General features: G+C 38.9%; 1 protein-coding gene across 4 annotated transcripts; it reads right to left on the reverse strand.

Annotated features, from left to right (window-relative positions):
- Window positions 1-15,383: 15,383 nt before the first annotated feature.
- MAPK10 (mitogen-activated protein kinase 10) lies at window positions 15,384-177,959 on the reverse strand. Of its 4 annotated transcripts, none has more exons than XM_086746328.1 (15): window positions 177,654-177,959; window positions 172,876-172,995; window positions 120,552-120,708; window positions 100,434-100,505; window positions 88,249-88,418; window positions 71,747-71,876; window positions 67,090-67,148; window positions 65,359-65,497; window positions 63,977-64,142; window positions 60,732-60,803; window positions 40,468-40,650; window positions 38,155-38,279; window positions 23,535-23,598; window positions 22,858-22,935; window positions 15,384-16,856 (listed from the first exon to the last, which is right to left on the reverse strand). In XM_086746328.1, exons 4-15 carry the CDS (start codon window positions 100,497-100,499, stop codon window positions 16,714-16,716), a joined length of 1,395 nt encoding a protein of 464 aa, XP_086602454.1. In that variant the 5' UTR covers window positions 100,500-100,505; window positions 120,552-120,708; window positions 172,876-172,995; window positions 177,654-177,959; the 3' UTR covers window positions 15,384-16,713. The 4 variants fall into 4 exon arrangements, with proteins under 4 accessions (XP_086602454.1, XP_086602452.1, XP_086602453.1 ...); XM_086746326.1 differs by having other exon boundaries at window positions 100,407-100,505; XM_086746329.1 differs by having other exon boundaries at window positions 16,718-16,861; window positions 100,407-100,505.
- Window positions 177,960-213,415: the final 35,456 nt, after the last annotated feature.

Below are 213,415 nucleotides of genomic sequence, written 5' to 3' on the forward strand. Positions count from 1 at the left end.
AAAACCTGTAGAGACGTCTTCATAATTTAAAAAAGTACCATATACATGAGCCGTCAACAAATCAGCAGTCATCTGAGTTGTACACATTGGCTGCCTCTTGACCCACTCCAATCCAGAGCAGGGATTTTCTGTTTTCTGTTATATCACTGCACCTGCAATCTTCTTCCCTTGTGTAAACTGACATGGTACAGGAGACTTCACTGTAGATAACTATGTCCCACACAGAGTCCCACATAAGTCCCACACAGAGTGACAATGTGGTCTGCTTTTGGAACTTAAACACTTAAGAAAACAAACTTATCCCTTGCAGTAGCACATGGTAGTTTCCTGTCTTGCCTGTGTGATGCTACCCTGCACTTAGACTCTGTCCTGACAGTCTTGTACCCACACTCCTTTCTTGCAGCTTTCATAAGAATTTCCAGATTCCAGGAGGTTAGAATTCTGTGACACAACCACACTCTCGCTCCAGGAGTGGGGATGATATTACCTCATTCTTGGTTGACTTCTTCACCATTTCCGTGCCCAACTAAAACTTGCTGCTCACTTGTTTGTAATTCTCTAAGGACTTTGACTTGAAACATCCTGTATGTTTCACCCACTGATTCATCTCTTTCCATCACTTTTATGTTCTGCTGTAGCTGGGAGTTGCTTTCACCAACGGTGCACCATCCACTTTATTTCATACCTAGAAAATCTAATTTTAAAAGTTTTTGTTTGTTTTAAGTGCATTAGTCTACTCCAATACCAGTGTCATTCATCTGTGTTCCTAACTGATACTTCCAATGTTCAAATATGGTATGAAGGGTAGGAAGTGTAACAAGAATTATTCCATTTTAGAAAATGGAATGCAATGTGTTTTTTCTCTGAAGGGAGGCATTGCAAGTAAGATCATTTACTGATATTGCCATAAATACACTGAAGTCAATGGAGCTGCACTGATTAACTATGCCTACTAAAGCTCAGAGTAAAGTCCTTGTTACCATTAGTTTTGCAATTATTACCCAAGAAAGGGTTCAGAGGATACTTTTTATGACACTGCTGGAGTGCTTTCTATTACAGAATACTAGCAGAACAATAATCCAAAAGCATATATTTTAGTGTACTGCCCGCTTGTAACTGGCTTAACACTGTAGATACTCTTTTCTGTCTCAGAAACACCCTTTGCTGCCAACCATAGACTGTTCCACAGATGCTTTAAGTCAAGTGACTTAAACATTCAAGAAAAAAAATCTGAAACTCAGTCTTAACTCTGTGCGGCTGCGGCATCCGTGACTGAGATGAGGAGGAGACTAATGCACGACACTTGGTGAAGTCTGCTCTTGCAACATTTTTGTCCTGAAGGGGAAGATAAGATTTAAGTATGTCAAGAATGTGGAGGGAAAGGGTTAAAGGGTACTTGAAAGGATAAAAATACACCACCCATGTTTTTATCACCATTACCTTAGTTCTTTTAATTGGTATTGTAAGTCCTGCTCAGCTGAAGAACAGTAATTGTCTTTCCCAGCCTTAGGAGATGCCTGCTTGAGTTTTTTAAGTTCGAAACTATCTGAATGGGTAGGTCAGAGCCATGTGAATCAGTTAGAAGAGGCCTCCCACGGGCAAACCAAAGACTAGTTCTTAGCCTGTGTGACAATAAACATTCCAGTTCACATTACTGAACCTCAGGGAAAACATCATGCACCAACTGAAGCAAACCATACAAGTCGAATTATTTGACATCAAAGGTCACAACCACCAAACCAGCAATTTCTTTCAGAACACTGTGCAGAAACTGAGAAGTTCTCGTGGCACAGAGAGGAATGATGGGGAATCCACTGCTTCTCTGCAGTGCAAAACCAGCACGCCTGTATTCACACGATGGGACAATGTGCTGACCATCCCCAGCTCTCCATTCTTCCCTACCCTGATGCACATGCAGGTGGGTGGGTGTTTCAGGGGTAATCTTACGTAAGGTTACAAAAGCCTGATGCTCCAACAGCATATGTGGTATTGAACAGACTTCTGACCTGGGCTGAAGGTGAAGTTCTGCTTTGGTATTATTTACAACCATTTGCCTTCAGGGAGACTGTTTCCAATTAGCAGGTATTGCTCTGTTCTATTGTGCTCATTAAACTTGGTATTTCCTAAAACAGTGATGACTGTAACCAGCATGGCTCTCAGGAGTTCATTCATCGGTTCAAAATGCTGAACATAGCGTCAGCAACCGGATTGCCTATAGCGTCAGAGCTGTTCCAGCCAGCTGCTCAGCAGTTCGGCAGCGTATCAGTTCATTAGTGTTGGTTACTCGCACAGCTTGGCTGAAAGGATTGTCCCACATTCTTAACAACCTGCTTTATTTTCCTTCAACATGAAAACTCCTAAAAATATCCAATGCATTCTCACATGAAGACTTGAGTAAATGCAAAAAAAGCCAGTACAGTAGATTAATTTGTCACTACTACAGAGACAACTGTACTCCTCAGTAGTTAAAAGAATGAAAGGAAGAGAACATAAAATATCCTCTGCGTTGCAGTGACCAGTGGCCAAGTCTATTGCCATGTTTCAGTGTTGTGTTTTAAAAAAAAAAAAAAAAAAAAAACCTACTGTTTCAAAATCTTTCTACTGATATTTTCCCAAAACACCACACTAATTTAAATCAACTGCTGCCTTTAATACAATGTCGCACACAATGTCATTTACTTTCCTAACTAGCCTTTGAACATATTAAGCATTGTGATATGACTTACACGCACACAGAACACATAGTAGGTAATTCACAGTTGAAGAAACACCTGACAATAACTCATTGCCTGAGTTACTGAATTCTGTTAAAAAAAAAATTGGTAAGGAAATATTTTTCATTTAGCTTGGTGAATTAATTGCAATTTTTCAGTTAAGTTGTTATGTTGTTATTGCTGTGACTGCTCTTCTGCTTAATGCTCTTTTGTGAAGAAAAAAAAAAATGCTCTTGTAGGCACTTAATGTATTGTGTAGCTGCTCCCTGCGGGTTAACTGTACATCACTTACACCATCAAATCAGTGAAAATATTAATTCTCTGCATGCACTTAACTGTGAAGTGCAAAGTCATTAGGTCCTCACAGCAAGACTGCAATGTTGATGCAATAACATTTTTTTCTTTACTTGTAATACACTTCTTACAGGCAATGTAGCAGGAATCATCATTTTAAGCGGCTTCTCTGACACGGTGAAATGAGAGATGTGATAATTACTGAATGCTATTATCTTTAAGAGAGCTCATATCCTGAGCTGGTGGAGTAGACCCTAATAAATAAGTGCACTAGTGCTTAAAAACAGAAGATACAAACTGTATCACTTGGCAAGATTAATGTTTTTTAAAATGTCATAATGTTTGCTCTGTGTGAGCGCATCAGGTTCGACTGTATAGATCTAAAGGAAAGTTTAACCTAAAGCAGTATTACAGTAGTCATGTGTGATTTCTTTCAGCTTCAGTCTGCCACTCCTGACTACTTCTACTGCTAAAGAAGTTGTTATAGAGGTAAGGACTAATTAATATTATGACAAGGTTGATCTCTCTATAGTTCAGTGGTACTGCTGAGACCCCACCTGAAGTACTGCATCTAGCTCTGGAGCCCCCAACATAAGAAGAACATGGACCTGTTGGAGCAAGACCAGAGGGGGACCACAAAGATGATGAGAGGGCTGGAGCACCTTTCCTATGAGGACAGGCTGAGAGAGTTGGGGCTATTCAGCCTGGAGAACCTTATGGGGGCCTTCACTTTGGGGCCTATAGGAAAGATGGGGACAAAATTTTTAGTAGGGTCTGTTGTGATAGGACAAGAGGTAATGGTTTTAAACTAAAAGAGCGTATATTTAGACTAGATAGAAAAAATAGAAGGAATTTTTTACAATGAGGGTGGTAGAACACTGGAACAGGTTGCCCAGAGAGGTGGTAGATGCCCCATCCCTAGAAAAGTTCAAGGCCAGGTTGGATGGGGCTCTGAGCAACCTGATCTGGTTGGAGATGTCCCTGCTCCTTGCAGGGGTGTTGGACCAGATGACCTTTGAAGGTCCCCTCCAACCCAAACTATTCTATGATTGTTCCTGGATAACAAGGTAGATGTGACTACATTACACACCGCACTGGACATAAGACATGTCAGTCTCCTAAGCAGGAAACACAGGAAACAGAGCCAGTAACAGATTCAGATACCATGGCAATCTTTTTTTTTTTTTTTAAGAAACAGTTACCATTACAGATGTGTAATTACTTTTTCTCCAGTTTTACTACGTGCCTTTCTTTTGTTACTCTATACTACCACAGTGAGTGTAGGTGGAATGGCTGGAGAGACCCCATATACCATCAGGGCAGAGTCCACCGAAGCGGAGTCCTTAGACACCATGAAAGAGGGATTGGCAACGTCTTCCTGCTTGAGAGTTGCTTTGTGTTAAATATAGTCATTTAACCAGAAAAAAAAGTTACGTGCAGATTTCAAAAGGTACTGTGGTAAGTCAGAAAGCTCCATCTTGTTTTTAATATTACCAGAAATTGAAGGAAGGCATATTTAAGGTATGGTTCAGAGAATGTCCTTCTGTTCAAATGGACATAAAAAGAAAACAATTAGAGCAGAGATTTGCAGAGAAAAGAACTTGACACAAAGCAATTTCCTAGCATTATAGCGTTCAATTGTACTTCTGTCTGATGGCTGAGAAATCTGCTTACACAGCATGTCTATTTGGACATATCTTTGCATGCTCTGTTGGAAGATGTTTTCACTATGTAGTTTCAAGTTGGACACAGACCAGGCAGTGAAAAATTTGTAAAAGGTAATTGCTAAATTCTTTGTGGCCTTTTATTTCCAGGACTCCAAATAGTTTTTAAGAGATTGATGGTGGCCGCATCTACCCAACACCCGAAATCAGTTTAGCACCACCATCATCTATCTCTCAATTCTGCTCACTTGACCATCTTTCTTGTCATCCCCTGTGCTTCAGGGAGGGATTTACACACAATTTACGCACAAATACACAAAATTTATTGGAAAACAAAGAAAAATTCGTGAAAACTTACTGAAAATGTAGTATTGTGCTTTGTCCAAGAAATGCTCCAGGCCATCAAGTAGAGGATGAACTGTCCAGGGTCAGTCTGGCTGGAGAAGAAATGCAACAAGCAGACGATTTACAGGCTGAAGGGTTGGCTCAATTTTGCTCTTACTGGAGCCTTCAGCACATTTTTGCCTTTAGGTGGCACTCTTCACCTGTATCGTGCGTCTTCCTTGCTGAAGGAGCTGTGTCTGTACAGCTCGGCAACACTGCGTTCAGAGGAGTAAGTTGAGCGCAACATTAACCTGAGATAAGGGATTTGATTTAACGCAGAGCAGAAGCTGGAATAACCACGGTTGCCTTCTTCCAACAACTTTAAAAAAAAAACTCTTTGCACTGCAAACTCTGGTGTTTTTTTTTTTAATTTCCTCCCCGATACGCCCCCCTGTTTGTTGGATGGTCCCAGGAACTGGTCGCAAGACAGTGCAAATTTGATGTGGAATCACAGTCCCTCTGGATTCGGTGCTACATAACAGTGGCAGTGAATTTTTGCAGTACATGTGAGTGTTTACCTTTTTCTCTGTGTTAACTGCTTAAAAACCTAACGCTAAAATTGATGAACAGCTTGGTTATCCTGTCAGTTTGCTCATGCTAGTAATGATGGCCAAAATGGGAAATTGAAACTTACTTCATGTATTTCAGAAATCGCACAACACTGTTGGCAACATGAATTACTTTAGAAATACATGCTGTAATTTTATTGCCATGTCCACTAACCCTGTTGTGTGCTTGTGACAAAACAGAGTTAGAAAGCTAAAATTGAGTACAAGTGTTCTGAAACCTGGCCAGCATCCTCCCACTGACCTACCTGCAGTCAGCAGCATGGTATTGTGTCGCAGTGTTGTTCAAGATGTTGCTTTTCTTTTTTTCTGGTGAAAAAAAAGATGAGATCTGCACATTGCCAAAACCTAGTGTTTTCCTGTATAGAGAATCACAATAATCCTTCAACTAATTGACATTTCAGAAAGACATACACTAAAAATCTCAGAGGACTCCTGCTCTGAGAATACAGCTATTGTGTGCTGATCTGTTACATGGCATTAGGCTTTTGAAGAAGTTGGACCATGTTCTGGCTGCTTGGAACTCTGAAATTCTGTGGTATTCAGCCATGAGGTTTGATTCCTGGACTATTTCTAATAATGTTCATTGATTTTAAAACCAGAGCTTCATCATTCAGTCCACCCAGTTACGTACTGGGCCCTAGAGTACTTCCAATTTTACTGGAGAGAGCTTTTCTACATACTCCGTGTTCATTTATCTGTGTTCAAACCCTGTTAATTCTGGGTTGAAGCTAATATTAAGCAAGAGTCTCCATTCCTCCATGAACACCTACATCCACAAATCTTTCCCTGAAAGGCAGACTGCTCTCTGGAAAACAGGTGTGGGTTGGGCACATTTAACAGCACCCTGTGGTGACATACCTTCAGGAATTTCATTTTTTACTATTAACATACTTAGGGTAGCTATTCATATAAAAAAGAAGGGAACCAAAAAGTGAACATTTATTCTAGCTGTGATCTAGCACTCTAATGAGAATACTTAAAACATATCCTTTGTTTTCTAAGATGATGCAACTGAACTTGAAAATGTAAGACTGCTCCAAGAGTAGGAATATAATCTAGATAATGCTGAGGACAAATCCAGCAAAGCATGGGCATAAACATATCTTCCAGGACAAAAAATTCCAGAGGTGATCTTTCTGAACATTTGTTGATGACAAATAAAGACTTAAAGATGTTTTCATAGTATCTGCCATCCATTTCCTAAGCACTAACTCAGCTTAATCGTATAACATGAAATATGTCTGTACCTAACTAGGGTTAACAGCAGGAAGGGGTCGTTGTACAGCTTTTTACCTCACCCACACATTAAACCATTAATTATTCTGGAAAATGGAAAGGGTATTTTTGCAGTGGCTACTTCTTTGTAATTTCTGCCTCATGAGTTTGTAGAAATCAAAGGTAATTCCCCTTATTCTCCAATGTTAGATGTGAAGTAGAGGTGGGAATAATTTCACACATTTCAGATTTAGCCTAGATAAGCATTAAATGCTCCCATTGTTAGTTCTGGGCTTATGATGCAAGAAAGGCTAAAATCTTACAGACAGCAACAGTCAGCCACTCTCCATAATGGGACTTACTTAACAAAAGCCCCAGTCTGTCCATTAAATAGACAGATTCAGAAAGAGAGCTATTTTCTCCAGCACCCTAATTACTGTTCCACATATAAGTGCTCCGGGAATGTGGACAGAACATGGTACAGAAACATCAGGAGACAAACAACACTTACTCCTTCCCAGCAGTCAATTTCAAAATAAGACAAATACATTAGGAAATCAGCATTAGTTTAAGGAGCTAAACTTCCTCTCTGCCTCCTTACACTATACTGATAATCATGTTTTCTTGGAGGCATGGCAGATTTACAATTCAGGCTCCGAGCTATACTACTAACAGAGGGTTTGGGAGAGCATGTTGAAAAGCCAGAAAATCCCGGTCTTTACGTATTTGAAGAAAGTCCCAGCCACAGGGCACCAGATGGAGCCTGCAGAATAGTTGCTTTCTAAGCATCAGCGCACACATAGAAACAGAGCCAAAACTGAGCACCCTCCAGCAGAGGGTTCCACAGGAGAAGTGAAACTTCAACTGTGCCATCAACTAGAAGGTGACCCCCACATCCAGATCACAAGAGCCATACATACTGTCAGGGGACTGTGAACTGGTCTCAGTGTGTTTAAGTGGGCCTCACAACACCATAGCAAATGTGCATTGGCTTGAGCACAAAGGTTGTTCACTGACCTTCATCCCATCCGTTTGTCTCAAGTGGAGAGGGAGGGGGAGTTTTGCAGAGGCGCTCTGATCTCCTTCCTTCAACTCTTCTTCATCACAGATGAGTCCATTGATCTGCTACAGCTCATCAGCGTGCAATACATACTCCACCTTACCAAACGAGATGTTTCAGCCATCATGCAAGCTGACTGCAGAAGAATTCCAAGGCTGGTCTGTTGCTACAAAAGGTATTTCCATTGAATACCAAGGAACATTATAGGAGATAGACCCATCCTGTTCAAATACAACTTCAGATTTTCTGGAATTTAGGACTCTGGGTTATTTGAAACTAAATTACAGTTACGGCTTCAGACCTGGATTCAATGATGTGTAAATCACTGAAAGACAGTCATAAAAATTCTGACTCCTGAAAAGAGCAAACCTCTCAAAAAAGATGAATCTTCAATTGTCTCAAAAGGTACTCAGTAAAACAAAAAAGCTGGTCCCTATCCTTCCCATTTTGCAGTAAAAATCACAAAGCCAAAATTCCCTAGCCACTGCGAATCAGAGGTTTGTATTCTATGTTGTAGCTTAGCCAATCTCTGCATATACAAACTGGGAGAAGAATAGACCTTGATCTTTGTCCTGTCAGAGTAAGAGTACCAGCTCTGCACAGTATGTTTGAAATGGCATTTAAGTACCAACAACTGTAAGAATTTTTTTCTTTACAGTGCTTACAAGGTGTTTTCACAGAATCATCGAAAGGTTTGGGTTGTAAGAGACCTTAAAGATCATCTAGTTCCAACTCCCCTGCCATCTTCCACCAGACCAGGTCACCCAAAGCCCCATCCAACCTGGCCTTGAACACTTCCAGTGCGGGGGCATCCCTAACTTCTCTGGGAAACCTGTTCCAGTGCCTCACCACCCTCCCAGTAAACTCATTCACCCTCACTTCAATTCATTCTTTTCTATAGCTCCTCCTCTTCAAATTGTTTCAACAGAAGGTTGTTTGTGGTTTTCCTTTCCATCTCTGCACATGATAAATCCAAACATTAAAATGTCCTTTGTGTATTATGGTTTAACTTGCTTGGAAATATAATGGGCACAGATAGCTTGTGCAGGAACTGAGAAAGACAGCAATGTTTTCCAAAAGGCAGTACCTCTCCCCTTTTTGTTCTTTTTTCACTTGGAGTGAAGTGTGTTCAACTTTGTGAAAAATCAGTCCCCAAGTAGTGACTGCAGTTGATGTGGTGGTTTGGGATGGTTTTGGTTTGTTTTGGGTTTTTTTTTTTTGTTGTTGGCTTGAATTTGTTTTACCGCTTTCAATGGGGGAAGAGATGGGAGAGGGACTAGCTTTTACTTAGAAATTTTTCTTCATTTTGTCCAGTCATGTGGTCATTTTTTCCCCAATATTTTTTTACACAAGCTACCAGAAGAATAACTCTTAAGCTACTTAAAGGCAAAAAGTCTGAGTCTCATATACATTAAGATCCCTTTACATTTCTGTAGTGCTGTAAATACTTCTTAAATGAATGGTGGTTTACAGGATTAAGGCTATGAAGCATGTCAGAAGGAGCACTAAATGGATTTTGTAATCCTGGGAACTTCCACATATTTACAGCTTTATCTGTGTCCCGTAGTGTGGGCTGAGGGAAAAGAAATAAGAAGCCAGGAGAGCTGTACAAGCATACTTTGTATCTTCTTCATTGATACTCTTCATGCCATTCAAATAGGACTCCAGAATACACTATTTTAATTAGCAAAGCTTGTTTTAAAGTAAACAACACAAACACTCCTTATAGAACAGTCACAGTCTCCCCTGCTAGACATACAGACTTTTTGGCAAGATCACATTCAAACAGCATGAAATTCACCCCTGTGCACGGCCACCCAAAAGGCCCTCGCACCGCTTCAACTTCCACTTAGCTGCTCTGGATGGGAGCGAGTGGTTTGTGGGATAAGAACCGAGGTTCACTACAACGTTCCTCCAAGAAAAATATGGTCCAAATCCACATCTGTAAAGATCAGCAGTTTTACCACTATAAGGTCATAAAGGTGTAATATAGGCGTCATGCATAGAGTACATACCATATTTCAGTTGAGTCCTGTCCCTGTGTGACTTTGAGCCCCTGTGAAAGTCCAGATGCACAACACACATGTAATGAAGCCCTCAATCAATACAGTTTGCTGCATTGTGCTGTTTATTGGGAACACTGCAAAGTCATTCAACCGACAGGAGTCAAGACAGCAGTGAGAAGAGTATCCTCATGAGGAAGCTCTGACAGGATTCCTTTTGACACATGGGAGAACATGAGATTCCCATCTTAGTTCAGTAATTGCTAAGCAAACAGAAATCAGAAATCATTGATGCAAACATTGACCCATAAAACACTGATGACTGAGGCTCTGTCCTCCCCTGTACTACACACAGGGAACAACAGACACTCAAAGCAAAACAGGGTAAAAACAGAAATGGAAATAAGATCGGTTCCTTAACGAATGTCACTACTGCAGTCCATTTACACTGACTGACACTGGTTGTTCTTTTCAGCTATAACTGTGCAACAAAATCAGACATGTCTCATCTTCCAGTCTTGACACTGAACTGTTGCTGTTGTTGATTTTCTTTTGTTGGTCAAGTTTTTTCTTTTTTCTTTTTTTTTTTTTTTTTGTACATCTATATTTATCAACACCGATACATTACAGATCTTGTTAGTTATACTTTGAAGTCTGATCATGCAGAACTACAGGCAGGTGCAACTTAGATCTTATTACAGGATGGACATGGCAAGGTGAACAGTTGTTTTTGCTAGTTAAGATCTGGAGCTTTGTTACTGTTGTGGCTTAATGTATACTGGCCTTAAGTCCCACTTACTCAATTTACTAAATATACATGATTCTATATGTACACTGAAACCTCCAGCACCCTCCTTTTCAGCATGTGACTGACTTAGGAAAAGGTCAGAGGTCAACCATATTTAGGCATGCAGCGGCCTTATTGTAAAAGATTTAACAGAAATAGTGTGTTGGATTATTACATACTAGTTACAGAGGAAGGAAAAAAAAATCAATACAACTATTTACATTATAAAGATCTTGCTTTCCAGAAGACAAGAATGGCCCTGTTCAGTGAAAATTAGCAAAAGAGACAGGCTTACCTGTCTGAAATGATAAGCATGGTAGGAACACATTTATTTTCTGAATTGACTGTGTCTTCCTTCAATATGTGCTTTTCAGCTTTTCGCTCTCAGGTAAAAAGGCACCATTAGCCTCAGTTGAAGTTTTTCAACATTCTTTTGTCGAATCAAACCCTCTTTAAAACTCAAACTTGCCATGGGTCAATGAGCCTGAACAGAAATTAAGTTAAACAGTTCACTTCTTGCAATCAATAGTTAATTTTAAAAAAAAAACAAAATAATAATAGTAATAATTAAAAAAAATCAGGCCACACTGGCAAGTTCCATAGACACTAAGCAGATTCCACTAAATTCCACTGGACAGGCCTGTTTTCCAGCTCATCAGAGAAGATGACACATTCGCCATTCCCCCATTTTCCCCAAGCATCTTACTGATTAAGATATTGTAAGTTTGTGGAATATTCAAACCTACTGCACAGTGGTTTTCTTTGTGTGTGTGTGTGTGTGTGAAAGAGATCACCTCGAGCTTGCAGTTAGTTAACTGTGTCCTTTGTAAGGTGGTGGAAGTTCAAATAAGCACAGCCATCAGATTCTTGAAGATGTGCAATTATGTTACACCTACGCTCTTTAGCCACACTAAGAATTTGGATCAAAGAGGAACAGAACACAGGTTCTAAAAATCACATCCATAAGCACACTCTCTCTTTCCTACACACTTATACGGAAGCAAAGAAAAACAAAAGCCTAAAGTTAAAGTGAACCACTAACTCAGACTCTTGCCAGACTATTAAAAGAAAAGTCTAATTCTTCCCTACAGGTTTTCTTTCCTACTGCTCTCCCTGGAAGCACACAGTTGCAAAATACCTTTTTTGCATGTTTGAATTCACATTAAATGTTAAAATCTCAATAAGCATAAAGAAATATCGATAGATCAGAAACTAAAATAAGATTTGATCCTTTGAAATACTGCGAAGTTTGTAATATAAATAAGCTAATATTGGCTATTAAAAGTTACTTTGAATTAAAATATCCCAGTTACATTTTACAATGATTTCAGGATACTCAAAATACATTTTTCCTTTTCTTTTTTTTTTAATAAAAAAAATTGAGAGATTTGCTGAAACTGACTCTCTCAGGCAGTTCTAAAATTTACTATTAGCATATTTTTCATGAGCAAGTATGTTGGTGGAAAAGAAATCACTAGTGCTCACTGACAAACATTAGAATGCAATCCAAATTGGTTAAGTAGCAATACTTTGCAAAACTTCCTAAAGGCATTGCAACAAGTCTAATTTCTGCAGTATCATTAGCCCAAAGCTTGAAGGTAAAGCAATGTATATGAAGATAAAACCATATGTTTTAATCTATTCTTGGTTATAAGCTTAGGAGAGTGATACAGTGACATGATCATCTGTCTTGTGTGATTTTTTGAGGCCAATATTGTGCAGGAACTGGTGATTTCCACAGGAAAACCATCAGTGCATTAAGGAAGTACCCCATCAGGCTTTCTGCAGCTTTTTTTTTTTTGTTTTTTTGACGTGTTACCATACTTGCACTCCAATTTAAGCTCTGCTTTATAAACTGCAAGCTTGCTAAGATTCCCGAACCTATCTGTGCCATGGAATTCTAGATATTATGGGAGGATTATCAACCACAATGCGATTTGCGTAAATCAGTGTGTGACCAACACAAATATCTGAACTCTCTGAAGACCTATGACATTTTAATGGAATATAGCCAAGTCAGTATCTGAAGACTGATTTCAAAAATTACACAACTTTTTTGACTGAAAACGTGCATAACCTTGCATCAACTTGAAGTAAATCAATACCTCATCTTCATTTAAACTCACCGGTGAGATGGCAAATGTAGGAGGGGTCATTTAAGAGCAATTCTGACTTTGTTTTTTCTTTTTTTAGTTTCTCTTACTATCCAGAAGTACTCCATCTGAAAATGAAGCAGGGACTTTCCTCTCTACCTTCTCAATGCTATTTTTTGCAGCTAGTGCTCTGAGCAGCTACTGATAGTTAAGATGCTTTTGCCGTTTTCACCCTCCTGATGGCTACCCACACGACTTAAGTAAGCCTCTTGGGACAGAATTTCTTCAAGTATCCAGGCACTTAAGGTGCCAGTAGGCTCTTAGGCGTATTTTCAAAAATGCTGAGGTGTCCAGCTGTCATTCATGCTGATGGAAGATATGCCACTTCTGGCACAGGTGCTCTGATTGCACCTTTACTGCCTAAATATCTTGGAACATCTACCTTGGCTTCCCAATTTCCTACATCTCTGCAGGGATGGCAATTATGCTTATAACTGCAAACCTCAGAGAATGAGGTGAAGAATGTTACTCAAGTACTATTTAGTAATATTTTAAACAAAGGTAAATTTAAAAGATCACTGGCAAGAAAAATAAGAAAAGCATCTGTCATTATCAAACTGAACAGAACACTGGAATAAAGGGGAAAAGACTTGGAGAGAAGCGTATCAAAACTTTTAGAATCTGAAAGAAAAATTGTATTTACCTTAAGACAGCTACAGAACATCATCACTGCAATCTTTTACTCAGGAGTACTTGAGTATTCCTGCACGGTATCAGCCGACAGCACCAACTTCCTGACACAAAGCAAAACAAAGGATACTCCTGTTCGATGGTCGCTATTTCATTTTGGATATACCAGGACCAGAATTGTAAAGAACTATTGCTTTTCTTCATTGATGGCTTTTTTTCTAGTGTCCAATGTGGACAGCCCCAGGTCTCCTCCCACAGAGCTTCTCATAAAGGAGACTGACGAATTTGAGGACAAAAAGAGATGCAGTAATTCTTTTAGGCCTCATTTCAGCAAGGCACTTAAGCGCATGCTGATGTCGATCGCTGCTGAGCAAAGGACAAAAGGACATGCTAGTTAAAATCATGTATGCATCCCTATAGTCTCCATCAAATGTTTAACCACGCACTGGTGCTTAGCGGAATCAGGGCTCCTGGGAATAAAGCTATATAACTTCTATGTTGGGGGTTTGTTTAGCGCCGATCACTAGGACACCTTCTACTGTGACTGGTTCTCTGTCCAGCACTCACTAAACCAAACAAGACTGAATTATACCATGGCACTAAGAGCACGTTTTTTGGCTTCAATAGATGAAACGTGGGAGATCGGTAAGCATCCATCTGCTATAAATGGCTTCTCTGCTATTGCCTATGCCACATCTCTGTATCACTGGCAATGAACTGTGATTATTCCAAGTTTCTGTGGTCTACATTTGTGGTATTTTTGCAGTTTCTGTTACATACAGCTTTGCCTCTTTGAGACACTTTTTGTTGTTGTTTTGCTTAAATAACACACCAAATGGTGCACACTAAGGAATGTAAAACAGATACTAGTTACCTGAATATTGTTATTGTATATCTATGGTGAATTAAATCTGGAGGTGATACATTTCATTATTGCTAAGAAGTCACCCTTGGTGTTATTGCCTTCATACCTACAGAGCATTGCTGTTTACCTTTCAATACTTTAATGATCATTGGCTTTGAAGTGAGAGTTACATCACTCAACAATGACTTGATGTTTCATGGCTTAAGAGAGAATATTGCTAAATATTTTTAGCAGTAGTAAATTATTGCTTGTACAATTACTCTTCTGAGTTTTTAGAACATTACTGACATAATTTTATTCTCAAAAAAATTTCCATAAAAATTTACCAAAAATATACCTAGGGAAAAAAAAAAATTCCTACAGCAATTTTGAGACAGCTCATACCTACCAAGTCTGAAATTATTTTATATCCACTTCATTTTTATTTATCTCCCCTCTTCCCCACCCTGAAGAGAAGTTTTTTTCTTTGCCTTCTTCCCTTTGAATAAAATCTGACTTGATACTCCATTTTTCTTTCCTACCACAGAATGGCAGGCTTGTAAGCCATCCAGTAGAACAGTCTTATTTCAGTCAAATTTTAAATACATAAGAATTAGTGAATTTAAAATATCTAGTAATATATTCTGAACAGTTTCTCTCTTTGACATTTGAAAAATCATTAGATTTAGTTCATTTCAGTTTACATGGTACACTTTGGTGAGAGAAGAGATGACTCAGATCTAGTAATGATGTCCATGCAGTGGGAAAAAACTCACTTGTTCTGAAATTGGAGTGGAGTTTTGCCATTGTCTGATAAAAACACTTGCTGTTACTTACCACTGGGAATCCTACATATTATTACCTGGTAAAATCAATCTGATATTCAGTCACTGTTGGGTTCTTTGGACTTGTCAAAACCGCCCCAGACCCCTGACTTGCAACCCTTCCAGCCCAGCGCGCTAGCTGATTGATATCCTCTACTGTTACTTAGAATACAGGAATACTGGACGCATGCACACTGTGGTTCTTTTCCATGTAACACAGCTGATAAAACTTCCTGGGGAGTCAGATGATTTGTCATGAGCAACTGAACAGCCAAAAGCACCTAGAGGATGCCCATTCTCTTAGTAGTGGAGGTCCCCACAAGGAAATGACTTAAAGGGAAAACAATTTCTAAGCCGCAAACATACACCGAGGGGGAGTGGGCCACAAATATACTTTCTCTATAGAACCTAGTAAAGAACCAGATGTAAAATAAAAACAAGTTGTTGCACATCCTTTTGATCATAATCTGCCCGTTCTCCAACCCTGTCATACCCCCTAACAGACAAGCATACGTGTAATTCATAATAGCGAGCCTATCTATGAACTAAGATGATAACTCACTTAACATGGACAGGAAAAGTTGCTTACTGAGAGATATCTTTCTGGGCTTAAACATGCATAAAAAACCTTCATTCTTCTTCCCTGTAGCTTGCAGAGATATATGTGCTTCTTTCTAACCTGATCATAGCTTGGCATATCTGCTCTAAAAATCAGAACAAGTCTCAACATTCACAAACATTTTTCTATGAAGCTCTGTGGCTTCTTCTTTCAATACAAACTGGTTATTATTTCAAAATATATATACAACTCTCAGGAGAAATTTTGGTGCTACATCTTCAAGTGTCTGAGGGAGCCACAGTTCAATGTGATTATTTACACTTCCACAAATCCTCGTACATGATACGCAACCTCATCAATGAAAAAAGAAATAGAATATATACTGGTAACATCACATGTGTAGTTATGCAGTTCACCTGAAATGGGCCATTTAGTTGTGGAGTGCACACTAAGGATGTATGGAGATGCGCCTGTTCCTATAGGCACACAGCTACACACGCTGCCAGAATTCTATTGGCAGGTGTGTGTATGTGCTATTCATAGATGAAGAAAAATGCATGTATATCCCTATCTGCCTCACTGGGCAGAAGACAACAGAACAGAGAGTGAAGGCAGATACACACTCGTATGTTTGAGAGTGGCTACTGCACACCTTGTCATGCCAGTGTGAAAATGACAGTTGCAAGTTGCTGGTTTTGCAGCCATTAATTTTACATCTTATGGGGAGGGGGTAAAAAAAAGGATTTTTCAGTTCCTTTTTTTTTTTTTTCCCCAGTAAGCATCATTGGAAGAAGACCAAAGCAGAGCAACTATAATTTAAATATACACTTGAGCTTAGCTGCATTACATAACTCTGTAGGAGAAGCAGGCTGAAAAGATTTTTTTGTTTGTTTGTTTCATTTAAATCTTTGTGGTTTATTTCTCTTCCTTCTAATCTGTTAACTCCTGTTAATTATTTCTCCTAAATTACATCATCCTCTGAAGAACGCTGGGTTTCGCAGGCAGGCGGCTAGTCACCTGCAACAACCGAGGGGTCCCGCAGAGGCTTCCAGGCTGCTGTCCGTGTCAGACGCCAGTGTTTGATCCGTGGACATGGATGAGATGTCATTGACAGATGAGGATGGAGGAAGGCTTTCACTGCTGTTCACTGCTGCACCTGTGCTACGAAAACGAACACCAACGTGATTAAACCTGAAACCCCAGGACTTTTCAGAGTTTAAAAAGCAAAAGATACTTACCCTGTGGCAACAGGCATGTGAGTACACAGACCATTTTAAACAACGGCAAACATTAGCAGAAAATGGGCCATACAAACTTTAGGCATTGGATAATATTAATTATTTTACCAGGAAATTCTGTCCCTCAAAAGCCTATTTTGAAAAGGTATAGCTCACGTTGTGTCTATCACTCTACTTCTTTCTAGCTGCCTTAAGAGTTACAAAACACTCAACAATCAGATGCCTGCTAGGATCACACAGGCACCAAGATGATTAAAAAACAAACCCAGTCCTCCATACTTTCTCCTAAAATCCCAGTTTTCTTGTAGGTAGTTTAGTAGAATGGGTGGCATCAAATCAGCTAGTGGCAGCGCAGAGAAGATGGCTGTGAGGTAAGGCTGATTTCCTCCTGGTTAAGGACCAGGTGACTAAGCCCATGATTTCAATTGTGACAGTATTTTTGTGTATCCAAGTTTACCTGTCCTCTGTAAAATGACAGTAGTACTCCGTATTGTTTAAAAAAAAAAAAAATACATCACTTCGACTTTGTGATGCAATCTCAAGGATGTCTCATTGGTGACTGCAGACAGCAAACATCCATCTTTTCTGATGATGAAGATTTGTTTTTCTAAGAGTTATTTACACGTACCTCATTCATATCAATCAGTAATCACCCAGTACAATACTGTTACTTCATGTTTACATGTTACTAAACCATGTGGCATTTTATGAAAATACTAATCAGTCAAGACAAATGTATTTAGATATAGTCAAAATCTGACTGAATTTAATTATATTAATGACTAAAAAATATATTAGCTTTCTAAATGTTTACAGTGCTGGACAGAAGCCTGCCATTTAGTCACAGATTCTGTCCCAGAAGTAAAACGGAAAGAATTCCAGTAGGTTCAATCAGCTTTTGACCAAATTGTTGCTGTGCAGCTTTCTTTGATGAATATGCAATCAACTTAGCTAGGCAAAATAACTGAAGAAATAGCTGCAAAAATTGTATAGGCAACGATTTTGTTACACTCTGTCTGATTCAGCATCACTGAATTCAATAAACCCTGCTATGTTCCTTTCAGCAAGTATCACCTCAGCCCATAAGTTTCTGGAAAGTGCATTTTTATGGTTATTCCTAGCTCTCAGCACAATTCCACATGACATGACACACAGACCTGATAGTCACTGTTGCAGCCCCAAAGCACCCAGACTCACAAAATACCCACAAAACCAAAAGAAACCACACCAAACCTAAATGACAGAATTAAAGCAGCACTTATGCAGCAACACTGAGAAACCCAACCAAAAGGTGTCCAAGTCAATAAGTAATGCTTCATTTGCTGTGCTCAGCACCTGCCTGGTGCTACAAAGCAGCTTGTTCCTGAAGGGATGGGTGCCAGGTGAAACAGTGCAGAAATTACAGACGTGCATTCAAAAGAGAAAAAGAGCCCCATTTATGAATTTACTGTTTGGCAGGAAGCCTCTCGCTGGCTGCAGGGTCGAGGAAAAGAGCAAAAGGTTAGAGCAGGTGAGAAACAGCTCCTGGGATCTGTTCCTGGCTCTGCCATTGACTCGACAGATACTCTCTTAAGCCACACACCAGCTTCCCTGCTGTAAAGCAGGGATTCCTTCCTCAGAGGGCTCCTGAGAAGGCCTATTTAATTAGCACCTATGGAGGTGTCTTTAAAACTTCAGTTGCAAAGGGGGGCATATGTGGGGGGAAAAAACCTGAAAGAACTGCAGCTTTTGCTGTTTCCACGGGATTTGCTCAGCTTCTTATAAATTGTGTAATTAGTAGTTGTTGATATAGAATCATAGAATCATAGAATGGTTAGGGTTGGAAGGGACCTTCAAAGGCCATCTAGTCCAACCCTCCTGCAAGGAGCAGGGACATCCCATACTAGGTCAGGTTGCTCAGAGCCTCATCCAGCCTGGCCTTGAACGTTTCCAGGGATGGGGCCTCCACCACCTCTCTGGGCAACCTGTTCCAGTGTTCTATAACTCGCATCGTAAAAATTTTTTTCCTAATTTCTAATCTAAATCTACCCCCCTCTATTTTAAAACCATTACCTCTCGTCCTATCGCAACAGGCCCTACTAAACAGCCTTTCCCCATCTTTCTTGTAGGCCCCCTTGAGGTACTGGAAGACCACTATCAGGTCTCCCCGGAGCCTCCTCTTCTGCAGGCTGAACAGCCCCAACTCTCTCAGCCTGTCCTCATAGGAGAGGTGCTCCAGCCCTTTTATCATCTTCGTGGCCCTCCTCTGGACTTTCTCCAACTGGTCCATGTCCTTCTTGTGTTGGGGGCTCCAGAACTGGACACAGTACTCCAGGTGGGGTCTCACCAGGGCAGAGTAGAGGGGGAATATCCAGTGTTGCAATGCTTGGCAAGTCCATCAGCTGCTTATTTCGGGCTCTGCACACGACAGAAGAGGGGTACTAAAGGTATCCAGTAGCTCTTGGGTGACAGCAACAGAACTGACCAAATCAAACAGCAAACAAAGGGTGAGAAGGGAAGAATAAAAGAGCAATTTTCAGCAAGAAAAGGAACTGCTAAGAATAAGCTGCACTAAGATGAGTGCTATTTAGTATCTTCAGTATCCGGAAATGAGAAGACAGTTGCAAATGCTAGGGATGCTGGGTAGTGAAGACTAGGGGAGCTTGTGAGAGGAGGTTAGGTAGCATATAGTGTCAGAGCAGAGGAAATCTGCAAATAGCAGCAAGGTTATTTATTTTGTACAGAACTTAAGTTTAATTCTAAATGATCTACAGCCTTGTATTATTTTTTTTTTATTTAATGGAAATACCTGCGGTTTGATAATACCAGTCAGAAACACTTCTATTAATGCATTAACCAAATAGAAAACAGTATTGGTAAATTCCTCCCGTATCTTTGCTTCTCTGCTTTAGAAATGACAGCAGAAGAGTCCTGAGACTACTAGTGAAATGTTCTACTGCACTTCTTGGTAAAGCGAGTAATTTAAAATAAATAATACATCTATGGAACCCAGAAAGAGACCTCAAAAGAAAATGCACATATTCATGACTGATTGCCTCATATATATATATATATGTATTTTGGAGAGGATCTAGGTGTATAAAAGGTATGTATCTTTAGGTTATAAGGGTGTAGATTAGTCAACAGTCCTGAAGGTTGATTAAATTTAGTGGCTATTTCTCACGTGCATTGTTGTGACTGAGTTCCACTGTGAAAACATTTTATTCTAATCACTTTTATTCTCCCAGCTGAGTAATGATATGGCATAGACCCTTTGAATAGTGAGCATGCCAGTAGGGGGTACTTATGAATATAAGGCATTTTAAATAAAACAGAACCGTTTAGCAATTCTGTGACATAAAAAAGAACAGAAAAGCAAAAATCTACCATCTAAGATTAAATTCAATGTTGTTTGCACATGTTGCTTACATATTTATGTAACCCATATATATACACACCTACACACCAATCTTTCCACTCAGTTCAGCACTACTGGTGCCTTAAGCAGATAAATTTGGTCACTGTGATCTATGAAAGATAGAAGTCAACTAGATAAAATGTAAAGAAAAGCAGTAAGTTTGAAAGATTGAAAGATGCAAGTAGTAGGTTCAAAGAAAGGAAGACTGATTAGGGATGCGATAATGGAATTTACATGAGCTAAAAGCTGCCAGGAAAAAGGTGGAGGAAGCTGTTCTCCATGAGGGTTCCTGAAACTACAAACACATGAACAACAAGTCTCTTGTCTCTGTCATCATAGGTAGCCCCAAATAAAGTGCAAGTGCTGTTGCCTCTGAGCTTTGTTGGTGACAAAATGTGGATCTCTGTTTAATGGCAGCTGAGTGCTAGGATGCTCGCCTGTCTTTGCTGTTAGGACACCTTCTCCCAGTCACATAAAAACGAGCTAGAGCTGTCTTGGTTGTCACTAACAACCTGATCTAGTCGGGGATGTCCCTGCTCCTTGCAGGGGAGTTGGACCAGATGACCTTTAAAGGTCCCTTCCAACACAAACCATTCTATGATTCTATGCTGTCTGGAGACAGGACAAGAATTAACAGAGTTAAACTGCAGCAAAAAAAAAAATATTTAGACAACACAATACAAAAAGCTTTTTGAAAATAAACAAGGTAGCTTACAGAGGTTTTTTTTGGTATAGGCAGCAGAAGTATCTGTTGGGAACAGTTTTAGACAGTTGATTTTGTTTGTCGGACATGAGCACGAGGGGCATTTGATGTTTCCCCCACACTCCACATTTCAAGCTTCTATGTTCTATTAACTAATTCTTCAGAGGACAAGAGGAAGCACTAAGCAAGTGACACCCTAATACACATGCACTCTAAGTAGCCGGCACTGTCAATGGGCAACTATTATCCTTGGTGCTGTCAACTTCAGCTGTCTCCCCAAAAGCCCTGATCTTGTAATCACAGAAACTCATCTGCAGCTCACTTGCAGCAAATCTTAGCCTTCTGAATTCTTGTCAAGAACACCAACCAACAAGTAATGTGTGCGTAGAATCTCCCACATTTCCCTTATGCTCAGAACTGGTGACTTGTTTTACCTCATTTTTTCAGTATTTCAGTCAACTGAAAAAAAATTAAGTCTGGTGCACAAAGTGATGAAAACCAGAAAATCCACTGTTTCATAAAACAGCCTCATCTCAGAGCAATTTTTAAATAGCTGCTATATTTGTTGGTGCCTAACAATCCAGAAACAGTCACAGGGGAACAGCAAAAGAAAGATGACTAAGAAATAGCAATTTGAAAAGTTTGGAAATGTTTTACATAAAGAATAAGAACAGAACATGGAATGCATAATGAAATCACTGGGTAGTTAATTCCTGAAACCAGTAACTACAATGTTGCTCGATTGTAAATCAGACTGCAACCACCATTCTGCAGAGGAGAGAGTTTAAGAATGAGGATTTATCAGATACTTGTCAGGACCTCAGATTTCTTTTCAGGAGTGGTACAGTAGTTTGGTAAATTAAATCTGCAAGTCCTATACTTTGTTTGCTACTCAGCAAGAATGCAATGGATTGCTTTTGATATCTTACTTCATCGATGTCAAAATCCAGGTGCAGTGCTAGAGCTCTAATGTTACCATCCAGCCCTCTATTAACTTCACCCACTGTTGCCATGTTTCCCCTTGTCCTGTCATTTACTAATGATGCATTCTTTTTCTAACATTAGACTAGCTCAGCAGGGAAAAAAAAATCTCTCTGAAAATATGCAGAGAACACTGAATTAATTTATTTTACTTTGAGGAAAGGCTCTGCAGAAGGTAGAGCACACTGTGCTCAAAATCTGGGCAGTTCAAGTCTGCCAGTGAAAGCGTACCTTCACAAACAGTATTTTTGCGTGCTGGCAGTCACTGTTTGCATTTCTGTGAAAAGACTGCCAATATGAATTTTCCTCAGATAGAATTTAGTTGTGTTTTCCTTTGTGACAGGACTTTAAGAATCTGTGTGGAAGACAACTTTCCCTTCTCTTCAAAGTGTCAACCAAGCTTGTCAGCAAGCTGTTCTAAAGTTATCAGACATCTGAAAGGATAAACTACCAGAGTAGGTACCAGATACTTACATGGTGGGGTGCAGTGTCGCGTGTCCAACAGATGGATAGGTCCTAACCACCAGTTTTGCTTATATTGACTAGCAGATATCTAATTGATATCTGTCTGTCTATTCACCCACAGGAATATCATCTGTAACCTTTCTGTAGAAAACACCAGAATGACTACATCTCAAATAGCAAGCAGGCCAATTTTTAAGTATCAACATGACACTGGAGCACAATTAATCAAGGTTAACCCATTAGAAGCACTGGATTCCATAAAAATTTCTTAAGTAGTCTACATAATTACAAGTGTAGCCCCAGTGCTTCAACTAGCTCCATTCTTTTTGTCAGTTCAGAAAATACGTAAAAGTTATTAAATGGGGCTGAGTACCTGAAGGAGAAGGCTGTCCTTTTACTACGCCATTTTTAGTCTTTTCTTCAGAATTCATTACTTCTTTGTAGATGAGTTCTGGAAGAGAGAATTGCAACAGTTACAGAAAGGAACCAGTGCCTGTGATCAGGAACAAAATAAATATCATGAAACACAGTGTCATAGCCCTCCCATGAGCTCCCTAGGTCTGCCCTACCTTGTCTTCATGAGTCTGACAGCCATACTTGCCTAAGATCTCTCTCTTCCACTCCCCTCCTCTCCTATCATCTATTTTCAGAGCTGAACTGAGACAAATGGGGTTAAACTAGAATATATGATTTTTTTTTTTTAAAGGTGCACTATCTAGAAATGAAGCAGCATAGTAATACTGAGCTTTTAACTCTGGATAAAATTCTGATGCATGGTCCTGCTGAACAGTATTCTGTTCTCCAGATATCCTTAAATTTCAATGAACCTTTGGAATCTGCACCTCCTGTGTTAACATTAACCTGTGTAGATAATGATAGTCCTCAGAACATTTTGTATATTTTCACTACTAAAGCACCAGTTTGTAGGGCTAGTGTCAATTCTTCATGTCAAAGGAATTATGTTAGTTTTACACATATGTACCTGGCGGTGGGACATGGCCATTTTGCCACCAAAATGTCCCTTCCCGTATAATCCTAAACTGCAATTACCTTTCCATTCCTCAATTGTATGTTCCCTTTCATCCAGCTGTTTATCATATATCTGAGGAGGAGGCTGCAGGAGAGAAACAAAGCTATTTAGTCAATTGTTTGTTATACTGTAAAAAACTGAGTAATTATTTAAGTAAAGATAAATCCTCTTCTCCCTCTTTGTTATCTGTTCTGTACGTGCAAAAACCAAAAACCCATGAAACACATTTGAATATTAAAGGAATTAACACTTCTGGAATTCAACTCCTTTTGTAGAAGAAATCAATATACTTCCCCCTTTTTCTTCTTCTAAACAAGAGGCATAGCTGCAGTTCATATAGAACCCAGGTCAACAACACCATTGTGCTTATACTGAACCCAGAAACTCCACACACAGATTGTTTGCACTGGCAGAGAAAGTACTGTCGAAACACCAGACAAATACCAATCCTGATTAATTAGTAGTAATTTTACTATATTGCCCTTTCGACATCATACTGCCATACAAGCATCTCAGAGTAACTCTAATTTTGAAGTAAATCTCCCTGCCAGAATTTCTGATCCATGTTCCAAATTCTCAAGCTTGCCAGTATGCATATTTTTCAGTAACTTTGCTTTGACTAGAAAGGTTTTATTTTTTTTTTAATTGTATTTTTAGTTGATGAGAATGTCACAGAAGTAACAGATCCTGGAATTTACTGAGACAAAGGCAACTAGAGTTTTCAAGAGCCTGAATATCTGCTTTCATTGGGCAACTAAGCCATGTGTTCGTTGTCTCTTCTGATGTTTGCTGCCAAATACAGCAACCAAGTAAGGCAGAGGATCCTCTCCTCCTTTCTTCTACCAAAAAGCTTTAGTATCTGAGGTAAGAGTGTCTAATGAAGATGGAAACAAGATCTACAATACTTTTTTCACTTATAAGTATTTCCTCTAACTTTCATCTTGGGCACTTAGCCATTGTGCCCCTTTCAAAACATCCTACCACTAAATGCATATTTACCAAGCTATTTTCTGATTCACTAAGAAGTTGAGAATTTGCTCTCAGGACTCTTAACATCATCAGTCCATTAAGCTGTTTGCATACTACAGATAAAACTGAGAAAGTAATAGCTCAGTGATGTAATATGGCCCAGGAAAATTATATGATAGCTGGACAAATCCACTGAAAACAAGAGAAGTTCCTGCAGGTTGAGATTTGTATCAGGGCTAAAGACAAGGGAATTAGGTGAGGTCCTGGATTGCCAAGTCTCATACCTGAGAAGATGCTGAGAGGGAACCTGAAACAAATGCCATGAGTTAAAGTGAGTGCCAGGCCTCAGCAGGGAGAGCTGAGGTTTCACTATGTCAGCAAGGTAAGACACAGCCACATAAGAAGTCAGTTCAAAACCAATGCAGCTGTTCTCTTTTTCAGCATAACAACCCTTCTCGGTCCCTTCCAGTCAGTCTTGAAGCTTAAGACAGATTCAACCAAAATCGATGCAGTCTCTGTGAGAACTCCAGGTTTCTGCTGATTGTGGTATCAGGGAGCTGAACGCTACAAAAGAGTGCAGGTGAGCCTCACCACTGACCAGTGGCATGTAGTAAGTAAGCTCTGCTCCTCCAGCTGAGCCTGCTCGACTACTGCTCAGCCAGCCCTACAGCATGTATTTCTTACCAGGGGAAAGCAGGGAAAGCTGGCAAAGAAAAGGAAACCCTGGGTGGGTAGGAATTTACAGGAGACTTGCAGGGGCTGTCAGCTCCACTCTACATAACTGGCTCTTGGCTTTTACGGTAGCAGTAGGGGAGGCATTTGGCTGAACTGTAGTCTGAATCACAGTGACAGACCCACTGCTTCTCTGTCAGGTGGAAGAAAAGCAGGTAAATGAAGCTGGACAAGAATATCCTGCAAGTACCTTTCTTTCTAAAAGCCTCAGGGAGGGGCTTACAAAAAGCACTGGCTGTGGGTAAAATTGCTGCTACCAAGTGTAAACACTCTTTTTACACCTTCCATAGAAAAACAGGGATATTTCTCTCCAAGACAGAAATCAGAGGATAGATTCCTTCACTACTTCAATTCCCAAACACAAATTACAGAATCCAAAGGAACAAGTGATCAGATGCACATTTCTGTCAGTTCATACAAGCACAAAATCTTACAAGAGCTTACGTCTTTTCTAATTTATTTCAGCTATGTCTTAAGCAGGCATAATTGGCTAATAGGCAACAAGAAAAGCAGCAGTAATTATTTCCTAGATTAACACATTCTGGAAACGAAGACATTTTCCAGGGAGAGAACCCAGAATAATCTCATTTGTTACCAAACTCCTATTTTGCTAAGAAGACTATCGAGGGAGGGCAACCAAACTATACTTCACCCACTGGAGGATGCCAGAAACTGCACCTGCACAGCATTGTGCTACTGCAGACCTGAACATGTGAGTTAGCAGAACCCACAGCTATAAAACATGGCTCTCAGCAGGAATGTGAGAGCCAAGGGCAACAAACATTCAGCGTGATAATGACAGGAATAAATCCCTCCTCTTCACACAGGCAGGACCTGTAACCTCGAAAGCCTGTGCAGAACATAGGTGAGTGGGTCTCCGCTGAGAGGCCGGGCTAGTGCTCTCGCACTGGGGGAAGTGAAGCTTTCCCATCTGAATTCGTTGATACAAGGAAATGAACCCTTGCGACGTATTTTCATTGATTCAAGGCACAGAGCTGAGCTGTGCCACAACCGTTTCACGAATTAATTTTTTTCCCCCATGATCCTCATTAATCTTCATGAGAACCACAAAGCTTAATACATTGTTATCAACCTAGGTAATCTCGTCTAGGCTGACCATGCATTTTCTGCTAACTTGTTTGTGTTTGCTTCTTTTTTTAAAAAAACTGGTTTCTAAAGTTAGAGGGAGGAAGAGAGGTTTTTAACAGTACTATTGTCAGAGCAATGGAGCAGACAGAGCAGCTGCCGTGCCTGGGTGCTCCTGGGCACCTGAGTTCAGTCTTGGTGCAAAGGTTAGCTTAAAAATAACTTTGCTGCCTAACTTAGAAAATCACTGAGTTCATCATTATTAATCTTCTATGTGGATGCAGCTGCAGTATTATACACATTCATATAAATCCTTCACACAGCACATCCCAACTGAGAGATATATGGTGTAGTTTGCACAGATTTCAGAAAAAGTGTAGTTAAACTAGCATTAAATCAAAGCAGAGTGTGGATCAAGCCTATGGGTGGCAGCATCTAGCTTCAGTTTAAGGTAGCCATTTTCTCCTCAAATTAGATTGATTTGTAAGCAATTGCATTGGCAACAATAACAAAGAATAGAATCTATTTTTGGATGCATAAGAGAAGGAATGAATTCTATCCTTCTTGCAGATACTAAAATAATACTTTATTGTTTCAGTCGTTCTTGGCTTTTACATTTTACAAATGGATTTTAAAAATGTTTTTGCATTAATGTTAGCATTCATTGAATATAATAAAAATTACCAAAAAAACCCCCAGAAAATATCCATATGGACATTTTTAAAAAAAAACCCCAAACAAAGAAAAAAAAATGACCCTAAAACAACACAAAACCCAAAACCCACAAAAGAGTTTTTTTTTCATGTGGTCAGATAAACAACAGGAGACTACTGGATTTGTTAAATACCTTTCTTATATCCAGGGAGGAAAAAATCTTTTCACTAGGGAAAAAGCAAAACATATGTTGAGGCTCATTTAGTCTCTCTTTCCCAGAGCAACATGGATTGGTTTGAATACCACTGCTAGAAAGCAAAGGGAATGGGCTGGAGCTCACACTTGAGTAAGTCCTGCCATCTCTGCCCCTGCCTTTGCAGAGTTAGTGCCAGCATGGTGAAGACCTTGGGATGAGATGTTTTTTGAAACCTTGGCAGGAGCAGGGCCTGATTCTGCATCTGTTCGAAGGATCTGTAGCAGGAGTTGTGCAGCAGCATACAAGGCAATGATAGAATTAGCAATATGGAAGTAACAGGGGCAATAGAGACTGTAAAAATTAATAGTGTGAGGTTAAAAATGTATTAAATGGCTTAGATCCTTATAACAGGTGAATATAAAAATTCCTTTGTGTTTTTCTGTTACTGATACAATTTATATATTTATTTTTGCAGTGCAAGCCAAAGTACATCAGTGTGCTGTCACCAGAGACCTGCAGTCTCTTTATAGCTAGAGAGGATAAGTGTCAAGGGCCTTGGGTTTCACCCTGTATTGCCCAGGGACTCCACAATGGGCTGGACATGATGTCAACTATGGATATGGAAGAAGAGGTGCCTCCGTACCCATTTGTTCCTTGGACTCTGCAGAGCCTTTTGGAAAACTCCAAGCATAGTACACAACACAGAAGCTGTGGTCTGAGCTGTTTCTGAACAGCTGGACTGTAAGGATAGCATGCAGCAGGAGTCAAGATTACTTGGCTACACACTGATGACTGAACAGCTTGCAGAAATGTACAACAGCAAGCTGGAAAAAAACTTTAGTTTGGTTTGGAAAAAAAAAAGTAGAAAAGAAATGCCTCTTTCTTCTCTAACTACTACTTCTCACTGACATTAACAAAGATTGCCGCAGAAGCTGTGTTCAGCTTCCATAATTAATCAGCTATAAGTGGATAGATGTCGCTGACTAGAGGAAATATTCATGCTTGTGTACAAAGCAAAGCTGCAAACTCCTTTTGTGAGACAATAGATGTGCACCATCGACCTCTAAGCAGAAAACCAAACCCTGTAATTGATTGCTAAAAAAAAACCCCTGTGGCAGATCACCAAAGAGTTTAGATAGAACATCTATACGCACAGGGCTGAGCAATAGAAAAGAACACCAGAAAAGATGCACAACCTGACAGCCTTGATTTTGCCATGAAGTGTCACATGTGGTGAAGGTGACACCTTCTTCAAAGCAGTTTGCCAAGGCCACAGAGCTCTCCAGAAACACTTCTCAATCATCATAGATGCTCAGAACTCACAGGTAAAATGAGATATGAGTGATTTTTATATTTTCCTTATGAAAAACTGTGAAACTTGAAATTAATTTCAACAGCTGGTCATAGATAGTTTATATAGGGCTAAGACAATACAGCAGCAGTTTCTGTCCTGGACAGGACATCAGACTGCGAACCGCAAACCAAGCTCCCTTCATAATGTCGTAGTTCAGCCCCGATCGGACCGGACTATGCAGTCTCTCTCTCACTCCCCCCACACTCCGAGAGAACAGGGAGAGAAAATATAAGGAAAAACGGCTCGAGGTTTGAGATAAGGACAGGGAGAAATCCTTAAAGTTACCGTCACGGGCCAAACAGACTCGACTTGGGGAAAACTATTCATTTATTACTACAAACAGCAGGATAATGAGACAGAGAACAAGATAACCTCCCCCCACCCCTCCCTCTTCCCGAGCTTAACATTATCTCTACTACCTTCCCCTCCCGAGCGGCACAGGGGGGAAGAGGGAATGGGGGTTGTGGTCAGTTCATCACATGTTGTTTCACGCCGCTGCTTCATGGTCGGGGGAAGAAGTCCTCGCATTCCTCCCCTGCTCCGTTGTGGGGTCCCACCCCTACGCCACAGTCCTTCGTGGAACTGCTCCGGTGTGGGTCATCTCTTCCACGGGTGCAGTCCCTTCAGAACAGCTGTCCCAGCGGGCCCTCCATGGGCCACAGCTGCCTTCAGGCATCCACCTCCCCCGGTACGGGGTCCTTCACGGGCTCCAAGAGGATCTCTGCTCCTCCGTGGACCTCCATGGGCTGCAGGGGGACAACCTGCTCCACCATGGTCGTCACCACAGGCTGCAGGGGAATCTTGGCCAGGAGCCGCATTACTCCTCCCCCTCCTTCTGAACTGACCTTGGTGTCTGCAGCCGTTCCTCACAACAGGCTGGTAGATGTCTCTCAGGATCTTTTTTACATCTTATTCACTTCTCATCTCCTCTCCACTTCTTGCAGCCGGGCTGGACCGAGTCGGGCCCAGTCGGCTGCCTGGCGAGAGGCCAGAGGGTGAGGCCTGCAAGGCCCATGAGGCCTGCGCCTCCCCCTCTGCGCCTCTGCCCCCTCTCAGCTTCTTCACATCTTCTCTCCTCTCTCTCTTTTTTTCTGCTTTCCCATTCTTAAACACGTTATCGCAGAGGCATTATCACGAGACATTCTGCTACCAATTGGCTCGGCCTTGGCCAGCAGTGGGTCCGCCCTAGGCCCAGCCGAGTCCCCTGAACAAAGGGGAGCGACTTCTAGCAGTTTCCTACAGAAGCTACCACCTTAGGCCCCCCCTCACTAAACAAAACCACGACATTGGTAGGAAACAGCATCACATTAACAAAAGGTAACACATAGGTTGGCATGCACTGAAAAATGAATGATGATTTACAACTCAGCCACTCGTGGGTGGTCCTAGATGCAGAGATACCCCAGTGAAATACAATCGTCTGAAAATTAACCCAGTAATAAAAGCAGTGCGAGTTACAGTGAATAAAACCCCATAAAATCTATCACTGCTGTAAAATTCTGTCAGCATAGAGAAATGCTTAAAAGGAATATTTTTAACATCTGATCTTTCTCTTTTCTAACAAATCTCTCTTCTAATGGATGGCATATGTCAGATAACAATAACTACAGTACAGTAAAATCTAAGATGAATTTTAAAACCAGTTAACAGAAAACATCAGAAAATAATCTATGGCAAATTTTGCTACTAGGTTTGTTCCCATGGAATGGAACAATACCATTCCCAAGTAGGAACCAATATGAGATCACACGGATATTCAAAAGGTTCCAAATCAAACTCATTTATAGGTGAAGAAAAAATGTGCAATATTAAGTTCTAAACAATTGCCCCTAAACAGAAAAAATTCTTCTAAGATAGCATCTTCCAGAAATGTGCAAGCAAATCTTTTAAGCCAAAAAATATTTGGTTAACTTTTTATGAAATAACATAATAATTGAAAAATTAAGGGGAGGAATAGAAAGCAGCCACAGTCTTGCATAAGAATGTGACTTGGATACCGATAAGTAGGTATCTCTTCCATTCAAAATTACTTCTAATGCCAACAATATGGAAGGAATTAGACTAGAAACCAGGCAGTTAAAGCCAACACAGTTCCAGAAAACAATCGGCACAAGTGTTCTGAAATTCGATTTCCGAGCCACTCAGGTAGCAATGCTAAAGCTATTCTAATGCATGAGTCTAGGAATCCATTCTGTTCACAAACAATTTAAACATTTTGGGATAAAAACAGTGACATGCATATAGGCAGCATCACATAAATATTAGGGGAGACATGAAAAATAAAATATCAGAATTAGGATTTATTCACAGATCATCTCAATGAAGGATAGGAATGTATAGGAAATTCAAAATAAGGCAGCTGTGTAAATGAAAACAAAGTCTCAAGCACAGCATTTTCAGACAAGAAAACAGAGAAGCTAATATGTCACCAGGGAGATATTGAGATTATCTACAATAAATAGGATAGTCTATATGTGGAGGCAAGAGATATTAGAAATGTCTTCCTTCCTAAAAATAGAACAAGAGCACTTTGAGGGAGAAAAGATATTGTGCATCTCATTTATTCATGATAATAGTCCAGATGCTGTCATGCAGATAAAGTAAATATCATATCATGAGAGTAATAAACATAATATTTGTTTAAAAGTGGAACCGAGACAGTTTCTGCATATAACATAGAGGAAGAAGGACTGAAATTGACTGAAATATAAAACAGAGAAGTAAGGTCTGATTTTACCATTACACAGATTTCCTGTGTAATATTAGTAAATAATGCTTTTCCCCTTTGAACTCTGGTTTTCCTACATATTAATTAGGTGTGAAGACTGATAACAGATTTCAGCAGTTCCTAAAATCTTGAGAATTCCACACAATCATAAACACACATTATCTGTATGTTTTCTTGCTTATATTTTAGTTATAATTGAATATAGAATCTTAACTGTGAGTAAAACTATTCAAATTAATTTCTGAGCAATGACGTATGCTCTGGAGAATCTAACACTGTGACTTTATTATCAAGATCCTGTGGCAAGCTGAGTGTGCTCAAAAGAAGCTGGCTAACTAGGTTAGTATGTTAAGACATAAGAATATCCACTAAATCAAAAATCTAGCTTACCCACTCACTCCAGAGGTAAGCTCAAAAACTGTGCAAGGCCTTTTTCTAAACGTAAATGTGATGACTGTTTCAGAGCTATTGGAGGCTTTGGAGGTGGTTTGGTTTTATGCAGAAGTCTGTGGGAGAGTCGTAGCACTGTTTGTGACACCTCCTGCTGTTAGTGAATAGCAAGTACCACATCTAATAACATATCCTCTTCCTCTCTGTATCAGGGAATCACAACATGGCATTTAAGGATGGCCAGAAGAGTTTAATGCTGCTACATATCAGGGGGGAAAGGGTATTGCATTCCTACCACTTCCCATTTGTGTTACAGTCTTTGCCCATCAGAATGAGACATAATAGTTTTATTACCCCATACAGCCTGTGAAAAACCATAAACTTTCAACAGACTTATAAAAAGAGACTGTAACTGTCTCACTGGTCTGCTTTTTAACTGGACAGGGATGTTTTATTTGTTCCCCTCACATTCATAGTACTGTAAATCTGGGCAGATCTAGAGGGTTGTTACCACCAGGTTAAACTTTGACACCAAATTCTCTTATTCTCTTCACTTATTCCCTGAACTGTCTTCAGTGCTCTTCAAGGTCTACTCCAGCACACACTGACACTTCACGATACTGCAACAGCTCACTTCAAAATTCCTGTCACAGTAAATGCTGCCCTCCTAGGCCTCTGAACCAACTGAATACTGTACAACAGATGCCTAGCTGCTTTTGATGAAGCCATTTACTGGGGAGAAGGAGTGATCTAAGCAGACAGCTAAGTTAACTAAATCCCCCCCCCATGCTATACTGGTTGAAAACACCACCTTGTTTAATACCTCTGTATCCTAATTTCTGTATTATCCCTACTGTGCAGGGTTATTGATAGCTGAAGTAATCCTGCCTCATGTTACACGCTATGGGAGGAAGACAAAAAAAAAAAATCCCCCAAAACACCCCACTACTAAACCTTTAGTCACATGATGAAAGACTTCACTCTGTGGAAAAGTGCTTATCAAGTACTACAAAAGGGACTGTCCAGTGAATGTGGGCAGACACAATACAGTGCAGGCTGCTAAGTCCCAGTGGGACACTCAGGAAAAATAACAAGAAGTTAAGCACAATGCAAGTGACCAAAAGCATCTCCATCACTCATTTCTCTGTTGCTCTCTTGTCAGTTTTCCTGTACCCACATTTGCAGGGCAGTCTGTGAAAAAGCAGGGTTGCTTCATAAGCTGCAAATCCTAAAGGAGAATTAATTAAGATGCCAGCTAGTCCTCTGCAAACTTTCCCTAAGGAAACAGCAGAATATATGTCTTTGCTAGTCCATCCTTTCTCCCTCCACTCCATCCTTGCCTGCCCACTTTGCATTCAATAGCTAAGGCTCCTGTTGCACCTCTGGCACTTAGCCCAGAAAATAGACACCAGTCTCTGAAGCTGTGAGCTAGTGGGGTGAAGTGCTCATCTGGGAAGAGACAAGGCCCACTTGCAGAAGGCAAAGCAGAAACTGCGGTTAGTACATGTTGTCTGCAATACAGAAAGACAGAATGTAAAATCTGGCTTATGACTTCTCCTTTTGCAGGAATCAGCAGAGATATTACTTGAACTCTAATAGACAAGTACATGCCCAAATACAATGTACTTCCGTGTGTAAAGGAAAAGGAAGAGAAGAAAAGATGAAGAACACCACAGTACCTAGTAAGCTTCTGTGAAGTGCTCCTGATCCCTCTGCCTGTCCATCGTACCCAGCGTGATGTAATTCAGCTCGGGTCAGAATCCAGACAACAGAGAATTGAAGTGTTGAGCCTTTATTGAGACAAAGATGACCAGGTTTTTCTTAAATTTCTGCCTCTAAAGCTTTCTTCTCACACAGGAGAAAGAAATTTATGCACCTTGGATGAGACTAGTTGGACAAGCCAGATTCTGGCACAAGAGAAGACTCACCGAATGCAATTGTACAAAAAAAAAAAAAAAAAAAAAAAAAAAAAATTCACAGGCTCCAAACCAGCATGTTTGTAAATTGCAGGAGGAAGCAATTGCAAACTAGTAAGGCTCATTATTACCTCAAAGAAAATCCACAAAAAGAAGGTGAAAGAAAGGACCAATCTGATGCTGACTAACTGCAGCATTTCTAGTGAAATACAAAACACAAATGCCCACCTAAAACCTGTCTTAACAAAAGATCATCTTGGGGTAAAGATACGAGGGGACAAATGATTCAAAAATAGACAACACAGTAAAAACAGCACTTCTGAATTTCAGCATGAACTAAGTGAAGAGAATAGAAAACAAGAGTAAAACTAAATACTCAGAGAGCACAAATGCAAAATCCATTAACTAGTTTATCAGCTGAAGCAGCAAAGCATTAGAATGGTCCAGTCTTGTGATAACAAAAATATGAGCCAATACCTTTAAGAGACAGAGAAAAGTTGAACAAATGTTGCAAAGGGCATTTGTCTGAATAAGACTGGCTGCTGTGCTCCGCATTGGCTCAATCTCTTTCCATTACTTTACTGTTATGTAAGTTTGCAAGACTGTCATGGAAGTAAGAAATATCACCACTATCTTCCTTAGGTTGGAAATATTCCAGACAGGGAACACAAACAATTTCATGGAACTCACTACACACTGAGAACAGAAACTTTGTAGTAGCAGGCTCACCGTAGGCTGATACACATTTGTGTAAACCTTTTGTCAACCTGTTCCAGTCATGAGCACAGATCCTAAATCTGTCCCTGAATAATGGAAAAATGAGATTAAATGGTTTCAAAAAACTATTTAGACTGTGGTCTTTCATTTGCTTTTGTCCTTCATTTATAAAAGCTGCCTCCCAAGCACAGCTAAGATAGGTAGGCACAGGAAGCTGAGAACACACTGGGACAAACTCTTAACAGCATTCAGTGAACAGTTAATGATCAGTACACATTTCTCTACCTTTCCCATGAGGCATAGTTTGTGAACAAAAAGGACCTAAACTAGCAGCGTGAGGATTTCAACACACCTCAACAGTGCTTTGATCTAGAATTGTCTTCTGGTTTACATCTAGAAACAGGTTCAGCTGCAGAACAGAGGTCCAGTGGCTGATGTAAATACTGTTTCCACTTTCCAAAACATTTCCTAATGCCATTAGGGTCAGAGTCAGATTATTAAATGAATCAACAGAAGTACCTACCTCTCAAAGAGCTCATTTGTTGGACATTTTTTGTTTACTATTAGCTCCTACCCTGCTACAAAGTTGGCAAGATCTAACAAAAATACGTAAGATAACAGTCATTGCCCCATTGCCCTTGACATGCTTAATGTACAGCATTAGGAAATGTTTACTGAATTAGATGCTAACTCTTCAGCAACTCTAACAAGGCTCATACTTCAGTGAAGTATTTATTTGAGACAGATGCAAACACTCTTGTGATAGTAATTCACTTCTTTATCCAAAACCCTTAATAACACAAAATTGCAAAACCAAGTAACACAGTAGAACAAGGGAATCAGCATGATGCAGAGCCTGGGGCTCGTGGCACAATATAAACTACTGCACAAAACTGTAATCATTTAAGACATCAGATGTCAGCCCAGTGTTACAAGATACTCCAAAAAGTATTCTGGGTGTTACACTAGGTTCCCATGGTCTATGTCTGAGGTCTCAGACAGGCAGACACAACCTGTTGTGCACACCAACACAGCTTTTTCCGAAAGGAAACAAGTTACTTCGTGCTTGAAGCACTGAATCACTTGTGTTACCAACAAACAAGGTGATTACATACAGGTACCTTTCTGTCTTATAAAGAGCTAATGGCTGATCAGACACCAAGGGTTCAGCCGGAAGTGGCAAGTTGTAACACAGATGCACAATTAAAACTTCCTCTCCAGTGTAGGAACAATTACTCCTCATAGAGGCACTGCCAGTTAGTAGCAGTCCCAGAGCCTCAGGATACTCTTTTGAGAAAGAAGAGAAAGCCACCAATCTCCCATGAACCTGTTTGAGAAACTTATTCCATGATCAAGACAATGCTGATAAAAAACACAGATTGACTGCACATCAGCAGCTGAATCAAGAGGCAAAGAATATCCAACTGAGTGAAGTTTTCTCCAGAAAATAATTAGTAAATGATTCACAGCTAGCCACTGAAGGTGTATCAGCATGAACAGATGGAAATTTAGAATTTAATAAACTGTTAATTGAAAAAAGAAAGTACTCCAGTTTAACTTTCCCTCTGAAAATGAGATTGGAAAAATAATGAGTGTTAAGTGAAGCCAGGTTCTGTCCAGAATTCCTATCACTCTAACAAAATACAATTAATATTTATTAATCTCATGTTATTCTATTTCACTGCACACAACCTGAACATTCCTGGTTTTTAACCTACTGTGATCCCAAGAGAAGAAGGGTCCAGAGAGCGATTGCTGTCAAAGCCATTCAATAACATTTCATTGTCAAAGCACACATGACAAAAGCGTTAGTATGATTCTGTAGTGTATTATTGACAAGAAGATAAAACTTTGAAGCTAAGAGAGAGAAAGCAGCTAGGGATGCTGATGTTCAGTCCATGTTAACGACCCAATAACTGTGCAAAGAACTAGGTAGGTGAAGAGAACAGAGGGTTGTTTAAAAAAATGCAATTCAGTCAAAGATACAAACTACAAATAACTGCCACAACAGCGAGCATTTGAAGTTGAACATTTAAAGCTCCTATTCCTCCCTCACAGGGTGTCCTCTGTTCTTTGAGGTGTTATGGGAGCAATGACAGTTGGGTTTGCTTAACATCTTCTGTAGTCATTTACTGAGCAATGAAATGCAGCCAACAGTGAAAATGCAAGGAATGTGATTTGACAGCGTGTGGCACCACGTTTGTACAGGTATCTATGGTGACAGGAGGTGCGTGTGAGGGGCTAATGTCTCAATGAACCAGAACGTAATTACTGCAGGCTTCTGAGAGCTGATGGGCTCATTATATTCCAGACAATTCACCTGACATGCAAAAGGAATAATTACTATTCCGGTTTTACAGTCACGATCCAAAGAAAGAATGTGGTTTGCTCTAGATCACGTGAGGACTCTATGGTACAATCAGAAATTAAACCATTGTCTCTTCAGCCATAGATGTACCCCTGCTCTCTGCCTGAGTAATATGAGGTTCAATATCAGCTCTAATTCTAGGCCTGTGTGGCAAGTTTTTCCTTCTAAAGGGGCAATCGTATTATGACAAAAATTCAATCTCCGCTTCAATCCAAAATACAACTAAGAGCATATATTTGGAAACTGAGGAAATCGTTACATCGAAATATCCACTGTACCAAATTCCCTTCCTGCATCAGAAGTGGCTCTCCGTGGTTAAATTCAGAGGAGGAGCACATCTAAAGACAGACCCAAATCTGAGTTCTAATCTCAGAGCAGTTCCGTAAAACGGAGTTAAGAAATGCACAGAAATACAACAAAAGTGTCTGACAATGGAATGAGATCTTCAAGAGGGATGTGAAACTAAAATGTACATGCCAGGGGGTAAAATACTGCAGAGTATCAAATGTTTACACTTCAGACTGATAAACTTTATTGAAGAACACTAAACAGGACACAAAAACTAAAGGCTCTCTAGATAGCAGAACCATCCCCTATAAACCTCAGTAACTCTGCAAAAATCATACACATATTTGTGCATTCCGTTTACTTTTGAAGTTTACTGCACTTTCAAGCACACACACTGAATTGCAGCATATTGCTAAACAGCAGTGATTTAATTTTGAAAGGTTCAGGGTCTTAGTTTCCTATTGTGGGTAAGTAAGATTTCTAAACCTGTTGAAATACTGCGCTCTGTTGGCATACATTTCATACACAGCATTACAGAGAACACATCAGAATTTATACCTGTACCAATTATATCATGTCACTGAAGTGTCTACAGATTGCACTCATTCCTGTTAACACCAGCCTCATCAAGGTATACAGAGAGGTGCCTAGAGCATGCCAGGATTATAAGAAAAATTCCATTTCTGTTTGCGCACAGTGGACATGACACTGAACATTGACACTGGCCCAGGAAAACACATGAGCTCCTGCTTCATTTTAAGGAATAATTTATGTCCTGCTAAGATTTTTCTGAATCCCGACTACATGATTTTCTATTGTTTTGTTTAATTCTGCTGCCCTTCACAAATATCATTGAACACATAGATATGATGTGATGTTTGCTGTTTTCCACAAGGAAAGGTTTGGAGATAAAGATAGTATCTTTTGCCAGACACTCTTACATAGCTAGAAAAAACAGGTGAGCTACTGGGTTCAAAACCCTTTCTTCATGTTGCCTAGAAGAAAGCAGACAATGGCTTCATATGCTTGAAGTGTTTTTGCTTCTCCTGTCTATTGTCAGTTAATCTGACGACGAGATATATCCTGTCCCTACAGATACAGTTTCACGTAAATCCAAAACCACCACAGTCACAACATTGCTTCTTTATAGCATGCTCATTATCGAGCTGCTGTAAAGCAGCAGAAGTCTATGAATCATATCTGTGTTTAGCAGTCTGAAGTAAGGAATCACACCTCACTTACCGCCTCCACTTCTGCTGGGTCGTACCAGACATTAATGTATGGATGCTGTAAGGCTTCATCTACTGATATTCGCTTGGCTGGATCAATGACTAGCATCTTTGATAAAAGGTCCCTGGCTTGGCTGGCTAGAACAATGAAATCAGATAAACATAGTATTAGTACAAAACAATCACTGCCTCCACAGGAGGGTTAATTGGGTAGGAGAGTAACAATGACACAACTCTTTTAGAGATTGTTTGTGTGTGCTTCTGCCCCTTGCCTTGTTCTTCAGCAGCCATTTTTGGTCAGATTCATTAGGAAGGTGCCAACCTCATGGCTGCATACCATCAGTCTCCTAGCAAGCTTCAAGTGAGATTTTACACGTTGGATGCAGATTCCATGTAGAAGACTGAATAATATACCCAAGAAAAATGTGCTTGAGGTATCTGTATTATTGCTAGGATTAGAAAACAAAAGCTTGCGTGATGAAGTCTAAAATCACGGCATTACTAAAACAAAGCCTGAAACTTGCAAGTACTCTTATGGTGACTGAGAAAAACAGCCCAACTTTTCTGTATGTTTTAAAGTTTTTCACCCACCCTACTGGGATGCATTAAATATTTTAGTGAGGCATAGGTACCAGGCTTATTTTAGGGCATCCCATTAGAAGCAATAACATCAAATCTGTAGCCTGGGATCAACACATAATGGTACGGAAGTACCCTGGAACTGCTTAAGCCTTGTTTGTCTCAGATCACAAAGTCTAAATTAGTGGGACACATCATCCTCCACTACAAAAATGCACAGCCTTATATATACACATTGAGTTTTATGTTGCAACATTGATTTATTTTACCTGTTAATATAGCCCATTGTGCCGATCAGGCCACAAACTCATCCTTCTATTATCTAAACTGTTTTTACTCTTTAGTGTTAGTAACAAATATAATACCATCTAAACCCATGTAAAAAATTGAAAACAACACACATTTCTAGTATTACTATCAATGCGGCGTTCTAAGCTCTTCCATATGCTCAAAAGTATTTCCTGTGTAAATTAAAAAGAAAATGAAAGGAAAAAGAATGTAAGGAGATGTAAGTGCAAAAATATTATTAGGTATCTGATCAGATATGGGTGAGTAAAAGTAATATCTAATTAAACCATGAACATTACATTATGATGAAATATTTAAGCAGGGCATGGGGTGATACAATGACACACAAGTAGATTTTTTTTTAATGCACGATTTCTCTTCTGTGACTATATCTTCAAAACTGGCATTCAGTGTGCTCAAATGCATGTGCTGCCTGTTTCCATAAGATAACAGCACCGCCTGACAATAATTTCTATTTATTAGTTCCAAATCCAAGAAAATTCCATTATTGAATTTTATTATAATACAAGTATAAAATTCCATGTATCCAAAGGCATCTGCTCAGACCTTTCACTTTGCTCCCAGAGCTGAGACAGCAGCCTTGCTATGAAAGAGTTGTTAATTAGAAAGTATTCTGGATAATGTAATGACATGCAAATTGCAAGCCATTGAAAATGATTTCATGCCTCCATCGTAAGCGGCTCCAAGTACTCAAGTGGTGCAGAACTGATATACAATACAAGTTTGCGGGGGTTCCAGAGCTGTGATGAGAAATCCTTTCCACATTAAACACATATTAATCACTCTTTCTAGCTGAAGGTCAATGTCCTGTTTAAGTAAAACAAGACTTCAACACATGATTAAAGTCATTGCAACTTATACTTTACAGGGGTATATCTAGTCACACCATAGTTAAGTTAGTGCACTACTTCACATTTCCAAATTGACCCACAGCATTTTACAAAAGAAGAAATCCACTCTTAGCAGATACTAAACCTCAGCTACTTCATGACCATTTTGGCTGACTTTGCTAGTACCTTCCCGTTGTCCAGTAAATGTAGAGCTAGGAGGCAGGCGTCTGGCTGAACTGGTATTTTTCACCCAGAACAACACAGTGCAAGTGCTGAGATCTCCCAATGGAAGTTCTACTGTTCCTTTGTGTTACAAGTTTAAGAATGAGAGTAAAGGAGCACCTCAGACCCTTGTGGTACAGAAACAGCACACAGAACACCACGGGGATACACTTAACGCATCAGTGATAATGTGTGTTCCCTTGGCAGCCCAAGCACCAGGGTCTCCAAAAATCTCCAAAAGCTGCCTCATGTGTGCACAAAACCCACACAGTCATTCATCTCTGCAATGAACTGCATTAAAAGGGAGTGCAACTAGAGATAAGAAAAACTGGAAAAAAAGGTAATTGAATTGCAGTTGTTGAACCACGTCCCTTTGTCAGACATACCTTTCAGTTTGTTGTGTTCCGAGTCAGCTGGGAAGAGAGAGTCTGGAAAAAGTTTGGGGAAAGTGAGGCCAGCGTACTTGGGTCTGTTCTCAACGTAGTTCCGTACCGTCGGTTGCAGCTTCTTCATGAATTCTGGACAGGGTGTTCCCAGCTGCTCAATAACTTTATTCCACTGATCAATATCTGAACATCAGTAGTTAAGGAAAACAAAACACAAACCCCAGTGTAGTCTCCTGATGTATCTATTTGAGTGTTCTCTGGGAATCCTCAGAGGTGTTCAACTTCACAACATCTTTACAGTCACTATCTTTTTTCATCATTATGCCTCCAGGTCCTACAGCCTGCAAAGGGCAAAGCTCTCTCTCACAACCATACCTGAGGGCATTGTGCAAGCCTAAACCCACCGCTACCACGGGAAAATACCCAGCTCCCTCTCTTTGGGTCAACTCTTGTTATCATTTTTAGTTTTGACTTGCACTCCCTTTTTTACGTGCAGGTAATGGCCTCTGTGTCACCTTGGCTACACAGGCAGAGCAGGGGAGAACAACGTGCTCACTTGCCCCTCCATGCAGCCTGTGGAGATGCAGCTGGCTCAAAGGAGTTCTGCATGGGACAGAAGTCAGCTTCAACTCATCTACTTTGCGCTTGTATGTCTGCTCTCTCCACTAACTTTATTGGTGCTAATTTTGCTAAAACAACACAACCAGCAACCCCTCAAATGCAATTTGTTTGATTATAAGAATGCACTGGGACCCATTTTCTGTAGACAACCGATGCCTCAGGTACAGACAGATGTTTCTCTTTAAGCGCAAATCTGATGGCTACATTGCTAAACTGTTACTGACTAATAAAAACAGGCTCTCATGCTTAAAAAGAAATTGTATTAAGGCAATTTGTACTGAGCTTTTTTATTTTTTTTTGTTTTGGTGTTGATTTTTTCAGTTTTCTTGAGATAACAATTAGGCACCTGGTAGGTGTTATGTAGCTCTTCCAGGCATGTTCAGAACAAGCCTTACAGTGCCAAGAGAAAAAAAATCCTTAAGCAAATGTCTATAAAAGCAGTACCATCTCTAAATCACACGGTCTAATTCACAGTGCTAAGTATCTGATGACAATATTAAAAAAAAAAAAGGAAGAGTACATGCAGCCATGGGTACATTGATGCTAAGAAATGTGATTAAGAGTTTCACTAAGAACATATTGGAAATAAAAAGCTTTTACAAGACAAACATTCAAAGCATTTCAGCACAGAGATATTTTTAAAAATTATTCTTCTGAGTTATTATTGTCATGAGTGTCATAAGTGTGGAGGAGTTTCCTAAATAACAAAGAGAGTTCCTCACAATCTAGGAGAGAAGTTAGGTCAACGGGATTAAGGAAACAAGAAAAAAAATAAAGTCAGGCAAAAACCAGCTCTTTGGTGCAGTAGCAATTTCAGATTTTAAAAAAAGTGTTTTAGTTTAGGAAAATGGAAACTTAGTATTTTCACATACCTTAAAATTCAAGACAGACCTAATTTGAGTTCACCTCAACTGTCTTATTTGAACAAAAATCAAATAATTCATTTTTAAAATGCAGCTTTACTAATCAAAAATGTTTAAAGGACCGAAAACATTTTAAACATACGCTTTAAGAATGGTGAAACAGTATTTTGAATGGTTTTAATTTCAACTGAAAAAGGTTCCTAAAGAGAGCAGTGGTCTGGGAAAGATTTTTCTGAATAACTTTCATTTTTTAAACTAAATAAAAGATTTATGTAGAACAACCCCTCCCACATACACACTCCATAGGTTGTATGTATCTTGTGTTGTCCATGAAAAATATATTTTCTCAACAGGAAACTGAAGAATTGCAACAACAATAAAGTTATCCAAGACTATAGCTGATCAAAGAGTAGCCCAAATATTTCATTAAACATTTTATTATAAAATAAAGTGTTTTGACATTTTAAACTTATATTTGAGTTAACACACCTCACTGTTTGCTGGCTGGACTATTTCAGAAACAGCTCTTTCTGAGGAACTTGAAAATACAGTGTGTGCAAATGCTTTGCAGAGAAGAACAGCAAATACAGAAATGAAAGTGCTGTTAGTTGTGCCAAGAGAAGCTAAATGGGTGAGAAAGCCAAGCTATAAAAGCATCACTGGAAGCATTACCTGTGCAGATTGAGTGAAGGCCATGTGATAAACAGGGAGGGCCAAGCACAGAACTTGCTTCAAAGCAGACGTCAGAAGCTTCTGCTTGTACAGAGCGGGTTAACCATCTCTCAGGCATTTAATGAAGGCCGAAAAGAGAGAGATCTTGGGGATTACAGAATGTTGTGGGACTTAGACATCTTGAGAGGAAGGATGTAGTAAGACGCTCTGGATGTGTGTGATAAGGGAAGAAGAGTAAAAAAAGATCCCAGAATAGGGCCTACATGGTGGGAACCAGTGTCAATGGTGACGGAGAGGGGAGAAGGAGGCTCCTCAGACAACGGGCCAGTGCCCACTGCACACATTTCTTCTAAGCTGACAGAAAGGCTCTCACTAAGAGACAACAGACAAGAGGGCTACCACCCATGACCAGAAGATTTTAAGTGATGGAAGAAGCTTCAGAGTCATCTGTGCAAAGACAACAAACAAAGCCAAGGGAGCTGGCAGAACCACCATGTTCCACTCTTTGACTAACCTTGATTTGCAGGAGGACAGCACTGGAGCTTTTGCAGCCCCGGCTTGCACCAAGGGCCAAAAACGTCAGGCTTTACATCACAGCAACTTCAGGGACTGGTTTTCAGTAACTGAATTATCTGAACGGATAATCGTGATTCTTTCCTGTATTATTGCTGACTTATGTTGCTCAAATACTGCCAAAACCCTTGAATAAAATATATTCATTTGCTCTTCATGTATATCTACACACACACACACACACAAATTGACGTGACGGAGCACTCAGGACCTCTTTCTGTCCTAATAATAGCAATAGCAAAACCATGCCCAGCAATAGCAGGTGGAGACGGACCATTTTTCAGTCAAATGGACTCATACATTTTTTGTCTAGTATTGTTTCTCCACTTACCTAGGCCTTGCTAGCCCTGGATTACATTCTGAGATCCAATACATGAAAACATGCAAGAATGTAAAAACGTTCTTGTTGAATACTGGTCTGGCTCCATTTCATTGTTACATTTTATACAGTCACCAGCTGTAATGCATCTGTGGTGCAACTGATGATGAGATGTATCCGTCACGGTACAAGACTAAAAAAAAAATTTTGAAAAAAATCTACAGTCTACTTTTTGAAGCAAAGAGAAGCAGCTTTCCGTAGCTGGCAGTCAGAATTAACTTCAGCAATTCTGCAGAAAACAAATGTTATTACGGAACAGTCCTAATGTGAATCAAAATCTACTGTAGGTTACATTTACCAATGAGTGATGGTAACTAAGGATGATATTTGCACACCAAGTGAAAAAATGGTTCTATGAGTTAATGGATCACATAACTGACAGAAATTTCTCAGTCCAAAAAAGATTGACCTGCATTTTGTGAAAAAAAAAAACCAACCTTAAAGAACAAGAACTTCTGGTAACAAAAGACCCTGTTTTTCCCCCTTGAAATTAAGCAAGTGTTGGACAGACTGGAAGTTGGAAAGAATTACAAACCACAACTCTGGAAGATGATTAAATGTCTGCTTTAAAGCTGTCCCTTGCCCTGAATAGGATCAAGGAAAATATGTCAACTATACACAATAGCATCTGTATGATCTAAGACAAAAGAAGGGATCTAACCTGGATTTATTAGTTTGTCCCTGGCACTAACACTGTGGCACTTTTACTAATTTTAAGATTGCCAAAGTTACAGCAAAGAAACTTATCTAAGAAAATAGTTCTAAAATGTGTATCTTTTGAATGAAGGTTTATCATTGAGTAAGGCCTCAGGTTGCCTCAACCTTCCCAACTCCCTTTTCTCATTGCACTCTAATTCTCTCCTAAGGATTGTTCTCCTTCGCTTTCTAAATACTTGGTTATTTCCTTGGAAAATGATCAGGATCTGAACTGCAGATTAAGAAATGGGTTTTTTTTCTAAAGCAAATGCACAAAATTTCTAATGGGAAAATAATATTTTGAATGCACAATAAAGTATTTATATTGGAAAAATCAGACTTCACAGTGAAGTCATATATTTAGAGGTACAGGCTGAAAGTTTACCATTACTTTTGTTCCTGTTCCCATTGATGCAAAGTGTGCATTGATGCAACATATTTCAGAAGCATGAATTAAGGACCACAGGTTTGTTCCTTCAGTTGCAGTCCTGCAGACTTTGGTTTAATTACATGTCTGCAAATATTCAGACAAATAAGGAAACAGAGCTTGGCTATAAGGGGAAACTTAACAATACTTCTTTGTCTCAATCAGAAAATATTAAAAGCATTTCTACAGTTGCACAAATTAATAGCTTGTAATTAATTAATCACCAGAGACCAAACATTGCTTTTCCACACTACTCCAAAGTGTGGCTGTGCTAGAAAAGCCTCGTCCCAAAATTCACCTCAAGCAGTATCTGTGGACTGTGATGTGGAAAAAAATCAGTAATTTTGCTCAAATGCCTGTTTATAACAGGTTTTGGAATTGTGCTGGATGGTGGTGGTGATGGTGGGGAGTCACGCTTCCTTGCCCAGCGTACTGGACTCCGTTTCCTTCACCTGTTCAGCAGCACATCTACACCAGCTTTACTGTACCGGAACAGGATTTGCTCTTTCTGGCTAAATGTGCTGCTTCTGGAGATGATTAGGAGCAGGGCATGTCAAATCTTGCTTTTGTTAAGGTAGGCACAACAAAAACAAAATGGACACTGAGCTCTTCCTTTGGCAAGTTCATCTCTTTTCAATCTCAAAATCTTAAGGGAGCCAACTTCCTGATAGTTTTCTCCTTAAATGTGCATGTTCCACCAAGGAAAACTAACTGCATTGCTTCAGGTACAAATTTTTCAAGCTCCTGAAATCAGAATAATTACCATGAGCAGCTCTGTATTTCCCTCCTCAACACCAAATTGTCGCAGAAACTGTAAAGCTGATAGCTCAATTCATTTTCATTTCTTTAAACTGGACCTTTTTAAAAAAATAAATCTGTTAATAAAAACCAAACTAATCAACTTCACTGTGACAGACATCAGTGTCAGTATTTTTTCCACAGTCTCAGAATTCACATACTAATGTCAGTACAGCTTAAAAAAAAAAACCAAAAAAAAAAAAAACCACAGAGAAGAAATTGAAAACACTAGCATCTGACAAGAGAGCAAGTGTAGTGTTTTTTGTGCCAAGGTGAATGCTTTGAGAAGCACGTGGCATTTGTAAAAACTAGACTGAAACAGAAAATATTTTGCAAGTTTAAGAACAGTAGTTGCTGTTTATATGCTATAATAGAATATATGGTAATAACAAAAATAACATGTAGCACATATATAAATTACTTCAAAAGATTACCACTGATCATTGGGAAGTTAGGAGACAGCAGTGTTGCTCGTGTAGCTGTCATTAACCCTTTGGCTGCATATCTATGATGAGACTTTGACTAAAATTTTCAACTGTTTTTTTTTTTGTTTTAGCTAGCACTTCATTCAGTTGCTGAGCATCTTTGCTCACACGGCAGCAAGCAAATCAGTTCTTAGTGGATGGTCCAGATATTGCAGCGCAGGATTGCAATCTTGCCCTTGGCTCACCGTTTCCCTTGTGGATGTCTCCTCATCATTGCAGTTTGTAGTGCTCCAGGTTGTTTTTAGGCTTCTAGAACTTTTTGTCATGGTACACTTCTGTCTTTGTAATGTGTACAGCTGGATGCATGATGATCATGTACCTAGCCTAGGAGGCAGCCTATAAACATTAGCATTATTAAATAGCTTCTAAATGAACTGTAAAATGGTGCATAAAACCCCTATACCCCAATCGCTGTGACACACATAATGTGATTGCTGTTGTAGAATAAGGCTTTGTAAGTGATAGCTTGTATGGCCATATGTGATTTATACTAAGAGAAGGTGACATCTCACTAACCTTACATCTCTCTACTGAATATACACTTGTTTCCTTAAGCATTCCCAACGACAGGATCTAAAAGCACATTCTTCCTTGCCTGCCCAAAATGCATTCAGCAGTTTAAAAAAAAAATCCATGTATATCTACCACTTTCACAGCTCATCAGAGGACTAAGGCACCTTCTTAATTCCTTCAGATAATTTACGCAGTGGTGAGAAAAGAGTTCCAGTGTCCCTCACAAAATTTTGAGAAGAACCCATGGAACAAGGGTCAACTCATATGAACAGTCAGCTTTCCAAGTTGCTCCTGAGGCAACACAGCTAACCATGTTGCAGTTTCCTCCTTGCTCAAGGCACAGGTGTATCCACGCTTCAGTATAATAATTTCTCTGTAAGTAGAACTACTGCTCTCAATTTTGAAAATAAGTTTCATATAACACCAAAAAAAAAAAAAAGCTTTAGCTCACAATTAACTGCATCATACGCATACACCAAAAATGGTACAGAAATAGTAAAATTTCAAGGATCAGTAAAGATCATGGGGATTCTGGACAATGCAAAGCATTCACTCACAATTGGAGTTTAAAAAAGAATAGAGGTGGATTCTGTTCTTAGCTCCACCCAAGAAATTTCAGTGAATTAAAATGGGTTAATGGAACAGAGCTGCAGCCTAGGTCTGCACTCCACTCTGGAGTTACTCAAAGGCCTTTCCTATTTTTCTGCTTGTGAATTTTCCACAACCATGTAAGATCGCTTTGTTTTGCTACAGAAGCTGTTTCAGCTAGCCAAATGGACCACCTGGTTCTGTGAACAGAAACAGTAACGAACGACCTATATTCCTTAACCGCTGGAAAATGGGAAACAGTAAATGTTGCAGTCAAATACATGACTGACAGTGCATTTCTAATGAATATTCAATCTTTCTGTTTCAAAACTGCATTTCAGAGTTATTTATGCATAAAAATTGACACAAATTAGTATTAAATACTCTTCAGATTACAGTGTGGTTGTGAAATGAAGCACTGCCTGTGAAGAAAAAATTGCTGATAACAAATTCTGGTACACTGCCAGTCTTAATCCGTTTTACATTCATTTTATGTCGAAGAGGAAGCTTTTTTGTTTGGTAAAGAAACAGATTTCTAATTACTCCTGCCCCTTTTACACTTAAATGCATCCTTAAATATGCTGCCCTCAAGCTCCTAGGACCCATAGTCCCTGCTGATGGAATTATATAGCAGCACATCTCCGTCACACGTCTGAAGAAATAATCTTTTTTTTTTTACAGAAGTGCCAAGCATTTTCTATGTAGATTTAAGGAAGAAGATGCCACGAGGTTATCAATCTCAGCAGGCTGGGTCTGCCCTTGCAACTTTCTCACTGGTTTTCAGCTGCAGAGGGGCACAGGAGCCAGAAGTGCCGAACCCCTGCCAGCGGCTGCTCAGCAGCAGGGAGGAGGTGGAAGGGGATGGATTTGGAGAAGAGGTGGCTTTCACGGGGTGCTCAGAAGCCTGGAAGAAAGCAACAGCATCTTTCTGTGTTCACAGAACAGATCCTCATGGAACAGCAGAAGAAAAGCAGAGCGGTACAGAAAACATAGTGCAAATTTAGTAACATATTATAAATATAAATGAAGAATGTGAACTCAATTACAGAACGATCCCAAACAAATCAGCAGCTGGTAATGCCAATTTCTGTGGGGTTATTGCAATAATAAACAGCACATAGTGGTTTAATTATAGAAGCTTTGCATGATTTCTTTTTAACAAGTATGCAGCTGTGTCAAAAAAAAAAAAAACCCACCAGATTTTGAATCATTATATAAGACATGCAATTCTTTTTGTACTTACTTGGGGATTTCTTTAAATGATATCTTACAAAATGTAAGCCTATTAACGTAAAAACCATTCCAACTACAACACTGAACTATGCCAACCTCCACACTTAAATTTCTTACTCCACATTCACAGATAACACAAGCACAGCCTGGGTCAAATCATGGAGCACAAAGAGGTGCTAACGATTTACATTAACAAATAGAAGAGAAAGGTTTAGTTTCGCATATGCAGATGAGATGTGCTCCAGACATATGAAAACACATGGGAACTTCAGCGTTCATTTCAGTACGCATATGCTCATCCAACATTTTGGACAAAACAGAAACCAGAATCTTACTAGACAAGGCCGTGAAAAATTAATGACACCGTTGTCTACTCTAATTTCTTTAATGCTCTTCAGATATTACTTTTTTCCACATTTTGATTACAACATTGAACCCTTTAAAGTGTGAATGAGGCCAAAAGGGAAATGCTAAACTGAATTAGTAAGGGAAATGTTAAACTGAATTAGTAAGTATGTATACATACACACACATATACATAACTGTACATGCACGCACATTCAGAGAGTTACATAAAAATGAATAATGCCTGGAAACTCCTCTGTCATCTAAGTTCAGAGTTTAAACTAGAAGGAAAACTTGTACACAGGTCATCTCCATTTCTTCTTTGTGTAATCCTACGGATCATGAATCACTGGAGTTTGATCAAGCATGCACGGAGCTCAGTTGCAGCTATGCACAAGAGGAAACCACTTTCACAATCTGATAAATGATAGAAGTATATATCAAAGCTTTAAAAAAGTATCAAATAAAGTAGCAATTATGGTTGCCTCAGTCCCGAATGCAGAATGGTTTCTAAGGAAAATGTACATATACCTAGTCTGCTTGGACCGCTTGTCCACTGATTTAATCCATTTATCTATAAATCACTTCTTGTTGGTGTCAAAAATACATTCTGCTCTCACACAATAGCTACCCGGACTTAAATAAAAGATGACAGACTCAAGTCTACTCCAACATTTTCCAAGGAAATTCCCAGCCTTTTGAGTCATCCAATTGCTACAAAGTTAAGTGATAATTTTAGTCTTGGGAAGCAGAAGCTGTCCCCAAACTGAAGGCATTTAATATGTCCCCACTTCAATACCACTTGCAGAGTAAACAAGCAAAGAAATAAGCATTTCTAAAAGTCATGTCTGAGTAAATCATACCTTCTGTCAAAAAGGCAGAACCTTTTACAAACCACCCTGAGGTAAACAGTGACTTGTGCCTACCAAGCTACAACCTGAAGTTAAAAACCCTGCCATTCATGAAATGCTCCCCGCCCACTGCCTCGCCAAATTAATAGAGAGACATTTGTATCAACAAAACTAAAAACAAGTGGTCACTGGCTGCAGAAAGCGATTCTGATGAACCGCATAGAACATTGCTTTTCATCTCCTTACACAATACTCACTGCGGTTTCCGCCTAAGGCCTTTACTGAGAGGCAGTAATGGTTTCTTGACATTTTGGTTTGCAAGGATTTTGCAGCAGGACTCAACCCAGCTCGTTAGGTACAGCACAAACATCATGTCAGCACTAGTCTAGCGGGAAGGGGCTGGAGGGGAAAGGGTTGGAAGTACCTACTGAGGCCAAAGCGGCTGCTGGGAAGGATACGATCAGTGCCAGGAAACAACACAGCACCTTTAATCATTTCTCCCATGATGCACCCTACTGACCACATGTCAACTGAAAACAAAAATGAAATGAAGGTAAACAAGAAAACAGGAACAGAACAACAAATAAATGAGAAGACTTATCCAATCATGCTATAGGAGAGAGCCTGCAGCCCACACTGCAGACACAGACCTGCCTTTTGCTCTCTGCAGATGTTTCTCTGCTTGAGCGTACAAGTTTCATGACAACACAGCAGGTCTGAGAAAAATCGACTCCAACAGTTTTCTTTACCCCAGTGTGGATGAAAGACAACACAATTAAATACAGAAAACCAAGTGGGACCCACAGCTGGCTACTGTGTCATAATACAACTTTGTAATTAAAATTTACCAATTAATTTTGTCTTTTTAAAGTTTTCATTTGCATTCATTACCTAGGTTTATGCTGCTTTGTATTGTAAATGAATGCTGGTCTCTGTATTCAATGAGAATATGCAAATTGCTTTTCCTTTATCCTTTCAGTTACCAGAGATCCATGCATATTTTTACAAGCTGAACTGCCAGAAGCCACAAAAGGAACTTGGGTCCTTGTGAAGACATATCCACCTCTTATTCAGGGCTCTGAATGGAATTTGTTGAGATAACTCGACTCCAATAATGCTTGCTTTAGAGTCTGTTGGCTCACTTCCATGGAATCTCAGTGAAGCCAGCAGACCATAATAGAGGTCCTGAGAAACTCATAAGATTTCTATTTGCGGAGATAGGAAATGGTGATTTCTAAACAGGACAGCTGAGACACAGAAGCACTAAGCTGTACCTTCTGCATTGAAGTTCAGAGTGAACTGGGGGACTATTTGCCTTGTGCAGAGAAGAGCAGTTCAGCTGGGTCAAACAGAGCTAACCAGAATTTACACTGGCACACGAGATGAAAATCAGACTCCTTATATCCAGTATGGAATTAAGGCGACGTTTTCCCCCATACCAATACCATGAAACCACATTACCTCTGCTGTCCTTGCTCTATGAAAGTCATAGGGCATGGAAGCAAGAAAAGGGACAGACTGGCCTCTCAGGGCCAGAAACTGTGGGAAAAAAATGAAAGCATCATGCTGCTTGGTTAAATTTACTCTTACAATTTCATATTGAGCAACAGTTTAAAGTGGATTTGACTTTGAAGGCAAATGTTCTATCTGTGGAAATCTTTACATGCCTGGGTCTAAGGTTCCTTGTTGCTTTATTTAGCATATGAAAAGCTTTATCACTATACAATAAATAAATCAATAAACAAACTGAGAAATAAATAAAAGGCTACTTGTTTGGAAGCAATAAGCAAACCTAGAGATGCAAATTATTGCTGCTTTCATCACAAGCTAAATGGCATGCAAAATATCAGGAAAAGATAGAGCAAGCAGTTGTTTGTTCATCTGTTATTAATTCCTTTTTATTTTCAGAGGCTGCTTTCTGACATTACTATTCTGTGCTGTGCTCAAAAGCACACACAGAAGTTGAACTAGTGACTTATTAAACTGTAAACTGTGTAAAGCAGAGATGATTACTCTCCTCTACTCCTGAGGTTTTGGGAAGGAAGCTCTTTGCTGCTTCTGATTTGGAAATTCTCAAAGATGAATATCTGAATATAACAAATGTCTGAAGAGAAAAAACACTTGTTCCTTCTTGACTGCTGTCTCTTTTTCCTTTCCTGAGCCAATTAGAAATAAGTCAAACTGGAACCCAGAGTTTCGCTGTGTGTTTAAGAAAAGTAGTTAGTTGGAGGTTAGGAGTTTCAGCACATAGAGCAGCAGCTGTCAGAAGCCCCAGTTAAGGCACTGAAACTCATGCAAAGCTCCATAAGGGACTGCAGTACCGAGACCTAAGCCTCAATCTGCAGTTTCATTTAGTCCAACATCTGCCCAGATGTAGTCTGAGTCATTTCGGTCATACAAGCATCAGAAAAACAAACAAACCTCAATCTCTAAACACTTGCACTCAACTCCAAAGCACTGAAAATTTATGTTTCGTTCAAGACTTTTTCCAAATGCAAGATATTCACAAAGACTGGCAATGCTCCACCAACATGTGGAATATCCCTAAGCTTTAATCGAATGCAGGCTAACTTACAGTCACAGAGACCTCTGCGTTACTCTAGGTAAAACTGAAGTTTAGCAGCTATTTGCCTGGATGTTTTAGGATCACATGAAACAGTGTTAAAGAATTAAACCTACAACTTTTCATGAGACTCTGAAGTGAAATTGCTGAGGTTTGGGTAGCCCTTGATGAGAAGCCCCCTCTCCATTAGAATACCCGTGTCCTGTATTACTAAGAGTAGGGGATTTTAAAATTTGTTCAAAATCTCTTCAAACCAGATTACTGCACAGAGCTGCTCTGAAATGCATGCTTGAGTGGGTACGTATACCTCAAAATATGAATAAGTTTTCCAAGAACACCAAATATCTCCCTGGCACAGCCACCTGGAATAAATGCCCACCACAAACCACATGCAAGTGTTTTCCTCAGCAAAGGAAATATTTCACTTATACAGCAAATCTTAACTTCTGGGCCACCTCTTGGTTCTGATTCCATGCCAAACAGTTATGAAATACCCTCTACAATTATTGTGTCAGGGCTGTCTTGCAAAACATTTGGGGAATGAATCCACACGTTCCTGCACAGGAACCTCCAAAATGTCCCCAGGGGCTTGAACAGAGTTTGAGGAGGCTGAAGAGAAGCTGCTCTGTTGCCACACATGCATGCCCTCCGTGTCCCATAACTTCCTGTGTCCTGGGAAGCAGTCTCGTCTGACTGCTGACAGACCCCTTCACAGGGAAGGTGACCAGAAGAGATGGTGAGGAGGGAAGAGAAAGTTGGGATGGAAGAACATTAATAAGACATCGTTGTGCTCTTTGTGCTTTAGTCTCACACACTTCCTGAGCCAAATGAGTGCTTGCTTGTCCTTCCAGGTTTCATATTTCTTTCCGCTAAGGTGCAGAAGGATCAGGAATTGTAAAACTAGCCAAAGATATTTCTGTATGGAAAGGATCCAAGCTAACTTTCCATGGACATCTCCCTTGTAACTTGGCTGTGGATGCAATTTCCTTTTCTGTTTCTGCAGAAGGCTGTTCCTACCATGCTAGATGAATTGGAGAAAGCATGGGTGTCATGCTGATACTGAAGACATCATAGCTCTTTCCTTCCTCATTCATAGAATCATAGAATAGAATAATTCCCTGGTAATGGTCCTGCATTCTCCTCCTGCAACTGTAGGTTCTCTGGGACTTGACAAAAAAACAATGAAAGGAAACCCATAAGGAGAATCTGCAACTACCTCTGCTAAAACTCCTTCTGAGGTTGCTCTTCACACCTGCACTCAGTAAGCTCCAGTTTTCATTCAATAAAAGTCATGACATTCAAATTAAAATTCATTAAATGCATGCGACAGGAAACTCTGGAGACCAGAGATGCAGGCGCAGCTGAATGAGCTTTGCTTTCTTTTCCAAACTCATGGGCTAGTTCACACTTTCTCTCTCTGCCCAGAGCATTAGGAAGAATGCCAAACATCCACGTTTGTAACAGCTCCTGTTTTAGTGATGCAGAAATTGCCCCTCTGCAAGCTGAAGAGAGATGATTATGTCCTCAAAACTGACTTGGGAAGACTGTGATAGACATACTTATGAAGCAAGTCATGATACCTGATTTTATTTGTATAACTGTAGGCCAAAACATTTAGCACACTAGGCTGTTTCCCAATGGCTGAGGTGCAAACTCTAGTAAAATTTCAAGGCAACTGAGCATCCCTGTCACAACACAGTGAGCAAATCCTCCTAAAATGGAAAGACACCTTGCTGAGTAGGACCCCTCTTTACCTCCATCTCTGTTGCTGAGTATTCCTGGAGATCTGCACTGAGGTCTGCTCTGACGAATCATTTCTAGGGCCTTACTTGAATTTTCAGAAAGAAAAATACAGCAGTCCATATTGGACACCGTATCTTATTTTTACAAGTCTTTCTGTTGTTTCTACTCAATAAAAAAGGACATATTTTAGAAAAATACTTGGTAATTCTTGGTAATACATGGGCCAAGGTGCTTCTTTTCACAAGGTCCAGATAGCACAGCTACAAAGGCTTCAGATTGCCAATGCCAAGGAAGGTTTGCAATGCACAGCATTCCTAATGACAATTGTGAAGATGGCTCAAACACTTGAAAAAAGATTAAAAGCCTCCCAAACCCACCAAACCCTTCCCTCCCTCAAAATCTGTCTAAATCATGCCAAACTCCCAGGCTTTGTGACACTGCAATCTCAGGACCTTGCTGAGATACCAAAGACCTTCCCTTCATGCTTGTGTTTGTTATATGCATGAATTTCAACATGTTTTAACAAGTGCTCAGCACAGTATCAGCTCAATCCATTAAGATCTCCTGAGAAAGTCTTTCCTTTCTAATTTGAAACACCACTTTCCACATCATGTATTAAAACCTTAACATTTCTCACTAACAATAATAGATTTGAAAGTGTTTGAATATTGCATTATTGACTTCTGATTTACTACCTGCAACTGAAGCAGCAAAACACTGTAGAGTACAGCTATTCTCCTGACAGATGCTAGATGGAACCAAAAGGGAATTGCCACAATTTTACAAGTGTTATGCTTCCAATCAATGTATGAATTTCTCTCTTTTTTATTTTAAACTTTCTGTGAGTTCCAAATGGATACCCATCGTGCCTTCTTATGGCACAGCTGAGTTGCCACTCCCTGCAATTCAGACTAGCAGATGCTCACCTTCACTTGGCATAGACATAATTGGTCTGCAGTACACAGGCAGGTGCCAGAGCCTGACTCACCTGGAAAAATGCAGAAGGAGGTACAAATCACATCCAAATCTGTGCTCTTCTTCAGAGGTTGGCTCTTAGGTGGCAGTGCCAACCAAGTGCTGAAAAACTATTGTTTTTCCTTGGGAACTTGTACTCCGCTGCAGCTTTCAGAACAGCAGAGCTTGCAGAGGGACGAGAAGGGACATCACAGTATATTGAGGCACATATATATCAAGAAAAAGCCAAGGGAATCCTGACATGCAAGCTCAAGAATGAATGGATGCACAAGGAATGACTAATGCCCTTCCCTGTCTCCCATTTTCTTTTGAATATAACTATATTTAAAAAAAAATCATCACAGTAAGAGAGAGACACCTACGGAGAATCTTGCCAAGGAATGTGAAACACACTATGCTGCATCTAAGAGGCAATAACATTTACAACACGTTTTGCAGATCCTGCAAGTTGCTAGCTTCAGACTTTTTAGCTTAATTTAAATTTTGACTTTGAAGTATCTCTTGCCAAGTCTCAAAGAGTATTCAAGTACACTTGTTTTACCTCATAGAATCATAGAATCGAATCATAGAATCCATAGAATCATTGCAGTTGGAAAAGACCTCTAAGATCATCAATCCAACTGTTAACCCAACACCACCATGCCTACTAAGCCATGTCCCGAAGTATTGTGTCTACACTTTTTTTTAATACCTCCAGGGATGGTGACTCGACCGCTTCCCTGGACAGCCTGTTCCAATGCTTGACCACTCTTTCTGTGAATAAATTTTTCCTAATATCCAATCTAAACCTCCCCTGATGTAACTTGAGGCCATTTCCTCTCGTTCTATCACTTGCTACTTGGGAGAAGAGACCAACACCCACCTCACTACAACCTCCTTTCAGGTAGTTGTAGAGAGCAATAAGGGGTCTCCCCTTAAGGGAGACCTTAGGTAAGGACCTTAGATAAGGAATCCTACAGGTTTCTCTTGTTACAATACAAACAGATTAGCATATCATTTAAGTATACTTAAATATTTTCATATCTGATAAATGATATGTGATTTTGAATATTCCAGTCCTCTACTTTGATCCTGACCAAATACCTACATGCTCTTGACAAAAGACACTTCAGTACTCTCTGTTTTGTCTACAAGTTTTAAATTCTCCGCTCAACTGTACCAACGAAACTCAGCTCAGATTAGTACAGTTGCCATCAAGCTAGGCTGATTAGTGGCACAGAAGAAAATAATAATTTTAAAAAGACATTTGAGACCATCCAGTATTTGTAAGTGCCTGAAAATCCAACTAGTCTTGGCTGAAATTCATATGAGGCAGCAGCAGGTGTAGCAGATACCTACACCTCAGCACTTGGCTGCTTCTGAAACTGCATGTTCAGACTCATGCTGAAAATCTTTAAGGTGAGTGTTGGGAAAGGAGCGATGGATCATCATCACTGTAGCAACTGGCATCCAATCCAAATGCCATGCAGATCACAGACAGCATGGGGCTCTTAGTGTAAGTGCAAATTGCACTATAAACTGTTAGAGTATATATATCTGAATTAAAAATAAAGAGAAAATGGCAATAGCCAAATCGTCTTCACAGCTAAGCTGAGGTCTCTTTGAGACAGACCTCATATCTCATATGACCAAACTTCCCCCAATAAAATAATCATCATTCAAACTCTTGCTATATTCTTGCTATATCCTGAGTCCCAAACCAAATACCATGTACCCAGGGAGGACTCATCCAGCTGAACAAAGTCCAAACTTAGCCATCAATACCATCATAGCTAACAATCACTTAAGTAGCACACTGAAGTGTGCCAGCTGATCCAACCTGGAGAGTCAGGCCAGTCATCCTTCATAGTTTCTTTCAAATAATCCTGATGCTAACTGCTGATTTTTATTTTGTTTTTGTTTTTTTTTTTCCAAAAGAGAAAACAAGCCATAAGAAAATACTACTGGGAACATTAAAAACAACGGACTGCAGTAAGCAAAAGTGCAAATGTTTTGTTATACCAAAGTTTAAGAACACACCCAATATGCCCTCGAAACACTAGGATTATGCCCACTAACAAATGCAGATCATATTTCAAATGCAAAGGCGAATTTTGCTAATGAGTGGTGGAAAGGCAACATCTTTTCCTAAAAGACTGACTTTCTTGATTCAAAACTTTTTACCCAAGGCAAGCAATTTTTTTTTCCATATAAATTCCTGGGAAAATATGATAGAATACTCTCTGTCAGATGGCAGAGAGCACCTCTTAATTCCACCACTCTGAAAGATTGCTGGCGGACAAAAGAGGTTTTTTTAAATCTGGCTACAAACAACATTAACTTCATCTGTTATTGCTGACTTCTCTTCACAAACCATTTTGGATATTCATAGCTACATAGAATAAGTTTGGATTTTTTTCTCTCTTGCTATCTTAATCTTACTTTCTCTTTTGACTCCGTTAGACTCTAAGCTATTTGCAGTAGGAATTCTGATTTCCATATTCACCACTGTAATCCAGGCCTAGCCAAACTTAAGACACTTGGCTATTATCACAATGTATTTCTGTGACTGAATCACTGTTTCCCCTTTGATCTGCTGAAGTAGTCACATGAACTTGCTAGGGTACCATCCTTTACATGCCTCCCTGGTACTGAAAAGAAATGCTCTTTTATTGCTTTATTTCCCCACTAAGTCATGTACACCTGTGATGCGGGACATCACTGTGGCCTCAGCAGCTCAGATCTTAATAAATCTATCTATCTCACTTGAAAGCATTCAGACCATTTAAAATTTTCCTTTCCCTCTCAAAAAAACCCCTAAAACCCAACATAGAAATGCATTTCCAATCCTTAAATTGAAATCTTATGAGATTTTGAAGACATTATTAGCTGGAGATGAACACAGCTTTGAGCTGTTGGAGTTTTCCAACAGCATCCAAAAGTTTGGGCAGTTTTTAGTTGTTCTGATTTAACTGAGACAAGAGTGGAATTAAGCATCAAAGAAACGCTGAACGAGCAGCTCAGAACTGGAGTCCAAAGTTTACCAGAACTTGCCAGGAATATTTTAGTCTGGAAGTCAATCAAAAGGTGGATTTCTTCTCATGAGGGTCTGACTTCTGAACAAGAAGTCTCCCTGATATAGAGCTTTCTTATAGTAACTTAAGTTTCTTACTTATGTAGATGAGATTGTCTGAAATTAACCTTCTCCATGTTTTAATTTCCATAAAGACTTTAAAAATGAAACTTCATTTAAAGTCAGGAGCACATAAGTGCCATGCCACCATCAGTGTGATGGTTTAGTTAATCTCAACTTTTAAAAATTTTTCTTTCCATAAAACTTAGCAGCAGCTGTGAAATTTTTCTTAGATGTATACTGTGCCACACATGAATGTTCTTACTCCAGGCTACAAACGAGTAAACTCCTTATATTGATAGCAAGTGCACACAGTAGAAATTCTTCTGAACGATTAAAAAGAACTGAAATTTTAGGTTCTATACAGACTTGCTTCTTTCAGCTAGAAAACCCACTGCTGGAAGGCCTTAAGTAGGCCAAGGGAAGTGTTAGTGTAATGTCATTCTGTTAACTTTACCTGCAACTGCATTAAATGCTTCTCCAGCTCTTCCTGTATTTAGGAAGCCAACTAGATCTGCTCATCAACACCCACAGCAGAAGGGGAAATAATGTGGACCCATACTCAAACCAGTCCCTCTAACATTGAAAAATCTTATTCATGGGGTCAAACGGGTTAACAAATGAGTATTGACTTGGAAATGCATGTACAGATTAAATTTTTTTTCTTTTTCTTTTCTTTTTAAATAAATCCACCATTAAAGTGCAGCAGCAGTTCTGAGCTGTCCCACATACATTGCATTTCAGGGTATGGCATTTCCAATGATTTAAAAAGTAGGATTATCCCACAATTTACACAATGTTTTCTGCATTTGTTGAAAAAATTCAGTTGTTATTTTTAACTGATACTGAAATGTTAAAACATATTTTAAAAATATTTTGTTGCTGTCCCCGAGTAAGACACTGTCATAAGATATTGTTGTCACAGACAAAAACAAAGTAATTCTCATGTTTGAATTCTATTTTTTAAAAGCTATGTTGTTTAAATGATAGAGCATTTCTTTTTTTCTGGAACTAGGAAGAAGAACATGACTCTTAAATGTAATTTGTTGTTCAAAAAGGTGAGTAAACCACTAACCACAGTACTACGTTTTTACACTGAAATAGTTTTTTTTTTTTTTCTGTATTCTAGTTGCTTATCAAGTAAAAACTCAATCAGATTTCTTTCCAAATAGATTAAATGGAAATATCCTCAGTATTTAGAGCTGAACCTTAAGCATATTATAGATTGTTTAGCTTTCCTTTGTACATTAAAAAAAAAAAGAAGAAAAGAGCACAATATTTGGAGGAAGAGCTATGATGGTGTTTCTGAGGTGTTGCTACCACTGAAGCACGGCATAACTATTGCACTGAATTACAGGTCTCATGAATGCTGGGAGCTGCTCTGCCCATTAGGATTACAGCAGAAGGTGGATGCGCAGCCTGCTCCACATGTTGCAGGAAAAGCTCAGCATCTATGGAGGGAGTTCTCAAAGCTATCCACTAATAAAAAACCCCACCATTCTTATTCCACTAATATTAAAAACTATCAGTCTTACTTCATTGTCATGTTCTGCATCCTATAACTTTCCAGTTCGTATTCCTCGAAGACTGGAAGCCAGTACAACGTTGCTGTCTCCTCCTCAGCGAACAGGAGGTACCTGCGGTTTCCCCATCTACCTGTTAGCAAAGTTTAACTACAGCTTCACCTGGCTACTGGGCAAAGCTCCGTTTTCAGAGAAAGTCAACAGAGCTGTGAAAATAGGACAGGCAGGACCTAACTCTGACAAAAACTACAGGAACCACACAAGAGCCAGCAAAAAAATAACTACTTCGATGACTACATGTCTGTAAAAGCAGGGGTTTTCTCCGCATCAACTGCCAGTGTCTGCTGATGCCAGGCTTTCATGGTGTCTTTCTGCCAACTTGCTCAAAATAATATGCCTTTTTGTTTCTTAATGTGGAAAACACATTATGTTGCTGCACTTTATTCCAATGGGCAAAATATGCACTTCCCAGCCATTGTGGACAGGTTGATTGGCTTAGCCTGTGACAAACTGAAGGCTAAGCAGACAACTCCTCTTTTGTTTTCATTTTCTAATATTGCTTTCACCACCTTGGAAGTGGTAAAAATAATATCACCCAAGACAAGAACAAGATGGGAGGGAAATACAGTTTAATTAACAACACAGACCTCATGCAAGTAAAGGAAAGTCCGTTTTTAAATCAAGAGACTCTGATTTCAGGTCAATTTGGAAAACATGGCAGAAATTGTTGCCTTAAACTGGGCGAGTCAAATTCTTCATTTTGTTTTAAAGAAAAAAAAAAAAAAGTTGTATTGACCCAATTCTGAGCCCATACAGCATTGAGATAAATCCAAATCCATGATGCATTAGCAAGAAAAAGATTATGATGTCACCACAAATATTATGAAGTCACTTTTTCCAAAACATAAAAGCAGAAAAACAGATTTACAGGAACCAGATGGGCTGAGTTACAATTCTTTTTTTTTCTTATTTTTCTTTTGAAGAATATTAAGGAAAGCTATCCAATTTGCAATCATAATGCCTGTTTTCTATATTGCTTTTTAGTATGATGGAAAGACTACATAAAATGGAACGATTACAGGTTTTAAAGTAACTTATTTGACTGAAATAATTATGCACATCTGTTTTTCATTTTCAATTTTGTTCATATCAGTAGTGCACTGTTTTCATTTACTCATACCTCTGGGATTCAACTTTTTGCTTCTATCTTTACAGTCCTGGTATAGTCCTTACATGGCAAAAGGGATGGGGTGCAGGAGAGGAACAAATAATAGGTGAAGCTGCAGCAAATGGCACAAGGATACAGTCCCTTCCTGGAAAGAGGATTTTGTGGCGAACCATTTCTCCCATAATGCATCCCACAGACCATATATCCACTAGAACAGCAGAGACAGGGAAGTGAAGAAGGAGGGAAAAAAAGCAAAGTTAACTATGACATTTCACTCCTAAAGGAGGGGAAAAAGAGCAGGTTGATCAGAACAGTACAGTTTGTTTTGTGGTTTTGTTGGGGTTTTTTTCATGTCTCACCAAAAGCTAAAATAAATAAGTAAAAGCTGTCCCAGTCAGCTCAACAGTAGTTAGTAACAATGATGGAAAAAGTTTAAAATCAACATTTTTGGGAAAAGACCCACAGCTAGCAAGTGAAGGTCAAGTAACAACTGCACAGACCCATGGTATATACTGAGTTTATGGTGAAAAAAAAAACCAAAAGGAAAAAAAAAGCACCCACCAAATTCAAACAATGATCATCTGGAATAAATCCTACTTGCAGCCAGGCAGTTTTCTAGGCTTTGTCCTGCAGGACTGAGTCTCTATACAGCAGTATACAAGAGGTTCCAAATGTAACTGCTCACACCAGTAAAGGCCCTATGGACATGTACCACCCTTAAGGGTTATTTAAAACTCCTGCTTCAGGATCTGTACCTATCTGTACCTTTCTATAGGTATCTGCCTGTACCTACATACCACCTGGAAAGAACTGTAGAATGTGACCTGTGTGGACTCTGCTTTTTACTGCTTAGGTACGCAAAACAAATGCTAAAACAAAAGCTTTGCAGGACAAGTACCAACAAGACTAAGAGCATTTCTTATATTCCTGACCCTGCCTTCAGCTTTTAGATGCGATATACATCATCACATTATCTGCCTGACTTGGGTGGGGTTTTTTTTTTGCCCTTAAGTCTTACAAGAAAAAAGGCTAGATAGATAATGACACAGTGCATATGGAAAGAAAAGACCTGTATTCCATGGGAAGGGAAAAAAACTACTTTAAGTTGCTGTAAAAGACTATGTTGTTTCTCAGCTTTGAATCCTCACTTTGTGGTCACTGTTGACCTACACAACTGGTTTCTCCTCTTTTTCTTCCCCCCTTTTATCCTTCAAAAGCAATCCAAAACAAACCAAAGAAACAAACAAACAACTCATTTCTTGGTAAAACAAAATAAAGGTGAGATGTTCCATTTGGGAAAAGGAGGGTAGAGGTATCAGGGGCATGGGACAGCAAGAGCATGCCTGAGGCAGTGGCAGAGTTTTCTTCATAGTGACAGTTTTGGGACCTTCCAGAGAAGTGCAGCAAACTGGTGATAATTATGCATCTTTAGCCAACCAAGTGCAGAAAGAAAATGAAAGCAGTGAACAGTCCTTATACAGGCAGTGTATGTAGTAAGAGGGAAAAAAAGTAGGGAGTCTCAGTAATGTGGCAGCATAGGCCAGAGCAGGGAAGCAAAGAATAACCCTTTCTGTTGACTTCCTTGGGAGCTGCATCAGAGCCTCCAAGCTGACCGGCTCCTCAGAGAGCCAATCTTCATTTTCAAATATTATGTATTCTTTTTCCATTTACTTTATTTTTACTTTGTACAAGTAAGACGAGATCATTCATCTTTAGCCAGATTCATTGCCCAGGGAAGTCAAAAGAAGTCTACGTTAACTTCAGTGGGCATTTGATCAGGACCTTTGGATGTGGCAAACATTCTTAGTACCTTCCCAGCTGTGTACTTCATCGCAAAAGTGTGTCTAACTTTTTCTTGGTGCGATTTTAGTAATGTGAAAAGCAAGTGCTTTCTCTGTCCTTTCAGGGACAATAACAACAACAGTAATCATCTACTAAATGTCAGGGAAAAAAAAAAAAACCCACAAAGAATTCATTTCACAATAGAAAGAACTCTGGATATTGACTAAGGAACTATCTAAAGCATGCTGAGCCTAGTTCAATTTTCTAATGGCACTTATCAAAAACATCAATTACAAGATACTTTAAGGAAGATTATTCGTTTTTCAGAAATTTTTCTGTATGCCTAGACTTTTCTTAATAATTCTTTATTTTTTAGACTTTTGTATTAAAATTTGTGCTGTAAATTCATTAACATTAAAAATAATTCATGCAGAGACTTGCTAATTTTGGAAGAGGTTGTGTAAGCATGCCTTTATTCTTGCTTAAGTCATGGAATCAGCTCCCAAAATAAGTTTCATTGCTCTTTACAGAATGCAGTGTCTGTTAGTAAAAGTTCTCCTGCAGGTTAGCTAATATCTTAAACATAAATTAAGCAGAAGACTTTTAAATAAATTTCTGGCTTTGACATTTGCTGTATTTGTCATCGAAAAGTCTCCTTATTAAACAGACAAGTGGCAGCTTTTGACAGCAGAATCTGATTCACAGCAGATTTTTCTACACTGTATGTTGTATCCCCCACTTTCCTGCTGGTCTACCTGGCACCCAGATGCAATTCTCAGTTTTGTTACAAAATGAGAATCACATATACTTTTCCCTTCATCCTTTGCAAAATGTGAAATCTTCCTTACCAGCTTCTCTATAGTGAGCACTCCCTATCTGCTTTTCACAGTCTTTCCAGGGACCAAGAGGTATCCAGATCCCTCATAGACTGTTCAGAGCAAAATCCTATTTACATCTAGGGAGATTACATACATATTAGATGCATGTTTTTCTAGCTTTAGTTTTTTCCTCTTCTCTCTAACTTTACTTTCTATTAGAAAAAGACTCAAGTTGCAAAATTTATACCTACATCTTGACCACATGAAGTCTGTCAGCAAAATCTGGGACTTTACTTAAACCTATCATAAAGACAGAAACCATTCCTGAAATTCAGATCTAGCTCTAGATTTGGAGAAATTCTGGAAGGGCTAGGATTCCCTATTTCAGTTTGTACCTCTTCTTCTTCCCTCAAACAATTCAGAGATCCAGACTCTAATTTAGAACACATCACTCGCTCAGCAATTCCAGTGGTTCTCACACTGTTTCTGACATTCTAGTCAGAAAGAGCTAGTTGTATTTGTTAAGTTCAGCTGTAACTGGGAACAAGTTTCTCATTACTCTGCAGTGTCACACTGATAAATTCACCAGCACTGCATCCCAAATACATTCTGTAGCTGCAGTACACAACAGTGAGAAACCCCTTTAAATGACCTGCCTTTTAAATTCAAGATATCTTTTCCCATCATGTTTTCTTTTTCTCCTCCTGGTGCCCCTTACAATTGTAGAGGCACATCTTACACTTTAGGTTGCACTGTGCTCGCTATGAAATTGCAGCCGTACCGTTCTCCTTGTAGCCCATTCCCAAGATGACCTCTGGTGCTCTGTAGTAACGTGTCACCACATATGGAGTCATCATGAAGCTAGTTCCTGCAGTTCTGGCCAGTCCAAAATCCAAAATCTTCAATGTGCAGTCAGATTTTACCACAATATTACTTGGTTTCAAATCCTGCAAGAGATAGTGAAAAGACATGACTGTGCTTCATAAAGCCAGTCACCCTTCAAATACTCTTTTACTCTTCTGACATTTACAGTTACTGTCAGAAATACTTGTAAATACACAGCAAAACTTGGCATATTGTGGGGCTTCACCTGGATAGCAGGAGTCTACTGGTATTAAATTAATTGCATTTATCAATTCAAGAAACTAGGATTAGTATTAGAGTACCACTTTGAGTATATATTTTTTTTGACATTGTGGGCTCAATAGAGACATTCCAACTCTATGTGTGGAGATACTTTAATGCTTCATTTGTAACAATTGAACTAATCCTTTGCTGGATGACTATGTGGAAGCCAAATCTATCATTCTTTCCCAAACATAGAACATGCCAAGAAAGGAGACCTTTCTATATTGTAAAGCAACATCCACTTTGCAATCCATTTTATCGGCCCTTCTCTTCTTCCTTTTGTAATGGAAGGGAAAAATTTTTGAATTTGATTTTTCAGCTGGAAATCTCAAATTAGTAAAAGCACATTTCAACAAAGAAGTTAATTCAGGATACTTTCAATCCATTCAGAATTGCCTCCAGCTCACAGTTACATGAACCATTCCTTCTGTTATCAACAATCACACATGGTGCTACCTCTGGCATTCACAGCCAGGTACTGCATCCTTACCAGACACAGCACTCTGACATGGAAAAGTAAAATGAGAGGATACATTTAATATAGGCTTAGGAGTCTTGTAATTTGTTTTAGCACATGTAAATGATGGCAAATGCCAATTCCATATACTCTGACCTCTGTAGATTCTGGTCAAGGAATATTTGGATCATGCTACAACATCAGTTCAAAGTAGTGTGTGACTGAATGTCATGCGTAGTAGATGTAGACAGCTGCATTTTCAGGAGAAATAACATTTTTTTTCCTACACATTTCAGAGATCATAATCACTTTGATGATTTCCAGTGCTTATTATTTGGTTATTACTTATTTTTAATAATCATACTACCTTTTTGTCTGATTAAACTCACAAATAATCTCATTCCTAACACAAGCATGAAGCTACTCTGCTAAGCAGATGGAGTCTGACTCCTAAGTTTAATGTAATTTTACTGGGAGACAGGGTTTTGATCCACAGCACACAAGAAACTCAAGTGGTTTCTAAAGTATTCACGATGATGTCATATGCTGCCTTAAGTTTTAAACCAAAGACTCCTTACCCTGTGAATAATTCCTGCAGAGTGAAGATGCTTGATACCACAGAGCATTTGGTACAGGAGGTAAGACATTCGCTCATGGTCTAGCTCCATCTGAATGACCTGGCACAGGTTGGCATCCATTAACTCCATTACCAGGTAACTAAATGAAAAAACAAAGTCATAGGGTTATTGTCTGTGTTGAAGAGGAAGCACAGCATCATCTCCTGATAAGAATAAGTAACAATGTCTTTTCTGGCTTCAAAATTCACTTTATTTCTGATGACTGGGAGTAACACAGCTGGAGACTAGGCCCACTCACAACAGTACCACGGTGGTGTTTGTTTCTCAGTGCACCATCTCACTGCAGAGACGCTATTCTTTTAGCACCACAGCAAAATAGGTGGATTGCTAGCTTTTTCTTGGTGCGTTCCCCATGACAGAGACTGTACATTGGCAAACAGGCAGCACAACATTGAAACATGCAGAAAATATACGAGAAACAGGCACCAAATGACACAACTGCTTGGCCTTTGACCATTATGAGGAATGGCCACCACAGTACATGTAGGAGTTGGAGAGTAGTAAGGATGTCTGAGAGGCTAAAATATGCATCCCCGTGCAAAATGTCTCCAAAAATCCTCTAAGATTGCATGACTTCACACAATTCTCATTACAACTAATTGGTCTTGTGCTTCTGATAAATACACTTCACTGACAACCTCACCAAGACCTTAAGCCAATCTCCTTTAGCGATAAGTTAATACTTTAAACACATCAGCTCATTTCTTACGAGACATCTCACAAGCATATTCAATTCATAACTGTAAGATTACATTAAATCACTCTCAAACTTTGGGGAAGACACTAGCTCTCCATTTCAAAGTGAGCTGCATGCCTTGTCTTCTCTCCAGCACTAGTTACCTCCTCTGCTCTGCACAAGTCTGCAGTGACAATACGATGTGGAAATTCCGTATACTAAAACCAGAATGGTAGTTGCCTGACTTCAGCCCTTGCTATCTATCTGTTATTACTACTGATATTAGAGTACAGAATGGGAATACATTTCCGTACAATGTATACAGAATATGGGAAAGACTGAAAAAGGAGTACAACTATATAAAACATTGAATAATTAAAATTTCATTCAGGGCAGCATGAACCTTCATACTATGCACAGTAGTGTTTGTGCACCAGGACAATGTTCAGCAGAGATGCTAGTTGATCTCTACACCTAGCATGAGTTTCCCAGGCAAGTAATTTTACGCAGTCAAAGGTTACATCAAAACAAATATGAAATGAGAAAACATTTAACATCAGTCTCTTTTATAGGAAATTATTTCAGAATTATGTGCCACATTTCAAAACCTCACACACATCAGGGAGCCACATAACAACCATAATTTCCCAAGCAAACTAATAACACAAAAGCAGGCCCATTTAACTACTCATACCTCTTCCTCTGCGCATGAAGGCAAATGCAAACACACTAACCCTCTCAAGAAAAGCCACTAGCAGGCTTTGCACACTATTACAGTGCTTAGTAAACCCATTATTTGGCACCTTCTAAGTGCTGAAAGTGCTCTCAAGATGGGAATGCAGAATATCTGTCTACCCACAGTGTAGACTATGCATGATCTTTTTTTTAGAGGTGCTTATAACCTTTGTATTTTGCTGAGTTATTGCATTCAAGGTACATTATAATGTCCTACACATTTCTAAAGCTTTTGTTTAATTACTGCCTGTGTTACTTACACATCCTGGAACTCCTCCAGAGATTTCTGTGGTGTGAAGACATTTAATAAACTGATAATCTGAAAAGCAAAGTAAGACAAAAGAATGAAGAGAAGTGACAAACATAAGCAGTTGAACCCATTTTGAGGTGTTTGTTAAAGGATAAACTGTGTTTTTTCACTGCTCAATTTATACTAACACTCCTCACATTATGGATCAGCAAAAAGTTGGCAACAGTCAAAACAAAATACTGCAGATCTCTAAGGTTTCTTCTAGGTGTACTTGAAATGGTTTTTGAAAGAAGGATTAGTGATGATCAGGGTGAGGCTAACGGTGAGGCAGTCCTCTGCATTTTGAAGTTACAGGTTCAAAGACCAAATTCAACTCAATCTATCATAGCAGCTTTGTGCTACAGCCAGGAATTTCATATATATAAAGAATGCTTACCTGAGGGCACAAATAATCAAGGACCATCTTTCTAAAAATAAATAGGAGACCTTCCTTCTCTCTGACATGGCCTCAATTCCTTTGAGGGCACATACACACACACTGATACAAATTCCATCATGAGAGGTATCACTTTTTACTAGAAGCACTTTAAAATGGTAGACACATTCTGGGCAAAGACATTTTGCCTACCGCAATTCCTTTTTAACTTGTGAGTTTTTCTCTTTAAATGGACTGAGCTGTTGAAAGACATTGATAAGAATGTGCGAAAGAGCACAGAGGAAAAATTTGACCTCAGGGATCTGAATGTCCCGTGCTTTCCTTCTGTATGGGCAACAGAAGTAGAAGAAATCACCACAACCACCATGAAGTCAACATCTGAATGTCTCCCTCCTTGCCTCCATCATGTTCTGGTTTTATTTAGTGAGGGGGGTGTTACGGTGGCAGCTTCTGTAGGAAGCTGCTGGAAGTTGTTCCCCTTTGTTCAGTGGACTCGGCCGGGCCTAGGGCAGACCTACTGCTGGCCAAGGCCGAGCCAATTGGTAGCAGAATGTTCCATGATAACGCCTCTGCGGTAATGTATTTAAGAAAGGGAAAACAGGAAAGAAAAAACCCAAAGAAAAGAAGTCGTGAAGAAGCTGAAGCGGGGGCAGAGAGGGGGAGGTGCGAGTCTTGTGGGCCTTGCAGGCCTCACCCTCTGGCCTCCTGCTGGGCAGCCGACTGGGCCTAACTCGGCCCAGTCTGGCTGCAAGAAGTGGAGAGGAGATGAGATGTGAAGAGAACCTGAGAGGCGTCTGCCAGCCTGTTGTGAAGAATTTCTTGTGAGGAATGGCTGTAGACGCCAAGGTCAGCGAAGAAGGAGGGGGAGGAGTAATGCAGCAGTATTACTGGCAGAGATTCCCGTGCAGCCTGTGGTGCAGCCCATGCTGAAGCTGGCTGTCCCCCTGCAGTCCATTGACGTCCACGGAGGAGCAGAGATCCACCTGCAGCCCATGCAGGACCCCACACTGGGGCAGGTGGGTGCCTGAAGGAGGCTGTGGCTCATGGAGGGCCCACTGGGGCAGGAGGTTCCTGAGGGACTTGACCCTGTGGAAAAACAACCCACACTGGAGCAGTTCATGAAAGACTGTAGCCCTTGGGAGGGACCCCACGATGGAGTAGGGGAGGAATGTGAGGAATTCTTCCTCTGAGGAGGAAGGAGCGGTGTAAAGCAACAAGTGATGAACTGACCCCAACCCCCATTCCCTATTACCCCCTGTGCTGCTCAAGGAGGGGAATGATGTAGAGATAGTTGAAATTAAGTTAAGCCCGAGAAGAGGGAGAGGTGGAGGGAAGTTATCTTGTTCTCTTTCTCATTATCCTGCTTTGGTTTTAATAATAAATAGTTTTCCCCAAGTCAAGTCTGTTTTGCCCGTAACGGTAACTTTAAGGTTCTCTCCCTGTCCTTATCTCAAATCTCAAGCCTTTTTCTTATATTTTCTCTCCCTATTCCCTTGGAGGGTGTGGAGAGAGAGAGAGAGAGACTGCGTAGTTTGGTCCTGAGTGGGGCTAAACCACGACGCATCACCTCTTTAGGCTTTCTAACAGGAATGATTCAATATTCTTTCTGTCTGCTCCACACATTCTGACTGATTCTTGCATCCACACAGATGCCTTTACAATCCTCTCCTTCCTTTGCACTTTTCTGTACAGACAGATTAAAACTCTGACCCAATCAATGTGCGGCTGTTATCAGCTCTTACGCAGTATTTTAAAAATAATGTATTTAAAACTAATACCGCTCCTGCTGCCCTCTGCTCTTTCCAGTCCATTAGAAACATGAAGTGGGAATGCATCATTCTCCCACCTACAGGGAGAACTAGTCACTCATCCCTGCATTTCCAAAGCCATGTGCATTGGTCTGACTGAGAGTAGTTTCCATCCAAGTGTCGTGGTTTTGTTAGTGAGGGGGGGCCTAAGGTGGTAGCTTCTGTAGGAACCTGCTAGAAGTCGATCCCCTTTGTTCAGTGGACTCGGCTGGGCCTAGGGCCAACCTGCTGCTGGCCAAGGCCGAGCCGATTGGTAGCAGAATGTTCCGTGATAACGCCTCTGCGATAACGTATTTAAGAAGGGGAAAACAGAAAAAAAAAAAAGAGAAGATGTGAAGAAGCTGAGCGGGGGCAGAGGTGCAGAGGGGGAGGCACAGGCCTCATGGGCCTTGCAGGCCTCACCCTCTGGCCTCTCGCCAGGCGGCTGACTGGGCCCAACTTGGTCCGGCCCGGCTGCAAGAAGTGGAGAGGAGATGAGAAGTGAATAAGATGTAAAAAAAGATCCTGAAAGACATTTACCAGCCTGTTGTGAGGAACGGCTGCAGACGCCAAGGTCAGTTCAGAAGGAGGGGGAGGAGTAATGCGGCTCCTGGCCAAGATTCTCCTGCAGCCTGTGGTGACGACCATGGTGGAGCAGGTTGTCCCCCTGCAGCCCATGGAGGTCCACGGAGGAGCAGAGATCCACTTGGAGCCCGTGAAGGACCCCGTACCAGGGGAGGTGGATGCCTGAAGGCAGCTGTGGCCCGTGGAGGGCCTGCTGGGGCAGCTGTTCTAGAGGGACTGCACCCGTGGAAGAGATGACCCATGCCGGAGCAGTTCCACGAAGGACTGTGACCCGTGGGAGGGACCCCACGATGGAGCAGGGGAGGAATGTGAGGAGTTCTTCCCCCGACCATGAAGCAGCGGCGTGAAACAACGTATGATGAAGTGACCGCAACCCCCATTCCCTCTTCCCCCCTGTGCCGCTCGGGGTGGGGGGAAGGTAGTAGAGATAATGTTAAGCTTGGGAAGAGGGAGGGATAGATGGAGGTTATCTTGTTCTCTGTCTCATTATCCTACTGTTTGTAGTAATAAATGAATAGTTTTCCCCAAGTCAAGTCTGTTTTGCCCGTGACGGTAACTTTAAGGATTTCTCCCTGTCCTTATCTCAAACCTCGAGCCATTTTCCTTATATTTTCTCTCCCTGTACTCTTGGAGGGTGGGGGGAGTGAGAGAGAGAGACTGCGTAGTCTGGTCCTGATCAAGGCTGAACTACAACACCAATTCAACAGGGAAAAGTACAGTCGTGACAACACAGTAGAAATATGAGGACAAGTCAATCTCAAAAGTGGGACAGAGGACACTGTAGGTGACAAGTCCTGCCATTTTAGGGTCAGTTCTTTTTCTTTCCATGTGAGTTTATGATTGAGAACAAGTGTCAAATCTCACCTCACATCATGCTTTTCAAGGTCATTTATGCTTTGCATAAGGAGAAAGAGTCACTGCAGGATCTGAGGCAAGAGTAAACATGTAGAAAACTGAAAAATTCACTCCTAATGAAAAGGAAGGGGCATACAGATATGGCACCAAGCCATAGCAGAAATTGAGGAATTGTAGGAAAATTAAACCCTTGAGAGATCCCTTGACAATGCAATGGGGCAATCCTACATATGTCACTACAAAAAGGCAAGCTTATATAGTGTCAGGCAGATAGTTCTAACCAATAGATAGATAGTTAAAATTAACATATAGCCCTGGAATAATTATTTTGCTGCAGTGTAGGAATATTTTCATTTATTATGGATACTAAATGTTATACAATAGGTAGTGGGTGTAAGCACCAGGAGAGTCTAGAGCCTGCTAGAGCTCTTTATTTAAGAAGAACACTATTATTAGAAGGAATGGCACAATGCAATGAGGCTTCAGAGTCTCTGGCTTCACAACATTAACTTACACACGAATACATGGGAATGGAAAAGTGCTTTTGGTTCTTAATTTTCTTTGGCAGTTTTGCAACAATCTTTACCATGATGACCCCTTGTCTTGTACAATCTATACAATGCATCTATATGACTTGGTTTCAGATGAAGTCCAGAACAAGGAGCGATGCATGTGCAAACTCCCACTCAAGAGATACTGCTCTTGAGTCACAAATCCCAGTGACCAGGGGATGGAGACAGGACTCCAACAACCACTTATGCATTTCTGGATAAGGAGTTGACAAGAACATGTTCTGCTGTCTCGCCTTCTGTCATCCCAACCCGTTAAATAAGCACAGAGAAGATCCTCACTCTGTCCTGTGGGCATGTAGTACCAGAAAGACTATAGCCCTTGAGCGTAATTTACTTTAATTTCTTCTATTTTAAAAGGCACTCAAAAAACCAATTTTCTTTATAACAAACCAGTATACATACCACTTCTCCAGTTATCTGCTGAAGACTTACATTTTTATGATTCACACATTTCATGAGGACCAGCTCCCTATAAGCTCGCTTGGCATGAGTTTGGTTCTGAAATGGTCTGCTGAGCTTCTTAATGGCCACATTTCTGTCAAGGACGGCATCATATGCAGCACTGCAGTAATTACAAACACAGGGGTTATGCATCTTAGAGGATATCCTGCATTTCTCCTGTCAAATTCCTGAGTCTCGAGTCTACTATTGCCTTTTTTTTTCCACTGAGAATAATACTGGGACAAAAGGAGAGAGTTTTGAGTGAGAAAAAAGACACCAAAAGGAAACATGTACCACCACATCAGCAGAAGACAGCATGCACCACTACTTCTGACCTCCAGTTCCATAGGAAATTAACACTTACTTTCAAGGTGTGAAAAAAAAATTAAGTAACTTCAAATAAAAATACAATAAAAACTGAATGAGACAAAAAGTTATTTCATAAAGCAACTCTCTGTGCATTGGGTACAGCGGAGAGGCTTTTTCTTTTTCTGTCGTGATTAAGGACACCTTCACCAAGTGGCTCAATGAAAAATTGCCCACTTTTATCTAGAATGAAGTTTGTATTTTCGTTACAATATTTCTAATGGAATCAAGCTATTTAATCATTCTTCAAGACCATATAATCCAATTCCAATAACATACCTAGAAACAGAACCATTTCGCAAAATTTCTTTACCATTTCTCTCCGATAATGAAAAAAATCTTATATACGCTTAGTTAAAACTGTTGAAAACATGAAGAAATACAGGCTCTGGTTTACAAAGTGGGCTTTTAAAACCGGGCTCCTAAAATTCTCCTTAAACTTCTAAATATTTTGTACAACCTTAAGTTATTTTGGCAATCTTTGCCTTCTATGAATTTGAACCACTTATTTTGGTGGTTCAAATATGACTACACAAATTTTGACACCTACATTTCACAAAGCACACTAATTCTTAAAAATGTTTGCAAATGGACAGTCCTCAGACCCTCTTCCTGATTTTCCCTTTTACCAGGAATGAGGAAAGGTGTGACACAGGTTTTCTGCTACTCCATGAAGAGCAACAGTGTATTTTCCGAAAGATAAATCGACCAAAACACTAGCTGTTCTAAAAATAATTACTTTTTTAAGCATCAAAGTAAATTTTCAAAATTCTCTATTTTTTTTCTTATTAATTCCTGCTTATTATAGGCATTCACTTACACTCACTTGCAAACTCTTACTGACCAAGTACACAGCAGAATGCATGCAAGCATCAAAAGCTTAGTTACAAAGCCAACAAAAACATACAAGTGCTCTAAATAAGTAAAAAAGTGTTGGCAATGTATGTCTTGGAAAACACACAGGTGAAGAAGAGTAAGAATATTTCAATTACATTACCCCTGCATAAATAACACACCAAATACATCCCACAAATAAGAATAACTGCTTGATAAAAGTGATGAGGAATTTTGTGAAGAATGCTTTAATTCACTCTTGACATTTGGGGCAGGATGGTGGGATCTCCCCTAAAAATATGTTTAGAGGGACAAAAAAAAAAAAATTCTCATCACTGCTTTTGCAGGTATTCTGAAACAGTTCGTTTTTAACATTTTCATAGTGAAACTACTTCATATAAAAAAAATGTCAATTAACAGGAAAAAAAAAAGTAAAAATAAATACTGAATTTCCCCAGATTATCAACACTGTGAAATCCCAAGTACTGAATCTGGGGAGGAATAACCCCAGGCACCATTACACACTTGCGGCTGACAGTCTGGAAAGCAGCTTTGCAGAGAAGCACTCAGGCGTCCTGGTGGACAAGCTGAACATGAGCCAGCAATGTGCCCTCACAGCAAAGAAGGACAACAGCATCCCGGGCTGCATGTAGGCAGACTGTTGCTAGCAGATCAAGGGAAGTGATTCTTCCACTGTACTCAGTGCTAAAGCCATATCTGGAGTGCTGGCTCCAGTTTCGGGCTCTCCAGTATAAGAAAGGTAGAGATGTACTGGAGCAATTTCACTGATGAGCCATGAAGATTATTAGGGACTGCAACCTCTGTGATATGATGAGGCTGAGTGAGCTGGAGTTCTTTAGTCTGGAGAAGAGAAGGCTCGGGGGGAATCTTTCCACTATTCTTAAATATCTGCTTGGAGGAGTAAAGAACATGGAGCCAGACTCTTCCAGTGGTCCTGAGCAACCTGCTTTAGTTGACTCTGCTTTAAACATGTGAGTTGGACGAGGCACTCTCCAACATCATCTGTTGTGTCATATAGTAACAATTCTTTCTTCTTTTATTCATTAATAAGGCATATAACTTTTACGACCCAGCTAATATAATGCTAGGCACATGCAGAAACAAAGATATTGCACTCACTAGTTAAAGCACATATATAGCAGCTTAGGTGATAAGGCTATCAAAGATCCAGTCTGACTTGACTTCAACTAAACCTTATGTCAGGAGAAACAAAATGTGTGATTATAGCCTAATAGTGTGTAGCAGAAAGCAAACCTCCCATAGTAACTGTCAGAATTGTGTCTTTCATTCTCATTTAGTTCAGTGACAACAGGCCATAATATCATAGAGGCCACAACTAAAATATCCCTTAATTCCATTAAGGAAGTATTAAACACATAAAATGCAAAACCAAAGGATTTTAAAAACAGGACCTTTCAACAGTTAAATGTTTTGTCTTTATCCTTTATGGACATGTATTGCAAATATACTTCCGAGACAAATCTCTCAGCTAATCCATATTACTTGATCACCCAGCTTCTAAGAAGAAAAGCCTACATGAGACTCATCTAAGCTATGTAAAAGTACTTTGAATTATTTTAATAATCTTTTATCTTGTCACATTTTATCCTCATTAGTTACATTGTAAAATCATTGACTATAAGTTAGAAAACAATAAAATTGAAAGTTTGTCTGGGCAAAAATTTTCTCCAATTTCTGATCTCCATTTACTTTTCTGACTTTTCTCTCTTCATCAAAGCAAGAGATAAAAAACCATCAATCTAAAACCAGGAAACTGAAGGCAGCGTAAGCCTTTGGCTTTTATGATCTATTCCCTGTCCTTTACATACCATGGAGGAAAATAAAACAACTGAAGTAATTCTTTGTACAGGGATATTTACTTTGAGATCCAAGTACCTTGACTGCAGTTCTATCATTGTCTTCTATCAAATGGAAGGTGTCCAGCTACTTCAGGAAGTCAATACGTAAATTCATTGCACTGAGTGAATTAATAGCACTGATGTTTCTTCCTATTCACCAGAGAGAAGCTTTTGTTTACAGACAGCCAACTATGCATTTTACTACAATGAAATTACAGATACCACATGTAGGTCCTCTCTCTGGTGCTTGCTACACAAAATCCTTACCTTGGAACACCAAGGTTAGTATTGATGATATATCAGCCTTCTTAAGACAAACTTCAGTCACTGGCAGAAGAGTGGCTGTATAAACAGGTGACTCAAGGGAGCAGGAATAAGAGAGAGAGAGTAATGAGTGTCTGCAAACTCCTAGGAAAAGGCTGAGCGTGAAAGTCAATTTCAAGATCTCCAACAAGAGACTGGGCTTGCTTCTAAAAGCCTGTGCTTCTTTTTCTGGAAACTCTATCATAACATCTCATGCTTAACTATGAATTTATTATTTTTAATGTATACACTTGCCCCATTTTTATAACAAAGACTATAATTCACCTCTGATCTTGTAATAAAATTATAGTTCTACTGCAACATGAGCTCAGAAAAATCCTCCAAGTTTACTACTATATCTCTGGCATTGTACAGCCAGAAAATGCAGTAAATAAACTCTTTCCCTATAAATTCTGTTTATGGCTAGTTTGGCAAAGTAAATGTTAGTGTTAAAAATGTCTTTTTAAACTGTAAATAATTTGAAACAAATCTATCATCAGACCTATTTAGCAGAGATAAAAAATTTTAGCTAGATGCAAATATAAATTCATGATTAACAAGAAATAGATGTAATTATAGCTATTTAACAAGCCTCTTTGCTGACATAGATTAAAATAATTCTAGTCAGGTTTACACAAACCCAGATCATCATTTACCACTAATATTGCATGTGACTGCAATGATCAATGAACAATGCTCTGTTATCATAGACTTGAAGGACCAGGCATTCATTCTTACACGTATTTCAAAAAGCAAAGAAAAGCATTCTAGTTTCATGTCCAAGTTTCTATTTCAATAGACACTTACCAAGTAAATACTTTAAATTATTCTTCTTGTGCAGGAGTAACTCTTTCAGTCAACAATTAAACTTAACATTTATCACTTGCATTATATTCTACCCCAGAAACCACAGAAAACATATATTTTTAAAATTGACTCTTAGAGGTGGGTTCCTAGGATAACAAATGGCTATTTTTTATAGTCTTTAGTTTCAAGATTCTTTGGATGGGGCACACACGTTCTTTTCAAGGTGATTCCCCTTTCTCAAGCCACTACTTCATTAAAGTACTCTTCTTAGCTCTCAGATGACGGAATGGAAACCTGACACAGGAAGAGAAGCTCCCAGCCTCCTGGGGCAGGCTGTGAAATGGAGACTCTCGGCAACCTCAGCAAACAGCTTTCTATATTAAGAAAGTCTCTCCACTGCATATTGTAGAAATCCAAGGGACACTAAATGTTTCACTAGCCTGTGACTATATATATAAATATAGTGACAAATACAGTATTAAAATCTTTCTGAAAAGCGACTTAACATTACACCTACTTTCTAACGTGACAAACTTCAGTCATCTTTGCCTTCCTCCAGAAATACTCCAGCTGCAACTCTGTTTATTACTAATCACTGCTATTTATATCTGCATTACTTGATCCTTCTAAGTAAGGTAGCTTTGCCACTGATATTAGCATTTTGCCTCATTTCCTTCATCCCAGCACAACAAGAGGGAAGAAAGCTGAAACTGATCTTGTTAAACAAAGCACCGATCTATGTAGTTGAAATACCCTGGTTATTTAGTGCTGAGATCTCCACCAGTGGAGAGAACTGGTGACCTTGAAAATGATGTTTAACAAGAACGCTAACAATAGCCCATCCTCAACAATTACCACTGATATATGGAGCAGAACATGTTCTATATATACACATAGATACACATCTAAATGTATATACATATATACATAAAAAGAAAAGCACAGATGGATGTGTGTAAAAGGCCTTTTCACAGTAATTTCTCTGACTTCAAACTCCCTCCCCTTGGTTACAGATAACTATAACCATTGCACTTTCTGAAGAAGTCATTTTTAGGAATGACAAGAATCAAATCTTTTTCCTAAGTCAAGCAAAATTTCTGTAAAAGTGGTTATGAAACTTTAACCATAAAATATTTTAAGTGCTTTTTTTTTCTTCTTTCTATTAAGGTTCCATTTCAGGGAAGCACTCTAACAAAAAAAAAAAAAAAGAGTGAAAAAGTTCTTTTACTTTAAATAAATTTTAAAATGTATTCTGGTAGGAGTTTTTTTGTGGTTTTTGTTTGTTTGTTTCTTACGTTGATCTCACTTATCAGCCCAAATTTTACAATGAAATTAGACCTTCTCATTCTTACTTTTTATTTTTCCTTTTGACATGTAACTTCTGAGTTTCTAAAGGCAAACATTGATACATTTCTATTTACAAACAGTGCATATTCCTCTCTTCAATAATTACTTTTAAAGAGAAAAAAACTCCACTATTTTTAGAGAGAAAACTTCTCTGCAGAAAGCATCTTTAAAAATAGAGAATGTTTTCCATGAAAATGATCTAAAACAAAAGGATTCCATACATGGGCCAACATGCAGAAACAGTTTCCCCCAAACAGTGCAAATAAAAGGCCGCTGTAGTGAACAAGAGGCTTTTGATGTTCTTATTAGGTTTGGAACCGAGCCTGTGTGCTGAAAACCCAGAAAGGAACTAATGTGATCCTAATTAAGAGTTACAGATCTGTTCTCAGGCTGCTCTACACTCCAGATCAGGTCTATTTCTCCTCAAAATGTAGAGAAATCTGTGGTCTCTGAGACAATATTCAGAACTGATGCTTAAGGAGGCCAATACAGTTTCATAATGGATGACTGCTGCACTTTTCCTGTTGCCATACACGATTCCAGCTATTTGTTCTGAGTTTCCATCAGCTCACAGCTTCTTGCAATCAGCTGGTAACAGTTGGATTAGGAAATACAATCAAGCTGCCTCCCCAACTGCAACTCAAGTAATAATTTACTTTTTTACTATCGCCATGGGTGTTTCACAGAATAAATAAATCAGTCTCCAAGACCTTCTGTGAGCTTCTCCCTCACAGCAGAGATTATCGATTCAGCTCAAAACGTTCCTTTCCTTCATTGCATGGAGCACCAAAGACTGCATGTGCTGAAGTGCAGCAGAGGAGTCAAACATGGGCATCCTGCCACAGCAAATATCTTGCCAGCAAGGTGCCCTTTGGAGCCCTTTCACATGCCAAGATGACATGAAACCTTAGCAGCAAAGAGAAAGAAAGGTCAAACTAAGCTGTCACCTCAGTGCATTTTAAATGGGAGCAGGTCTTGTCTTTGAGCCTTTGGGAACATTGCAGCCAAAGCAAGGTAACTCTCCTACCAAATATTCAACACGTAGTATCTTATCGCATGTTGGAATGAAGTAAAATGAGAGGAGAGCAGTGCTTGAATCATTTGGGATTATCATCCTAGTTCTTGAATAAGAGTTTAACATTGCTGTCAAGATCATATAGTGAATTCTGTAGCACTTAATTTCAAAGGTGTACCATTAAAAGTGGATGATTTTAAGACAAAAGTTCAAAATGTGTGGCTCTATTTGACATTTCAGTGTTTAATCAGGAAAGACAGGTTTCTTTTCAAAGAAAACTCGTAGAAAATCAGGCCCACCTTTTAGTGTGCACATACTTTCATATATTTAATAAATTCATAGCAAGCAAAATCCAGTTCTGTATATTGATGCAAAATAAACTCATTTTACATAGCCATTCTCACTCACAAAGACGGTGCAGGGATATGGTGGGAAAGGCAGTGTGGAAACAGCTACTCTGTTCATACACTGCCTGGCATGCCTCTCATAATGAGTGCCATGTTAATTTGCCTGGGAACTAAAATATTCTTGAGGATACTGAATATAAAGTATGTTGACATACTTCTCATCAGTGTATACTCTGCTAATTCTTTATACTTGGCTCTGAAAGTGACTTTGTTGTAGAATTCTTTTCTGAACAGAACTGTAAAACCAGTACTTTCTGGTTCTGCACATTTCTCTTGTCACTAACTCTGTATTCTGCCAGCTGACAATAATTTTTGTTAACTGCAAGCCTAGGAAATTCAACCTGGTTAGTGAAAGAAGTCATGTGGGTTTTTTTTCATTCTGCCTTAAAAGAGCTCAAGAGCAAAATGCTTTCCCTTGTGTGTGTGACATCTAAGAAATGACAGTCTTCCAAAGTATGCTATACTACTCACTCTTTGTATGCTCAAGGATTTATTGAAGCCAGAACAAGGTAAAATTTGAAAAACAGATTAGAGCTAGGGCTGCCTATCAATATTCAGCAGCAGAAAGTACATGGGCAAAGGAAGTTAAAGCGTGATTTTTAATTAAACCACACTGAGTAAATATTTACCCAGCATTTGGAGAATGGTCATACAACACTGAATCTGGCAAAGAGATCTCACATTGAGCTCTCTGAACTGTCAGCAGGGTATATAAACTTTGGACAGTTTCAAGTTGTGTTAAGCAGCAAAGCCAGAAAAAGTCCACTTTCCTCGTTTAACAGCAATGTGCAAAACTAGGGAGATATGGACACCGAGGCAGAGTCTGTGCACCTGGCAGAAGTTGAGTACCTAGCACATTCAAACTGTTAGTCACATGATAAATCTGTTGGTTTTGGATTTACAAACCAAAATAGAACGGAGCTACTATCTTCCATAGCCACCTCACAGTCATAATTTAAAAAGACTTGCTAGCTTGCCTGACAAACAGAACAAAAGCTGTCAGTTTGGAGAAAAAGAAACATTATTTCAGAACCTTTCTTGCTGCAGTTTTCAACTGATTAAAAAATCAAAATTCCACCAAACACTAAAAATGTATTGTCAGCAAGTCATCATTTGCAATGTGATAATCATGAAAGGAATAAAAAGTCAACGTAAAAAGGTTAACCCTGAAAGGCTGTAGACCACATTAATATCAGAGAATAAATATCAACAATACATGCTGATAAAGAAAACTGAATTATCTGAGCTGCATTTCCTTCCAAACTGGCTCTAGTTTTTCTATTTCTGATTCCATTGTTTCTTTGTTTTGATACCTGCCCTTTTTTTCGGACGTTCCGTCCTACAGCCCTACCTCTCTGATTCCATATGGTCACAGCTATTCTCCCATCACAGGAAAAACCCCTTGTCCCTAAGAGGGAACAGAAGTGTTTAGTGCAATTCCTCTCATGTTAAACACATTGTAATCAGTTATGATAATGCAACAGCCTTCATTTCAGCAGTGACAGGACTTCAAGTGTATGAAATAAAAGGAAAAGTCTGAACTCAGTTAAGGAATGGCTACAATGCACTGACAGTAGTGAATTCCAACCCTGATTTCCTCCTTGAACTGGAGTTTGCCTGTGACTGAATTCCAGGCAGACAACCTGAAAACAGGAGAAGCAAGGAGAGTCTTGAAGAAAATCTGTCCAGTGTGTCACAGCATAGGAGTGAGACAGAATATGTGAGCAAAGGGAAATCTGACAGTGACCAAAGGAAATTTTTTGACAGGACAGGAGCAGATAGGTGCCTGACATCTGTAAAGGGAGTTACAAAATGTTCCTGCCTGACAGCAAAAAGTGTAAATTAAATTAAGTTTTTAATCAGCCAACACAGAAAGAGCCTAGGTTAACAAACATCAGTTACTTCTCTGCAGCCACAGAATTTACAAATAGCTGATAAATTTTTGAATGGCTCTAACAGGATCAGAGATGCTTATCCAGTCATGACTATGAACAACCTTCCTCTATACCTGGGAGCTGTACTGATCCAACTGAAAATCCTGGGCATCCATGCTCTCAAAGGAGCCTGGCAGTGCCTTTACAGTACTGTAGTTAATGACCAAGTAAAGTGAGTATTGCTGTCAGGGTTCACAAAAGCAGGTTGCCCAGAGATATTTTTTACACCAACTTACTTACATTTTTTTTTCCATTAACTTGCAAATAGAAATTTTGGAATAGATTGTAGTCATGGAAACTATACAGGTTCTTCAAGAAGAAAAGAAGAAAAAAGTACAGTCAAAAATACAGGCAGTCCGAGTATTTTACAGACAGAGACTCTGATGTCTTTGCTAAGAAAGCATACTGTGGCATGTTTTATTACATATCATTTGTGACTACCGGAATCTAATTTACATTTTAGATTTCTGTGTAGTAGCAAAGAGAAATGAAACATAAGATGACAAACATTAGATAGGTGGTGACTTCCTGCCTACCAGGAATCTCTGCAGTTATGCAGAAAAATAACATTACAAAAAAAAAAAATTGTAAAGTTATTACATGTCAGACTTACAAAACCAAAGATACAACAATAATTCTTGCTCAAACATTACATGTCAGGTACCCTGGTCATATAAAAATGAGTCTTCATCTTGCCTCAGGTGCCTCATGCAGTGCTACTTGCTATATATTAATTTTTTTCTTCTTTCCCACTTCCATTAATGATACGTACATAGAAGAAGTTGTAAGAATCAAAGCAAATGTGGAATAGAAGCTGCTTACTCTTAAAGACAATTAACTCATCTCATTTTTCAGATGTGTTATGTGTAGTTTGACATATGGCAGCTGTTCTCTATGATCCTGATGGCAGTTTCCTCCACATCCAAGCTAAGTTCTTTGTTGAGTCATTAGCAAGAGATTGCAAGACATTACCTCCTCCTCTCACCCCATATCCAAGCAAACTATCTCTGAATATGTGTTGCAAATTCTAATAACATCACCTTAAGAAACAAAAATCTGACCAACTTAAATAACCACCTTCACTCAGTATTCTGGAGCTCAAATCCACAGAGATACTGGCTTTGCTGTTCCCACTGGGAGTCTCTCAGTACCTTAAAATTCACATGCTGGTGGTCCAGATTCCAAATACAATTGGGAAATTTGCTATATTTCTGAAGAATGAAGGCATAGATATATCAGAACAACAAACCAGAATGTGCTGTTCCAGATGTACATCAGAGAGTGATCAATGGCTAACTGAATACATGCAATTAATTTTTTGGCATTTCAACACACTAGGAAATCCAAAGAATGCCACAATGTGAATGCAAATTGGTAGTTGGAGAAAAATCCTGCAATGTGCAAATGAATGAGTGAGGCTTGGGGCTTGCTGTGTGTTTACTTACAGTATTTCAACATGTAACAACTTCCCAAAGTGAAAAAAATATTCTGGCAATAGTTTAAACCACTTCTAAGGAGGGAAAAAAAAAAAATCTCATTATGTGTTGCCATCTATGAGATTTACATTAGCACTAGGAAACATCAGACAATTTTTTAAAATTGACATGCTTTTTTTTCATTAACAGTACAGTAATAGTTCACAGTACAAACTGACAGCTATTTTCTACATTACTCTCACACAAAACCCCTGTAAAACTTTCTAAAGGTTGTCATCAAAAACCTCCTCAGGAGCAGAGTGACGAAGCACATCAGCAAAGCACACAACAGCACGAGAAAGAGAACACAAGCTGAACTAATGGATACAATTTGGAGAATCTTTCACAAAACAGGATAAATCTGCAATGCCAGCCAGCAGAATGTTAAGCACAAGAAGTCTGCGAGATGTGACTGTGTAACTGAAATGCAAGTAACTGAACTCACGACATATGCTCAGTACTGATTTACGGGAGAGACTGGGACTGACAAAATTAACATTGCCACACCCTTCAGGGCTACTGAAATTTTAGGCATATCTGGGTAGTACATGGTTCACTTAATTTTTCCTCTGAATAACATGTATTCTTTGTTCTCGTCTTCCAAGAAAAATCAGTGATCTGTCCTGTGGTCAGAACACCAATGGAACTATGCCAGTTTATACAAGCAGAAACATTGACCTCTATCAAGGAATACAGTATTTCAGTTCAGTGGCACAAAGAAACCAAAATAATATTACTGGGATACTAGAGTCACGATGGAGAAATATATTGATCTCTCAAGAACTTTAATACATCAATGTCCAGCTAACCAATACAAAAAAAGGTTATGCATTAACTGTAAGACTCCGAAAGGTCCCCCGTTTTCTGTTTCTTTTTCATTGCACCATAGCAAAAGCATAGACTATTCTTCTTCTTTGATCAGTATGGGGTCAGAATTGATTATGCTCAGAAGTGTCAGCTCCTCTTTTCAATGGCTTTTAGCATTATTCTCGTTGCAATACCACTTCAGAACCTTACACTCAACATAGCAAGCTATTAGTTGACTTGCTGACTCTACCCGTTTACAGGGAACACAAAAAGACTCTATGATCTCCTTCATATTTAGGCTCAAAGGTATTATGAAATCACTAATTCCAAGAAAAAAAAAACACAACAAATTCCCAAAATTACTACTTCAAGAATACATTTATAATCTCCTCTATATTTGCAGATGAGATACTTTTCTAAATTTATAATGCATTTACTGAAGAGATACCAGAAGTCTTCAAAACTACCCTCAAACCATCAATCCTGCCCCCATACTCCTCTCCCCAAATACTACTCCAGGAAACAAAAACCTCTTTCATAAATTAGATAGCATAAAGCACTTCCCAGGTAACACTGCCTTGGTCCAGTTGACATGTCATTAGACCACATCCCAACATCATACAGTATGAAAGCCTGTCTTCACTCTTCAGGAAAGAGCAAGATATACATTCAGGATTTCAGCTGAAAGTCGTCATCAGACTCATCTATTTGATACTCATGCAGAAAACTTTGTCTTCAAAGCTAACATTTTCTCCTGATAATGCACACAAGTATATGCACCAATGTGGTCATAAACCAGGCCAAATGTCTTCATAAGCTGCTTCTAAGATTTTAACTACTTGTATCTTCAAGCCTGTAAGTGATGTCTTCACTACCTGCCATGGAAAACTGGACTTCACCCTTGCTTCCATCATAAATTCAAAACCTATTGCAGCGCCTTCAAATTGCTTTTGAAATATTCCCATACCACATCATTCTTCTAGACATCACAGGCAGTATCAAAAATATCACAGGCAATATAAAAAATGATAGCTTGCAAACCGCAGCAGAAAACCTACAGATCAATTGCCTTGCTTCCAGGCAAAAATCATTCATTTAAAACACAAAGAAACACCCACTCCAACATCAGCATATTTCTGTTGATTTTATGGAACATGAGAATTTTTCTCCCTCCATCCTCATCTAAATCATCCATACCCGCAGGCTGAAAGTGACCTGTCTCTCTCTTTCCCCCTTGTAAAATAAGGTAGTTGTCAACTCTATTCTAACATCTAACACCTCTTCTCTCAGCAATTTAAGTGGCATGTGTCTAATTAAACTCATAAAACTATTCTCAACTCATTTTACCATTGATGTTTTCTGTTTCTATCACAGACTTGAAGACCAACTAGTGTGGTTAAAAGCCTGTGTAGATTTAAAAACTGCAGCTTGGTCTAATAAATCACAAGCTCTGTTTCAGCTATGTCCTCTTGTCATCATGCCTATAACAACAGGATAATTTTATGCAAACACACCCTGTATAGTCTCTCTCACAGATGTCAGTGAGATGTACAATGAGCAAATGCCCTACACTTAAATTAAGAGTAGTTTTTGCAGAATGAATGGGAATTTCACTACTCAAGAGATTCCTGGCAGGTTTTTCTTTCTTCCTGCTGGCAAAAATAATTTTGTGAACATAGTTAACACAAATCCCATTGAAAGCTCCCACAATTAATTTCTGAAGATACTGAATGCACTACGTCTACAGCCAATATCCCTTTTTCACTGAGTTTATAATTATTTCACGTGGGCACAATGACAATTATAACTAACACTCACACCATATGGCTTTCTCTTTTTCACATAAATTAATAAATTATCATCCCCCAAAGAGCTTAATATCTTTATTTTAATGCTTCCATATCAAGAAAACAATTTTGTCTTTGATGTAATTTTCAGAATAATCAAGTGAAATAAAGTCCCAACTTCTTTCATAACCATAATCCCTGCTTTCCATGCCTGCTTCTGTTCCACTGAAATTCTCCTGCTTATGTTGATATCTATTTATAGAAAGATTGCAGTACTCTGTGGTTTTGCCTAGGAACCCTGCAACACCAGCTTCCAGAGCAGTCTGAAAAACATCACGTCTCTTCTCCATCTCCCTCTGCCTCTAGAATCACCTCTTGGGCTGCAGACAGTTTGCCTGTCCAAGTATATCTGGCAAGGTGGTCAGGCAGCCAGTATGCTGGGCACGCAGGATCCCACATCCAAGTTAAGAGGGAAGCTGTTGCTAGCAAGTGGAGTTTGGTCCTGAAGTTAGTGCTGAGGCAGTCCTTGGCATGGAGAATCTTGCACCTGATCGGTACTGAGAGATTTGATGTCATATTATTGAAAAATCTATTATTAAATAGGCCCCTTTTTCTCAAGACGTGGGAATTACAGTTGTATGGCCAAGTAGTAGACAAAGCAGAAAAGTCAGCAGCAGCTCAGCTCTTCCATTGTGGGGAAGACAGCATGGACTCTACTTGCAAAGCTGTAGAAATCTAAACTATTCAAGAAGCAGGCCACTGGCTGCAACTGCTGGCAGCAGCTCAGTCCTGAAAGCGTAGTTAGCATTTACCAATTATATTCTACCTTTATCACTCCATAAAACCAGATGTCACCAGGAAATAGTGCTGTCTTTAGTAGCTGGGTAGCCACTCACTCCAGCAAGACAACAGGTAGTAAGTATCCTTTTACCTACAATTATTCGGAAGGAAAATCCAGAAATCGCACATTCTATGAGAAGTCTGAGCCTAAATCCCTCTGAGCTATCCTACCTGTGTCTGCCCTTCCTAGAGGGAACAATCAGAAATCATGCAGCTTCCTACACTGCTCCTTCTGGCACTAAGAGACAGAATTGCATCCCAGATCTGTTATGCTTCTGGAACAACAAGTCATTAAGCATAAACAGAGCCACAGGTTCTAAAAGAAAGTGTGACCTAGGTTTTTCTCACTTTTTTCACAGGGGCACTCCTCATGGCTATTCTTTGCAAAAGAACAAGATGAGCAGGGCAAAATGCCTCCCCCGCCAGAGCCAGCAGCACTCCACAAATAGGCAGTTTTTCAGTATATTTTTGTCCCTTAAATTAATCTGCTTTTTCTACATGTAACTGAATTTCCATCAATATACCTATAGTTTCTAAATACTGTAATTTTCTACAGTAGAAACTATGCAAACTTCTTACTATTACTACATAATTACTATTATGCAAGTAGAAACTTAAACAACTGAAGGGTTTTTTAAACATGCGTTGTCTTCCCTTAGGCTAAACTATATATATATACATATATATAATTTTGTTCATTAATTTATCACTTCACCATTGATTCTTCGTGGTTTGCTCATAGTTTGTTAATGTGCTTCTAGTAAATTATGCCTTATGACAGGCAGATTACAATGTAACATGTACTAAGCAAAAATACTCATTATCCTCCCCATCTACCACGTAATACTTCTACATCCGTATCATCAAAATGTAAAAGCCCTTTTATAGCCTCTCCATGTTGCTCAGCCATTTCAGGGGATTTGTGTTAACTTTCACTTGACCTTACTTGATTCTGACTAGATTTTCTTTCCTAAGGCATTCTAAATTTTTGCCTGTCAACCCTTAGTATGAAAGACAAATTCAGAGGATGTTACTGATTTTATTTAGCTTAACTTCTATGTTTTTTCGCTGCTCATAATTGATCACTACAGTAATTCAGTTGCAGAGAGATTCAACAAAATCCAATTTTCCTCTAAAAAAAAGAGAAGATAGTAAGTAGGAAGAAAAAACATTTGTTGCTATATATGGAATTGGACAAATAATACAAAACAAACATTAATAGTACTTAACAGAAAGTATGTTTTGTTCCCAAAGCTGATTTTAAACTAACCTTTAGCCCTCTTGTGTTTAAGATATGAAAGTACTTGGTCATTTAGATCAATCTTTGGACTTGTGTGGCCTCAAAGTATACTGAACACTGGAAGTGACAGACTGAGACCTAAGGATGCACTGCTAATTGTTGTTACACTGTCAACTGCCAATGTCAATGACCCATGGAAGCCTACTTGCCCCCAGATTAAAGGAACATGTTGCTCTACCACTACCTCCAACTGTAAGGTAACACACACTACATCAAAGTCAGAAAAGAGCAGTGATAAAGATGACAGATGGAATTAGACTTCATCTCTGATCAAGTTATAGATATGAAATTGTGTTAGCTACCCTAATGCCCTATAATCAAACAAGTGACAAATGCCTGCACAGAGACATTTAAATACAAGCCACTGAAATTTAAGAGCCATCTCTAAAAATGTAGAGGCAAAAGCCTCTTCGAACATAATAATTTCAAATTCCATAACCCTTTTATATTATTTAGGAGAGCTACTGAATTTGTGTCTTTTGTTCACGTTATTCACATTATCCTCTCCTGTGAGGACAGGCTGAGAGAGTTGGGGGTGTTCAGCCTGGAGAAGAGGAGTCTCCAGGGAGACCTGATAGCGGTCTTCCAGTACCTCAAGGGGGCCTACAAGAAAGATGGGGAAAGGCTGTTTAGTAGGGCCTGTTGCAATAGGACGAGGGGTAATGGTTTTAAAATAGAGGGGGGTAGATTTAGATTGGAAATTAGGAAAATTTTTTTTACGATGCGAGTTATAGAACACTGGAACAGGTTGCCCAGAAAGGTGGTGGAGGCCCCATCCCTGGAAATGTTCAAGGCCAGGTTGGATGAGGCTCTGAGCAACCTGATCTGGCTGGAGATGTCCCTGCTTCTTGCAGGGGGGTTGGACTAGATGACCTTTGAAGGTCCCTTCCAACCCTAACCATTCTATGATTCTATGATTCTATGATTCACATCGCTGCAATGTCTTTTTTTTTTTAAGAAATAAAGGTAACATTAGCAGTTACCTTGATTTGAAAGGCTTCCTTTCTGAATACTTGAGAATGCTATGGGATGTGACAAGTTTCTATATTGCTCTCAGTGACTTTTACTGTACAAAGACTAAAATGACAGAGTTTACTTGGGATATTATTTGCACCGCCTCTGGAAATAGTGCCACAGTTGTCAATTATAATAAGGTCTTTCTCCCACTTTCCTGCTAGTTACATTTTGCTATGTGGAAAAACAAATCTAGTGCTATCATTCTCACCAGCAGAAGAATTTATTAGCAAACCACTAGACTCCTTCTGCCTCAGGATGTCTGTTGCCTGACTGTTATTTTTGCAATTTTAGACAATGTCTGTGGCTAGCAAACTGTGAAGAAATGCAAAAGGCAAATCCTATTTAAAAGCATAAGAGAAACTGCTGATACTTACCAAACTATTCCCTGAGCCCCAGAGCCAATAGGTTTCAAGTTCTGGTAGCGTTTGAGAACTGTGAAGGTCGAGTCACCTACTTCCACGCTGTAGAACTGGTTGTCAACTTTGCTTTTGCTCATGTTGTAATGTTTGGCAATATATGACACATCCACTTGTTTCCCAAATCCCTGTTGTACAGAAGAAGGGAAGGGGGAAGGGAGTGGAAAAAAAACACAGAAACCAAGGCTGGTAAAACATCAGAATACTGATAAAACAGTCAGTCTAATTTTCCAGTATAAATCTTGTTATTTTAGCCTCATTGTCACAGATCTACATGAATCCTCAAATGCTCTCAAAGACTGTATCAAACTCTCTTTTGCCCAGGAAGTAACCATAAAAAGCCACTGATTAAAGAAAGCTCGTGAATTCTCCAGCTGATGTTTGTGACTATTTCTCTCAACTATTTGTCTCTGCTTGCTGTTACTGCTGCTTTATGACTACTGGCTTATGGGTTCATGCTGATTCTGCCTTCATTTGCATTGCAATAAATATCTTATTTTAAAATGAGAATCATAGAATCATAGAATCACAGAATGGTTAGGGGTGGAAGGGACCTTCAAAGGTCATCTAGTCCAACCCCCCTGCAAGGAGCAGGGACATCCTCAACTAGATCAGGTTGCTCAGAGCCTCATCCAACCTGGCCTTCAACGATTCCAGAGAAGATTTACATCAGTGTAGAAATGAGATGAGACATAGGAATTAGGCTCCCGTGACCTGACAAATGCATTAGTTCTAAGCAAAGGCTAATCTTCATGACACAAAGACAAGTTACTGTAAACTTTTTATGCTTGCACTGACCATAGCTCACCCAAATTTGTAGAATTACTTTGTAGAAAATTACGTAATAACCATTTTATGACTACTAGCGAGCTCAGTTCCCCGGCAACTACGGAGCAAAGTACACAGTAATTTGAGATAAAAATCAGAGTTTAGTGTTTGTAATTTAGGATTCTATACTACATGATGCTGTGCACAAGTTGCAAAAGTTCAACATGTGGAAATAGATCTGTCCTTAAGTAGTTGACAATTCACTTATGGAAGTCAAGACTTTTCCAAATGCCTTCTATGAGAAGAAGCAAACCCAAACTTGCCTCTCTCTGCCTGTGCATTTATTTTCAGAGCCTGCAAACACAGCTTCTAAATATTCTTATTTGCTTTATTATAAATTGCTCTCTCAAAAAAAAATGTGAATAATCAATCGTTTTATGTTACTATGGACTGCTAAGTTGAATTTTGATGGAGCAGCGGAAAATGTTGATTTGGAGAATACCGGTTGGTTGATGAGAAGCTCAACATGAGCCAGCAATGCGCACTTGCAGTCCAGAAAGCCAACAGCATCCTGGGCTGCATCAAAAGAAGCATGGCCAGCAGGTCAAGGGAAGTAATTCTCCCCCTCTGCTCTGCCCTGGTGAGACCCCACCTGGAGTACTGTGTCCAGTTCTGGAACCCCCAACACAAGAACGACGTGGACCTGTTGGAGAGAGTCCAGAGGAGGGCCACAAAGATGATGAGAGGGCTGGAGCACCTCTGCTGTGAGGACAGGCTGAGAGAGTTGGGACTGTTCAGCCTGGAGGAGGCTCCAGGGAGGCCTTATCATGGCCTTCCAGTACCTAAAGGGGTTCTACAGGAAAGATGGGCGAGAAACTCTGCAGGAGGGCCTGTTGTGATAGGACAAGGGGTAACGGTTTTAAAGTAAATGAGATTTAGATTAGACATAAGGAAGGATTTTTTTACAAGGGTGCTGAAACACTGGAACAGGTTACCCAGAGAGGTGGTGGATGCCCCATCCCTGGAAACATTCAAGGCCAGGTTGGACGGGGCTCTGAGCAACCTGATTTGGTTGGAGATGTCCCTGCTCTTTGCAGGGGGGTTGGACTAGATGAGGTTTAAAGGTCCCTTCCAACCTTAACTATTCTACGATTCTATAATATTTTTTCAGTTTAAAAGAACATCATTCCAGTGTTAAAAAAAAAAAATCAGAAAACTGACCTTGCTGAAAACTTGGATTCTCAGGTTTGCCTTAGGATGATTAATATTCTTTTTCTGTCCATTATCTCACTAGAAGGCCCATTGTCACTGGACAGCATTGGTTAATGCTAACCAACTCATTTAGAGACTTTAAAATATTTTTAAAATCTCATTTCAGAAGTGCAATTAGAAACATTACATTTACTTGTTAATCAGACACAGAGCAAAGGAGAAAGTGAGAGATTTATGGACACTGTCACAGTGCTAAATTCAAGCTTAGAGAGAGTGAAATGACTCTGAAAGAGGTCTGAATTTTTTGCATCTGAAGAAAGACAGACTGCATCTGACTCACACTGGGCAGCCTTAGTCTTAAAACTCCTATTATGTGAAGAGAGATGCAAAAATTTGGCTAGCTCAGCTATTCATACCAGACCTGGAATTGAGAGGCTTTATTTTAATAATATGCTTCTGACAGACAGGAAATAATCACAGCTCCCTCTGGCTAGACAAATGCATTTGCTGCCTGGCTTTTTTCTGATGTCATTATCAGAACAATGCAGACGGTATTCAGCATTAACGCTTGTTACTCTGAAACCAATGTTATATAAAGTGTCAGCATAAAAATTGCATTCCTTAGTGGGCCTGACTGGTAGCCAGCTCCTCTGGAAGTACAGATACAGCAACTGTTAAAAATAAGCCAGATGACTGTGTTAAGGCTTGGCTGAGCCAGGCCTGCATTGTTTGCATCCTCTCCCTCCCGAGCTACCCAACAGCTCATCATCTGGTGTGGAGCTACATGGGAAAAGATGATTTGTTACTCTACATTTAGAATCCTGTACACATTAAAATTACCTGCTTTTCAGTTAGACTGACCCTGTGAACTGCTGGCCTCAGGAATCCCATGCTGCCTACGTGGTATTTCTGAACTACTGCAGTTCCAGCACTGGGTTATTTTAAATCCAGGAATGTCTTAAAAATTAATTAAAATAGCTCAGAAAAACCACTCTGTGGTACCTCAGTTATATGGATAATTAATGTATGCAATCGCTTCAGTCATTTCAACAGTAATTAAAGTGATGTTGTTCAGCGGGACACAGAAGACCACAACTGGGAAGAGCTGGTCTGAAGTGTCCTGATGAGCAGTTCTCCTCTGTGTAACACAGACTACTCCTACAACAATCTGCTCCTAACTGTGTGTAAGTGGGAAAGGTAGAGTGGTTTGTTTTTAATGGATTTTTTTTTGTTTTTATATTAATATTTTTATATTGATATATTAATATTTTTCTTAAAGTCTGCTTAAAAATCTGTGAGCCATAAGGAGCTTTGATAGAAAATACCAACACCAAGAATTACTTATAAAACTCAAGACAAGCTGATTTTCCTTGAAGTTCACTCCAAGCAGAATGCCTCCTCTGAGTGACAAACGCTTCAGCTTTGTAGACAGGTCAAATAGTCTCCAGGTTACTTACTGATTTGCCTCCTCCCTTTAAACACACACTGCTAAAGAAAATACAAAAAATGTACTTTCTCTATTTTGCTGATTTTTACCAAAGTCTAAACAAGCAAAATTAAAACACAGTAAGCCTACTGCTTAAGCCCAAAGTACTCCTTGCTTTTACAAGAACCAGGACACGAATAACTACCCTTCTCATGATCATAATTTAAATCAAATCCCTAAATCAATGAATTAACAGTGTTATTGGATTAATTACATTTGATCAAACCAAGACGACATGTAATCAAATCACAAACCATCTCCCAGTTGATACAACAGCCACTTCCTAAATAAGGACAAGGAAATGGCAGTTTTGCTTCACCCTAAAATTAAGCTAAAACAGCTTTTCCCATTAGCAAGGAAATTCATACTCTAAACAGAGCACATCAATGTTAGTTTTAGTTTCAAACCCTGTTCTTCTCACAGTCTTCAAATCCACATTGCTGATCTTGAAGAAATCAACACACCACATTTTGGTCTCGTTTTGTTACATTCTCAGCGCTCACTCAAACCCCTTCCAGAAGCCTTGGCGTTGGTACAGCGCTTAATATCCCCTGTCCCCACCCCCATCTACACCATGTAACCTATTTCAGATTTAAGTTTACTGCATAATACTTACAAGTTCTGTACTGGTAGCTTAAGTTAAAGCTTTGATTATCTGACAGCAGAAAGGAACAAAGGACTAGGAATTTCCTGTATACACCCTAAACAAAAAACTTATTTCAAATTTGGCTGATATTGACACCTTAAGAAACTAGGAATTAGCACTTCATTAAGAATTAGCTGGGGAAAGGCAGAGTATACATGCACATGGCAATCAGGCTAACTTCTTACAATATCATAGGAAATATGCATAGGTCTTGTATAGAAAAGTTAATTTCATTGAGTAAATAAATTTTCTGGTGAACTTTAAATGAACTTCAGCAAGCTAGAATACTGGAGCCTCAAAGCAATAGTAAACATTGCAGGTGTGAAACTAAAGCAAATTTCTCCATCCTTTTTGCTTTGAACAAAATACCTTTCTCAGACCTCTGGTGTAACGTGAAAGATTCTTTCTCAGAGACAAATTATGCACTGAAGTGCCAGTTGTTCTTTATTTCCATAAATATTTGGACAATGGAATTACATTGCTTCAACACTGACCAGAACTGAACTTTCATTTCACATGCACAAGAATGCACACACCATTATTTTATCTTTCCAGTGTCTAACTGAAAACTTCTAACACACACCTAATGCCACTCTTTTACCTCCATACTGAGAAATGTAAAAGTAAGAGACATAAAAGTTTTTCAGACTTGAAAACATAGCTACCCTTGTTGGGTCATTTAAACGCGTAGCCATATCTGCAATGATGTTTGCTTAATATCCCAACAACTGAGGAGAAGGAAAGAAAATGAACTATCAAGACTCAAGCATTTGAGATGAAGGAAAAAGATACTCTCACCATTACTAAATGTTTAGAAAACATATATTTTGCTTTCAAAGAATAATTATTTTAAGATTTGGTGAAATTCAAATAACTTGCTTCCTCATACACAAGTGCACAAGTTGTATTCTTTTCCTTTTTTTTTTATTTCACAGCATAGACAGCAAAAGAGAGGGTTAAAAAGCAGAACAGAAACAAAAATATGTTTTCTGTATTATAAGGTGAATTGTTTCCCGATATCCCATTTTATTTGTCCATTTCTACCCCATGAAAGAACTATACTCATTATATTTCACTGACAAATCTTTGTTTCTGAACACCATTCCTCCTATAACTGATGAGCCTAAAATATCACAATTTCTTATAGCTCAGTATCTCATACACCTTAGTTTTTATAAATACAAAGCATGCTAGTGGTAGTTTAAGCTAAATTGCTCTCCTTTGCATTTCCAAGACAATGAGTGCTATCACAGAGTCTGTTAGCAGGCATCAGCTGAGGGGAAACTTTACCTCAATATTAGTATCCTTCCTTGTCTGCACACAGAAATATCTAGAGGAACACATCAACTTTTAAGGGTGCTATGATTCAAGGCTACTGAAAACAACTAAAGGACTCCACGTGTGTGAATGCAGGTGAGAAAAAGAATTAGATGGAAGACTGAAAGGCTGACTCCTAATTTGCAGTTGGCACAATGCCCAAGGATGAGCAGGATGCAAAAGAGAGGATGTTCTGAGCGAGCAACCACAATGGCTCCCCAGGGGCCCCCATGTTTCCATCCCATCTCAGACAAAGCAACTGGCATGGAGGACAGCACGCTGCAGAGGCAGATGCCTTTGATTCCCTCAGGATGTGAAAGAATAATATCTTAAAGCTATAATTTAACCTTAAAAGTCAGACAATGAGATCATACAAATTGAAATTCTGAAGCGTGGTAAAATCCTCAGAGTCTTCATGCCAGCTCCAAAAATGTACACACAGGCAAGCCCCACTCACCTGTGTCAGTGATAAATCAGCAAAGCCATAAATTTAATGGCCGTCCTCCCAATTTACAGCTGTAAAGCACAAAGAAGATTCAAGCACCAGAATTCTGGGATGAACAGACATTTACTGAACACTCTCCTTTGAATTTAACAGTCACAGGTGTTGCTGTGTAAATCTGGATGACCACAGAGGCAACCACTTGAGAAACACAAAGTAGTTTTGCATAGAATGGCCTACTAAATTATTTTTCATTGTGTATTCTCTACATGCCACATTTATGGCAGAAATATTATGTATTTTTCTCACCATAAAGCCAGACTTCTCACTTATTCTGGCTCTCCTTGAACTCAACATCCATAAACAGTGATCAAATCTCCTACAAAAAAAATAGGTTTTTCATCTTGTGTGCGTGTTTGGGTGTAGTGTTACAGATTTTTATCTCATCAGCCACATCACGCGACAGTTCCCAATTCTTCCATCCCATTCCCATCCTGTAAGGATTGTGTTAGTCACTCAGTTTTTCTGATTTTAGTGAGTTTTGAGTGGGATATTTAACAGTTTAATTCTCTGCCTTTTTAAAAAATATCTCTCCAGCAGTCTTGTCCTAACCCCTGACACAAGCTACCCTCCTTTATGAAGTCAGCATTTCAAGTAGCCAACTAATCCTTGCAAACAACTCAACCTTGATCAATTAATCATTTTTTTACTATATTTGCTTTGTTCATTCTATTTTAAAACATCATATTAAACCACTCATATTAAAACAGCTTATTAGATGGAGTACAATATTCCTAAGTGCTGGATGGGTTGTTTGTTTGTTTGTTTGTTTTTTGTAGGGACGGGGGTTGGTTTGTTTAAACACATTGTCCTTATTTAACCTCTTCTAACTCAGAAACCAAAAACCCAGCAGCTTCAGAACCAGCTCTTGCCTAGTTCTGATTACACAAGAAGCAGCAGGACTGCCTTCTGTTTCCTTTTCATCACTATGTACTCAATCGCAAAGCAAAGCACTATTTAAACATTCTTCACTTGTCCTCCACCTGTTCACTGAGCTTTAACTACTATTAATTGCTTCTTACAGACACAAAAATTTTGTAGTTAATTTGTAACTGTGGTATCAGATGTAGCCCAGAAGTCACTGTGACCCCAAAGGTGTCTACTTCATTCCAGGCCAGACTTCTAAGAGAAGAGCAATACATGAGTATCTGCACAGTTCATTCCTCCAATGCCTGAAGAATTCAAAACTGACACACAGATAACATCCAACCCTGGTCCTTGTACCAAAGAGGGTAAGGATGAGAAGACTGATCAAGAAACACTGAGAGAAAGGTTTCCTTGAGAAAGAGGTTTCTTTATGGAGAGAAACTTAATCAGTGATCCAAATGGAAAATGTCATAAAAAAAAAAACACAGGAAAGAAAGATTTAAGAGTAGATGAAAAAGCTACTGTAAAGTTGTTTGGAAACATCTCATTCAACCACAGCTCCAGAGGTAAGAAGCTAGCAAACTAGCTAGCTTCTGAACTGTGTCCAAAACAGAGGAAAGCGATGGCAGCAGCCACATCTAACTTGCAAGAGAAATAAGAAGAGAGGAAATGCTGCAGTTTGTGTTAATCAGTCTGTTCTGTGGCTCTAGATTTGGAAAAGAAGCAATAACATGGGAAGAAGCAAGATACAATTAAGATTAGGAAAGATAAATGAGATCACTAAAAGTTGGCCAAAACATCGTAACACTAAGAAATTAAAAGTACACTCCATTTATCAACAATAGCGAAGGCAACATAGAAGCACAGTGTGTTAAGAGCACAGGAAAGCCAAGGTGAGATTAGCAGCCTCTCTTTATTTATTGTCTGTATTGATAATACAATATATTTCAAATGGTTTACATTTCTCAGGAAACTGGAATTTCACTGAAATATTAGGTATTGTTTAAGAAGCTTTCTTCTAGTACACAAGCAGGGCAGCAAGAAGACTAAATGAAATGCTATGCCCCAATGCACACTGTGGCTTCCTTTAAAAAGAAGGATAAAGAAAAGGCATGTAAAAACAGTACAGATGAAATATTTTAAAAATTTAATTTCTCAATCTAATTATATAATTACAATATTCTCTGTGAAGACAATAGCTAATGGAAAGATTCTCCTTTTTATAAGTAAAGACTATAAGGAGCTGAATATTTTAATCACACCTTTTGTTAGAAATAGACAGCTCTTGATACCCTGAAGTATCATATTGCATGTAGGAAGTCTATACATGTTTTGTTCAAGGCAGGCTAGCATTACGTGGAAATAAAGCAAGTTAGCAGAATGCGGGGGGAAAAAGACATCTAGAGAGAAATTAAAGCTTTTAAAATATTTTTGGTTTGTTTTTTTTTTTTTATTAAAGCATGAATTGAGTAGAAGTTTGCAAAAATACTCTCAACATACAAACTAAAACTTCATTTAAAGGTTTTTTTTTTGGTGGCATCAGTACAGCACCATTTCTAATGCACCCTTGCAACCTAGAAGGCCAATGGCATCCTGGGCTGCATCAAAAGCAGCATGGCCAGCAGGTCGAGGGAGGTGATTCTGCCCCTCTACTATGCTCTGGTGAGACGTCACCTGGAGTACTGTGTCCAGTTCTGGAGCCCCCAAAATAAGAAGGACAGGGACCTGTTGGAGAGGGTCCAGAGGAGGGCCACAAAAATGATCAGCGGGCTGGAGCACCTTTCCTATGAAGACAGGCTGAGAGAGTTGGGGCTGTTCAGATTGGAAAAGAGAAGGCTCTGGGGAGGCCTTTCAGCACCTAAAGGGGGCCTACAGGAAAGACGGAGAAAAACTCTTCAGTAGGGCCTTTTGTGATAGGACACAATGGTAATGTGTTCGAATGTAATGGTTTCGAAATAGAAAGTAAAAGCATGGCTAAATATTATTTTGGTTACATAATTTGTTCCTCTTAAGTCACCAAACCCATAGAAATTGCTGTTTACTCTACCATACTGCCACAAAATGAAGGTACCACAAAACAGGGTTTATATCTGGATAGAAGTGCCTTGGTCTTTTATACGTTTCTCCGGAAGTTAGAGTTTTGCTTTTGACTGGGCGAGGAGGCATATTTACCTCACTTATGCTACTGAGTATTTCTCAGGAAGGGCTTCTCTTTTTTCCTTAAGTTGGACATCTTAAGATTTTATTCCAGCTGAATTAGCATTTCATCATATAAAACTAGTATACTCAGTGACATAAACTCTGTGTCAAGAAGAACAGCCTATAATTAGATATATGTCACTTTCTTTCATAGCACATAAAGCTATTCCTTTTAGGCCATGAGAGAGAAATAGCTACAAAATATTTAGTACAAGAGAAATACATCCACAGCACTAACAATCGTTGGAGTGCTCTTCAATATTGTACCTTTATAAAGACACTTCAGCACAACTCTATATTTTTTAGAAAGGCCGCAGTGATACACAAATTCCAAATGGGAGCAGGACTTCTCAAAAAGAGAAGACACAAAAGAGACTCTCAAAAAATTGCAACAGTTGATTGGATAAGTCGTATATTCTAGTACACCATCACTAGAGGCTCTCATCTTAACAGGTCAACAGGGCAGGATTGAACCAACTTTTTGTTGCATGCTTAGATAGTAGAAATGATTTTTGCATTTGTTGAACCACATGAAAAAAATATTGAGTTGAATTATATTCACAGAAAACTACATTTTTGTGATCTCTTGTCTAGATGCTACTGGGATCTTTGTCAGTTGTAGACACCTCGAGATCTGAGTGGCAGTATCCACCCCTCGCTGATGATATTCATTCTGCTGTCACATCATCACCTTTTGTTAACAGTAGTTCCTCAACCTCTTAGATTTACTGCTTCAGCAGATAAAAGTTTCCCAAATGCACAAATGAACTTTACACTTAGAGCAGAAGAATTACTTGTAAATAACAGGGCCTTTGATTTCCACATTAGCATTATGAATAAGCATGGAATAAACGGTATTACTACCTGGAGACTGTTAAATAGTTCCTAAATAAAGATCTGGATGCTTCAACCAAGTATTACGAGGATATAGATATAACCCACATGCTGCCCTGTGTAATATAAATGAACAGCATCCATGACATCTAAGGTTGTAATGCAGCAAAACACTTAATTTAGAGACTGTTCTTGTACTTAATGCTAACTGTGTCCTTAACTGTTATTTGGATCAGGGCCTATCTTTATGGAGAGAATAAATTAACATGAAGCCTGAACCAGCTTTTGTCCTCAGGAGAGTAATTCTGAAGATCTGAATATCTTGAAAAAGTATTTGTGCGGTAAGTGCTTGAAGGACAGAATCCTGTTTCCTGCAATGTCAGGATAGTATCTCTTGCATGTATTTATTGGATGACTCCTCTTTCGGTACCTGCTGTAGGCATTAAACATGAATCAGTTTCATTCAGTGATAAAAATTCATCCAAAATGCTGTTGATTTCATCATATATACTTTTAAAAATACATTGTCAATACATTTGGTTCTGTATGTACCTCTGAACAACTTTTATTTAAGTTAGGGTAACAGCAAATGAACAATTACAGTGGCATGTTTCCACTAAACCAAGAACCTGGACTGCAGTGACAGACAGCACTGGCTATACCGTGCACTGACTGATGCCAAGACTAAAGGAGCACTGAACATAAAAGGAAGGGATTAAGAGTACCTTTCCTCTGCACGTGTGAAATAGGAATGTTTCTGTACAGGTCTGCTTTCGTCTAAGTAAAAGTGAGAGGAGAGTTGGCAAGCAGAGTTATGCAAAAAAACTGTATTCTGCACAATGAAAATAACTTTTTCATCAATAAGGTCTGTTTCATACACTCTGACAAACAAATTGGTTTTTTGCACTTGTTACAAAATATTTTTTTTTACTTTTTTTTTTTTGCAAGCAAACTCTGTCAAAAATTACAAAAAATACAATGCTTGACAAAATCCTTTCTTCTCTTAAAAACAGTGGAAGAATTAAGCCAGTTAGATAAACATGCACATAGAGAAGAGGAGATAAAAAAGGACAGAGGAGACAGTTAAACAGATTATCAAACTGAACAGCCAAGATTAATCCTAGAGCTGATGATTTACTAAGTGCAGAGCCAACCTTCTCAGCAGAACAAATATTTAGTACTCCTGAGTTAAAAAGCACAAAACAAACCTCCCAACACCTGTCACAGCTTTGTGTTAAATGCTTACATACAAGTAACAGCCTTTTCTTTTCTTTTAAGAATTGTACTTTCACTTACTTAGACTCCATAAGCAATATCAAGGGGAAAAAAACAGCATTCATCTTAACTCCTTTTCTAAGAAAATGGCATTGTTCTTATTCCTCAAAAATGAAGAATGTTCCTAATGTCCCTCCAGCTAGCTAGATTACTGGTGTTCTATCTCACAAAAACAAAACAAAACAAAACAAAAAAAAACAAAAAAGAAGAAACAGAATTCAAACACAAAACACTGTTAAGAAATGACAAAAAAGTAATCTTTCATTCATGATGGAAAAACATGAAAACAGATTTGTAACTCATATGTATATGTTAACTAACTTATTCTGACCAAGAGAACCATGCAAATGAATACAGTTTTTCTTCCACATCACAGAGTTAGTTTCAGTCTTGTAGACTTCCAGGTATTGTGACCAAACAATTTCAAGGGTAATCTAGGCATACAGAACTTGCTATAGTACAGTCTCCTTACTCCAGAACCTGCATGGCACATGGTATTGAACTAAAGACAAGAGAAACCCCACAATATCAATTACCCTCCCTTCACTTCTAGTAAAAGTAGACTAAAGGGGAGAAAATTGTAGTCACAGGCTACAATGTAAAAGGCTCTGTCTCACAAAAACAGAGGCTAAAATAAATAGTTTTAATTTGCATATTTCTGTGAAAGTATCTGTGTACATACAGTTATGTTGTTTGATTCATCATTAAGTTTATTGGAAGTGCAGCCAACATTGTTTTTGTCTGCAAATTCTGCTATTATTTGTATCTAAAAAAAAAAAATCTCTGAACAAAAATTCAGATTTTAGCAAAACAAAACTAAAAATCATTAAGAGCAAATTAAAAATAAACCTCAAAATAAATAGAAAAGTAATTTTTGCAATGCATTCTTCTATTTTTTATATTTACTCTCATTCTTATAACACTTTACTCGCAGTAAGCTGCTGAAATTCACTTCTATTTTTTATTTTATGGCATGAACTGCAAAAATGAAGTACAAGTATATACTGTACCTTGTTTAACCTGTAAGGAACACACACCTGACAAAAGGCAATCTTCACATCCAGAGTAGGTTCACCACAATAATAGAAGAAATGGCGGCTCATAAATACCTGCAATTAAAGGAAAGTAATAATAAAAATCTTGTATGTCTGCTGATGTGCAAGTACAATGCAGCTCTGTCTACATTTGGACTATAAAACCAACCTGAGTTGCTAATCAGCTCATGAACAACAGAAATTAGTTAGAACATTGAACTGTAAATAGGTTCTAAATTCTTTCTGATGCTCTTCAAGTTTATGGCCTCAAATATGACTTGGTTACGTCTGCAAAATTTTACAGTAACTGATGCCATTACTTCAAAGTTTATCATGTCACTTGTATATCCCTACATCAACAAAAATAAAAATCAGGTCAATAATGTTCTAACCAATGTGGGAATAGGAGACAGTTATTACGAGGAGAAAAAAAACAAGTCCTAAGTTGACAATTATTAGGAAAGTTATAGAAATGGAAAGACTAATTATGTCAGTGTATAAATTCATGGCACAATCACTTTATGAATATTACACGTAGTTCTGGTTCTCATGTTAACATCTTACAACTAGAAAAGTTAAGAAAAGGGTGGTAAGAAGGGTGCAAAGCACATACAGATTTCTTATATGAAACAACTGCACAGACTGAGAAATTTTTTTAGCCTGGAGAAGAGCTGTCTGAGTGGACACATGCTGGAGAGCCATAAAATGAGTGGCATACTGAAAAGAGAAAAGAAAAACAATCTTCTCTGTTTTTTAAAAATAAAAGAAGTATGTGGCATCAAATTAACAACAGATTCAGAATCACCAATAGGAGAGAATTCTTTGTACACTGTTTCCTCAGACCGTGAAACTCCCAGACTCACGCTGCTGTGGATGTCAGAAGTTAACATAAGTCCTAGTATGATTAGGCAAATACACATAAGAAGGAATCTGCTAAAGGCCATTAACCTCAGAAATACCACCTCTGACTCAAGACAATTGTGAGTCACAATCTGCCACTATATGTTCACCCTATTTTTAGATTCTTTCACAGGCGTCTGATAGTAGCCAAGGGAGCCATAGACTAGATGAGACAGGCCTCCCTGTGTGCCCCATCACAGCTGTTTTACCTTAATTCCATAGCACCACACTCAGCTCTGAATAACCAATCCTTTCCCAGCTGCAGTCTAGCATGCGATATCAATGAAAAAAAAACCCAAACAAACCAACAAAAACTCACAATTAAATAGGTAGCTACATCACAAGACTTTGGAGCGCACTGATTTTTCTGCATAACTCCACTTAAAAAAAAAAAAAGTCCAACTTGTAACAGTACAATCAAAAAACCAGCAACTTTTAGGTAAAAAGAGATAGATAATATAAAACTTCATTATTTTATTTTAAATAAAAGCTCATTGCAAAGACTTAAAACCAAAAAAACCCCACACCCATCACTCTATTAAGAGTGCTAGCAGCACTTCTCTTCAATAGCAACCATTGACTAACTTGAAGTGCAAATGCTACTGAAAAAGACAAGACTTAACTTAGAGTAACTTAATCTCATAGAAACTGGTCAGGACTTAAGAAACTACAAGAAAGTATTCACCAATACTTGCCAAGTTGAATGCATCACATGTTCCCCACATGTGTTTAATTTTTAATGAATGAATGAATAATCCTGTCACGAAAGCAAGTGTATGACCTTTTCTGCATCACATTACAGTGTCTGAGACTGCTGCCTCATTGTCCAGTGAGTCATTACCAGCGCCTTACATTCCACAGAGGGTTTATACTAAAGCGAGAAGGAGAAAGATAGATAAGCTTTTAACATTAGTTGTATTGCCAGTAATTTCTGGAAAGCCAGCGGATAATTACACTCTCACGCTGCAGAAAAATACAGTATGAAATCTTATTGGCTGGATGCATTATATTGCTATAATAATCAATGATTGAAATGTCATTAGTCATAACGTACCAGATTCAAGATAGAATCTAATCATGGAAAATGAAGAAAGGAAAGGCAGGGAATTTGGGAAATTTGTTTCCTAACTGAGTTTGCTGCGAGAGTCTTCCGAGAAGATACACTTTGTATTATATGTGCATTAGTAGCCATACACAGCTCCACAGCTTGCCACAGGAGTGACTGTAACTGTTACTAGTCACCCTGGGCAAAGCAATAGACTGGAGAATTTTTTGAACTGGAATACATTTTACAATTTCTTATGTTGTCCTTGTATGCAGTTACTGCTTATAAAATAACAGAAGTATGATATGTTTTAATGGCCCAGATCAATACTCATATTCCTCTGTACCTGAGATACGACAAACGAATCACTGGAGAGCAGAGATCCTCCAATTGTACACCAGGAATGAGAATACCTTTCTGTAGCACAGAGGTCTGTAAGACCACCCAGGGCAAAACTGATTTGAGTTCATTTTTATGCAATGCGCATCTTCATATATTGAGCTCATATGAGATTCCCTTCAGTGCCCTGCAAGTAGTCACACATGTATGTAACTTCTAATTTCTCCATGCAGAAAATACAGTCACACTCAACTGCATGAACACGCATGATCATAGCTCCTCTGATGCTGGCTGACACTGCATCACTAGAGACATTGAAGTGTCAGTGTAAAGTGAATAAAGAACTGGCCTGATGCTGAGATAATTGTGTCACAATATAAAGCAGTTATAAAACAAGAAGCTACTGACAAACAGCATCACTCACTAGGAATCTGAGCTTTAGGTGAGAGCATAAGCATCCAATATTTCTTTACCCTACTTCTGATGCTTTATCTTTTCAACCTTGAGGAAAATCATTCAGGGTGGGAAGAACTGAGAGAACAGAACAGTGCTGATAGAACAAAACACCTTGTAGGAACCTAGGCTGGCATCCAGCTGGGAAGCCAGAGATTGCAGTAGCATCACAGGGAGAAAATCTGTCTATGAAACACCAACACCAAAACTGGATCTTGAATTCTCATCAGGATCAAGGCATCTGTATGCCAGAACCTGCAAAAACATACAAGTCTCAGCAGTAAATATATGATCTACCCTCAGGCAAGACAAAAGTAGGAGGCACTAAAATAGGAGGAGGAAAGCAGACACAAAGGCAAGGATAAGAAAATCCTGAAAATTCTCTGAGCTGTCCAGTGGCACAGCCCTCGAGTGAACTGTTGCCGAAGACTGTGAAGAAACCACTGAGGCTTGGCCTCTACCTGACCTACTTCTTCACCAGCCTCTTCTTCACTCCACATCTTCTCCCTTATCAAGAGCTACTCTTCCAAACAGAATGTGGGCTAATGCCATGTCCCAATTTCAGGCACGAACTTCCCCTTCCCCTCAACGCTGCTACCAAATCTGTCCTTTCTGGAGAAGGACTGCTTATTTGTAATAATGCTTATCTTTCTCTCTGGGGGTCAGGAGGATTATGTCATTATTATCCAAACAGCTCTTTGAAGACTGAAAGGATTAAATCAATACTATTAGTATAATTACTGAGAGCAAAGAGGAAAGCACACAATGACAGTAGACAAAGCAGACTAGGAAACCAACAGTAACTGTAATTCTCAAATGCAGCCTCCCACAGTAAATCTTTCTGCTCATCTGTGAATTCTTTCCTCACTCTAAAAGCTTTATGATGTTGGTACTGAGTGAATACCTGGGCAATTTGGCAATCAGTCTTTTGGCCTGGACAGCCTTGTTTTCCTTCCCAGACTGCAGCATTGTTCATGTAATTGGCTCCTGTATCATGAATGGAGAGCCTCTGTTTGCTTTAGGTCCAACAGCTGCAAACTTTGAGCAGGAGTGGCCTGAACTGTTGCTGTACAGGTCTGCGAAGAGTCTCAGCACTTACACTCACCATGTTGCCTCTAAGCTGCTTCTCTAGCTGACATTTAACAAACTCTCTTGTCTGGAGAAAGCATTGCAGTCACTTTCTTTTCAGAAAATACCTCCATGATGGTTTCTCATCCCCATGTCTCCTAATGAACAGGCAAATCTCTCATGCCCAACGGATATTGCTTTGGCCTGTCAAAGCATATTTAAAGCTTCCTTGTGACAATTCAGAAGACAACTGTGGAGCCTCAGGAAAGTTCTGTACAGCATTTTAATTCAGAGAGATGAAGAAGCCAGCTGCTCTGCTGCAATACTTCTTTCTTCATCATGGCTTAGATAGGCAGGTCTCTTCACCTCACCCTACAGCGAAATCATCTATGTCAAATACACCAAGCCAGGGCTGAAACAAGGTTCTTGATAAGAAAAGCTGCAGCAGCTGTTTGACATGTATTTAAACCAATGTTGCTGCAGATAAAATGAATAAAGTCCCAAACTAGCCCCAGTGCTGTTCTGGCCACCTCCCATACTCCTCAAGCTGTGCTCTGAGAGGTATTTACAGGTCCTACAACAAAAGAAATTGCAAACAAATCCTTCAAATCCAAATTTTAAAAATAACCCCGTGTGGAAAAAAAAATTAAAAAGTACACGTTCCAATTTAAACAGAAATCAAATGGCAGCTAAAGAGATCATAGACAGAACTGCTTGTATCTAAAACATTGCTAGGTTTAAACTTGGCACAGTATGGCTGCAAACTGGAAGGTTTTAACAGGATCACAGGACATCCTCCAATAGTATGCTATAATCTATTCCCAGTCTCATCAAGTGTGATAATCTCAATAATGAGAGGAAACTATATATTCGTATCAAGAGCCAAATCCAGCATTTCTACTTATTTGATATTACCATCCAAATACATCACATGGGCACAACAGGTACAGTGAATGTGCTCCTTTATCTGCACATGCATGTAGTTCTATACTTGTGCTGCAAGAGGATAATTAAAGTATTTATTGCTGTCTCATTAAATTTCATTCATGAACAGAGCACAAAAAAAAAATAATGAAATAGCACAATCATTTAAAGTTATTTGAAAAAAAAAATCCTGTCTTAATTCAGTGATGGGGGGGATTTATCATTTTAGCTGTCACTTAAAAACCTTCTTAAAAAACACTAATGTTCAAAGATTAACATTTATGAATCATTAATGCTTCCTGTTTTGAAAACGTTTGAATCATTTCATGCCTTTCCAGTACCTGAATTCTTCTCTCCTTCATCTGAAAATATACGCTCATAGCAGCTTATCAGTTCTCTGAAGCTCTGAGTAATGCTCTTACTCCTGTGACTGTATTTTTCCCTTACTGAAATGTGGCTATTCTGCTCTGTATAAACCACAAGGAGAACAACAGAGAAGTTCAAGAATATTGTTGGTATACTGCATCTTCCCATTTAGCATGTTTGTACCCTGTTTGGATCTTCATGAAATAATGAAGACTTGACCAAAGTCACACAGTGTGAGAAAGGGTACCAGGAGAGAACAGTAATTTCTGATCCTCAGACTCCTATGGAATTTCATGCATGGCCTCTGTCTTCTTTAATACGCTGTATCAAGAAAGAAGGGTTGCAACTTACCCAAATTTTTCATATAATTGTTCCCAGTTATGATTTGCAAATATATGTCCAAATATGTTATCAAATTGGTCTTCAAAGATCAGACCTTCAGGCTTATCAGCAATTTTTATAGAACTTTTTTTTTTTTTTTTCACATCTAATTTACAGCACTGCAACAACAAGGCATTGCCAATCTCAACTTCAATGAGATCTACTGCTTGGCAAGAAGCTTCAAGAGCTGACAGAGGGTAAATATGAACTGAAATTTGCAAGTGGATTAATAATAGACAGGGAGAGAGCTTCTTCTGAGAAAGAGTGTTTTTCTGTTGTGTCTAAGCTCTAATTTTAATTATTCTTGGAATAACTGGGGAAAGCAATGCTGTGAAGAGTGTAATTATTAAGGTTAAATCACAGCAGAAACAGATCATCTTCCACTGTGATGAGAAGTGATGGCACGTAAAAATTCACAAGAATCATGCTAGCAGCCTAAAACTGAACTGCTGGAAGAGAAAAGAGAGTGGTAAAGAAAGAATTCAGGAATAGCACTGCAAAGGTTTTCACAGGAAATATATATGAAAGGGAAAAACATACAATCTGAAAAGATAGGGGACTGATAAGCAGGTTTTCGTAATGATCGCAGCTCACATGCTGTGAGCAAATGGGCTCCAAATCTGGCCTTGCTACCATCTTCCCTTGTAGGGGAAGTCGATTATTATGAGTCAGATTTCCACACTTAACAATGCCTGGTGTAAATTCCCAAAGTTATCACAGTGTAAGATATCATATACCTAAGTAATACTTACTTTTACTAACAGGTACTTATTAGAGAAAGAAGCTGCTCCTGTGAGATGCTGCAGCAGATCAATTAGTCAAAGTTTATTATGATCTTGTCATAATCTCTTATACCATCTTTGTGTTTGTAGCTGAATACCTTAATTCTCTGATGCAAATTCAAAGAGAAAAAGAAAATCTAGCCACTTCCTAAAGGCATTAAATTAGACTTTGATGTTGGAAGCAGCTCTGAGTTTGCACAGGACGAACCTCCAGTAGTAGATGTGCAAAACCATGGCTACTATTTTCACAAAAAAAAAATTGAAGAAAACCTAATTGGAAAGAGCTGAGCACGGTGAAAGATTTACTATTTGCCTAACATAAGATAAGATAAGATCACCTTTACCACAATGGTAAAAGTTTGTTTGGGGTTTTTTTTTGCCTGCATTTTTTTTTCTATTCTGGCACTTGGTTTTAACCTACTTTCTCTTTCTGGGGAAAAAAAAAACAAAGGGAGAGAGACAAAAAATTGATTTAAACATTTCAGCATAGTTGAATGAAAACTTCTGCCCTCTCAGAAATTTATTTTCCTCTATTAAAAAATAAATAAATGAAAAACTGTGCCTTAGATAAATGGCAGTGGTAAAACTGCCTGAAGATATGTAATGAATCACATCAAAACTATTTTTAATACAGTCTGAAGTTAGAGCACAACATCCAAACCTAATTCAAATTCAGTGAAATTTGCCTGCAACACAGGTGGTCCTGGCACTGTATGACTGGTGAAAATTATATATATTCTATATAATACATAGAGAAAAACACTCAATTACTGTCTGTATCAAGCAGTATCAATAAAATTAATAGATTTGACTAAATAATATATTCTAAACTCTAACAGTTTGGAATTAATTTCTAATACATTGAACTGTATGCTATTTGATCTCATTCTTAATATATGCTCAGTTTTGCAAGTTAACCAACCGGCTAACAAAGAGTGCCTGTAAAAAGAATGAATACCCCAGTCAAAAGCAAAACTCTAACTTCCGGAGAAACGTATAAAAGACCAAGGCACTTCTATCCAGATATAAACCCTGTTTTGTGGTACCTTCATTTTGTGGCAGTATGGTAGAGTAAACAGCAATTTCTATGGGTTTGGTGACTTAAGAGGAACAAATTATGTAACCAAAATAATATTTAGCCATGCTTTTACCTATTTGATTAAAAAAAAAAATCATATTACACTGTGCCGATGTTCATCTTCCCTAAATCAAAGTTTGTGTGATGGAGATACAAAAAGTGGTTTAGGACTATGGGATAAATTGCTCAACTGAAACATCCGCATTTATCATCATAACTTTTAAAGAACTGTATAACCGGCCACTGAACCTAGCTGGCCAATTTATGTCTCACAGTTATTAAGGAACAGAATCACAGAATCACTCACGTTGGAAGGGACCTTGGGAAATCCATTCTCTAACCTCTCTGTGCAAGCAAGGACAGTTTCTTCTGTTGTTTGCAAGTCAGGATGCTCAATCCCCACCTTGGTTTGTATTTACATATTAATACAGTAGCTACACAGCTAAAAATACTATTACTCTAAAAAATGTAAGAGGCTTAGTTCTGGAGTACAAGCCTGTGACATGAGCAGATTGTAAATTCTGCAGCTACAAACCAGTTTATTTCTTGAACAACTAAAATCCAAATTCCTTCTCTTCTGAAAAGCTTTTCCTCCTCCTAAGCTTTAACATTTGTAAACTTTAATTATTCCCATAACAAAAACACTAGTAGAATTACTTATCTCAGGGATGCAAGCAATATTTATTGCAAAATCACTGCAAACTCTTAATATCAAATGACAGTTCCATTTTGTTTAAGAAAATACAGAAAATATTTTGATACTTTTTAGATCGTGTTGATTAAAACTCTAAATGTAGGAGAAAAAAATTCTTAATGGAGTAAGAAGAGGCCCTGTGTTTCTGATGATTAATAATTAAATCTAATATGATGTGATTGGAAAGAACAGCTTGTCTGCTGCTGGACTATATCAATTCACCTATGCTGCTCCTGTTTAGAACGTACATCACACTAGTTCAGAAACGCTAAAGAAACCAAGACTCCCTTTGAGCCCGGCTGGGTACAAACCCAGCAAAAGTGGGTGTTTCCTTGCTCCAATTTAGCTGTAGTTAATGCTAGGTAAAAGTTTTTCAAAGGATAAATGGCTTTGTGATAAATAAAATATGAATACAGAAAAATTTTCAGCCTACAAGCTGCACAATATTTTCTTGGTTAGCTTCCTTGGCTGTCTGCATGCATTAGATGTAGCATGTGTATACTGATAGTACAATCACTGTGTTCTACTAATCCTATGTAGGAGTGTTTTCCCTCCTCTAAATTGGCACTTCTCATTAAGCGCTACATCAGATTTGGCCGTGAAGTTCTTATATTAGTCAAGCCCTTAACTACACAAAAACTGAAGCACCACACCTACACTTTCACTGATGACCAACGTCTTCACACCTAACATACGATTTGCAAAAAACTTAGCTTACTATTTTTAGCAGATAGACCAAAAATAAAACAAAAAGAAATAAAAATATCCATTACTACAAAGAATGATAATTATAATTATATATCCAGTGAATACAATTAGAGTTCTAGGGTCTGACAAAACAATGAGAGAACAACTATTTAAAGAAAGCATATCTACTGCTGCTGAGTGATGTTGCTGCAAGTCATTTGTTTTCCCATAAGCAAAACCAGAAATAGAGTAGTTGATTAATGCAAAGACACAGAATTGTGAAGGTTGTTGCTAATTATGTTAGTTACCTGTTAATGCAGATGACCACAAACTAGCATATTGAAAAAAATTTACAGTTTTGTAAACTTAGACTAGATGGGCAAGGAGTTATTAAAACCAAGTTGTGTTCCTGGTAGGCTCTTGTATACAAGGAATGGTGCATCAAAATGCAAAGGTTAACTGTCACAAGAAAGTAAATTGTTTTGGTTTTGTTTTTTTGTTTGTTTGTTTTATTTGTTCTGTACACAAAACAAAGTGAAACAAAGGAACAAAGTGACTTTGATAAAGTCAGAGGGAAGTAATTTCAAATAGGGTAAGAAGAAACACTTCGTCATGTACATTTCTTTTCAGACCAAGGAACTGATTTATTGTCATAGAAAGTGCACTGAGGCCATGAATTTAATAGAGGATTTGAGCCTTACATTAAAAGCAAGGCTATCCAGGTTTACAATAGCTAATGGTTACAGCAAATAAGATGTTCTGGTTTAGGACTTCACTTAAGGCCCTCCTATTTGAGGCCTATTGTGCAGGTAATGTCCTATATGGTTGTTTATAGATTCTTACACTTACCTGTGAATCTTCTGTGAGAGACCACGAGAAGCAGATTCAAACAGGACAGCCAGAGCACTCCTGTGTTCTGGCTTTGCTGCAACAGAAACTTTGCATTTCTGTTGTATACACTACAGCAGCCTTTTCAAGCCTTTGCCATTTCAGGAGTATATTTAGAGTCTCTCTCTGTTTCAAGGTTCTTCCATTTTTAATAGGCTGTCACGGATTAAATAAGGGAACAGGGACAAGAGGTGATGGAGAGGAGTGTAGACTTTCTTGAATTCCATGGGTAGTACCCGTTAGTCTGGGATGCTGGTTCACTTTAAATATTATCCCACAAAACACTGATCCCCACAGAGGGCCCAGCAGTTTATTTCAATTTTAAGCGAGCTGGGATATAGCATACTCAGCATTGTGCATGAAAATAATCCTAGCTTTAAATGTGAAATGGCCAGCAGGAATCATCACCTCAGATCATCACATCGTATCATTGCACACACACACAACAGAATATGGGGAGAGTGTAAAGACATGTTTGGTCCTACTTTGCTGAGTGGCAAAACTTCAATGATTTTAAGGACTTGAGGATTCACCTTTTACATCAGACATTATTCAGAAAAGTGTGTCATCCATTCCAAATGGAAAATTCTAAATGCATTTTTTCATAAGCCATTCATTAAAACAACCAGAAAGAGAAAAAGTGATTCATGGAGGTGAACTAATACAGCAACATGAAAGTTTCTACAGTACTGAATGCAAGGCAGCACATGAAGATTCCAGCAGCAATGTAAAAACTGTTCTTCACATCACTGCAAACTAAGCTGAAGGTGTAAGAGCAGAAGTGCCCTCTTAGCATACTCCTTTTAACCAAAGAAGAGCTTCTCCTAGTGCTTTGGTAAGAAAAAAAAAAGGAACTGAAGAGGCAAACTGGGCAATTTTCTAGACAAATGGTTTGGGAAAATAGAAAATGGAAAGCAAAACAGGCTGTTTTTTAATTTCTCCCTCCTCATTGCCACCAAGACACAGAGACACCAGCTCATACATCTTTCTGACTGCAAGAAAAGACTCCCTGCTGTGGGTAAATCACTATTTGGAATTTATTCTGCCAGGCAGAGGCACACAGCACCATTTAAAAGCATAGGCACCCCCACAGTTACAGAGAAACACTGTAAGTGCATTAAAAGGGGAGATCCAGTGCAGATATTTTAAACAAACAGGTAATTGTCTGCCTCATCTATTCTCATGTAGCTGTCAAACATTTTCAAAAACACTTGACTGTGCTGAAGAACCAGAGAGTTCAGAGACAGGGGCAAAAGGCTTTCAAGATCTACAGAAACATGCAACATCAAACACCTCATATGAAATGAAGGTTTTCACAGGTACTGAATGTAATTCTAAAGTGAAATGACATCAAGAACTGTACGCTTTCTTGTATCCCAGCTCCCTTCAGAGCTGGGCAAATGGGTTAACAGTAACAAATATGAGTGTCTGATCCAGAAAGCTAAGGGGCCTAAGGACAGTACAGGAACAACTTTAACTTACCTGCGTACACCAGATGGATTGAGGACTTCCATCCTCTCCTCAAAACACTACCGTTAATATGGTATGGTATATCCTAGCAAGAACAAGCTGAGCATCCTTGAGAAAGTATTTGTCACCGGAAGAACTCTGTGCTAAGTAATGCCAGGAAGCAAGAAAGAGGAAAAAACTAAAGAATGACTTAAATGACAAACCTTTGTATTACTTTGAAAGAGTTTGGACTGGAAGATCCGAGGTGGGTACCACAAAGTGATAACGTTGCTGTGATCAGGATAAACAGGTACTTTACATGAGTTACTTTCACAAAAGAATTTAAGAAGTACAAGAACACAACCTTATTCTACTTTTGATTGTCTAAATATAAGTACAATTGTAATTCCCAAGCTCTTCCATTTAGTACCTTGTTATGTATTTTTTTTTAAATGCCACATTCTATAGCTTGCTCTTCTAAAGTTTTTGGCGTCTTCTTCAGCTCTGACTTAATTACCAGAGCTTCCCCACAGCTAGAACACCTTCTGGTGTCCATAGTGCCAAGCTTTATTTAGGCTCACAACAAAATAGCAATGTAAATACTGTTTATTCTGTCCAGCCCTTCACACTTGATTAATTCTACTCTCTATAAATCAGTAACCCATTTGCCTAATACTCATCCCAGTTAGGCTACAAGCTTGGAAGAGTATAAACACTACACATTTTGTAAAGCTTCATGCACACAAGCCATCAGATCAGTATTATATAGCAGTAATAATAATTACAACGCTTACATGTGTGCATAATGCACATGGTCATCCAAAAAAGAGAAAGCTCTTAAGGGAGATATAAACTCACGTGCCCTTTTTGTTCTAGGAAAATCTCAGCGATTTAGTGTGTGCCCAAGGCACAAATGCTTCCTAGAGCTCCCATGGGGACAGTGCAGCTTCACATTAGCCTCAGCGGAGGCCTGCGCTCATAAAGCATAAAGCAGCACTTGCACAATTCCACTGGAGCACTGACGTTTAGTCTCCCAAACTAGAAACGTGAATGAAGAATGCAGAACTCTGACATGTTAGGGCTCTAGAGTTTTAGATTAAGGTTTCAGGGGTTGAACATGGGTTTTTTGGGTGGTAGCCTTTATCTAGGACTCAACCAGGGCTCATTTTCTGTTTCTGGAATGTCTGTTGGCCAGTAAAGTCACAATTACACTTAGCTCTTTTCTTGCAGCAGGCAAGGAATATATACCACAAGAAAGCAACTGCCATTTGAATGAGCAACAGAGCAGCAAACATAAGGGTTTCTGGATTCACTTCCTAGTGCTTTTACACTTGAACTACAAATGTAAACCTTTCCTGAACTGGGTAGAAACTAGCAGCATCTTGCCTAATCTTGCTCTTATTCAGTTCCTATTTTCTAGACTCCTCAATGGGTATAAATATTATGAAAAACATATGAAAAATACATATATATAAAATTACAAATACTTTTCTTAAACACTAGAAAAGACTAGATAAATGTCTCAAACCTGATGGTCTGTGACTCTTTCTAGTATGCTCAAGTTCCCACACTACTAACAGAGCCATTGGAACTGCATTTTCAATCTGTGGTATATCTAACACTTAAAAAAAAATATTTCAAAATTAGAGAGACAATGTTAACAGCCAGAATTTCAAGAAAAAAAAAAGCCTAAAAAAATATTTCTTAGAGTACAGGAAAACACAAATGAATTCAAATAGCCACAAAGATGATCAGAGGGCTGGAGCACTTCTCCTGTGAGCACAGGCTGACAGAGTTGGGGCTGTTGAGCCTGGAGAAGAGATGGCTCTGGAGACACCTTAGCGGCCTTCCAGTACCTCAAGGGGGCTTAGAAGAAAGTCAAGGAGAATCTCTTCAGCAGGCTCTGTTGTGATAGGACAAGGGGTAATGGTTTTAAAATAGAGGGAGGTAGATTTAGATTAGATATTAGGAAATTTTTTTTTTTACAATGAGGGTGGTAAAACACTGGAACAGGTTGCTCAGAAAGGTGGTGGATGCCCCACCCCTGGAAACATTGAAAGCCAGGTTGGATGGTGCTCTGAGCAACCTGATCTGGTTGGAGATGTCCCTGCTTCTTGCAGGGAGGGTGGACTAGATGACCTTTGAAGGTCCCTTCCATACCAAACTATTCTATGATTTAGTCTTTGATCAATTTTCTTTAATTTCCTCCCTACTCAAGCAAACATTTCTGTTTTGTTAAAAGCAGTTTGTGTAATGAAATGTCTTCTAACAACATTTTCTTCAACCAGCTGTTGTTAATAATATCTTCTAAACGTACTTCCAAGTCTAAACCCTCAAATTTCAGGAAAAAAAAAAACCTAAACATGCTCATGTGTAGCCTGCTTAAGAAAAAAATCCCTGATCCCCTGCTGGAGAGGTCTGTGAGGCGTTTGTGCCATCTGAGAGTTGCCAGTTTGGTCACAGCCTTTCACTTCAAAGCTATGCTGTTTGGTAGAAAAAGCTTAGGATTGTACAAGCTAAACATTAGATTAACATTGCCAGACATAGACACTGTTATGCGTATTCCTTAAAAAAGAAAATAATTTTTTAAAAAAGAGCCGTTTACAAGATAATTAGAAAAAGAATACAGCAACATTTCCAGCATGTAAACATGGCAAAATGGACAAGACAAAATTGACCGGTTGACAGGTTGTGGCTTGATCATCATCTTGTAAATGCTATAATGTGGTTCCTCGTGCCAAGGTCAGGTGTAGTATATTTGCTCAAGTTATGCAAAAACAGTTTACACATTTGGAGCACAGGGAGAGGAAATCTATATTAACTTTTTATCCACAGAACAATATTAGTCCACATGAATACTTGAAGATAATTTATTTCAGTCCCAAGTTGTACAAAAGATGTGAGTTTATAAATTCCCTCATACTCTTTCCCCTAGTCTATGAATAAAATAATTATTTTTCATCTTAGAAAAGCAATAAATGTCATGGCTGTTTTTCTGAAAAAGAGACTGGTGTTTCAGGCAATTTTGGAAGTGTCCAGCCAGCGAGAAAAAGGCAGAAACTATCCAAAATAGGAAGAGACATAGATATGCCAGAAGTGCTGTTTCTAGGTAATTTCATAAAAAGCAGGAATTGCTTCCAAAAGAGACTGTCCAAAGAGAAGACTAATTGAAGAAATATTAAAACATGAATAAAGAAATAAACTAAGGAGATCTTCCAGAAATTACTGTTCCCAATTTACAATGGATGCAAATACATGAAAGATTGAATGAAGTTTAAAATCCCAGGTAACTCTAATAAGAGCATCCATCACTGTCAGCTGCCTTTATTGCTGCTAATTACACAGACCTGACAGCTGAGATGTTGTCAACACTATCAATAGTAGGCAACAATCCTAATTAATTCATGTTTATAATATTCTTGCCATTTCCCCTCTCATTTTACCCTCCTCTTGTCATTTACCCTCATTTTGGGTTATTTCCACGATCCAGCTGGGATCCAGCTAGGAAGCACCAACCTTTGAGTACCGATCTGGAAAATACCATGAGCTAGTAGCTCAACCTATTCATACTTCTCATAAATATTCAGGAAAAAAAAATTATGTATAAACACCTGGTCAGTTGGCCTGCACAAAGTTCTATGCTGTTGGCCCTAATTTGCAACTAGAATTTGAACTAGATAGTTTAAAATCAGTTAAAGTATGCTGCTTCTGAAGCAACTGTCTACTGTGTCTATTACATCATCTACTGGGGTGGCCCAGCTGGCATCTGTGACTCCAGTATTGCCCACGGGCTGCTTACTCTGAGGTACCAGCCCATCTCTGAGGCAAGTAGCTGCTGCTGCCATGATGACACAGCTAGAGTAAGAGGTATTCTTTTGTGCCATTACTCCCTTGATAGGGCATTTAAAACTGACTGCCTCTCTCTCTGTTCCTATTTCCAGAAGGTTAGTAAATTCCATGATTTCTTGTTCTCTTGAACCTCACAAAGGCCATGTATCCAAGCATAAGTAGACAGCTCTGCTGTTTACTTTTCAACACTAAGCTGAAAAAATGCACTGAAGGACACTACTTTCCTGGATCATAAAGAAGTTGAGCCTTGCTTCCTAAACAAGAATAGATGCCCAGAGAATCAGATATGCCTAACTATTTTTGTGATATCATTTCCAGTTCCCATAGCTGCATATAAGACAAATCAACTTAAATCCAACTGACCTGACATCAATTGCAAGGAATTATCTCATTTGGAGACAGTTGATTGATTCCTCTTCTCCATTTCAAAGTGGTAGCATGAGCTACTGCAACATGCAGTGAATGTCATGAAGCTGCTCCACACAAAAATGACTCCTTGTCCACTACCTGAATTTAGACAAGAAATATGCTTCACATGGTTTCTGGCCTCCTGTGGACTACGTATCAGAGCATACTTGCCATACTCTACGCTACATACACCCTTTGCAATAATGTGCACAGTTCATGTATTTCCTAGGTAATTGACTGTTTACTGCTTTTTCAGCAAAATCAGTAAGACAGGTTTAGTGATACTCCATAGGGAGGAAACCTGATTTTAAAAAGAACCCCTTTCAGACTTCCCCTTGCCCCCTCGAAAAAGTACAGTATTCTAAGACCAGTGAAAGCTAATATAAACAGGATAGATCAAATTCCTACACAAAACAAAAGTTAAAGAAGACTGGGTTTCACTGAAACCCATCCTTCTGACAGCTGCCCCAGAAACAAAGGAACAAAAATCCAACTTTGTTTGCATAGCCAAGTGCTTTCTATTTTTGTATTTAATTTTTGAATTCAAACATTTTGGAATGTAGAAACAAGCAGCGGATTAAACGGCTATATTTCTCTGTAACATCTAGTATTTTTTCATCTTTTTTTCACTTTCTAGCATGTTTTTTTTTTCAAGGATATATCTCTGGGTTTTGGTGTGAAATCAAATGGATGCATGAATAATTACAGACTCCATATTCTTTTGAGTGGCAGGGAGTTTTATGTTGGGCTGGGCAGAAATTTGTACATGATGGTGGGAAAAAGAATCATAGAATCATAGAATCATATGGTTGGATGGGACCTATAAGATCATCTAGTCCAACCGTCTTCCCACTACCATTGCTGCCATAGCTACTAAACCAATATCTTGTAGCTTCTCATCAAGCCGCCTCTTGAACACTGCCAGGGACGGCGACTCCACCACCTCCCTGGGCAGGCCATTCCAGTGCCTGACCACTCTTTGGGAGAAAAAGTTTTTCCTCACGTCCAATCTGAACCTCCTCTGGTACAACTTGTGGCCATGGAACAGGAACATGACATTTCTGAAGCACAATGAGCCTTTAAAGCACTTGTAAGTGTGGCTCTCAACCCCCTTTCCTCTCTGCATCAGTACAAACACCTTTTATCAGTCATTCTTTTTCTCCTCTGATCCTCTTTGCCCTCAATACTCTGTTCTCCAGGGCACTGCAAAGGGGAAGGCTTAGATTTCGTGTTAAGTACCTACAGCTACCAATATACAAGCTGTAGCCTTGAAAACAAACAAAAGATAAAGCCTTACACCAGATTCTAGCCTCACAAGAAGTATTTTACATTATTAGACTTTTAAAAAATCTTATTTTTAACCTAGATAGCCCATCAGCTTGAATAACAATTTTCCAGAATACGTTGTTTACCAAACCAGTTGCTACTTTCACAAGTTGGTTTGTTTGGTTGGTTTTTTTTGCTTGTTTTGGTTTTTTTTTTTGGTTTTTTTTTAGTGTCTGGGGTTTTTGCTTTAGAATTATAGAATGGTTTGGGTTGGAAGGGACCTTCAAAGGTCATCTAGTCCAACCCCCCTGCAAGGAGCAGGGACATCTCCAGCCAGATCAGGTTGCTCAGAGCCCCATCCAACCTGGCCTTGAATGTTTCCAGGGGTGGGGCATCCACCACCTCTCTGGGCAACCTGTTCCAGTGTTCCACCACCCTCATTGTAAAAAAAAAAATTTCCTAATATCTAATCTAAATCTACCTCCCTCTATTTTAAAACCATTACCCACTGTCCTATCACAACAGGCCCTGCTATAGAGTCACTACCCATCTTTCCTTTTCCTAGGCCCACTTTAGGGACTGGAAGGCTGCTATAAGGTCTACCCTCTCAGCCTCCTCCAGGGTGAACAGCCCCAACTCTCTCAGCCTGTCCTCATAGGAGAGATGCTGCAGCCCTCTCATTGTCTTCATGGCCCTCCTCTGGACCCTCTCCAACAGGTCCGCGTCCTTCTTATGTTGGCGGTTCCAGAGCAGAGTAGAGGGGGAGAATCACCTCTCTCCACCTGCTGGCTGTGCTTCTTTTGGTGCAGCCCAGGATGCAGTTGGCTTTCTGGGCTGCAAGTGCACATTGCTGGCTCATGTTGAGCTTCTCATCCACCATCGCTCTCAAGTTCTTCTCCTCAGGGTTGGTCTCGATCCATTCTCCCCCTAGCCTGTATTTGTGCTTGGTATTGCCCCGACCTACGTGCAGGACCTTGCACTTGGCCTGGTTGAACTTCATGAGGCTTGCATGTGCCCGCCCCTCCAGCCTGTCAAAGTTCATTTGGATGGCATCCCTTCCCTGCAGCGTGTTGACAGCACCACACTTGGTGTCACTGGCAAACTTGCTGAGGGTGCACTCTATCCCACTGTCCATGTCACTTACAAAGATGTTGAACAGAGTCGGTCCCAATACTGACCCCTGAGGAATGCAACTTGTCCCTGGTCTCCACTTAGACTTTGAGCCATTAACCACAACTCTCTGAGTGTGGCCATCCAGCCAATGCCTTATTCACTGATAATACCACATAAATAAAATGATTTAGATACATTCCCAAACTGAAACTCAATCAGCAGAAATGCCATTTATTGGCCACAACAGAATAGCAGGAAAAAATGTTGTCCTCTTCTCATGACCCTAGTCTGTTTCTCTAACTTACAGGGCTATGTCTCTGCAATAAGAAAGCATCAGAATTAATCCTTTGTGCCAGTTGCCTTTACTTTGCTCACATAAGGGCTAGCACCCACACTAAATGAAAAACATTCTCTGAAATAACAAGAGATAATCATTTCGGCACATTACTGTGAATTGTGATGTACTAGACTGATCCTACCTCAGTCCTATCAAAAAACTGTATCTATTTTCAGTTCCCTCTCATGCTATCTCAATCTAATTTACAGTAACATTTTATCTGCAGGTTGCACGTCTTTGCAATTTACAGCTGAAGCTACTATCTTTGAAAAAAAAGAAGATTCTGACCATGTAATTTCACACCTTCAGAAACACTGAAAAATTATAAACTAAATGAACAGGCTTGGCAGACTAGATACGTGAAATATATGCATGTTTATGAATGCCATTATTTCAGTATCAAACATAGCATATTGGAGATGCTCCTATGCTGTACTGTAGTATTTATCCCCAGATGTACAGCATAAAGAATTTGCAAGTATTCAGCACGTTTAAAAATATTCTGACACACGTGTCTGGTGAGAATTTAAGTGTTCTTACTTGTACCTAAACTACACAAATAATTACTTCCTGGGAAATTTAAGCTCTGTACATCTAGCTAACAGAGACTGTTATCTCAGAGAGAACAATTTGTTTTATATTAAACACACACTCTATCAAAAATATACAAGAAATTACTTCTGGGGAGACACGGAGCCTGCATGCTTCAGCCTAAATCCTCCGTCCATTAGCCATAAACTGTCAGGTCCACCATTTCAGTGGTGAACAAACTTGAACATTGTTACGACAATGCTGCTTCCAACAAAACTAGTTCTTGGTACAGGATTTCCACCAGTGTTGCCAGGCTGACCTGGGAGTGATGCCAGACAGAACAGCTGGATCAGCATTAACATCTCCTCTCCAGCATCACCCAACCTTTGTTTTATGGCAGATCATCTCAAAACGACGTACTGGGGACCCAAGAATGGAAATATCTCATTTATTCCTGTTTCCCATGCATTCACTTAACATGCAGCCAACACTAAGCTCCAGTAGTGCCAGTATCTAGGAACTTAAGTTTACCCAGTCACATTATATCATAACCTTAATTGGCTATGTTCATAAAAGTAAAATAAAAACCAACAAACCAAGTTAAAACATGAAAAATCACTCACCAAGTGAAAAAAAAAGTAGGCTACATAAGATACAAGAATGCTTTATGATTTTCTGCAGCTGTTCTCAGCATTGCTTAACAAATGAATTTAACACAGAATGTCATTCAGAACTATCTTTAGTCCTTGTTAGTGCTTTAGAACACTACAATGATCAATCATTGTTACCATATTAATGTACGGACACTTGAACTAAGAACAGTTATATTGTACTGGGTACTGCTAACTTATCATTTACGTTATTATTATATTCTACTTATATTACAATACTACACATCCATGCTACACAGAGAAGAATATCACAAGTGTGTTGAGATCTTGATTTTGCAAAAATTTAAATACAATCCTAAAGGAAATACCAGCATGTGTAATGACCTCTAGACGACAGAGGTAAACATGTGCGTAATGCTTTGCATAGGATCCACAGCTGCACAGTCATGCTCACAGAAGGGAAGTAATACTGGAATTAGATTTGGAAGTGAAACTTCACAGTAAGATACGCAGCTAAATAGGTCAGGTCTACAGAATACAGCCTGCCTCATCCACACACTGTCCAGGCTTAGAGCTATCATGCAAAACGTCATATCCATTCAATGTTTTTTCAAAGGTTCATTGACTGGTCAAATCAAAACCAGCTCTGTCCTAACACTCACAGGCATGTTTCATGAAAGAAATCTTTGGTCACAATCAGTTCTTCCTCACAGGGGGCAGACTACAAAGGATATCTACAAACAACAAACTATAGAACACCTTTAGAAAGTGTTTCTTTTCCTGTACTGATTCTCCTCCTATTACTTTGCATTTTTACAGTGTACTCATCACAGTGCAATATGAACATTTCACAAACATGTAACCTCTCCATTACAGTTCACTTCATTTGCAGGGATTTTTCTTTTTATTAAGTTCATTTTGATGAGTAATTAGGTGGCCCCAGATGCCTTACCAGGGATAGGATAGTCTGGCAGTGAAGTTTTACATTTTGTCCAGATGAAACAGTTGTAATTGTTCAGAGGTCTTCCCGGGGAGAGCTGCAAATCTGAGGATCACTGCTCAACAAATGCGGCCTGGCGAAGTCTCACCTCTGTCCCAGTGGAAGACAGCTGTCAAAGGAGTTAAAGACAGGCAGGGTTAAGGAAGCCTCGGTCTGAGTTGGGGTAGTTAGCTCATTTGGGACCATTTGTTCCATTCTATCATACTCCTATACGAAATAGCACAGGTAAGGTGAGCAAGGCACACGGAGTGGTCTGTTTTCTGTCATTAAACTAGCAGTTTCCTTTGAAGCCCTCTGCAGCCTTTCTAACGCCAGTACTTTCACCCACTGGTATACTCTGTTGGATTAAAAAAGCCTGGAGGTCACTACAATGCATTGCAACAGTCAATGACTACAACATCCTGTTCAACTTCAGGGAGAGAACATTTCTGTAGCTGTGGACCTTTGGGTATAGAGACTAGTTCGAAAGGTAAAAATCAAGTGATCCACTATTCCTTAAATGTGCCGTTATACAAGAATAAGGAGTCCACATCCTGGATCTTCTTTCTGTACAATACTGAAGGCTTACAGGAAAGGGAAAATTATTTATCTGGAGAAATAAAGAAACCTTCTGATGAAAACTCCCAAAACATCAGTGTTGAAATACTCGAGTAGAAATTTAACAGAGGCAACCAATAAAACCTTATCAATCACATATCTGTGAGGAAAGGGTACATTACAAAGATGTATTGTTGTCTGCTCTTTAAGAGCAATATTGATACTGCCATTTCTACCAGACTCATGAAATTACAATAGGTGTTTACCAACCTTTTTGGTCCTGTCAACTATTCATTTCATCTTTCTCTTTTGCCTTGCTGTACTGAACAATCGTAGCAAGTCTTACAATCAAGAGAACAGGGGAGCAGAGGGAAATGGCAACAAACAGCTTTGTAACTTCCCCCATTAACTTATTCTATAGGCTGCTTGAAAGTCACAGTGTATTTAGCTCCATATGCCCTTAGCAGAACACAGGGTTGTACTGTATGCCACATCTGATTTAAGGTCTAAACTTTAAAAGGAACAAACAACTCCTTGAGGCCTTTAAGGCATCCTTAGGTGTCTGTGAAAAACAAGGAAGCATTTGTAAGTTGAGCCTCCACATTTTGAAAAACAGTATCCATGAGTATACTCTGCTTTCTACAGAGTCATGGAAGAGTAAGTCCATGTCACAAACCACTGTGCAAAGCCAAGTACAGAATATCAATAACCTTTCCTTTCACTTTTTTTCCTTACACATGATTTTATGCTTTTCTCACTGTTTTGAGCTAAATTCTGATACTCCTGATAACAGAGCTATAGAAAATATTGCTGAAGGAGACCCTAGTAAATTATCCAGTCTATACTCCTGCCTGACAGCAGGATCAACTGTAATTATTTCTGACAGATATTTTCATAACTTGTTCTTCACAATGGAACATGCCCTTGCAATTTACATTACATTCTGTGGAGAAGTTCCTATTTACAAAGAATAAAATCTGTAGCAGCAGCAGCAGAACAGTGTTCAACAGAATACTAGGCTTACAAAGATATAAAAGAATTCACATAAAATTTATATACTCTGGGCCAAATTAACCACTGGTAGAAAGTTTAATCTGGGTTATGCCCACCTCCATGATGAACCAGTATATGTCTTCTACACAACTGAGAGTTTTGTCTGTTACTGAAGAGCCTGTATGTTTAGTATACTCTTCTGTCAGTTGCTTTACACATGCTAAATACAATTTTAAACAGACACTGCATTTGAATTACTATAATCTGATGAAACAGGTCTAATCAACCCAACCAGAAGAGCTCAATGTTTCATTTCAGTCAAATAGGGTTTTTTTTATCCACTTCACAACAAGCAGAGAAACTACAGCCAACAAGACTTGACCTTATGGGTCCAAAACACTTTTCCACCACATTTGAATCAAGCTTAACAACACCGAGAGTAAATGCATTTGCATGGTCATTTACCCATGGATTTTGAAAGCCTGCCAGGCATGGACCATTAACCAGTAACTGTTTATGGTTGGTTTGTTTGGAGTGGCAGTGGGGGTGTTTGGTTTTGTTTTGTTTTTAAATTATCAGTGTCACTTCAAAAGCAACCACAGTAACTACAAATTTCTGCTGAACATGGGATGGGTGTCTACTCTGAGAGCTCACAGAGCATGTCTGGAAGACACAAGTAAGGACACGGCAGCTGAGAGAGCATCTTACTGCAGCACATTTCCTTTGTATGGGGATAGCCCTTAACACTTCCCATGGCATTTTCAAGGCCCAGCTTCCATTAAGTGACTCCAGGGTTGGTTGCTCAAATGCATACCTCATGAGGGACTGGCAGAAGATTTGGAAATAGAATACCACTGGCTGGGGTGCACCAGAGGTGACTCACAAACCTGGAACAAGATGAGTGAAACAACAAATGCACACTGTAGACCTCAACAAGGGTGAAAATTCGTAGCCCTATTTCATATCCACTATATAAGAAACTTAAGGCTCATTTTAGACCTTGCAACAGTATCCGAGTAGGACAGGCTATTTACCCTCTTGGGAACATGTGATGTCCTACTTGTAGGAAATATCCAACACAAGAAGTATTTTGTTTATTTTGCAGCAGTACAAGGGATGTACAAGCCAAGCAAACCTCAGTCACAGAGATAATCTTCCTGCTTTGCACTTCTACTGTTAACTCGTATAATCATTTTAATGTGATACCACTCTTACTAAACAGACGCAGGCATGCAAAAGAAATCGCTATGTTCGTTAACAGCTTTTAGGCTTTAGGAAAGCAACACAGGTAGCAATGAAGCACACCACAATGAACAAAAGCTTACAACACCCTTGTCCTTATGCTTTCATCAAAAATGTGTCACTGCATTTCACTACTTAGCAATTTCATGAGTTCAGAGATACGTTTCCAAATAATTACACTCCCCTTCACTTCTTTGGGGATTTTTCCCTTTAAGAGAGATTACTCTAAACCAGACACAACCTTTTGAAACATGAAGTTTGATTTTATCCCTTGCCTCTGTCTCATTTGAAGTATGTATCATTGTAATTGTAGCTCCTTTTTCTCTGTATAATCCAAATAATGTCTGAAAGCTGCTCATGAAAATGCTAGTGCTTTATTTTAAGCTGAAGCTCCTACCTCAAAGACACACTGAAAGAAAAATAAATTCACATTTGTGGGATAGTATTCCCATATTATTGCAGAACCCAGTCAGTCACAGAGGGCAGGTGATAAGAAACCGTTCTTTTATCACAAATGTATCCATTTGTCCTATAGTAGAACATAATTTCCCCCAAATTCACAGCCATATACTACCAGTGAAACAATTTCACTGGATTTCAGAAAGGGCATTAGTTCTGGACTAATTTTACTATTTCAATTAAGTTTACAAATGAAGCCTATTTCGTTTAGTAGAATTGTTTCATGCTTAATGAATCTGGCAGCATTTGCTGTCAAACTGACATTTGAAGGCGAAACACTAAGCACACAGTGCAATGCTTGGGATTTTGGGGGACTGGGTTTTTCGGGTAGACAGAACTTACCTGCAATACTTGAATGGTTAGAGAAGATAATCAGATCCTTTTCTAGACTAGTCAGCAGGTGCTGTTCAATGGTTAATCAGTCCTGAAGAACATTCAGCCATGATGCAAAAAAGAAATCTCTACCCTACTGTTAAGCAGGATGGAGTTTATCAGTCCATATGTTGAAAGAGATGTACAAATGAAATCCACAGTATCAGCAATAATGAATTGGATGATTAAAAAGCTGATGAAACTGGGATGGATGCCTCCAATTCTCAGTCAGAAAGGCACATTAAACCAGTCACAGAAAGACATTTCCGTTTCCAAGACATTTTAGTGGATCCATGCCTAGTCCCAGCTGCATTTCAATGAACATAAAAATAAAATGACATGTACACTACACCAGCTCCACAGTAGGAACACTTCCATGACTGGGAATGGAAGAGAGAATTTCTGAAGCAGAACTTCTCAAAGACATGCAGAGTCAGCAGAGCACAAAGCAGCTGTCACTGCTGACAGGATGGAAACTGAATTTGCAAGGCAGCTAACTTTGAGTTGGAAGGGGAGAAGGGAAGAAGGAGAAAGGGAATGTGACTACCACAAAATTTACCACAAGTCTTTCCTGGACAAATTTCAAAGGTGTAATGGAAGGGCAATTTTAAAACCAAACACCACCAGTGCAGAAGCAGAGTTTTGTTGTGATTATAAATAATCCTCAGCAAGAGAAATATTTTACTTATTTGCATAAGTCCATAGCATAGTGCAGAGCTTCCAGCTTCTCAAAAGGATATGAGCCGCTGCCTAACATGACCAGCCCTTGCTCACTTTTCCTATCACTATTACTGGTATTGCTGACAATTCTCATTGTGGTATCACAAAGCCAAACGGTATTTGTTGTTCTTCTCAAAGCTTCAGATTAAGAATTTTAACTTTAATTTAAAAGAAGTTTCTGTCCCTCACAGTTGTAGAAAGACAAAGAACACACTCAACAGTCTCAAAAGATGAAAAATAAGAACACAAAGATTCTTAATTTAAAAACAAAATGACCCAATAATTTTTTTTTGATACTTCAACTCATGATTTATGACTACACGGAGACAAAAATCCACTTTGCAAATGAAAGGCAGACATAGCTGTATCTATATTTAACCAACCTGTAGCCATAAATTCAAGACAGTTTCTTATCCTGAAAAGACTCCTTCCTCTAACAACAGTATTTAAAGGAAACTCTACCATTTAATTCAGTGGGAGGAAAACCAGGTTCATTGGTGACTGGTATCAATCACTGCTAGTGAAGGCTAAATGAAATTTTTCACTGTACTAGAGTTTCTTTGTCATGGTTGTTAAAATAAAGATCAGAGTAAGTGAAGAGTCCAAACATAGTAACACAAAGTATTTAACTTCAGGATCCTTTATACCACACTACTGTAATAATATCATTATTACAAGAGTATCAAAGTTTTGTATAATACCTGATTACAACAACAAAACTCAATAAAATAAAATACAAATAAAACATAAATAGTATTCAACAAGAAGGATAAATGTGTTAATAAACAAATTCTGCATGAATAATGTAAGCAAGCAAATTTATGCCCATAAGAATAGCCACAATACTGTTGTGCACACACAGCCTTGTACAAAAGTTTCTGCTGAATCGTATTGTTGCCAGGGTTAGGGACCTTGCACGACAGCCATGCCGAAGCCCTGACTACTTGCTGGGACACTGGATATTGCAACAACTGACTGGAATACAACCTCTGGCTAATTCTTCTCCCAAGTCAAGTACAACAGTAGCTAATGATGTGAAAATTAGTGATCAGAATTAATGCTAAATATTTAGACACGAATTATAGAGTCCTAGAACGGTTTGGGTTGGAAGCAACCTCTAAATATCATCTAGTCCATCCCCCGTGCTGTGGGCAGGGATATCTTTCATTAGATCAGGTTGCTGAAAGCCCCATCCAGGAGCAGCCTACATATGCTTCATTGGAACAACAGTTCAATGTGAAAGTAGACTGCCTTTCACAAAGATGGTTTCAATGGTTTGTTGAGTTCATCTTTACACTGTCCTCTTCTATGGAGATTACACAGAAGCTTTCAACAAGATGAGATTTTATCAGCTTTCTCTGTACAGCGGGTACTATCCAACTGTTCTCTGAGTGCAAATCCCCAGTGTTCACAGGAACATAAGTTATATTTCAAACTGGAATGCCAAGAGAGACAAAAGAATCCCTCACTAGCCCATGTACTTCTCATCAGACAAAGCATGTGAGTGGAAAAAAAAAAAACAGCAGGACCACCACGTGGATTTTAATTATTGGTATATGCAAAATTTTAACACCATCAAGGGAAATAACTTTGTTAACAGTTTTACCATTTAATTATGATTTATTTTACTCATTACATTATAGGTATGAATCCATGCTGCCATATTGAAACCTGTTCTTTCTCACTTGTACAATAATGTAAACCCTCTGTGTGAAGTTACCTCTAATGAATCACAGTTGCTGCAAGTGAATGCTCATTGAGGAAATACTGAATGTTTAAATATATAAATATAAAAATACTTAAGATGAAGACTGAAACAGTTTTAAGCAGCTTATAGCTTGGGGGGAAGGGCAAAAGGGAGACAGGGAAAGAGAGAGACTGACTCTTTCTTTTCTTTATGTTACATTGACTAAGCCAGTCTATTTTGAAACACACCACCATGAAGCAGTTAGATACTGCTATCACTATGCAGAGGGCTGTTTCACAGTAGAACCCAGGATTCTTTCTGTCACAGACATTAAATCCAATAAAATTACTACAAAGTGAGTAAGTGTTGGATAACATTCTGAATTGCCCTGACCTACAGAAGCTATGAAGCATCTGCTAGTGCAGGATATAAAATAGCTATTAAGATTAAAGATTGGACAAAATATTTAGGAGACGTCCTTTGCAGCATCAATAGGTCATGTTTATAAACCAATACAAGATTTGAATGCAGTAAAAAATGGAGCTGTAAAAGCTCATGAAAAGATTATATCGAGTTTTATCACCAAGATGCAATCATACACCCTTTTTTTGGGCCGATACTATGTGGTCTGGTCTTGGACAGGCACACTTTCTTTTAAAAATAATTTGGTTACTTTGTAGGTCTTCACACAGGAAACAAAATGAGAGAGCCTGAGTTGGAGAGGTTAAGTTCTGAAGAATGTATTTTGTCACCTTTTCTATCTCTTTGTTTTTTATAAACTTTGACCAAACAGCATAAACCTTGGATTTCTACATGTCCTTTTGAAAAGAAAAGCCTGACAGACTGAAGGATCTCATTGAAAATGAAGGAGGGAAAAAAGATAGGGATTTTTGTACTGTCTATCTGCTTCAGAGGGAAGGAAGGAGACCAAGGTCTAAGTACAAAGGACTTAATCTCAGAAAAAATATACATAATTAAAAAACGTAAAATAGCTTCAGTGATCAAGTTGCCTAAACTCCTATGGGTCACCATATATCACTGTGATAGCATAAATCATGAAGGTGACAAAAGCTTATAAACTTTCATATACTCCCACATCTGCAAGGTATGCAATTATCTGCTGCAGAAGGAACACGTTTCCTTTCTGAGCACCAACATTCACCTAGCTTCACTAATGAGCCTCTCCTTTTGAGCCTGCAGCTGTACTCATACTCCTAATCATACACCAAATTGAGTACAGACCGCTGTGTCTGTGCATTTCAGGAGCATCCCTCCTTATATTTACGCAGACCCTATACACGTCAGAAATTGCAAGCATATAATCTAGGATAAACTGCAATTCTCTCTAGTTCCTCCAGGATTTTCCTTTTACAACATGCATAGCCAAATCAGTGATGAAAAAAAAAAACCTAAAGCTGGTCTTATCTTGGAGGAAAACATCAATTTAAGTATCTTGGACTCTACTGAGATTCCTCCATTTCTGTTCACACTAAATGAGTAATGAATAGATAAATTATTCCTCTATTCAGGCTCACGTTGGGAAAATACTGTGAAAATACTTTCTTCTTCAAGAAAAATGATGACTCAGTTGGAAGACAGCCACCTGATGGTGAGCAATATTTAATCACAAATATGAATGTGGCTGTAGAAATACCATGCTAATACCTTATATTTCTCACTTCTTGCCAACTCTAGCTCAATGCTTACAACCACTGTGACAGACTTCACTGGTTGGCTCAGCATCTACTCACAAAGAGAAGAAAACTACTAACCATGTACTACTACAGAAGGAAGTTCATACTCTAGCATCAGCATGTTTTGCTATATGTTCCTACTTATCCTGTGGAAATCACAGATAAATATCTAATTCACATTGCCTAGTGCCTAAATTGCAAGCTCAGACTCTACATATTTAAAATCTTCGTAAAGGAAACATTATCAGAGGAATGGTTTCAGAAACATCACCCCATAGACTATTAGATTTCACTGCCAAACAGACACATATTCTCTCTACTTACAGGACCCAGACCTCCCTTATGTCCTTCATCTGAAAAGATTTCAGCTCATGTAGGTCCATGTGTTGATTACTTGTCATTTCTCAAACCCATCCAGGCACAATGAAGTAGCACTACTTGCCAGTAAGGTTACATCTGGGATTCCCCAGGCCTGCAGGTAATGCAAATGAGTGTGCACTACCTGTCCTTCAAAGAAATAAAGCATTAAGTAAAAAAAAAAAAAAAAAAAAAAAAAAAGAAAAAGAAAGAATCACAACTACCTTGTCTTGAATAACTGTCCACAAGCAACATGAGAAACAGTACTGTACAACAGAAACAGAAGACAATCCTATGAATAAGACAGCAGAGCACATTGTACCATATTCCAGGATGTAACGGAATTTACTGTGATACACCTGATAGAGAAGCTGCATGTAAAAAAAGAACAAACCACCCACAACTTGCTTCTTCATCAAATATAAACTTATCTACTGAATTCTATGTAATATGCACCACAAATTCTAAGTTTAACTCATGTAAAAACAAGCTCAGATCAGCAGATGTCCACAAATATATTAACATGCGGCAGTCCTCGAAAGTATGTATCTTTGTATAGCTACTCAAGTAAATTTACATAAGTGTGGTAAATTGTTGTAAAAATCTAATGACTGATTTCATCATGTTTTGTGAAGTGCTGTTCAGCACCAGGTTTCAGACAATGTATGTTCAAGGAACTCGCAGAACGAATAGTCAGGAGATATTGATGTCTTAGCAAGAAATGCTGATATCCAGTTGTCACCAGTTACAGATTAGGAGGGTTAAAAATTATCTTCAGAGACTAGAGACATATGCAACTATTACCTGAAGCAAAGTACAGAGACACCAGTACCTCTGAAAGGACCATCACTCTTGGCAACATGGAGATGGTAGTTGAAAATGTATCCATATTTATAAGAAATTCTCATTACTTTACCTACTGTGCCAAATCAAGTATAGGGAGTTATGTAGGCAGGCTAAAATAACTATTGTAATTGGCTCAATGACCTTTCCATAAATAAATGGATTACAAAGGCTCTCTTTGCAAATCTATTAAGATACATAGGAAGAATTTGGTTAACATTTTTCTCAAATTCAAAGGGAAAGCTATTTTAATACCTTTCCTGGATTTAGTACAGCTGCTTCTCTCTGCATTCTGCTAGATCACTCATGCTGGAAATGAAACTGTGGCTTTTCCACCTCTACAGTGGAATGAAGCACATCAAATGGCAAGATATTTTAAAATCTCTCTGACAGAGAGCAAGCAGAGGTCTTTGTCCCTTACCTCTTAGTACTGTCAGATATGCACATTCTTGATGCATTTGAGCTCATAAAAAAGTTCAAAACAAAACAAAAAAAAAAATCCCCTTCATTAAAATTCTGGCTGCACACTGCCATTGCTACAATCCTATGTGTCACACAGGAGCACATTGTGAAGTTTAGGGACAGAAGAAAAAGGACATGAGAGCCAACTCCCTTTGAAAAGAAAAGGGTTTGATAGCTCGGATCTTTTCTCTGTTTTGTACTGAACACTAAATCTGAATGCCTTCAGGTCTCAGGGCAATACACAAACTCATATTATGAATCCAGCATCTAAAGTCAGGTCTCACATTATCTGTTGCAATACAGAAAGCAAGCCTGAATTCCAAAATAGGTTTAGCATTCTCACATTAAATTATCAGTAGGTTCAGAAGGCTGTGGCTCTGTGGCTTCAGCTTAAGTACATAGAGCACACAAGCTTTGAACAAGTCATCTTGGGCACTGCTAATAAAACAGCCACAGTAGCATGCAGGTAAATAGCAACAGCTGGGCATCACCCCATTTTTGGTGCAGTTCATAGTGAGTTCCATACTGCTGGGATTCCACTCTTCTCAACGCTCAAGTTAGCTAATTTTAAACCAGTTGCATATGCACTATAATCTTGCACTGACTCCAGTGTAGATACACACCTAACAAAAACGAAATAAAGGAAAGAGTCAATTCTGTACATCACACGGTCTACCTAAAGCATATAGATACTTCAAAATAATTTGGTTTTCACTGCACTTCATGTATGCATAAATAATTTACATACCTGGAAATTGTGTTAAAATAGGAAAAGATAAATATTAAGATAGCAACTACTAAAAATCATAAAAGAAAAAAAATGAAAATAGGCAAAGTAAGATCCACAATTAGCAATGTACCTACAAATTTGGAAAATTAACTATCTGCAATGACTAGACATGGAAGAAAATGGGGGAAAAAGATAGATCAGTGTTTTAATATTTTACTTTTAATCGCACCAAAAAGGTTGTGTAGTCAACAGAAATGAACAGTAACACTGTAATGTTACAACATTATTAAATCTAAGGAGATAAAGTATTTCCATGATCAAAGCATACAGAGATAGACTCTATATGGATACAAATGTATCTGTAAGGCTACATTTATTTTGTATCAAAACAAAAGATACTGTAAAAAAAAAAAACAAAAAAAACACCAAGACAACTGAGTCTAACGGAAAAGAGTGGAACTAAGCTCATAAAAAGGAAAGCAGTACACGTATGAGGCTACTCCCAACTCATCTCAAGACAGCCAAAAGGAATAGGCTGTACAATTATTTCAGGTTTTAACAGCAGCTACAATTTAACAAGCTTAGTAAAGAAAGTACAAAATTTGTCACTCTGAAACTAAATTTTTAAACAAAAAAAAAACAACCCAAGAGCCAGCAGGCAGTAAATAACAGTCAAGAAATTAACATACATAGTCCCAGCTTGGAGAAGACATACACACCTCTCAAGAGGCATTCACACTGAGCAAGAATAAGCTAGCAGTGGGGCAAAGACAAGATAAATCTTCCTGTACTGTCAGATACTGACAGCAGTTTTTGACTCCCGTTCCCTGAGTATCAGTGGCATCTTGTCCTGGGATTACATTATTTATACATTTTCTTAATCTCATAACAGAGCAGCTTTCTATGATTGATATAGGTGTTTCAACCTTAGGAATAATTTTTTTTTTGTGCCAGTTCAGTAACTTCATTTCTGATTATACAACACATTCACAACCTCAGAAAAGTGACTGCAGGTCACACTTTGGTACTGAGTTAGTGCATGGAATAGATATCTTTCTATTGATTTTACTAGGATTTGGATTATTTAATCAAACGGTGTTCTAGTTTGCAATAAAGGCCTTATATTTACAGTGTCAACCTCATACCTTTCGGTTAGGTTTTACAGTCCAGATTCAGCAAAGTAATTAGTTTAGAGCATTCTACTTCCCCAATAAGTGTGCTTAAAAACTTTGCATAACAAGTCTAAAAATCAAACTGAAAATTGCTTAGTTGATAAGTTGCATTTTAAGCTAAAGCATCCTTATTTCAGGTAGCTCTTATCTCCCTTCCAATCAATGTTATGAGTGTAAGAAAATTTTGTTATTTTAAGAGTAAGTTATCACGGCTTAAATATCCTCTAATGTGAAAGACCAACCAGTCACATTTTACTCAAAGTCGTATAACATAAAGCAAAAGTAAAATAAGTTAGAAACTTCTAGTTATTAACACTTGAATGTAAGTCAGCGTGATGTTACTGACCAAGCTGCAGCACCAGGCCATTGTCCTAGTTAATGACCAGAGGAAAGCAGCAATGCCACAGAGCACAATGTTATTCAAGTCTGGCACTCACACTTCCTCTTGTGATGCAGTGGATAGATGCAGAGTCCTTCTACTGTGGGAGCAGCCGGCACACTCACTCCTCTGGGCAGCAAGAACAATGGCAAAGCCACCTGGTGAGTCTCTGTCCTCATTCAACTATTGTATGCTCCTGCCAAAAGCAGGTAGCTAACACTTACATTTCTATGGTGAATTGTTTGTCATTCAGTATTTTTTTTTTTTAAGCCCTTAACTCTCAAATCATGTAAGGACCACAATCTCATCTTTCATTAAATGTATATACACACAATAAAGTCACATACTTTAAATATATTCTATAATCTTATTTATGAGATAAAATGGATGTATTAGAAATGTAATCTAAATGTTACTTTCTATGACTGGGTTACAGCATTGGTGTAACTATATGACCTTTAAAGGTCCGTTCCAACCCAAACCATTCTATGATTCTATCTATCTTTAACTGTATCACTAATACAGATTATTTTTATTTATATATACAAACCTTTTCTGCCACCAGCATTCTAGACTTTAAAATGCAAAATGAAATTATGCAAGAAATTAAATTTTAAAATTAGTGAGAGTAGATGCTGCACCAAACAAGTGTGGAAAAGCACAGTAGCTATGTAGACAAGATTAGAAGAAACAGCATCATATCCAGCTGCCTTTGATGTCTCCAAAACAAGACACTAAGTTACACTCATTGAGCAATTTTTTTGCTACTGGACATCTAAAGGAAAGTCGACTCCACATCACTCATGTAGCATCTCCAAAAAATCTCCCACCACAAACAAACCACATAAAAGTTAGATTAAAAGGTCTGCCACTAATAATTTTCAAACTTGCATTTCTAAGCCACTTTCACAATCTCAAAGAAATCTTCCTTATGAGTTTTTTAATAACTTGAGAAGATAATAATGAAACTACAAAAGGCATTGCAGGGCTCACACTATCAGACACAGTTAAATACTAGCTCATCTTCTTGGTGTCAAGGTCTGCATGAAGCACAGGTAGAGAAATGTGAATGAACAATAGTGCTTCTGAAGCACCATCTCCTTTTCCACCCTTTGAAAAGTTGTTTTGCGTAAGAAAAGCGGCTGAATATCTGAAAGTCAAAATATCGAAGTGAAATTACTAGCTCCTATTTTATTTAGCTTGGGCCATAATTCTGGATTCCTCTGAGTTAATTTCACTGTCTGGTTCTCACCTTCTCTTGATGTGGTTACTCTTTACCTCTTTGTGATCTGTGGTAAGACATGAATACTGACTTATTTGAGGGCTGCTTTTGTAGGTGTACTGTGACCTTGCACACGCTAAACAAGATTTGAGTCCTACTACTTGGAAGAATGAACGAGGCTCCGAGTAAAACCGGAAGCAAGGCGCTACAGAGCAAGGTTGTATTTCCACATAGCTGCTCTTTGTTTGAGGGTCTCTCTAAGGCAGTACACAAACTTCTCAAGAAGTAATAACTCACAATCAAAGTATGTTTGAAAGTTCTCTATATTTTTTCAAGAGAGAAAACAACAGCCACCAGAAAACACCTAAGCTACTTGTTCACCTGCTACAGCTGGAGTAGTTCTCAAAAGACTCATAAAATTAAAGTATGCATTGTAGACACTATCTTAGTAAGGAAATTATACCAATTACTACATCACATGTCCTAGAAAGTTAACAAAGCAGGCAAATGAGATAGCACTGCACTGGCTTTTTGTAAAATCAGTGACTCAGCTACGAGATTTACCTCTTGACACAGTCACTGCCCATGCAGCTAGCTCCTATTTCCCAAGGGACGGCCATGTCTGGTGTTACCTCTTACTAACCGCAACTGCATAGCACACTAGCTCATTACAATGACATAGGAAACATCAGGGCAGAAAATCACAGACAAGGCCCATCATGCCCCTGATCCCATTTCCTCGTCTCATTCTCATGCGTTCGGGACTTGAGAGCAGGCAAGACGCAATGTAATTAGTATTAGTTACCCACCTCACTTTAAACGTTATCAAAGGCCCATCCCTTCACATTCAACTGTGCCATTTGGATACAGCCTCTCAATATGTACCATAACTCAGATCAGAACAAATGAAGGAATGGTCTGAAGGGCAAGGCTGCCAACTTGTGATTTTGCAATGCTAAATTGACTTTAGGAACAAGTCCTACTGTGATGCTAAGCAGGTGATGTATGGTATGATGGCTGGATCAAATCCAAACAGTTCCTTGCTGCACCCCTTTCCATGACTTCCCATAAGCCAATTGTTTCCTACACAGAAACTACACTAGCAGAACAACGAGCCTGAAACAATAAAAGCTGCTGAGAAATGTGGTAATAACAAATGCTGAAGTTCTAAGGCTATAATTAGACTGTTCTCTTCAGCCAAGAATTTTATTTTAGATTGCATTCAGTAAGAAAAGGCAGGACAGTTAGAAATTTAACTGGTTGACCTAGGTACCATGCACCTTAGATAAACATTAGCCAGTTAACTTTTACATCTTTACATTCTCATGGGTTTATTTTCCTGGACGAAGATTCATTCATAAGTGTTCTTACAGTTGACATATTCAGACAAAGATCTCTATGTGTGCAATATTCAATGGGCAGTATTTATAGAAATTGTAATATGTTTTGCCTCAAAGTATCTAGAGATGCATTTTCACTGGCTTTAAAAAAAAAAATCCTTTTCAGTTCAGAAATCACAGGTCACAGTGATTGAAGAGAGTTCTGTCTCAGTAATTCCAGTTGGCTCCTCTGTCAGTATAACATAACATGACAGCTTTCACAATGCATCACCTTCCTTAAACATAAACGCTATCTTTCTGAAGTACTGACAAGATATTTGGCACAGTTGCCAGTATGGATTACAAGCAGCAGACCCCTATAGCACCGACTTGCTCAGAGCAGAATGCTGTTTGGGCAAATATACCTAACCTTTTGCAAAAATCAAAGACAACAGGTAAAGTAACAGTCACAATCACAGTAGTCATCTACCTATGGTATGTACAGCAGGGACGTCGACAGGCTGGAGAGGTGGGCTTGTGCAAACCTCATGAAGTTCAACAAGGCCAAGTTCAAGGTCCTGCACCTGGGTCGGGGCAATACCAGGCACAAATACAGGCTGGGCAGAAAACGGCTTGTGAGCAGCCCTGAGGAAAAGGAATTGAGGTTGGCCAGCAGGTCAAGAGAGGTGATTGTTCCCCTCTACTCTGTGAGACCCAACTTGCAGTAATGTATGCAGCTCTGGAGCCCCCAACAAAAGAAGGATGTTGACCTGTTGGAGCTAGTTCAGAGGAGGGCCACAAAGATGATGAGAGGGCTGGAGCACCTCTCCTATGAGGACAGGCTGAGAGAGTTGGGGCTGTTCCGATAGGACAAGGGGTAATGGTTTTAAAATAGAGGGAGGTAAATTCAGACTTGATATAAGGAACACATTTTTCACAATAAGGGTGGTAGAACACTGAAGCAGGTTGCCCAGAGAGGTGATTGATGCCCCATCCCTGGAAACATTCAAGGCCAGGTTGGATGGGGCTCTGAGCAACCTGATCTAGTTGGAGATGTCCCTGCTCCTTGCAGGGGGTTTGGACTAGATGATGTCCTTTAAAGGACCATTCCAACCCTAACTGTTCTATTATTCTATGTTTTCCAGAAATGACACCTTTGTGCTGTCTACATCTCTGGTTCACAAATTATGTGGTTTTTTTCTCACAATATTTCTTATTGTGCTTCTTTTCACATATGTGCATTTCTAATAAAGCTAACAACATAGTAATTTGTATTTTAAACACTTTTCCACCCTTTTGTCTGTGTTTCTATGAACTATATAGGAACTTTTGACATCCTAGCATGTGAAGCTGTTCAAAATTGCTTATTTTGCCATGTTGATGTGTCAACAAATTTATATTCACCAGAAAACTTTCTGGAAAATGCCTCTATAATCTTTGGAAGAAAAAGTATTATCCCTTTAGTAACTACTGCATGCTTTGGTGTTTTAGATACATGTACTTGAATCTGTAATCTTCCCTCTGAAAAAAAAAGTTTTTCTTTCCTTAATTTGCTTAGAGATCACTTTCTGTTTCCTCGTGGGCGACAGCTTTTCCTAGCCTGTTCAGCTCTTTTCTGATTATTTCAGTATGCTGCAATACAGGTTAATTAAATCAAACCCTTACTGTTCTTATGTGGGTTTTCATTTTAGATTCTATCTCATCTCCTCTATGATTAGAAATTTCCAGCAACAATCACAATCAACAAGCATATATTTGCTCACTGAGTTTCAACAGTTTCTGCCCATTTGTGAGCCCCATTGAGATCCTGAGTCCTTCATATATGAAATATAAAATAATTTGGATTTTATTTAGTGACTAATTTAAAGACTGACAGCTTTATCATGTAGATTTTAGCTTACTAAATCCGTCTTAATAATTTCATAGACAATAAAAACCTAAGAGAAAAAATTGTCGTACTGAGTCTTCTTATCCATCCCTCTACACACAGACTCAGTACACCCATACAATAGGCTTTTTTTCAAGAGTTCATTTTTATGAAGCCGCATTATTTTTTACCAGCAATCTAGACAGATAGCCAATGTCCATTTCAGATTGGGTGTTGCACATCTTTGTCCTTGGAGCTTATATTTATCTCCCATTGTTTCTACCACAAACCCTACAGCAAAAAAAAAAAAACAAGCAAAAACAAAACAAAACAAAAAACCAAACAAAAAAACTCCAACCAAACAAAAAAAAAAAACCCAAACAGTAGTCACAAGCCTGCAGTTGTCACTATAGGATTATCTGTCAAAAGCAGTGAAAGCACGGTTCTGTACAAGTAGAAAAAAAAAAACTTCTTTCAGTGAACTGTTTGTCCTTCAAAATCTGGGCACTGAATTGAAAGATGTCCTTAACATCTGAAGTTTAAGAACAGACACTATAGCAAAAAAAAATCTGAGTTATCAGGCAAGGAAATGCTCACTGACTTCAATGTAACTATTAGAAGTAAGAAACTATCAAAGTAAGAAGCTATAACTTGTTCCAGAAAAGGAGAACTCTTTTCTGCTCCCTGCCTGAGGTTGTCAAAACCGCTTAGAAAAGTTCCCAGACACTGCCAGATATTTTGTAAATTGCAGCTGCCAACAAAAATCACTAAAAACTGAAAGGACAAAGGGAAGCTTTCCAGAAATTATTTAATGGCATGGAATTATATCTAGAATCATCTCCTTTCTCTGGGATGCACAACAGGTCGAGCCTTTTTTGTCTGTGCTTTCTGGGATGGGAGTTCACTGGAGCAGAAATTCCCTTTGTATTTGTGTCTTGTGCAGCACAGATAAAGTCGCTAGTATTCTGCAAATACAGCACTGCAGCAGAATATTAGCACTAAGCAGCTGATTGTCAAAGTGACTTTACAAACGTAAAACTTTATTTCTAGAACATGGATGTGCTTGGGACTTTTTTTTGGTGCCTTAAACTGATTAAAAAAAAAAAACAGACAAAGACAAGCCTTCAGCAGGCTTAAATAAAAATGAAAGGGATAATACTACCTGTTATTTCCCTTTTTAAACTACAATTTGCTATATCAATCAAAGTAACTTTACATTTTTAACCCAAACAACACAAGAGGAAACTTAAGACAGTACTTCTCTACCTCTTCTTGTTTAAGCAAAAAAAATTATCTAGCATAGACAAGCTTTTTATTGGCCCTCTTCTCAATGCCTGGGAATGTTAGGACAGCTCAAGGCTAGCCAATTTGTTCTTCCACTCTTTTACAATGCTATATGCAGCTATTAGAAAGCAATCTATTAGGACAAAAGTAAAAACAGTAGGTCAACCATTTTTCTGCATGTCATACATGCTAGAAAAACAATGAGTCTTGCTAGCATGCCAAAATGTATGACCCCAGATTGCATTCATGAAACCAAGCTTCTAGGTTGCCTCAGATGAACAAAGAACACTTGTTATGAAAAAACATTATCAGGAAGGCAGAAGTTTTAGTATCTCTGTTTGTAATATCCCTTACTGTAATTTAATGGAGGTTGAAGATACTAAAAGGAGAAAATTCCCTTGCAAAAGAAAATGCCAAAGACCCTGTTTTATACAAATTTACCAGTTTCATGAGAGGGCTGGACAACTTTTTGTATGATATATTGTTTTAAACGAAATGAACTCTACTCAGTGTTATAGTCTATTAGTTAATATTGGAAGTGGTCTGAAGGACCTGTAACAAATGTAACCTTCAAAAATGGCAGCTCAGACAGTGTAAACACACATCAAACCAACCAAAATGGTCATAATTCAGCAGACCCTTAAAGTTGAGCTCCATTTGTCACAGAACAAAGGCCTAGGACATACAGTTAAACATGGACTTTTCAGCTTCCTCCTTTGAGATGGTTATCACCCATCAGTCAAAGTATTTAACAAGCCATGATTTAGGGAATGGACTGTGAACTACAGATACTCTTGTACCAGAAACCAGACCATAGATATGACACACAAATATATTTTGCTATTTTTATATATCATACTGTGGTCTACAAAAGCCCAGTGTGAGCTTATCATTGTTCCATACCAGGAAGTCAGATATATTACTGCAGCACAATTATTGGACAGACAATAGCAAATTGTAGAAAATTATGGGAAGACGACAGAAACAGCTTTCCATAGGAGTAAAGCAGTCTGATCCATTGAGAAAAAAATATCTGTGAAAAGCCAAAACACGAAGGGACTAGGGATGGAAGGAGGGCCATTAACTTGCAGCATACTTACAACTGAAACTGTGTCTGATCATCCTGATATCTGTACACATCAAAAAACCTCTCAAATGTCCCATATGTAGAATAAATGAGAAATGCACAAATAGAGTGTCTTCCTTCAATTTTTTTTTTTCTTCTCTTCATTCAATATGTTTACATACAGTTTGGGTTTAAAGTATTAAAAATGAAATGGCAATATATTTTCCCTTTCCTAGACTACTGGCTGTCTTGTAATCACCTTTGGATAGGTCTTGGTGGCTGCTTCAAACAATTAATTGGTCTGACTTTACTACATAACTACATTCCTTTAGCTGAGCTTCCTTGTTCTACAGTTCCTCCTCCCCAACATTCTCCCTAAATTCTCTTAAGTTCATTACAAATGTGGGCAGATATACTTTCCTGATGACATTTCTACTTGCATAGAAAAACTGAAATCTTGTCAAGCTGTCTCCTAGATCCGCAGGATCTCTAGCTGTTCTCTATGCTCTATCTGGTCATGTCCTTAATGATTCCATGTTTACTGTAAAGAGTTTAGAGGAGTTACTGGTTCTTTCTCTTTTGTTGAATTCCAGAATTGAGCTTTCATACTCAAACAACAGGGAGTCATAATACTGTTACAAAAGTGGTTTTTCACTAGTGTTAAAGTGCAAGGATATTTTCACTGTACCAAAACATAAATTGCTTCTTTCTTAACAGGAAAATAAGCAGAAATTGACTGGTTTTCAAGTTATTGAAGGAATGCAAAGGATATTAAATATTTTCATAATGTCCTTTCAAAATGACCCTTTCACTATTTCAGTGGTTGTCCTAAGATGCCAAGTTCTAGTCTTAAAAAAAATAAATAAATAAAGTTCTTCATATATCATCATAAACAAAAGTAAAATTCTGTTTCTATTTCTCTGTCGCTTTACCACTGTTCTTCCTTTCCTATTTCCCAATTTTTATTATCATTTTTTTTTTTGTCCCAAAGAAACTTCCACTATCTCAAAATATAGAATCTTACTGAATGGTAGTCATCACTTTAAAGACTGACTTAAGTTCACACAAGACGAGTTTATGTATCTCACACTTGAGGAAAAGCTGACCAAAGGAAATTCAGGGGGTTAAGTTCAGCCCTGAACTTTGGCATAGGCAAAATAAGTAACTACTTACAATAGCATGTTTCTGGGCACAGCACATACCTCTTGACTCCTCTAATACATTTGTGCTCAAGCCCTAGAGATAGGTTTCCCATTGCTACTCGGTATAAGTTAGTGTATATGGAGTTTGGGCTACTACAGAAGCAATTTCTGTAGTCCCTGTTCTCTATGCTCCCCTTCATCAGCGCTGTCAGCTGCAAGAATAGCAAGCCTGGATTTCCATAGGTCTTGTCCCATTAGCAAGGTCCCATACCTCATAATTTTGGTGATAAAACTTATGCTGATAACACATCTTCAGCTACCCTTGAATATTTTGAGTGACTCTACTTCAAAATATTCATTAGATCTCCTTTCAAATGTATCAACCAGAGCAACGTGCCTTGCATCCTCTCGGAGTCCTATGGAGGCAAGGCAGATTGTTGCAGGGTGAAGTGATTCCCCACTGAAGCTAGTACCCGTAGTTTTCTAGTAACAGAATGCTACTTTGGTAGTATCTTTTCTGAAGCTCAGACCTTGCACTCACTAAAACAAAACATTTTAACAGTTTAAGGCAACTACCTCGCAGAATAGAAAAGGATTTTTTTTTAATGAAACAGTTTCAACCTCTTATCAGACACTGCAAAATTTTCTGGCATTTTCCAAAAAGTTTGAACATACCTATAGTAATAAAATCTTTATGAGACACGATAATGTAATTATTACCAGAGTACTTTAAGTATTTTATAAAATGAGAACATAAAAATATATTTGATAAGGTTTCTAAAGGACTAAGTGTATCATCAGGATACCTAAAGTTAAGTAGAAACACATGTAACAAACAACTTGGCGATCCTGGCACAAATTATGTTTACCTTCTGCTTACAAAAAGACCAATATCTATTCCAGCCATTTCTGTTTCTACAGTCAAAATTCAAACTGCTACTACTACAAGAAATTCTAGCCTCTTCTCTCTACTTCCTAATAAGAAACTATCCAAGGTACCTGTTGTATGCTATTAATGCTTATAATGGAATATCCACAAAAGAAAATGTACTCCCTGTTCCAAAGATACTTTTCTTTGTCAGCATTGTCCTGATTCATCAAAACAATTTAATATGTGTCGGACTTCAAAGATAACAGCCATTACATTCATCCCCAAGGTATTTATGCTTAGGAACTTGCTAGTGTGCACTAATCAAGGACAGTATTACACTAAAACCAGAGCAACAGTGCTTTCCTGACTTGCAGTTAGTCACTTTATATGGAGGTTTACATTTATGATTAATTAGTTAAAATGTAATGGCAGAAAGTACGTTACAGGAGGGAAGATTCACTGGATAAGCTGAAAAAGTAACTGAATTTAACAAACTGGTGTGATTTCAGAATGAGGTCCTGCTGTTTTGCACATGCAACTATCTAGAGCAATTTCACTGGAAACAATCTGTGTGGTAAGATTACAGGCCCAGCATACCCCTAGCTAGTAAAGTACAGCCTGCATTCTTTGTGTGGCACCTTGTCAATCTTTATGTGGAAAGCTATGGTTTACTTGCAATAATGATGCCTCCATGACCATCTTGTTTATTTTACTAATTGCTCTTCCTTATGGGAGTGATGTCTTAACATCTAGTGAAAACTTTTTTCATCCTTTAGCTTCAGGCCATACTTCTTGCCCTAGAATAAGCACAAGCATTTGCAAAAGCAAATGGGAAATAAACATCCCAGGCTGGTCTTGTTTCATTGTTCTTCTGTTTGTTTTCTGTACAATAGATAGCATTACTTTGTTGGTACAACACAGAAAGCCTCATTTGGAAGGGCCGTAGGCGATCACAGTTCTGGCTGTCTTTAAAATAGCATCAGCTGTTCCAAGGGGCAAAAAAAAATTATGAATAATACTCATATCTAACAGCACACTGCACATCTGAATGTTATCCAGGGTAAATCAAACTATCTATATGAAAACATTTAACCAGTCAATTGCCACAGAGTTTTTATTGCAATACCTGTAGTCTTCCTCCTCCTGCTGTTGACAATAGCAAAATGTTGACTATTCTCAGTACTAAATATAAAATCATCATCTACATATTTTCAAAATTGTACGTAAGTCACTTAAGTGGTATTTTAAGTTTTTACACACTACAGTAAACCAATTTAGAATCAAAATCATTGACAACAAAAGTACATGTGAATATGTTTATTTGACTAGTGTATGGTATCTTCGTATAGCCAGGATGGCATAATGTGAGCAGAGCATAGCCTTAATCTGGCTAAAGAAAGACGAAGCCATTGCAAATATAGGAAAATCTCTAAATAAAAGGATAGCTTATAGATGAATGGGCATATTAAAATCTACAGAAAATTAAACAAAATTTATCTTATTAAGCTGCCCCACAAATTCCACTGTGTTAAAGAAAATGAGAAGCACTGATAGTGAAATAAACCAAAATTGATAGAGGCTCCAAGACATTTCCCATTTCATCTTCCTATGTGACAATGGTCACTATCCTGCAAAATGTTATTTCCAAAATACTAGCTAAGGTACAAACAAGCTGCATCCAGAACTGTGAAAAGAACATTAGAACTTATTTCTCACCATAGGAATATATTAGTAAGCAGAAGTTAAATGAGGTAAATCTGTCATGTACAATATGGGTGCTGTACCATGTTAAGGAAAATAAATTGTACTTCAAAAAGCAGTTACACCTTCAATCACTTCATACGTGTAAAATACAGCCTATGACAAAGACCACCTACAAACAGATGCATTTAGAAAAGATTACTATTGGTAGAAATAAAGCGCAGTAGGACAAACAGCTTGAAATATAATTGATCCAACTAGTAGCTTTTTTAACAGAATTCAACATGTTCAGAGACTAAATGATCCAACAATCCAGGTGAGATTGCTTTCACCTGCATGTGCAATGTAAAAATTCTATTTATTTGGAACTACTCAGATTACTGTTATAAATTATTGTTGAACATGCATTTCTCAATAAGGCTATTCTACTCACAGTAAATGAGGCTGGAAATATCAAACATAAATCATGATATCCACATGAATATTGGGAACAGTCAGATAAAATAGTCAGAATAAAATCCAATAAGCTATACCCTACTACAAGAAACACAAAGAGAGAAAATGGCACAGGATAGCTATCTGCTCGCTGCACTGGCTGTGTATCTCATATTGCAAATCCTTTGTCTACACTTGCTAATACGAGTTTCTGAGATGTGAATCTATCATAAAGCCACAACAGCCACAGCCCAATATGGTCTGAACTCTAATTCTGAGGACTCTAATCCTGTCATCCTTTAGCCTTCACAAAAAAAAAAAAATTAATATAGACTGTGCCTATTTTGTTCTCAGAACAGTGCAATTATGTCAAAAGTAGGCACTTCACATGAAGGAAATGGGGCGCTCTAACCAGTTTCAGATAAAAGCTTAACTAAGATCCTGCTGACAATTTTAAAGACGCTGAAAAAGCATTTACCAATTAATTCATCAGATCACTGTTAACTCAGTTCTGCTTTATATAACTATGCAGGAAGTAGTTTTGAGCTTACAGATCACCTGAAGATTCACTGATGTGAAGAAAAGTTTTCATACTAAAAAACAATTGTTGCTGCAGAAATAGCTTGAAGAGTAAAACCACATACAAAACAAAAAAGTGCTGCCTATTCTAACACTTGCTAAGACTTTTTTAGAAACGTGCCCCATGCTCTTTAACGACCAGAACCGGAGATAAACTTTGCGTTACCCACCAGAGAATGTCAAGATATATCAGTTACAAACCAGATAAATAACTAAATTTATTCCATCAGGAAAATTATTAGAACTCATTTATCAAGCTATTACAACTTGGTTAAATACCCAAAACAAATGCAACAGTTGTAATTGTCTGCAAATTGCGTTTTGTACCTCAAAGTAAAGGTTGTGCTTGGCAAGTTACACGGAAAGCCGCAGAGCTTTTCACAAAGATGTGCAATAAGTTGTTTAAACTGCTGTTCCCTCTATTTAATGACCATAAATTAGTACCTTTGCACAGATTTTGTAACAGGACACAGTCTGGAAGTCATCATCTCACTAACACCATTAATAATGGTAGTAACATGGACAATAAACAGCAGTCTCTTAAAAACTAAGAGAACTTCTACGATCACATAACAGTCGGTCTATCAACTGCCTTTAGTAACAATCACCCATCATGCCACACAAACGGCACAAAATCTTGCAAAAAGTTTACAGAAGACACTGGAATGAAGGTCTTACCTTCTCCATGGCAAGAAAAGACCTAATTTATGTCCAGAAGCTAAATCCAAAATTCTTCAGACCTTCTGGTCTTGTTTATCTTTTACAATAAATTAAGGCTATTCTTCTTTATTTTTCAATCTTGAGACATGGAATTCAGAAACAAATACACCATACACAATAACAATTTTTGTATTATTTGCGTATTTGGTTTCACTGACTTCTGTCTCTGGAGCCAATAAATAAACAAACACACAAGACAGCAGGAGTTAATTACCTAAAATACAGGTGTATGTCTAGCTACTTCATCTTTTGCTCATTACTAAACCTTGCAGAGGGAAACAATACTTAGATGTACTGTACTGAGCATAATATCAGCAGCAGGTCAAGAGGTCAGGTCTCACTCAGAGGAATTTCACAAAATTTGAACATTGCACCAGTGACAAGGATATGAATGAGGTCATCTCAACAAACACACACTTTCAGAGAGATAGGCAATACACGCTTCTGTCACCTGTGCTGTCAGTTACTTCCTCAAAGCAGCACTTCTCTTGACAAATACCAAAAAGCGGGTGAAAAAGTGCAAAGAAATAAAGAGACATAAAGCAGGATTTTAGACTGCCTGGCTTTAGCATGGTTACCTTTACAAAAACCAAAGATAAAAATAACTCCTGTGGACTTTTGTCATAAAGCTATGTTTCTCCAACAGCAAAGCATGACTGCCTTGGGAGTTACAAAAGTAGTCAGCAGCAGCTCACCTCTACCTGAATCAACAGTGGTTTAATTCTTGCAAAGTGGAAGGAGAAAACCTTAAAATTACCAATGTAATACTCACACAAAGCAACCGCTAACTCTCTTCAATTGTTGGCAACAGCTGCCATTCTTCTAGAGCTTGAGAAGGGCTGTAAACAACCACAGTGAGGAATTAGTACCTGGAAGACAAACTGAGGCAGACTGAAGATGCCATAGGAAGACGGAAGAGACAAAAGGGATCATCCTTCCAAAATGCTTGAAGAAAACGGCCTTGTGGGAAAGCACACAATTCAGACAGGGCATGGTAACCTTCACTAATTTCACTCCTCTTTAATTCCATTCCTAAACTTGCTTGCTGCCTCCACAATTCAATGCATTCCTTATGTCAAGTATTTTCTTTTCCTCTGCACCTCATTTTGTCTCCCTTCTCTTATTTTGTTTCTTTATTACACCTTTTATCACATCCTCTTCTGCTTCTTCTACCCTTACTGCCTCCTCCTTTTCTATTGTGCCTACTGCTGTTTTTCAACGGCCAACATTTAACTTTTTTTTCTTTCTTTCTACTGCCCACAATATCCTCTTCTCATGTCTTCATTCAGTACGTCACTTTGTATGTAAGAAGAGCTCACTCTTCTTATTTCTACATTTTCTTTCTTTCTTCTTTCCCTAAAGGACACTTCTTTACTTTTCTCATATCTTTAGTTACTTCACTGCTTTTCCTGTCTTCAGCCTCCAGACTGAAAGAGATTCCAGAAACCAAGCCAAGCCAAATGCCCAGTGTAAACTCTGGCATAATCCTCAAGCATCAATGAAAACAGGAGGGCAGGTTATTGACTTTACCGGTCAAAGAAAGTCAAATGGACAGATGAGAAACAAAAGCAATATAGCCAAGAACAGTGATTTGATCACATCAATGCTGCATCTCTAGTTGTTAGAGTTTGGCGATCACTAAGCCTTACTGCTAGACACCAATACTTTCTACTGTTCTGCCTGCATGCTCTTTTGCCTCAAGAGTCCTCATTTCAGCCAGGATTAGTTGAATAAGATTTTTGAAGGGACATGATTCACACCAAACTGAGTAAGGGAAAAAGAAGAATTCCCATTTTATAACAGCAGACAGAATGGCATTTTTTCATCTACTTCACGCAACCCTTCGATATCTACGCCACCTGCAAACAGGCAACCAGCACAAAGTCTGTTGGACAACTAAAGACCTGTTTTAAAGTAGTCTGGGAGCAAAGAAATGGTAGGAAGTGAGTGGTGAGTGAGTGATTTCCCGGTGATGTGCCCCATGGCTAAGTTACCCTGGAGACGGGGAAATGGAGTTTTAAATTACTTGACCACTCTACCTGAAGTTCCTAATAATGCTGAGTATGTCAGTGAACTTTGTGCATGAGTTGAGCCACAGCTTTAGCAGGCAAGTAAAAGAAGTAGGACACCAAAAAAGTAACTTTTCATACATTAGTAAAACCAACAAATGGTCGAGTCACCCCAAACTCAATTCCTGCATCTACATCTGAAACAGCTTCACATAATTATTTTAGAAACCCCAAGACTGGGCTATTTGTGTTTGTTTAATTATAACACTGATTAAGCTATCATCAGTGTCCCTGATTCTCCAAGCTTAATAATAAAAAATGGACTCTTAAAATTTAATCCAGTGGAGCACCCAGCTGCCAGAAAATATGGACAGGCTCCCACTGTAGAAGGAAAACGTGCTCTCTGGGAAACAGTAGCCATACACAATTGTTCTTTCTCAGATTTCTGAGGAAATGCGTAAGGGCAAAAATGTATAACCCTCTGAACTCAGAATACCCGTATTAACAGACTTTCTTCCTGCTAGGATAAAATTTCATTAAACTCCCCTCATACACAGCAGATTAAGCAAAACTGATCACATACAGAGTCAGATGGAGTTGGAAAATTAGCTGTTTTAGAGATGCAGTAAGCAGTCAAAAGCCATTGAGATTTTTCATTCCCTTTTCTCTTAATAAGAGCAACAGTGACTAAATTTTGTACTGCTTCTCAGCTGGAAAAAAAAAAAAAGGCAAGCAGTTGTAAAATCCATTAAGACATGCTAACTTTCTACTAGTTTCAGAAGTCATTATATGTCAGACAGTCTGGCAACAGTCCAACTTTGGTCAGAAACACGTAAGATTTAAAAACCCACAACATGTGGCAGCTTTCTTCCTTCCAAGTTCTTCTGTAGCAACTGATCCACTTCTCACTTGACTCACATAAGGAAGTCCAATTCTACACCTCCAACTGCCCCTGAAGGGAAGTAAAAGATTTCTGAATGTCTTGGTGTCTATCTTCTCCATCTTTGCCTATCTAACAGTTGCCTAAGACAGATCTAAGAGACAAAGAAAAGAACAGTTCAGACTTCAGCTTCCCGCGAGAGTCCTAATGCTGGAGGAATAAGTGTGGTTTGCCTCTGTCATTCACTCTTCAGTCTGAAAGTTTCCAGCTTAGGATGAAGGGAAGACAGGACAAAGGGAGGCATAAGATGAACTGGATCACATGTAAAGCTGAAGGAGATGAAACAGAACAGAATGCTGATGGAACGAGACCATGTTATGCATTACAAGACAAGAGAAAAAAAAAAAGAAAAAGATACTGAGAGGGCTGAGAGTTCCAAAAGGCGTTGTAGATAGGAAATATTTTAGATAATAGTAAAGAGCAAGTATTTTCCTCTTTCAATGGAGACGGTCAAAATATGTCCCTGTAGCTTATACCTGAAGAACAAAATGGAAATAAAAAGTATCAATTTATTCTCTGCCTTTCTGATGTCTTCTTTGGAAATCTTTGCTTCAAAATCTGAAATAGTTCACGCTAGTGATGAGGTAGAGTGAAAAGCAAAACATTTCCTATTGTTAAAAACTGCCTCTTCCTCTTCAGAGGTTTTGCTTCATTATGGCAAAAGCAATTAACATATACTAAAAGGAAAACATCCTGGAGAACAGAAATCCCTTAACACTGTACAGCAGAAAGATGCTGTTGACTGCGCATGGAAACAAAACTCAAGTTTCTTATTTAACCTCCTGGGAGAAATCCCTACTGACAAGCACTTCAAAGGGGAGGAAAAAAAAATACCAAAATGCATAAAAGAAGTGTTAATTAAGTAACACACCCATAATACAAAGAGCATAGTCAGACAGAACTGTTGAGAGGTTTATCTCAAATTTTTGTAATGTGTATAACCAAAAAACCAAGTCTTCCAACTTAGCTTCAATATCTTTCTGCAAAACTACTAAACAGTCTTTATTGAGGAATCTTATAAAATACCAACTCCAGTCTAGTGGTTCTTGATGTAAGGAAGAAACAACTGCAGAATACTTTGAAAGGATTAAGGGAGTGAAAAAGACAACTGTCCTCAGAACCAGAAGAAACACAGAGGATCTGAGGGAGAAAGAAAAATAGAAAAGCACTGGATTCCTCAGGATGACAAGACAAAGAGTTAAAGCACAGCAAAAGGAATGAAAAGGAAGGGGACATTATCCTCAAACTGTACGTGGTTATGAAACACATTGGTCCATATAATCCTCCTTCAGTATCTTGAGAATTGCTCATGATCTGTCCAGTATCCCACTGAAATACAACTTTTTCAGAATCCTTTGCATACAAGTCTAATGACTTCTGTCATTTGGTATTTTATATTTATGTTGTGGTTTTGTTTAGTAAGGGGGGGCCTAAGGTGGCAGCTTCTGTAGGAAACTGCTAGAAGTCGCTCCCCTTTGTTCAGGGGACTCGGCCGGGCCTAGGGCAGGCTCACTGCTGGCCAAGGCCAAGCCAATTGGTAGCAGAATGGATAATGCCTCTGTGATAACATATTTAAGAAGGGGAAAACAGAAAAAAAAAAAGAGAAGAGAAGATGTGAAGAAGCTGAGCGGGGGCAAAGGCGCAGAGGGGGAGGCGCAGGCCTCGTGGGCCTTGCAGGCCTCACCCTCTGGCCTCTTGCCAGGCAGTTGACTGGGCCCGACTCGGTCCAGCCCAGCTCCAAGAAGTGGAGAGGAGATGAGATGGATGATGTGAAGAGATCCTGAGAGGTGTCTGCCAGCCTGTTGTGAAGAACTTTTCTTGTGAGACGAACAGTTGCAGACACCAAGGTCAGTGAAGAAGGAGGAGGAGGAGTAATGCTACTCCTGACCAAGATTCCCCTGCAGCCTGTGGTGATGACCATGGTGGAGCAGGTTGTCCCCCTGCAGCCCATGGAGGTCCACGGAGGAGCAGAGATCCACTTGGAGCCCGTGAAGGACCCCACACTGGGGGAGGTGGATGCCTGAAGGAGCCTGTGGCCCATGGAGGGCCTGCTGGGGCAGCTATTCTGGAGAGACTGCACTCCGTGGAAGAGATGACCCACGCCAGAGCAGTTTCATGAAGGACTGTGGCATATGGGTGGGACCCCACGATGGAGCAGGGGAGGAATGTGAGGAGCTCTTCCCCCGACCATGAAGCAGCGGCATAAAACACCGCGTGATGAACTGACCGCAACCCACATTCCCTCTTCCCCGCTGTGCCACTCACGGGGGGAAGGTAGTAGAGATAATGTTAAGCTTGGGAAGAGGGAGGGGTGGAGGGAGGTAATCTTGTTCTCTGTCTCATTATCCTACTGTTTGTAGTAATAAATGAAGAGTTTTCCCCAAGTCGAGTCTGTTTTGCCCGTAACGGTAACTTTAAGGATTTCTCCCTGTTCTTATCTCAAACCTCGAGCCATTTTTCTTATATTATCTCCCCCTATTCTCTCGGAGGGTGGGGGGAGTGAGAGAGAGACTGCGTAGTCTGGTCCCGATTGGGGCTGAACTACAACACTTTCCCTTTAATACATACCACTAAAAAAAAAAGTTATCATTAAAATAATGCATACATGCCCCAAATCTCAATATTTCTTTTTCATGTTTCACTGCATCTTTATATATAAACTCTTGAACTATTGATGTGTCCCCACTCTATTAAGAGGAACGAGTAAATGAGTATCTGAACACACAGACGGGAAGGTCTTTTCCTTTCACCAGCTAATATTTCATAAGTAACTGTCCTGACATTCATAAGAATATTTGTGGAATAAGACATACTCAGAAAGAGGAAAACATTCACCATGCGCTCCAAGTCACTGTAGATTTAGGACAAGAACCTACAAACTCCATTTCCCTCTGCCAACCTCTAAGATTTCCTCTTCCTCTTATATTAGCAGGTTTCCTCTCCATTTAACTGCAGTGAAAATCCACCCAAGTATGTTCTGAGGAAGACACTTCTGAACACACTGAAATCACACAGACCTGGGACACAATCAGAACTATTAACAGGCATTATCTTACACTTAATTTTCCAAAGAGTTTATAACTCCACCTATACATTTGCTGGAACAGCCATATTCAATAACACAGCAATGATAAAAGTATAAATAACACACTCAAGCAAGCTCTGTCTCTGCCCTGTGAGCCTGCAGACTTACCATAAAGTGACTCCCTGTTTGCACAGTGCTGGTCTCATTCCTTTGAAGTTCTGTTGGCTTGAGAGGAGGGAAACTGAGGTAAACAGAAGTATCAGCTATGATTCTGCTTGAAGTGCCCATTCTCTTTATAGTTAAACTGGTGTAGGGTCTAAAGAAATTCATCAGAATTGTTCTGGTGACAGTGAAAAAGCAACGGAGACACTGTGCACAACTAATTTAACTTTCACATATGACGACTACTAGGAAAGGTGAAACAGATGACCCAAAGAAGACACAGAAGAAACTGTGCAGTAGAATGTGCCATTCCTCCTTGCAACTTTCAGACTCAGGCAAGTGTGCAAGCTGAATGAGGCCTTGAGATGTTCCCCTAACAGCTCAGGGTACTAGGGTCTGCTTCCCTAACAACCAGCTCCACAGCCTGCTGCAGCACTGAAAAGGGTCGGTAATCCCCCTGCCTCTGCCACCTCTTTGGGACCACTCTCCTTGGCAACTGTCTTCAACTCAGGAACATTACAACATAACAACTCTTTAGATGCTTTTTGTATAATGGCCTTAATACACCCATCTTCCATCTATCACAGGTGAGCCACCTCTCTCCTCCTGTAAAGGTCCCTCACGACCTGCCTCTGTCCCTCCTACTATTCCCCATCAAGTTTGGTATCAAATGAGTAGGACTCACATCAGCCCAGAATGCCAGTTTCCGTCATTCCGTAATCCCCGTGCTCACTCTCATATTAACTGCCACATGTAGGAGTAATAACCTCCAAATGTCTGCTGAACAATGGCAGTTTATTCCTTAAAACAGTAGTTTTCCTGGATGTATATAAAGAAAAGGAAGAAAGACCATAAAGCTACGGGAGCTGCCATCGCTTCCACATTTTTTTTTCTTTTCTTTCAAGCAGAAACCAGGAAGATGGGCCAGATTTTTCACCCAGGCCAGAGGATTTTTCCATAGCTTTTGAAATACAATTACAGCAACTCCATTGTGTGTGTGGAAAGACGATACTAAGTGTTTGCCAGGGCCTATGGAGAGTTACAGAAGTGCAGATGTAAAAGGTTGATACCCAGTACTGTCAGCAGTAATTAACTATTGCTAATTTTTGCTCTAGTAACTCTTCACACAGGCAATGGTGAATTTATTCTTTTGTAACAGGTATGATTATCTTGTTACTTATCAGTAAGGTACATGTTATCTGAGCTGAAGTCAGGGAGGTTTCTGGACAAAAATAGGGAGGAGGTACTGATCTACCGTTTAATTTAGCAACCGTTGCCATGGAAATACCTTTTTTACTGTCTGCTGATGATTATCTCATGTTTGAAATGTGATTTATGCACATTTTACACGAGAGCAGAGAAGCATATTTATAGATGAGTAAACCAAACCGTATTTATTCCAACATTAAAATGCAGCATGCTCCATGTACTTTTCAGAAATACATTATTTGTCAAAATAGACTATTAATCATGCAAATATATTGGCCTCCTGCAGTATATAACCCAATTACCAGAGTAAAGCAGAAGCCCTTCCCAGATCTGAAATAAACAGGGACAGGAAATATAATGCAATGCCCATTTCCTTCCTCTTATCCTCTCAGAGGAAAGGAGAGGGACAGAACCAGACAGACTAGCTGGTCCAGCAGCTGCTATTGTTATGAAATTACAAATGCACAAGCTGCATGAAGACACAGTCAGTCTACTGCTGCAGGACTTCAATCAGTTTTCTTCATATTGGCCTTTGTGCCTAAAACTCATTTTTAGAATCAACACTCCTCCACAAGCTTAAACACGTTGTTTTATTTGCTTTGTCCTGATGTCTGCCTGCCAGGAAATCACCTCTCATTCCACACACTTTTCTATTTTGAATGACTCAGCTACAACAGAGGAACTATAAGGATATCAGACTTATATTTTTCATGTGTGTGTGTGTGTAAAGCAAGCAATGTCAAAATTGTAATATCTCCATTCCTTCTGACAACCCCTTGAAATGGTAAGGCCAGAAAGTGAGGTTTTCGGTACCACTTGCAGTGAAAGACAATGAGTAAAGCCAATAAGGACAAAACCAAAGTGTATGGTGTAACTACAGTAGCTTCAAGTGTAGGAAAAAAAAAGGTTTCTTACTGCAGACTGATAGAACAAAACACATAGCCCTGTGAGGAAGTCCCAGCAGCCAAAAGAAAGGACTTGACTGAAAAATGAGACCTAAGTGGCAGTTTCAGCTTATAGTGACTTACACTACCAACAGGCAGTATGAGCATCGAAGTACCAAGGAAATAAGCACCATATCTTTACATTTAAATACAGCTTGTTTACATTATAACCTACAGCTTGTAGCACAACTCCTGAGCAGCAGGGGTGAGGAGAGGTTTCTGTTGCACCGAAGGACGTGCACTTACGGGCAGCAGTAGGTACAACCGTCTCTTCTATCAATGAAGTAGTCTAAAAGTACCATAACTTTACACTTACAACTGACTTTTGTGCCAAATACAAAGGCAGAGGACAAATAGACTGCAAGTTGCCATCCTGGTCAAGTAACAGCTAGAACAACCTGTCCTGGTTCTGACTAGGATAGAGTTAATATTCACCTGAGCTGGGTGGAGAACTGAAGCTGGTAGACCCTATGGCTGGGATAATTAACTAATTAGCTAACAGCTGGGGTTAATTTACCCAAATTAGCCAAAGGGCTATTCCATCCCATCTGACATCATGCTCAGTATATAAGTGAGGAGGGTGCTAAAGGGAGCCTGCTGCTACTTGGAAGAAACTAGGTGTGGGGTTTTCTTGTTTTCTTTTGTTTACCAATTCTTCCCGTGTTCTCTTGGAGGGTGGGGGGAGTGGGAGAGAGACTGCGTAGTCTGATCCTGATCGGGGCTGAACTATAACACAATCACAATATGTTACTCCTTGAAGTAAGATGCCCACCATTACCAAATATATACAATAGAAAAATATTTACATTTACTCTGAATATTCTTCTCTTTTGCAACATTTGTCTTTACTATTTTTTGTAAAGGTATCAAGAGTAAGCCTCATGCTGGAAGGCACATCAGTGAGATTCCTTTTCTTCAGGAAATAAAGGTACTTAATGCTTGTTTTTAATTAGTTCTGGGTATGTTTGCATGTAAGAAAATAATATTTAGATATTACAGTTATGGAGCAATGGATAACTAGATAAAAAGAAGACGTATTGGAAGTCCCAGCTTTAAGGTACTAAAAGCAATGTATAATAGCAGGGCCTGCCTTAAGTCACAAGAACCCAAAAGTCTCATACTGACCAGCCTGTGTAGCCAGCTGCACAGAAGCAGTTTCAAGGTAAGGGGAGGAGGAACAGGACCAGTGCAATATAGAACAACAGGTCATACAAATTGAAAAGACTCTGTTATTGTACAGAGCCACCTAGAATATGTTCAGTATTTGAAGTAGCAGCAAAAAATGCAGAAAATAATTTGTGATGAAAGAAAACAAACGCATGCAACACCTACTCTTACCTGACAGATCCCAGCCCTACTCTTACCTGACAGATCCCAGCCAGTGAATTCGAAGCCACTTCTAAATCTGAAATTGTAAAGAGTGTTTCAGAAGATCCAGTTGCAGAACATGCCAGTTGAAACCTATTTTGACCACTGTGGCAACTGCTACATCACAACAGCTTAGCAACCAGAAATAGCAGGACAAATACTCCTGACAGGAGAGCCAAGTCACCTTCTACAGTCAAGACTGTGTCTACACATAAGGACCACTAGTGCCCAGCACTACAGTCACAGTAAACTGAGACATCAGCAGAGTATCAAGGCAACCTGAACAGGAAACACCTAACACTGTACTATGAGACATATACATAGCACACTTATTTATACTTAAAGAACCACAGAAGTAACCAGCAATTAGAACTGCAACTACGCTCTTCAGAGGTGCGCTTTACATAAGAATTGTTAGTAAACAAATTAACAAGTGGAAATAGGTTATACATTCTATCTTGAAAGTACAACATTTATGACAGCTTCACTCAGGCACTGCATGAAGAAACAGACTCAGAGAGCAGTAAAGACTGAGCTCTGACCAGTTAAGTGTTAATAATACCTGCCACACATGGGTGACGGTTAATCAAGGAGTTGTCAGGACTGTTATAATGGCTGCTTGAAATGCTGCTCCGTGGGAAGGATTCAAAAAATGAGAATACATTCACTTAGCAGTATATTGCAGTGTTCTCTCTAAAATTAATCATGAATAATCATTAGAGGGCTTCTGGTTGGAGGGAGGGAGTATTTCACATGACCCAGATCCTGGCTGTAGATCTACACAGATAGGATTATAGCTGTCTGGTATCTAATAATGAGAGCTCTGTTTCAGACTTATGCCTTTTATTTCACTCTTGGTCTCTAATATTGGGAAGCAATGATAGAAAGTTCAGCAGCTTTACCCAACAAATATGCTGATATTGCTAGGGTTGAAGAAAACTATGATGTAAATACAACGGTGCATGTTGGAGGTTGTCAAAGATGTACACTGGAGAGAAAACTGTGATTTCTGCTTGTGGAAATTTTTTTTTTTGCTGTGTTGCAATTATGTTTTTCTTCATTCAGATCAAATGTAGTAATGTTCTTAATGCTGTGCTTAATTTTCAGTACCTGAGCAGTCTGATTAAGGCACAGTTCAACTGCTTAGAGTTACATTTGTCAGGATGATTCAGTTGCTTAAAATTAAGTATGCACACAATTATCCTGGTAAATTGAGTTCTCTCTTCTTTAGTGTTGTGGATAGGTCTGGATCCAGAAATGCTGTTGACAGTAACAGTAAAGCAGCCAGAAAGGACAGAATGCAGCTGAACACTTTTTTTTTCTCCATAACAAGAATTCAATACTTGATGGATGCTGCTGTTTCTCAAATCAAAGTTAAAAAATTAACAGCAGACTAATAAAGCAGGTAAGTATCCCAATTTTTTACTTTCTTCTATTCCAACTCCAGTACCCTGATCACATTGCTTATCTTGCTTCCCTCACTTGAGATTGTCTTATTAGTCCTCCTAGAGACAAAGTTACTTCTAATCTACTACTAACACCAAAAATGCAGCAAAAGGATTATACTCTTTCCTATGAGAAAAAAAAAAATCTTCCTTATCAAAGTTATTCACTCCTAAAAATGAACTGAGAGACAGGACTATTTTAATTTCTTTCTCCTTCTGTTGTAGTCAGGTACCAAACACTGTTTTATTACCCCTTTAATCTGGGGCAAATATTCATTGCTTGAATATGCCCCTTCAATCTGGGTCAAATATTAATATGCTTGAATGCAAATTCTATTTAACAATTAATTTGGAGCCAAATACTGCTTGGATATGTTAAGAACTTGAAGTTCTAATGTGCACAAAGGTTAAATACTTGTCAAAAATGACTTTTGTTCTCACATCTAAATTATCTCTCAGGAAATAACAGATTACTCAGTGATGTCAAAATGTTTTGCCTATAAATTTGTAGTCTTGAATTTATAATACATGTAGACAGATTTATATGTACTATACAGAGATGTACATGCTGTTCTACGGGGAAGTGCCTTTTCAGCCAAAGGCATGTAATCTGCTGATCAATGTGAATGGCATTGACTTCTGTGTATGTGAACTTTATACATACTCATTATTATTTATGATGGCTTGCTTCCAGTTTTTTCATTATTTTTTTCCTCTACTTTCTCACTGTTTGATTTTTTTTTTTTTTCTTCTGAAGGAAGGCTTTCTATTCCTTGCCTGACATGGTATGCCTTCCATCAAGGCATCTGTAATTATTTAATTTGCATTTCCTGCTGTGGTGCAGGTCAGGATATATTTCTGGAAGTGGCTGGTTATATGTTTCCTTCTAATTAACGCTAAAAAAAAAAAAAAAACAACATACGGTCAGCTTTTTTTTAGTCCAGTAATTTTACTCTATTAGGTTTTTTATTCATTAAAGGCATCTTAATGAAGTCCACCTATCTACTTCCCAACAGAAAGGAATGTTTTCGTTATGTTAACATGCAACTGATGTTAGACTACTTTGTTTTCCTGCTTACATCCTTCTCAGTGACACATGCCTGGAGCACCGAAAAACATTGTCAAGAGGTTACGTACAAAGTCTTTGCCTGGAAGAAACTGGAAATACTTTAAGGAGCTGAGAGAACACATGAGGGTCCTTCAAATCCAGCTTGGGCTGTGCATTTTGTCAAGGGCTGGATCAAAGTGGAATATCCCAGCAAAGATTCAAGGTCTTCTTGCCTGAACAGGTGAGCTGTGAAATAATAGATTGACCATGATGCTTTGCCCAGCAAAGGCTCATGGATTGCTTTCATAGTCATCCACTACAGGTCATGCTCCTTGCCTTTTAATCTCCATAGCAGCAGAGAGCACAGAGAGACCTCTATCCTCACAATGAGTGATGCACTGCAGATCTGCAGGTCTGTCTTGGGCCTTCATACAGCTGAAGTTCAAGGGTCTACATTTATGTGTCAGAAAAGCACAAAAAGCGTGTTCAGAAGAGAAACAACTATTTTTACAGAAAAAAAAAACTGAGCAGAAGACTTCAGGAAAAAAAAAAAAAAAGGCAAATTAACCAAAACATCAATTCCTTGTCTTTTTCCCCAGAATCTCAGATCCACACTTTCTGCCACAATACATGTTATTTACACAAAGTTTTTAAATCTACATGAAGAATTGTTGAGCTTTTTTTTTGTTGTTGTTATAAAACCTTAACATTTAATTATTTCTCCAGCTATCTGCACTTTAACACTGTGGTCCACACAATTGGAGGAGTGTCCAGGAGCTGCCCTTTGCGGTATTTGTCACTTCAGAGAAAATAACTTGCCCTCAGTGATGTTTATCCAACTCTAAAATAGGAGCAATAATACTTATTTTCCAGAGTTGATATGAGGTTTATTAATGCTTAAGTGCTTTGTTATGCTTGAGTGGAAAAGGAAATTGTTATTATAATTTTGAGTGAAGCTTAATTATAAAACTGTTAACATAAGCATATTATAAAAATGAATTCTGAATTGCAAGCCAGCAGTTGTTCACTTACTCTTAAAACAGTACAAGATTATTTTATATGCATCTTGATATCGCTAATCCTCACTTTTCTAAATCCTACATTTGTTTTCCACATTAAAGCTAAGAGGCAACATGCAAATTAAATTTAGTGTCTAATCAATCAAGAAACAATATCCACTGCCTTACTTGGTGACATGACATCACTGGAATCTTGATAAAAAAAAAACAGCCTCCACACAAAACTATTCTGTTTCCTATATACTAAGTTACACATGTGATTGTCACTGGCACAACTCCTAGCCTGGAAAATAGGCTCATTTACCAAGATCAAGTTACCAAGATAACTTTAAATTTGCAATAACATTCTCTTGCAATCTTTTACACAAATCCTAGACAGCACAGCTCTTCCTTTAATCAAACAACAAGATAAATTCCTTAAAATGGCTTGCTTAGAAGAGAACTTAGGACTTACAAAAGTATATGATACTGAAGATAGTACAGTTTTTATAAGAAAAGAATTGAGAAACATAACTTTCTTTTACCTGACATAGCGTATTTGTCAAAACAAGTATCACTTCAAATCCTCACTCTCAAATCTTCTGCAAATATATTCTATGAGGTTAAGCTCTGTCACTTATACAATGTATGCAAATAAAGACAGAACTCCAGAACTCATTTTCAGATAATAAACAGAAAGAGAAGCCAACTATCTCACTCTATTTCCCCCCACCCTGCCATCTACTTGTACTTCAGAGGCTCATCAGAAAAGGCAAATAATCACAAAATCAGTCTAAATGAGGCACTGCTCACAAGCCTGTTAAAAGAGGATAAGTATTAGATACTAAAATAATGCATCTTTTAAAAGGCTTCTCCACAGTTGTATGTTCATGCTACTCCCTGCCCAGAATTGGTATCTCTTTGAGAAGGCAATGGTGGCTTTAAAAATAGTCACATGAAAAGAAAATAAAGACTTCATGCTGGGGAGGGGTGTAGGGAGGTGGTGTGTGAGGCAACAAAAAAAACCCTTAAAATTAATATCCAGTAAAAACCCTGTCCTGAAATAGAGATGCATAAGGAGTTGCTGTCCAACATGAAGCCAAACTAAATGTCTGTATCAGCAAAGAGGATTTGAGCAGAACTGAAGAAGACATTCATTCTTCACTGAAAACCAACAGGAATATTTAATCTAAATTAAATTTTGTAAGCCTAAAAATCAAGGCTTAAAAGGAAACACAGCTCTCTAGGTTTACAACAGCAGTAAGAAAACTGTCAGTAAAATCAAGAGATTTGTGGCAGTCATAGTCATGAGATGCAATGGCATTCAGGTGTGGTTGGACTTTGCCCTGAAACAATGGAACACACAGGAGATTGTCACCGCTATCCCCTTGTCGTAGTTCAGCCCTGATCGGGACCAGACTACGCAGTCTCTCTCTCACTCCCCCCACCTTCCGAGAGAACAGGGAGAGAAAATATAAGGAAAAACGGCTCGAGGTTTGAGATAAGGACAGGGAGAAATCCTTAAAGCTACCGTCCCGGGCAAAACAGACTCGACCGGGGAAAAACTATTCATTTATTACTACAAACAGCAGGATAATGAGACAGAGAACAAGATTACCTCCCCCCACCCCTCCCTCTTCCCAAGCTTAACATTATCTCTACTACCTTCCCCCCACCCTGAGCGGCACAGGGTGGGGAAGAGGGAATGGGGGTTGCAGTCAGTTCATCATACGTCGTTTTACGCCGCTGCTTCATGGTCGGGGGAAGAACTCCTCACATTCCTCCCCTGCTCCATCGTGGGGTCCCTCCCACGGGTCACAGTCCTTCGTGGAACTGCTCCGGCATGGGTCATCTCTTCCACGGGTGCAGTCCCTCTAGAACAGCTGTCCCAGCGGGCCCTCCACAGGCCACAGCTGCCTTCAGGCATCCACCTCCCCCAGTACGGGGTCCTTCACAGGCTCCAAGTGGATCTCTGCTCCTCCGTGGACCTCCATGGGCTGCAGGGGGACAACCTGCTCCACCATGGTCGTCACCACAGGCTGCAGGGGAATCTTGGCCAGGAGCTGCATTACTCCTCCCCCTCCTTCTTCACTGACCTTGGTGTCTGCAGCCGTTCCTCACAACAGGCTGGTAGATGTCTCTCAGGATCTTTTTTACATCTTATTCATATCTCATCTCCTCTCCACTTCTTGCAGCCGGGCTGGACCGAGTTAGGCCCAGTCGGCTGCCTGGCGAGAGACCAGAGGGTGAGGCCTGCAAGGCCCATGAGGCCTGCGCCTCCCCCTCTGCGCCTCTGCCCCTACTCAGCTTCTTCACATCTTCTCTTCTCTTCTTTCTTTTTTCTGTTTTCCCCTTCTTAAATACGTTATCGCAGAGGCATTATCACGAGACATTCTGCTACCAATCGGCTCGGCCTTGGCCAGCAGTGGGTCCGCTCTAGGCCTGGCCAAGTCCCCTGAACAAAGGGGAGCGACTTCTAGCAGTTTCCTACAGAAGCTACCACCTTAGGCCCCCCCTCACTAAATAAAACCACGACACCCCTCCTCTCTGCAGTGCTGTTGGAGCATCATCTCACATGCCACCCCCAACATCTCTCCCCAAGTACACAAAAGTACACAATGGGAGGGGGAAAATGAAAAGATGAGAAAATAAACCCACCAAGAATTTTTGACAGAACAGCCTTGATGCTTTCTAGACAAAGGGAATATAAGGACAGTTGCAACACTAGAGCGCTACTACTAACAGGTCTGACAGGCTAGTGAATACGTACAATGTCACAGTGTTGTAGCAGAGTGCTACTACAGAAGTGACCAGGAAAACATACAGTAAAGAACCAGAATGTGCCTAGTTCTTTCTGCAACTGTACCTCATCTCCTCCCCTGGTGACGTTCTAACAGCAACGAATTCAGAGAGCCACAACGCTATCCAGTGGGTTGCTTGCTCTTCCTTTCTTCATGCAACCATGATCCTTACAGCAACTTCCCTGACTTCCAGACAACTTAGTTGCAGGCAAAGGATTTGCTGATTTTCAACTACCAACAGTGTACTTCTACTTTCCTACTCTAAACATTATTAACAGCTAAAAGTTACAATTTGAATGGATATTTCAAATGCTGGTAACTAATTGTACTTGTTCCTTTGGCAGATTTTCCCATGGCACCGGCTTGTCCTACAAAACTACTTCAAAGACAAAGGCTTAATATCACATTACCAGGAGGGTTTTTCTGCCTTCTTATGCAAACACCCTTTACATTGTCCTCCATGTTTCTAGACCAGTTCTGCAAGCATAGCACCCTTGTCAGCTAGACTTACTGAATGTTTAACGAACACTGACTATGTGAAAGTCTCCTGCAAAAAAAAAATTGCAGTATGTCATGCAGAGCATCAAAACAACCTTGTCCAGGACTCCACTATGTCAATGCTGCTGCCATTTGGCTTTGCTCTGCACCATCTTCCCTTTCTCTTCTCCTTGCTTTTACTCCTGGGGTTACATTACATTTTAATACCAAACATGGTACCTTGCAAACAAACACACATTTATTTATCATATGCAAGGATAAATCAATTCATTCACTGACTAAATTTTAAGTCTCAAAAGACAGCTGTGATTTACTACATATTCTATTTATTTTTAAAAAAAAAAACAAGACTGACACGTCAATACAAATAAGCAATGCTAATGGTGCACTGTGCTAGATAATTAAGCCATAAAATTCTATATTGTGGAAAATAGTGTAAAACACCACATGTGCAAAAAGGCCACGTTCTGTGTCCTGAGGAAATAGCTTTGTATTCTACAAATTTACTGCATTTTATAACTAAAAAAAAAAGGAAATTACATTAAACCCCAGTATAGCATGCTTTTTTTTTTTTTAACATCCCACTATAGGCATTATGGGGAAGCCATCATTAAAAGGCTGACATTTAACGTTAAAAAAAAAAAATCTGAATATAAGGACTAAGTGTCAAAAAAGAAGTGTAATACCAAAGCAACATCATTTTCTGATGTTAAATTTGAGCAATTTAACAGCAGCATCTGTTCTTTTTGATAAGTAGGCAGATGCATTTTGGGCCTCACCCTAACTGAAAGAAAATGGTTGCATAACTTAGTGAAGACCAGTATTTAACATCAACTCATAATATCAAAACCATAACGAAAATCTTATTCATTCTGACGACTTACTAGCCTAGCAGAAGTGTTGAGCCCAAGTATTTATTTTTACTATAGGAACAAAATGATTCTAGACATGAATATCATACTATCTGCCTGCAGTATTAGTCTATATTGAAGATGGAACTCAAGATGGAATAATGGCTTAGATCTCTCTTGACACTATTTTTTATTTTCAGGCATAGTAATAAAGAGCAGAAAGTTTTATTAATGTACAGCCATGAAATCTACTAGGTGATACAACAATACTGTTCACCATTAATATAAATTAAAATTTGGAGATTTATGGCCAGTTATATATTCATTAAAGCTACTGTAAACAATATCAGGTGGACGTGCAATCAACATGGAAAAGCTCTCCATGAGTTTAGGTGTAATCAACATTACAAAGCTCTCCATGTGCCATTAAGTGCAATGATGTAACAGCTATAAATCCAACATAATGGCACAGTCAAATATAAGTCTTATTTTGTTTAAAACTCAATCTGCCTCTACCTTGCTACATCTATTCCCATTCTGCCTCCATCTAGCTGTTGAGCCTGCTAGTTATCTTTACATTTGCTTGCCCTTTGGAGTAGTGATACAGTCTTTCCAAACTGCAGCTTGGTGCTACAACACAAAATTCCTGGAGGACAAAGACATTTCCTATCACAGACAAGCAGAAGCCATTCATGGCACACTCTCCCTCAGATAACTCTAAACTCCAAGTTGAAGCTTTGCATTAGAACATAAGAATTGACAATAAATAACAACATAAATTTGAAGCATCAAAAGCAACTGCCTTATATAGGGAAAAAAAAATCAGCAAAAGAAGTCCTGCAAAACAAAGGTACATTGCTTTTTTTGTTGCCTGTTCTATCTCTTCCCCAGCCAGAGGTGTGGTGCCCAGGGAACTGAAACACTTACTGATTTCTGGACTGGACAGCAACAAGAAATTTTTGAGAATCCTTCACAGATTATGCTTTGCAATGAATTAAGGATTTACTGATTGAAAAAAGGAGTATCCTAGGCAAGGAACTCTGTTTCATTTCTGGCATGGCTACTGAACAGTCTCACTACAACCAAGCTTATCAAGGTACAGACTTGCTAGTCTAAACTTGGTCTACATTAATAACTCGATTTTTTCTCATGGAGGTGAATTTTCACAGTATTGTGCTGAAGAAGTAATTTAACTTTCTGTAAAGTCTTTAACATCATGCTTAGTTATCACCTTGAGCTGCACTAGATGCAAAACAAGCCTGCAGACCTAACCCAAAATCGTGCTCTTTTGGGCATTCCACACAGTGTTTATTTGAGCATCTGTTTTTGGAAATATCCATCAAACCTTTTCAAGGAGAATTTCTAACACATAATCAGCAAAGGATGAAACTAAAAAGCAACTAATTCTGAAAGGAAAGGGCAGACGCTGAAAAGGAACAGAGGTGATGGATGCAAGATAGCAGCAGAGGAGGTACAACAGTTTTGTCAGCAAGGCACAGCAAGAGTAACTTGATTCTGGAATCTGTTTTTATTTCAGAAGCGAATTCTAAATTGCTTATTCTGATGGCTGAAATAAGAAAGCTTCCTCTTCTTCACCCCTCCAAAGAGCTCTGGATAGGATCAAAACCAGAGTTCTGCTTACATCTGCAGAAAGCAGAGGAAAATAATTTAGGGAACAGTGGAAAGGCTACATGTTCTCTGTTTTTTCTTCTTTTTTTTTCATACCTCCAGAGCATACTTGAAAGACATTTCTGTTAAAAAGAAGCATATAACTAAGGAGAGTTCACAGCTACAATAATGTTTGGAAGGTTAAGACAACTATGTCTAGCATTTGTGCTTCACCATTATCTAAGATATTAACTTTCACCTTTAGCATGCAAAAACAGTCTTTTGGAAAAAAAGATGAAGGGCATGAGACTACAAGTCCTTGTAATTGATGATGTAGCAGAATCCCTTCAGAAGATCCCTGCATGCAACAGAACTGCATTAGTTGTGAAAATAACATGTATTTTAATAGAAGTGCTTAAATTGTAGACAAGTTTGTGCTCTGGTTTTATTTAGTGAGGGGGGGCCTAAGGTGGTAGCTTCTGTAGGAAACTGCTAGAAGTTGCTCCCCTTTGTTCAGGGGACTCGGCCGGGCCTAGGGCAGACCCGCTGCTGGCCAAGGCCGAGCCAATTGGTAGCAGAATGTTCCATGATAACACCTCTGCGATAACATATATAAGAAGGGGAAAACAAAAAAAAAAAAAAAAAAGGAGAAGACGTGAGGAAGCTGAAGCGGGGGCAGAGAGGGGGAGGCGTGAGCCTTGTGGGCCTTGCCCTCTCGCCTCCCGCCGGGCAGCCGACTGGGCCCAACTCGGTCCAGCCCACCTGCAAGAAGTGGAGAGGAGATGAGAAGTCAATGAGATGTAAAAAAGATCCTGAGAGGCATCTGCTAGCCTGTTGTGAAGAATTTTTCTTCTGAGAGGAATGGCTGCAGACACCAAGGTCAGTTCAGAAGGAGGGGGAGGAGTAATGCGGCTCCTGGCCAAGATTCCCCTGCAGCCTGTGGTGATGACCATGGTGGAGCAGGTTGTCGCCCTGCAGCCCATGGAGGTCCATGGAGGAGCAGAGATCCACTTGGAGCCTGTGAAGGACCCCACATGGGGGCAGGTGGATGCCTGAAGGCAGCTGTGGCCTGTAGAGGGCCTGCTGGGGCAGCTGTTCTGGACGGACTGCACCCCGTGGAAGAAATGACCCATGCCGGAGCAGTTTCATGAAGGACTGTGGCCCGTGGGAGGGACCCCATAATGGAGTAGGGGAGGAATGCGAGGAGTTCTTCCCCTGACAACGAAGCAGTGGCATAAAACAAAGCATGATGAACTGACCGCAACCCCCAGTCCCTCCATGCATTCAATTGGAATCATTCAACTCCTGAGTCAACTAGCCAAGTCCGTACTAAGCTTCAGGTGGAAAAAGATTTGGGGCAATATGCATCTAAACTGATTGTGGGAGATATAATCCAGGGCAAGTTCTCCTTCCAGCTGCCCAATTTCAAGATAAAATAAAATGCATCAACAAGCTTCCTCTTATACATACATACATATATATATATATATATATAGAATTATATTTAATTTTATAATTTTAACATCTGATAGCCATTTGGGCAGATCTTGACAATTATTTAAAAAAAATAAATTAAGAAGTACTTCCCAGGTGAGATTCTGCCTGGTAAGGATGCTGAGCAGTTGGCCCATGCATAACAGTGTTTCCAGCAAAATTTGCTGTAAAATTGATTCCACATCTGCTGACACCAAAAGCTTTTGCTGTAATTTTCATATTAGCTGGTGTGTTTCCTGGACCCTATCTTAGGTTTTTATGCCCTTCTGGTTTTCAGAGAAAACCTTAACAATGACACCCAAAGGTAGCCTACAAGCTCGCAACATGAAAATCAAACAGCCTCCAAGTCTGAACATTTCACTCAAGATTTTTGAATACTTCAATTTTGACAATACTGCTTCACATGTGACAGTTTCGGCTGCATGTAATGTTGACAGCCACATTAATGAGACATAAGATCAGAAATGAAGCTTGGATTCAGTGGAGGAAAAGTCTGTAGCCCAGAAACTCAGTCTCCATTGAATCAGAGAAGTTTTCTGCAGCAAACCTAGTGCCACTTGAGAAACAACATTAAATCAAACCTACAGAATGCAAATCTCAACTAGTGTAAATTGTCCCATTTTTACTGCAATCAATGTAATTACATAGAGGATTTCAGCCTACGCATGTAAGCTCAACTAACAATTGCCACTGCTATCTAAAAAAACAAAATGAGGCAGATATCCTTTTCTTTGTTTTTTCCAAATCCTCAAAAGAAAAGCAGAGAATTGCACTATGGATTTGTTAGATCGAGGAGTACATACCACCTTGAAATCACTGTTTTTATAAAAGAATTTAAAGATCATTGCCATTTGTACAAACATGTAGGTGTTTTTTCTACATTATTCTATCATGGAAGACATACAGCAGATTCTCTTCACACAGCTTGACAATAACATTTGTACAACAGCAAATCATATATTCATTATGCCATAAAAATATCCATCTACATACTGATGACTGAAATCTAACATAAAATTAATACAGGCATTTAAGTAGCATTATGATTCACAATTAAGCCAAGCAAATCTTTTTCAGGAACAGCTCAGAAAGGATTTTTTGGTTTTTCTGTTTCAAGAAAAGCAGCATTAAAATGTATTTTTTGTGCTTGCTTTTTTTCTTAATGTTCTTATTTAAGAATATGAGTCAGTCTTTAAATACTATCTCTAAATTTTCTAAGGTAAATTATATACACAGTATTTAAAGGAGGCATGAAGTAGTGAAGTTAAATGGTGAAAACCTGCCAACAACAGTAACAACTTAGGTTCAGAGAACAATTTGCTTTGAGGGTACAGGGACGCTTGGATGCCATTATAGCTCATTATGTCATCTGGTTCTGATGTGCAACCAAGAAAAACCTTCACGTCCACCCTGTGACAAACATAGGGTAATTAATTCCTCCCTGCTTTCTCTTCTGAGCTCTATTTCAATCCTAACAGCTTATAAAGCAAGAAAACTCTCCCGGCATTCTCCCCTCTCACGCAGTGTTGGCAGGTCAGAACAGAGAGCACCAACATCTGCTCAGCTCACCCTACGCACTTCTCCAAGGAAAGTAACCCTACTAGCTGGATACCTAACTGGAGTTACATTTTTCCAGAAACAAAGGCAGTAAGGAAGCAGATCAGGAAGTGTCTGCATCATATACTGCTCTGATCTAGACAAACTAGCTTGGGATAGTAGCCATGTTAACACAAAGCTGCACACAGGATAAATTACTCCAGAGTCTGCTGTATAAAAATTACCTTTAACAATTATTTCATATCTGCTCTGAATCAGAACTTCTTATCAGGATGCTGTTATATCTTCATAGTACTTTCAAAGCCCCTGCAGTCTTAGCAGGTTCACACAAGCAGATTTTTATCTTTTTTTTTTTTTTTTCCCCAGGACAGGACTAATATCTACATCTGATATCACTTTAAAAAACAAACAAGAAAAGCAGCATTTGCAATGCAATCAGAACTTGTTCTTCATATTGAGCACCTAGAAAAGAGGTCATAAAACACAAACAGGGCCAAAAATTTTTAATTAGAAGACAAATTTTATCACAAACAATTTCTATCTAAAAAAAAAAAAATTCATATTTCTGGAATATGGGAGGACACACATATTAATGATTGCTTATCTTGTTCTCACTTTTCTTTACCAAATATTTTGCTAATGGCCACTGCGGACAGAAGCCTGTGGTAGATAGATTTTTCCTGTGAAACTACTGGCTGTTCTTATAATCTTAATCTTCTTTAAAGTGATTACAAACTGTAAGCCTGAACAATTCTAATTTTTAGAAAACAAAGCCATACCTATTCAAGATTCAGCAGCTCAAGATGCCCATTTAATAATTACATCTCCTCAAACTCATCACAGGTGAATTGCCAGGAATACAGAGCATATTAAGAATGTACAAATACTGTACCGTGCCTGCAATGTTCACTGTCTTCTTGCCAACCTGCTACCACACAGAAGTCTGCATCCAACACAACAAGGACACTTCAGGTGCTGTAGATGAGGCTGTGGATGTGCAATGAGTTTAAATAACCTCTAGAGAACCTCACCCTTCTGGATAGTCCTCCATCATGCACATTTGCCTTTGTCCTTCCGTTTGTCTGCCACACTCCATCCCAACACACAATAGTTAAGAGAGAAGGATCGTAACATTAACATCATACTTGATGCATTGCATCGATAACCCTGTACAGCTCTCTTTCACTGGTTTTACTCCTTTTTTATAGCTGGGAAATAACTGCCCCGAGAACTTAAAGCAGCTAACCCCATGCCTGTAGAGCAGATAACATACTGCTGCCTTGAGCCAACTTGACCTAAACCCTAGTGCAGTGAGCACGAATGTGATAGCTGATGCTGCCAGTACTGCCGATGCTTCTCTTTACAAGAGCTATACTCTTCACTTGCAGGCAATGCTCCCCCATTCTTTATGATACAACATCTGAGGGAAGGTGAGCAGAGGAAAAGCTGATGGTATTACATGGTATGTTCAGGTTTCTGCTCCTGTTGACAGATTGTGATAAGAAAAGGCTCTTTTGCTAAGAACAGTATACAAAGAAATAGGCACAGAGTCAACACATCACACTGGCAAGTCTAGAGGAGGAAGCAGGCAAAATATTTCCTCATGTGGTTACAAAATACTTCCCACCACTTTATATAAGATGGGTTGATATGCCATACCCATTAATATAACTGAATTTACTGCTATCTTGGCCTCTTTTCCACCCTTCCAACGGCACCATTCTCTGTGTTTTTTATTATTGATATGGCATTTCCATTTATTCTTCTGCAGGCCATTCAAATTATTTTAATACAAATCATAAAGATCACACTGAAAAACTACTCAAAGGTTCAAAAGATATTTGTCTGACATTCTACTCCCATATTCTACGCAATAATCCTGGATGTTTTCCATAAGGTTAAGAGGGGAGCCTGCCAAATACTGAACTAGTCTGCCAGGTGGCACAAAGTTATTTTTTTCCATCAGCAACTCAAAAAAAAATATAGCAGACACAAATATTTCATGAGATATGTTCACAGGTCGTACCTTGCAAAGGGAAGTTTTCAGCTCAAAGTTCACTCCTTTTCAATAAACACAGACTGACATATGGCAGAATAAAAGCATTTGATCTATCAGTATTTCAAGGTGAAATTAAGCAACTGGAGATCCCCCAAAGGCAGACTTCTGCACTCAGTTTTTTTTAGAATAATTTCATTTGCACTTTTTAAATGCACAAATAGCTTGACTTTTCCTAGGCCAATCCAGGCTACTGGAGGAACGCGGATATAGACACAGAACAGAGGTATGTCCGTGTCTTTACAAGCATTCAGAAGGATAGCAAATCGTCACTTTCCAACTAACTCTAAAAACAATTTTTTAAGACTATCCATCCCAAATGTCTAAGAACCATGTCATATGCCCCCAAAATTCCAAGATACCATTAGGGAATAATCTTGGTGAGAGGGTTATACATTTTTGAAGCCTCAAGCTTTCACATACTTAAGCTTCATTTTTTTTTCAGTAATAAGGACGAAAAAACTACTTTTTATTAAAAGAAAGCTCAGAGTTTCTCATATGTATGTGACAGAGCCTATGGCATTAAAAAACCCAAATATCACTAAAGTTGACAATGCTACATTTCAATATCATTTAATTAAAATACTAATCTCACAGGCTACAAGTGTGAGTAAAGACAAACAAAGGATGGAGGAAGAAGGGATATGAATCAGAATGAGAAGTAAGAGCATAAAAAAGAATGTTATCCAAGTTTAAAAGGGAGTGAAAACATTCTGCAAAACAATACTCTGAGGAAATGGAGAAAAAAAAACAGACCAAACCCACAAATAAAGAAAAAAAAAATCAACAACAAGAAAAAAATGCAAAGGCAGGAAAATTCCATTCTATGTGTATTTCCAGTGAAGTTTATTAAAATAAAAGGTGATCAAGGGGTTATACTGAAAAGTCTAACTCTGAAGATCTCAGCACTTTCTGGAAAAAAAAATCCAGCTTCCTGGAAGAGCAGAGAACATGAACAGTTAAAGTATTGACAATTATTGACAATTACAGGTCACTTCTGGAAAACTTTTGTTTATATGTAGTTGATAACATGACAATGCACTTTCAGAAATATGCTAAGGCAGCAGTTCTCTAATGGGAAAAATGTTGCTCATTACATCACCACCATGAATAACATATAAGAAGTTTTTACATTTATCACACAAAGCAAGTTTATTATAAATAGGCTTTTTCTGTTAAAAAAGGCAGAGGAGCAGACCACAAGTTTCTCACAGCAAATTGTGCTCTGAGCTCCTCTGAAACAAGTCTGTTATAACTGTACTAAATTCACTGGAGCTATTTTATATTTACTTGGCTAGACAGAGTTCAGAATTTCTCTTTGTGCACTTAGCACTTACACAGGGATGAACACAAAAGAAACCAACATTATGTTTCTTTAAAAAAAAAAAAAGATAACTCTAGTTGCAAGATACCAAGCCAAGACTTTTAAAGAATAAATATTTCAGGATATTTCTGTAAGTGCTTAATTAAATTTATTTATCCCAGGTACTTTGTTCATCTGCACAGCTGTATCAAAGCCTCTCTCTCACATGATTTCTATCAAAATTACTAACTCAGCTTTAGAAAGTTCTCATCACCCATAACACTAACCTTTTTTCCATGTTAAACAAAATATCCTAAGTTTTTTCATTATCTGCTCTTTTTTGTGTGAATATTGTAAAATACTACTCTTCCTAACCATTTTTAGGAGTTGTTTGATAGTTAATTTAACTTTGATGGTTAAATGCTAAGTTTTAGACCTGGTTTCTGATCTCTCATACAAGTTCCACAGTTACAAAGCTTGCATTTTCATAAACAGAAGTGGCTGACTGCAAAATAGCATTATCTGTTCAAAGTGATTTGTATGCCTTAACGACCAGTATTAACTCGACAGAACCTGCACAGAAAACATAAGCATTTGCACATCAAGGCCCCAGATTTCAAATTCTATTTGCTGCATGCATGTTTACATGACGATATCCCTAATTCATACACACACAAAACTTTAAATGCATGCTAAAGGATTGTATTATATACCTGAAGACACCTACAGACATTTTCTGTGGAGCTGTAGCTTCAGAACAAGACCTTGAATTCCTTAATTTCCATTAAAAACATTTAACTATTTTTGTCTGTTAAAATTATCTCAGTTGGTAGGAAAACTTCTCAAGCAACTCTCTACCTATGCCATCTGATTTGTTTTGATTCATGTCATATACTGTTCCTGAAAATCTGATGTCTATTTGTACTGATTACCCATCCTAAAATCTAAATTCAGAAGAATGAAGCTGGAGGAGGTGACTTAGATGTGCATTGAACTCAGAGAGTACGCTGAACGGAGCCATTGGTGCATGCTTCAAATATCACACAGCAATATCAATAGATACAACATTAAGACAAAGACATCTTGGTGACCTGAAGGACAAATGATCAAGTCACACTGCTTGTAGACAGTAGTATCATTGTATTCCAAAATTAGCATTGCATATACTACTAAATGTAAAATTGCTAGGAGTGGGGATTATCGTCATCCAGTTTCTTAAAAAAGATTTTTCTACATATACGGCAATTTTAAAAGTGTTCGTAGTGAGAGAAACTGAACTGTCATGACTATTAGCTAGTTATATTAACATTTACACAACACCGTAAAAATTCCATGCAACTTCTCTTTAGCTACTGTTCATTACAGACATGTTAACAAAATCCCTCATCTGCACAACACTAGTAACTACAATAAGTTATACATACTTCGCTATTGCCAGCTTATTTAAAACACTCATTATCTACAACCAGTAGGTTACCTGTATGCTCCTTAACACAGAAATTACAATTAATTTTTTTTAAAAGATCATATGGTTTTGAGTTACATCAAGAATTCAAAAATCATCCAGACCCATTCATACAAGAAAGGTAAGTGTCACAGTTTTTAGAGTATTAAACCAAGATGAAGGCTGTCTTGCTAACGAGAATTGCTTTAGGACAAATGCAACAGGCCTTAAAAGCCAAAGAAGTTAAAAATATCATAGTAGTAATACTGGGAGGATACTAAGTTCTACATAAATGTTTTGCTTCCACCGGATGTCCACAAGTCAAGAACATGAGCATCCAGATTGGGACGTCACAAATCACTATTCATGTCCAATGTATGGTTTCATCTCTTCGGAAACCCCTTAGGTTTCAACAGAACACAGATTCTTTCAATGGACTAGTAGGCACTGCTTTCTGCTACTTTCTCTCTCATTTCACTCCAGAGCAGAGTCAAATTGTTTTAACTGACACCTTTCATTTTTTTTCAGCAGCTCTACCAAGGATGAAAGTGCCATGCCATCAAAGCACTCATCTCCTTACTCTCATGTTAGCCACATATCACTACTGCCCACCAGTCAGTACGTACTATGGGTTTCCATCTCTGTCTGATCTACAAATAATGGAGTTCTATCTCTGAGCAAAAGAGTAGAAACATTTGAGTGACTTGAATCTACATCTTATTTCTGTAATAGCACCAGGAATAAGATTTGACACTGGCCACTGGAAAAGGCCAAATCACACAAAATCTGCTTGAAGCCTGCAGATCAACTTGAATCTCTGGCTTCTTATTAAAGCTGTAGGCGTTCAGTTTATGCTGGTTATGGTGACTGCAGCTGACAAACATCTAGCTAGTATTAGGGGAAAAAAATGAATATAAGCTTGTTTTGAACAGAAGATTGGTTCCCTTCAAAAGTTACAAGATTTCACATTAATTTGACTGTGACTACATGGTACGCTGAGAAACAATTCCTCATCTCCCAAAGGTATATCAAAGCCATCTTAAAGAAATTATCAGGATCAAAATGATTTATTATGTAAGAAAAATGTATTGAAATTATTAGCAGACTTACAGATAGTTCACGTCACAGACTTTTTATTTTTAAAAAGGCTATTTGCTTTTCATCACTATTCTTACTATTTATTTTAATGTCCAAGGATAAAGAGATATATGTCAAAAAAACTCTGTCAGGATTCCTCACAATCTTATTCAGTCATCTCAAAGAGGAACAAAACAATCTTTCCTCTCTCCCACCCCAAATCAGAGATTCAAAACATTAAATTGGTGTAAAATAGTGGATATATCAAGCCCAGAAAACTGCATATGTAGGATTTTTTTAAATTATGATTTTGCTATCTTCATACTTTTATAAGAATCATATTCCTAATGCACTCCATCTAATAATTACATGTACAATGCAGAAATTATACACTCAAAAAAGGCATTTATAAGAAGACATTATGCTCATATCTATTAAAAATTACTAAAAGTGGTAATTTTTATGTCGTTGTCTTCCCCCCACCCCAAAAAGATGGGGGAAAAAAAATCAGCATGCACTTTGGTATTAAGTACTATTTTTATTGCCAAGGAGTATGATTTAATAAAATAATACATTGTTGACTCACCACAGTGCGTGCTGTGTCTCATCTATAGGAAATGGTTCAAAGGCATCAACTTCATGCATGAGTTGCCATAGCTGATATTTGAGTCTGGCCTGCTGCTGGTACAGATTTCTAACACTAGCCCTAAGCACAAAAAAAAAGAGGAAGAAATATTTGGGGTTTATTTTTGCAGTCTGATAGACACAGAAAAAGTTCAGAAAACTAAGCTAACCTGGAATGTCAGTATTTGCACATGACTTATGATTTTCCTCTGATAATATCATGATGCATCCAGCTACAGGCAGTATCTGCACCATAAATTTCCCTTCTTCCATTGAAAGAAGAAAGGCTAGAGATAGAAACTAATGTAGAATTAAGTGTTGTTCAAACGGGAGGGAGGTGTTGTGGTTATTTCCTCCCCAAGACTGAAAAAAAAAAAAACAAAGAATCAAGGCAGGCAGCACCTAGTGCTCAAGACCTCACATTAAAGACTGTTCAAATTGCAATAGATGGCACTAAAAATCCTAAAACTGCTCTAAACCAACTACTTTTGTTTCTATCCCATCTTTCTCAGGTCAGATCTTTAATTTTTTCTCTGGAATAAGGAAAAGCAGAAACTTTCACTATAACAAGTTCAGATTTGTACAGAGTCATTTGTCACTAATACCTGGGGACTGAAATTAAATTTGGCTTGTGTCATTACAAACAGCTTTAAAAACTGTGTGATATCGACACATATAGGCATAAGAAAAAGCTTGTGACTTACTGCTGTTCATCAAATTAGCATCCTCTTAAAAATACACAACAAAACATCTGACAAAATATGTTCAATTGACGAAGTGCTTGCAGTTAAACTTACAGACAACCTCAAGAAATGTGGTAAAAAGCAAATGTGCTATTTAGACAGTGAATGAGAGGAGGAATGACCAAGCATGTACCACTCTGCTGTTTAATCACTGAACAAAATTAAGTGATTAATACCAGGCAGAAGGTTTGGGCAACATTTTCTTAGAACTGTTTCACAATATGTTTTCAAATAGCTCAGAAGATAAGTGAATGGAAACTTTGTACTAATAACAGAAGATTAAGCATCCATATGAGAAAACAACTGCTGAACCAAACAAAGCCCACTGTACTTCACTGAACTGGGACATGCTTAGGCTACCTGAAAACCCACTTCAAAGAGCAGTTCCTAATTTCCTGGGTTATCTGACCTCTTGGTGTAGAATCCTTGTGAAGCAGCTATTGGCTTAACTGGAAGGCTCTTCTAGACCTTCAGCTTTCACTGTTTATTACAAAATGAAAATCTGACAGGAGTCCTGGGACACTAAAACACCTAAAATTTCCTATGTCACTACTGTCATGTGTGCAAAGGTCAGCACTCATGTTGTCATCAACCTCTTCTTTTCCTTGGATAGAAGAAAAACCCGGAAGCCTAAAAATACAACAGCTACTTTTTCTTGCTGTAACTCTGTCCTATGGTCCACGCATAGTCAGGGATATCCTGACTATACATATAGTCAGGATCCTGACTACACATAAAAGCTCATGACTTCACATCCCTTCTGTAGAGATGAAACTGTGGAGAACATACAACTGCCACTAGTGAGTTCATGCACCAAGTCCTTTATTAAAAATCTCTCTATATAACAAATGAACAAGACTGGAAAGTATGGGAACTTTCATTTCCTGTCCCTCTCTTCTAACAACTAGCCAAGCCTGATTTTAAAGCTTGCTAAGAAAGCTACAGCTATCAAGCTAAAACACAGTATAGCAACTCAAGGAAAGCTGTGTAAATTTGCAAAGAGTGGACAGGAGACTTAAATTCTGTCCCATCCCCTGTACTGCTTTTGATCTATACTTTAAATTCACTATCACAGCATAAGAGAAAGGAAACATAGCCCTAATATGTGATATTTCACAATAATTAAAGTTTTCTGTTGCTTTTAGTTTTAGACCATCAGTTTTAGATAGTTACTTGAGTACAAAAGATATTTTGTTTCAGTGAAAGACTGTTTGTCTTATCTCAGTCTCCACAGATGGTGCTGCAAGAAAGAAAGGAAAAAAAGAACTCATAGCAAATGCATCTTTTTTTTTTTGTTTTAACTAGTCCCCTTTTATGAGAGTTAGTTATTCTTGCAAGTGGTCTTCAAAACAGCAAGCATGTAAGAATCATAGAAAAGGGTAGCAGAATATGAGCGTTGGAAGCCAGGTTATAATTATATTCGGTACTGTGGCCCTGTGAAGTCTCTCTCCTTTTCTCTTGATGACATAACAGAGCAGCAACTGTGGTACTACTGCAACCACTAGGCTTTTAGGTCTTAATTTCTAGCAGTGCTATTATAAGCTCAAAATGCAATCAGTGAGGTGGGAGAGGCTATGGGCATAGAATGCTTGCCATTAAAAAAAAAAATCTAAAACTTACTTTGTTTTCAAAATTTATCAACAAGCTGGTGATATTTTCCGTTATTCAGGAATTGTCCAAAGAACTGGGTAGTTTCTACTCAACAACAGTTTAAGAGATAACCTATCTCTAAATGCAGCTTTTCTGCCTTCCGTATGTTAATAAAATTATTATGTCGTCTGTAAAAGCAATGCTAAATCCCTCCTCCTTTGGGCCTGTTTAGCTTTCCCTTAAATTGTGTGAGTTTTGCAACGGACTGCAAACTACAAGGGAGCTTTATGACATTCTCCAATACCATGGTAGGGAAATTTTGACAGCTCTCCCTCTGCTTTCACAAGCCAGAACTGGTACTGTAACACTGCTGGAAGATATTCTGATATTTTGTCTTACAGCTATTGATCCAGTACTATTAAATCTCTAAAGAATGTCTGCCAACATGCCAACCACAGGGACACCTACAAGAAAACACTCATCCCCAAGGTGTACTCATAAAAAGCCCGTTCAGTGCACACACATATTTCTAACAATGAGAAGGACATTTTCTGATATCAAGCAGGCAGACAGGCAGCTGAAGGCAACTTATTTTCCATGTTAAGTGATTTTTGCCCTTATCCTATTTAGAAACATCCCTGTAATCCTAATACTCCTCATCAAAATAATAATTATAACAGGACCATGACAAATTATACGTACTCTGAAACAGAAGGAGAGAGTAATATGCAAGAGTGCAGTTTACTGAGAGTCATAGAGAAAAAAAATATAGTTTAATGCCTGAGGTCAAATCACCTTTATCATTCACATCTGCATCCTCATGAGAGAAAGTCATTAGTTGAGCCAATTGAAAAGGTATTTCTATGCCCCCTTTCCTAGCAGGAAGAGTAAGCACACAGCAGAAACAGCACAGAAGAAAATACTACCCCAGAGTGTTCCTGGCTAGTGACAACAGAGCAGTGTTCTGAAAGAGGGTTAAAATACCAGAGATTTGCTGCACTCCACTTTCACCCAGGCACAGGAACCAAAGATAGCTTAGATGTGGGCAAACACAGCCTTGTGCAGTACCAACACAATCCTATTTTATCTTAACCTTCCTCTTTTTCTGAAGCTGGCCTTGCTTGACAAGCTCTGTGTCCTCCAGCAAGCTGATTTCAGGCTTCTCCTGATCATTTACAATATACTCATTTGCATTTTCTTCCTAAAAAAATTCTACTCTATGCCACCATTTTCTTCAAAATCTGTCTTTCCATGTACCATTGGTTTGTCCTTAAACAAGTCTTTGGTAAAAAAAAAAAAAAGAAAAAAAAAAAACAGAGGAGAGGAAGGCTGCATTGAGGATATCATGAAGCTATGCAGCAAAAAGAACCCATGTAAACAAGCTTACAATCACTCGGTACACGAATGGTGTGAAACGTGCCCATCATGGTTCACTGGAAGCACCGCCTGCTTATTAAACAATGCTGAACCACTTAATTATCCAAGTCAAATTTGCATTATTTCTAATAAGCCCTCTCTGTAATAAAAAAACAAAACCAGCATTCCTTCCTGTAGCAGTAGCTTTTCTGCCAGAGGATTTCCCTGCAAAGCAACATTGATTTCTCTGCAGTATCCAGAGACTGTTAATTCTCTTTTGCAAAATAACTGGCCCGTAGCATGCTGTAAACACTTCCCCTAAAAGCTCTTGCTGGTTCTGTAAGACCCAATAGGCTGAGTTGCTTGCTTGCATCCAAGTGTAATACAGAAGAGTGATGACTACTTTAAAAGACGACGTTCTTAAAATCAACCCCCATCCCCACATCCAACACCATTTGTCAAATCCTTGCTTCTCCCCCCACACACAATTTTTTTTTTTTTTTTTTTGCTTTCAACCACTTTGCAAAAGGCCAAGACTTCTGTCCTCTGGATCTTTTAGTTGCTTATCATTATTCTCTCTTCTTTTTTTTTATTTTCACAAATGCAAATTTCATATGGCTCTGTATGGACTATATAACCCACATAATGTACTGATTTCTGCTGAACTGTAAGCCAAGACACCTCCTCCCCTGAAAAGCCCCCAAGCAGCATTAGAGGTGATGAGGCTGAGTAAGATACTACTGTTTACATGAGCCAGCTGGTAAAGCAGTATCACACTGCTGTCCATGATGTGCCCCTGCACTTCTCTCACAACCACCGGTCACCTAAATCTCCCAAACAGAAAAGCTCATACCCACCCGAACACAGGAAAACGATGGTTCTCTGGCCACAAAGTGTACAGCAGCAGCCTTCTTGCTTCGGTTAGCAGTTTGCTTCATTAATCTGTCTCTCTCTCTCCCTCTCCCCCATTTTTTTTTTAAACAGCAATCAATATTCATCACCCCACCCTGCGAAAGCAGTTAGTCATAGAATATTAGCATCAGCCACCTACCATTCCGTGCTCGCGAGCTATTCTCCTTCTCCAGAAACCTTTCCCCCAAACTGCGACTTTAGGTGGTATTTTTAAATTACATTCCAAACAGTGCCAAGGAAAAGATGGGCTCTTTATAATAATAATAATTTTAAAAAATAAAAAGATGGGCAGTTGGATTCAAGGTAAATCACTGTTTTTCTTTAAAGAACTAAATAAAAACATGGGGGAGAGGGTAGAGCAGAACAGAAAAAGGAGAGACAAAATGTCTGATAATAATGAAATAAAAGAGAGGGGGAAAAAAAAAAAAAAGAGTGGCTTGCTGAATCACGCTCTTTCACTGCCTGGAAACCATCGTGCAGCGTGATGCTGGCTGTACCATTGTGGAACCTACCAGAGGAGACAGGCAGAGAGCTTGGGGAATGGGGCTGCTATGGCAACTGAAAGGAGCACACATGACGTCAAAGCACACAGAGGTCTTGCAGGGGGAGGGAGAGAAAAGTCTAATCTGCAGTCACAGCTATGGTATCTCCTGGTGAATCAGGGGATAGAGCAGACTGCAAAGGAAGGCTGAATAGTCTCCTGTAGCACTTAGCAGCAGCAGCTCGGGCATCTGCAGCATCGGGGAGCTAGTCAGTACAGCAAGGAGGCAGGAACAGCAGTGTACATCTGCTCTTTTGTTTGCATTAGCTGCTATACAAAGGCATAAATGCCCATCACCCTAAAAAAAAATAAAAATAAAAATATTTGAAATTAATTTCAGTTTTGTGCTAAGGGCGGGGAGGAGGAGGGGATGTAAATCACAACACATGTCCTTTACAGCTATTGAACACAGCTATTCATGCAGCTATTGCTCACGTGACCAAGCAATGCAACTCTAAGAATAGAGTCCCAAGGAACCGCTAGAGAACTCCCCGCTAGCAGTATGTTCTGCCCACTACTAGAATGCCCCAAATCCCCAGACTAAAAACTTGCCACTTGTAAATGGTTCCATTGCACAGGAGTATTACTGCATTTTAAGCTCACAGAACCAGCACAGTTGGTGATGACTTCTGATGTCCTGAAGTTGAAAAGTTATGCAGATGACATTTCTTCTGCATAAGTCAAACTGCAGGATGTCTCCTGTCTCTGACATTAAACAGCAAAGAAAGTACACTGGAAAAACTACTACACCTAACTAGACTTCCGTGCGATTTAGGCTGGGATAAGAGCTAGCCAGAAATACTATGGTGAATTTCAGTCCTGCTGGATAAGTGTAATTTTTTAAAAACAAACCATTTCTTTCAGTATATCAATTACATTGGTCAAGAACTCCGAGAACTCACTGCAGCTTTCCTGCCAGTGGCGTGAATATTCCACAGGCTTCACCACAGCCAGAGCCAAACAGCCCCATGCAACTTGGAACTCTCACCACAGCCATTATCTAACTCATATTGTGTAACTGTTGCCTTTCTGAGGGCCATCCAAGTGCCTTTAGCAGCCCATACACTGACATACGATGTCATCCATAAACACTTAAAATGTTTAACGTAACTATGGATAAAGTGAAGTCATTGGCTGCATCTGGCCTCCGAGCTATAGGTTACCTGTTCTTAACTACACCATGTTCCTCCACCCTCCTTTCTTCATTAGCCTGTTTCTTCTATGTGTTCCACTATTGGCACTTATGTTTTGGAGGTCAAGGCTTTCATCTTGATCTGTGTATCATTCCTGCATACGTATATACATGATGAAGTCCTGAACACATTTGTTTCCAGTGAGAAAAACCTCTATAGTTCCAACTTACCCACATTGTTGTCTTTTTTTTTTTAATTTACTTAACAGCTCTATCACAAGTTAACAATCACCACAGAAAGTTCTCCCCATGCTCTACCTTATGCTAAGAGAAGACTGGATGGGGCATAGTGAAGAAGCATGCATAGATACATTCTGTGCCCAGAGAACGCCCTGCCATTGTCACCAGCATCCTGCCAGCATCATCAATGTCCTGAGGAGGCACAAAGGGCAGCAGTGCACAATCTCCACTGCAGCTTGCAAACATCTACCCAGTAGACATAAGCAACAAGCCAGACAGTTTTAGTGTGCCAAGTAACTGGTCTTAGCTGGTCTCAGTAGCCATAGCATATCTGAGTGCATAAGCTTCAGAAATCTACAGTTTACTACATGTGATTAAGTGATGGAGGGGCAAGTAAAGGAGCAGCAAGATGCCCCATAAGCCACAATTAGTAGTAATTACAAGATACTGAACCAAAAAACCACAACCCAAACACTCATCACAAGACTGGCAAAACAAATAAACAAATTTAAACAGGCAGTTTTCATACCATCATTAAGAATACCAAAACCTTGATTGCCTTTTTGTCTCTGTAATCCCATTCTTCTTTCTCCCATACCATATCACATCTACTCTCTTAAGGCATCTAAGACATTATTTTCTCCTACTATCTGTCACATTTGCACAAGAAGTACTTCTGCTTCCAGTATAGATGGGCAATAGAACACTTTGAGAAAGGTTTTGTCCTTTCCAGATCCTAGAGAGTACCATAGGAGAATACCCTGAAGAATTATTTATTTTGTGCTTACAGTCTTCTTCCACAAGACTCTAGAAATACACTATTGTTGGCAAAATACCAGAATGAAATTACCTCTTTGAATAAAGACTACATATTAGCCTGTTTTGTGGGGATGTCTGTTTATTGCAAAAGCCTATTAAAGTCTTTTGCTCATTTGACATAAGACTCCGCTACAGCAACCATATATATGAGTTTATTACTAATCCAGAAGACAGGGGGATTTAAAAAAAAAAAAGACATAAAAATCCATGCATATACTTTACCTGTATTACTCAAAACATTCAGTATACATTCAAAAATAGGTTTCACGGAAAAAAAAAAACCTATTGTATGAGTCAGAAAAATGGAGAATGCTTTTGAAAATAGCATTAGCTGACCATTCATTGGTGCAGAAAGGGCAGGAGTTCTTGCTTTTGACACAATTATGAGAATGGGATTGGGGGAAGGAAGAAGAAAAAAAAAACCTAAGCTTTTGCAGAGATGACAGAGGCTTTGGAGTGTAATGAGGGTATTTGCCCTTGGAACAATAGATCTAATGAAAAGCAGCATCTTTTCAGATGCTGCTTTTTCTAATGCTGCTTCCTCAAGCTCAACAGCTAAACCAGCATTTCACTCCACACTCGTCTTGAGTGATTACAACTCAGTCACTATGGTGTCTTGCTGACACGGCTTACCAGTCTGGCCAAGATATACTAAGATGCCATAAAACCCATTCCAACCTGGAATAAACACTGTAATGGCCTGACAGTGCAGAAAATTTGAGTTAAATAATTTAAACAAATTATTTTAGGCATCTATTTTCCAGAATAGCTGTGCCTATCTTAACAGTTGGACATGCTCTCCATGATAGGCAACAGTAGAAGTGGGTATGGTCTAAATTTAAGATCAACTGGACTGAAGCAGATGTTTACAACACAAAGACAGGTACAAAGGTCATGATGAGTCAACTAAATTCATTTCAGAATCGCTCTTCTATCCCCCACCTCTTTGTGCCTCTAAAGCACTCATTAGTGCTGGTCTTTTCTAGTACAAAACTTCATCTTGTTTTACTTCAAATGTGAATTCCAAAAAAAGTACATACTATTTGTAGCCCAGTAGATGAATATTAGACTGCCATTGATTTTCATGAGACAGACTGGGAGGACTGAGGTTCAGAGAACAATTATGTCAGGAGTTGCTCCCATTCAGTCCTGTATTTATACAGGCAAAAAGAGATCATTCTTATAACAAAAATAATGGTGTCAAATTGAGATTGTGGTCCATCTGCATTTCTAATTCCTTGTTTCTTGATGATGTTTAGTTAAAAAAAAAAAGATGAAAAATAGATGTAGGTAAATTAGGCACTCTAAAAGAATTAAGCACTGCTTTTAACACATGGAGAAAAGCAGCTGTGCCTCTGTGCTGACCATGAAGAGTTTTTACATGAATCTTCTAAAATGGTTGCACCAGGGGACCAGTAACTGCAGAAGAACCAGCTCTGCCTGCCATGGAAGCACTCAGCGACTCACTATTAATCCATGTGAGATCCAGGACCAGACTGGAATTGCTCAAGCAATTTATGCCATTCCTCCCAGAGCCTGCTGCATGGATGGCTAAATGTAGGAACTTCTGAATTGCCACAGATCATAATCTGGCATGTTAATGTAATCCGAAATCGGCAATGGTTTAATGCACTGCGTTGCAAACTGTGATGGTTTAGGAGCTGCTACACAGCCCGCTCAGCTCTAACTGCCTTACAGAGATCATATTCTTCTCAGTGGTTAAATGGACCACGTTAAATTAAGGCCACTAAAATAAAATCCTAGTGAGCAAGCACCTTCACGTTTTAAGACGTAAAGCAACAAACCAATCTCTGAACAAAATTCTTCCACTCTAGTGCTAAAGCTAGAACTAAGTGAGTTCTCAACATCACTTTCAGCTGTAGTTTTCTATGATTCCGGTCTGATGTAATGTTGCACTGTCAACAGTATGAACATTATGTGAAGATGTGTGATAGGCTATCTATGGATGCTGGAACCCAGACTCACTACACCACTGCTGTTCTACCCAGGTATATGCCCACTGTACATCAAATCCAAGAGCGGCTTTGTTCTAAAGTTATTTTTCAAGCTTGAGGACTCAATACACAAATCTTTTTTTGCAGCTCTGATTTGTTTGCAGTATAACCCTACATTGTACTGAACTTCTCAGCTGGTTTTAATAAAATCCAAAAATTTGCAATGCATTCATGGATTTTATTCAATCTCATTCTCAAGAATAATTACTGATGAAGGTTGACCTGGACTTTATCTCAGGCAAAAAGAAAAAAAAAATCTTGGATTTTGTGCTTATCTCCATCAAAAGGCCTTTAAAGCTATTACATTTTCCACATGATTATAACACTAATAGGCAAGAGAGGCTCTTGGAAAAGTTCAGGAAGCTGCACATGCTTCCATGACCCCTCTTTCACCTTCCCTTCCTTCTACTGCCTCTTCACCACTATAACATGAACAAGAGTACATTTTAATGTCAAGATTTCTTTAACTTTTTTATACAAATGTAACAGAACTAAACTGAGGTGGAAAAATAACTATCACTTGTATCATGTGCGCTTTCTGGTTAAATCTGCCATTGAAAAGCACAATCTAAACAGTAATTTCATGCGGCCTGACTGATACAGAGCTGCTGCAATTATAAAGTGTAACTGGAGACAAAGTCTGGTAACTAAGAACAGGCAAGAATATCACAGGAGAGGGCACAGCTGTTGGACAAGTTCACTTGATTCATTTTTTCACAAGGAAGGTTTTCAGTGAAAGAGACAATGAATCAGCATAAAAGATACATCAAAGAATTCATAAAAGATATAGATTGATTAACTGTAACCGACCTAAGGAGTTACACCGATCGCCTGCTTGTACATCATACAAACAATTGCAAAATCAGGCAACTACTCTGGTATTTTACTGAAATGTATTACCTTAGAAATTGAAAGTTTGGTTCATATCTGGTAGAAGAAAGGAGTAGTTTCCGAATAAAATGGTTCTTCAAGTCAAGAGTGCTATCCATTACCCGTACACTTCTAAATCAAGATCTTATATAGGACAAAACAAGTCTTAGCAGATTTACATTAAGCAGCAATAAGACAGGCACTAACACAGGAGAAAGGTGCTCATGCATGCATATGAATCCACAAATTAGAAGGGTTCAAGTCTTTACACTTACGGTAATTACGAAGAGGAAAGTCCTGATCCAAAGCTCATGAATATCAAACAGAAGGATGCACGTATATCTCACTAGGCAGTGAATTAGATGTAAAAAACTGGACTGCTAAGTACTTAAGTCAACAAAGTGAATGAACTTAATTAATAACTTAAAGCATACAAGTGTTGGAGAAACAGAACCTTCGTATTACTTGTGAAACTATTTCATCTGTAACTTCAACTGCTGCATCTTCAGTGAAAAATATTTTAGTACTTATTCAATGACATATATATCAATAAAACTTTCAGCACACAACACTACTGCTGTTTTTGAAACCTCACCCTCACTGGTCTGTCTATTGTCAAGGGTTGTATGTCCTGTAAAACTCTAGCAAATGAACATACCCTAAAATACACTAATATAATCTTGAATAAATTCATCACAGGTGGTTTCTTATCTTAATGACATAAAACATTACATAAAATGCTAAAGGTGCAATAAACTGAATGTTTACTGTGGAAAAGAAAACAATCTTAATTTTAAATTGCCATCTGAAGGTAAAAACAAAAACTGCTCAAGTCTTATTTAATTTTTAAAATTGCCATTTCCTGTATTCAGTAATTCTTCCAGAGTGAATTATTTCATGCTCAATTTTCCCTGCAGATATACATAAGGTATGTATCAAGGATTCAATTATAAATTGTTCCACTACAACAGAGCACTAAACAGAATATAAACTTGTTTGAAGATGCAAACAAACAGGAATCAAACCCCTCCCCCAAATGAGTACTTTTACCATTTACATAACATGAATACACAACCACCATTTACAACATTTCACAGGTTTACCTGAAAACTATGGCATACTTCCAGCTGACTTCTGTGAAGATTTCTACACTGTCAGTTCACTTTGCTGCCACCATAAAATTATATCAGACTGTGACAGATGGTGTCCAGTCTGTCTGAAGATATTATCTGCTATATAAATATTGATGATTTTAATAAGTTGTGCTCCAAACATACATTTTGAAAGAATATAGCTTCCTGTCTTGAGCTTAACTAACAGTAAAAGCTTTGACAATGTTACCATAGGAATAACATGACCCCTAAGGTAGGATTTAAAAGTGTTGGGGCAGATAATTCTCTTGGCTAAACACTGCTGTATTCAAAGTTGCACAGACTTTCTGAAATGGGAAAAGAATGAACGTCTAGAATTGGTGAACTACATGAACTTCAGCATCCTGCTGACAGGTAGCTAAACCTCCTCTACTACTGAAAACTCTGTTTCCTGGGTAACTTCAAAAGCTTTCCATATACTACATTTTCTTAGGAAGTCTTTGTTGCTAGATTACTTGCTTGGAAGTTGTTTCTTTTCTTAAATTTAATTCTTGGATAACAGCTTGGGCAACTCATCCACTTTCTCTCAAGCTCACCAGGTGATGCATTATATTAAGTCCTGATTCTATGTTTCTTGCACACGAGCAAGTCTCTGCTCCCATGAGGAAGCCAAACAGTTCCAACTAAGACTGGGGTCATAGAATGTCTGAACTAGCCATATATGATCCATTTCTTTTAATGCAATTGCGCTGACTGTCTCCATACATTTGGTTCCCCCAGATGTTTCTTCCAAATATATTATTTTAAAGGTGTGGTTTTTCCACTTTGGGAGCAGAAGGATCATATAATGAAAAAGTATTTTTGAATATTTTATTTTATCTCAGCCCTGACCCAAGAAACAGGTCAAAAAGGTTTTGCTTATACTAGAGAGTTGTAAAGACCGCAGCTCAAAGACAGAAACTAGTACTGAGGACTCTAGCACTGCCTGTAAGTTCAAATGGATTAGAACAGCTAAATCTTTGTTCGATTTGTAGAAAATTCATAGCAAAACACAACAAGATAGGTACATCAACTACCCAATGCACTATATATAGGATGCATGTTCTCAAAGTGTGTAAAAATTGCCTTTACCACACCTACTTTCTGCACTTGATGCCTAAGGAAGTGTTGTGATGCTCTCAAATGCTGGGCGAGTACAGGAGAGTGCATGTTACACGTGTGACTGAACCAGCATCAGTATGGAGCCTTCCTGTCCAAGACACCACTACCAAAGGGAGCTCTGGTTGCTTCACCTTAGCAGGAGCAGCTCAGGCTACGTCTCTCACTTCATGTCATACTGGTTGGCACAGGGCCAGAGAAATGTAAGAAGCACCTGAAAAAAACCCCATATTTCCTCTTCCTCCCACAACTCCAAACACAATCCAAGGTCCTTATTAGTGAGTACTGCAAGGCAGAATGGACACAACTGTACTTTAATGTCACACTCATCAAATAGAGTTTTACAAGACAAGCAGCAGATACAGTCTAAGATAAGACCCTTGAAGTTGTTATATCCATGATGTACTCCATTGCTTCTATCATACAGCATTATGCACGTCTGGCAGAGTAATCTTTTTAAGCACCACATTTTAATATTGAAATTCTGGAACGAAACAGCTAAGTCAGGATGATGTGCAAACTAGCTGAGCTGGACAGGTCCATAAATCCCCCAAAGGTGCAGAATGGTGATGTGAAAAGAGTGTAATTCCAAGTCAACATAATTTAATTTCAGAATTAAAGTAATAGCTCAGATACAGAGATCAATTCTCCAGGCATTCTCATTCCACTAATTTAGAAACTGTTTGTGCTTCTAGCCCTTCCCCCTCTTCACTGTTTCAGCATACTTTTTCATCTCGTCCTGCCATATTGCCAAGGATGTCATAGAAACAGCAACAAGAAAAGAAAAAAAAAGGAAAAGGAAAAAAAAAAAAGACACACTCATGAAAATCCTGCCTAAGGTAGAGAAACATAAGGATCCCAACCTGTTTACCTCACTTGAAAAACAAATTCAGAGATGGTGTGATCAGAGTCTGTAAGTATCTATACTGGAAAAAAGTATCTAGACATTCATCTAGTCAACTAGGATAAGCCTATAGCCACTGACTGGAATATGAATCTGGGCAAAGCCAGAAAATTCAAGAAGAAAAACAAGTTCTGCAAGTTATGCCAAAAGCACAAGGCATACATCCATTTAATATTGCATTATTTCTGCTGACAGGAAAGCCAAGACTGTAACCTGCCTGAAAGGAAATAAAAGCTTAGAGAATCAATTCTGTTGACTGAGAATGGTTTGCAGAGGCCAGTTTCAAGAATTATTCTTACAATTGGTCTAATTGTTTCAGTGAAGAGGGACTGCAGCATTGTACTGCGGCATGTTTTCATTAGGTAGGGCAAAAAATAGTACTTCAGGAAAAAAAGTGTTATTCCTGCTTATTAAGTCAAAAGAAAATTCAAAAGTTAAGGATTAATAACTACTAAAATAAATAACTGACTGATGGAAAGAAAAAACTGAAAACGAAGTCAGGATCTGCAGAAAATTCTATGATCTGCCTTCAAGAGAGACTCTAAATGGTTTAACAACCAGCCATTTTAGAGAGAAAAATAGCACTGGGTCTCTGTATTTCAGTCCTAAGAATTAAGATACCATGGAGACTGACTTATCTACAGGGATTTTTGTTGAGGACCATTGCAAACTTCCATGATACCCTGTGTTTAACTTTACTTGAGCTGAAATCCAGGACGAAAACTAGAGAACACTACTTATTGACACCTACCTGGCAAGTCTATCTTCTACATTTTCTCCTCAGTGATTTGTCTTACTTGCTCTGGACTCAAGCAAAAGAAACACAGGATGGAAATCATACACTTTTTATCCAAACAACACTCTTAGGTGAATTTTACATCTTGCAAGGCACAATCTGGACGAAATAAAGTCCTGCATAAGTCTTCATCTCACAAGTGACATGTATGTGAGATCTCTCCCCAAGATAATTACAGCAGCTTTCCCTGACATTCTACGTAGCATACAACATATTTAATACAGAAACCGTTATCTAGATAAGTAAACCAGAAATATCCACCACAGACAAGGTGCACACCAAAACAGTTTTTTGGAGCTCTTTCATTTGCATCCAGTCTGTCATTTAGAGATATCACCAAAGCATTAAACCATCTAGTCAAGCACAGCTGATGCACATATTTTGTAAAGTGGCTATAGGATAAAAGACACTATGTATATTAAAAATATTAACTTAAATACTGTAATATAATAATTGTTAATATCATCAATCATAATTGTTAATATCATCACTTCTGAACTGGTACCACCTTCATATGAAAAATACCACATTAATCTTTTTCCCAAATTGCAAGGTTTACAGGAAAGGACCACCTTTTTTTTTTAATTTCTTTTTGCAATCAAAGCACTCAAAATACCTGTCAAATAATAAGAAATTACTGAGAAAGCCTTTTGAAGGAAACAAAAGCATAAACAGAAGCAGCACAGCTGTCTACTGTCAGACCTCAGCGATCACTGCACAAATTCAATACATCAAGTTTACACAAATAGAAATCAGAGTGCTTACATATCTTATTTAAAAAAAAAAAATCACTTTTCTTAAAAAAAAATCAATTTATAAATTTCAAATTGCAAGCATATTTATTAACCACACCACAAAAAGCTGGCTGTCTTTTGAGTGTTTATATAGGTATAATCTTAAATTACGTTATCAAAAGTTCAAAGCTGCTCTGCTTTTTCATCTGTGCAGCTTTTAGAGATAGAAATATCTTTTGTCCATACTTTTAAACTAACAGATCTCAAAGATAATCTCATGATCTGCATGGTTATATTGCTTTCTGGGGAAATGCTCTCATCAACACACTCTTGGAAATGAGATGAGAAGTTCAAAGGTTTTGTCCTAAAAAAAAGCATGAAAAATAAAAACAAGTTGAAAGAGTTACCATTACTCTCAGCAGCAACACATGGAAATTGCTGCCAAACACAAGCAATTCCTTTAATTTTTGTGGTTACCCAGCAAACGTTTATAATAAAACCCTTGTCTTCTGTTGGCATTGAACGGATTGGGAAAGAAGACGTGAGGAAAAAAAATCAAAATCTTTAGATGTTAACTGGAAAAGAAAGCATGCCAATCCATGAAATTCCTATTGAAGTAATGAAGTTTCACTTCACTTTCCTCCTTAGACAAGCAGCAACGAATAGGAAAAAAAATCCAGAGTACTTTTAGCTTCTTTCCTATCTTAAAAAAAAATTAAAAGTCACAGAACAGATGGACAAAATGCTATGCAGCAAAACCTTCACTGAGGACTGTACTCAACAGAATATCTGCCTTAAATAGTCACTTGAAAGCTACTCAGATCATTTTACCAAAACCAGGCTTTACTATAGATCTTCTTTTGACATCATTGGGTTCAGTTAGAAACCTAGATACCTAGGAATAGCACACCGACACACCTGTCTTTCAGATCTGCGGTTCCTTGAATGGAATCCAAATCTTAAAAGTTGTGTACCAATGCTTCCCATACAAAGTCTGGGGAGAAACAGGCATTCAAGGAAAGCTTGTCCAAAGCTGCAGGCATGAAGGATGACAACCAGTTACTTATCTTAGAAGAAACAGTTGTCACCACAGTGTATCTGAATTCCTATCTGAATTTCTACACTATTTCTCAACAGAGATGTAGGTGATTATCTCGTCAGATATGTACACGAGGGCATAGAATTGCAGGTGCCAAGACAAGAAAACAATAAGACTTTACAGCTTTATGTATTAAAAAAAATACAGCTCGTGAACACTCACCCCTGTCACGGCTGCTCATAACAGTGAAGTGGAGATCACCTTAATGAGGGATAAGACACATTTAAGTCTCAAAGTTTCACACAATCTTTTTATTTTTCCATTATCAAGTCCTTACAACTGAGGATGAATCATTTATCAAATATATTAGTCAAATATTAGATACATGATACCACAAGTGTGGTGCTCTAAGGGTGGCTCTCAGTTATTTGATAATTTTTAGTCTTCAAGGTAGATTAAGGAGCTAAGGAGCTTTTCAACAAGAGGAAGCTGCAATCAAAAGAGGTTGCTTCTCTCTTCCTACAACCATCACTAGTGTTTTACATACGGTTTTCCACAGGTCAGGACTAGTCCGGTCCAAAAGCTTACTGCTAACTACCCATTCCTGAAAATTGGCTTATCCTGGCTCATCCACGCATGCATACCTCCCGGATGCCACCCTACTCCAGCCTATTCAGACAGGTATAATCTATTTGCAAGCCAGGTGCCAGTCATCTGATTGTTTCTAATTGTTGCAGACTGGATACCATTTTCCTAGTTTTATTATGTTTTTATGAACTATACAGTGCCAAATAATTTACTCATGCCCTAGAAGACATAGTCTCATGCTATGTCTGAGTGCAATTAAAAAAAAAAAAAAAAAAAAAAAATCAACAGCCTTCGTCTTACATCCCCTTCCATAGTGTTTTCGCATTTTCCTCTCTCTGCTTTTTGCTTGCTTCCTTCATTTGGCAACTTTGTTACTTCTGAAAGAAGCAAACCTTTAAAATCTAATTGTTCTTGCAAATTTGGCTTTTTTTTTTTTAATGTTATGAAATAAAGAGCTTTAAGTGAAATGTTTATTGCAAACAGCAAATAAACCAGCAACAGCTACAGAACTACTTCCATCAGCCTACTGACTGCAATATTGAAGCAGTTAGCCATAGACATGCTAAGATGATGGTTCAAGTGTTTCTGGATGTAAAAGAACAACAGTCAGACCCTTGGATAGTAGAATCAGCAAATAAATAAAGGCAAGCCTTCACTCCAATGCTTAGCTTTATTCACTATTAGCAAAGACTAATTTGGCTTTTTATATCTACCCTAACACTTGTCCATTTAGCTTATTTCAATTGTTAACATCCTGGTTTACATTCCCTGAAAGTATTTTGAAAGTTCACCAGAACAGACCTGTTCCGACATGATCAGCTCAATGAATGCCATTTTAGAGTAGTTATCCTGGTGACTTGAGATTTCTCTTGTAAACAAAAACCTTGTATAACTGTCCAGTCCTTTCCAGGCCACAAAAGTGCAAAACCTAGCAAGACTGAAATCTCAGTGTCTAAAAGAAAATGCTGGGAATGCAGATTCCAGAAGTCACTTTCTGCAACACATAACATTTCTCTAACCAAAGATGCTATTTTTATTCAGTAATGCTAACTGTTCTTGTTTGCTTTTTGCCAGCAATAACTTACCACAGGACTAGTTGGCCCATTTTTAGATCTTCATAGAGAAGACAACATCACAGTGAAGCGCAGCCACCGAATATTCTTTATGTAATTTTATCTCTTCTTGAAAAGATGGTTAGATCTAAAGAAAAATAAGCAATAATATTTTTAATGTATTTCCCAGAAAATGCATGGAGAAATATGGCTAATTTTTCTGATATAATCTATTTTTATCATATCTACATACATATCCATACATGTATATAGCAGCCCTTTTTACACATACACTAATAATATAAAAAAAAGCTAGCAAAAAAAAAAACCCTTCTATTTTTATTTGATCATGTCATATAAATTTTATGATCAATTTCCATGCTTAGAATTTGATTTTTCTGTTTTCAAATTCTTTGCAGGCACGCATTTTCCAGACAGGTAAACACAGAGGCAACGTTACTATTTATTACAAAATCTATTTTAGCTACTCTATATGAGCAAGTCTTTTTCCCTACATTGCACAAGTCTCAGCATGGAAAAACAGCACTCAAGTCAGCAAAGATTACAGTGAGGTAGATGGAAGATATGATCATTCTTATTTCAGCTTTCAAATTATTGATATCCCTAAGTAGGACTTCAAAGAATGGACTGTCATTGTTAAGTCATATTTACATTCCAACGATGATCTTATACACATGCTTTAGAACTTTTCTGATGCCATCATAGCCATCAAAATGGCTATGACTACAAATCAACTTTGGGCTGGATGCCCACAATCACCTGGTGGCAGATCTCCAAGATACTCCCTGATGGTTTTGATCGTACATAGCATGTTATACACACCAGCATTTTCAGCATTAAAAGGAGTTCTCCCTTGAGTCTAAGCCGGCTTGCATCACTGCCTTCTTTTATCCCAGTGCAGCATGGAATATAGTGCAGTTTCACCACAAACTCTCAAACTTATCTACTCTCTTTCCATATATATATGCACACACACACACATTATATGAATAAGTGTGTGTGTGTGTGTATATATATATGGAAACAAATAAATATATGGAAACACACACATATATGGAAACACACACACCTTCACAAACTTATTACACTACGAAAGTGAAAAGCCAGAAAATATTAATACTGCATGGCTCAGAACAGTAAACACATAGCCTGGCAGCCCAACAGCCTCTTACAAAAAAGTATTATTCCACATTTGTCTATGCTTATAGAAAAATAGATGAAGAGATGCATGTGCTCCCTATCAGGTCATTTTTTCCACATTGTCTTTCAACAAGCACAACTTTCCCTGGTGGCACACCAGGAAAATCCTATCGCTCATGCAGACCAGGAAAACCACCATTACAGCTCTTGGACCTACCACAGTCAGCGTTTGGTACCTAAACCAATATACATTATATGACTGAAACTGGAAACATGCATATGCTTTAGTTGTAACTGTAAATGTCAGAAGCAAGCTGGTATTAATCTGCATTGTCATTCTGAAGTCACCTAGCAAAATCAGAGGACTTTGAACCACTGCTGTCATAACCTTTGTCCTCCCACATACCTCTTGCTTCCTGCTATGTAAGATCTGAGCCCATGCATGCCTTCACATCCCACTGCACTCTGTGCCAGTCACTTAGGGTCTGCTCTGGAACACACTGAAAGTAATGAAAAGCCTCCCACTGAATTCAGCTGTAGTGCTTGGAACCCTTAGGCAGACCATTTGTCAAGTGTTATGCAAATCTGTGCCTTATAAAATAAAATTACTCTTCTCTGCTACCGCATCTTAAAAGATGCAGCAGAGTATTTTAAACTCGCTGTGTTTCTATGAGAGAAGGGAAAGACACAAGAGGAACAATAGCTACAGAAATTAATCAGACAAAAGCAAGGATGGAGGAGACTTAACAAAACTCAGTAACTACACCAAAACACAGCAAAATCAATAATTCTAACAAAGACAAGATTTTAACAAATAAATGCAGAGGGAGAAGTTTTTAAATTGCCTTTTCTTCCTGACCCAAATTAATGGTCATCTTAGACTGAGCATTCATGGAGGTAGTAACACTTACTGATTTTTGTGTAAGTACAATAGAATCCTAGTTACGATCACAGCCTACAGATACAATAGCATGAAGAATTAAGATGGAAATACGATGCATAGGGAGTTTTTTAATATGACGAAAACAACAAAGCATCTGTTTTAAAGAATTTCAGCTATTAAAAAAAACCCCTCCCTTTGCATAGGCTGGGGTCTGCATTTCTAGAGCAAGTAAGGCTTTATCTTTTCATTTAATTTCGATTATGATCAACAGAATGGGTTACAGACTGCAAGCTGCGTTCCACAGATTCACTGGCATTAACACCTGTGTATATGTATCAGCACAGTCATGTAAAGAAACAGTCTAATACAAGCCTGCTTCACACCACCTGCAATGGATGTATTTAATTAAACCTTTCCCATCCACAGGCAGAGTTGAAACGGTTCTAGACCCCAGGACAAAAGGTGCCAGGAAAGATAGACCCATTATTTATTACTAAGCAACCAAGACCAAATATAAAAGACTGACCAATAGCCTTCCCAGTCCCACACTGCCAGCTGACACTAAATGATAAGAGAAAGCACTGTAAAGTGCTTTTTCTCTTGCTTTTATAACAGTGCAATTTTAATATGTGGTATATGGCACGTTGCCATTTCCATTTTTTGACTGCAAAAGCCTTGTATGTGGAACAGGGAGTACAGCCAACAGAACCAGATCTACCGAGAACTATGAATTAAAATTCATTGTTTCATGGGTGAACAGCAAACATTTTTTTCTTTGTTTACTCTTCATGTTCAACACTATTTATTTATTTGAATGAACTGTTAAGATAAACTTTAATAAAAGCATTATCAAAAAGGGGTCAATTCTTCAACTCTGTTTAAACTCATTTTTTTGCCAAAGGGATTTACAGCCACCTATATATGAATCAGCATTCTTGCAGGAGCAGCAGAATGCCTCACATGACAGTCTGTGGTGTGCGAAGGCGTAGCACTGTCAAACCTCAAAACATACAGATGACATGGGACTCCCTACATTCAGGCCTACTACATATCTGCAGAATTTGACAGCCTCCAGGGAAAGCTCTGACTAACTTGTCCTTGACATGCCAAGCATCAAATCACTGAAGATGAGTATCCAACCCTACATTCATAACCTCTCCATTTCAGAGAGGTCAGTCTCAAGACCAAAGCGTCCGGGTGTTATGGACACTGCCAAAGGCTGCTTTTTTGTCTGAGAAGCATGCATAACATATGCAACTTAAGTGAAAACAAGAAACTACATATATGCATTTACATTTATTTTCTAATGCTGATAAAAGGCAAATACATATCATTGAAAGAATAATCTCTTTGATCCAACTTACTTCATCCTGAAAAGAATAGCAACTAACGTTGTGTTATTTCAGTAAAACAAATTATTTTTAAGATAGCTTAGAATAAACACCCAAGATGTAAGAAAATAACTAGAGGGAAGACGAAACAACAATAAATCTTACTAACTCCAAGTAGAAATCCTTCATAAGAGAATTCTTAATAGCTCAGGACTCAAACAGTTGATATAAGACTCATGACAAAGTTTGTGTTACAACAGTCTTCTCCGTAGATAGCAGTGGATACCTATCTGTATTAGAACGCATTGGGACTATGGAAGCAACAAACAAAAAAATAATCTGCAAACAGAAAATACAATTTGCCAAAGGAAGAAAGAACCATACCTAAAAACTTCAAAACTAGGAAAGAAATAATTTATTCTTTATATAATCAGGAAGGCAATTTGATTTTGGAAGGCATGTAGACAAGTATTATAAAAAAGTATCTGTAAAAGAAGGCAAAACGAAATGCTTTATGGCTGGCCTGAATTCACAATGCCCCAAAAAAGGCAACTTGGTGCTCCCCTGAAGAGGCAGTATGACACAGAAACGCAACATCATGCAAACAGATTTTGAGAACAAATTGACAGAACAGATTCTAGGAAGCCTGCTCCCTCAGACATTTTATTTCCTTAAATAGATTCAGAAAGCAACTCACTCTGGTGTAGTACCTCTCAAGTTATCCTTGACATCTTCTCTGTTCATAGCCTTTATTTTCACCCCTGAGTGTCTTTTCCATCAAGCATTAATCTGGAAGTTTGAGAGTGTGCTGCTTTTGTGCAGCAGGGCCGGGCTGCTAGAAGTTTCCCTTTTGTCCGATGGACCTGGCTGGGTCTAGGGCAGACCCGTAGCCTAGCCAAGGCCAGGCTCATTGGTGACAGTGATAACGTCTCTGTGATAATATATTTAAGAAGGGGAAAAAACAAAACCAAAAACAAAATAAAAATAAAAGGAGTGAAGTAGCAGAAGCGGGGGACAGAGAGGGGGAGGCGTGAACCTTGTGGGCCTTCAGGCCCTCACCCTCTGATCTCCTACCAGGCGGCCGTCTGGGCCCGACTTGGCCCGGCCCAGCTAAGAGAAGTGAAGAGAGAAGATGTGAGAGAACCTGAGAGGTGTCTGCCTGAACCAATTGTGAAGAATTTCTTGTGAGAGGAACGGCTCCAGACACCAAAGTCAGTGAAGAACGAGGGAGAGCAGTAATGCTGCTCCTGGCAGAGATTTCCCTGCAGCCCGTAGTGCAGCCCATGGTGGAGCAGGCTGTCCCCCTGCAGCCCATGGAGGCCCACGGAGGAGCAGAGATCCACCTGCAGCCCGTGGAGGACCCCACGCTGGGGCAGGCAAATGCCTGAAGGAGGCTGTGGCCCATGGAGGGCCCACACTGGGGCAGCTGTTCTGGAGGGACTGCACCTCACAGAAAAACAACCTACACCAGAGCACTTTCATGAGGACTGTAGCCCGTGGGAGGGACCTCACACTGGAGCAGGGAAGGAATGTGAGTTCTTCCCCCAAGGAGGAAGGAGCAGTGGAAAGTGACATGTGATGAACTGTTCATAACCCCCATTCGCTACTCCTGTACTGCTTGGGGTGAGGAAGGAGGTAGAGAATTTGAAATGAAGTGAAGCCCATGAAGAGGGAGGGGTGCAGGGAAGTTGGTTTTGTTCTCTTTCTCATTATCCTGCATTGGTTTTATTAATAATAAGAAATAAATAGTTTTCCCCAAGTTGAGCCTAGTTTTGCCTGTAACAGTAACTTCAATGATCTCTCCCTGTCCTTATCTCAAATCTCGAGCCTTTTTGTTATATTGTCTCTCTGCCATTCCCTTGGAGGGAGGGGAGAGTGAGCAAGAGACTGTGTAGCTTGGTCCTGAGCAGGCCTAAACTGCAACAGAGGGTCAGTAACACTTAATGTTCTTTTTCCTTTTCTAAGACAGTTTGAATATAAAAATAATTTTAAAGGTTGATGGAGCTCAAAGTATATTACTCAGTGGTGACAATTCAATGTGGCCATAGTTACAGAGGAACTTTATGAAAGGCTGCACCAAGTTCCCAGAGGGTGAGAAGAGCAGGCCTTCAATTTAGGCAAATTCAGAATTAAGCATCTAGCCTAACTATTAAACCAACTACTTGAAAATGGGCTACAAATAGACCACAGCCATTTACAAATACAGTACCCTCTAAAACTATAGAGAATGAAGGACAGTACAAAGAAATGCTGAAGCTTGCTTTGAGGTTTGCATTACCTTTGCAACATTGTATAAAAGAGCATGCAGCAAGGAATGTATAAAGACATTTAAGAAATTATTGTCTGTAGGTATCCAACACATGGAGAGCACACGGCCTCAAAGAATGCTATCAGATAATATTACTGCAGAAACAAAGTTAACAGCTAATTCTCTTTCTACATATTTTTGTAACACTTAGTAAAACCACAGTCATCATTCACAGTGTGGTCAGTGCTAAAGAAAGTCAGGTTTTGGGGTTTTTTTTTTTTTTTTTTTTCCCTAAGAAATCAGTCATAACAAAAGACAATCACAAGTCTGTTGTGTATCCAGTGTTAAACGACAAGTCCTCTGGAATGTAAATGTTTTCTCAACCACAACGGTACAGTTTAACACAAGAATAAGATCAGGGAAAATTAGTGAAAACTCTCAGAAGTATCTGATATAACACAGAAGAGGGTGGAATTGATAATTCTTTCTCAAAGACTTGCATCTAACTGAGGCTATGGGATGCCATGGCCTCAACTGCATGTACCACACTGGCAAAACCACATATGCATATTTTTATAGCATCATAAACTGCTTGTAGTAGAGAACCTAACATCAAACAAAGACAAAATGTGTGTTTATTATAACTGTGAGGCACATTACCACAAAAATTACTATGCCAGAGGAGCACCAACGGAATAGATCAAAACAATCTATTTTAATGTGATATAAACACACAAATTTGCTTTTTGAAACAGTCTGACAAAAAAAAAAAAAAAAAAAGGAAATGGAACAGAACAAAACACGTCTATATTTGACCTGGCTGACACTGACAGAAACAACCTGAAAAACCCACCAGCTCTTTCCAACAGAAAATTGAGACCTCCTCCACCCAACTTGCTACCTGTAATCAGCAGCCTAACAGAGGCACAGCCCAGAAAACAATGCAGAGAAAAAGCAGTGTTTTCGATGTAGAGAAGTAAAACTGTGGGGCCTGGGTGCCCTGTGCCCTCCTACCGCTGAGGCTACCTTGGAAGGGGCTCCCAGAGCTGATGAGGAGGAGGAGGGAGTTTCATGGCCTCACACCACCTCACTTAACTTCTGCAACCACACTGCCTTCCATGTGCTTCCCCACCACTGCATGATTGGAGCCATCTCTTTGACGTCCTCGTCCCCGAGGGGCTCTGGGGGATCTGCAGGTGCCGAGGGCCCTCTCCTTGCGGGCAGCACCAAGCTCCCTGTAATGGGGGCCGGGCACCCGTTGTCTGTCCTGCCTCCTCAGGGCCTTTTCTGACAAGCTTGGATTTTAACACCAGGTACCAAAACGCTAAAAGTCAAAATGCATGCTTCTTCGAGTCGCTTTCTATAAGGGATGGTTAGCAAGCTTTAAAAAAAAAAGGAAAAAAAAGAAAGTAAGGAAGTTAAAGCCCAGAGCATCCTCACTTCACCCCAGCATCCATCACACCTGTGCTGTGGCTGGACTCAGAGACATCACACCCTGCAAATTTCCCAAAAGACAGTGGGAACTGGGTTCTTTTCACTCTTTTTGTTTACTAAAATAGTGAAACCTGGGGGTGTGTTTAGCTGCTGTTGCCTGAGGGAAGATACAGAGCTGGTGCTCCCTGTGGGGGGATAGGGCAGGGCAGCAGTGGCATCCCTCTCCCAATGGAAAAATTGGGAAAATGTTGTGTATGCATGCCCATGTTTCACAAAGTAATTTCAGCCTGCAAATAATAACAATGTATATCTGAGTGCAAAACGCCTGGGAAGTTCATTATGTTCACTCACCATAGGGAATAGATTTTTTTTTTTTTTAGACTATATATATTGTATATGCCTTGCCTATGCTGTGCCTGTACACAAATGCCTGAGGAGGTATTTTTCAGCCTGCTTGCTATTTTGACTTCCAAATTGAACTGAAATCTTAAAAATGGTGATACCAAACTAATAATAACAGATTGTTAAAATTCCATTTTGTACTCACAGTGCATGAAGCCAGTAAAACACTTTCGGACTTAACTCAAACGATATGCATATAAGCTCTTACCTGCTACAGCAAGCTAAGAAGTAAGCTACTGGCAAGAAGCACCTACAGGGGCTGGGACAGTGAAGTAAGCAAGCACTGAAAACATACCTGTTTTGCTGCCTTCTTTCAAATGTAGAAATTGTAATGCTGTTCAAGAAGGTGCTGGCTTCGTGAAAGAGTAAGAAGCAAGAAACAAAGGAGCTTGTGAGTTAAGTTTATGATTTGAATTACAAAATACTTTATAAACTTGTAACATTAAAAGCTGATGTTAGTAGCCTGCTTCTTTTACAGTTAATCTATATGAAACACAGTGAATTCTTGCAGATTAACTAGATGTTAAAAGTGGTTTCCTAAGAGTCTGCAAGTCTGGGTCATACCTATGGGTTTTTAGTATGTGTTTCTTTACCATCCACTGATTTACGTAGTTCAAATCCTGGATGTGCTACTGATAGAATTGCCACCAGCAGTTCCATGGTTTATCTTAGTCTTCACTTTTACTGAACATGTTATACTGGACCACAAATATCACAGATGTGTAAGAAGTAGGTTGGGACATGTGTATGTTTGTAGTAGCTTAAAAATACAAATTGTTTTTTCCTTACTGGTGTATTCATGCTTAGACGGGATGCAGTTTTGCTAGAATCCTTCATCTACAATGTTATATACTTCAATGCAAGAAAGAACAATGCAAATATCAAGGTGTTCTATACCTTTGTTAGTTTTTAACTTGGAAAATCACTTATAGTGCTGTAACTTCATATTTCAACAGAAGCTTGAAAAAAAACCCAGCAACTTTTTTTTTTAAACTAAGTTTGTATATTCATTTTGAAAGCTGAAGTGCCAACTCTTTTCTCTTTAAATTTGTTGTGACTAATAACACCCACCCATCCCCAAATTTCCAGAGTATACTTTAAACAAGCCAAAATTTGGCTACTACATATTAAACATGGATAGATAAGCAACTTTTCAAACCAGAAATTACAACTCAACTTCTTTATAATTCATTTGTATTAATACATAGCTGAAAATTCCCAGAGTGAGTATCGTAACTTTCTGTGGCTCTGTCATTTTTAAATCTACCTTGGTAATGAATTTATTGCTTAAAATCTCTTCAGGAAAATAAGTGAATTAAAGTAATTTCCCTCTCAGGTGACTTATTTTACTACATCGAAACTAAGTCATTGTAAGTTAATATCTGTACTTTTAATAATTGAAGCTTCTGCTACCATCCCATGATGCCAACTCAGCGAACTAGCTCTAACTGTAATCAAGCAGTTGTGTTACTTAAAAATGTACTTAAAGGACAAGCTGGAACATCTCTTAAACGAATATTATGATTGTAAAGAAGGTAGTTACAATGTAAGGGCTTTTGGTATTGATGGATCCAAGTAGAAAAAGAGAGCCAAATCAGATCTCTCTGAGTGCAGATGTCAGTGGTGTTTGGATGCTTAAAATTAGACCCACTTACAGAACAGAACACAACAGCAGAAACTGCTGTTTCTCAGTTTGTATCACCAGTGACTTTATTGGAATTACTAGGTATGTAAAGAGTATTTAAAAATGAAGAAAAATATTTGCTGGCCAAAATATCAGAAAAACAGGGCTGTTTGCAAATACCCTCAGCTCACTGGAGAATACTGTTGTCCTAAAACAGCTCTGGACAAACATAGAAAATACCTATGGTCACTGTACAGAGTTAGAATAATAAATGACAATTTAAATTCAATGTTCTTTATAACCACCTTACTGAAACTTACCCAATCTTAAGGAATTCAGAATAGTAGGAACTACTTTTCTCATAAAACTAACTCCAGCCTAGAAAATAAGCTTTCTGCTCCTTCAGTTTGTAGACTGCTCCTTCCATTTGTGCTATTCCATTAGCAATAGTAAATCTATAACAGCAAGTTACAAGAAGCAAAAAGATTATGAGTAGCAATTTAGTTGTGCAATTTGTATTAGACACTTGATCTCTTGTATGCTGTCTTCATACTGTGTTTCTTGTTGAGCTTGCATTTTAAGTTATCCTGCTCTTACTGCATGTTTGCCCAGAACCCTAAACCAGATGATCATTCCCAGAAAGCTATTGCCTAAATGATGGCAATAGAAACCAAATGGTCTGCTCACAAGCATTAAAAGGTACAGTCATGTTTCTTTACATGACTCAGCAAGTCCAGATCTAAGCACAAAGCAGGTTATACATGTCACTAGTAAATACCAGTAAAAAAAGAACAGTAAAAAGAGTCTGAATGCGAACCAGATGCTTCCAGAAATCCTAACATTAATCCAGGCTGCCTGCTTAAAAAATAGCTTCCATTGGGTCTCTACCTCAAACACCACAAAAACTGTCAGGCACAACAAATTTGAAAACCAATGATGACAAAATGTTAATCTGTACAGTCCCTTTTCCCCAGTATGAAAAAATTCAGAACATGCTTGCCTCTACTGATACTTGATTAACCTTGTACAGTAGCAAGAAGTTCACTAAAGCAGCAGCAGAAGACATAAAAAAAAAAAGCAAAACAGATGAAAAAGAAGGAAAAGTCCTCATTTCCTATGCCAGGGGTCCCTATGTCCTGCACTGGGTGCCCAATCCCTCTGGAATATTCCCGCAAAACTGGCTTGGCTTATTCATGTTGGACCCAAGCCAAGACCATCTCGCTTCAGGACAGCAAGACACATCAATCTTGTCTTTCTTCCACAAAGTCTTCTCATATATATTGGGTCTACTTAATACATAACAGAGGGTCATCTTAGAAACAAACTCAGATTTATTTTTCCTCTATTACAGGCCATGACAGAATATTGCCAGCTGCTTACATTTGTTCCAGAAGGGTATAATTCTATTTATATAATTATATTCTAATATAATATATAATTCTATTTAGTCTATTTTTTTTTTCAGAATTCCATCTTGTGCCCTTCAACATAAGCATGCAGGATAAAGTAATTAATATGCATATATTCAGAAAGAGCTTGTTGCACACAGTCAACTGCTCTGTGGTGGGAACTGCTTGTTATAGATTCTAAAATAAGGCAATTGTTTATGTTAATAACAATCAAAGGAGAAATGGTGACAAATGCATCCCTGCAATATAGAAAGTTTTCAGGAGCTTTTTAGGATCATTTTGATTGAGCTAGCCTAATCATAGTTTATGTGCCAGAGTTTCATTTTGGTTTGGTGCACCAAAGGGTGCAAGTTATGCTTATAACAAGCACATACTGCAAGTGTAGACTTGCAGTCATAAAATAAATTTCCAGGTTCACAGCGAACAACTAGAGTTTTATTAAAATAAGGACATAAAAATTAAATAAACTCAGAATTTCTCCCATCATTAACATTTTCTGTGAAGAAACTCTCTCTCAAAATGAGGTTACTGCTTTTATTCTCTGCCAACTCAGTTATGCTAATTTTAAAGTGATTTCTTACTGTTATGACTGCTATTTGTATTAATTAGGATGTGCTTCTTTCTATACATTACTTTATGATTTATTTTCAAGAGATCTGCAATTTGAATAGAAAATGCAGTGAAACATTCATAGGCAGCATTTGAAGCATGCAGTGACATGCCATGCCAGCATGGTTTTGTTTTGGTGTTCTTTCTTGAGCTTTGAGGAGATTCTGTGACGCTGGCTGGGCAGAAGGTGCTACACCCAGAAACCTCTAAGACGACTCTAAGTCTCAGCACTTAACCAAAATAGGATGAAGGCTATGCTTCAGCACAGTTCTGTGATCCTACAGCTTCTGCTGCACAGAAAAACAGGATCACTTAGAAGTGTGAGGCAGCTGCTCTGCCTCCTCCATCCTGCTGATTTTCAAGCTCCCTAGCACACCTACCACCCACATGGGAAGGTGGTTCACAATTTATGTGTTACACCTCAATCACCAACAAGCCACAAGCCTTTGTCAGCTTCCAAGGCCCAGTGCGTGTTTTAGACATGCTCCTAACTGTTTGTGCGGTTGCACTAGTCTCTCCTCTGTGCCCTGGAACAAGCGCCAAATGTGCATTGACTGCTTTCTCAACCCACACTCGCAGGTCAGCTGAGAGCTAACTATAAAGGCAGGATTTCCTAGCTCCCTGTCTTCCTAAGAAAATTAAGTGCTGGTTTCATTCAGATCAGGAATATTCTCTCAGAGATGGGTGTTTCTGGCCCCCACATCCCCCATGCACTGCCCCATAAACCCAGATACTGCACTCCCTTTGAGCACTGGTTGTATGATAGGAATAGCATCATTCTTAACATAACTGTATTGCTTCTTTCCAAGTTGTTTAAACAGATTGTGAAGGACGAGTTCTGCCCTTGGCTTACATGATCAAGAGGAGAACCAGAAAGACTTTCTGCTCTCCTAATGGTAGTAAAGATACTATACTCTGTGGATAGACAAAAGAAAATGAAGAGGGATATAAGGATTCCGTGGTCGGAATTGTTTCATAATGTGAGGGAGTTTGAAGGGAGAGTATGAGAAAAGCCAGAAAGATGCTGTTAGAACTTTAAACAAGCCAAGTTTAAACAAGCCTTTTCCTGTTTCTAAAGAATTGCCACGTAATGGTGGATGACAGTCTATCCAAGATAATACTGAGTTACACAGTCTATCCTATGAAATAATACTGAGTTCTTTTCCCCTCCTGCAATGACTAATTATGTAATACCTTAGTACATTCCTCCACAGTCTCTTAAAGAAAAGCAGAGTAAGCGGTCATTTGATTACTTTGAGGGATATCCTGGGATGTGAATTGTAAGAAACCTGAATAAAGTACAGTAGTGCTCCAAGGAGTCAGATAAATGGAAATTCATATTCATTTAATTTATTTTTTTAAAGAAAAAGATAATCACATATTTCTTATTTACTTTACGAAAATGTCATGTATAAATAGATTGGTGAATAGCTCTGTATTTCTTTATTAGTGGATTTTATGTTTTTGTTTTCAGAGCATTCTGCTCAAAGCTTAAACAAATTCCTTACAGGGGAGCAGTTCCCCATTTCTCTTCTGAGAGCTCGGAATTGCAAGGAGATGCCACTGTCTGATTTAAAAAGGAAGCTGTCACCTGCTGCTTGGCTGCACAGCTTGTCTTGGGAGCTCTCATTAACTGTGTTCAAAAAGATTGTGCTAATTGTAAACCATCATACTTTCTGAGAAGTAGTACTGTATATCAGCAGAGCTTTTCCAGGGGAAGGCAAGAATGTACAGCAAGCAATCAAGTAACATCTGTTGGTTTGTGTGGAAGTATTTATTGTTTTCATTTCAGAAGGACTGAGTTTTCACATTTAACACAATCATCAACTCCTATGTAGCCTGAAAGCTGTTGGTTTACATCACAATCATGTATTAAGGAATCTTCTTTGATCCTGATCTTACTAAAATGGTTTGTTTGCAATTTTGATCCTGTGAACACAGTTGCAAACTTGTGTGGAACTCATTAAATTAATTCTTGTTATGGGTATTAAGGTTGTATTAATTTTGAGGTCACGCAGTCCTTTTGCACAGTTTATGTAGGCAATTGGCTCCACCTGAACACAATTGCTTCACTTTCTATCATAGTCTTAGAGACTTGCATATGTGTATGGATCCCATTTGCAACAACCAACAGTAATAACTGCTTTTCATATACCAACATTAATAACAGCTTTCCATACTCAAAGTATTTTTTTTAAGTCGTAACACCTATTTTAAAAAATGTCACTGAAAGAACTTGAAGGATGGGGGAGCTAGGCGGGGGGGAAGGCAGCAGAACAAAAGCAACCAACTACATGCAAGAGGAAAAACAGCTTAACCCTGCAGATTCCGTTAAGCATACTGTACGTTAAAGCAGAAAACCATGACCGTATATGATTGATTGCTTTTGATTTATAATCCCAGCTTCAGGCTTAAAATGTAGACTACACCATAGAGAAAAGTCTTTTAAGCCTCCTGACCATCCAGACAAAATACAATACGATGCAACTGAGCAGTGGTTTCTGTAGCAAAGAAGTAAGCTGCAGAGATAGTATGCTCTTCAATTCTCAGGCAGAAAATGAACTACAGGCTTTTCCACAGAGTAACAATGCACTACTCTGAAAGGCTGCCATCCTGTGGCACTTCAGGGATACTGTAGTGGCTCACTGCGTTGAGTTACTGGTTTCTACACTCTTTGGAGTGGAAAGCACACCTGATAAAATAAATACTTACCTCTTTTTTGTTGTTTAATATTTAGGTAGTTTCAAGAGAAGGCTCTGACCTCTTTTATGAGTCAACTGTATTATAATACAGGCTCAGTTAACAATTTTTTATTTCCGTAAAAAGAACCAGTGAACATAACTTTAAAATGTGTTAAACTTTATATTTGTTCCGTGGTATTGCTGCCACATTCAGCCATAAATTGCAGCTGCTGAATTTGCTATACTGCATCTCAGGCAGCACTTCTCAGGAGCTCTTTACTTCCTTAATCTGTTTGTTACTTGTTTTGAAAGACTGTTATAAACAATCCTATAAAACTCACTCCTTGAGTAAGTACTGCAAGTTTCCAAGTAAATCAACAGGACTTTTAGAACAAGGACTTCAGGATTTGACCCTGAACCTGATTAACTGCTTTAACCTCAGTTCTTGCTGGTTTTCATTTACTGTTCATAGCATATTATGCATTGGTACCAAGGAGTACATATTTCCTCTAACACACACACAAATCATTATAGGACAGGCAGAGCAAATTAATTTTGCTTGCAATATCATTAGTATGTTGTCAGTAAGCTGTGCATATGAATTAGAATCAAGTCCTTCATATTTTTTCTCTCCTACAAATCCTAAATTAAAATGAACTTGCAGCTAATGTAAAATATAATTCCATAGCAAATGATAGCAAAACCACACTTCCACTCTTCAGAGAATCTTTGTTAAAAAGGCTAGAAAAAAATAGGTGCCTGACAAATTTTTCACTATTAGTATGGAAGTGATAATTAATGCACAACTCTTAGAAATAGAGATGAAGTTTAAACTTCAGTTCCTCGAAATACATATTCTCAGATACTTGAGAGAGGCTTATAACTTGACTTAAGAAGATATATAAGCCATGTATATATATTATATCCTTAAAAACTTAATTGAGATCCCAGTCAGTTAGTTCTGCTTTCTTATGTCCACAATCCATTATCTGCAAGGATAAAGTAGCCCATCTGCAGCCCTGGTCTTAGTTTCTTCTAACTGGGCTGGATTTTCAATTTAGTATCTGTTTTCAGGTAGTATTACTTCACTGGAGATGTATTTCTCAGTACTTTCTGTTCTTTTGACCCATTCCCGAGCTATAATATCTTTCAAACAGTGTACTATTGAAGCTTTTAAGATCTGACCATAATCCCTTGAAGCATCAACCACATTTAAAAGTGTGCAGAATAGGAGCCCTGCAGAGCTACCAATGTACACAGGCTGTTTATGTAGTGCCACTGAACTGTTAATCTGCTCTTCTTCAGCCAAAGCCAGCACATATTCCATTCCACCTTTCTCTTCAGTCTACACTTGCCTTTCCGCAACCAGTAAGTCATTAACTCCACTCAGACTACAGCCTTTTGTCCTCTCACATCCTGGCTGATGCAATCTTCTTCAGGAACTATTCTCAAACTATTTAGTGTTCATTAGTTTTTGGAGTTTTTTGTTTTTTTTTTTTTAAGTTGTTGAAGCCTTCACTCTGAATGGGAAAATAAGCTGTCTCATAAAAAAACCCCAATAGCCTTAATTCTAATCCCAGTGGTCTCAGAATTCTAGTCAATTATTTACGACATCTTTTCATGATACCAGGAAACACTCTGGAACTTCCTTCTGTTTAATCCTACTTTGGGGGATTCAGCTCTGAAGGTTCATGAGTCACAGCATTTCTAACCTCACAGGAAGAACACATGCAAGGAGATAAGATAGTCTTTTGCTCTGACTTTTAATCCAACACACTCCTACTTTCACTACTGAAAAGTGGTAGTAGTAGTGAGGCCCCCCCCTCACTAAACAAAACCACAACAATAGTGAAATACAGTTTTGGAGAAACAAGGAAGGACAAAAAGCCTGTATGAGATCAAGGCACTTACCTATCATACTACTTCTCTAACTTCCTTGACTTCCTTAATTTCCTTTAGCCTGTAAATTAGCAGCCCCTCCCTCCAACCATTAAGACTCAGAAAAGAAGAGTCTAGGATACTTCAGCTACAGCTAAAGCTGAAGTAAAAATAATTCAGGTATATTCAATAATTGCAAGCTTGGGCCAATACTCTTCATTTAGAAGAGAGGCTAGAGTTAAGTGGAATCTCTGTCCTCTGCATGTATGCATGTATTGAAGACCACCTTTAATGAATCACATAGCTTAACAAACTGGCCCCCATCCCACAGTGATGAAACTTGATTTTCATAGGTTTTGGTTGGTTGGTTGAAGCCTTTTCATGTAGACCCCAATGTGAATACTCAGGGATAGAGGAGCTGAATTATAAGATCTGACCTCTGAAGCTTAGTGACTCCAGACATCTTATGCCTAGACTTCTTTTATAATATTGGTTACTAATAGAATTGAACCCACCTGACCTGCTTCATATGTCACCCTCAGATTTATTCAGATTTAATTACATTAACTTTGTTTGTTTGAATTCTGACAGTAACTGATTGCTCTGATACACATATATATATATACATATATATATAGAATCATAGAATCATAGAATCATAGAATGGTTAGGGTTGGAAGGGACCTTCAAAGGTCATCTAGTCCAACCCCCCTGCAAAGAGCAGGGACATCCCTGACTAGGTCAGTTGCTCAGAGCCTCATCCAGCCTGGCCTTGAACGTTTCCAGGGATGGGGCCTCCACCACCTTTCTGGGCAACCTGTTCCAGTGTTCTATAACCCGCATCGTAAAAAAATTTTTCCTAATTTCTAATCTAAATCTACCCCCCTCTATTTTAAAACCATTACCTCTCATCCTATCGCAACAGGCCCTACTAAACAGCCTTTCCCCATCTTTCTTGTAGGCCCCCTTGAGGTACTGGAAGACCACTATCAGGTCTCCCCGGAGCCTCCTCTTCTGCAGGCTGAACAGCCCCAACTCTCTCAGCCTGTCCTCATAAGAGAGGTGCTCCAGCCCTTTTATCATCTTTGTGGCCCTCCTCTGGACCTTCTCCAACTGGTCCATGTCCTTCTTGTGCTGGGGGCTCCAGAACTGGACACAGTACTCCAGGTGGGCTCTCACCAGGGCAGAGTAGAGGGGGAGAATCACCTCCCTCGACCTGCTGGCCATGCTTCTCTTGATGCAGCCCAGGATGCGGTTGGCCTTCTGGGCTGCAGGGGCGCATTGCCTGCTCATGTTAAGCTTCTCATCCACCAGCACTCCCAAGTCCTTCTCCTCAGGGCTGCTCTCAATCCATTCCCCGCCCAGCCTGTATTTGTGCCTGGGATTGCCATGACCCATGTGCAGGACCTTGCACTTGGCCTGGTTGAACTTCATGAGGTGGGCACAGGCCCACCTCTCCAGCCTGTCAAGGTCCCTCTGGATGGCATCCCTCCCTTCCAGCGTGTCGACAGCACCACACAACTTGGTGTCGTCGGCGAACTTGCTGAGGGTGCACTCTATCCCACTGTTCATGTCGCCAACAAAGATGTTGAACAGGGCCAGGCCCAGCACAGACCCCTGAGGGACGCCACTGGTGACCGGTCTCCACATGGACATCGAGCCGTTGACCACCACTCTCTGAGTGCGGCCATCCAGCCAACTCCTTATCCACCGAGTGGTCCGTCCATCAAACCCATGTCTCTCTAGTTTAGAGAGAAGGATGTAGTGCGGGACAGTGTCAAAAGCTTTGTATAAGTCCAGGTAGATGACGTCAGTTGCTCGTCCCTTGTCCACCGATGCTGCCACCCCGTCATAGAAGGCCACCAAATTGGTCAGACACGATCTGCCCTTGGTGAAGCCATGTTGGCTGTCACCAACCACCTCCTTGCTCTCCATGTGCCTTAGCATGGTTTCCAGGAGAATCTGCTCCATGACCTTGCCAGGCACAGACGTGAGGCTGACCGGCCTGTAGTTACCTGGGTCTTCCTTATTCCCCTTTTTAAAAATGGGGGTTATGTTCCCTCTCTTCCAGTCATCGGGGACCTCACCAGACAGCCATGACTTCTCAAATATGATGGCCAGTGGCTTGGCAACTTCATCCGCCAGTTCCCTCAGGACCCGCGGATGGATCTCATCAGGACCCATGGACTTGTGCACCTTCAGGTTCCTCAGATGATCATATATATGTATGATGATATATGATACATATATATATATGTAAAAGATTTATGCCTTTGCTTTCAGGATCATGTTGTCTGACTGGTCTTTGCCCAAGCTTCCACCAATCTTCTACCTCATCTGTTCATTATTATTTGCTAATCTCAAACAGGACGACTAAAGCCATTCATAACTATATATATATCTGTCTGCAACTTCACTACTAGTTTTCTTGGCTTAATCTTTTTTCCTTTGGCAAAATGAAAATACTATAAGAAAAGGCTAAGTTGCGGGTTTTTTACTGTAATCTGCTTCACCTGCAGTTATCAGAAATTATGATATCCCAGATGAAAGTATTACTACCTCAATTACTCTATAAACAAAGCTGAACCTGTATTCTAGTGTCTTCCCAAATTCCTACAGTTCACTTCCAGAAAGCTAAGACTCTGCAGTTACATGGCTACTATGCCAGTTCCTTACTAACATCCTCATTTTGAAGCATACGGCTTTATTTGGTGAATGTGGTTTTTGGCATTTCAGAGACTGGTAGTTAAGCAGAGGTTCTTTGGTTTCTTCACTCATATACTTCTGATGCTCCTCTGCTTCAAGTTGCTTTCTTTGTCTTTCCCTGAATCATGATTCCCATGTGGCCACCCTCCAGCTCTTCTCCTTGTTTTTTTTTTCTTTTTCCTTCAGTGCAGAGGATGCTTTGTGAAGAGAGTTAGCGGCATGGTACACAGAAAAGGAAGTTCAGGTTGGACATTAGGAACCACTGATTTACTAGGAAGGCAGCACAGCAGTGAAGGGTTATCTATGTGATTGTGAAGTCTCGATCCTTGAGGGCTGTCAAGATTTTGCTACACAAAGTAGCAAATTTCCTTCCAGCTAACATTTCCGTGGTTCTGGGAAATCTAATACAAACTGGTTAAATGATAATATATCAATACACCAGCCCAACTTCTGCTAGAAGCATAAGGACTGCACTCAGTTGTATGGGTTGCAGAGATAATTAACTTTGAGTGACAATTCCTTATTGTCCCTCAGAGTATAGTTAGATGCATCATAACAGCTTTACACATCCAGAATCTCCAAAAGGAAAGACAAACTCCAGGGCTTCTCTTAGTCCTCCTAAAGCTTCAGTTCTGACTTTGCACTCCAACCCTTCAAAAGTACAATTGCCTATAAATAAATTCCAGGAGGCTGTACTAAATTCGTTGTGTTGGCCCATGTTTTGAATGGCATAATTCACACATATTTGAGACCCCAACACTTTCAAGAACTATAATTCTAGCAAAACTAAAGCTTTACTAGAACTGCTGGTGAAACTTTCCTAAGAGCGAGACCCTAATAAACCAGCCTAGACCTTTTACAGCTATTTTTGTTGTCTAATACAGCAGTTTCCTTTGTTTATTCATCAGCTTTGAACTAGGTTCTGATTTTCATCAGCTATAGATAATTAATTACAAATACATAAAATAGATTTAGCCGGGGGGCTCAGTTTGGCATTACAATTCTCATTTCCATTTGAGAAGCTCCAAATTTTATCTCAGATAGAAGTCATTTGTAGATATTGTAGTAGGAAACACAATTTCATTTCTCCTGAACAAAAACACAGCAGTATTTTCTCCTCACAATCCAGTATATGAATTTCTGAGCTCAGCAGTAAACACCTTTCCTAACATTTGTGAAAGGCATTTGCAGCAAGTCAGAGAAGGAGCTCTGCATGGCATTTTGTACTATACTGTTCCTTTCTCTTATTAACACCGTATGAAGACTGTTGGCACCAGTACAGAGCTCTCAAAGTGCTTTTAATGGTAGGGGCTATAATGTGACTTAATGGAAAACTTCCTGCAAAGATGAAGTAAAAGAATCTGCAAAGGGGAATGTCCTCCAGCGATATTGTTCCAATCCAGTACGTTTTTGCATAGAAAAAGCATATCAGATTGCCAAATGTCAAAACAACAGGAAGAAGTATGCACTTCACCTTAACTCAATGTCCTATTGCAAATTAGAATTTAAATTTATATTAGAAATAATGTGACATAGTAAGTCATGTCCCTTAAAATGACACAGTAAGATTTATAGTTCAATTGGAATTAGGCAATTGCAGGTTTTGGGTCCTGTCAATAGTTTAGAAATGGGAGTCTGATGGAAAGTATACTCTGAGCTGTAATACGGGTTAATAAACTCTCTTTAATATGAACTTCTTTGGAACTTCTAAGTCAGTGTTTCCATTCTCACCTTCCTCTGCTCTAATGCTCTCTATCAGTTATGACCAACTTCTTATTTTCCCTTGAAAATGGTTTAATGCTCAAATAGGGTTGATACCTTCTCTAGAAGGAAAGGTACAAAGTTAACAGGACCATAAAAAGAGGCAGTCAATAAAAACACTGACTTGGAGTGTTACCTCTAGAAATTTCAAACTTTACTCATTACTTGACTTTCTGTAGACGGTAGGAACCTAGAAGTTTACAATATGGCATGCTTTTTAAATATCAAACGCTACCATGTGCTTGGTGACTATCAATGAATTTGGTAAATGTGATGACTGTTGAGCAGTACACTCTGAAATGCATCATGTGCCTGAAACAGTTCATGGATTTGAGTATAATCAGAAGTTATTGTTCACTTTTTTAACACCACCAGCAAAAATTCTCATTTTGTTAACAAAGGGGTTACACGCATTTGAAAAAACAGATTTTTCCAGTTCCTGGCTCTCATTAAAAAAAAAACAAAAAACAACAGATTAAATGGGAGAATCTTCAACATGTAAGAACAATAATCCCTGTGTGGGTGCCCAGCAGATCCCAAATGCTGCCCAGGGTATGTTGGAATTATTTCTAAATGACAATATGTTTCCTAAGCTCCTATGTCAGTATGGCAATCTTTAAGTCTCTGTCATCAGCACCCATCAAGTCAAGATTAGACACAGTCCTTACCAGATGTGCTAACATGCACTCACATAAGCCTTCACTCAGCAGCGCTCTTAAGAATGTACTTAACGACTGTTAACTCTATTGGCACATCATCTGTGCTATGCTAAATGGGAACTGTGTTCAGAGAATATTGTAGCCTCAGGAAGCTATACATTGTGGAACCTGTAGTTTCCCTTCACCAACACTGGTACTAAAAAAAAACTGTACTACAACATGCATTTGTAACTTTAGCCAGGGTTAACCAGTTGTTTTGCACCTGGTGGTGGTGGTGCTTCCTTAGGATCCCAGTGGGGAAAGGCACTTGCACTCTGTAAAGTATTGCTTAAAATGCCGTTTATTGGAGCTAACTCTATGAAGAAGAGGTGAATTGTACAAGTAGTCATAAATCCCTTCAGATGCTGGAAATGCAGAGTTGTGCAGTATCAAATGGGCCCTTTCGATCAGGGCCAAGCACATCATGCAGATCCCATCCTTTGAAAGGTTACATTGTTTTGGTCATGGAAGCTACTGTACGCTTTTCTTAAAAGTAAACAAATCTCTTAATTCTTTCTACTGGCAAATTGAAAAGGCTGCTCAGATGAGAACTTGTTGCTGCAGTTTACGTAGAGGCAAGGCCGTGCAGGTGGGATAGTTGCTGATATCAGTGGGAGCTGCCTGCAGAATCTGTTACCATCAACCCTCTCAGTCTCTCCAGTGGCCAAGGGATGTGCCTAGCACAACGCAGGCTTGAAGGCTAAGCTATATGTGCAGCGCAGCCCAGCACAGGCCTGCAAGTACTCCCTTTCACTGTTTTGTGGATCACTAGCTCCTCGATGTACAAGGTCTTCTGATCAGGATCACCTGATCTAGTCGAAGATGCCCCTGCTCCTTGCAGGGGAGTTGCACTACATGACCTTTGAAGGTCCCTTCCAACCCTAACCATTCTATGATTCTATGATTATGCCAGTCTAAGTTTCTATAACCAGATTTTCCTAGGAAGAACTGCCATATTACAACTATTATTCTGCACATGCAGAAAGGAGAATTTTCTTACTTTTCTGATAATGATCCAATTAATTAAGTACATATAAATCAACCCTCCACATCTAATTGCAATCTTTCTAGAATAAAGGGGAGGATGTTACAGAAAAGAATTTGAGACGTCATCGGGCAAGATGGAGAAGGATGACCAAATCATACTAGTATGCAACAAATTGCATTACAAACATCTAATGCGACGCTCTTGATGGGTAGCAGAAAGAAATCCTACATCCCTTACAAAAGCATATGCACTGGCACAGAAAACCTCCTGGCACAGACGATAAGGCAGAAATATGACCAAATCCCATCTCTCCTAATTGCTGGAAGGCACAAGGAGACCTAAGAAAGTTAAGAATAAAGTAATCAGGCAATTAAAACTGGGTAAGATAAATTGAGAATGTAAGATTGGATTTCTCAGGAGGGAATGCTAATGCCTGGATCAGGCCATAGACAGCTAACTCTTACACAGCGGTCCACTCCATTTTTTTTTTTTTTTCTGAGTAGAAGCACAAATAGGAGAGTTGCCCTGCTTTTCAAAGAGATTGAAGGAATCATGTAAGCAACACCCCTTTCTCTGAACATCTAGTGGGTATGTTCATGGTGGCAGAACGAAATAACCACATTTCACAAAACCAAGAATGGAGTATTTTTGCTTTTTTGAAGAAGTCTCAGACTTATTGAGACTCAAGTGCAGAGAAAGGATATTTGCAGAGCTAGCTGTCTACGAAGTTCCACTGAAAAGCCACAGCTATTTTCCTTCTTTACTTATTGGGACTTTTTGCTTGTTAGATATCTAATACTTCAGGGCTCTTAAGTGTCTCTTGAAAGTCCTCCTCATTAGTAATTGAATATATAATTGCCATTAGTGCAACATGGGTCTTACTGGCAGCAGACACTTGAATATATATAGACTGCAGTAGCTTCAGATGAACATAACATTCTGTATTTACACAGTACTCGTCTAAAGGACCAGCAAAGCACTCTAAGGACAGCTGTATAAGCACTGATTCGAGACTTGCAGTAGGCAGCATACAGCCCATGGTAAGACCCATGTCTTTCCTTGAACCTCATTCTTTCTTATGTAAGCTAGTTTGAAAAACTGTTGGGTTT

The sequence above is a fragment of the Chlamydotis macqueenii genome, chromosome 4, assembly GCF_036417535.1.
Source record: "Chlamydotis macqueenii isolate bChlMac1 chromosome 4, bChlMac1.mat, whole genome shotgun sequence".
NCBI classification, from domain to species: Eukaryota; Metazoa; Chordata; class Aves; order Otidiformes; family Otididae; genus Chlamydotis; species Chlamydotis macqueenii.

Excerpts from the sequence above, each read along its gene's own strand:
- MAPK10 (XM_086746327.1), bottom strand. The coding sequence starts at position 100,499 with ATGAGCCGCCATTTCTTCTATTATTGTGGTGAACCTACTCTGGATGTG. Across the intron at positions 71,877-88,248 it reads GGGGCTCAGGGAATAGTTTG|TGCTGCATATGATGCCGTCC; the intron begins GTAAGTATCAGC and ends TAATTACTGCAG. Across the intron at positions 38,280-40,467 it reads GGAACACAACAAACTGAAAG|CCAGCCAAGCCAGGGACCTT; the intron begins GTATGTCTGACA and ends TCATTGTTCTAG.